The sequence below is a fragment of the Manis pentadactyla genome, chromosome X, assembly GCF_030020395.1.
Source record: "Manis pentadactyla isolate mManPen7 chromosome X, mManPen7.hap1, whole genome shotgun sequence".
In the NCBI taxonomy this organism is placed as follows: Eukaryota; Metazoa; Chordata; class Mammalia; order Pholidota; family Manidae; genus Manis; species Manis pentadactyla.
Genome location: NC_080038.1, coordinates 159446311 through 159734668, shown reverse-complemented (window position 1 = coordinate 159734668; position 288358 = coordinate 159446311).

The following is a 288358-nucleotide window of genomic DNA, read 5'->3' as shown; positions in this document are numbered from 1 at the left end:
TATGCATGCTGATCTTAATACCCACCTTCTTCATCCCAACCCTTATCCCTCCCTACCCACACATCCTCCTCAGTCCCTTTCCCTTTGATACCTGTTAGTCCATTCTTGGGTTCTGTGATTCTGCTGTTGTTTTGTTCCTTCAGTTTTTCCTTTGTTCTTATACTCCACAGATGAGTGAAACCATTTGGTATTTCTCTTTCTCCGCTTGGCTTATTTAACTGAGCATAATACCCTCCAGCTCCATCATGTTGCTGCAAATTGTAGGATTTGCCCTCTTATGGCTGAGTAGTATTCCATTGTGTATATGTACCACATCTTCTTTATCCATTCATCTACCGATGGACATTAAGTTGTTTTCAATTCTTGGCTTTTGTAAATAGTGCTGTGATACACATAGGGGTGCATCTGTCTTTCTCAGACTTGATTGCTGCGTTCTTAGGGTAAATTCCTAGGAATGGAAATCCTGGGTCAAATGGTAAGTCTGTTTTGAGCATTTTGATGAACCTCCATACTGCTTTCCACAATGGTTGTACTAGTTTACTTTCCCACCAGCAGTGTAGGAGGGTTCCCTTTCTCCACAGCCTCGCCAACATTTGTTGTTGTTTGTCTTTTGGATGGCAACCATCCTTACTGGTGTGTGGTGATGCCTCATTGTAGTTTTAATTTGCTTTGCTCTGATAATTAGTGATGTGGAGCATCTTTTCATGTTTCTGTTGGCCATCTGTATTTCTTTTATAGAGAACTGTCTGTTCAGTTCCTCTGCCCATTTTTTAATTGGATTATTTGATTTTTGCTTGTTGAGGCGTGTGAACTCTTTATATATTTTCGACATCAAGCCTTTATCTGATCTGTCATTCACAAATATATTCTCCCATACTGTAGGGTTCCTTTTTGTTCTATTGATGGTGTCTTTTTCTGTGCAGAAGATTTTCAGCTTAATATAGTCCCACTTGTTCATTTTTGCTGTTGTTTTCCTTGCCCGGGGAGATATGTTCAAGAAGAAGTCACTCAAGTTTATGTCGAAGAGGTTTTTGCCTATGTTTTTTTCCACGAGTTTAATGGTTTCATGGCTTACATTCAGATTTTTGATCCATTTTGAATTTACTTTTGTATATGGGGTTAGACAAAGGTCCAGTTTCATTCTCCTACATGTAGCTGTCCAGTTTTGCCAGCATTATCTGTTGAAGAGACTGTCATTTTGCCATTGTGTGTCCATGACTCCTTTATCAAATATTAATAGACCATATATGTTTGGGTTAATGTCTGGAATCTCTAGTCTGTTCCTCTGGTCGGTGGCTCTGTTCTTGTGCCAGTACCAAATTGTGTTGATTACTATTGCTTTATAGTAGAGCTTGACATTGGTGAGTGAGATCCCCTATACTTTATTCTTCTTTCTCAGGATTGCTTTGGCTATTTGGGGTCTTTGGTGGTTCCATATGAATTTTTGAATTATTTGTTCAAGTTCATTGAAGAATGTTGCTGTGAATTTCATAGGGATTGCATCAAATCTGTATATTGCTTTGGGCAGGATGTCCATTTTGACGATATTAATTCTTCCTATCCACGACCATGGGATGAGTTTCCATTTGTAAGTGTCCCTTTTAATTTCTCTTAAGAGTGACTTGTAGTGTTCAGAATATAGGTGATTCACATCTTTGGATAGATTTATTCCTAGGTAGTTTATTCTTTTTTATGCAATTGTGAATGGAATTGCTTTCCTGATATCCCTTTCTATTGGTTCATTGTTCGTGTATGGGAAAGCTACAGATTTCTGTGTGTTCATTTTTATCCTGCAACCTTGCTGTATTCCGATATCAGTTCTAGTAATTTTGGGGTGGAGTCTTTAGGGTTTTCTATGTACAATATCACGTCATCTGCAAATGGTGACAGTTTAACTTCTTCTTTACCAATCTGGATTCCTTGTATTTCTTTGTTTTGTCTGATTGCCATGGCTAGGACCTCCAGTACTATGTTAAACAGCAGTGGGGAGAGTGGGCATCCCTGTCTAGTTCCCGATCTCAGAGGAAAAGCTTTCAGCTTCTCGCTGTTCAGTATAATGTTGTCTGTGTATTTATGATATATGGCCTTTATTATGTTGAGGAACTTGCCCTCTATTCCCATTTTGCTGAGAGTTTTTATCTTGAATGGATGCTGAATTTTGTCGAATGTTTTTTCAGCTATGGAGATGATCATGTGGTTTTTGTCTTTCTTTTTGTTGATGCGGTGGATGATGTTGATGGATTTTTGAATGTTGTACCATCCTATCATCCCTGGGATGAATCCCACTTGGTCATGGAGTTTGATCCTTTTGAAATACTTTTGTATTCGGTTTGCTAATATTTTATTAAGTATTTTTGCATATACATTCATCAGGGTATTGGTTTGTAATTTTCTTTTTTGGTGTGGTCTTTGCCTGGTTTTGGTATTAGGGTGATTTTGGCTTCATAGAATGAGTTTGGGAGTATTCCCTACTCTTCTATTTTTTGGAAAACTTTAAGGAGAATGGGTATTATGTCTTCTCTGTGTGTCTGATAAAATTCTGAAATAAATCCATCCTGCCCGGGTATTTTGTTCTTTGGTAGTTTTTTGATTACCGTTTCAATTTCTTTGCTCGTAATTGGTTAGTTTAACTTTTGTGTTTCTTCCTTGGTCAGTCTTGGAAGGTTGTATATTTCTAGGAAGTTGTCCATTTCTTCTAGGTTTTTCAGCTTTTTGGCATATAGATTTACATAGTAGTATTTAATAATTCTTTGTATATCTGTGGAGTCTGTCATGATTTTTCCGTTCTCATTTGTGATTCTGTTGGATTGTGTTGATTCTCTTTTTCCCTTAACAACTTTGGCTAGTGGCTTATCTATTTTGTTTTTGTCAAATAACCACCTCTTGGTTTCATTGATGTTTGCTATTGTTTTACTCTTCTCAATTTTGCTTATTTCTTCGCTTATCTTTATTATGTCCCCCTTCTGCTGATTTAGGCCTCATTTGTTCTTCTTTTTCCAATTTTGATAATTGTGATGTTAGACTATTCATTTGAGATTGTTCTTGCTCCTTCTAGTGTGCCTGGATCGCTATATACGTTCCTCTTAAGAGTGCTTTTGCTGCGTCACACAGAAGTTGGGGCTTAGTGTTGTTGTTGTCATTTGTTTCCATATATTGCTGGATCTCCATTTTGATTTCGTCATTGATCCATTGATTATTTAGGAGCGTGTTGTTTAGCCTCCATGTGTTTGTGAGCCTCTTTACTTTCTTTGTACAGTTTATTTCTAGTTTTATGCCTTTGTTGTCTGTAAAGTTGGTTGGTAGGATTTCAATCTTTGGAATTTTCTGAGGCTCTTTTTGTGTCCTAGTATGTGGTCTATTCTGGAGAATGTTCCATGTGCACTTGAGAAGAATGTGTATCCTGTTGCTTTAGGATGTAGAGTTCTATAGATGTCTATTAGGTCCATCTGCTCTACTGTGTTGTTCAGTGCTTCACTGTCCTTACTTATTTTCTGCCCAGTGGATCTATCCTTTGGGTTGAGTGGTGTGTTGAAGTCTCCTAGAATGAATGCATTGCAGTCTATTTCCCCCTTTAGTTCTGTTAGTATTTGTTTCACATATGCTGGTGCTCCTGTGTTGGGTGCATATATATTTAGAATGGTTATATCCTCTTGTTGGACTGAGCCCTTTATCATTATGTAGTGTCCTTCTTTGTCTGTTACTTTCTTTGTTTTGAAGTCTATTTTGTCTGATATTAGTACTGCAATCCCTGCTTTCCTCTCGCTGTTGTTTGCTTGAAATATGTTTTCCCATCCCTTGACTTTTAGCCTGTGCATGTCTTTGGGTTTGAGGTGAGTTTCTTGTAAGCAGCATATACATGGGTCTTGTTTTTTTATCCATTCTGTTACTTTGTGTCTTTTGATTGGTGTATTAAGTTCATTTACATTTAGGGTGACTATTGAAAAATATGTACTTATTGCCATTGCAGGCTTTAGATTTGTGGTTACCAAAGGTTTAAGGTTAGCTTCTTTATTATCTTACTGCCTAAATAAGCTCACTTATTGAGCTATTATATACACTATCTGGAGATTATTTTCTTCTCTCCCTTCTTATTCCTCCTCCTCGATTCTTCATATGTTGGGTGTTTTGTGCTGTGCTCTTTCTAGGAGTGCTCCCATCTAGAGCAGTCCCTGTAAGATGTTCTGTAGAGGTGGTTTGTGGGAAGAAAATTCCCTCAGCTTTTGTTTGTCTGGGAATTGTTTAATCCCACCATCATATTTGAATGATAGTTGTGCTGGATACAGTATAGTTGGTGCAAGGCCTTCTGTTTCACTGTATTAAATATATCATGCCATTCTCTCATGGCCTGTATGGTTTCTGTCAAGAAGTCTGATGTTAGCCTGATGGGTTTTCTTTTATAGGTGACCTTTTTTCTCTAGCTGCCTTAAAACTCTTCCTTTGTCCTTGATCTTCGCCATTTCAATTATTATGTGTCTTGGTTTTGTCCTCCTTGGATCCTTTCTGTTGGGGGTTCTGTGTATTTCCGTGGTCTGTTCGATTTTTTCCTCCCCCAGTTTGGGGAAGTTTTCAGCAGTTATTTCTTCTAAGATACTTTCCATCTCTTTTCCTCTCTCTTCTTCTTCTGGAACCCCTATAGTACGGATATTGTTCCTTTTAGATTGGTCACACAATTTTCTTAACATTGTTTCATTCCTGGAGATCCTTTTATCTCTCTCTCTGTCAGCTTCTATGCGCTCCTGTTCTCTGGATTTAATTCCATCAATGCCCTCTTGCATCTTATCCATTCTGCTTATAAACCCTTCCAGAGTTTGTTTAATTTCTGCAATCTCCTTTCTGGCATGTGTGATCTCCCTCCGGACTTCATTCCATTTCTCTTGCGTATTTCTCTGCATCTCTGTCAGCGTGTTTATGATTCTCATTTTGAATTCTTTGTCAGGAAGACTGGTTAGGTCTGTCTCCTTCTCTGGTGTTGTCTCTGTGATCTTTGCCTGTAGCTCTGCCTTTTCATGGTGATAGGAATAGTTTTCAGAGCTGGAACAAATGACGGCTGGAAGAACTTCCCTTCTTGTTCGTTTGTGGCCTTCCTCTCCTGGGAGAAAAGCAACCTCTAGTGGCTTGTGCTGGACAGCTGCGTGCAGACAGGGTTTCTGCTTCCTGCCTGGCTGCTATGGAGTTTATCTCCACTGTGACTGTGGGCTTGGCCTGGTTCGGGCCCCTGCTCCAAAGTGGTGAAGTGGCATTGGAGAGGGAGCGGCATGGAGACTATTTATCTCTGTAAGGTGCCTCCCTATTCCCTGGAGCCCAGGGGTTAGACTGCCCTGCGATCCCCAGATTTCTTACCTCTGGATATAGTGTCCCGCCCTGCCCCTTTAAGACTTCCAAAAAGCACCCGCTGAAACAAAACAACGACCACAAAAAAAAAATTAAATTAAAAATAAAAGTGGCCACTCGTTTTTCTTTATTCTCCGGTGCCAGCCTCAGGCATCTGCTCACCGGTCTTGCAGCCCTCTTTCCCTAGCATTGGGGTCCCTATCTCTTTAAGACTTCCAAAAAGTGCTAGCCAAAACAAAACAGAAAAAAACAAAATCTGGCTCACTTTTCTTATGTCCTCTGGGGCCCGGCCTCCGGTGCCCGCTCACTATTGCTGCCTTGTTTTCCTAGTATCCAGGGCCCTGCACACTGGCCCGGATGGCTGGGGCTGTGTGTTCGGTAGTCCTGTGCTCCATCTCCCTCCCGCTCTGCCTATTCTCCTCCTGCCGGGAGTTGGGGGGATGGGCGCTTGGCTCCCACCGCGCTGTGGCTTGTATCTTACCCCATTCATGAGGTGCTGCGTTCTCTCTGCTGCGGATGTGGTCTTGATATTGTCCTGTGTCCTCTTGTCTTCATTCTAGGAGGGGTTGTCTTTGTTATATTTTCATAGATATTTGTGGTTTTGGGAGGAGATTTCCACTGTTCTACTCACGACGCCATCTTCCAACCCTCTCCAATGTGCCATGATTTAGATTAACCTCATGCTAGTAACATAATTTGTGTAAATCCGATTTCTACTCTATTAACTACAGGTTTTAAAGAATTGTGTAAAAAAAAAACTTTCTGACATTCAAAAGTTTTTGAGTGTACTGATGAATCTGAAATAAGAGGTTAAATTTTTTTTTGTCAAATTTAAGCAGAGTAGGGGAGTGATAATCTAAAATCTATGATTTATTAATAGTTAATACCTCTTTTCAGAGATAATAACATACAGTATGATGTGAAATAGTTTAAAATAGAAATTTAAAAATCACAACCTATTAAGATATACATTCTTATATTTTGTCCTGAGGCATTGCCCAATAAAAGAGGAAGATCTGTTTTCTTATATTCACTTCACTTATCAGGCATCTATTTCTAAATATATATATTAGAGTTCATACTATGAAAGTTAAAAATACAATACTTTAAAAACTCACTATTAAGTCTCTAGATAGCCTTGCTGAATTTCTTATTTTCAAAGATACTGTCTCTGAAGTGCTTGTAAATGCACACCTGCAAATTGCACATTCTGGACAATCAACCTTCTGTAACTATAACAACAATGATCAGATAATATGTCTTTTGAGAAGGCACAGACACACAAAGTGTATTCAAGATAAATTTGCCCCATTTCAGAAGACAATACATTTTTATTTCATTTAGGAAAAGGGATGATAAATTCACTTTGCTTGTAGTGCCAACTGCCTATGAAAAGAAAATTTCTCAATTATATAGATATCAGCATAACTGACACTTTTCCTAATGGCACATTTACTGAAACACTAAAATTTTAAGAATAAAGCAAGCTAAACAGCTGTTGAAAAGGAAAAGAAAAAAAGCTTACTTCACCTGTACTTGCTTGTGTTCCAGTGAGAACCAGTGTGAGAGACATTCATAAGCTCCTGATAAAATCTACAACTGGCAGAGCCCACAAGAGCCTTTCTTCAGAGCTCACTATGGAACTCCCGGTTCTACAATGGGATGGTCATGTGCACAAAAACCATCTCAGACAGAGACAGGGATGTGCTCCATCCAACCAGTGCCCCAGGAGCAGTGAGGAGGGCCCACAGCAGACACACTGGAAGGCTGTCCCACAACCCATGCTCTCTCGTGACACTTCACTGACAGAACAGTACAAGGAGCAAGAAGAGCATGAGGCCCGAATGAACAGTCTCAGCGACAGGTTCTCAGTGAGCCACAGCAAATCTTGTTTCCCACAGAATTTTTTAAAGACATTCTTTCTAAGACTATGAGTTGCTGCAGCTGTGGATAATGACCAAAGGCTCCTTCTAATAATGTCTTTTAAGCCTGAGGGTAGCCCCTGGGCAGTTTCCTCATTTAGTGGATAAGGATCATTAATGCTATATTCCATTTTAGGGAATCTGAGTATAGAAGGAAAACATAGTTGGCAGTTCTAATCCTGGTAGGATATGTGCAATGCAGTTGTCTGAAACAGCTTCATTCAGCAATTTTTATGCGAAATACAAAAAAAAAGAATATGCTGCTGAGGATTTTAAATTCCCAATTAAAACCCTACTGGTAGAAGAAGGAAGAGCAAGCAGGTGTGTCTACAAGCACCAACCGAAATTGCCTGGAAAAAGCTTTCTTCTGCTCAACAGGAAAGGAAAACAGTAATAAAATTTTAAGAAATATCAGAGGAGTAAGTGGAAAGAACAAAATTAATTAAGAAAGATAATCTCTTGGCTATTGACATTTACGTCCTTCTTAAAACACAGTAATTTAGTAAAATAGGATTATTTGCCCTCCTCTCACTGCTCACACAACTGAACAGCTCTGTAGAGAACAGTATTTACATGTCTAAAACAATACAAATATAACATGTATTGTATTTTTACTTTAAAATAGTTATTAGTTACAGAAGAGAGTGAGAATTAAAAACTAACAATTTTCCATGTATAAATCAAATGGGTGAGATGAGAGAAGTTCTAAGAATGCAAATTTGTTATATTTATTTAAGAAAGAAGTAAATACTGTCCTAATTTAAAATCAAGGATTATAGACACTAGTATGAGGGACAGGGTGATCATAAAACTGCAAGCAGAAACTCATAAAAAGATACATCTTGGGGACTTGGGAGAGGTCACATGAAAATAGGGGCAGAGGAAAACTTACTCATAACCTTTGACACTCCTGTAAACAGGCTTTACTGTCTGAACATTGGCATTAACATTGCCCTAGAATCTTAAGCGTTCTGTTTCCTTTTCATTAACTTGCTGCATAAAGCTAAGAATGAGAGAAAACTTTCAATGGAAAGAAAATCACCAGTTTGGATTACATAAGATAAATGGCTGGAAGCACAACAGGGGTGGCCTTTCAATACTCACAGCACAAGGCATTGTTTTTAAGAAAGACATGCCCCAGGGCCTCATCACTGTAGAACACTGTGGCAGACAACAAAGTAAAGTGAAAATGGAAGACTAAACATTCGGACAGAAGGTAAGAGAAGTGAAGACCTCCTTGATTAGGTAAGTGATGTTTTAGACAGAATAATACTGATTTTTAAATTCAGATCAAATTTCCTAAGAAAATATTAACTGCAGGATATGCGAGCTTCTAATTGAGGCAATTTCACAAACAGGTTTCATCATAAAAACCAGAAGGTTCAGTAAGATTGCTTTGGAGACACTTGGCTCTGACTGCTATTAGAACAAGTGTGCAAATGCTGGATGAGGTGAGACCCAAAAGAACTGGTTACACACACTCAGCTGAAAACACCTGTAGCTATTGCCCCTTCACATAACAATTTTTGTTGAGTACATTCTGTGTTCCTAGCATCACAACAGGTGACAGACCCTAGAGTAAAGACACCACAGAGCCAGCTGAGGACAAGCACAAGGCACTCAGAGCCTAGCTGAAGGCAAATACACGAAAAAAAACACACCAAGATAATAAATGTCCTAAGAGTAATAAGGTTTTCTGGGCACGGGGGAGAGGGAAATAATGAGAGTCCTGGTCAATTAGAGAAAGATCAACAACAAGGCCTGCTCAAATTGGATTTTGGGACAGAAACAGTACCGACTTATTCAGGAGGTGAAAAGACAGGATTTGGCAACCAACTGGGTAATGAGGTGAGGCAAATGGGGTGGGGCTACTTGCAGGGCTTCACTCTGTAGATGTAGCCATTAACCCTATATTAATAATGTCTACATTTTAAAGACAGAGCAAAATCTCCTGTGAACAACAATGAAATTTGGAACTTTAGCTTCCCTTTTTGTCTCTGAAGAGTTCTATTAGCACATAACTGCTGCACCCAGTTGGGCTTCAACATAGGTCAAAATTTCTGTCCATCACTACATTCTTTTCAATTCTGCCTAAATATATGCTTAATTTTCATGAAGGATAGTTTGGGAACAGCCAAGCCTGTGTTTCTCAAGTGTGATCACTGAGGAGCCCCAGGAGGTAGCAGGAAATGTGAATGGACTGTCTACAGCAGGGGTCAGCAATGGAGGAGCCTGTGAGCAAGTGTGCTGTTGTCATTTCTAAAGGTTAGAAACCAAAACAAAACAACCAAACAGAATATGCAGGAGAGAACTATGTGGCACACAATGTCTAAAGTATTCACCAAATATCCCAACTCATGTTATAGGGGATTTGAGGATATAATTTGAAGTATTCCTTGCTAATGTAAAATTTCTTAAATCTTAAATTTCTTAAATTGAATATGGCATTTTAATCTTAAAAATTCAGGGAAATCAGTCAAGGCATCCTGCCTCACAATATATCAGTGTTTGTCTTGCTACTAAAACTTGTTATGTTTCACAATGTATTGAAAATCCTCAAGTCAAATGGATGCTCTGGGCAGAGAGCTATCTTTATTCTGTGACTTTGGGAAGTCCTAGGCCCTGAGAAAAACAATTATGGTTTTGCCGGCAACACAGAAAATAATCATTTTAACTTCTCCTAGTTTCCATTTCACCAAGTGACTATTTCTTGACCTTGAACTCATCCGGGGCCACCAACATAACCCATCATAGCCTGACAACAGTATGCCCCAAAGTATTTTTTTTTGACAGATTACTAAAACAAACAGTGAAATAGCCTAATATGAAAATGTACTTTCTAAAATAACATTCAATTTAACAAACTCTTTGGAATAGCTTGCCAGTTGCAAACTAATATGGCTAAACAAACAAAATAGCCTATAGCAGATAAATGATTACATTAACAAAAAAAATCCTTTAAAGGAATGACATGTATCTAAAATTAAGTTACCTGTATTTGGAAACTATTTTTATTAGACAACAAAGGAGGGCACAAAATGGTAAATACAGAATGATCCAAAAAAAAAGATGTTTGGGGGGACTCAATAATATGGGTGATTGTAGTAAACACACTGTTTTTCAGGTGAAACCTTCATAAGAGAGTATATCAGTAATATTTTAATATTTAAAAAAACACAAAGACCAAATGTTTGCTGACTTCCTTGAAAGATAAAACTGATTACACCCACTCTTCTTTATCATTCTCATTTTTCTAATATTCACTGCTTTCATATTCATTTTAGGGCTGGGAAAAAGAAATAATGACAAAAAGACCACTGAGTAACCAGTTCAGTTTGAAAACTTTAAATAACCCTTTCTAACAACTTCCTGTGAGACCGTTATCTAAACAGCATTTCATATATTTATGTGTGGGTATGTGTGTGTGCCACACATACATATGAATAACTCTATTGAATAATATATGTGTGAATCAGGGATTTGAAAATCTGCTAATTAAGAGAGTTGGTCCCTCATGCTTCAAAAGACAAACCCAAATACACTAAATATATCCCTCACAATGATAATCCCAAAAGTCTTACACAAACACTTCACTTGGGAATAACACAGCTTCATAAAACGTAGGAGATTTTGTGGTGCAATTCTGAGCCTCCACCAGTGTTAACAAGATGCTAATACATCTTGTCTCCATTCATGGAAAAGAAAAGGAGAAGAGATGCCACAATGAACCACTGCTGGGTAATGAGCCTTTCTGCTCCTCCTCAAGACCAGCTGCAACCATCTCCAGTCTACTTCAGGCTCCAATTAACAAAGTAAAATGGGGAAATGTTGTCACACTTGGCCCCAAATCATTACTTACACAAGGAAACTTTTATATAAACTTATTGGGCTACCAATATAACCAATGCTTGGGTACACACTTAATACTCCACAAGTATCATCTAAAATTACAAAAATTCAAAAGTTTTAAAAGATAAATAATCTTTTAAGTTGCTTCATGGAAAATGGCCAAAAGATTATTCTTCTATAAAAACAGTTTTCTTTCTCTCAACTGAGCCTTCCTTTCTTTATAATCAAACAAGACTTACGTGAAAAAATTCTGGAACTGTGTTTTACAATGTGAATAAACTTAACATTACTAAAATGTACAATTAAAAGCAGTTAAGATAGTAAATTCTGTAATATTTTTTTACCACAAGAAAAATTTTTAATGAAAAACAAAATTAAAAAAACATTTAATGAAACCCACATCATTTCTTCCCTGAAAAGGTATGACAAGGAAAGAAAGGGGAGCAAATATTCTCCTTTTGTGTAGTAGATGTGTGTGTTTTCATTTCTGGTGCATTCCACACATACGAGTTCCACAGAGATAAAACAAAGTTTAAAAACCTTGAACATGAGGACTTGGGCTTTCTAAAGTCCGAATCAGACACTAAAGCTCCTCAGAAAAGACTAGGTGTTGGGACACCATTTCAAGAGAGAAATCTAGCTCAAGGTGGGTCACCAGAGGGAAATCGCAAGATCAACCAGTCTGTGCAAATCCGGTTCTTAACTACAAACAACAGAAATGAACACTGGCAACTTAAAAGGGAAAGGAAACCGTGGCGGTCCAGTAGGAGGTCACAGAATTCACACTAAAGGCAGAGGACCAGTTTACTTAGAAGGAATTTCCATGACTGTACCCAAGAACACACCTTGCCTTACCCCAGGATCAGCCCATCACCCCTGTGCACTTACTACCACCTCCAACTGGTCCTGTGTTTCTGTGCTGTTCCCTCAGTGTTCAGATTCTGGGGTGGGAAGAACCGAGTGGGCATAAAAGGGAGCTTCTTTTCAGTGGAGAATTCCTCACAATAGACAGCATATTCAAATGCTGAGGACAGAGAGAAGGCAATTTTCCACAGTGGATACCAAGGAGCTTAGTAGCCATTTAGGACTGCAGGTCTAGCTCATTCCGTTTAAAATAAGTAAGTTTCCAGCGAGTTCCAGGAAACAGAATCTTCATGCTGACTGGATCCTGCCACTTGCGATGCGGTAGGTTTCCACACATTATCACCAGATAAGACTAGTCATAGACCATCATGGTTTAAGCAAGCTGCACAAAAGCAGGTGGAATGAATGAGGCCATGGTTAGTTGCCCTCTAAGCCTTTTGCTTTTATCTGTCAAACCTGCTTGACCTTGATCAGAGCAGACACTGTCTTCCAAACTCATGCCAGAACAGAGTAAGGACAGAGTGTACACCCCAGCATTATGGGGCTAACAATACCCAAGCAGAAAATATGCCATTTATCTGGCACAGTTTGGTCATTATGAAAGCCTCTAACCAGCTTCCAGTCTATCTGAACAAACTCCCACAGATACTGTAGGGCAAAGATGCACAGAGATTTAGAAAGTCACAAAGAGGTGAAAGTAAGGACAGAGGACTTTCATAACATTACATTCTCTTTTCATTCAATACATTTCTCTACTCAAAATCCTTTGAAATTCCTCTGTTCAAAGGGCTTCTACTTTTATGATGATAGAGCAGAGATGTCTCTACCAACTTTATTTTCTTGAAAAGTCAACAGAACAAGCCTTTAGAAAAAACTGAAATCCATTTTTTAAAGCAAATGTAGGAGACATCTAGATACACAACAACATATGCAAAATGTATGTTGAAATGGTGATGAATGTGAGACACAGAGGATGGCCAAACCTCAGTGTCTGAGGAGGCAGCATCAACATAAACAGGCTGCAGGACCACCTGTGAAGGTGGCTTGTGGGCAAAGGCAGAAACAGGAGACCATTTGAAAGCCTGTGAAAGGAGCAGTAAGACTCCAAGTCTACTCCACTTTCCCCTTTTTTGTAGAGCAACAATGTCGTAACACCGGCAGTGAAGAAAATAGGGGTGAAAACCAGGTTAGAAAGTACACATGTGCATGTCAGAGCACGAGATCCTCCAGGCCTACAGGAACTCTATCCACACAGGTCAAGAACTCCAGTATCTGGACTGATATTCCCAAAACAAGAGATCAAGGGGCCATCCTATGGGAAAATTAACCCATCTACTGAAAAGACTTACAGATAAACTATTAGTATCTGCAATGAGAATGCCACCTGGGGACCCAGTCACCCTACAAAGTCTGGCAGAAAACAAGCCCACAGACATATAGGCACACGTGCCACAAATGGGCACACTCCATTTCTTGATAGATCTCCAGTGCCTCACCTCTTAAATAAGCGAAAGAGAAGGATCACCAGACATCTGAGTAAGCCCACAGTAATTAGGAGAAAAGACCAAAATAACGTGAAAAAAAGTATAATAGTGGAAACAGACAATACTGGTAAAAGAAGAAAACTTCAAAGAAATCATATTTAATATCTCCATTGAGCTAAGATGCTGCATTCATCACATAAGACCCTATTATTAAAAAGAAAAAAATCAGGAAGAATGGAAAAGAAACAAAAAAATAAAGGGAAGGATTCAGAGGTTAAAGAAATCTCACGGAAAGGAGAACAAAAATTTAGAGAAGGTGACAATACAAAAAAAAAGGTAAGAACACTAGAAAATCAATGTTAAAAAGTTTTATACCAAAATTAATATGCAGTCAAAAAAAGGGAAAAAGGAGAAAATCTTCAAAGGAAATACTATAAGAACATATTAAATAACTCAAAAACATAATTCTTAGGTTATAAGGACCCACTGAGCACTCAACTCAATGAAGGAAAAATAGTTTACATTGTGGTTAATTCACCAACAATTTCTCGGAAAAACATGAGTAAGATACCTAAAAAACTAGCACAGAAGAAAATGACAAAAACATGCAAAATATCAAGGAAAACGACCTCAGACTTGTCCACTGCAGCACTGGAGAGCAGATGATAATAAATCTGGGTGGCCAGAAAGATTTCCCACCTAGGGTTCTGAACCCAGCAGAACTACCAGGCAGCCTGAGACCACTTTCATGCCTGCAAAGTCTGAGGAAGTTGTCGAAAAGGGCTGGATTTTGTTTGAAGCCTCCTAGCTGTATTTGATAGCCTCACTCCATCACATTACCCTAACCCTAACACTAACCCATTCCCATACCCTAACCCGTTCATGTACTCTATCCATAGTTCTAACCAATTCTCTTCCTATTGTCTTATTTCAAACAAAACCCCTATGACAAACCCTACTCTTCACTGTGTTCCAATCCTCCATTTATTAAATATTAGGCAGTATTATTTTAATCCTAAATATCTAAATTCTTAAATCCCCACGCTCTGAACCCTTAAATTCCAAATGTAAGGTTCTAAATTAACTAAGGGAAGTTACAAGAAAGAAGAACATTACACAAACATGTTTTCCTTGTATACATTAGCAATGAATAATCAAAAAAGGAATTTTTAAATTCTCTACTAAATAATGTCAACATTAATAATATACATGGGAGCAGACTTAATTTAAGTGCAAGTATTATGCATTTAAAATTATAAAACATTGATAATAGGAAAAATAAAGAAAAGCAAAATAAATGTAAGGTCCTGCTGTGGTGATGGCAGACTTAATATCTCTAAGATGGCAATGGCACAAATGCACCCTACAGACTCAATGTGGTTCGTATGAAAATTCCCAAAGCTTTTTAGGAAGAATTGCTCCTGCTGATCCTGTCACATATTAAATTGCAAGGGACCACAATGAGCCCTTGAGCAGAATCTTGAAAAAGAAAATCAAAGCTGGAATCACAGACTTCCCAAAATCTAATCTTAGTACAAAGTGAGCAGTAAATGAAACACTGTGACACTGTCATAAAGATACACAGCTGACCCTTGGACAGTACTCATGTGAACTCCACAGGTCCACTTAAACTGATTTTTCCCCGCAAATATGTTGGGAAAATGTTAAGTCAACAATTTGAAACGTTACCTTTTCTCTAGCTTACTTTACTGTAAGAATATAGCACATAGTAGGTATAATGTACAAAATATTGTTAATCGAGTGTTTATATTATTGGTAAGGCTTCCAGTCAAAATAGGCAATCAGTTTTAGGATAACAAAGGTTTGGCAGAGTCACATGTTTTATGTAGATTGTGATTCTGTGGGGGAGTCAGCACCACTAGCCCCCATGTTGTTCAAGGGACGACTGTATATAAAGATCAACATACCCGAATGGAAATATCCAGTTGATTTCTGACAAGGGTGGACAACATTAACTTATGGAGAGAAAGTGTCTTTCCAGTAAATGGTGCTTGGCAACCTCCTGTCTACATGCAGAAGAATGAAAATGAATCCTAACTTATATCACTTACAAAAATTAACTCAAAATACATAACGGCTTACATGTAATAGGTAAAACATGGGGATAAGTCTTCATGACCTTGGATTTAGCTATGGTTTCTCAGATCTGAAACCAAAGTACAAGCAACAAGAGAAAGAATAAATTAATTTCCTCCAAATTAAAATCTTTTCTGCTTCAAAAGATTCCAACCAAGAAGTGAAAAAGTCACGGAATAGAGGAAAATATCTGCACACTGTACATCTGACAAGAGCCTGTTATCCAGAATACACCATGAAGTTGTACAGTGCAACAAGGCAACATCCCAACTTTTTAAATGGATGAGAGACTCCAAGACATACAAATGCTCCAACAAGCACATGGAAAGGTGTCCCATAGAATTCCCTGCACACACATGGGAATGGCTATATTCAGGAAAACTGAAAATCACACATTGCAAAGGATGCAGAAGAACTGGAGCCCCTAACCTTTGCTTGTGGAAATGTAAAACGTGCAGCCTGTGTACAACACCTTGGTGTTTCCTCATAAAGATAAAATACAATTACTTAATTGTGGTTCTACATCCACTCCTAGATAATACTTCAAAGAAATGACTATGATGTTCAAACAGAAACTGGCCCACGAGTTCTTGGCAGCATTGATCAGCACAGCAAAAAGTCAGAAACAACTCAAATGCCCATCAAGGGGTGAATGGATGGATAAAAACGGGTTGATCCATAAACTGTATTTTTCTGCCATATAGAGTAAGGAAAATGGTCCACAGCCTCCTGGAAAACTATGTGGAGAGTGGGGAAGGTGTCCCCAGAAACTTGAAGATACAGTTAATATATGAGCAGCAATTCCATTTCAGGGCATCTGCCTAAACAACAGGGCATCTGCCAAAAGCAGGGACTTAGATATTTGGACACATATGCTCACATCTGCATGACTCACAATGGTTAAAAGGTGGAGAAGACCCACGTGTCCACAGACAAATAGATGAACAAAGTGTCCTCTCCACACAGTGGAGTGAACAAGAGCATCCTGGCACCTGCTGCATGGATGAATCCTAAAGCCAATTTTCTCAGTGAAATGCGCCAGTCACAGAAGGATGAATACTATGTGATCCCACTTACATGAGATCTGGTGGAGCCCATCTGAGCTAATGTCCCTGGAAGAGTTCCAGAAAAAGGAAATGTGATCAGAATAGAAAGACATTTGCACACAGCTGGGGTAGATGGAAACAGCTGTGCTGGGTCTGTGCACTGGATTATCATGTGGAGACCGTAATACTTTCCTCATTTAGGGTCAGGTGGTGGCTCCCTTTAAACTTGTCCCTATTTAGGGTAGAGGCCAAGAGAATTTTGTGTGAAGTGGCAGGTGTGGTAAAGTGGGACCATGAGACATTTAGTGTAAAGAGTGTTTGTACTGACACTGTAAGTTTTCTTTGTGCTTGAAATTGCTGGAAAGTAAATTACTTTGCAGACCAACCACGTCGGTCCTGCACCAGAAAAGCAGAGCAGACATCACACCCTGTCACAGAGGCCAAGCCCTTCCCATTCAGTTCACCCGAAGTGGACCACTACTTAGCCTGCGGGAGTCACTACAAGGCACGTGGTAAAATTCCCTTGCAGACACTGGGCTTGGGTGTTGGGACGACCTGGAGTGGAACACTGGGATTTTTAAATTCCAGTTTCCACACTGCTCCACCAAAAACCTGTTACAGCTAAAAATAAAATCAATAATCTAGCAGGATACAAAATCAACATACAGAAGTTGTTTACTTCTGTTCACCAATAACCAACGGTCAGGAAGAGACATTAAGAAAACAATGCCCTTTACAACTGCATCGTAAAGAATGAAGTACCTAAGGAGAAGCCTAACCAATGAGGCGGGAGGCTTGAAGCTTGAGGCCTAAACACTGTGGACACTGCAGACCAGGATGGGGCGGGGGTGGGTTAGGTTATTACAAGTCCTGTCGACCAACAGGAACCTTCAGACTCCGTGGGACCCCCCCATCGAAATTCCACCACACTTCACAAAGAAGCAAACACCCAACAGGCTGGATAGAACCACACAGGACCCCATCCCCACAGCCGACATGAGAAAGCAGAGCCCGGGCATCGTGCCGTGACCTCCCACTACACTGTGGACCTGTAGCAATGGAGACCCCATGTTTCGCCCAAGCAGAAGCGGGAGTCTAAACAGAACACCAAGTGCCCTTCATCCCCCAACCTGCTCGGCATGAAGAACCGGCTCACTTGGCCCCGGTCGCAGGCAGTGGGTGTTGGCCACCCTCAAGGAGCCAGGCTGGTTCAGCACCATGCTGTGCCCAGGGGGGCCTCCCAGGTGGACCCCACCTCGGGGACCCTTCGCAAGAAACCACCCTGTGTGCTGGGCGCTCAGCAAAGGCTGAAGCACAGGTAAGCGAGCCGCTTAAGCAGCCATCTCCCCTCCGCCCCCATTCTCATTTCAGAGCCTTGTTAGGAAGGATGCCTGCAGCCTGGAAGGTGTCCCGCAGGTGTGGACAATCCACCCACTGCAAGGGGCCCGAGGCACGCAGCGTGGAGACACAGGCTGCCGGGGAAGCGCTGGACACCAAATACCCGCCCCAGCCCTGTCTCAGCACGGGCCCGAACTCTCCCTGAGTGCCGTCCGCCACACCCTGAACTCAGCTGCACCCGTCGTGGCCCAGACTCCACAAATACTCAGTTAACCATCGCAGGCCTTCCTCTCCCGGCCCCTGAAGAGGAGCGCTCAGTAGGATATGCACGGAAAGCTTCTCCTTACCTTTCCGTACTGCAGCTCCTCAGGAAACCGAGGTGCCCCTGTGGACGCGGCCCGCGGTGTCACGGAGCTGCAGGGGATCCGGAGCAATACCGGCACCGGTCAGAGCCGGGAGAAAAGGCCTGCGTCCTGACCGCGCATGAGCCCTCCTGATCCACAAAGAGGGCCGAGGCGCCGCTTGCGGGTCACGGTGAGCATTGCAGGATGCGTGCTTACAACTCAGTGAAGGTGGTGCCCCCTTGTGGCTAAACTGATGAACCACAAATCTTTGGAAATTCATGCCACAATGGGCACAAATTTCTTGTGTCTTCTCCACTTTAAGTGTGAAATGAATGAAATGAAGTAGGCAAAGGCTTTACAAGTTACACCAAAATTAACTCGAAATTCCCCATAGGCATGTTCCTTAGAAAACTAAAAATAGAAATACCATTTGACCCGGTAATTCCACTCTTAGGAATTTACCCAAAGAATATAGTTTCTCAGATTCCAAAAGACATATGCACCACTATATTTGTTGCAGCACTTTTTCCAAGAGCCAAGATATGGAAGCAACCTAAGTGTCCATCAGGAGATCAATGAATAAAGAAGGTGTGGTACATAAACACAATGGAATACTTCTTAGTCATAAGAAAAAACATATCCTACCATAGGCAACAACATAGTTGGAGCTGGAAGATATTATGCTCAGTGAAATAAGCAAGGTGGAGAAAGACAAATGCCAAATGATTTCCCTCATTTCTGGAAAATAAAGGCAAAGTAAAAATGAAGGACCAAAAGAGCAGTGGACTCACAGACTCCAAGAAAGGACTAGCAGTTACCAAAGGGGAGGGGTGTGGGAGGGCAGGTGAGAATGGAGGGAGAAGGGGATTGAGGGGTATTATGATTGGCACACATGGTGTGGGGGACCACAGAGAAGACAGTGTAGAACAGAGAAGACAAGTAGTGGCTCTGCGGCATCTTACTACACTGATGGACAGTGACTGCAATGAGGCATGGAGGGGACTTGATAATATGGGTGGATGTAGTGACCGCAGTGATATTTCATGTGAAACTTTCATAAGAGTGTATGTCAATAATACTTTAATTTTAAAAAATTTTTAGTGGTACACACATAAAAAAATTTTCATAGTCAAATTTTAGATGCAAAATTATAAAATTTGTAGGTAAAGCAAGAAAATCTACTAACCTTGCTGAACCCAACACCAAAGGCCTTTCCACAAAAGAAAAATAATCACATGTGCTTTATAGAGTTATAATTTATACTCTAAAAGACCTTGCTCAGAGAACCCAAACACAAGACACAAACTAAAAGATAATATTTGCAAAATACATTTTTGATAAAGGATTTGTACTCAAGATATACAAAGATACATAAAACAAAAAATGAGCCATTAAAAATATTTTACAATTAAAAAAGGTCTCACCATGACATTCAAGAATTGCATCACCAGTATTTATACAACTGCTTTGAAAAACTATGTCCCAACAAAAGCCACCATGCAGTTTTACATAATAGCTCTATTCATAAAGGCTAAAAACTTAAAGAAATCAGGATGTGTTTCAGCAGATGAATGCTTTGGCAAATTGGGGTACATCCATTACATTTCACTACAATTTGTACAGTGAAATGTACAGTGATTTGCCCAGTGAAGCTGGTGCCTTGATCAATGGTGCTCACAGGTGTACCCAAATGAGAAATGGTTTCTAACAGCTTCTTTGTAATTATGAAGGCTTCGGCCTTGGGCTAGGAGAAGGCTTCATTCTTCCCTGTGGGGTTGGAACACATCACCCTCCCAGTACACGACATGGATGTGTTTGCCAACCTGGAAGCTCTCCAAAATCCATATTTTGAGACACTTGTATGATGTATTATTAACTCCATTTTTTTCTCCTCCCCTTTCTCTGGAGAATGGAGGGTTGAGGCTGAAAATTCCAACTTTCTAATCATGGCATGGGCTTTCTGCCTGTCAGACACCTGAGCAGAACCCACCCAGAACCACCTACTTAGTATAAAAGAATCTCTTACCCAGGAGATTCCCAAGGATTTAGGAGCCCAGGATCAGGAATGAGGCAAAGACCAGAATATGTTTTCTGTTGTATTTCTGTGTTCACAGTGGCACATCCCAGGAAGAGAGTCAGGAAGTTCTGCTTCTGCTATCCTTGGATAAGGAGGATTTACAACAAAAACTGTTTACTTCTTTAAAATGTTATAATGTTTTACCCCAACGTGTATGGATTAGATTAAAACTAAAAGTCTATATGGGTGTAGTGACAAGTATTAGCTTCCACAGCTATTTGAGGGTCTGACCGAGGCAGTTTCTATGACTGTCCATTCGCAGGTCTGGGTAGGGAGTGTAGGCCACTCCCTTGTAGTGGTAGAAAGAGCCCTGGGCTCAGAGAAAAAGCCTATCTTACAAAAGAACAGGGACTTTTGTCTAAAGTTGCCATAGAAACACAAGTTAAATTTGAATTTCACAGAACAAATAATTTTCTGGACATACTTATATTAACATAATTCTTGCTATCATCTGAACTATATCTCGTGTTTTTACCCCAAGACTGGCAGCCCTATCTTAGGCCAGTCATCTAAATGCTTGGAGCTTCAATTTACTCATCTGAGAGATAGAATAATGCCCACTGTAGAGTGCTGTGCTTAGTATCAACTGGGAACACTGCAAGGGCTGGGGGAGCTGTTCTTGACCCTCTTAGGGTTGCTGGGTCTGAAAATGAAACTGACAAAGATTAACCAGAGAAAAGCACACCCATTTATTAATAGGTTTTATGTGATATGGGAGACTTCACAAGGAAGTGAAGACCCAGAGAAGCAGTTGGCCCTGAGCAATTTGTGCTGGGTTTGATAAGGAGTGGACATTTGTGGAGAAATATGACAGGTTCAGGAGTATGAGATAGTGTCGTAAATAGGGGAACTTATCAAGGCCTGCTCATTAAGATACCTCTTTCTGTCCCTTTGTCTTTAAAGAAAAGGATTTTCCTTTCCTCTTGGTATAGGGAGGGTACCTCTCACATAAGACTTAAGACAATTAAAAACACTTGATTTTTCTAGCTTACCTTACAGTTATAATACAGCACAAAACATGTGTAATGTACAAAGTATGTGTTAACTGTTTATATTATTGGTAAGTCTTCCAGTAAAAATAAGCAATGAGATTAGGATAATACGTAAGTTTGGGGGGAGAGAGGTGTTTTATGTGTATTCTGACTCTGTGGGATGTCAGCTATACAACCCCCCATTTTGTTCAAGGGTCAACTGTATGCACGGATCAACAGAAGTGAGTGGAAAGCCCAGAAGTGACCCAAACCATATACAGTCACTTGCTTTCTGACAAGGGTGGACAAAATTAAATTAGGGAAAGAATTGTCTTCCTTGCTAACGGTGCTGGGCAAATAGCTGTCCATATGCAGATGAATGAAACTGAACCCTTAACACATATCACATACAAAAATTAACTCAGAAAAGACAAAGGGCTTACATAATATTTAAAAAACAACAGAGTCTAGAAGAAAACATGAGGATAAACGTTCATGACCTTGGATTTAGCCATGATTTCTCAGATCTGACACCAAAGGACAAGCAACAGAAGAGAGCATAAAATTAAATACATTTCTGCGTTAAAAGTCACCAACCAGAAAGTGAAAAAACAGTCACATAATGAAAGGAAACATCTCCACGTTGTACATCCAAAAAGAGCCTGTAACCCAGGAAACACCACAAACTAGTACAAGGCAACAAGAGAAGACAAATGTTTAAAGTGGATTAAGATTCCAAGTAAGACATACAAATGTTCAACAAGCACATGAAGAGGTCTCACACAGCATCAGTTGCTATGGAAATGCAAATTAGACAACAGAGACCCCCACCCAATGCAAGCACATTGCATTGGCCATACTCAGGGAAATTCAAAATCACATGTTACCAAGGATGCATAGGAATTAGAGCCCCTAACCTTGGCTTGTGGAAATATAAAACATGCATCTTGTATACAACAGCTTGGCATTTCCTCATAATATATAATACAGTTACCTAATTGTGGATAAAGAACCGATCCTAGATAAATACCACAGAGAAATGAAAATGCTGTTCAAACAGAAACTGGCCCAAGAGTTCTTAGCATCACTGCTCACCACAGTAAAAAGGTAGACACAACTCAAATGCCCATCAAGGGATGAACAGATGAACAAAACAGGGTTGATCCATAAACTACATTATTCTGCCAAATATAGAAATAAAGAAGAATGGTCCAAAGCTGATTTGAAAACACTGTGTGTGAAGAGTGTCCCCCAAAACTCGAGCATAGTTAACATATAATTAGCAATTCCATTTCAAGGCATTTGCGCAAATGACAGGAAAGCAGGGACGTAGATATTTCACACCTCTGTTTAAAGCTGCATGAGTAACAACAGCCAAAATGGGGAGACGACCCGGGTGACCACAGACAGATGAAAGCAATGTGGTGTCTACACAGTGGAGTAAACAAGGAGTCCTAGAACCTGCTGCACAGATGGACCCACAAAGCCATTATGCTCATGGAAATGCACCCCTCCAAGAAGGACAAATATTATGTGATCCTGCTTATTCAAGGTCCCAGAGAAACCAACTGAGGTAAAGTCTCGGGAACAGTTCCAGAAAAAGGAAACTGCATCAGGATAGTAAGACATGTGCACTAAGCTGGAGCGGATGGTGACAGCTGTGGTGGTTCTGTGCATTGGATTATCATGTGGAGACCCTAATACTTCCCTCATTTGCAGTCAGATGTTGTTTCCCTGGAAGCGTGTCCCTGTTTGGGGTAGACACCACAGAAATTTCGTGTGAAGTGGAAACTGTGGCAAAGTGAGATGCTAGGAAATTCAGTATAAAGTGAATCTGTACTGACACTACAAGTTTTCTGTAGGTTTTAAATTGCTGGAAAGTAAATTAGTTTGCAAAATAACCATAAGAAAAGCACAGCAGACATAACATCCTGTCAAGAGAGGCCAAGCCCTTCCACCCAGTTCAAACAAATGGCACCTTGCAGGGGTCCAGGGCTCATTAGAAAGCCTGTGGGAGGTTACCCTGCAGCCACTTGGCCTTGGATGTTGGGAAGACCTGGGGTAAAACAGTGAAATTTTAGAATTCCATTTTCCCACCCTACTTCACCAAAGTCCTGTTAGAACTAAAAATGAATTCAGTAAACTTGTAAGATACCAAACCAACTTATAAAAGTAGTTTGCTTGTATTCACTAATAAAGAACCATCAGAGATTAAGAAAATAATGCCCTTTACAAGTGCATCATAAAGAAGAAAGTGTTGTGTAAGAATAAAACAACTCCTACCATTTGCAACAACTTGGATGGAGCTAGAGGGTATTATGCTCAGTGAAGTAAGCCAGACGGAAAAAGTCAAGTACCAAATGATTTCACTCATACGTGGAGTGTAAGAATAAAGAAAAAAAACGGAAGAAACAAACCAGCAGCAGATTCACAGAACACAAGAAAGGACTAACAGTTACCAAAGAGAAAGGCCCTGGGGAGGGAGGGTGGGAAGGGAGGGTAAGCGGGGAAAGGCATTATGATTAGCCCACATAATGTGCCAGGAGTGGTATGGGGAGGGCTGTCCAACACAGAGAAGACTAGTGATTCTACAGCATCTTACTACACTGATGGTCAGTGACTGTAATGGGGTGTATGCTGAGGACTTGATGATGGGGGGAAACTAGTAACCATAATGTTGCTCATGTCATTGTAGATTAATGATACCAAGGAAATAAATAAATAAGACTAAAGTGCTGTGGAAAAACTGTAGTATTTCCAAAGTATCTCACCTAGCCTTCGTGCATCTCCACATCAGTAGGTGCTTCCAAGAAGTGGAGAGAAATAGTCCATCTCTCTATCAACAGGTAATTACGAGGGCGAGCGAGGGCATATTTGGACTGGAGAAGTTCGGTGGGGCCCCTTCTTCTGAAGCCTGGTTGTGACAGACACGGTCAAGCTGAAGTGGATGACTACTAGTAAGTAACAAACGGGTTTCTCCCACTTTATTTCTCCCTTTGACTGATTTTGGCTCAAAGGTATTTAGTTCAGGAATTTTCTCCAGAAGTTACAGGTACCTAAGAACAAACTTAACCGAGGAGGTGGGAGTCCTGAAAATTGTGGACCCTGCAGATGTGGACGGGAAGAGTTAGGTTGTTACAAGTCCCTCCACACACAGCAATGTGCACAACCCCTGCGACCCTCACCAAAATTCCATCGCACTTCTCACAGAAACTAAGCAAACACCCTGCAGGCTTGGTTGAACTGGACGGGACCCCATCCCCACAGCCGTCCTGGGAAAGCAGAGCAGGAGCATGTCACACTTTCATCCCATTACAATGCAGTGCTGCAGCAACCGAGACCCCGTGTGGCGCCCAAGCAGAAGCGGGTGTGGTAACAGAACACGGGGCGCCCTCTGCTTCACCAATCCAGCTCTTCCCTTGGAGGCAGCACACGAGGCCCGGGCACAGGCCACGGATGGGGGGCAGCCCTCGGGAAGCTGGGCTGTGTCAGTGCCGTGCTTAGCCTGGGGAGAGTCTCCCAGGCGGACCCCACACTGGGGACTATTCTCATGAAAACAACCTGTGTGCTCAGCACACCGCAAGACCTGAAACCCAGGTAAGTAGGCCATTCAGCAACCAAGTCCCCTCTGCCCCATTACCATCTCAGAGCCTTGTCAGGAAGGACGTCTGGAGCCTGGAGGGCCTCCCGCCAGTGCGGCCAATCCACCCACCGCACGGGCTCCCGGGGACGCGCTGGGCGAGGCTCACTCGCCCCGGCACGGACTCAGCTGTGTCCCGGACTCACCCGCCCCCTCAACTCCACCCGTCGCGTCAGCCGCTCCCCCAAATTCAACTGAGACCACTTTCCCTGCCGCAGGCCTTCCTGCACAGGCCCGTGAAGAGGAGCGCTCTGCAGGCGACGCACGGGGAGCCTCTCCTCACCTTTCCGTCCCATGGCTCCTAAGAAAACCGAGCTTTCACGGCGGCCGCGGACGGCAGTGTCCTGGACGGTGCCGCACGGGAGCCTGAGGAATCCCGGCTGCCACCAGAACCAGAAGGATGTCCTGGGCCTGATCGCGCATGCGCCACGCAGGTCCACAGTCAGGGCAATGGCGTCGACTGAGGGCCACGGTGGGCGGACTACACCAACTTATTTCTAAGTTTTATGTGATATGGGACGAGGGCTCACAGCTCGAGGAAGGTGGCGCCCCCTCGTGGCTCGATTGATGAATAACAAAATTTTGGAAAATCAAACCCCAATTTGCAGGAATTTCCCATGTCTTGTATAATTTGTTGGAGAACATACAGAATGCAATGAAGGTACGCACAAGCTTTACAGCTTACACAAAAATTCACTCAACATTCTCCATAGACAATTTTTAGGTGCAAAATTATAAAAATTCTATGTAAAAGCAAGAAAATCTATACACTCTTGCTGATGACTTTTAACCCCCAACACCAAAATCCTATACAAAAAAGAAAAAGGATACATCATGTGGGATTTATAGAATTAAGATTTCTACTCTATAAAATCTTGTTCAAAGAACCCAAATACAAATTACGCACTGGGAGAAAATGTTGGCAAATACATATTTTATAAAGTATTTGTACTCAAGATACACAAAAATCCATAAAACAAAAAAGAACCATTAAAAACTATCTTACCATTGAAAAGATAAGTCTCACTATAGGATCCAAGAATTGCGTCGCTGTTATTTAGACAACTGCTTTGAAAAACTGTGTCTCAACAAAATTCACCATGCAATTTTACACAGTACCTCTATTCATAATGGCTAAAAACCTAAGGAAATCAGGATGTGCTTCAGTAGATGAATGCATTAGCGAACTGGGGTACATCCATTACCTTTCATTAAGACTTGTACGATTTGCCCAGTGAAGCTGGTGCCATGATCAACGGAGGTTACAGAAGGTCTACCCCATGTGAGAAATGGTTTCTAACACTTTTTTGTTACTCTGAGGGATCTCCCTTGGGCCAGCAGAATGCTTCATTCATCCCTGTGGGGTTGGGACTCATCACCCTCCCAGTACACCACATGGATGTGTTTACCAACCTTGAATCTCTCCAAACTCCAATTGTTGAGACACAGGTATGACGTATTATTAACTCTGTTTTTATCCGCTCCCCTTTCTCTGGAGAATGGAGGGGTAAGGCTGAAAATTCCAAGCTTCTAGTCATGGATTGGGCTTTCTGCCTTTCAGGCACCCAAGCAGAGCCCACCCAGAACCACCTACTTACATTAAAAGATGCTGCTATTACCCAGGAAATTCCCAGGGCTTTAGGAACCCAGTGTCAGGAATGAGGCCCAGACCAATATACACTTTCTATTGTATTTCTGTGTTCATGTTGGCACATCCAGGGAGAGGGTCAGAAAGCTGTATTTCCACTATCCTAGGAGAAGAAGGACTTACAAAAAAAGCTAAGTTGACTTATTTAAAAAAGTTGTAATGTTTGACCCCAAGGTGTATGCATTAGATTCCAGCTACAAAGCTGATGTGGCTCTAGTGCCAAATGTTAGCTTCCACGGCTATGTGATGGTCTGACTGAGGCAGTTTCTATACCTGTCCATTTACAGCTCTGGGTTGGGAGTGTAGACCCCACCCATGGAGTAGTGGAAAGAGCCCTGGGCTCTGAGGAGAAGCCCGTGTTACACCAGAACTGGTACTTCAGCCTAAAGTTGCCATACAAACACAAGTTAAATTTGAATTTCAGAGAAGTAATTATTTTTTGGACATACCTATATTAAAATATTTTTTGCTATCATCTGAACTATATCCTGTGTTTTCACCCCATTTAACAGCCCTAACTTAGGCCAGTCATGTAAATGCTTGGAGCTTCAGTTTCCTTATATAAATGATAGTATGATGTCCACTGTAGAGTGCTGTGCTTAGCATCAACTGGGACCACTGCAGGAGCTGGGGAATTATTCTTGACCATCTTAGGGTTGCTGGGTCTGAAAACTAAACTGACAGACAGACTAACCAGAGAAAAGTACACCCACTTATTTATAAGTTTTGTGTGATATGGCAGACTTCACAAGGAAGTGATGACCCACAGAAACAGTTGGCCATGAGCATTTTTGTGCTTGGTTTGTAATGAGTGGACAGTTAGGGGAAAATAGTACAGGTTAAGGAGTATGAGGTACTGTAATAAATACGGGGAACTTATCAAGGCCTGCTTCTTAGGATTCTTCTTTGTGTCCCTATGTCTTCAAAGAAAAGGATTCTTCTTTCCTCTGGGTATAGGGAGGGTACATCTCATAAGGGATATATGTTCTGTTTCAGGGGGTAAGGACAGGGAGAAGGTCAGAGTGAACTTCCTGCCTCTTTGATTTTACCAAACACCTTCAGTTTAAAATATTCAACATGCCAAGTTACCATAGTTTGGGGTAGCATATCCTGTACCCCATCATTACAGTGGTTGACATGACCTAGAATCTGTAGTCTTAGCCTCTCCTAGAATCATTCTACAATAGTTATATGTCTGCCTGGAGTAAGACAAATTTGTGTTTTAATTCTTCTACTAAATATTGTTCTTGAATATCCATAAAGTGAGATAATAATAGTATTTACCTCAAATTGTATTTATGAGGCTTAAAAGAGTCAATGAATGTAAAATGTTTAGTCCTGGGCATGGTACATAATAAATGCTTAACAAATAATACCTAGTTAACCCTGCAGTTGTGCACATATGATATAATATCACTCAAATGAATTGAGGAGACTTGGAAATGAATCATTCAACTGAGGATAATTTCCTGAGTCATATTTCAGCACTAAGTGCTGATGGGCAATACTGTTCCTTCCCACTGGTTATCATAAAGAGACATTATTGGACAAGATTAGATGGGGAAGACTTTTACAAGTCTTCCTGAGTATGTAAGAGACAAAGATAACACCTTTGTGATCATTTCTGAAGGGTATAAAACAATTTCCTGAATCTTAGCTCATTTTGTAAACTCAAAATGAAATGACAGCTGATGCCTGCATTTTCCCAGAGGCAAAAATATGCCTCATCTGCAAATGGTGGTTTCACTGCAGCCTTAGGTGTACTACCAGCGGAGGCTAAGACTCTTCCTATTCATCAAATGACGCTGCACCAGGCTGTGTCACAGCATTGTTGAATGGCAAGATGACCTTTCAGGAATTCTCAAGATCACTGATGGCCAAGAAGAATGAATTAACCAAACAGAGCCCATCAGGGGATTTCAGGAAAGGCTATTAATAAAGGAAAGCATTAAGATGTAACCACACAGATTGGTGGAAACACAGCTAGATATTAGTGGCAGCAGTTTCAGTTTAAAACATTTCTTTTACCTTGTTTAAAAAATGGATATTTGTTCAGCTGCATCTCCTGTACCGTCAGTGCTGACCTGTCAGGGACCTGAGATCTAATGGAAAAGTGAGCTGATATGCAAATGACAGCATCAAAACCAGGAGCGATCATAAAAATGCAAAACCTAGCTTTTCTCCCCAACCCTGAGCCTATCACGATTTGGGTTGAAGATTTTTTAATGCTCCTTCTCTCTTTCTCTCTGCTGTTTTCTTTACCAACTTTTTCCATCCTAAAACTTTCAGAACTCAATCTCCATGTTGCTGCCTCCTAACTCATTTCTAACATTTGGTAGATTTACTTGCAGAAATAATTGTACCTTTCCACAAACTAATGTGCTGGATGTGGAGTGGATAAATATCTGTTTATAGCACTTGAAGGGCAATAGGCAGAGTCACATCAATCAAGTGACTCAGTATGAACTGCCATTTAAGATACCCCGTGGGAGTGATTTTTTGTTCAGTTGAAGTGATTGTCATTTCTTTAAATTTCACATTTCTTCAGATGCAACCAAGGCATGTTAGCTAATGTAAAATGCAGAAGTAAAACATTTATTTATAAAGCAACAGCTTTGAAACAATATAGCATTTACAAGTCAAATACAGTTTCTTATTATGTGATAAGCATTTGCTAACGTGAGGCTTTATTGTATAAACCCACCTGCATATGCAATGGTAAACAATTTCCTGACAACTTTGGTTGAGTCATGAAATAGTCTTAAAGCTGAAACATAAGTTACAATTTCTGGTAAAACCTGGGGTCTTCTGTGAAGCCTCAGGAGTTTGATTTCCCATGAATATCTTTAGATTACCTTGTGGTTCCCAAGCCTCTGTTCTGGTTCCTTTTTTCTCACTTTCTCTTTCTTTCTCCAAGAAAAATTTAGAAAGTCATCATTACTGAACATGTGTTGACTGTTTCCCACCATACTCTCCATGTGTCTTTGCATCCCAGAAGGGGGCAGCTAGGCAGTGGGAATGGCAGTCTGGGAGTCTGATCAGCTGATCAGGCTGATATAACCAGTCTATCAACCTCATCTCCCCTTCACCTCACTTCCACACTCTGCCTTCCCACCTTCTTCCACTCTCACCAGGACTTTAGACAAAGGCAATAGAACATGAGCTTTGGGGTCAGGCACACCTGTCTTTGAATCCTCCCACCTCACAAGCTGTGTGACCTGATAAGCTGCCTGCTCCACCCTGTCACTGTTCCTTCATATGACATGTGGCCAGGGTCACCATTTGACCTGCAATTTCTGGGCAAGTCTAGGTGTATGCTGTGTATCCTGACATACTCATCAATATTGCCTCTGTTCAATGTCTCAAGTATCCTGAACAGACCATAAAAATGAGGCATTTTAGGTGTCTACTATAGTGCCCAGTAAATAGTTCCTTGAGATGATAAATTCTACTGTTATTAATAATTATTTGAAGTGATCTTCCCACCAGACCTCAGTGGATTTCTTGATGTGATGAGCTGGATGTGAGCTTAGAACTGAAAAATCCACTTTGTTTTTACACTTTGTTTTAGAAACAAATAACACCCACCTAGTTCTGTTTTACAATCTCAACTGAATGTAGGGCTCACCGGAATAAAGCCACCAAAGCAAGAAGCAGTAATGACCAGTTTAAGGTGGAAAGGAGAATGGAAATTAGGCACAATTTCATTGTGAGCAGGGAAAAATTGACACTTAAAGCAAAAAAATAAAAATAAACTATTTCAGAGCAGGGTAGAATAAAGGTCAGGCATAGATGGATTTTCCAAAATTAGTTCTCCTCCGTGAGCTCCGTGAGTAGAGCCTGAGATGAACAGCCTGCCAGCACAGGGCCTTGGGAAGACAGGTGAAGTGTCTCAGCAGAGAGGAGGGGGCCCCAGTGATGCTCAAGGTAAAACATCAAACATCATCTATAGTGGAAATAGCAGACGAATTCACAGGAAAATCTTTGTTAGGGAGAAAAACAATAACTGGCCTTGTCTTACTTTTTCTGAGTCATCAACCCACTGCCAGACAGATTAACTGCTCAAAGTTATATGCCAGACCCTGGACTACACCCTGGTCATGTGGGATGTGACACACATTCCCTGCCCCAAGTAGCTCAGACTACAGACAAGGAGAGACACATGGCAGTGACAGCACTCTGTGCTGTGGAAAGGCATGCTGTGTAAGTTGGGAAGGGTAACCTCAGTAACAAAGGGCCCCAAGCCCTGTTGCTAGCCACAATAGAATGCATTTCCTGCCGTCATTGCAGAATAGTGCAGGAGTTTGCAAGGTAGTTTTCATGTGCTCTAACTATTCCCATGGCCTTAGAGTTTTCTTTTTAATACTTCACATCCAGTCAACAGGTAGAAGAAAGAGGAAACTAGAGGGTGTCACAGGAATATTTTTTGGGCTAGGTTTGGAAGTGGTGCCCACAAGCCATTCGTCAGAGCTGGTCACATTGGCCCCACATAATGCAGTACCTGGGCAGCCATTTTCTGGTAACAATTCTACAGGATGAATGGGGAGAATTAATCTTTTCTGATCAGCCAGCTGTTCATGGGACTTATACATGGAGGTGGTATGTGAGGGCAGTTCAGAGGAGAGAGATAACCCAACTGTGCATGTGTGTGTGTGTGTGTGTGTGTATTTATTGGGTGAGGGGCAGATATTAGCAATATCTCCATGGAATAATTGATATTTTAACCAAGTTTTACAGGATAAATAGTATTTAACTCATGAAGGGCATTGGGAGAAGGAAGACAGTTTAAATATAAGGAACAGCATGTGCAAAGGTACTGGAGAGTTCATCCCATCATCTATACAACAAATACTATAAACGTGTCTTTTAAGTGCCAGAAATCATTCAAAATTCTGGGAATGCTGCTGTATACAGAACAGACAAGGCCTCCACTTGCCTCAACCCATATTCTAGTGGAAGGAGACAAACCACACAGAAGCAACTAAGTACACAACTCCAAACATCAAATAGCATGTTGTGTGGGAGAAGCGCATGCCTGTAAGTAGGGCTAGAGCAAAGGGTGAATGTTGAAAGTGTGGAAAAAGGAAGTGATAAATGATGAGACTGGAGAAGATGGAAAAGGTCAGCCAGGAAGTGGCCTTCATGCATTAATGGGCACCAGCAAGAGGAGACGGGCAGAGCTGTGAATTGTGGAAGCTCCCTGGCTTATGGCAGAGAGACGCCAGGTGTGGGTGCAGAGAGCCTGGTTAAAAGGCGTCTGAATAGACTTGGGATGAAATAGGAGCCATGGTTGGAGGGGTGGAAATGTGAGTGGGTGCAGTGCACACAGGGGAATTGCCCCTCCTTCCAGGTTTCAGGCAGAAAATGGGAAGAATGTGTTTGCATAACCCAGTCCAGTCCTTTTGGTTTGTGTACGTTTTTACTTTTAAAAATTTGTATATATACCCTCACAGAAAAATCTAAAACTTAAAATGTTACCGAGTTATCAGACAGTGCTGGGTACAGAGGAATAAATGTACATGTCTGTGTGTACACAGTCACATATATATTTCTATGTGCATAGATATATTTTGTAGACTGTGCTTCACCTGTGTGTACACAAGCTCCCCAGCTGTCTCTCCCAATTTCCCCACCACAGACAGTCTCTTCCCTCCACCTGTACTCTGATACCTTCATCAGTTGGAATCACTGTGTGGAAGCCCACACCTTGCTGGGGCTCCAAGGTAGCACCCCTCGAAATTCCCTCCAAGTCCTGATCAGGCTCCGACAACTGATCCCAGGCCAGGCCACCACCTACTGAGGATGCCCCCTTCATCCTGCCTGGGCTCTGGGCCCTGCTTCAGTCATCACAGCATCCCTACACAACCTACACAGCCACCTACCTCACTCAGACCTCCTTAGGAGCTCTACAACAACACATTTCCAGAAGAGAAGGGAGGAAAGAACAAGGGCAAGACAAAAAGTTCAAACGCACACATTTTTTTTTAAATCAGAAGATGGAGTTGACAGAGATGGAAGCAAGACTCATGTGTTTTTATTTAATGTTGATTTTTTGACCAAGTAAATCCTTAAATATTTAAACATGAGTTCCTAAAATTGAAAGTAAGTACACTTACATCCCTAATTGGTAACAGATCAAGAAAATAACTGTTGCAATGCTTTAAGGCAAATGTTTTAGCCTGCTTAGGGGGATGTGTTCTCAGGATAAAAGAAATGTAAAGTTTAACGCAGGAGTTAAAAGCAATAATACTGACATTTTTATTTTAAAACTAATATATGTATTAAAAGATACAGAAATAAATGTTAATATTAGCAAACGTTTTCTGTGTAAGAGAAAAGCAATGTTAGTATAAAAATTTAAGTTAAAGTAGAACTTCAGTATTGTTACATTTGTATAGAAAATTTCAATATGAACAAAGAATTTAAAATATATACCTGTGTATTTTCCCTATTTTTGACCATTGAAGAGCCTAGAAGCTTTGATGACCCAGTGGCAATGAGCACTCTCAGCAGCCAGAGTTTTGTCTTTACCTAGTTTCCCCATGAAAGGAATCAGGGCTCTTTAGAGAAGTGGCTGATTCTGGGTCTGGGAGAGGGAGTGCACTTGGTGAGCTGGGGACACCTTCCTGTGCCTGGAAAATAGGCAGTTTGAAGGTGCTCTTACTGGCCAAAGATGGGAAATCGCAACTTCAAAATGAATGAAATCCACTGACTATATGCAAAATTGTAAGTCTATAAAATGATACTCAGAAAAGAGAAAAACAAAGATAAAACAGGCAAAAAACATTTGAGGTCTACTCCTTACTATTAAAGGGAAAATCCAAATACATAACTATATACTTTGCCTATACAGAAGAAGCCGTTGATGAGATGAATCTCTCCCTTGCTCTTTCTCTCTGACAAAGATGGCCAACTAATAAACATAAAAGGAATGATAAAAATAGAGAAATCAACATTTTGCAACCCCTGGTGAAGTCACTGATGGAGGCAAGAATCATCAATGGATGATTAAGCCATTAATTAGGTGATACACTGATGGAGAAATGGATCCCCTAGTACTGCTCAAGTCTGACTCCACAGATTATCTGATGGTTTAAAAAAAGAAATAGAACTTTATGAGGGAGAGATGAGGCTGTCTTTGCTACTGTTAAAGAGTCAGTTAGATGTACCTCATGAGGTAAAGTAATATCATACAGCATCAATGATGATGTCTTGCCTGAAATGTTTAACCTGAATGTAATTCAGCCTCTATATCCACACTCCAGTTACAGAGAATTCATGGGTAAGTGAAATAAGGTAAATGCCACCAAAAATTCAGAAGCTGGACAAATTCAGAAACTAGGCCATTCTGAGGGACATCTGGCCTTGTCTCTTCAACAAGTTAATGTCATGCTAGAGAAAGGGGCAGGGGAGCAAAATTCTAGATTATAAGTGACTTAAGAAATGTGATGAACAAATACTGTGGGGAGTGGATCCTGCTAGGACAAAAATGGGGGTAACATACAATTTTTGGAGCGATTGGAAAATTTTGAATATGGATCAGATATTAGATGATGATACTAGAAAACTACCATTACTTATGTTAGCTATATAATGGTATTGATTTTAAGAAGGAAAATGTTCTGATTTTCATGATGTCCATTTAACTTATTTAAAATATTTTGGCTAAAAAAATTGATGATGTAAACATGTCAAAACTGTTAATATCTATTAATCTAGGTAATGGATATGTAGGCAGTCATTATACTCTATTTTCCTGTGTGTTTGGAAATATTTATGATAAAATGTTAAAAGCAATTCTGATTCCTAGGCTCCTACCCAGACCCACCAAATGAACCTAAATCCTTGCTGACATCTGTATTTTACCGCATATCCCATCTCAATGAAGGAATGAGTGAATTAATGACTTTTTCATCTGTTGTAATCTTTCTAAAAAAATTTTTATAATGCCCCTACTAGAAGCCAGGAACTTTTCTAGGTGCTGAAGATTCAACTCTGAATGAAACATACACAATGGATCATAAACCTGTGGAGCGAGGTACGCTGCCTTCTATACAGTAAGCCTCTTTAAAGCCAACCTATTTTTTAAAACTGTTAAATATAACACAAACCCAGAACACTGCCTAAAACAGATGGACAGATTAATGAATTGTTAGGCAGTAATACCGCCACCTCCGACAGGACCCAGAGTCCTGCCCGTCAGCCAGGAGTATCCCAGGACCCCGCTCACATCCACACCCTCCCCAAGAGAAGGACTCAGAATGCCACTGTGAGGAGCAGAAGCAGAGTTTAGAGCCCTGCCCCCAACATTCCTCTGAGTATTACCTTGCCCCACAAAAGGAAGATCCTACATTTTCCCTTTTGTTCAAAAGGACCTATTTGCAAAATTTCACAGAACATCACAACTCAGACATGTGTATTACACATGTGACTCTCACTTTATAATATCAAGTAAATGCAGCAGCTCCAGGAAAGCTTTTTCCTGATTCACAGCGAATTTCAAGATCATAAAGTCATAAAAGGTGCAAACGCAAAATTCTATGATGGTGGGATGAAGAAATTTAAGTGTTATTTAGAGTAACCTCAGTGTCGGCCTCAAATGAGTAATGGTAATGTCGATGAGGCTGTTTGCTGTCATGTGGAGTGATGTTAAGAGGTGACCTGAGGTGTTGCTTGTTACTTAGGCTAGTTGAATCAACAGAGAAATAAGCTTTTCTCCATTTTTAATTTTTTTAAATAAAAAAGAACTTTAATCTTCTCCACATATTTTATGACTTGTTCCCTTCTCATCTCTAGGTCTCTCAGACCCAGAGATGAAATATAGTGAAAATGGACAATGTGTCCCCTGCCTGACTGTTCTCAGAATGCACAAACCTTGGAAACAATCCAAGGATTGAAAACTAAAGAGACTGCATTTCATGCGGCATTCTCAAAGCTCTAACACTAGGTAATTGTAAATTCACAGTGAAACACCACGTAGGCAGACTGCCGTGGGCATTAAGTAAATAATAGGCACACAGTGCAGCTTGGGGCATATCCCAGGACAGGGACAGTTCAGGGGCAGCTGATGAGAGTGGGCAGGTCTCCCCTTTCAGCAACTCCATTTCCTGCCTATGTGGCCTGGGGCCCATGTGGAGCAGTAGCCTCAGCCCCTTGGGAGCAAATGGGGAAGATGCTGATGCCTCCCAGGAATGCGTGAGGACTGATGGCAACTCCCATACACCTGGCGTCCCCAGGGCCACTCTGCCTCCATCCACTACCTCACACCTCCTCGAGGTTTCTACCCCCTTGCTACTCAGGAGCAACTAGAAAATGTAGGAAACACACGTCTTTTTAAAGGGGGTGCTTTTGCCATTTCTACCCTCACCCCAGACAGGAGGCACCATGATTGCATCCTGAGACATCTTTTAATAGTTGTAATCACTTCCAACCTCTGTAATCTCTCTAAACCTCAATTTCCTCAAGTACAAAATGAGGATCGAGACGCCCTTACAATGGGACGGAGTGAAGAGTAAATGAGATAGGACATTTTTGTTTCTCTTAGTGGTGAGTCTGCGATGTTTCCCCATGTCTGCTGCACAGACAGGACCCACGTCATCCCTCCTGGCATGAACACAGCCGAGACCGTGTGCCTTGGGATGCAGCAGTGGGGCTGAAGGGTGACAGACGTGGCCTCGGGCACATGAAGCAAACTCCTGCCGCAGCCCGGGATCCCCACAGTGAGACCTGTAAAATGTCAGAGACGATCAGGGGCGATCGCTCTATGCTTCTCTCCACCTCTCCCTGCCTTTCCCGGGTGGTGAAGTCTCCCGCTACGGCCTCAGCATCTTCCTTGGGGTTTGGAGCTTGACACTCTATAAGTTTTAATGAGGAATAATAGCCAAATTTGGCTCTTTTTGTTTTCTCTTGTTCAAATACTTGTATTTGTTTGCTCTCTGGATGAAAAATACAAGTGTATCATGTCAGTATTGGGCTGGACATTAAATAAAAGTTAGACAGCATGGAGTGTCGTCAGTGGAGCAATGGGATTTACCCTTGGCTCTGGGGTTCAGGGTATAGTCTTCCTGGCCACTGAGTCACTGGGGGTTGGCATCCTCACCAGGAGCTAGAGGCACAGGCCATTTCTTTCTGGAATCTTCCTAAAGGGCCTGTGGTATCACAAGTGTGTTCTTTACTTTCATGTTTTTAATTTTTTTCATTTAAAAGAATTCCATGTATTCATAATGTTTTTTAAAAAATTGGAAAGCCATATAAGATGAATATGTCATTTACGGAGTAGCTATTTATTGTGGATCTGACTTTTGGCAGAATTTTAATTCAATATTTGATAAATTTCTAGGACTATAAAACAATGGTTTCTTCTATAGGAAGCTATTAAAATGTCAAGGCATTAAAATTTCTATCACTCTTTTTCTCTCCTCTTTTATAGCTATAGATGTAATTTAATGGAGTGAATTATTCCATCTAAAGGCAGACCTAGAAGTAGTAATTCTATGCAGGCTGCCCAGTAAAGGTGGAAATATTGATTGATTGTTTCTTTTGGTAATTGTTGATAGGAATATCTCATAATCATTAATATTTTTAAAGCCTGGTTTACATGATATAGAGTCATGTTACTAGCCCTATATCAATCGTCTGCTCAGAAGAGAATTTTGAAATGTAAGAGCAACTGGGTACATATAAATGTGATATCAAGAAGTATATACCAGGAAGAGGGATCGGAAGATGGCGTCGTGAGTAGAGCAGCGGAAATATCCTCCCCAAACCACATATATCTATGAAAATATAACAAAGACAACTCTTCCTAGAATAAAGACCAGAGGACACAGGACAATATCCAGACAACATCCACAACTGAGAGAACCCAGCGCCATGCAAAGGCCATAAGATACAAGCACCAGTCCGGCGGGAGCCGAGCGCCCATACCCCCAACTCCCAGTGGGAGAAGTATAGGCAGAGCGGAAGGGAGAAGGAGCCCAGGACTGCCGAACACCCAGCCCCAGCCATCCTGGGTAGAGTGTAGACACAGTGCGTTTGCAGGGGACCCTGGATACTAGGAAAACAGGGCAGCAAGAACAGTGAGCGGGCACCAGAGGCCTGGCACTGGAGGACACCAGAAAAGCGAGTGACAATTTTTTTTTCTGTTTTGTTTTGGCGAGCGCTTTTTGGAAGTCTTAAAGGGATACGGACCCCAATACTATTGAAACAGGGTAGAAAGTCTGTTGAGAAGATGCCTGAGGCTGGCGCCGGAGAATAAAGTAAAACGAGAGGACAACATTTTTTTTGTTTTCTTAATTGAAAAATTTTTCTTGTTGTTCTCGTTGTTTTGTTTTGGCGGGTATTTTTTGGAAGTCTTAAAGGGGCAGGGTGGGACACTTAAACCATTTGTAGGGAATCTGGGGATCTCTGGGCAAAATAACCCCTGGGCTGCAGGGAGCAGGGAGGCACCTTACAGAGATAAATAGCCTCCCAGCCGCTCCCACTCCAACGCGACTCAACCACAATTGAGCAGCTGCCCAAGCCAGGCCACGCCCAGAGCAACAGCGGAGATAAACTCCATAGCAGTCGGGGAGGAAGCAGAAACCGTGTCTGCACGAAGCTGCCCAGCACAAGCCACTAGAGGTCGCTGTTATTCCAGGAGAGGAGGGCCACAAACCAACAAGAAATGATGTCCTTCCAGCCGTCACTCATTCCAGCTCTGCAAACTATTCCTATCACCATGAAAAGGCAAAGCAACAGGCAGTCAAAGATCACAGAGACAGCACCAGAGAAGGAGACAGACCTATCCAGTCTTCCTGAAAAAGAATTCAAAATAAAATCATAAACATGCTGACAGAGATGCAGAGAAATACGCAAGAGATATGGGATGAAGTCCGGAGGGAGTTCAAAGATTCCAGAAAGGAGATCACATTAATGAAACAAACTCTGGAAGGGTTTATAAGAAGAATGGATAGGATGCAAGAGACCATTGATTGAACTGAAACCAGAGAATAGGATCGCATAGAAGCTGACATACAGGGAGATAAAAGGATCTCCAGGAATGAAACAATATTAAGAGAACTGTGTGACTAATACAAAAGGAACAATATCCGTATTATAGGGGTTTCTGAAGAAGAAGAGAGTGGGAAAGAGATGGAAAGTATCTTAGAAGAAATAATTGCTGAAAACTTCCCCAAACTGGGGGAGGAAATAATCGAACAGACCACGGAAATACACAGAAACCCCAACAGAAAGGATCCAAGGAGGAAAACATAATGACACATAATAATTAAAATGGCAAAGATCAAGGACAAGGAAGTAAATTTAAAGGCAGCTAGAGAGAAAAAGGTCACCTATAAAACAAAACCCATCAGGCTTACATCAGACTTCTTGACAGAAACCATACAGGCCAGAAGAGAATGGCATGATATATTTAATACAATGAAACTGAAGGGCCTTGAACCAAGGATACTGTATCCAGTACGACTATCATTCAAATATGACAGGATTAAACAATCCCCAGACAAACAAAAGCTGAGGGAATTTGCTTCCCACAAACCACCTCTACAGGACATCTTACAGGGACTGCTCTAGATGGGAGCACTCCTAGAAAGAGCACAGCACAAAACACCCAACGTATGAAGAATCGAGGAGGAGGAATAAGAAGGGAGAGAAGAAAAGAATCTCCAGACAATGTATATAACAGCTCAATAAGCGAGCTAAGTTAGGCAGTAAGATACTAAAGAGGCTAACCTTGAACCTTTGGTAACGACGAATTTGAAGCCTGCAATGGCAATAAGTACATATCTTTCAATAGTCACCCTAAATGTTAATGGGCTGAATGCACCAACCAAAAGACACAGACTAATAGAATGGATTAACAAACAAGACCCATCTATATGCTGCTTACAAGAAACTCACCTCAAACCCAAAGACATATACAGACTAAAAGTCAAGGGATGGAAAAACTTATTTCAAGCAAACAACAGCGAGAAGAAAGCAGGGGTTGCAGTACTAATATCAGACAAAATAGACTTCAAAACAAAGAAAGTAAGAAGAGATAAAGAAGGACACTTCATAATGATAAAGCTCTCAGACCAACAAGAAGATATAACCACTCGAAATATATATGCACTCAAAACAGGAGCACCAGCATATATGAAACAAATACTAACAGAACTAAAGGGGGAAATATTCTGCAATGCATTCATTTTAGGAGACTTCAACACACCACTCACCGCAAAGGATAGATCCACCGGGAAGAAAATAAGTAAGGACACGGAAGCACTGAACAACACAGTAGAGCAGATGGACCTAATAGACATCTATCAAACGCTACATCCCAAAGCAACAGGATATACATTCTTATCAAGTGCACATGGAACATTGTCCAGAATAGACCACATAATAGGCCACAAAAAGAGCCTCAGAAAATTCCAAAAGATTGAAATCCTACCAACCAACTTTTCAGATCATAAATACATAAAATTAGAAATAAACCATACAAAGAAAGCAGAGGCTGACAAATATATGGAGACTTAACAACACCCTCCTAAATAATCAAAGGATCAATGACCAAATCAAAATGGAGATCCAGCAATATATGGAAACACATGACAACAACAACCCTAAGCCCCAACTTCTGTGCGACACAGCAAAAGAAGTCCTAAGAGGAAAATATATAGTAATACAAATCCAAGCATATTTAAAAAAGGAAGAACAATCCCAAATGAATGGTCTAATGTCACAATTATCGAAATAGGAAAAAGAAGTACAAATGAGTCCTAAGGTCACCAGAAGGAGGGACATAATAAAGATCAGAGAAGAAATAAATAAAACTGAGAAGAATAAAACAATAGCAAAAATCAATTACACCAAAAGCAGGTTCTTCGAGAATATAAACAAAATAGATAAGCCTCTAGTTAAACTTATTAAGAAGAAAAGAGAGTCAACACAAATCAACAGTATCAGAAAGGGGAAAGGAAAAATCACGAGAGACCATACAGAAATACAAAGAATTATTAGAGAATACTATGAAAACCTATATGCTAACAAGCTGGGAAACCTAGGAGAAATGAAAAATTTCCTACAAAAATACAAGCTTCCAAGACTGAACCAGAAAGAAACAGAAAATCTAAACAGAACAAATTACCGGCAACGAAATTGAAGGGGTAATTAAAAAACTACCAAAGAACAAAACCCCGGGCCAGGTGGATATACCTCGGAATTTTATTAGACATGCAGGGAAGACATAATACCCTTTCTCCTTAGAGTTTTCCAAAAAAATAGACGAGGAGGGGTTACTCCCAAACTCATTCTATGAAACGAATATCACCCTAATACCAAAACCAGGCAAATACCCCACCAAAAAAGAAAAATACAGACCAATATCCCTGATGATCGTAGATGCAAAAATACAAAACAAAATATTAGCAAACCAAATTCAAAAATACATCAAAAGGATCATACAACATGACCAAGTGGGATTCATCCCAGGGATGCAAGGATGGTACAACATTCGAAAGTCCATCAACATCATCCACCACATCAACAAAAAGAAAGACAAAAACCACATGATCATCTCCATAGATGCTAAAAAAGCATTTGACAAAGTTCAACATCCATTCATGTTAAAAACTCTCACCAAAATGGGAATAGAGGGCAAGTACCTCAACATAATATAGGCCATCTATGATAAACCCACAGCCAACATTATATTGAACAGCGAGAAGCTGAAAGCATTTCCTCTGAGGTCGGGAACTAGACAGGGATGCCCACACCCTCCACTGTTATTTATCATAGTACTGTAGGCCCTAGCCAGGGCAATCAGACAAAACAAAGAAATACAAGGAATCCGATCGGTAAAGAAGAAGTTAATCTGTCACTATTTGCAGAAGACATGATACTGTACATAAAAAACCTTAAAGACTCCACCCCAAAACTACTAGAACTGATATCGGATAACACCAAAGTTGCAGGATACAAAATCAACACACAGAAATCTGTGGCTTTCCTATACACTAACAATGAACCAACAGAAAGAGAAATCAGGAAAACAACTACATTCACAAATGCATCAAAAAAAATAAAATACTTAGGAATAAACCTAACCAAAGAAGTGAAAGACTTATACTCTGAAAACTACAAGTCACTCTTAAGAGAAATTAAAGGGGACACTAACAGATAGAAACTCATCCCATGCTCGTGTCTAGGAAGATTTAACATCATCAAAATAGCCATGCTGCCCAAAGCAATATACAGATTTGATGCAATCTCTATGAAACTACCAGCAACATTCTTCAATAAACTGGAACAAATAATTCAAAAATTCATATAGAAACACCAAAGACCCCGAATAGCCAAAGCAATCTTGAGAAAGGAGAATATGTAGGGGGGATCTCACTCCCCAACTTCAAGCTCTATTATAAAGCCATAGTAATCAAGACAATTTGGTACTGGCACAAGAGCAGAGCCACAGACCAATGGAACAGACTAGAGAATCCAGATATTAACCCAGACATATATGGTCAATTTATATTTGATAAAGGAGCCATGGACATACAATGGCGAAATGACAGTCTCTTCAACAGATGGTGCTGGCAAAACAGGACAGCTACATGTAGGAGAAAGAAACTGGACCATTGTCTAACCCCATATACAAAAGTAAATTCAAAATGGATCAAAGACCAGAATGTAAGTCATGAAACCATTAAACTCTTGGAAGAAAACATAGGCAAAAACCTCTTAGACATAAACATGAGTGACCTCTTCCTTAACATATCTCCCCAGGCAAGGTAAACAACAGCAAAAATGAATAAGTTGGACTATATTAAGCTGAATAGCTTCTGTATGGCAAAAGACATCATCAGTAGAACAAAAAGGAACCCTATAGTATGGGAGAATATATTTGAAAATGACACATCCGATAAAGGCATGATGTCCAGAATATATAAAGAGCTCACTCGCCTCAACAAACATAAAACAAATAACCCAATTAAAAAATGGGCAGAGGAACTGAACAGACAGTTCTCCGAAAAAGAAACACAGATGTCCAACAGACGCCTTAAAAAATGCTCCACATTAAATATTATCAAAGAAATGCAAATCAAAACTACAATGAGGTATCACCTCACATTAGTAAGGATGGCTGCCATCCAAAAGACAAACAACAACAAATGTTGGCAAGGCTGTGGAGAAAGGGGAACCCTCCTACACTGCTGGTGGGAATGTAATTTAGTTCAACCATTGTGGAAAGCATTATGGAGGTACATCAAAATGCTTAAAAAAGATTTACCATTTGACCCAGGAATTGCCCTCCTAGGAATTTACCCTAAGAATGCAGCAATCAAGTATGAGAAAGATCAGTGCACCCCGATGTTTATCGCAGCACTATTTACAATAGCCAAGAATTGGAAGCAACCTAAATGTCCATCGATAGATGAATGGATAAAGAATATGTGGTACATATACACAATGGAATACTCCTCAGCCATAAGAAAAGGTCAAATCCTACCATTTGCAGCAACATGGATGGAGCTGGAGGGTATTATGCTCAGTGAAACAAGCCAAGCGGAGAAAGAGAAATACCAAATGATTTCACGTATCTGTGGAATATAAGAATAAAGGAAAACTGAAGGAACAAAACAGCAGCAGAATCACAGAACTCAAGAATGGACTAACAGGTACCAAAGGGGAAGGGACTGGGGAAGATGGGTGGGTACATCTTGAGAAGGGGGAGAGAAGTAAGGGGGTATTAAAATTAGCATGCATGGGTGGGTAGGAGAAAAGGGAGGGATGTACAACACAGAGAATGCAAGTAGTGATTCTACAACATTTTGCTATGCTGATGGACCGTGACTGTAAAGGGGTTTATGGGGCTACATGGTATAGGAGAGAGCCTAGTAAACATAATATTCATCATCTAAGTATAGATTTGTGATACCAAAAAAAAAAAAGGCAGTTCCTGTGTGTTAACATCCAACTAGTCCTACACAAGACTATAAAGGGCATATAAAAGTGTAGGCAAAGGGACTGTTTGTGTTTATACAAAGGATCAAAGCCTAATTGATCTACCCCGAAAATGAACTAAAATATGATATGAAAAAAACTTCCAACATCAGCACTCTCTGGAAGACTCATACCAGAAGATGACCATCAAAACCCCCCAAAAAGATCCACGCAGTGCTACAGCTGTAGATGCACTCATCCCACCAGTTCTTTGATTTGCCATGGGAATGAAGAAGGAGATATCTAAGCTGGCCTGTGCATACAGTAAAACAACAAATTTGACTGGATCTATACTGTTGGAACTCAACCAAGAATTAGAAGTGCAAATTGTAGCGCTCCAAAATCTTACAACTACAGACTATTTACTGTTAAAAGAACATAAGGGATGTGAACATTCCCCAGGAATGGGTCATTTAAATTCTTTGATTTCTCTCTGACTGTTCAAGTTCAGTTGGACAAAATCGACCATATCATACATAAGTTTTCACAAATGCCTAAGGTGCCGAACTGGATTTCTTGGTTTCACTGGAGATGGCTGGTAATTACAGGTATGCTTTGGTTATGTAACTATACTCCTATTATGTAAATGTGTGTGCGCAATTGAAGTAGTAGCTTAAAACCTATACATGCTGAAGTTACTCTACAAGAAGATATGTCAAAGAAGTAATCAATCTTCCCATGTTTTCTTCTGTCTGCTACTTCTATTGCTTTTCTTCTTAATTTCTAATTACAACCCTTAAATAAAATTCGTGCCTCATATCAAAGTTACCGAGTATCATAATTCCTCCAAGTGTTAAAGATACCTCAAGACAAATGCTGGGAATAGAAGCTACAGGGCATAAATATGCAAATAAATTAAAAGCTAACCATTTCAAACAGTAAGGCTTCTCTCTCACTTACCAAATTTACATTTCCCTGTATGGCTCTAGAAGATGACTGGTTAGCCAGAGATGGGTAAGATTCCTCAAGGGAGGAACAACCTAAGACAGGCACAATTGCATTGTGTCATCAGATGAGAAATTGGGGATCAACAGAGGTGAGGCTTAGAACCACACCCCCCCTGTTCTGAGAGAAATCTTCTGCATACGTGGATGTTTTATTGCCCTTGTCTAGCTTGGATTAACACATAGTCTACAGGCACACACCTGATCATCTACATTTGCTCTCTTACAACACTAAACTATGTTTTCTACCTTTATCTTATATCTACCTACCACTTCAGCTTTTTATTAAAAATAATAATAGTAAAGGGAGAAATGTGGTACTCACATATAAATCAAGTATAAAAATCAAATGAGTATTCATATTTGAACTGACAGTTTATAGTTCATAATGCATGAACAAAACCGAAAGTTTCTGTGATGACTGCACTTTTACTGATCACCATGAAACTTATTCACTATGTAAGAATTTGTTCTCCATGGAGGAACTTGTTTGTTATGCCTCAGAAGAATGGAGACTGACGAAAACTAGTCTTAGGGTGGATTAATGATTGTCCATTGATCATTGACTTCCCTATACAGAAATTTATTGTTGTTAAAAACCATTTGATCTATAAATATGAGAGATGCCCTAACAAACAGACAAACAAAAAATGTACAAACTTCCAATTGTAAAATAAATAAGTAACCATGATGTAATGTATAGCATAAGGAATATAGTCAAAATATTGTAACAACTTGGTATGGTGATAGCTGGTACCTAGAATTATCATGGATATAAATGTTAAATCAATATATTGTTCGCCTGAAACTAATGTAATGTAATACTGTGTGTCAAATACCCTTCAATTAAAAAATAAATATATTAAAAAAAAGAAATAGATTTATTAGATAGATGGTAGATATTCATAGATTAAATGAAAAGATTGACAGAGATGACAGAATGATTAGATATATATAGATGACAGATGATAGACTAAATAGAATAGATGATGTAGGGAGGTTATATTAGAAAGATAGATGATAGATAGGTACAGAGTTATGAACTGAATTTTTGGGACCACACCTCACCATCTTCTGCTCCTCTAACCATCTGCCCCCACAACACACACACACACACTCACACACACACACACACACACATACATACACTCACACAAGTTCATATTTGAACTGAGACAGGGTTGAAGACCTAACCCCCACTGTCATGGTATTGGGAGGTGGGGCCTTTGGAGGTAATTGGGTTTGGAAGATATCATGGGGGTGTGGGTGGAGCTGCTATTATGCAGTCAGTGCTATTAAGAGGAATTGAAAACAGAGCTTTCTCCCTTGACCCTGTGAGGACACAGCATGGATGTGGCGATATGCAAACCAGAAGAAGGGACCACACCAGGAACTGAACCTGCCTTGGTCTTGGACTTCTGCTTTCAGAATAGGGAGAAATCAGTGTCTATGGATGAAAATCCCACTCAATGACACTCTGGTTATCAGTTTGAGCAGGCTAACATAGACATGTAGGAATACAGAGATGCACTTAGACGATGGATGGAGAGAACCTACGCATAGATATACGTGCTAAGCTGTCTGCATAGGTATTTGTATCCAACCACCTCTGCACTTTGAAGTTTGCACCGTATGGGGGAAACACTAGGAGCACAACCTATGCACGTTTCTTTTTTAATGTGTGGGCTGCAGTTTCCGCTAACTGGGGTCTCCGTTAACTCTCAGCCGTGTGTGCGTGTCTTTACGTGTGCATATGTGTGTGTGTACACCACTGCCTCTATCGGTCTACAATCACAGGAGATGCAAAAGTAACAAAGGAACGCAGGCAAGGCAAACATCTTGCAAACTATGACCAGAAAGAGTACGATTATCCACTAGCCTCTGGGGCTATCTTTGCCAAGTGTTTCTATGCAGTTTTAGAAAGATATTGCTGGAAATGTTGCTGGGACCATTCTGAACCATCAAGTTAGTTAAGGTAATAAGCCAGGACAGGAGAGCAGCAAAGAGCACAAACGGTGTGTCTCCTACATATCAGGCCAAGGTGTACAGGCTTTAATTCTACTACACCACTTCATCTCACCATGGCTGACGTTTGATGACCTTATTCAACACCTTCATCTGTGAGTAAAAAGTTACTTCAGAATCAAATCCCTTAACAGAAAATAAATAAGTGCAGAGACATAAACATTCCTAGAATTCCTGCCACCATCACACAACTCTTTATGCTCAGCACCCTTTTCATATGAAAGGAAATATAGCTCTAAATGCTACTAATCCATTTTAGATAGACCTCACTCACATCTAAATGCCTAAATGCACTGAAACTCAACCTCCACCTTGACAGCAGAGGGGAGCAGTTTTCCCACATGCTAGCTGGCCTGCCACCTTAGCAAGCCCATCGGCCGCCGGCACACAAGAGCACCGCATGTCGCCGAAAGGCAGTTCCCTTAACCAGTGACTACATGCATGGTCACTGGAGATGGGCCACCAAGGAGGGCCGCTGAGGTGACATCGGTGCACAGGCATAACGACCTACTACAGGGCATGCCCCTGAATCGGACCCTGCAGGCCCGCCAGAGTGTTTGCTGCATGGGTCCTCGGATAGGCCCCACAGCTCACACAGCTGCCACAGCAGGAATGGCCCAGGGGCAGAGCAGCCTGAGGGGCCTGGCCTGCACATGTTCAAGAGCCCAGCAGCCAACCACTCTATCCAAACCCAGCAGACTCTTGCCACCTACGGAGGAGAAGTTCCCACACAAGGCCACTCCTCTCGAGACCCAAACACACAGCTAATTCATATAAACAAACACAAGGAATTGAGACTGAGAACGACAAAGAGGAATCAAAGTGCACCTAGTGACAGAACGTTGAAAAAAGTGAGAAAACAGATACATAGACAAATGATTGATACATAGATTGGACTGATATACATACATATGGATGATAGATTAATTAGATAGATACACAGATGATACAAGATAGATGATAGAACATAGATAGATGATAGACAGATACATAGGTATATAGATTACATAGATAGATAAAGAGATACGTAGGTAGGTAGATAGGAAAGCATCATACTAAACATGCTATCTTTCCCTCAAGACTATCTACATGCTCCCTTACAGGAGCCTCACTTGAAATCCAAGGACACAAACTACAATCCAAAGGGGCGGGGACAGGTAGCCTACACAAGTGAAACTGAGAAACAAACAAACAAACAAATGGATTCTGTTTGAGTCCCCAGAGACAGTCAATAGAAAATAGCCTTATCTAGCCAACGTGAATTCTTTTTGTTTGGTATCAGCAGTGTCCAGCCATAGATTTAGTGGTACAGCAATGTCCTTCTCATTTTTTCTCACCTCAATAACTGAATTGCTGAATAATATGTGTCTGGGTTTTGAAATCACTGGGTTTTATGATGTTCTTGAATGTAAAGAAGTAATAACCACCTAAAGAAGGAAGTTTGGACACTCAAACAAACACGTAACTCCACAACACTCTCATTGCTCCCAAATGCTCCTGTTTAGAAAAATGTGTTCCTTTTTATTTGTCCCTCCTCCTATTAGCGGTGATCACGCCAATGTCCCTCAAACATGGTGGTGAATAAAACACCAAGTAGAGTGTTCTGTCTTCAACAGGCCCAGAGGAAGGATACTTGTTGTCTTCAGGGAGCACTTATTCAATGAATGTGGCTAAATACAGTCAGCAAGTGAGAAGGAGGTAAAAGAGGACAGAGGTCAGAGATATGGGAGCAAGTCCCTGCACCACCATTTACTGGTTTTGTAAGCACACGCGGCTGTATCGACCTGAATGTTTCTCAGTGAACCCAGTGCTCTACCTATGGACTAGTTATCTTGCAAGGTTTTTGGAAGCATAATGTAGGGAAATGACCTAGGCGATGTTGTTAACTGTTCTGTACATAAGGATAGATGGGCAGACAAAAAGATGATTGATTCATAGATAGTTAGATAGATGACAGATGAAAGATGATAGACATGACAGATAGATGATAGGAAGATAGGTAGATAGATAGATAGATAGATAGATAGATAGATAGATAGATAGATAGATAGATAGATAGACGGACAGACAGACAGACAGACAGACAGACAGATAGATAGATACATACATACATACATACAGATGCATATCGATTAACACAAAGCTGTTGCTCATAACCAGGAGATCAATGGTGAAAGCAGATAGAGAAACTACGAACAAAAAGTTAGAATGAAGTCCAGTTTAAAAATTGCAGTAAGCAGCCACAAGAAGAAAACAAATCCTACCATTTGCAATGATGTGGATGGAGCAAGATGGTACTATGCTCAGTGAAATAGGCCAGGCGGAGAAAGACAAGTAGAAAATGATTTCACTCATGTGTGGAGTATAACAACAAAGAAACACTGTAGGTAAAATACAGCAGCAGACTCACAGAACCCAAAAGTGGACTAACAGTTACCAAAGGAAAAGTGACTGGGCAGGGTGGGTGGGAAGGGAGGGAAAAGGGAGGGGAGAAAGGAAGGGTTCATTAGGATTAGCATTTATAATGTGTGGGGTGGTGGGAGCACGGGGAATGCTGTACAACACAGAGAAGACAAGTAGTGTTTCTACAGCATGTTACTACATGCTGATGGACAGCTACTGTAACGGGGTGTGTGGGTGGACATGGTGAAGGGGTCTAATCATACAACTACGCTGATGGACAGCTTCTCTAACGGGGTTTTTTGGGGGACTTGTACTTGGTGATCATAATGTTCTAGCGTGATTGTAGATTAATGTTAACAAAAAATATTTTTTAAGGGCAATAAGTACACAGCTCTCAATTGTCAGAATAAAAGGACAGGCTCTGTGTGCTCTAATCAAAAGACACATGGTTAAAAGACGGGATGGAAACTCAAGACCACCTATGTGCTCCTTTACAGGAGAATCACTTGAGTTCCAAGGACGAAGACAAACTAAAAATTGAGTTGGTTTGGATAGGTAACCTACACAAGAGAAACTGAAAAAAAAAGTAAAGATGTGCTGATGGGTTTAAAGATGGTGGCTCACGTGAGAGGGGAGGCGGAATCCTCCTCCCAAAACCAAAATTACATACTTACATACTATATGGAAATAGAACAACTATACCAAATCCTGGAAGAGCAGCAGGGAACAACGCTGCTGTGGCAGGCTTTCAACTCTAGGAGAAGTGTGATGTACAGTCCTGGAGATGTGCTCTGGGAGCACGAACCTACCGTACACGTGCTATGCTCTGGAGAATCGGTGGAGTTGGAAATCAAAGACAGGTAGAAGACTTCGAGGGACTTGAGATTCCAGCCACTTGTGGGACAACACAGGGATCCACATCCAGCCAATGTGGGACAAAAGAAAGGCGGACAGTCTGAGAGACTTCCTAACAGCGAGAGAACTGCTAAAGGGGCAAAGCTCTCACAGGGCTTGCCACTCAGGAGAAAGGACAGGTGCGCCAAAGTGCCTGGGTACATTCTGGACGGCAGTCAGGGGAGCTTTCAGGAGCTCCGGGCACTCCATCCCCCTGGCTGACCTCGCAGCTCCAAGGCAACTTACCGTGATGTGACTGGTAGACGGACTGCCTTCCCACTGGCACCGATCTGAAAAATGGCTGCCCCAACCTACGGCAGCTTCTCCCTGCATGCTCCGCAAACTGGCCCTGGCACTGGAGACGGGCACTGTGGCTGGGAAGCACGAAAGACCTCTTTCCCCCCAGCGGGGATGGGCACCGGCACTGCTCCCCGGGACCCCTGCCATCCGCCCAAGGTCTGAGCATCTCCAGAGAGTAACGCTTCTGGGAGCTATAGGGCGCCACCTACAAATATGAAACTTCAAAGGAACCTGATAAATGGACTCAAATCAATCTTCCTGAAGTAAGTGATCTCAAAATAAACATCAGGAGCATCCTCAGGGAGCTACAGAAAATAAAACCGCAGTGCAGAGAAAACATGGCAGTATGAGTAGGACAGTGGGAATCTCCTCCCATAATCACATATATTTTTGAAAATACAACAAATTCAAATAATCCTAAAAGAGAGACCAGAAGACACAGGACAACAGCCAGACTACAACTACACCAACGAGAACCCAGCGCCTGGTGAAAGGGGTAAGATAGAATCCCCAGCCAGGCATGACCTGAGTGACCCTTCCCCAGCTCCCGGCAGGAGAAGAATAGGCAGAGCGGGAGGGAGACGGAGCCCAAGACTGCTGAACAACTAGCCCCAGCCACCTGCACCAGAGCACAGACACAGTGCATGCACGGGGGGCCCTGGATACTAAGGAAACAGGGCAGCAAGTCCTCTGAGCAGGTGCCGAAGATGATGCCCCTGTGACAAAGAAAAGCGCGGGCTTTTTGAAAGTCTGAAAGGGACAGGGACTTAACAGCTAGAAGGAAACCACACAGGTCACAGACCAGCAGCTGGAAAGTACTGGGAAAACCGGGCACACTAACACCCTGGGCAACAGCTCTGAGACCCCTCATGGAGGTAAACCACCAAGCAGCTACCCCGTCCACTACCAATCCAGGCACTGTGAAAGCAGAGAAGCAGCCTAAGGTAAAACGCCCACAGAAAGGGAAGTTCCTCCACTCCGGCCAGGCAAGACACAAAGACCCAGTCTACACGCAATTACCCAACACAAGCCACGAGGGGTCGCAGTTGTCCCAGTAAAGAAAGGCCAGTAGCATTTGAAAAGTTTGGCCCACCCAGCTGACAGCCAGTAGCACCTGTCCACATGAAAAGGCCAAAAAATATGAACCAGACAAGAGTAACCCAGACAGCTTCGGCATCTGCTACATCTTCCCCTGAGAAGGAACCTGGGGAGACAGATTTAGCTAGTCTTCCTAAAAAATAATTAAAACAAAAGTCATAAACATGCTAATGGACTTGCAGAGAAATATGCAAAAACTAAGGAAGGAGAATACAGAAATAAAAAAATCTCTGGAAGGACTTCAAAACAGAATGGACGAGATTCAAGAGACCATTGATGGACTAGAAAACAGAGAACAGGAACGCAGAGAAGCTGGTGCAGAGAGAGATAAAAGGATCTCCAGGAATGAAAGAATTTTAAGAGAGCAGAGTGACCAATCAAAAAGGAATAATATAGGCATTATAGGAATACCAGAAGGAGAGGACAGATAAAGGGATAGAAAGTGTCTTTGAAGAAATAATTGCCGAAAACGTCCCTAAACTAGGGGAAGAAATGGCTTCTCAGACCACAGAGGTACACAGAACTTCCATGACAAGGGATCCAAGGCAGGCAACACCAAGACACATAATAATTAAAATGGCAAAGATCAAAGACAAGGACAAAGAATTAAAGGCATCCAGAGAGGAAAAAAAGGTTACCTACAAAGGAAAACACATCAGGCTATCATCAGACTTCTCAACAGAAACCCTACAGGATAGAAGAGAATGGCATGATATACTTAATGAAATGAAACAGAAGGGCCTCGAACCAAGACTACTGTATCCAGCACGAATATCATTTAAATATGAAGGAGGGATTAAACAATTCCCAGACAAGCAAAAGTTGAGGGAATTTGCCTCCCACAAACCACCTCATCAGGGCATCCTACAGGGTCTGCTCTACATGGGAGCACTCTTAAAAAGAGCACAGAAAAAAACACCCAACATATGAAAAAGGGCGGAGGATGAATAAGAAGGGAGAGAAATAAAGAATCATCAGACCGCTTTTATAATAGCTCCACAAGTCAGTTAAGTCAGACAGTAAGATAGTAAAGAAGCTAACCCTAAACCTTTGGTAACCACAAACTTAAAGCCTGCAATGCAATAAATTCATACCTTTCAATAATCACCCTAAATGTAAATGGACTGAATGCACCAATCAAGAGACACAGAGTAATAGAATGGATAAAAAAGCAAGATCCATCCATATGCTGCTTACAAGAGACTCACCTCAAACACAAAGACCTGCACAGACTTAAAGTCAAGGGATGGAAAAAGATATTTCATGCAAACAACAGAGAGAAGAAAGGTGTTGCAATTCTGGTATCAGACAAAACAGACTTCTAAATAAAGAAAGTAACAAAAGACAAAGAAGGACATTACATAATGATAAAGGACTCAGCCCATCAAGAGGACATAACCATTATAAATATATATGGACCCAATACAGGAGCACCAACATACCTGAAACAAATATAAACAGAACTAAAGGAGGAAATAGAATGCAATGCATTCATTCTAGGAGAGTTCAACGCACCACTCACTACAAAGGACAGATCCACCAGACAGAAAATAAGTAAGGACACAGAGGCACTGAACAACACATTAGAACAGATGGACCTAATAGACTTCTACAGAAGACTACATATGAAAACAACAGGATGCACATTCTTCTCAAGTGCACATGGAACATTCTCCAGAATAGACCACTTACTACGTCACAAAAAGAGCCACAGTATATTCCAAAAGATTGAAATCTTACCAACCAACTTTTCAGACCACAAAGGCATAGAATGAGAAATAAAGCAAAAAGGCTCAAAAACACATGGATGCTAAACAACACGCTCCTAAATAATCAATGGATGAGTGACCAAATGAAAATGGAGATCCGGCAATATAAGGAAACAAATGAGAACAACAACAATAAGCCACAACTTCTGTGGGACACAGCAAAAGCAGTCTTAAGAGGAAAGTATATAGCAATCCAGGCATATTTAGAAAAGGAAGAACAACCCCAAATGAATGGTCTAATGTCTCAATTATTGAAATAGGAAAAGAAAAACAAATGAGGCGTAACGTCAGCAGAGGGAGGGACATAATAAAGATCAGAGAAGAAATAAATAAAACTGAGAAGAATAAAACAGTATCAAAAATCAATGAAACCAAGAGATGATTCTTTGAGAAAATAAACAAAATAGATAAGCCTCTAGCCAGACTTATTAAGATGAAAAGAGAGTCAACCAAATCAACAGTATCAGAAAAGAGAAAGGAAAAATCATGTGGGAACCCACTGAAATGCAAAGAATTATTAGAGAGTACTATGAAAACCTATATGCTAACAAGCTGGGAAACCAAGGAGAAATGGATAACCTCCAAGAAAAATACAAACTTCCAAGACTGACCCAGAAAGAAACAGAAAATCTAAACAGACCAATTACCAGCAATGAAATTGAAGCAGTAATCAAATTCTACCAAAGAACAAAATCCCCGGGCCAGATGGATTTACCTCTGAATTTTACTAGACATACAGGGAAGACATAATACCCATTCTCCTTAAAATTTTCCAAAAAATAGAAGAGGAGCGGATACTCCCAAACTCATTCTATGAAGCTAACATCACCCTTATAGCAAACCAAGGTAAAGAAACCAGCAAAAAAGAAAACTACAGACCAATATTCCTGATGAAAGTAGATGCAAAAATTATCAAAAAAATATTAACAAACGGAATTCAAAAATACATCAAAAGGATCATACACCATGACCAAGTGGAATTCATCCCAGTGATGCAAGGATGGTACAACATTCGAAAGTCCATCAACATCATCCAACACATCAATAAAAAGAAAGACAGAAACCACATGATCATCTCCGTAGATGCTGAAAGAGCATTTGACAAAGTTCAACATCCATTCATGATAAAAACTCTCAGCAAAATGGGAATAGACGGCAAGTACCTCAACACAATAAAGGCCATCTATGATAAACCCACAGCCAACATTATATTGAACAGTGAGAAGATGAAAGCATTTCCTCTGAGATCGGGAACTAGACAGGGATGCCCACTCTCCCCACTGTTTTTTAACATAGTACTGGAGGTCCTAGACATGGCAATCAGACAAAACAAAAAAATACAAGGAATCCAGATTGGTAAAGAAGAAGTTAAACTGTTACTATTTGCCAATGACATGACACTGTACATAAAAAACCCTAAAGACTTCAACCAAAAACTACTAGAAATGATATCAGAATACAGCAAATTTGCATGATACAAAATCAACACACAGAAATCTGTGGCTTTCCTATACACTAACAATGAACCAACAGAAAGAGAAATCATTAAAACAACTCCTTTCACAATTGCATCAAAAAAAAATAAAATACCTCGGACTAAACCTAACCAAAGAAGTGGAAGACATATACTCTGAAGAATACAAGTCAGTCTTAAGAGAAATTAAAGGGGACACTAACAAATGGAAACTCACCCCATGCTCGAGGCTAGGAAGAATTAATATCTTCAAAATGGCCATCCTTCCCAAAGCAATATACAGATTTGATGCAATCCCTATGAAACTACCAGCAACATTCTTCAATGAACTGGAACAAATAATTCAAAAATTCATATGGAACCACCAAAGACCCCGAATAGTCAAAGGAATCCTGAGAAAGAAGAATAAAGTAGGGGGGTTCTCACTCCCCAACTTCAAGCTCTATTATAAAGCCATAGTAATCAAGATAATTTGGTACTGTCACAAGAACAGAGCCACAGACCAGTGGAACAGACTAAAGACTCCAGACATTAACCCAAATATATATGGTCAATTAATATTTGATAAAGAAGCCATGGACATACAATAGTGAAATGACAGTCTCTTCAACAGATGGTGCTGGCAAAACAGGACAGCTACATGTAGGAGAATGAAACTGGACCATAGTCTAACCCCATATAAAAAAGTAAACTCAAAATGGATCAAAGACCTGAATGTAAGTCATGAAACCATTAAACTCTTGGAAGAAAACAGAGGCAAAAACCTCTTAGACATAAACATGAGTGACCTCTTCTTCAACATATATCCCCGCGTAAGGAAAGAACAGCAAAAATGAACAAGTGGGACTATATTAAGCTGAAAACTTCTGAACGGCAAAAGACATCATCAGTAGAACATAAAGGAACCCTACAGTATCAGAGAATATAGTTGAAAATGACACATGCAGTAAATGCTTGATGTAAAGAATATATAAAGAGCTCACACACCTCAACAAACAAACAAAAAATAATCGAATTAAAAAATGGGAAGAGGAAACGAACAGACGGTTCTCAAAAAGAAATACAGATGGCCAACAGACACATGGAAAGATGCTCCACATCACTAATTATCAGAGAAATGCAAATTAAAACTACAGTGAGGTATCACCTAACACCAGTAAGGATGGCTGCCATACAAAATACAAACAACAAAAAACGTTGGCAATGCTGTGGAGAAAGGGGAACCCTCCTACACTGCTGGAGGGAATGTAAATTAGTTCAACCATTGTGGAAAGCAGTATGGAGGTACATCAAAATGCTCAAAACAGGCATACCATTTGACACAGGGATTGCACTCCAAGGAATTTAAACTAAGAATGCAGCAATAAAGTATGAGAAAGAACAATGCACCCCTATGTTTATCGCAGCACTGTTTACAATAGCCAATAATTGGAAGCAACCTAAATGTCCATCGATAGATGAATGGATAAAGAAGATGTGGTACATATATACAATGGAATACTACTCAGCCATAAGAAAATGGCAAATCCTACCATTAAGAGCAACATGGATGGAGCTGCACGGTATTACGCTCAGTGAAATAAGCCAAGCAGAGAAAGAGAAATACCAACTGATTTCACTCATCTGTGGAGTATAATAACAAAGGAAAAACTGAAGGAACAAAACAGCAGCATAATCACAGAACTCAAGAATGGTCTAACAAGTACCAAAGGGAAAGGGACTGGGGAGGATGGGTTTGTAGGGAGGATAAGGGGGGGAGAAAAAGGGGGTATTAAGATTAGCATCCATAGGGAGGTGGGAGAAAGGGGAGGACTGTACAACACAGAGAAGGCAAGTTGTGATTCTATAACATTTTGCTATGCTGATGGACAGTGACTATAAAGGGGAATATAGGGGGGACCTGGTATAGGGGTAAGCGATAGTAAACAAAGTGTTCGTCATATAAGTGTAGATTAGTGACACCAAAAAAAAAAAGAAAAAAAGGCAGTTCCTGTGTGGTAACATCCAATGAGTTCTACAAAAGTGTATAAATGGAATATAAAAGTGTAGTCAAGAGGTCTGTTTGTGTTTATAAAGAGGATCAAGGCCTAATTGGTCTAACCTGAAAACGAACTAAGATACGATATGAAAAAGAACTTCCAACATCAGCACTCTCTGGAAGACTCATACCAGAAGATGATCATCAAAAAACCCAAATAAAGATCAACGCGATGCTACAGCTGTAGATGCCCTCATCCCACCAGTTCCTGGATTTGCCATGGGAATGAAGAAGGAGATATCTAAGCTGGCCTGTGCATACAGTAAAACAACAAATTTGACTGGATCTACACTGTTGGAACTCAACCAAGAATTAGAAGTGCAAATTGTAGTACTCCAAAATCTTACGACGACAGACTATTTACTGTTAAAAGAACATAAGGGATGTGAACATTCCCCAGGAATGGGTTGTTTTAATTTGTCTGATTTCTCTCAGACTGTTCAAGTTCAGTTGGACAATATCCGCCATATCACAGATAAGTTTTCACAAATGCCTAAGGTGACTAACTGGTTTTCTTAGTTTCACTGGAGGTGGCTTGTAATTACAGGTATGCTTTGGTTATGTAACTATCCTCCTATTATGTTAATGTGTGTGCACAATTGAAGTAGTAGCTTAAAACCTATACATGCTGAAGTTACTCTACAAGAAGATAAGTCAAGGAAATAATCAATCTTCCCAGGTTTTCTTCCGCCTGCTACTTCTATAGCTTTTCTTCTTCCTTCCTAATTACAACCCTTAAATAGAATTCATGCCTCATATCAAAGTTACCTAGTATCATAATTCGTCCAAGTCTTAAAGATACCTCAAGACAAATGCTGGGCTTAGAAGCTACAGGGCATAAATATGCAAAGAAATAAGAAGCTAACCATTTCAAACAATAAGGCTTCTCTCTCACTTACCAACTTTACATTTCCCTGTATGGCTCCAGAAGGTGACTGGTTAGCCAGAGACGGGTAAGATTCCTCAAGGGAGGAACAACCTTAGACAGGCACAGTCGCAGGAGGTCATCAGGTGACAAATTGGAGATCAACAGAGGTGAGGCTTAGATCCTCACCCCCCTGTTCTGAGAGAAATCTTCTCCATACGTGGATGTTTTATTGCGCTTGTCTAGCTTTGATTAACACATAGTCTTCAGGCACACACCTGTTCATCTATATTTGCTCTCTTACAACACTAAACTATGTTTTCTACCTTAATCTTGTATGTACCTACCACTTCAGCATTTTATTACAAATAATAATAATAAAGAGAGAAATGTGGTATTCACATATAAATCAAGTGTAAATATCAAATGAGTATTCATATATGAACTGACTGTTTATAGATCATAATGCATGAGCACAACCGAAAGTTTCTGTGAAGACTGCCCTTGTACTGTTCACCATGTAACTTATTCACTATGTAAGAATTTGTTCTCCATGTAAGAACTTGTTTGTTATGCCTCAGAAGATTGGAGACTGAAGAAAATTAGGCTTGGGGTGGATTAATGATTGTGCATTGAGCATTGATTACCCTACACAGAATTTTACCGTTGTTAACAACCATTTGATCTATAAATAAGAGAGATGCCCTCACAAACAAACCAAAGAAAATGTACACACTTGCAATTTTAAAATAAATAAGTAACCGGGATGTAATATATAGCATAGGGAATAGAGTCAAAATTTTGTAATAACTTGGTATGGTGATAGCTGGTACCTAGAATTATCATGGATATATATGTTAAATCACTATGTTGTATACCTGAAACTAATGTAATGTAATACTGTGTGTCAACTACCCTTCAATAAAAAGTAAATATCTACAAAAAAAAGAAATAGATGTATTATATAGATGATAGATATTCATAGATTAGACGAATAGATTGACAGAGATGACAGATAAATAAGATATATATAGATGACAGATGATAGACTAGATAGAATAAATGATATAGGGAGGTTAGATTAGACAGACAGATGATAGATAGATACAGTTATGAACTGAATTTTTGAGCCCTCACCTCACCATCTTCCACTCCTCTAAACCCCTGCCGCCACCACACACACACACACACACACACACACACACACACACACACACACACACACACAGACACATACACACACACAAGTTCATATTTGAATTGAGACAGGTTTGAAGCCCTAACCCCCACTGTCATAGTATTGGGAGGTGGGGCCTTTGGAGGTAAATGGGTTTGGAAGATATCATGAAGGTGTGGGTGGAGCTGCCATTATGCAATCAGTGCTATTAAGAGGAACAGAGGGCAGAGCATTCCCCTCGACCCTGTGAGAACACAGCAGGGATGCGGACATACGCAAGTAGGAAGAAGGGACATCACCAGGAACTGAACTGCCTTGGTCTAGGACTTCTGCTTCCAGAATAGCGAGAAATCAGTATCTATGGATGAAACACCCACTCAATGACACTCTGGTTATCAGCTTGAGTAGACAAACATAGATATGTAGGTAAACAGAGATGCACTTAGACGATGGATGGAGAGAGAATATGCATAGATTTATGTGCTTAGCTGTCTGCACAGGTATCTGTGTCCAACCACCTCCGCACTTTGAAGTCTGCTCCGTATGGGGGGAACACCAGGAGCACAACTTTTGCACCTTTCTTTTTTAAAGTGTCGGCTGCAGTTTCCGCTAACTGGGGTCTCCGTTAACTCTCAGCCGTGTGTGTGTGTCTGTGCGTGTGCGTGTGTGTGTGTACACCACTGCACCTATTGGACTACAATCACAGGAGATGCAAAAGAAACAAAGGAATGCAGGATAGGGCAAACATCTTGCAAACACTGACCAGAAAGAATAAAATTTTCCACTAGCCTCTGGGGATATCTTTGCCAAGTGTTTCTATGCAATTTTAGAAAGATATTTCTGGAAATATTGCTGGGACCACTCTGAATCATCAAGTTAGTTATGGTAACAAGCCAGGATAGGAGAGCAGCAAAGAGCGCCTTTGGTGTGTCCCCTATGTATCAGGAAAACGTGTACAGGCTTTAATTCTACTACACCACTTCATCACACCATGGATGACGTGGGATGAACTTATGCAACACCTTCATCTGTGAGTAAACAGCTACTTCAGAATCACCTCCCTTAACAGAAAATAAATACGTGTGGGGACATAAACATTCCTAGAATTCCTGCCACCATCACCCAACTCTTTATGCTCAGTGCCCTTTAAGTATGAACGGAAACATAGCTCTCAACGCTACTATTCCATTACAAATAGACCTCACTCACATCTAAATGCCTAAATGCATGGAAACTCAACCTCCACCTTGACAGCAGTGGGGAGCAGTTTCCCCACAAGCTAGCTGGCCTGCCACCTCAGCAAGCCCATGGGCCACTTTCCCACAAGAGCCACGCATGTCACCAAAAGGCAGTTCCCTTAACCAATGACTACACGCATGCTCTTTGGAGATGGGCCAACAAGGAGGGCCGCCGAGGTGACATCAGTGCACAGGCAAAAAGACATACTACTGGGCATGCACCTACCTCGGATCCCGAAGGCCAGCCACGGTGCTCCCTGCGTGGGGCCTTGCATATGCCCGCAGCTCACGCCGCCAACACAACAGGAATGGCCCAGGGGCAGAGAATCCGGAGGGCCCTGGCCCGCACAAGTTCAAGAGCCCAGCCGGCCAACCACACCATCCACACACAGCAGACTAGTGCCACCTACACAGAAGTTCCCACCCAAGGCCACTCCTCTCAAGACCCAAACACACAGCTAACTCACATAAACAAACACATGGAATTGAGACTGAGAAGGACACAGAGGAACCAAAGTGCACCTAGTGACAGAACGTTGACAAAAGTGAGAAAACAGATACATAGAGAGATGATTGATACATAGATTGAACAGATATACATACATATGGATGATAGATAAATTAGATAGATACACAGATGATAGTAGATAGATGATAGATCATAGATAGATAAACGACAGTCAGATAGACAGGTAGATAGATTACACAGATAGATAAAGAGATAGGTAGGTAGGAAGATAGGAAAGCATCATGCTAAACAAAGCTATCTTTCACTCAAGACAATCTATGTGCTCCCTTACAGGAGACTCACTTGAGATCCAAGGACACAGACAAACTACAAGCTGAAGAGGCAGGGACAGGTATCCTACACAAGTGAAACAGAGAAACAAACAAACAAATGGATTCTGTTTGAGTCCCCTGAGACAGTCAGTAAAAAATAGCTCTACCTAGCCACGGTGAATTCTTTTCGTTTGGTTTCAGCAGTGCCCAGCCATAGATTTAGTGGTACAGCAACGTCCTTCTCATTTTTTCTCACCTCAACAACTGAAATGCTATAATAATATGCGTCTGTGCTTTTGAAATCAGTGCATTTTATGATGTTCACGAATGTAAAGAAGTAATAACCACCTAAAGAGGGAAGTTTGGACACCCAAATAAACACGTCATTACACAACACACTCTTTGTTCCCAACTACTCCTGTGGAGAAATAGGTGTTCCTTTTTATTTGTTCCTCCTCCTATCAGCATTGATCACGCCGATGTCCCTCAAACATGGTGGTGAGCAAAGCACCAAGTATACTTTTCGGTCTACAACAGGCCCAGAGGAAGGATACTTGTGGTCTTCAGGGAGGCCTTAGGCAATGAAGGAGGCTAAATACATTCAGCAAGTGAGAAGGAGGTAAAAGAGGACAGAGGACAGAGATACGGGTTCATGTCCCTGCACCACCATTTAGTTTTTTTATAAGCACACGCCGCTGACTCGACCTGTAAGTGTCTCAGAGATATCAGTGCTCTAACTACACCTAGTAACCTTGCAAGATTTTTGGAACTATAATGTTGGGAAGAGACGTAGGCCATGTTGTCAACTGTTCTGTACATAAGGATAGATAGGTAGACAAAAAGATGATTGATTCATAGATAGATAGAGAGATGATAGATGATAGATGATAGATAGATAGATAGATAGATAGATAGATAGATAGATAGATAGATAGATAGATAGATGATAGGAAAATAGATAGTTATATAGATAGAAAGATAGAAGGATATACAGATAGATATATAGATACATAGATGGACAGATAGACAGACAGACAGACAGATAAAAATACATATCAATTAACAAAAAACTATTGCTCATAACCAGGAGATCAATGGTGAAAGCACATAGCGAAACTACAAACAAAAGGAAGAATGAAATCCAGTTTAAAAAGTGCAGTAAGCAGCCATAAGAAGAAAACAAATCCTTCCATTTGCTATGACGTGGATGGAGCTAGACGGTAGTATGCTCAGTGAAATAGGCCAGGCAGAGAAACACAAGTACCAAATAATTTCACTCTTGTGTGGAGTATAACAACAAAGAAAAACTGAAGGAAAAAATCATCAGTAGACTCACTGAACGGGAGAGTGGACTAACAGTTACTAAAGGGAGAGGGACTTTGTAGGGTGGGTGGGAAGGGAGGGATAAGGGTGGAGAGAAAGTTAGGGGACATAAGGTTTAGCATGCATAATGTGTGGGTTCTGTGGGTCATGGGCATGGCTGTACAACACAGAGAAGACAAGTAGAGATTTTACAGCATCTTACTACACGCTGATGGAGAGCAACTGTAATGGGTTGTGTGTGGGGGGACATGGAGAAGGAGTCTACAGCATCCAACTACACTGATGGACAGCGACTGTAAGAGGTTTTAGGGGGGTACTTGGTGAAGAGGGGAGCCTAGTAAACATAATGTTCTTCACGTTATTGTAGATTAATGATAACAAAAAAAAGTTTTTAAGTGCAGTAACGGCACAGCTCTGAATCATCAGAATAAAAGGACAGGCTTTGAATGCTCCAATCAAAAGACACAAGGTTAGAAGAAGGGATGAAAACTCAAGACCACCTATGTGCTCCCTTACAGCAGACTCACTTGAGATCCAAGGACACAGACAAACTTCATGCCGAATGGGTGGGTATAGGTACCCTACACAAGTGAAAGTGAAAAAGAAACAATCAAACAAATGGATTCTGTTTGAGTCCCCAGAGACAGTCAGTAGGAAATAGCCCTATCTGGCCACCATGAACTATATTTATTTGGTTTCAGCAGTGCGCAGCCATGATTTAGTGGTGCAGCAACGTCCTTCTCATTTCTTCTCACTTCAACAACTGAATTACTGTAATAGTGTGCGTCTGGGTCTTTGAAATCAGTGGTTTTTATGATGTTCACGAATGTAAAAAAGTAATAACCAGTTAAAGAGGGAAGTTTGGACACTCAAATAAACACGTCACTCCACAACACACTCTATGCTCCCCACTGCACCTGTCTAGAAATTGGTGTTCCTTTTTATTTGTCCCTCCCTCCTATCAGTGGTGATCATGCCGATGTCCCTCAAACATCTTTGTGAGCAAAGTACCAAGCTTACTTTCTGTAGACAACAGGCCCAGAGGAACAATACTTGTGGTCTTCAGGGAGCACTTAGTCAATGAATGTGGCTAAATACAGTCAGCATGTGAGAAGAAGATAAAAGAGGATAGAGACACAAGTTTAAGTCCCTGCACCACTATTTCCTAGTTTTGTAGGTACAAGTGGTTGACTTGACCTGCAAGATTCTCCGTGAACCCAGTGCTCTCCAAACGGCCTAGTTACCATGTAAGATTTGGGAAGCATAATGTAGGGAAGTGACATAGGCTGTGTTGTTAACTGCCCTGTACACAAGGTCAGACGGGCATATAAATAGATGATTGATTGATTGATAGACAGATAGATAGATAGAAAGATGATAGATAGATAGATAAATAGATAGATAGATATATAAACAGACAGATAGATAGATATAGGTACATATCAACTGACACAAAGCTGTTGCTCATAACCAACAGAGCAATGGTGAAAGCACATAGCGAAACTACAGACAAAAGAGAAGACAGATATCTAGTTTAAAAAGTGCAGTAAGCTGCCTTAAGAATAAAACAAATCCTACCATTTGCAACAAAGTGGATGGAGCTAGACGGTATTATGCTCAGTGAAATAGGCAAGGCAGAGAAAGACAAGTAGTAAATGATGTCACTCATGTGTGGAGTATAACAACAAAGAAAAGCTCAAGGAAAAAAACAGCAGCAGACACACAGAACCCGAGAGAGGACTAACTGTTACCAAAGGGAAAGGGACTGGGCAGGGTGCGTGGGAAGGGAGGGATAAGGGCGGGGAGAAAGGGAATGGGCATTAGGATAAGCATATATAATGTGTGGCGTGGGGGGAGCATGGGGAGGGCTGTACAACACTGAGAAGACAAGTAGTGACTGTATAGCATCTTACTACACGTTGACAGACTGCAACCCTAATGGTGTGTGTGGGGGGACAAGGTGAAGGGGTCTACAGCATCCAACTATGCTGATGGACAGCGACTGTAACGGGGTTTTCGGGGGAATTTGGTGTACTTGGTGATCATAATGTTCTTCACGTGATTGTAGATTAATGATAACAAAAAAATTTTCTTAAGTGCAATAAGTACACAGCTCTCAATTGTCAGTATAAAGGGACACGATCTGACTGCTCCAATCAAAAGACACATGGTTAAAAGAATGGATGAAAGCTCAAGACCACCTACGTGCTCCCTTACAGGAGACTCACTTGGGATCCAAGGAAGAAGACAAACTACAAATTGAGGTGGTGGGGACAGGTACCCTAGACAAGTGAAACTGACAAAAAAAAAAGATATGCTGAAGGGTTTGAAGATGGCGGCTCACGTGAGAGGGGAGGCGGAATCCTCCTCCCAAAACCAAAACCATATACATACGTACTATATGGAAATAGAACAACTGCAACAAATCCTGGAAGAGCAGCAGGGAAGAACGCTGCTTTGGCAGGCTGTCACCTCAAGGAGAAGTGTGACGTACAGTCCTGGAGAAGTGCTCTGGGAGCATGAACCTACCGTAAATGTACTGTGCTCTGGAGGATCGGTGGGGATGGAAAGAAAAGACAGGCCGAAGACTTCGAGAGACTTGAGATTCCAGCCACATGTGGGAAAACACAGGGATCCACAACTGGCGGCTGTGGGACAAAAAAATGGCAGACAGTCTGAGAGACTTCCTAACAGCGAGAGAACTGCTAAAGGGGCATGGCTTCCACAGGGCTTGCCGCTCAGGAGAAAGGACAGGTGCGCCAAACTGAACAGGTGCACTCTGCCCGGCAGGTGGGAGTTTTTCAGGAATTCCGGGCGCTCCATCCCCCCGGCTGGCCTCGCAACTTCGAGGCCCCTTACCGTGATGTGACTGGTACACGGACAATATCACAACCAGCACAAGCCTGCAAAACGGCCACCCCCACCTATGGTAGCTTCTCCCTGTGTGCTCCGCAAACTGGCCCTGGCAGTGGAGACAGGCACTGTGACCGGGAAGCAGGAAAGACCTCTTTACTCCCGGCAGGGTTGCGCACTGGCACCGCTCCCCTGGGACCCCTGCCATCCCCCCAAGGGCTGAGCATCCCCAGAGAGTAACGCTTCAGGGAGCTAAATGGCGCCTCCTACAAAAATGAACCTTCAAAGGAACCTCGTAACTGGACTCGAATCAATCGTCCTGAGAATGAGGTCTCAAAATAAACATCAGGAGCATGCTCAGGGAGCTACAGGAAATAAAACCTTCACTGTCTCTGGAGTGCTATTCTCTCTCTCTGTCTCTCTGTCTCTGTCTCTCTTTCTCTCTCTATCCCTCCCGGGAGCGCTGCTGAAGCCATGTTCTGAGAGGGGTGCTGCGACAACTGAGCAGGAACAGCACAGCTCTCGGGTCCACCCAGCCTATATCAGGACAGTCCCACATGGGCTCTGACTGAACTGCATATGGGGGACGCTGCTCGTCTAACACCGCAGGAAAGACAACAGTGCCGCATGCAAGCCTACCCATCAATGGCTAGAGGTTACGTGGCTCCACCGATACCAGGTGACGTCAAAACCCCTGTCTTCATCTCCTTGGCAATCTTTTTTACCTAAGACCCTTGAAAGAAGTACATGGTAAGATACAACCTACCAGTCTAAACACCACCTCACCTCTCAGTTTTACGCTAGATGTTCCTGCATCACAACTTCTCCTCATCGTTCCAGGTTTCTCGGCTCTTTGGTGATCTGGAAAAAAGTAATAATTAGACAGATTTGGAGTGAAGTGGTATGGGGTTTAGTAAGATTCTGTTTAACCACAATCAGTAGAACCAAAAGACACCCTTTAGTATGGGAGAATATATTCACTGATGCAATATTTGATAAGGCGTTTCCATTGAAAACATATATCAAGAGCTCACGAACCTCAACACACAAAAAGCAAATGAATTCAATTACAAAATGGGCATAGGATCTGAACAGACACTTCTCCACAGAAGCAATTTCAGGTTTCCGACAGGCACATGAAAAGACGCTCCACATAGCTAACCATCAGAGAAATGCACATTAAAACCACAATGGGGTATCACCTCACACCAGTTAGGATGGCCACCACCCAAAGGACAGACAACAACAGATGTCGCAAGGGTGTGGAGAAAGGGGAACCCTCCTACAGTGCTGGTGGGAATGTCAGTCAGCTCAACCATTGTGGAAAGCAGTATGGAGGTACCCCACATAAACATAGAACAGAAATACCATTTGACGCAGGAATTCTTCTCCTAGGAATTTACCCTAAGAGTGCAAGAGCCCAGTTTGAAAGGGACAGATGCACCCCTATGTTGATCACAGCACTCTTTACAATACCCAAGAAATGGAAGCAACCTTAGTGTCCATCATTAGGTGAATGGATAAAGAAGATTTCGTACATACACACTATATAATATCATTCAGCCATATGATGAAAACAAATCCTCCCACCATTTCCAACAACACGGACAGAGCTAGAGGGTGTTATGCTCAGTGAAATAAGCCAGCTGGTGAAAGACAAGTATCCAAGGATTTCACTCCTATGTGAGGTATGAGAACAAAGCAAATTAGAAATTAAAAACAGCAGCAGACTCACCGAACCCAAGAATGGTCTAACATTTACCAAAGGGAAAGGGACTGGGAGGACGGGTGTGAACGGAGGGATAAGGGGATAAAGGGGGCATTATGATCCACACACATAATGTAGGGCATGGGGGGCCACGGGGATTGCAGTATAACACACAGAAGCAGGTAGTGAATCTATAGCATCTTACTATATTGATGGACAGCGACTGTAATGGGGTGTGGATAGCAGACTTGATAATGGGTTGGAGGGGGGAGGAGGGGGAGTCTAGCAACCATAATGTTGCCATGTAATTGTACATTACTGACACCAAAAAGTAAATAAATAAAAGTGATTCTGTTTGAGTGCCCAGAGAGACAGTAGAAAATAGCCATTCCCGCCACCTTGGATTCTTTCTGTTCGGTTTTGGCAGGGCCCAGTCATAGATTCTTTGGTATCGCGAAACCTTCTCATTTTTTCTCGCCTCAACAACTGAGTTGATGTAATAATATGCATCTGGGCTTTTGAAATCAGTTGATTTTATGATGTTTACGAATGTAAAGAAGCAAAAACCAGATACTGAGGGAAGTTTGGATGCTCAAACGAACACGTCACTCCACAACACACTATTTGCTACCAACTGCTCCCGTCTAGAACTCGGTGTTCCTTTTTACCTGTCCCTCCTCCTATCAGTGGTGACACCGATGTCCCTCAAACATGGTGGTGAGCAAAGCACCAAATTTACTCTTCTGTCTACAACAGGACTGTGGTACAGGTCCTCTCAGAGGAAAAGCAGTAGCAGCGGGAGAAAACCCAAAGACATAGACATAGAAGACCGTACAGTACAATGAAAACTGACACAAGGGACTTCTGAGACCTGTACTTATTTCCTTCAAAGACACGAAAGAAGCCGCCCCCATACAACAAAACTGCACCACTACAGAGAAAGCACAGGCAGAGAACAAGAAGAGATCTGGAATCTTACCCCCACTGGGCCAGGGAGAGGAGTCATCACAGCAACAGCAGCATCAGCTGGGGCTTGCCCCACACTCTCTGTGCTCATCGCCATTAAAGATAAGTTCGTGGGCTCGGCTCGCTGTGGCTCTCCCTAAGCACCCGGAGGCATACACAGCGGGGACTGAGGGGTCGTCAGTGGCATCTCACCCGCATTTATGTTCGCACGGTTTGGAACATAATGAACGGTTGGCGGACGAGCGAGCGGCACAAGGTATCACTGAACGGGAAGCTGAGCTCTGAAGCCGAGTCCAGTCATTCACTGTCACCACTGTTCAACAGATCCCGTGACATGAAGATTGATGTGCACGAGCTGACACACTCACATTTCATAAGAGAGGTCCTCACCAAGTACAGAGAAGGGAGAGGAGGGCACGCCTAAGTGAGAATGCACGGTAGCCTAGAAGAGGAGGTGACTAGAGAGGTGGGTCTTCAACGATCCTTGTTCTTCTGCTGGGGTGAAATGTCTTAAAAACCAGAAGCAAGAGGTGGGAACCCCCAGAGGAAATAATTCAGAGACAAAAAGGCACAAGACAGGATCTTTTCAAGGAGCAGTTAGCTTGGCTCATAGGGATGGAGATGTAGAGAAAGTGAAGGTCAGACCGTGAGTTGGGGCTGGAGAATTTCACATTTTATTCTGTAACAATGTCAGTGCTTCCACAGTGAAGCAGTGAACAAGCAGGGCATAGGTGCACCAGGAAAGACCTGAGAAACCAGAAGCAGGGTTACTGACACGGGACACGAGCTCCACAGGTTATAACATAAAGGATGAAGATTCAGGATCGGGAATGGACAGGCTGACTGCTGAGAGGAGGCGACGTTGCCCCGCAAGCATCCAGCTTGGCTGATGGGCAAGAATGGCGACACCATTGAGAGCAAGAGTCTAAAGGAGAAGCATTTTAAAAATAAAAAGTTTTTCCCAGTTTACTGTGTTGTATTATTCACGTACAAGACACAGGCCCCCAAAGCTAGATCAGAGAGAAAATCTGGGCGGCCGGTCCCAGTCAGAATGCGGGATGTGGCTATGCTAAGACCCGGTCGCCTGGCTGGCCATGGCCGAGAAGGCATGCCTGGCTCCAGGAGTCCCAGAGAAGCTGGGAAGGCCCGGGAAAGGGCGGGCCATTCCCCGGACAGCATCTGGGTGCCTCCGTGCCTGGCTGTGTGCAGGCCCTGGCCTCCGGGATCATGGGGGGTGCAGGGGTGGCAAGGCAGTTGATGCACACCGCGCCCCGGATACTTAGCCCATGCATAGCCGGCACCCAGACGGGCTAAGCTGTGACAGACGAGGGCACTGCAGCCTTCGACGGACCCATGGTGGCCTCGTTGGTCTGAACATCTGCATGACCCTCAGTGGGCAGTCCCGTGGGCTAGGGATACTACGGTGGTTGGCCTTGGGGTCCCACCGTGGCCTTGGACTAGGGTCTCCTCTGGGTGGGGCTGGTGTGCTTAAGCCAATGGGGACGTGGTGATGCGGCCCCTGGGTGATGTCACAGTGTCCCAGGCCACTTTGTGATGCGTCCCCTGGCTGATATACATACAAGGCTCACCATAGCTGTTCAGCTCAGTGTGTGCTAGGCCTGAGAAAGAGTTAGTGGCAACGGAGACCCTCTCCGTAGCTTCACACAATTTCCTCTGATCGTTTGGCGCACGCCATAACCAATTTTTCCGTGTGCACAGTTTCATCCTTACTAAGTTTCGTACCGCACAATGCCCGCCGACTCCCCAGCACCACATTCGTCACCCGGTGGTCCTTCCCGTCCCCGGGTCGCTGCCCCCTACCCCTCCTGCCAGGGAGCACCCTGCACCTGCCCGCTACCCTGGTCACAGGCTGTTCCACCGGGATCCTGTGCCTTTAGCAGCTGGCATTTCCCAATTTTCACAGCAGAGTTCCCACTTCCACGGGGAGCATTCCTGGGCCTCTGGACCATCCTAGTCTCTCAGCAGATGCTGGAGAGAGACCACCTAGACGAGCACCTCCTCTTCAGGGCACACGGGCACCACTACCAGCCCGCCTCGTGGTGTCCTGCCTCTGCAAAACCGCCATAAAGAGTCAGCCAACAGACAAGGCCTTGGGCAGCACAAGCACCGGCCCAATGGCTGGCTCTGACGCTCAGGGCGAAATGATGGACACGACGCCACCATCGCTGGCTATCATCTTTGTGCCCGCCCCGGCCACGCACGAGGTCATGGGCAGCACCACCGCTGGCCTACTGTGCACCCCAGACAAGCAACGCAAGGGCAGTCATCATCTGGTCTCATCTGGACCCATACGATGCTGTGGGAGGCACATACGACGGCCTCGCCCCTGTCCATAAGTGAGCCTCGGACCCAATGGGCACTCCAACGCCCTCGGGAAAGGCTCATACAAAGGCCCCCAGCCCCAGACTAGGCCCCCGCACCAACATTTAATAGTTTTGTAGTCACATGCTGTTGACTTGACGTTCAAATGTCTCAATGAACCTAGTGTTGTCTGTCTCTAGGGCCGAGTTACCTTTCAGGCTTTTGGAAACATAAGTAGGGAAGTGACATATAAGCCATCTTGTGAACTGTTCTGTACGTAAGGATAGTTGGGTAGACAAAAATGATGGTAGATAGCACAGATAGACAGATAGATAAATGATAGATTAGATAGGATAGATGATAGGTATAGGTAGATTGAATAAATAGATGACGGACGGACGGACGGACGGACGGACGGACGGACGGATGGATGGATGGATGGATGGATAGCCATGGTAGATAGCCGTGTTGTTAACTGTAAGGCTGGGGTCACTGATGGGAGGAGCAAGCACGTCGGACACTGACAATGTGCCAATGTCTCCAGCTGCTGCCCCCTCCCACATGGGACACTGATAATGTGCTGAAGTTCCTGGCTGTTGCCCCGTCCCAAACTGAAAAATATGCCTTGGGCTAGCCAAACCACGCATTGCTGTAAATCTAAGCTATGCCTCCCCCTACCTCTTTAAAATCTCGCTCCCTGTCTACTTACGTGTGAATTCCCCAGCCTCCATTTCTATAGACTAGGGAAATCTCACCCGGGTGTTTGCATTCATATAAACTACCGGGAACTTAGTTGCCTCTCTTCACCTGCTTATTTCAGCTAGAATTATCTTACACTGTTCTGTACATAAGGATAGATGGGTAGACAAAAAGGTGACGACAGGTACATGACAGATAGATGACAGGTGACAGATGATAGATTAGAAATAGATACATTAGATAGATGATAGATATTCATAGATTAGATGAATATATTGAGTGATGACAGACAGATAAGATATATATAGATGACAGATGATAGACTAGATAGAATAGATGATATAGGTAGGTAAGATTAGACAGATAGATGATAGATATCGATAGATTAGATAGACAAGAGATAGACGATAGATACAGAGTTATGGACTGAATTTTTGGTCCCTCAATTCACCATCTTCCGCTCCTCCTAAAGCCCTGCCCCACCACACAAACACACACACACACAAACCCACAAAGTTCATATTTGAATTGAGTCAGGGTTGAAACCCTAACCCACACTCTCATGGTATGTGGAGGTGGGGCCATTAGTGGTAATTAAGTTCGGAAGATATCATGAGGTTGTGGGTGGAGCTGCCATTACGCAATCAGTCCTATTAAGAGGGTCATAGGACAGAGCATTCTCCCTCGACCCTGTGAGGACACAGCAGGGATGTGGCTGTATGCAAGCCAGAGGAAGGGACCTCATCAGGAATTGAAACTGCCTTGGTCTTGGAATTCTGCTTCCAGAATGGCGAGAAATCAGTGTCTATGGATGAAGCCCCCTCTAAATGACACTCTGGTAATCAGCTTGAGTAGACGAAACAGATATGTAGGTAAAGAGAGATATACTTAGAGGATGGATGGAGAGAGAATATGCATTGATATCTGTGCTTAGGTGTCTGCATAGGTATCTGTGCCCAACAACCTCTGCACTTTGAAGTCTATTCTCTATGGGGGGAACACCAGGAGCACAACTTATGCACGTTTCTTTTTTAAAGTGTGGGCTGCAGTTTCCAATAACTGGGGTCTCCGATAACTCTCAGTCATGTGTGTGTGTGTGTGTGTGTGTGTCTGTGCGTGTGCATGTGTGTGTGTACACCACTGCCCCTATCGGTCTAAAAATCACAGGAGATGCAAATGTAACAAAGGAACGCAGGATAGGGCAAACGTCTTGCAAACTATGACCAGAAAGAGTAAAATTATCCACTACCCTCTGGGGATATCTTTGCCAAGTGTTTCTAGGGAATTTTAGAAAGATCTCGATGGAAATGTTGCTGGGACCACTCTGAACCATCAAGTTAGCTAAGGTAATAAGCCAGGACAGGAGAGCAGCAAAGAGCTAACACGGTGACTCCTATGTATCAGGCCAAGGTGTACAGGCTTTAAATCCACTATAGCACTTCATCTCACCATGGCTGACATGGGATGACCTTATGCACCACCTTCATCCGTGAGTAAAAAGTTACTTCAGAATCACCTCCCTTAACAGAAAATAAATAAGTGCGGGGACATAAACATTCCTAGAATTCCTGCCACCATCACCCAACACTTTATGCTCAGCGCCCTTTTCATACGAATGGAAACATAGCTCTCAACGCTAGTATTCTATTTCAGATAGACCTCTCTCACATCTAAATGCCTAAATGCACTGAAACTCCTACCCCACCTTGACAGCATAGGGGAGCAGTTTCCCCACAAGCTACCTGGCCTGTCACATCAGCAAGCCCATGTGCCACTGGAGCACAAGTGTCCCGCGTGTCACCAAAGGTCAGTTCCCTTAACCAGTGATTACACACATGCTCTCTTGAGATGGACCAACAAGCAGGGCGGAATAGGTAACATCGGTGCACAGGCAAAAAGACCTACAACTGGGCATGCACCTGCATCGGACTCCGCAGGACAGCCAGAGTGCTCCCTGCGTGGGGCTTCAGATATGCCTCACAGATCATGCAGCCGCCAGAGCAGGAAAGGCCCAGGGACAGAAGGCCGGATGGCCTTGGCCTGCAGAGGTTCAAGAGCCCAGCACGTCAACCAAACCTTCCACACCCAGCAGACTCGTGCCACCTAGACAGGAGAAGTTCTCACCCAAGGCCACTCCTCTCAATACACAAACACACAGCTAACTCACATAAAAAAAACACAAGGAATTGAGACTGAGAAGGACACAGAGGGATCAAAGTGCACCTAGTGACAGATCGATGACAAAAGTGAGAAAACAGATGCATAGACAGATGGCAGATACATAGACAGGATGGACATGCACACATATAGATGATAGAGTAATTAGACTGACACACAGATGACAGTAGATAGATGTAGAACATAGACAGATGACAGATAGGTAGATAGGTAGATACATTAAAAAGATAGACAAAGAGATAGGTAGGTAGGTAGATAGTAAAGCATCAGACTAAACAAAGTTATCTTACAGTCAAGATCATTTAAGGGCTCCCTTAAAGGAGAGACACTTGAGATCCAAGGAAACAGACAAATTACAAGCCGAAGGGGCGGGTACAGGTACCCTATACAAGTAAAACTGAGAAACAAACAAATAAATGGATTCGGTTTGAGTCCCCAGAGAGAGTCAGTAGAAAATAGCTCAATTTGCCACCGTGAATTCTTTTTGTTTTTTTTTCAGCAGTGCTCAGGCATAGATTTAGTGGTGAAGCAACTTCTTTCTCATTTCCTCTCACCTCAACAAATGAATTGATGTATTAATATGCATCTGGGCTTCTAAAATAATTTCTTTTTATGATGTTCACGAATGTAAAGAAGTAATAACCACCTAAAGAGGGAAGTTTGGACCCTCACATAAACACTTCACTCCAAAACACACACTTTGTTCCCAACTGCTCCTGTCCAGAAATAGGTGTTCCTTTATATTTGTCCCTCCACCTATCAGCAGTGATCACGCCGATGTCCCTCAAACATGGTGGTGAGAAAAGCAACAAGTTTACTTTACCGTCGACAACAGGCCCAGAGGAATGATACTTGTGGTCTTCAGGGAGCACTTAGTCAATGAATGTGGCTAAATACAGAGAGCAAGTTATAAGGAGATGAAAGAGGACAGAGGATAGAGACACGGGTTCAAGTCCCGGCACAACCATTTCCTGGTTTTGTAGGTACACGCGGCCGACTCGAACTGCAAGTGTCTCGGTGAACCCAGTGCTCCCTCTGCAGCCTAGATACTTTGCAGGATTTTGGGGAGCATAGTGTATGAAAGTGATATAGGGTATATGGTTAACTGTTCTGCACACATGGACAGATGGACAGAAAAAAAGGATGATTGATTGAGTGATTGATAAAAAGATAGACAGAAAGATAGATAGATATAGGTACATATCGATTAGCACAAAGCTACTGCTCAAAACAAGGAGAGCAATGGTGAAAGCACATTGCAAAACTACAAACAAAAAAGAAGAATGAAATCCAGTTTAAAAAGTGCAGTAAGCAGCCATAAGAAGAAAACGAATCCTATCATTTGCAAATAACGTAGATGGAGCTCGAGGGGATTATGCTCAGTCAAATAGTCCAGGCGGAGAAATACATGTACCAAATGATTTCACTCATGTGTGGAGTATGATAACAAAGAAAAACTGAAGGAAAAGACAGCAGCAGACTCACAGAACCCGAGAGTGGAATAACAGCTACCAAAGAGAAAGGGACAGGGGAGGGAATGTGGGAAGGGAGTAAAAAGGGCGGGGAAAAAGAATGGGGGCATTAGGATTAGCAGGTATATATGAAGGGTGGAAGGTCATGGGTAGGGCTGTACAACACAGATAAGACATGTAGTGATTCTACAGCATCTTAGTAAATGCTGACGGACTGCGACTGTAACTGGGATTTGGGGGGGACATGGTGAAGGGGGTAGACTGGACAACATAATTTTCTGCATGTGATTGTATATTAATGAGAACAAAAAGAATTTCAAAGTGCAGTAAGAGCACAGCTCTCAAATATCAGAATAAAAGTACAGGCTTTGATTGCTCCAATCAAAAGACACAGGGTTAGAAGAACTGATGAAAACTCAAGACCATCTACGTGCTCCCTTACTGGAGACTCACTTGAGATCCAAGGACACAGACAAACTTCAAGCTGAAGGGGCGGGGACCAGTACCCTATACAAGTGAAACTGAGAAACAAACAAACAAATTGATTCTGTTTGAGTCCCCAGAGGGAGTCAGTAGAAAATAGCCCTATCTAGCCACCGTGAATTCTTCTTGTTTGGTTTCAGCAGTGCTCAGGCATAGATTTAGTGGTGCACCAAGTTCCTTCTTATTTCCTCTCACATCAACAAATGAATTGCTGTAACAATATGCGTCTGGGCTTTTAAAATCATTGCTTTTTATGATGTTCACGAATGTAAAGAAGTAATAACCACCTAAGGAGGGAAGTTTGGACCCTCAAATAAACACTTCACTCCACAACACACTCTTTGTTCCCAACTGCTCCTGTCCAGAAATAGGTGTTCCTTTGTATTTGTCCCTGCACCTATCAGCAGTGATCACGCCGATGTCCCTCAAACATGGTGGTGTGCAAAGAACCAAGTACACTTTTCTGTCGACAACCGGACCAGACGAAGGATACTTGTGGTCTTCAGGGATCACTTACTCACTGAATGTGGCTAAATAAAGTCACCAAGTGAGCAGGAAGTATAAGAGGACAGAGGACAGAGATACAGGTTCAAGTCCTTTCACCTTCATTTACTGGTTTTGTAAGCACACGCGGCTGACACTACCTGAAAGTGTATCGGTGAACTCAGTGCTCTACTTATGGCTTAGTTAACTTGAAAGATTTCTGGAAGCATTATGTAGGGAAGAGACATAGGGTATGATGTTAACTGTTCTGTACATAAAGATAGATGGGATGCAAAAAAAAAGATTAATTCATAGATAGGTAGGTAGAGAGATGACAGATGAAAGATAGATAGATAGGTACATAGATTGAAAGATGATAGACATCATAGATGATAGGAAGACAGATAGATAGATAGATCCATAGATACATAGATACATAGATAGATAGACAGACCATTAGATAGATAGATACAGGTACATATCGATTGACAGAAAGCTATTGTTCATAAACAGGAGTTGAATGATGAATAACATAGCTAAACTACAACAAAAAGGAAGAATGAAATCCAGTTTAAAATTGCAGTAAGCAGCCATAAGAAGAAAACAAATACTACTGTTTGCAATGACGTGCATGGAGCTAGACAGTAGTATGTTCTGAGAAATAGGCTAGGCGGAGATAGACAAGAACCAAGTGATTTCACTCATGTGTGTAGTATAAAAACAAAGAAAAACTGAAGGAAAAAAAAGCAGCAGACTCACAGAACCCGAGAGTTCAGTAAAAGTTACCAAAGGATAAAGGACTAGGCAAGGTGAGTCTGAATGGAGGGATAAGTGTGGGGAGAAAGAATAGTGGTAATTTGGATTAGCATGTATCATGCGTGGGGTCGGGTGTGCATGGGGAGTACTGTACAACACATAGAAGACTAGTACAGATCATATAGCATCTTACAACTCACTGATGGACAGCGACTGTAATGGGGTCTGTGGGGGGGACATTTTGAAGGGGTCAACAGCATACAACTACGCTGATCGACAGTGACTGAAGAGGTTTTTCGGGGGGACTTGGTGAAGGGGGGAGCATAGTAAACATAATGTTCTTCACGTGATTGTAGATTAATGATAAAAAATTCTTTAAGTGCAATAAGTGCACAGTTCTGAATCATCAGAATAAAAGGTCAGGCACTGAGTGCTGCAAACAAAAGACACGGGTTAAAAAAAGGGATGAAAACTCAAGACAACTACGTGCTTACTTACAGGAGACTCACTTGAGATCCAAGGACACAGACAATCTACAAGAAGAAGGTGTGTGGACAAGTACCATACACGAGTGCAACTGAAAAACAATCAAACAAATGGATTCTGTTTGAGTCCCCAGAGACAGTCAGCAGAAAATAGCCCTTTCTGGCCACCGTGAGTTCTTTTTGTTTGGTATCAGCAGTTCCCAGCCATAGATTTAGTGGTGCAGCAACATACTTCTCATTTTCTCTCACCTCAACAACTGAGTTGCTGTAATAATAAGCATCTGGGCCTTTGAAATCAGTGGGTTTTATGATGTTCAGGAATGTGAAGATATAATAACCAGCTAAAGAGGTAAGCTTGGACACTCAAATAAACACGTCACTCCACAATACACTCTTAGCTCCCAACTGCTCCTGTCTAGAAATTGGTTTTCCTTTTAATTTGACCCTCCGTCCTATTGGCAGTGATCACGCTGATGTCCTTCAAACATGGTGGTGAGTAAAGCAACAAGTTTACTTTTCTTTCAGCAAGAGGCCCAGAGGAATGATACTTGTGTTCTTCAGTGAGCACATAGTCAATGAATTTGGCTAAATACAGACAGCAAGTTAGAAGGAGATGAAAGAGGACAGAGGATGGATACGCGGTTTCAAGTCCCTGCACCACAATTTCCTGGTTTTGTGGGTTCACAAGGCTGACTTGACCTTCAAGTGCCTTGGCGAACCCAGTGCTGTCAATACGGCCAGTTACCTTGCAAGATTATTCGAAGCATAATGTAGGGATGTGACTTAGGCTATGTATTTAACTGTTCTGTACACAAGGACAGATGGGGAGATAAAAAGATGATTGATCGATAGATAGATAGATAGATAGATAGGTATATAGATAGACAGACAGATAGATATAAGTACATATCGATTAACACAAAGCTATTGCTCATAACCAGGAAAGCAATGGTGAAAGCACATAGCGAAACTACAAACAAAAGAGAAGAATGAAATCAAGTTTAAAAGTGCACTAAGCAGATATAAAAGATAACAAATCCTATCATTTGCAATAACGTGGATGGACTAGAGGGTATTGTGCTCAGTGAAATAGGACAGGTGGAGAAAGACAAGTACCAAATGATTTCATTCATTTGTGGGGTATAACAACAAAGAAAAACTGAAGGAAAATAACAGCAGCAGACTAACAGAACCTGACAGTGGACTAACAGTTACCAAAGGGAAAGGGACTGGGCAGGAAGGGTGGGAAGGTAGGGAAAAGGGTGGGCAGAAAGAAAGGGGGCATTAGGATTAGCATTTATAATGTCTGGGGTGTGGGAGCATAGGTAGGGCTGTACAACACAAAAGAGAAGTACTATTTCTGCAACATCTTACTACACGCCTATGGACAGCGACTGTAATGGGGTGTGTGGGGGGGGAAATGGTGAATGGGTGTACAGCATCCAACTACGATGATGGACTGTTACTGTAACAGGGCTTTTGGGGGGGACTTTGTGTACTTGGTGATCATAATGATCTTCGCGTGTTTGTAGATTGATGATAACAAAAAAATTTTTGTAAGTGCAATAATGACACACCTCTCAATTGTCAGAATAAAAGGACAGGCTCTGAGTTCTCCAATCCAAAGACACAGGGATAGAGGAAGGGATGAAAACTCAAGACCACCTACGTGCTCCCATTCTCGAGATTCACTTGGGATCCAAGGACACAGACAAACTACAAGCAGAATGGGCAGGTACAGGGACCCTACCCAAGTGAAACTGAGAAACAAACAAACAAACAAATGGATTCTGTTTGAGTCCCCAGAGAGAGCCAGTAGAAAATAGCCCTATCTAGGCACCGTGAATTCTTTTTGTTTGGTTTCAGCTGTGCCCAACCATACATTTAGTGGTTCCGCAACATCCTTCTCATGTTTTCTCACCTCAACAACTGAATTGCTGTAATAATATGCGTCTTGGCTTTTGAAATCAGTGGGTTTTATGGTGTTCTTGAATGTAAAGAAGCAATAACCACCTAAAGAGGGAAGTTTGGACACTCAAACATGTAACTCCACAACACTGTCATTGCTGCCAAATGCTCCTGTCTAGAAATAGGTGTTCCTTTTTATTTGTCCCTCCTCCTATCAGCGGAGCTCACGTCGATGTCCCTCAAACTCGGTGGATAGCAAAGCACCAAGTATATTTTTCTGTCTTCAACAGGCCAAGAGGAAGGATACTTGTGGTCTTCAGGGTGCACTTATTCCATGAATGTGGCTGAATACTGTCTTGAAGAGAGAAGCAGGTAAAAGAGGATAGAGGACAGAGATATGGGTGCCTGTCCCTGCACCAACATTAACAGGTTTTGTAAGCACACGCGGCTGACTAGACCTGCAAGAGTCTCAATGAACCCAGTGCTCTCCCTACGGCCTAGTTACCTTGCAGGATTTTTGGAAGCATAATGTAGGGAAGTGACATAGGCGATGTTGTTAACTGTTCTGTACATAAGGATAGATGAGAAGAAAAAAAGATGATTGATTCATAAATAGATAGATAGATGACAGATGATAGATAGATAGATGATAGACATGATAGATAGATGACAGGAAGATAGATAGATAGATAGATAGATAGATAGATAGATAGATAGATAGATAGATAGATAGATAGATAGATAGATAGATAGATAGATAGAGAGATAGATAGATAGAAAGAAGGAAAGATAGAAGGATAGATAGAGAGATTGATAGATAGATAGACAGACAGACAGATAGATAGATTCAGATACATATCGATTAACATAAAGCTATTGCTCATAAACAGGAGTTCAATGGTGAAAGCACATAGCGAAACTACAAACAGACAGTTAGAATTAAGTCCAGTTTAAAAACTGCCGTAAGCAGTCATAAGAGGAAAATAAATCCTACCATTTGCAATGATGTGGATGGAGCAAGATGGTATTATGCTAAGTGAAATAGGCCAGGTGGAGAAAGACAAGTACCAAATGATTTCACTCGTGTGTGGAGTATAACAACAAAGAAACTCTGAAGGAAAAAAACAGCAGCATACTCACAGAACCCAAAAGCGGACTAACAGTTACCAAAGGGAAAGGGACAGGGCAGGGTGGTTCGGAAGGGAAGGATGAGGGTGTGGAGAAAGAAATGGGAGATTAGGATTAGCATGTATAAAGCTTGGGGTCGGGTGGGCTTGGATAGGGCTGTACAACACAGAGAAGACAAGTAAAGTTTCTACAGCATCTTACTACACGCTAATGGACTGCGACTGTAATGGTGTGTGGGGGGTGGTTCATGGTGAAGGGGTCTAGAGCATCCAACTCCGCTGATTGACAGCATCTGTAAGAGGTTTCTAAGGGTGCCTTGGTGAAGGGGGGTGCCAAGTAAACATAATGTTCTTCACGTGATTGTAGATTAATGATAATAAAAAATTTTTTTAAGTGCAATAAGGGCACAGCTCTGAATCATCAGAATAAAATGAAACAGGCTTTGAGTGCTCCAAACAAAAGACACAGGTTTAAAAGTAGGGATGAATATTCAAAACCACCTACGTGATCCCTCACAGGAGACTCCCTTGAGATGCAAGGACACAGACATACTACAAGTCGAAGTGGTGGGAACAGGTACTCAACACAAGTGAAACTGAAAAACAAACAATCGAACAAATGGATTCTGTTTGTGTCTCCAGAGATAGTCAGTAGAAAATAGCCCTATCAAGCCACCGTGAATTCTTTTTGTTTGGTTTCAGCACTGCCCAGCCATAGATTTAGTGGTACAGTAACGTCCTTCTTATTTTCTCTCACCTCAACAACTGAATTGGTGAAAAAATAAGCATCTGGGCCTTTGAAATCAGTGGGTTTTATGATGTTCATTAATGTAAAGAAACAATATCCAGATAAAGAGGGAAGTTTGGACACTCAAATAAACACGTTACCCCACAACACACTCTTTGCACCCAACTGCTCCTGTCTAGAAATTGGTGTTCCTTTTCATTTGTTGTTCCATCCTATCAGTGGTGATCACGCCGATGTCCCTCAAACACGGTTAGGAGCAAAGCACCAAGTTTACTTTTCTGTCAAAAACAGGCCCAGAGGAAGGATACTTGTGGTCTTCAGGGAGCCCTTAGTCAATGAATGTGACTACATACAGTCAGCAAGTGAGAAGTAGATAAAAGAGGAGAGAGGAGAGAGACACTGGTTCAAGACCCTGCAGCAAAATTTCCTGGTTTAGTAGGAATATGCGGCTGACTCTACCTGCAAATGTCTCGGTGAACCAAGTGCTTTACCTGCAGCCTAGTTAGCTTGAAAGATTTTTGGAAGCACAATGTAAGGAAGTGACACAGGCTATCTTGTTAACTGTTTTGTACAAAAGGACAGATGGGCAAACAAAAATATGATTGACTGATTGATAGACAGATAGATAGATGGATAGACAGACAGATAGATAGATAAAAGTACATATTGATTAAAACAAAGCTATTGCTCATAACAAGGAGAGCAATGGTGAAATCATATAGCGAAACTACAGACAAAAAAGATAGAAATACAGTTTAAAAAGTGCAGTAATCAGCCATAAGAAGAAAACAAATCCTACCATTTGCAACAACGTGGATGGAGCTAGTGGGTATTATGCTCAGTGAAATAGGCCAGGTGGAGAAAGAAAAGAACCAAATGATTTCACTCATGTGTGGAGTATAACAAACAAGAAAATCTGAAGAAAAAAATAGCAGCAGACTCACAGAACCCGCGAGTTTGCAAACAGTTACTAAAGGAAAAGGGACTGGGCAGGTTGGGTGGGAAGGAGGGATAAGGGTGGGGAGAAAGAAAGGGGGCATTAGTATTAGTGTGTATAATGTGTGTGGTGGGAGTAGCATGGGGAGGACTGTACAACACAGACAGGACAGTAGGGATTCTACAAAATATTACTACACGCTGATGGGCAGCGACTGTAATAGGTTTTAGATGCGGAATGTTGAATGGGAAGCCTAGTAACCGTAAATTTCTTCACGTGATTGTAGATTAATGATAACAAAAAAAATTTTTAAGTGCAATAAGGGAACAGCGCTGAATCATCAGAATAAAGGGACATTCTTTGAGTGCTCCAATCAAAACACACAGGGTTAGAATAAGGGATGAAAACACAAGACCACGTACGTGCTCCCTTACTGGATACTCACTTGAGATCCAAGGACACAAACCACAAGCTGAAGGGGCGGGAACGGGTACCCTACACAAGTGAAACTGAGAAACAAACAAACAAACAAACAAATGGATTCTGTTTGAGTCCCCACAGACAGCCAGTAGAAAATAGCCCTATCTAGCCACCGTGAATTCTTTTTGTTTGGTTTCAGCAGTGCCCAGCCATTGATTTAGTGGTTTAGCAAAGTCCTTCTCATTTTTTCTCACCTCAACAACTGAATTGCTGTAATAATATGAGTCTGGGCTTTTGAAATCAGTGTGGTTTATGATGTTCACAAATGTAAAGAAGTAATAACCCCCTAAAGTGTGAAGTTTGGACACTCAAACAAACACGTAACTCCACAACATTCTCTTTGCTCCCAAATGCTCCTGTCTAGACATAGGTGTTCTTTTTATTTGACCCTCCTCCTATCAGCGGTGATCACGCCGATGTCCCTCAAACATGGTGGTAAGCAAAGCACCAAGTATACTTTACTGTCTACAAGAGGCCCAGAGGAATGAAACTTGTGATCTTAGGTAGCACTTAGTCAATGAATGTGGCTAAATACAGTCAGCAATCGAGAAGGAGGGAAAAGAGGACAGATGACAGAGAGATGGGTTCAATCCCTGCACCACCATTTACTGGTTTTGTAAGGACACGATGCTGACACGACCTGCAATTGTCTCAGTGAACCCAGTGTTCTCAATACAGCCTACTCATCTTGCACTGTTTTTGGAAGCATAATGTTGGAAAGTGACATACGCTATGTTGTTAACTGTTCTGTACATAAGAATAGATGGGCACACAAAAAGATGGTAGATTCATAGATACATAGATGACAGATGATTGATAGATAGATGATAGTCATGAAAGATAGGCAGATAGATAGATAGATAGATAGATAGATAGATAGATAGATAGATAGATAGACAGATAGATACATAGGTAGATAGGTTGTAGACAGACAGACAGACAGACAGATAGATAGATAGATAGATAGATAGATAGATAGATAGATAGATAGATAGATAGATAGATACAGATACATATCGATTAACACAAAGCTATTGCTCATAACCAGGAGATAAATGGTGAAAACACATAGTGATACTACAAACAAAAAGGAAGAATGAAATCCAGTTTAAAGTGTGCAGTAAGCAGCCATAAGAAGAAAACAAATCCTACCATTTACAATGATGTGGATGGAGTTAGACGGTAGTATGCTCAGTGAAATAGGCCAGGAGGAGAAAGACAAGTACCCAATGATTTTACTCATGTGTAGAGTACAACAACATAGAAAAACTGATGGAAAAAACAGCAGCAGAATCACAGAACCCGAGAGTGGACTAACAGATACCAAAGGGAAAAGTACTGGGCAGGGTGGGTGATAAGGGAGGGATAAGGGCAGGAAGAAAGAAAGGGGATATTATTATTAGAATGAATAATGCATGCGGTCGGTTGGGCATGGGGAGTGCTGTACAACACAGAGAAGAAAAGTAGAGATTCTACAACATCTTACTACACGCTGATGGACAGCGACTGTAACAGGGTGTGTGTGTGGGTTCATGGTGAATTAGTCTAGAGAATCCAACTATGCTGATGGAGACATTCTGTAAGAGGTTTTGGGGCGGACTTGGTGAAGGGGGATCGTAGTAAACATAATGTTCTTCATGTGATTGCAGAATAATGATAACAAAAAATGAATTTTAAAGTGCAATAAGGGCACAGCTCTGAATCATCAGTGTTAAAGGACAGGCTTTGAGTGCTCCAAACAAAAGACAGGGTTAAAAGAAGGGATGAAAACTCAAGAACAACTACGTGCTCTCTTACAGGAGACCCACTTGAGATCCAAGTACACAGACAAACTACAAGCCGTAGGGGTTCTGAGAGGTACCCAACACAATTGAATCCAAAAAACAATCAATCAAATGGATTCTGTGTGTGTCCCCAGAGACAGTCAGTAGAAAATAGCCCTATCTGGCCACTGTGAATGCTTTTTGTTTGGTATCAGCAGTGTCCAGACATAGATTTAGTGGTGCAGCAACATCCTTCTCATTTTCTCTCAACTCAACAACTGAATTGCTGTAATAATATGGGTCTGGGCCTTTGAAATCAGTGGGTTTATGATGTCCACGAATGTAAAGAAGTAATAACCAGATAAAGAGGGAAGTTTGGACACTCAAATAAACACTTCACTCCACAACACACTCTTTAATCCCAACTGCTCCTGTCTAGGAAGTGGTGTTCCTTTTTATTTGTCACTCCCTCTTCTCAGGGTTTATCACGCAGATGTTCCTCAAATATGGTGGTGAGCAAGCAGCAAGTTTACTTTTCTGTCGACATCAGGCCCAGAGGAAGGATTCTTGTGGTCTTCAGGGAGCCCTTAGTCAATGATGTGGCTAAATACAGTCAGCAAGTGAGAAGGAGATAAAAGAGGAGAGAGGACAGAGACACGAGTACAAGTCCCTGCACCACCATTTCCCGGTTTTGTAGGTACACTTCTGACTCAACCTGCAAGTGTCTCGGGGAACCCAGGACTCTCCTTACGACCTAGTTACCTTGCAAGATTTTTGGAAGCATAACGTAGCGAAGGGACATAGTCTATGTTGTTAACTGTTCTGCATACAAGGACAGATGTTCAGACAAAAAGATGACTGATTGATTGATAGATAGTTAGAAATACAGTCAGATACACAAGCATAGGTACATATCGTGAAACACAAAGGTATTGCTCATAACCAGAAAAGCAATGGTGAAAGCACATAGCGAAACTACAAACTAAAAGGAAGAATGAAGTCCAGTTTAAAAACTGCCGTTTGCAACCATAAGAAGAAAACAAATGCTACCATTTGCAATGACGTGGATGGAGTGAGACAGTAGTATGCTCAGTGAAATATTCCAGGCGGAGAAAGACAAGTACCAAATGATTTCACTCATGTGTGGAGTATAACAACAAAGAAACACTGAAAAAAAAAAAACAGCAGTAGACTCACAGAACCCGAATGTTGGGTAACAGTTACCAAAGGGAAAAAGAATGAGAAGGGAGGTTGGGAAGGGAGGGATAAGGGTGGGGAGAAAGAAAAGGGAAATTAGGATAAGCATGTATAATGCGTGAGGGCGGGGTCGCATGGCGAGTGCTGTACAACACAGAGAAGACAAGTAGATATTCTACAGCATCTTACTACACGCTGAAGGACAGCGACTGTAATGGGGTGTGTGTGGGGGTACATCGTGAACGGGTCTACAGCATCCATCTCTGCTAACTGACAGCAACTGTAAGAGGTTTTTGGGAGGGACTTGGTGAAGGGGGGAGTCTAGGAAACATAATGTTCTACACGTGATTGTAGATTAATGATAACAAAAACAATTTTTTAAGTGCAATAAGGGCACATCTCTGAATCATCAGAATAAAAGGACAGGCTTTGAGTGCTCCAACCAAATGACACAGGGTTAAAAGAAGGGATGAAAACTCAAGACCAACTTCGTGCTCCCTTACTTACAGGAGACTCTCTTGAGATCCAAGGACACAGACAATCTAAAAGCCGAAGGGGTGTGTACAGGTACCCAACACAGTGAAACTGAAAAACAAACAATCCTAGAATGGATTCTGTTTGAGTCCACAGAGACAGTCAGTAGAAAATAGCCCTATCTGGCCAACGTGAATTCTTTTTGTTTGGTTTCAGCATTGCCCAGCCATAGATTTAGTGGTACAGCAACGTCTTTCTCATTTTCTCTCAACTCAACAATTGAATTGCTGTAAAAGTATACGTCTGCACCTTTGAGATCAGTGGGTTTTATGAAGTTCACGAATTTAAAGAAGGAATAACTATATAAAGAGGGAAGTTTGGACACTGAAATAAACACGTCACTCCACAACACACTCTTTGCTCCCAACTGCTCCTGTCTAGCAACTGGTGTTCCTTTTCATTTGTCGTTCCATCCTATCAGCGGTGATCACGCCGATGTCCCTCAAACATGGTGGTGAGCAAAGCACCAAGTTTTCTTTCTGTGGACAACAGGCCCAGAGGAACAATACCTGTGGTCTTCACGGAGCACTTAGTCAATGAATGTGGCTAAATAGAGTCAGCCAGTGAGAAGAAGATAATAGAGGATACAGACACAGGTTCAAGTCCCTGCACAACCACTTACTGGATTTGTAGGTACACGTGGCTGACTCGACCTGGAAGTATCTCAGTGAACCGAGTGCTCTTTCTACAGCCTAGTTACCTTGAAAGATTTTTGGAAGCATAATGTAGGGAAGTGACAAAGGCGATGTTGTTAACTGTTCTGTACATAAGGATAGATGGGCAGACAAAAAGATGATTGATTCATAGATAGCTAGAGAGACGACAGATGAAAGATAGATAGATAGGTACATAGATTGATGATAGACATCATCGATAGATGATAGGAAGATAGATAGATAGATAGATAGATAGATAGATAGATAGATAGATAGACAGACAGACAGATAGACAGACAGACAGATGTATAGATAGATATAGGTACATATTGATTAACGTAAATTTATTGCTAATAACGAGGAGAGCAATGGTGAAAGCACATAGCGAAACTACAGACAAAAGAGAAGACAGAAATCTAGTCTAAAAAGTTCAGTAAGCAGCCGTAAGAAGAAAAAAATCCTACCATTTGAACAACGTGGATGGATCTAGAGAATATTATGTTCAGTGAAAAATGCCATGCGGAGAAAGACAAGTACCAAATGATTTCACTCATGTGTTGAGTATAACAACAAAGAAAAACTGAAGGAAAAAAACAGCAGCAGACTCACAGAACCCAAGAGTGGACTAACAGCTACCAAAGGGAAAGGAACTAGGCAGGGTGGGTGGGAATGGTTTGATAAATGTGGGGAAAAAGAAAGGGGAATTAGGATCAGCATGTATAATGTGTGGGTGGGGGGAGCATGGGGAGGGCTGTACAACACAGAGAAGACCAGTAGTGATTCTACAGCATCTTACTACACGCTGATGGAAAGCGACTGTAACGGGGTGTTGGGGGGACATGGTGAAGGGGTCTACAGCATCCAACTATGCTGATGGACAGCTACTGTAATGGGGTTTTTGTTGGGGACGTGGTGTACTTGGTTAACATAATGTTCTTTGCGTGATTGTGGATTAATGATAACAAAAAAATTTTTTAAAGTGCAATAAGGACATAGCTCTCAATTCTAAGAATAAAAGGACAGGCTCTTAAGGACTACAATGAAAAGACACAGGGTTAAAAGAAGGGATGAAAACTCAAGACCACCTACGTGCTCCCTTACAGGAGACTAACATGAGATCCAAGGACGAAGATGAACTACAAGTTGAGGGGCCTGGAAACATAGCTCTCAACGCTACTATTCCAATTCAGATAGACCTCACTCACATCTAAATACGTAAATGCACTGAAATTCCACCTCCACCTTGACAGCAGAGGGGAGCAGTTTCCCCACAAGCTAGCAGGGCTGCCACCTCAGCAAGTCCATGGGCCACTGGCCCAGAAGGACCCTGCGTGTCACCAAAAGGCAGTTCCCTTAACCAGTGACTACACACATACTCTCTGAAGATGGGCCACCAAGCAGGGCCACCGAGGTAACATCGGTGCACAGGCAAAAAGACATACTACTGGGCATGTACCTACCACGGACCCCTCAGGCCCGCCAGGGTGCTCCCTGCATGGGGCCTCGGATATCCCCTGCAGCTCATGCAGCCGCCACAGCAGGAACGGCCCTGGGGCAGAGCAGCTGGAGGGCACTGGGCTGCACAGTATCAAGAGCGCAGCCCACCAACCACACTATCCACACCCAGCAGACTCGTGCCACCTACGCAGGAGAAGTTCCCACCCAAGGCCACTCCTCTCAAGACCCAAACACAAAGCTAACTCACAAAAACAAACACAAGGAATTGACACTGAGAAGGACACAGAGGAATCAAAGTGCACCTAGGGACAGAACGTGACAAAAGTGAGAAAACAGATATATAGAGAGACAAATGATTGATACATAGATTCGACTGATTTACATACATATAGATGATAGATTAATTAGATAGATACACAGATGATAGTAGAGAGATGACAGACAGATAGAAAGATTACATAGGTAAAGAGATAGATAAGTAGGTAGATAGGAAAGCATCATACTAAACTAAGCTATCTTTCACTCAAGATCATGTATGTGCTACCTTACAGGAGACTCACTTGAGATCCCAGGACACGGACAAATTAAAAGCTGAAGGGGCGGTGACAGGTACCCAAAAAAAGTGAAACTGAGAAACAAACAAACAAACAAATGGATTCTGTTTGAGTCCCCAGAGACAGTCAGTAGAAAATAGCCCTAGCTGGCCACCATGAATTTTTTTTTGTTTGGTTTCAGCAGTGCCCAGAAATAGATACCGTTGTACAGCGAAGTCCTTCTCAATTTTTCTCACCTCAATAACAGAAATGCTGTAATAAAATGCGTCTGGGCTTTTGAAATCAGTGCGTTTTATGATGTTCGTGAATGTAAAAAAGAAATAACCACTTAAGAGTGAAGGTTGGATACTCAAATAAACACGTCACTCCACAACACACTCTTTGTTCAAAACTGCTCCTGTCTAGAAATAGGTGTTCATTTTTATTTGTCCCTTCTCCTATCAGAGGTGATCACGCCAATGTCCTTCATACTTGGTGATGAGCAAAAGCACCAAGTATACTTTTCTGACTACTTCAGGCCCAGAGGAAGGATACTTTTAGTCTTTAGGGAAGACTTAGTCAATTATTGTGGCAAATTAGAGTCAGCAGGCGAGAAGGAGGTAAAAGAGGACAGAGGACAGAGATATGGGTTCAAGTCCCTGGACAACCATTTACTGGTTTTGTAAGCACACACGGCAGACTCGACCTGCAATTGTCTCAGTGTACCCAGTGCTCACCATACGTCCTAGTTACTTGGCAAGATTTTTGGAAGCATAATGTAGGGAAGTGACATAGGCGATGTTGTTAACTGTTCTGTACATAAGGATAGATGGGAAGACAAAAAGATGATTGATTCATAGATACATAGATAGATGAGAGATTATAGATAGATGATAGACACGATAGATAGATGATAGGAAGATAGAGAGATACATAGATAGAAAGACAGAAGGATAGATAGATAGATTGATAGATAGACAGACAGTTACACAGATTCAGGTAGATATCGTTTAACACAAAGCTATTGCTCATAACCAACAGATCAATGGTGAAAGCACATAGGGAAACTACAAACAAAAAGGAAGAATGAAGTCCAGTTTAAAAAGTGCAGTAAGCAGCCATAAGAAGAAAACAAATCCTACCATTTGCAAGGATGTGGATGTAGCTAGACGGTAGCATGCTCAGTGATATATACCAGGTGGAGAAAGACAAGTAGCCAATGATTTCACTCATGTGTGGAGTATAACAACAAAGAAAAACTGGAGGAAATAAACAGCAGCAGACTCACAGAACCCGAGAGTTCAATAACAGTTACCAAAGGGAAAGGGAATGGGCAGGGTGTGTGGGAAGGGAGGGATAAGGGCAGGGAGAAGAAAGGGGACATTAGGATTAACATGTATAATGCGTGGGATCGGGGGGGCAAAGGGAGGGATGTACAACACAGAGAAGACAAGTAGAGATTCTACAGCATTTACTACACGCTGATGGACAGCGACTGTAATGGGGTGTTTGTGGGGCAACATGGTGAAGCAGTCTACAGCATACAACAATGCTTATGGACAACGACTGTAAGAGGTTTTGGTGTGGACTTGGTGAAGGTGGGAGCCTAGTAAATATGACGTACTTCACGTGATTGCAGATTAATGAAAAAAAAAAATGTTTTTAAGTGCAATATGGGCACAGCAATAAAACAGGCTTTGCGAGCTCCAAACAAAAGACACAGGGTTAAAAGAAGGGATGAAAACTCAAGATCACCTAAGTGCTCCCCTATAGGAGACTCACTTGAGATCCAAAGACACAGACAAACTAAAATCCGAAATGGTGGGGACAGCAACCCTACACAAGTGTAACTGAAAAGCAAACAAACCAACAAATGGATTTTGTTTGAGTCCCCAGAGACAGTCAGTAGAAAATAGCCCTATCTAGACACCGTGAATTCTTTTTGTTTGGTTTCAGCAGTGCCCAGCCATAGATTTAGTGGTACAGCAACGTCCTTCTCATTTTTTCTCACCTCAACAACTGAATTGCTGTAATAATATGTGTCTGGGCTTTTGAAATCAGTGGATTTTATGATGTTCTTGAAAGTAAAGTAGTAATAACCACCTAAAGAGGATAGTTTGGACACTCAAACAAACACGTAACTCCACAACACTCTCTTTGCTATAAAATGCTGCTGCCTAGAAATAGGTGATCTTTTTATTTGTCCCTCCTCCTATCAGCGGTGATCATGCCATTGTCCCTCAAAGTTGGTGGTGAGCAAAGCACCAAGTATACTTTTCTGTCTAAACAGGCCCAGAAGAAGGATAGTTCTGGTCTTCTGGAAGCACTTAGTCAACGAAAGTGGCTGAATACAGTCAGCAAGCGAGAAGGAGGTAAAAGAGGACAGAGGACAGAGAGATGGGTGCAAGTCCCTGCACCACCATAAATTACTGGATTTGTAAGCACAAGCGGCTGACTCGACCTGGAAGCGTCTCAGTGAACCCAGTGCTCTCCCTAAGGACTAGTTACTTTGCAATATTTTTGGAAGCATAATGTAGGGAACTGACATAGATGATGTTGTTAACTGTCCTGTACATAAGGATAGATAGCCAGACAAAAAGATGATTGATTCATAGATAGATAGATAGATGACAGATGACAGATAGACAGACGATAGACATGATAGGTAGATAGGAAGATAGATTGATAGACAGATGATAGATAGAAAGATAGATAGAAAGATAGATAGATAAATTGAAAGAGAGAAGGATAGACAGATAGATAGATAGAAAGATACATACAGATACATATTAAATAACACAAAGCTACTGCTCATAAAAAGGAGATCAATGGTGAAAGCACATAGTGAAACTACAAACTAAAAGGAAGAATGAAGTCCAGTTTAAAAACTGCCGTTTGCAGCCATAAGAAGAAAACAAACGCTACCATTTGCAATGACGTGGATGGAGCGAGACGGTAGTATGCTCAGTGAAATATTCCAGGCGGAGAAAGACAAGTACCAAATGATTTCACTCATGTGTGGAGTATAACAACAAAGAAACACTGAAAAAAAAAAACAGCTGTAGACTCACAGAACCCGAATGTTGGGTAACAGTTACCAAAGGGAAAAAGAATGAGAAGGGAGGTTGGGAAGGGAGGGATAAGGGTGGGGAGAAAGAAAAGGGAGATTAGGATAAGCATGTATAATGCGTGAGGGCGGGGTCGCATGGCGAGTGCTGTACAACACAGAGAAGACAAGTAGATATTCTACAGCATCTTACTACACGCTGAAGGACAGCGACTGTAATGGGGTGTGTGTGGGGGTACATCGTGAACGGGTCTACAGCATCCATCTCTGCTAACTGACAGCAACTGTAAGAGGTTTTTGGGAGGGACTTGGTGAAGGGGGGAGTCTAGGAAACATAATGTTCTTCACGTGATTGTAGATTAATGATAACAAAAACAATTTTTTAAGTGCAATAAGGGCACATCTCTGAATCATCAGAATAAAAGGACAGGCTTTGAGTGCTCCAACCAAATGACACAGGGTTAAAAGAAGGGATGAAAACTCAAGACCACCTTCGTGCTCCCTTACTTACAGGAGACTCTCTTGAGATCCAAGGACACAGACAATCTAAAAGCCGAAGGGGTGTGTACAGGTACCCAACACAGTGAAACTGAAAAACAAACAATCCTAGAATGGATTCTGTTTGAGTCCACAGAGACAGTCAGTAGAAAATAGCCCTATCTGGCCAACGTGAATTCTTTTTGTTTGGTTTCAGCATTGCCCAGCCATAGATTTAGTGGTACAGCAACGTCTTTCTCATTTTCTCTCAACTCAACAATTGAATTGCTGTAAAAGTATACGTCTGGACCTTTGAGATCAGTGGGTTTTATGAAGTTCACGAATTTAAAGAAGGAATAACTATATAAAGAGGGAAGTTTGGACACTGAAATAAACACGTCACTCCACAACACACTCTTTGCTCCCAACTGCTCCTGTCTAGCAACTGGTGTTCCTTTTCATTTGTCGTTCCATCCTATCAGCGGTGATCACGCCGATGTCCCTCAAACATGGTGGTGAGCAAAGCACCAAGTTTTCTTTCTGTGGACAACAGGCCCAGAGGAACAATACCTGTGGTCTTCACGGAGCACTTAGTCAATGAATGTGGCTAAATAGAGTCAGCCAGTGAGAAGAAGATAATAGAGGATACAGACACAGGTTCAAGTCCCTGCACAACCACTTACTGGATTTGTAGGTACACGGGGCTGACTCGAACTGGAAGTATCTCAGTGAACCGAGTGCTCTTTCTACAGCCTAGTTACCTTGAAAGATTTTTGGAAGCATAATGTAGGGAAGTGACAAAGGCGATGTTGTTAACTGTTCTGTACATAAGGATAGATGGGCAGACAAAAAGATGATTGATTCATAGATAGCTAGAGAGACGACAGATGAAAGATAGATAGATAGGTACATAGATTGATGATAGACATCATCGATAGATGATAGGAAGATAGATAGATAGATAGATAGATAGATAGATAGATAGATAGATAGATAGACAGATAGATAGACAGACAGACAGATGTATAGATAGATATAGGTACATATTGATTAACGTAAATTTATTGCTAATAACGAGGAGAGCAATGGTGAAAGCACATAGCGAAACTACAGACAAAAGAGAAGACAGAAATCTAGTCTAAAAAGTTCAGTAAGCAGCCGTAAGAAGAAAAAAATCCTACCATTTGAACAACGTGGATGGATCTAGAGAATATTATGTTCAGTGAAAAATGCCATGCGGAGAAAGACAAGTACCAAATGATTTCACTCATGTGTTGAGTATAACAACAAAGAAAAACTGAAGGAAAAAAACAGCAGCAGACTCACAGAACCCAAGAGTGGACTAACAGCTACCAAAGGGAAAGGAACTAGGCAGGGTGGGTGGGAATGGTTTGATAAATGTGGGGAAAAAGAAAGGGGAATTAGGATCAGCATGTATAATGTGTGGGTGGGGGGAGCATGGGGAGGGCTGTACAACACAGAGAAGACCAGTAGTGATTCTACAGCATCTTACTACACGCTGATGGAAAGCGACTGTAACGGGGTGTTGGGGGGACATGGTGAAGGGGTCTACAGCATCCAACTATGCTGATGGACAGCTACTGTAATGGGGTTTTTGTTGGGGACGTGGTGTACTTGGTTAACATAATGTTCTTTGCGTGATTGTGGATTAATGATAACAAAAAAATTTTTTAAAGTGCAATAAGGACATAGCTCTCAATTCTAAGAATAAAAGGACAGGCTCTTAAGGACTACAATGAAAAGACACAGGGTTAAAAGAAGGGATGAAAACTCAAGACCACCTACGTGCTCCCTTACAGGAGACTAACATGAGATCCAAGGACGAAGATGAACTACAAGTTGAGGGGCCTGGAAACATAGCTCTCAACGCTACTATTCCAATTCAGATAGACCTCACTCACATCTAAATACGTAAATGCACTGAAATTCCACCTCCACCTTGACAGCAGAGGGGAGCAGTTTCCCCACAAGCTAGCAGGGCTGCCACCTCAGCAAGTCCATGGGCCACTGGCCCAGAAGGACCCTGCGTGTCACCAAAAGGCAGTTCCCTTAACCAGTGACTACACACATACTCTCTGAAGATGGGCCACCAAGCAGGGCCACCGAGGTAACATCGGTGCACAGGCAAAAAGACATACTACTGGGCATGTACCTACCACGGACCCCTCAGGCCCGCCAGGGTGCTCCCTGCATGGGGCCTCGGATATCCCCTGCAGCTCATGCAGCCGCCACAGCAGGAACGGCCCTGGGGCAGAGCAGCTGGAGGGCACTGGGCTGCACAGTATCAAGAGCGCAGCCCACCAACCACACTATCCACACCCAGCAGACTCGTGCCACCTACGCAGGAGAAGTTCCCACCCAAGGCCACTCCTCTCAAGACCCAAACACAAAGCTAACTCACAAAAACAAACACAAGGAATTGACACTGAGAAGGACACAGAGGAATCAAAGTGCACCTAGGGACAGAACGTGACAAAAGTGAGAAAACAGATATATAGAGAGACAAATGATTGATACATAGATTCGACTGATTTACATACATATAGATGATAGATTAATTAGATAGATACACAGATGATAGTAGAGAGATGACAGACAGATAGAAAGATTACATAGGTAAAGAGATAGATAAGTAGGTAGATAGGAAAGCATCATACTAAACTAAGCTATCTTTCACTCAAGATCATGTATGTGCTACCTTACAGGAGACTCACTTGAGATCCCAGGACACGGACAAATTAAAAGCTGAAGGGGCGGTGACAGGTACCCAAAAAAAGTGAAACTGAGAAACAAACAAACAAACAAATGGATTCTGTTTGAGTCCCCAGAGACAGTCAGTAGAAAATAGCCCTAGCTGGCCACCATGAATTTTTTTTTGTTTGGTTTCAGCAGTGCCCAGAAATAGATACCGTTGTACAGCGAAGTCCTTCTCAATTTTTCTCACCTCAATAACAGAAATGCTGTAATAAAATGCGTCTGGGCTTTTGAAATCAGTGCGTTTTATGATGTTCGTGAATGTAAAAAAGAAATAACCACTTAAGAGTGAAGGTTGGATACTCAAATAAACACGTCACTCCACAACACACTCTTTGTTCAAAACTGCTCCTGTCTAGAAATAGGTGTTCATTTTTATTTGTCCCTTCTCCTATCAGAGGTGATCACGCCAATGTCCTTCATACTTGGTGATGAGCAAAAGCACCAAGTATACTTTTCTGACTACTTCAGGCCCAGAGGAAGGATACTTTTAGTCTTTAGGGAAGACTTAGTCAATTATTGTGGCAAATTAGAGTCAGCAGGCGAGAAGGAGGTAAAAGAGGACAGAGGACAGAGATATGGGTTCAAGTCCCTGGACAACCATTTACTGGTTTTGTAAGCACACACGGCAGACTCGACCTGCAATTGTCTCAGTGTACCCAGTGCTCACCATACGTCCTAGTTACTTGGCAAGATTTTTGGAAGCATAATGTAGGGAAGTGACATAGGCGATGTTGTTAACTGTTCTGTACATAAGGATAGATGGGAAGACAAAAAGATGATTGATTCATAGATACATAGATAGATGAGAGATTATAGATAGATGATAGACACGATAGATAGATGATAGGAAGATAGAGAGATACATAGATAGAAAGACAGAAGGATAGATAGATAGATTGATAGATAGACAGACAGTTACACAGATTCAGGTAGATATCGTTTAACACAAAGCTATTGCTCATAACCAACAGATCAATGGTGAAAGCACATAGGGAAACTACAAACAAAAAGGAAGAATGAAGTCCAGTTTAAAAAGTGCAGTAAGCAGCCATAAGAAGAAAACAAATCCTACCATTTGCAAGGATGTGGATGTAGCTAGACGGTAGCATGCTCAGTGATATATACCAGGTGGAGAAAGACAAGTAGCCAATGATTTCACTCATGTGTGGAGTATAACAACAAAGAAAAACTGGAGGAAATAAACAGCAGCAGACTCACAGAACCCGAGAGTTCAATAACAGTTACCAAAGGGAAAGGGAATGGGCAGGGTGTGTGGGAAGGGAGGGATAAGGGCAGGGAGAAGAAAGGGGACATTAGGATTAACATGTATAATGCGTGGGATCGGGGGGGCAAAGGGAGGGATGTACAACACAGAGAAGACAAGTAGAGATTCTACAGCATTTACTACACGCTGATGGACAGCGACTGTAATGGGGTGTTTGTGGGGCAACATGGTGAAGCAGTCTACAGCATACAACAATGCTTATGGACAACGACTGTAAGAGGTTTTGGTGTGGACTTGGTGAAGGTGGGAGCCTAGTAAATATGACGTACTTCACGTGATTGCAGATTAATGAAAAAAAAAAATGTTTTTAAGTGCAATATGGGCACAGCAATAAAACAGGCTTTGCGAGCTCCAAACAAAAGACACAGGGTTAAAAGAAGGGATGAAAACTCAAGATCACCTAAGTGCTCCCCTATAGGAGACTCACTTGAGATCCAAAGACACAGACAAACTAAAATCCGAAATGGTGGGGACAGCAACCCTACACAAGTGTAACTGAAAAGCAAACAAACCAACAAATGGATTTTGTTTGAGTCCCCAGAGACAGTCAGTAGAAAATAGCCCTATCTAGACACCGTGAATTCTTTTTGTTTGGTTTCAGCAGTGCCCAGCCATAGATTTAGTGGTACAGCAACGTCCTTCTCATTTTTTCTCACCTCAACAACTGAATTGCTGTAATAATATGTGTCTGGGCTTTTGAAATCAGTGGATTTTATGATGTTCTTGAAAGTAAAGTAGTAATAACCACCTAAAGAGGATAGTTTGGACACTCAAACAAACACGTAACTCCACAACACTCTCTTTGCTATAAAATGCTGCTGCCTAGAAATAGGTGATCTTTTTATTTGTCCCTCCTCCTATCAGCGGTGATCATGCCATTGTCCCTCAAAGTTGGTGGTGAGCAAAGCACCAAGTATACTTTTCTGTCTAAACAGGCCCAGAAGAAGGATAGTTCTGGTCTTCTGGAAGCACTTAGTCAACGAAAGTGGCTGAATACAGTCAGCAAGCGAGAAGGAGGTAAAAGAGGACAGAGGACAGAGAGATGGGTGCAAGTCCCTGCACCACCATAAATTACTGGATTTGTAAGCACAAGCGGCTGACTCGACCTGGAAGCGTCTCAGTGAACCCAGTGCTCTCCCTAAGGACTAGTTACTTTGCAATATTTTTGGAAGCATAATGTAGGGAACTGACATAGATGATGTTGTTAACTGTCCTGTACATAAGGATAGATAGCCAGACAAAAAGATGATTGATTCATAGATAGATAGATAGATGACAGATGACAGATAGACAGACGATAGACATGATAGGTAGATAGGAAGATAGATTGATAGACAGATGATAGATAGAAAGATAGATAGAAAGATAGATAGATAAATTGAAAGAGAGAAGGATAGACAGATAGATAGATAGAAAGATACATACAGATACATATTAAATAACACAAAGCTACTGCTCATAAAAAGGAGATCAATGGTGAAAGCACATAGTGAAACTACAAACTAAAAGGAAGAATGAAGTCCAGTTTAAAAACTGCCGTTTGCAGCCATAAGAAGAAAACAAACGCTACCATTTGCAATGACGTGGATGGAGCGAGACGGTAGTATGCTCAGTGAAATATTCCAGGCGGAGAAAGACAAGTACCAAATGATTTCACTCATGTGTGGAGTATAACAACAAAGAAACACTGAAAAAAAAAAACAGCTGTAGACTCACAGAACCCGAATGTTGGGTAACAGTTACCAAAGGGAAAAAGAATGAGAAGGGAGGTTGGGAAGGGAGGGATAAGGGTGGGGAGAAAGAAAAGGGAGATTAGGATAAGCATGTATAATGCGTGAGGGCGGGGTCGCATGGCGAGTGCTGTACAACACAGAGAAGACAAGTAGATATTCTACAGCATCTTACTACACGCTGAAGGACAGCGACTGTAATGGGGTGTGTGTGGGGGTACATCGTGAACGGGTCTACAGCATCCATCTCTGCTAACTGACAGCAACTGTAAGAGGTTTTTGGGAGGGACTTGGTGAAGGGGGGAGTCTAGGAAACATAATGTTCTTCACGTGATTGTAGATTAATGATAACAAAAACAATTTTTTAAGTGCAATAAGGGCACATCTCTGAATCATCAGAATAAAAGGACAGGCTTTGAGTGCTCCAACCAAATGACACAGGGTTAAAAGAAGGGATGAAAACTCAAGACCACCTTCGTGCTCCCTTACTTACAGGAGACTCTCTTGAGATCCAAGGACACAGACAATCTAAAAGCCGAAGGGGTGTGTACAGGTACCCAACACAGTGAAACTGAAAAACAAACAATCCTAGAATGGATTCTGTTTGAGTCCACAGAGACAGTCAGTAGAAAATAGCCCTATCTGGCCAACGTGAATTCTTTTTGTTTGGTTTCAGCATTGCCCAGCCATAGATTTAGTGGTACAGCAACGTCTTTCTCATTTTCTCTCAACTCAACAATTGAATTGCTGTAAAAGTATACGTCTGGACCTTTGAGATCAGTGGGTTTTATGAAGTTCACGAATTTAAAGAAGGAATAACTATATAAAGAGGGAAGTTTGGACACTGAAATAAACACGTCACTCCACAACACACTCTTTGCTCCCAACTGCTCCTGTCTAGCAACTGGTGTTCCTTTTCATTTGTCGTTCCATCCTATCAGCGGTGATCACGCCGATGTCCCTCAAACATGGTGGTGAGCAAAGCACCAAGTTTTCTTTCTGTGGACAACAGGCCCAGAGGAACAATACCTGTGGTCTTCACGGAGCACTTAGTCAATGAATGTGGCTAAATAGAGTCAGCCAGTGAGAAGAAGATAATAGAGGATACAGACACAGGTTCAAGTCCCTGCACAACCACTTACTGGATTTGTAGGTACACGGGGCTGACTCGAACTGGAAGTATCTCAGTGAACCGAGTGCTCTTTCTACAGCCTAGTTACCTTGAAAGATTTTTGGAAGCATAATGTAGGGAAGTGACAAAGGCGATGTTGTTAACTGTTCTGTACATAAGGATAGATGGGCAGACAAAAAGATGATTGATTCATAGATAGCTAGAGAGACGACAGATGAAAGATAGATAGATAGGTACATAGATTGATGATAGACATCATCGATAGATGATAGGAAGATAGATAGATAGATAGATAGATAGATAGATAGATAGATAGATAGATAGACAGATAGATAGACAGACAGACAGATGTATAGATAGATATAGGTACATATTGATTAACGTAAATTTATTGCTAATAACGAGGAGAGCAATGGTGAAAGCACATAGCGAAACTACAGACAAAAGAGAAGACAGAAATCTAGTTTAAAAAGTTCAGTAAGCAGCCGTAAGAAGAAAAAAATCCTACCATTTGAACAACGTGGATGGATCTAGAGGATATTATGTTCAGTGAAAAAGGCCATGCGGAGAAAGACAAGTACCAAATGATTTCACTCATGTGTTGAGTATAACAACAAAGAAAAACTGAAGGAAAAAAACAGCAGCAGACTCACAGAACCCGAGTGGACTAACAGCTACCAAAGGGAAAGGAACTAGGCAGGGTGGGTGGGAATGGTTTGATAAATGTGGGGAAAAAGAAAAGGGGAATTAGGATCAGCATGTATAATGTGTGGGTGGGGGGAGCATGGGGAGGGCTGTACAACACAGAGAAGACCAGTAGTGATTCTACAGCATCTTACTACACGCTGATGGAAAGCGACTGTAACGGGGTGTTGGGGGGACATGGTGAAGGGGTCTACAGCATCCAACTATGCTGATGGACAGCTGCTGTAATGGGGTTTTTGTTGGGGACGTGGTGTACTTGGTTAACATAATGTTCTTTGCGTGATTGTGGATTAATGATAACAAAAAAATTTTTTAAAGTGCAATAAGGACATAGCTCTCAATTCTAAGAATAAAAGGACAGGCTCTTAAGGACTACAATGAAAAGACACAGGGTTAAAAGAAGGGATGAAAACTCAAGACCACCTACGTGCTCCCTTACAGGAGACTAACATGAGATCCAAGGACGAAGATGAACTACAAGTTGAGGGGCCTGGAAACATAGCTCTCAACGCTACTATTCCAATTCAGATAGACCTCACTCACATCTAAATACGTAAATGCACTGAAATTCCACCTCCACCTTGACAGCAGAGGGGAGCAGTTTCCCCACAAGCTAGCAGGGCTGCCACCTCAGCAAGTCCATGGGCCACTGGCCCAGAAGGACCCTGCGTGTCACCAAAAGGCAGTTCCCTTAACCAGTGACTACACACATACTCTCTGAAGATGGGCCACCAAGCAGGGCCACCGAGGTAACATCGGTGCACAGGCAAAAAGACATACTACTGGGCATGTACCTACCACGGACCCCTCAGGCCCGCCAGGGTGCTCCCTGCATGGGGCCTCGGATATCCCCTGCAGCTCATGCAGCCGCCACAGCAGGAACGGCCCTGGGGCAGAGCAGCTGGAGGGCACTGGGCTGCACAGTATCAAGAGCGCAGCCCACCAACCACACTATCCACACCCAGCAGACTCGTGCCACCTACGCAGGAGAAGTTCCCACCCAAGGCCACTCCTCTCAAGACCCAAACACAAAGCTAACTCACAAAAACAAACACAAGGAATTGACACTGAGAAGGACACAGAGGAATCAAAGTGCACCTAGGGACAGAACGTGACAAAAGTGAGAAAACAGATATATAGAGAGACAAATGATTGATACATAGATTCGACTGATTTACATACATATAGATGATAGATTAATTAGATAGATACACAGATGATAGTAGAGAGATGACAGACAGATAGATAGAAAGATTACATAGGTAAAGAGATAGATAAGTAGGTAGATAGGAAAGCATCATACTAAACTAAGCTATCTTTCACTCAAGATCATGTATGTGCTACCTTACAGGAGACTCACTTGAGATCCCAGGACACGGACAAATTAAAAGCTGAAGGGGCGGTGACAGGTACCCAAAAAAAGTGAAACTGAGAAACAAACAAACAAACAAATGGATTCTGTTTGAGTCCCCAGAGACAGTCAGTAGAAAATAGCCCTAGCTGGCCACCATGAATTTTTTTTTGTTTGGTTTCAGCAGTGCCCAGAAATAGATACCGTTGTACAGCGAAGTCCTTCTCAATTTTTCTCACCTCAATAACAGAATTGCTGTAATAAAATGCATCTGGGATTTTGAAATCAGTGCGTTTTATGATGTTCATGAATGTAAAAAAGAAATAACCACTTAAGAGTGAAGGTTGGATACTCAAATAAACACGTCACTCCACAACACACTCTTTGTTCAAAACTGCTCCTGTCTAGAAATAGGTGTTCATTTTTATTTGTCCCTTCTCCTATCAGAGGTGATCACGCCAATGTCCTTCATACTTGGTGATGAGCAAAAGCACCAAGTATACTTTTCTGACTACTTCAGGCCCAGAGGAAGGATACTTTTAGTCTTTAGGGAACACTTAGTCAATTATTGTGGCAAATTAGAGTCAGCAGGCGAGAAGGAGGTAAAAGAGGACAGAGGACAGAGATATGGGTTCAAGTCCCTGGACAACCATTTACTGGTTTTGTAAGCACACATGGCAGACTCGACCTGCAATTGTCTCAGTGTACCCAGTGCTCACCATACGTCCTAGTTACTTGGCAAGATTTTTGGAAGCATAATGTAGGGAAGTGACATAGGCGATGTTGTTAACTGTTCTGTACATAAGGATAGATGGGAAGACAAAAAGATGATTGATTCATAGATACATAGATAGATGAGAGATTATAGATAGATGATAGACACGATAGATAGATGATAGGAAGATAGAGAGATACATAGATAGAAAGACAGAAGGATAGATAGATAGATTGATAGATAGACAGACAGTTACACAGATTCAGGTAGATATCGTTTAACACAAAGCTATTGCTCATAACCAACAGATCAATGGTGAAAGCACATAGGGAAACTACAAACAAAAAGGAAGAATGAAGTCCAGTTTAAAAAGTGCAGTAAGCAGCCATAAGAAGAAAACAAATCCTACCATTTGCAAGGATGTGGATGTAGCTAGACGGTAGCATGCTCAGTGATATATACCAGGTGGAGAAAGACAAGTAGCCAATGATTTCACTCATGTGTGGAGTATAACAACAAAGAAAAACTGGAGGAAATAAACAGCAGCAGACTCACAGAACACGAGAGTTCAATAACAGTTACCAAAGGGAAAGGGAATGGGCAGGGTGTGTGGGAAGGGAGGGATAAGGGCAGGGAGAAGAAAGGGGACATTAGGATTAACATGTATAATGCGTGGGGTCGGGGGGGCAAAGGGAGGGATGTACAACACAGAGAAGACAAGTAGAGATTCTACAGCATTTACTACACGCTGATGGACAGCGACTGTAATGGGGTGTTTGTGGGGCAACATGGTGAAGCAGTCTACAGCATACAACAATGCTTATGGACAACGACTGTAAGAGGTTTTGGTGTGGACTTGGTGAAGGTGGGAGCCTAGTAAATATGACGTACTTCACGTGATTGCAGATTAATGAAAAAAAAAAATGTTTTTAAGTGCAATATGGGCACAGCAATAAAACAGGCTTTGCGAGCTCCAAACAAAAGACACAGGGTTAAAAGAAGGGATGAAAACTCAAGATCACCTAAGTGCTCCCCTATAGGAGACTCACTTGAGATCCAAAGACACAGACAAACTAAAATCCGAAATGGTGGGGACAGCAACCCTACACAAGTGTAACTGAAAAGCAAACAAACCAACAAATGGATTTTGTTTGAGTCCCCAGAGACAGTCAGTAGAAAATAGCCCTATCTAGACACCGTGAATTCTTTTTGTTTGGTTTCAGCAGTGCCCAGCCATAGATTTAGTGGTACAGCAACGTCCTTCTCATTTTTTCTCACCTCAACAACTGAATTGCTGTAATAATATGTGTCTGGGCATTTGAAATCAGTGGATTTTATGATGTTCTTGAAAGTAAAGTAGTAATAACCACCTAAAGAGGATAGTTTGGACACTCAAACAAACACGTAACTCCACAACACTCTCTTTGCTGTAAAATGCTGCTGCCTAGAAATAGGTGTTCTTTTTATTTGTCCCTCCTCCTATCAGCGGTGATCATGCCATTGTCCCTCAAAGTTGGTGGTGAGCAAAGCACCAAGTATACTTTTCTGTCTAAACAGGCCCAGAGGAAGGAGAGTTGTGGTCTTCTGGAAGCACTTAGTCAACGAAAGTGGCTGAATACAGTCAGCAAGCGAGAAGGAGGTAAAAGAGGACAGAGGACAGAGAGATGGGTGCAAGTCCCTGCACCACCATAAATTACTGGATTTGTCAGCACAAGCGGCTGACTCGACCTGGAAGCGTCTCAGTGAACCCAGTGCTCTCCCTAAGGACTAGTTACTTTGCAATATTTTTGGAAGCATAATGTAGGGAACTGTCATAGATGATGTTGTTAACTGTCCTGTACATAAGGATAGATGGCCAGACAAAAAGATGATTGATTCATAGATAGATAGATAGATGACAGATAGACAGACGATAGACATGATAGGTAGATAGGAAGATAGATTGATAGACAGATGATAGATAGAAAGATAGATAGAAAGATAGATAGATAAATTGAAAGATAGAAGGATAGACAGACAGATAGATAGAAAGATACATACAGATACATATTAAATAACACAAAGCTACTGCTCATAAAAAGGAGATCAATGGTGAAAGCACATAGTGAAACTACAAACTAAAAGGAAGAATGAAGTAAAGTTTAAAAACTGCCGTTTGCAGCCATAAGAAGAAAACAAACGCTACCATTTGCAATGACGTGGATGGAGCGAGACGGTAGTATGCTCAGTGAAATATTCCAGGCGGAGAAAGACAAGTACCAAATGATTTCACTCATGTGTGGAGTATAACAACAAAGAAACACTGAAAAAAACAAAACAGCAGCAGACTCACAGAACCCGAATGTGGAGTAACAGTTACCAAAGGGAAAAGGACTGAGAAGGTTGGTTGGGAAGGGAGGGATAAAGGTGGGGAGAAAGAAAAGGGAGATTAGGATAAGCATGTATAATGCGTGAGGGCGGGGTCGCATGGCGAGTGCTGTACAACACAGAGAAGACAAGTAGATATTCTACAGCATCTTACTACACGCTGAAAGACAGCGACTGTAATGGGGTGTGTGTGGGGGTACATCGTGAACGGGTCTACAGCATCCATCTCTGCTAACTGACAGCAACTGTAAGAGGTTTTTGGGAGGGACTTGGTGAAGGGGGGAGTCTAGGAAACATAATGTTCTTCACGTGATTGTAGATTAATGATAACAAAAACAATTTTTTAAGTGCAATAAGGGCACATCTCTGAATCATCAGAATAAAAGGACAGGCTTTGAGTGCTCCAACCAAATGACAAAGGGTTAAAAGAAGGGATGAAAACTCAAGACCACCTTCGTGCTCCCTTACTTACAGGAGACTCTCTTGAGATCCAAGGACACAGACAATCTAAAAGCCGAAGGGGTGTGTACAGGTACCCAACACAGTGAAACTGAAAAACAAACAATCCTAGAATGGATTCTGTTTGAGTCCACAGAGACAGTCAGTAGAAAATAGCCCTATCTGGCCAACGTGAATTCTTTTTGTTTGGTTTCAGCATTGCCCAGCCATAGATTTAGTGGTACAGCAACGTCTTTCTCATTTTCTCTCAACTCAACAATTGAATTGCTGTAAAAGTATACGTCTGGACCTTTGAGATCAGTGGGTTTTATGAAGTTCACGAATTTAAAGAAGGAATAACTATATAAAGAGGGAAGTTTGGACACTGAAATAAACACGTCACTCCACAACACACTCTTTGCTCCCAACTGCTCCTGTCTAGCAACTGGTGTTCCTTTTCATTTGTCGTTCCATCCTATCAGCGGTGATCACGCCGATGTCCCTCAAACATGGTGGTGAGCAAAGCACCAAGTTTTCTTTCTGTGGACAACAGGCCCAGAGGAACAATACCTGTGGTCTTCACGGAGCACTTAGTTAATGAATGTGGCTAAATAGAGTCAGCCAGTGAGAAGAAGATAATAGAGGATACAGACACAGGTTTAAGTCCCTGCACAACCACTTACTGGATTTGTAGGTACACGTGGCTGACTCGACCTGGAAGTATCTCAGTGAACCGAGTGCTCTTTCTACAGCCTAGTTACCTTGAAAGATTTTTGGAAGCATAATGTAGGGAAGTGACAAAGGCGATGTTGTTAACTGTTCTGTACATAAGGATAGATGGGCAGACAAAAAGATGATTGATTCATAGATAGATAGCTAGAGAGACGACAGATGAAAGATAGATAGATAGGTACATAGATTGATGATAGACATCATCGATAGATGATAGGAAGATAGATAGATAGATAGATAGATAGATAGATAGATAGATAGATAGATAGATAGACAGACAGATAGATAGACAGACAGACAGATGTATAGATAGATATAGGTACATATTGATTAACGTAAATTTATTGCTAATAACGAGGAGAGCAATGGTGAAAGCACATAGCGAAACTACAGACAAAAGAGAAGACAGAAATCTAGTTTAAAAAGTTCAGTAAGCAGCCGTAAGAAGAAAAAAATCCTACCATTTGAACAACGTGGATGGATCTAGAGGATATTATGTTCAGTGAAAAAGGCCATGCGGAGAAAGACAAGTACCAAATGATTTCACTCATGTGTTGAGTATAACAACAAAGAAAAACTGAAGGAAAAAAACAGCAGCAGACTCACAGAACCCAAGAGTGGACTAACAGTTACCAAAGGGAAAGGAACTAGGCAGGGTGGGTGGGAATGGTTTGATAAATGTGGGGAAAAAGAAAGGGGGAATTAGGATCAGCATGTATAATGTGTGGGTGGGGGGAGCATGGGGAGGGCTGTACAACACAGAGAAGACCAGTAGTGATTCTACAGCATCTTACTACACGCTGATGGAAAGCGACTGTAACGGGGTGTTGGGGGGACATGGTGAAGGGGTCTACAGCATCCAACTATGCTGATGGACAGCTACTGTAATGGGGTTTTTGTTGGGGACGTGGTGTACTTGGTTAACATAATGTTCTTTGCGTGATTGTGGATTAATGATAACAAAAAAATTTTTTAAAGTGCAATAAGGACGTAGCTCTCAATTCTAAGAATAAAAGGACAGGCTCTTAAGGACTACAATGAAAAGACACAGGGTTAAAAGAAGGGATGAAAACTCAAGACCACCTACGTGCTCCCTTACAGGAGACTAACATGAGATCCAAGGACGAAGATGAACTACAAGTTGAGGGGCCTGGAAACATAGCTCTCAACGCTACTATTCCAATTCAGATAGACCTCACTCACATCTAAATACGTAAATGCACTGAAATTCCACCTCCACCTTGACAGCAGAGGGGAGCAGTTTCCCCACAAGCTAGCAGGGCTGCCACCTCAGAAAGTCCATGGGCCACTGGCCCAGAAGGACCCTGCGTGTCACCAAAAGGCAGTTCCCTTAACCAGTGACTACACACATACTCTCTGAAGATGGGCCACCAAGCAGGGCCACCGAGGTAACATCAGTGCACAGGCAAAAAGACATACTACTGGGCATGTACCTACCACGGACCCCTCAGGCCCGCCAGGGTGCTCCCTGCATGGGGCCTCGGATATCCCCTGCAGCTCATGCAGCCGCCACAGCAGGAACGGCCCTGGGGCAGAGCAGCTTGAGGGCACTGGGCTGCACAGTATCAAGAGCGCAGCCCACCAACCACACTATCCACACCCAGCAGACTCGTGCCACCTACGCAGGAGAAGTTCCCACCCAAGGCCACTCCTCTCAAGAACCAAACACAAAGCTAACTCACAAAAACAAACACAAGGAATTGACACTGAGAAGGACACAGAGGAATCAAAGTGCACCTAGGGACAGAACGTGACAAAAGTGAGAAAACAGATATAGAGAGAGACAAATGATTGATACATAGATTCGACTGATATACATACATATAGATGATAGATCAATTAGATAGATACACAGATGATAGTAGATAGATGACAGACCATACATAGATAGATGACAGATAGATAGATAGAAAGATTACATAGATAGGTAAAGAGATAGATAGGTAGGTAGATAGGAAAGCATCTTACTAAACTAAGCTATCATTCACTCAAGATCATGTATGTGCTCCCTTACAGGAGACTCACTTGAGATCCCAGGACACGGACAAATTAAAAGCTGAAGGGGCGGTGACAGGTACCAAAAAAAGTGAAACTGAGAAACAAACAAACAAACAAATGGATTCTGTTTGAGTCCCCAGAGACAGTCAGTAGAAAATAGCCCTAGCTGGCCACCATGAATTTTTTTTTGTTTGGTTTCAGCAGTGCCCAGAAATAGATTCCTTTGTACAGCAAAGTCCTTCTCAATTTTTCTCACCTCAATAACAGAATTGCTGTAATAAAATGCGTCTGGGCTTTTGAAATCAGTGCGTTTTATGATGTTCATGAATGTAAAAAAGAAATAACCACTTAAGAGTGAAGGTTGGACACTCAAATAAACACGTCACTCCACAACACACTCTTTGTTCAAAACTGCTCCTGTCTAGAAATAGGTGTTCATTTTTATTTGTCCCTCCTCCTATCAGAGTTGATCACGCCGATGTCCTTCATACTTGGTGATGAGCAAAGCACCAAGTATACTTTTCTGACTATAACAGGCCCAGAGGATGGATACTTGTGGTCTTCAGGGAAGACTTAGTCAATTATTGTGGCAAGTTAGAGTCAGCAGGCGAGAAGGAGGTAAAAGAGGACAGAGGACAGAGATATGGGTTCAAGTCCCTGGACAACCATTTACTGGTTTTGTAAGCACACGCGGCAGACTCGACCTGCAATTGTCTCAGTGTACCCAGTGCTCTCCATACGTCCTAGTTACTTGGCAAGATTTTTGGAAGCATAATGTAGGGAAGTGACATAGGCGATGTTGTTAACTGTTCTGTACATAAGGATAGATGGGAAGACACAAAGATGATTGATTCATAGATACATAGATAGATGAGAGATTATAGATAGATGATAGACACGATACATAGATGATAGGAAGATAGATAGAGAGATACATAGATAGAAAGATAGAAGGATAGATAGATAGATAGATTGATAGATAGACAGACAGTTACACAGATTCAGATACATATCGATTAACACAAAGCTATTGCTCATAACCAACAGAACAATGGTGAAAGCACATAGGGAAACTACAAACAAAAAGGAAGAATGAAGCCCAGTTTAAAAGTGCAGTAAGCAGCCATAAGAAGAAAACAAATCCTACCATTTGCAAGGATGTGAATGTAGCTAGACGGTAGCATGCTCAGTGATATATACCAGGTTTAGAAAGACAAGTAGCCAATGATTTCACTCATGTGTGGAGTATGAAAACAAAGAAAAACAGGAGGAAATAAACAGCAGCAGACTCACAGAACCCGAGAGTTCAATAACAGTTACCAAAGGGAAAGGGAATGGGCAGGGTGTGTGGGAAGGGAGGGATAAGGGCAGGGAGAAGAAAGGGGACATTAGGATTAACATGTATAATGCGTGGGCTCTGGGGGGCAAAGGGAGGGATGTACAACACAGAGAAGACAAGTAGAGAACCGACAGCATTTACTACAGGCTGATGGACAGCGACTCTAATGGGGTGTTTGTGGGGGGACATGGTGAAGCAGTCTACAGCATACAACAATGCTTATGGACAACGACTGTAAGAGGTTTTGGTGGGGACTTGGTGAAGGTGGGAGCCTAGTAAATATGATGTTCTTCACGTGATTGCAGATTAATGATAAAAAAAATGTTTTTAAGTGCAATATGGGCACAGCAATAAAACAGGCTTTGCGAGCTCCAAACAAAAGACACAGGGTTAAAAGAAGGGATGAAAACTCAAGATCACCTAAGTGCTCCCCTATAGGAGACTCACTTGAGATCCAAAGACACAGACAAACTACAATCCTAAGGGGTGGGGACAGCAACCCTACACAAGTGTAACTGAAAAGCAAACAAACCAACAAATGGATTTTGTTTGAGTCCCCAGAGACAGTCAGTAGAAAATAGCCCTATCTAGACACTGTGAATTCTTTTTGTTTGGATTCAGCAGTGCCCAGCCATAGATTTAGTGGTACAGCAACGTCCTTCTCATTTTTTCTCACCTCAACAACTGAATTGCTGTAATAATATGTGTCTGGGCTTTTGAAATCAGTGGATTTTATGATGTTCTTGAAAGTAAAGTAGTAATAACCACCTAAAGAGGATAGTTTGGACACTCAAACAAACACGTAACTCCACAACACTCTCTTTGCTCCAAAATGCTGCTGCCTAGAAATAGGTGTTCTTTTTATTTGTCCCTCCTCCTATCAGCGGTGATCATGCCATTGTCCCTCAAAATTGGTGGTGAGCAAAGCACCAAGTATACTTTTCTGTCTAAACAGGCCCAGAGGAATGATAGTTCTGGTCTTCTTGAAGCACTTAGTCAACGAATGTGGCTGAATACAGTCAGCAACCGAGAAGGAGGTAAAAGAGGACAGAGGACAGAGAGATGGGTGCAAGTCCCTGCACCACCATAAATTACTGGATTTGTAAGCACAAGCGGCTGACTCGACCTGGAAGCGTCTCAGTGAACCCAGTGCTCTCCCTAAGGACTAGTTACTTTGCAATATTTTTGGAAGCATAATGTAGTTATCTGACATAGACAATGTTGTTAACTGTCCTGTACATAAGGATAGATGGCCAGACAAAAAGATGATTGATTCATAGATAGATAGATAGATGACAGATGACAGATAGACCGACGATAGACATGATAGATAGATAGGAACATAGATTGATAGACAGATAGATGATAGATAGATAGATAGATAGAAAGATAGATAGATATATAGAAAGATAGAAGGACAGAAAGATAGATAGATAGAAAGATACATACAGATACATATTAAATAACACAAAGCTACTGCTCATAAAAAGGAGATCAATGGTGAAAGCACATAGCGAAACTACAGCCTAAAAGGAAGAATGAAGTCCAGTTTAAAAACTGCCGTTTGCAGCCATAAGAAGAAAACAAATGCTACCATTTGCAATGACGTGGATGGAGCGAGACGGTAGTATGCTCAGTGAAATATTCCAGGCGTAGAAAGACAAGTACCAAATGATTTCACTCATGGGTGGAGTATAACAACAAAGAAACACTGAAAAAACAAAACAGCAACAGACTCACAGAACCCGAATGTGGAGTAACAGTTACCAAAGGGAAAAGGACTGAGAAGGGTGGTTGGGAAGGGAGGGATAAAGGTGGGGAGAAAGAAAAGGGACATTAGGATAAGCATGTATAATGCGTGAGGGCAGGGTCGCATGGCGAGTGCTGTACAACACAGAGAAGACAAGTAGATATTCTGCAGCATCTTACTACACGCTGAAGGACAGCGACTGTAATGGGGTGTGTTGGGGGGTACATCGTGAACGGGTCTACAGCATCCATCTCTGCTAACTGACAGCAACTGTAAGAGGTTTTTGGGAGGAACTTGGTGAAGGGGGGAGTCTAGTAAACATAATGTTCTTCACGTGATTGTAGATTAATGATAACAAAAACAATTTTTTAAGTGCAATAAGGGCACAGCTCTGAATCATCAGAATAAAAGGACAGGCTTTGAGTGCTCCAAACAAATGACACAGGGTTAAAAGAAGGGATGAAAACTCAAGACCACCTTCGTGCTCCCTTACTTACAGGAGACTCTCTTGAGATCCAGGACACAGACAATCTAAAAGCCGAAGGGGTGTGTACAGGTACCCAACACAGTGAAACTGAAAAACAAACAATCCTAGAATGGATTCTGTTTAAGTCCACAGAGACAGTCAGTAGAAAAAAGCCCTATCTGGCCAACGTGAATTCTTTTTGTTTGGTTTCAGCATTGCCCAGCCATAGATTTAGTGGTACAGCAACGTCTTTCTCATTTTCTCTCAACTCAACAATTGAATTGCTGTAAAAGTATACGTCTGGACCTTTGAGATCAGTGGGTTTTATGAAGTTCATGAATGTAAAGAAGTAATAACTATATAAAGAGGGAAGTTTGGACACTGAAATAAACACGTCACTCCACAACACACTCTTTGCTAGCAACCGCTCCTGTCTAGCAACTGGTGTTCCTTTACATTTGTCGTTCCATCCTATCAGCGGTGATCACGCCGATGTCCCTCAAACATGGTGGTGAGCAAAGCACCAAGTTTTCTTTCTGTGGACAACAGGCCCAGAGGAACAATACTTGTGGTCTTCACGGAGCACTTAGTCAATGAATGTGGCTAAATAGAGTCAGCCATTGAGAAGAAGATAATAGAGGATACAGACACAGGTTCAAGTCCCTGCACAACCATTTACTGGTTTTGTAGGTACACGTGGCTGACTCAACCTGCAAGTATCTCGGTGAACCGAGTGCTCTTCCTACAGCCTCTTTACCTTGAAAGATTTTTGGAAGCATAATGTAGGGAAGTGACAAAGGCGATGTTGTTAACTGTTCTGTACATAAGGATAGATGGGCAGACAAAAAGATGATTGATTCATAGATAGACAGGTAGACAGACGACAGATGAAAGATAGATAGTTAGGTACATAGATTGATGATAGACATCATAGATAGATGATAGGAAGATCGATAGATAGATAGATAGATAGATAGATAGATAGATAGATAGATAGATAGATAGATTGATAGACAGACAGATGGATAGATAGATATAGGTACATATTGATTAACGTAAATTTATTGCTAATAACGAGGAGAGCAATGGTGAAAGCACATAGCGAAACTACAGACAAAAGAGAAGACAGAAATCTAGTTTAAAAAGTACAGTAAGCAGCCGTAAGAAGAAAAAAATCCTACCATTTGAACAACGTGGATGGAGCTAGAGGATATTATGCTCAGTGGAAAAGGCCATGCGGAGAAAGACAAGTACCAAATGATTTCACTCATGTGTTGAGTATAAGAACAAAGAAAAACTGAAGGAAAAAAACAGCAGCAGACTCACAGAACCCAAGAGTGGATTAACAGCTAACAAAGGGAAAGGGACTAGGCAGGGTGGGTAGGAAGGGTTTGATAAATGTAGGGTTAAAGAAAGGGGGCATTAGGATCAGCATGTATAATATGTGGGTGGGGGGAGCATGGGGAGGGCTGTACAACACAGAGAAGACCAGTATGATTCTACAGCATCTTACTACACGCTGATGGAAAGCGACTGTAATGGGGTGTGGGGGGGACATGGTGAAGGGGTCTACAGCATACAACTATGCTGATGTACAGCTACTGTAATGGGGTTTTTGGGGGGGACGTGGTGTACTTGCTGAACATAATGTTCTTTGCGTGATTGTGGATTAATGAAAACAAAAAAAAATTTTAAAGTGCAACAAGGACATAGCTCTCAATTCTCAGAATAAAAGGACAGGCTCTTCAGGACTCCAATGAAAAGACACAGGGTTAAAAGAAGGGATGAAAACTCAAGACCACCTACGTGCTCCCTTAGAGGAGACTAACATGAGATCCAAGGACGAAGATGAACTACAAGTTGAGGGGCCTGGAAACATAGCTCTCAACGCTACTATTCCAATTCAGATAGACCTCACTCACATCTAAATGCGTAAATGCACTGAAATTCCACCTCGACCTTGACAGCAGAGGGGAGCAGTTTCCCCACAAGCTAGCTGGGCTGCCACCTCAGCAAGTCCATGGGCAACTGGACCAGAAGAACCCCGCGTGTCACTAAAAGGCAGTTCCCTTAACAAGTGACTACACACATACTCTCTGAAGATGGGCCACCAAGCAGGGCCACCGAGGTAACATCGTTGCACAGGCAAAAAGGCATACTACTGGGCATGTACCTACCACGGACCCCGCAGGCCCGCCAGGGTGCTCCCTGCATGGGACCTCGGATATCCCCTGCAACTCATGCAGCCGCCACAGCAGGAACGGCCCTGGGGCAGAGCAGCTGGAGGGCACTGGGCTGCACAGTATCAAGAACGCTGCCCACCAACCACACTATCCACACCCAGCAGACTCGTGCCACCTACGCAGGAGAAGTTCCCACCCAAGGCCACTCTTCTCAAGACCCAAACACAAAGCTAACTCACAAAAACAAACACAAGGAATTGACACTGAGAAGGACACAGAGGAATCAAAGTGCACCTAGGGACAGAACGTTGACAAAAGTGAGAAAACAGATATAGAGAGAGACAAATGATTGATACATAGATTTGACTGATATACATACATATAGATGATAGAACAATTAGATAGATACACAGATGATAGTAGATAGATGACAGACCATACATAGATAGATGACAGATAGATAGATAGAAAGATTACATAGATAGGTAAAGAGATAGATAGGTAGGTATATAGGAAAGCATCTTACTAAACTAAGCTATCTTTCACTCAACATCATGTATGTGCTCCCTTACAGGAGACTCACTTGAGATCCCAGGACATGGACAAATTAAAAGCTGAAGGGGCGGTGACAGGTACCCAAAAAAAGTGAAACTGAGAAACAAACAAACAAACAAATGGATTCTGTTTGAGTCCCCAGAGACAGTCAGTAGAAAATAGCCCTAGCTGGCCACAATGAATTTTTTTTTGTTTGGTTTCAGCAGTGCCCAGAAATAGATTCCTTTGTACAGCAAAGTCCTTCTCAATTTTTCTCACCTCAATAACAAAATTGCTGTAATAAAATGCGTCTGGGATTTTGAAATCAGTGCGTTTTATGATGTTCATGAATGTAAAAAAGAAATAACCACTTAAGAGTGAAGGTTGGACACTCAAATAAACACGTCACTCCACAACACACTCTTTGTTCAAAACTGCTCCTGTCTAGAAATAGGTGTTCATTTTTATTTGTCCATCCTCCTATCAGAGGTGAACACGCCAATGTCCTTCATACTTGGTGATGAGCAAAGCACCAAGTATGCATTTCTGACTTCAACAGGCCCAGAGGAAGGATACTTGTGGCCTTCAGGGAAGACTTAGTCAATTATTGTGGCAAGTTAGAGCCAGCAGGCGAGAAGGAGGTAAAAGAGGACAGAGGACAGAGATATGGGTTCAAGTCCCTGGACAACCATTTACTGGTTTTGTAAGCACACGCGGCAGACTCGACCTGCAATTGTCTCAGTGTACCCAGTGCTCTCCATACGTCCTAGTTACTTGGCAAGATTTTTGGAAGCATAATGTAGGGAAGTGACATAGGCGATGTTGTTAACTCTCCTGTACATAAGGATATAGGGCAGACAAAAAGATGATTGATTCATAGATAGATAGATAGATGACAGATGATAGATACACAGGTGATAGATATGATAGGTAGATAGGAAGATAGATTGATAGACAGATAGATGATAGATAGATAGATAGATAGATAGATAGAAAGAAAGATAGATAGATAGATAGATAGAAAGATAGAAGGATAGACAGATAGATAAATAGACAGTTAGATAGATTGAAAGTTACATACAGATACATATTAAATAACACAAAGCTATTGCTCATAACCAGGAGATCAATGGTGAAAGCACATAGCGAAACTACAAACTAAAAGGATGAATGAAGTCCAGTTTAAAAACTGTCGTTTGCATCCATAAGAAGAAAACAAATGCTACCGTTTGCAATGACGTGGATGGAGCGAGACGGTAGTATGCTCAGTGAAATATTCCAGGCGGGGAAAGACAAGTACCAAATGATTTCACTCATGTGTGGAGTATAACAACAAAGAAACACTGAAAAAAAAAACAGCAGCAGACTTACAGAACCTGAATGTGGAGTAACAGTTACCAAAGGGAAAGGGACTAGGCAGTGTGGGTGGGAAGGGTTTGATAAATGTGGGGAGAAAGACAGGGGGCATTAGGATTAGCATGTATAATGTGTGAATGGGGGGAGCATAGGGAGGGCTGTACAACACAGAGAAGACCAGTAGTGATTCTACAGCATCTTACTACATGCTGATGGAAAGCGACTGTAACGGGGTGTGGGGGAGACATGGTGAAGGGGTCTACAGCATCCAACTATGCTGATGGACAGCTACTGTAAAGGGGTTTTTGGGGGGGACGTGGTGTACTTGGTGATCATAATGTTCTTTTAGTGATTGTGGATTAATCATAACAAAAAAAATTTTTTAAGTGCAATAAGGACATAGCTCTCAATTCTCAGAATAAAAGTACAGGCTCTTCAGAACTCCAATGAAAGGACACAGGGTTAAAAGAAGGGATGAAAACTCAAGACCACCAACGTGCTCCCTTACTGGAGACTCACTGGAGATCCAAGGACACAGACAATCTACAAGATGAAGGGGCGGGGACAGATTACCTATGCAAGTGAAAATAAGAAACAAACAAACAAATGAATTCTGTTTGAGTCCCCAGAGAGAATCAGTAGAAAATAGCCCTATCTAGCCACTGTGAATTCTTTTTGTTTGATTTCAGCAGGGCTCAGGCATTGATTTAGTGGTGCAGCAAGTTCTTTCTCATTTCCTCTCACCTCAACAAATGAATTGCTGTAACAATATGCGTCTGGGCTTTCCAAATCATTGCTTTTTATGATGTTCACGAATGTAAAGTAGTAATAACCACCTAAGGAGGGAAGTTTGGACCCTCAAATAAACACTTCACTCCACAACACACTCTTTGTTCCCAACTGCTCCTGTCCAGAAATAGGTGTTCCTTTATATTTGTCCCTACACCTATCAGCAGTGATCACGCCGATGTCCCTCAAACATGGTGGTGTGCAAAGAACCAAGTACACATTTCTTTCGACAACCGGACCAGACGAAGGATACCTGTGGTCTTCAGGGATCACTTACTCACTGAATGTGGCTAAATAAAGTCACCAAGCGAGCAGGAAGTATAAGAGGACAGAGGACAGAGATACAGGTTCAAGTGCTTTCACCTAAATTTACTGGTTTTGTAAGCACACGCTGCTGACTATACATGAAAGTTTATCGGTGAACACAGTGCTCTCCTTATGGCTTAGTTACCTTGCAAGATTTCTGGAAGCATAATGTAGGGAAGAGACATAGGCTATGTTGTTAACTGTTCTGTACAGAAGGCTAGATGGGCAGACAAAAAGATGATTGATTCATAGATAGATAGGTACACAGATGACAGATGAAATATAGATAGATAGGTACATAGATTGATAGATGATAGACATCATAGATAGATGATAGGAAGATAGATAGATACATACATACATAGATACACAGATAGACAGACAGACCATTAGATAGATAGATACAGATACATATCGATTGACACAAAGCTATTTTTCATAACCAGGAGTTGAATGGTGAATAACATAGCTAAACTACAAACAAAAAGGAAGAATGAAATCCAGTTTAAAAAGTGCAGTAAGCAGCCTTAAGAAGAAAACAAATACTACCATTTGCAATGACCTGGATGGAGCTAGACGGTAGTATGTTCAGAGAAATAGGCCAGGCGGAGAAAGACAAGTACCAAGTGTTTTCACTCATGTGTGGAGTATAACAACAAAGAAAAACGGAAGGAAAAAAACAACAGCAGACTCACAGAACCCGACAGTTGACAAAAGTTACCAAAGGGAAAAGGACTGGGCAGCATGGGTCTGAAGGGAGGGATAAGTGTGAGGATAAAGTATGGGGGCATTAGTTTTAGCGTGTACAATGTTTGGTGTCTTGGGGGCATGGGGAGTGCTGTACAACACAGAGAAGGCTAGTAGAGATCATATAGCATCTTACTACTCACTGATGGACAGCGAATGTAACGGGGTCTGTTGGGACGGACATGGTGAAGGGGTCTACAGCATCCAACTACGCAGATCGACAGCGACTGAAGAGGTTTTTCAGGGTACTTGGTGAAGGGGGGAGCATAGTAAACATAATGTTCTTCAAGTGATTTTAGCTTAATGGTAAAAATAATTCTTTAAGTGCAATAAGTGCACAGCTCTGAATTATCAGAATAAAAGGTCAGGCACTGAGTGCAGCAAACAAAAAACACAGGGTTAAAAGAAGGGATGAAAACTCAAGATACCTACGTGCTTACTTACAGGAGACTCACTTGAGATCCAAGGACACAGACAAACTACAAGCCGAAGGTGTGTGGATAAGTACGCTTCACGAGTGAAACTGAAAAACAAACAATCAAACAAATGGATTCTGTTTGAGTCCCCGGGGGCAGTCAAAAGAAAATAGCCCTATCTGGCCACCGTGAATTCTTTTTGTTTGGTTTCAGCCGTTCCCAGCCATTGATTTAGTGGTGCAGCAACATACTTCTCATTTTCTCTCACCTCAACAACTGAGTTGCTGTAATAATAAGCATCTGGGCCTTTGAAATCAGTGGGTTTTATGATGTTCACGAATATGAAGATCTAATCACTACCTAAAGAGTGAAGTTTGGACACTCAAATAAATATGTCACTCCACAATACACTGTTAGCTCCCAACTGCTCCTGTCTAGAAATTGGTGTTCCTTTTTATTTGACCCTCCATCCTATCAGTGGTGTTCACATAGATGTCCTTCAAACATGGTGGTGAGCAAAGCAACAATTTTACGTTTCTGTCATCCACAGGCCCAGAGGAAGGATACTTGTGGTCTTCAGGGAGCACTTAGTGAATGAATGTGGCTATATACAGACAGGAAGTGAGAAGGAGATGAAAGAGGACAGAGGATAGAGACACGGGTTCAAGTCCCTGCACAACCATTTCCTGGTTTTGTAGGTACACTCGGCCGACACGACCTGCAAGTGTCTCGGTGAACACAGTGGTCTCTCTACAGCCTAGATACTTTGCAGGATTTTTTGGAAGCATAGAGTACGAAAATGATATAAGATATATGGTTAACTGTTCTGTAAACAAGGAAAGATGGGCAGACAAAAAGATGACTGATTGATTGACTGATTGATAAATAAATAGACAGACAGATAGATATAGGTACATATCGATTAACACAAAGCTACTGCTCATAACCAGGAGAGCAATGGTTGAAGCACATAGCAAACTACAAACGGATAAGAAGAATAAAATCCAGTTTAAAAAGTGCAGTAAGCTGCCATAAGAAGAAAACAAATCCTATCATTGGCAATAACTTCGAAGGAGCTATAGGGTATTATGCTCAGTCAAATAGTCCAGTCGGAGAAATACATGTACCAAATGATTTAACTCATGTGTGGAGTAAGATAACAAAGAAAAACTGAATGAAGAAACAGCAGCATATACACAGTACCCGAGAGTGGACTAACAGTTACCAAAGAGAAAGGGACTGGGTAGTGTTTGTGGGAAGGGATTGATAAGGGCGGGGAAAAAGAATGGGGGCATTAGGATTAGCATGAATAATGTGTAGGGTGAAGGGTCATTGGGAGGGCTATACAACACAGAGAAGACAAGTAGTGATTCTAGAGCATCTTACGACACGCGGACGGACAGCGACTGAAACTGGCATTTGGCGAGGACTTGGTGAAGGGGTTAGACTAGTTAACATATTGTTCTGCATGTGATTGTATATTAATGAGAACAAAAAAAATTTCAAAGTGCAGTAAGAGCCTAGCTATCAAATGTCAGAATAAAAGTACAGGCTTTCACTGCTCCAATCAAAAGACACAGGGTTAGAAGTACTGATGAAAACTCAAGATCACCTAAGTGCTCCCTTACTGGAGACTCACATGTGATCCAAGGACACAGACAAACTACAAGCTGAAGGGGCGGGGACAGGTACCCAATACAAGTGAATTTTTGAAACAAAGAAACAAATGGATTCTGTTTGAGACCCCAGAGACAGTCACTAGAAAATAGTCCTACCTAGCCACCGTGAATTCCTTTTGTTTGGTATCAGCAGTGCCCAGGTATAGATTTAGTGGTACTGCAATGTCCTTCTCATTTTTCTCACATCAAGAAATGAATTGCTGCAATAATATGCGTCTGGGCTTTTGAAATCACTGGGTTTTATGATATCCACGATTGTAAAGAAGTAATAACCACATAAAGAGGGAAGTTTGGACACTCAACCAAACACGTCTCTCCACAACACACGCTTTGCTCCCAAATGCTCCTGTCTAGAAATAGGTGTTCCTTTTTATTTGTCCCTCCTCCTATCAGTGGTGAACATGCCAATGTCCCTCAAACATGGTGGTGAGTAAAGCACCAAGTTTACTTTTCTGTCTACAACAGGCCCAGAGGAAGTATAATTGGGGTCTTCAGTGAGGACTTAGTCAATGAATGTGGCTAAATACAGTTAGCAAGCGAGAAGGAGGTTTAAGAGGACAGAGGAGAGAGATACGGTTACAAGTCCCTGCACCACCATTTACTGGTTTTGTAAGCACACGCGGCTGATTCGATCTGCAATTGTCTCAGTGAGCCCAGTGCTCTCCCTACGGCCTAGTGACCTTGCAATGTTTTTGGAAGCAAAATGTAGGGAAGTGACATAGGTGATGTAGTTAACTGTTCTGTACATAAGGATAGATGAACAGACAGAAAGAAGATTGTTTCATAGATAGACAGATAGATAGATGACAGATGATATATAGATGATACACATGATAGATAGAAGACAGGAAGCTAGATAGATGGATAGATAAATAGAGAGGATAGAGAGATAGGAAGAAGGATATATAGAAAGATAGATAGATATACAGACAGAGCGATAGATAGATACAGATACATATTGATTGACACAAAGCTGTTGCTCATAACCAGGAGATGAATGGTGAAATCACATAGCTAATCTACAAACAAAAAAGAAGAATGACATCCAGTTTACAAAGTGCAGTAAGCAGCCATAAGAAGAAAACAAATCCTACCATTTGCAATGACATGGATGGAGCTAGACAGTAGTATGTTCAGAAAAATAGGTCAGGTGGAGAAAGACAATATCAAATGATATCACTCATGTGTGGAGTATAACAACAAAGAGAAACTGAAGGAAAAAAACAGCAGGATACTCACAGAACCCGAGAGTTGACTAAAAGTTGCCAAAGCAAAAAGGACTGGGCAGAGTGGTTCTGAATGGAGGGATAAGTGCGGGGAGAAAGAATGGGGACATTAGGATTACCATGTATATTGCGTGGGGTCCCGCGGGACATGGGGAGTGCTGTATAACACAAAGAAGACCAGTAGAGGTTATATAGCATCTTACTACTCCATGATTGACAGCGACTGTAAAGGTGTATTTGAAGGGGTACATGCTGAAGGGGTTTAAAACATCCAACTATTCTGATGGACAGCGACTTTAAGAGGTTTTTGCTGGTGGACTTAGTTAAGTGGGAGCATAGTAAACATAATGTTCTTCACGTGATTGTAGATTAATGATAACAAAAAAAAATTTTTTAAGTGCAATAAGGGCACAGCACTGAATCATCAGAATAAAAGGTCAGGCTCTGAGTGCTGCAAACAAAAGACACAGGGTTAAAAGAACGGATGAAAACTCTAGAAACCTACGTGCTCCCTTACAGGAGACTCACTTGAGATCCAAGGACAAAGACAAACTACAAACTGAAGGTGTGGGGACAAGTACCCTACACGAGTGAAACTGAAAAACAAACAATCAAACAAATGGATTCTGTTTGAGCCCCCAGAGACAGTCAGTAGAAAATAGCACTATCTGGCCACCGTGAATTCTTTTTGTTTGTTTTCAGAATGTCCCTGCCATAGATTTAGTGGTGGAGCAACGTCCTTCTCATTTTCTCTCACCTCAACAACTGGGTTGCTGAAATAATAAGAATCTGGGCTTTTGAAATCTGTGGGTTTTATGATCTTCACGAATGTGAAGTAATAACCACCTAAAGAGGGAAGTTTGGACACTCAAATAAATATGTCACTCCACAATACACTCTTAGCTCCCAACTGCTCCTGTCTAGAAATTGGTGTTCCTTTTTATTTGACCCTCCATCCTATCAGTGGTGTTCACATAGATGTCTTTCAAACATGGTGGTGAGCAAAGCAACAATTTTACGTTTCTGTCGTCCACAGGCCCAGAGGAAGGATACTTGTGGTCTTCAGGGAGCACTTAGTGAATGAATGTGGCTACATACAGACAGGAAGTGAGAAGGAGATGAAAGAGGACAGAGGATAGAGACACGGGTTCAAGTCCCTGCACAACCATTTAATGGTTTTGTAGGTACACTCGGCCGACACGACCTGCAAGTGTCTCGGTGAACCCAGTGCTCTCCCTACAGCCTAGTTACCTAGCAGGATTTTTGGAAGCATAATGTAGGAAAGTGACATAGGATATGTGGTTACCTGTTCTGTACACAAGGGCAGATGGGCAGACAGAAAGATGATTGATTGATTGATTGATTGATTGATTGATAGACAGACACATAGATAGATATCGGTTCATATCGATTAGCACAAAGCTATTGCTCATAATCATGAGAGCAATGGTTGAAGCACATAGCAAACTACAAACGAAAAAGAAGAATAAAATCCAGTTTAAAAAGTGCAGTAAGCAGCCATAAGAAGAAAACAAATCCTATCATTGGCAATAACTTGGATGGAGCTAGAGGGTATTATGCTCAGTCAAATAGGCCAGTCGGAGAAATACATGTACCAAATGATTTAACTCATGTGTGGAGTACGATAACAAAGAAAAACTGAAGGAAGAAACAGCAGCATATACACAGTACACGAGAGTGGACTAACAGTTACCAAAGAGAAAGGGACTGGGTAGTGTTTGTGGGAAGGGATTTATAAGGGCGGGGAAAAAGAATGGGGGCATTAGGATTAGCATGAATAATGTGTAGGGTGTAGGGTCATTGGGAGGGCTATACAACACAGAGAAGACAAGTAGTGATTCTAGAGCATCTTACGACACGCTGACGGACAGTGACTGAAACTGGGATTTGGCGAGGACTTGGTGAAGGGGTTAGACTATTTAACATATTGTTCTGCATGTGATTGTATATTAATGAGAACAAAAAAAATTTCAAATTGCAGTAAGAGCCTAGCTATCAATTATCAGAATAAAAGTACAGGCTTTCACTGCTCCAATCAAAAGACACAGTTTTAGAAGAACTTATGAAAACTCAAGATCACCTAAGTGCTCCCTTACTGGAGACTCACTTGTGATCCAAGGACACAGACAAACTACAAGCTGAAGGGGCGGGGACAGGTACCCTATACAAGTGAATCTTTGAAACAAAGAAACAAATGGATTCTGTTTGAGACCCCAGAGACAGTCACTAGAAAATAGTCCTACCTAGCCACCGTGAATTCCTTTTGTTTGGTATCAGCAGTGCCCAGGTATAGATTTAGTGGTACTGCAATGTCCTTCTCATTTTTCTCACATCAACAAATGAATTGCTGTAATAATATGCGTCTGGGCTTTTGAAATCACTGGGTTTTATGATATCCACGATTGTAAAGAAGGAATAACCACATAAAGAGGGAAGTTTGGACACTCAACCAAACACGTCTCTCCACAACACACACTTTGCTCCCAAATGCTCCTGTCTAGAAATAGGTGTTCCTTTTCATTTGTCCCTCCTCCTATCAGTGGTGAACATGCCAATGTCCCTCAAACATGGTGGTGAGTAAAGCACCAAGTATACTTTTCTGTCTACAACAGGCCCAGAGGAAGTATAATTGGGGTCTTCAGTGAGGACTTAGTCAATGAATGTGGCTAAATACAGTTAGCAAGCGAGAAGGAGGTTTAAGAGGACAGAGGACAGAGATACGGGTTCAAGTCCCTGCACCACCATTTACTGGTTTTGTAAGCACACGCGGCTGATTCGATCTGCAATTGTCTCAGTGAGCCCAGTGCTCTCCCTACGGCCTAGTGACCTTGCAATGTTTTTGAAAGCATAATGTGGGGAAGTGACATAGTTGATGTAGTTAACTGTTCTGTACATAAGGATAGATGGACAGACAGAAAGAAGATTGTTTCATAGATAGACAGATAGATAGATGACAGATGATCGATAGATTATACACATGATAGAAGACAGGAAGCTAGATAGATGGATAGATAAATAGAGAGGATAGAGAGATAGAAAGAAGGATATATAGAAAGATAGATAGATATACAGACAGACAGAGCGATAGATAGATACAGATACATATCGATTGACACAAAGCTGTTGCTCATAACCAGGAAATTAATGGTGAAATCACATAGCTAAACTGCAAACAAAAAGGAAGAATGAAATCCAGTTTACAAAGTGCAGTAAGCAGCCATAAGAAGAAAACAAATCCTACCATTTGCAATGACGTGGATGGAGCTAGACAGTAGTATGTTCAGAAAAATAGGTCAGGCGGAGAAAGACAATATCAAATGATATCACTCATGTGTGGAGTATAACAACAAAGAGAAAGTGAAGGAAAAAAACAGCAGGATACTCACAGAACCCGAGAGTTGACTAAAAGTTGCCAAAGGGAAAAGGACTGCACAGGGTGGTTCTGAAGGGAGGGATAAGTGTGGGGAGAAAGATTGGGGGCATTAGGATTACCATGTATATTGCGTGGGGTCGCGCGGGACATGGGGAGAGCTGTACAACACAGAGAAGACTAGTAGAGGTTATATAGCATCTTACTACTCCATGATTGACAGCGACTGTATCGGTGTCTTTGAAGGGGTACATGCTGAAGGGGTTTAAAGCATCCAACTATGCTGATGGACAGCGACTTTAAGAGGTTTTTGCTGGTGTACTTGGATTAGGGGGAGCATACTAAACATAATGTTCTTCACGTGATTGTAGATTAATGATAACAAAAAAAATTTTTTAAGTGCAATAAGGGCACAGCACTGAATCATCAGAATAAAAGGTCAGGCTCTGAGTGCTGCAAACAAAAGACACAGGGTTAAAAGAACAGATGAAAACCCAAGAAACCTACGTGCTTCCTTACAGGAGACTCACTTGAGATCCAAGGACAAAGACAAACTACAAGCTGAAGGTGTGGGGACAAGTACCCTACACGAGTGAAACTGAAAAACAAACAATCATACAAATGGATACTGTTAGAGCCCCCAGAGACAGTCAGTAGAAAATAGCACTATCTGGCCACCGTGAATTCTTTTTGTTTGTTTTCAGCAAGGCCCAGCCGTAGATATAGTGGTGGAGCAACGTCCTTCTCATTATCTCTCACCTCAACAACTGGGTTGCTGAAATAATAAGAATCTGGGCCTTTGAAATCTGTGGGTTTTATGATCTTCACGAATGTGAAGTAATAACCACCTAAAGAGGGAAGTTTGGACACTCAAATAAATATGTCACTCCACAATACACTCTTAGCTCCCAACTGCTCCTGTCTAGAAATTGGTGTTCCTTTTTATTTGACCCTCCATCCTATCAGTGGTGTTCACATAGATGTCCTTCAACCATGGTGGTGAGCAAAGCAACAATTTTACGTTTCTGTCGTGCACAGGCTCAGAGGAAGGAAACTTGTGGTCTTCAGGGAGCACTTAGTGAATTAATGTGGCTATATACAGACAGGAAGTGAGAAAGAGATGAAAGAGGACAGAGGATAGAGACACGGGTTCAAGTCCCTGCACAACCATTTCCTGGTTTTGTAGGTACACTGGGCCGACACGACCTGCAAGTGTCTCGGTGAACACAGTGCTCTCCCTACAGCCTAGTTACCTAGCAGGATTTTTGGAAGCATAATGTAGGAAAGTGACATAGGATATGTGGTTACCAGTTCTGTACACAAGGACAGATGGGCAGACAGAAAGATGATTGATTGATTGATTGATTGACTGATAGACAGACAGATAGATAGATATAGGTTCATATCGATTAACACAATGCTATTGCTCATAACCATGAGAGCAATGGTTGAAGCACATAGCAAACTACAAACGAAAAAGAAGAATAAAATCCAGTTTAAAAAGTGCAGTAAGCAGCCATAAGAAGAAAACAAATCCTATCATTGGCAATAACTTGGATGGAGCTAGAGGGTATTATGCTCAGTCAAATAGGCCAGTCGGAGAAATACATGTACCAAATGATTTAACTCATGTGTGGAGTACGATAACAAAGAAAAACTGAAGGAAGAAACAGCAGCATATACACAGTACCCGAGAGTGGACTAAGAGATACCAAAGAGAAAGGGACTGGGTAGTGTTTGTGGGAAGGGATTGATAAGGGCGGGGAAAAAGAATGGGGGCATTAGGATTAGCATGAATAATGTGTAGTGTGTAGGGTCTTTGGGAGGGCTATACAACACAGAGAAGACAAGTAGTGATTCTAGAGCATCTTACGACACGCTGACGGACAGCGACTGAAACTGGCATTTGGCGAGGACTTGGTGAAGGGGTTAGACTAGTTAACATATTGTTCTGCATGTGATTGTATATTAATGAGAACAAAAAAAATTTCAAAGTGCAGTAAGAGCCTAGCTATCAAATATCAGAATAAAAGTACAGGCTTTCACTGCTCCAATCAAAAGACACAGGGTTAGAAGTACTGATGAAAACTCAAGATCACCTAAGTGCTCCCTTACTGGAGACTCACTTGTGATCCAAGGACACAGACAAACTACAAGCTGAAGGGGCGCGGACAGGTACCCTATACAAGTGAATCTTTGAAACAAAGAAACAAATGGATTCTGTTTGAGACCCCAGAGACAGTCACTAGAAAATAGTCCTACCTAGCCACCGTGAATTCCTTTTGTTTGGTATCAGCAGTGCCCAGGTATAGATTTAGTGGTACTGCAATGTCCTTCTCATTTTTCTCACATCAACAAATGAATTGCTGTAATAATATGCGTCTGGGCTTTTGAAATCACTGGGTTTTATGATATCCACGATTGTAAAGAAGGAATAACCACATAAAGAGGGAAGTTTGGACACTCAACCAAACACGTCTCTCCACAACACACACTTTGCTCCCAAATGCTCCTGTCTAGAAATAGGTGTTCCTTTTCATTTGTCCCTCCTCCTATCAGTGGTGAACATGCCAATGTCCCTCAAACATGGTGGTGAGTAAAGCACCAAGTATACTTTTCTGTCTACAACAGGCCCAGAGGAAGTATAATTGGGGTCTTCAGTGAGGACTTAGTCAATGAATGTGGCTAAATACAGTTAGCAAGCGAGAAGGAGGTTTAAGAGGACAGAGGACAGAGATACGGGTTCAAGTCCCTGCACCACCATTTACTGGTTTTGTAAGCACACGCGGCTGATTCGATCTGCAATTGTCTCAGTGAGCCCAGTGCTCTCCCTACGGCCTAGTGACCTTGCAATGTTTTTGAAAGCATAATGTGGGGAAGTGACATAGTTGATGTAGTTAACTGTTCTGTACATAAGGATAGATGGACAGACAGAAAGAAGATTGTTTCATAGATAGACAGATAGATAGATGACAGATGATCGATAGATTATACACATGATAGAAGACAGGAAGCTAGATAGATGGATAGATAAATAGAGAGGATAGAGAGATAGAAAGAAGGATATATAGAAAGATAGATAGATATACAGACAGACAGAGCGATAGATAGATACAGATACATATCGATTGACACAAAGCTGTTGCTCATAACCAGGAAATTAATGGTGAAATCACATAGCTAAACTGCAAACAAAAAGGAAGAATGAAATCCAGTTTACAAAGTGCAGTAAGCAGCCATAAGAAGAAAACAAATCCTACCATTTGCAATGACGTGGATGGAGCTAGACAGTAGTATGTTCAGAAAAATAGGTCAGGCGGAGAAAGACAATATCAAATGATATCACTCATGTGTGGAGTATAACAACAAAGAGAAAGTGAAGGAAAAAAACAGCAGGATACTCACAGAACCCGAGAGTTGACTAAAAGTTGCCAAAGGGAAAAGGACTGCACAGGGTGGTTCTGAAGGGAGGGATAAGTGTGGGGAGAAAGATTGGGGGCATTAGGATTACCATGTATATTGCGTGGGGTCGCGCGGGACATGGGGAGAGCTGTACAACACAGAGAAGACTAGTAGAGGTTATATAGCATCTTACTACTCCATGATTGACAGCGACTGTATCGGTGTCTTTGAAGGGGTACATGCTGAAGGGGTTTAAAGCATCCAACTATGCTGATGGACAGCGACTTTAAGAGGTTTTTGCTGGTGTACTTGGATTAGGGGGAGCATACTAAACATAATGTTCTTCACGTGATTGTAGATTAATGATAACAAAAAAAATTTTTTAAGTGCAATAAGGGCACAGCACTGAATCATCAGAATAAAAGGTCAGGCTCTGAGTGCTGCAAACAAAAGACACAGGGTTAAAAGAACAGATGAAAACCCAAGAAACCTACGTGCTTCCTTACAGGAGACTCACTTGAGATCCAAGGACAAAGACAAACTACAAGCTGAAGGTGTGGGGACAAGTACCCTACACGAGTGAAACTGAAAAACAAACAATCATACAAATGGATACTGTTAGAGCCCCCAGAGACAGTCAGTAGAAAATAGCACTATCTGGCCACCGTGAATTCTTTTTGTTTGTTTTCAGCAAGGCCCAGCCGTAGATATAGTGGTGGAGCAACGTCCTTCTCATTATCTCTCACCTCAACAACTGGGTTGCTGAAATAATAAGAATCTGGGCCTTTGAAATCTGTGGGTTTTATGATCTTCACGAATGTGAAGTAATAACCACCTAAAGAGGGAAGTTTGGACACTCAAATAAATATGTCACTCCACAATACACTCTTAGCTCCCAACTGCTCCTGTCTAGAAATTGGTGTTCCTTTTTATTTGACCCTCCATCCTATCAGTGGTGTTCACATAGATGTCCTTCAACCATGGTGGTGAGCAAAGCAACAATTTTACGTTTCTGTCGTGCACAGGCTCAGAGGAAGGAAACTTGTGGTCTTCAGGGAGCACTTAGTGAATTAATGTGGCTATATACAGACAGGAAGTGAGAAAGAGATGAAAGAGGACAGAGGATAGAGACACGGGTTCAAGTCCCTGCACAACCATTTCCTGGTTTTGTAGGTACACTGGGCCGACACGACCTGCAAGTGTCTCGGTGAACACAGTGCTCTCCCTACAGCCTAGTTACCTAGCAGGATTTTTGGAAGCATAATGTAGGAAAGTGACATAGGATATGTGGTTACCAGTTCTGTACACAAGGACAGATGGGCAGACAGAAAGATGATTGATTGATTGATTGATTGACTGATAGACAGACAGATAGATAGATATAGGTTCATATCGATTAACACAATGCTATTGCTCATAACCATGAGAGCAATGGTTGAAGCACATAGCAAACTACAAACGAAAAAGAAGAATAAAATCCAGTTTAAAAAGTGCAGTAAGCAGCCATAAGAAGAAAACAAATCCTATCATTGGCAATAACTTGGATGGAGCTAGAGGGTATTATGCTCAGTCAAATAGGCCAGTCGGAGAAATACATGTACCAAATGATTTAACTCATGTGTGGAGTACGATAACAAAGAAAAACTGAAGGAAGAAACAGCAGCATATACACAGTACCCGAGAGTGGACTAAGAGATACCAAAGAGAAAGGGACTGGGTAGTGTTTGTGGGAAGGGATTGATAAGGGCGGGGAAAAAGAATGGGGGCATTAGGATTAGCATGAATAATGTGTAGTGTGTAGGGTCTTTGGGAGGGCTATACAACACAGAGAAGACAAGTAGTGATTCTAGAGCATCTTACGACACGCTGACGGACAGCGACTGAAACTGGCATTTGGCGAGGACTTGGTGAAGGGGTTAGACTAGTTAACATATTGTTCTGCATGTGATTGTATATTAATGAGAACAAAAAAAATTTCAAAGTGCAGTAAGAGCCTAGCTATCAAATATCAGAATAAAAGTACAGGCTTTCACTGCTCCAATCAAAAGACACAGGGTTAGAAGTACTGATGAAAACTCAAGATCACCTAAGTGCTCCCTTACTGGAGACTCACTTGTGATCCAAGGACACAGACAAACTACAAGCTGAAGGGGCGGGGACAGGTACCCTATACAAGTGAATCTTTGAAACAAAGAAACAAATGGATTCTGTTTGAGACCCCAGAGACAGTCACTAGAAAATAGTCCTACCTAGCCACCGTGAATTCCTTTTGTTTGGTATCAGCAGTGCCCAGGTATAGATTTAGTGGTACTGCAATGTCCTTCTCATTTTTCTCACATCAACAAATGAATTGCTGTAATAATATGCGTCTGGGCTTTTGAAATCACTGGGTTTTATGATATCCACGATTGTAAAGAAGTAATAACCACATAAAGAGGGAAGTTTGGACACTCAACCAAACACGTCTCTCCACAACACACACTTTGCTCCCAAATGCTCCTGTCTAGAAATAGGTGTTCCTTTTTATTTGTCCCTCCTCCTATCAGTGGTGAACATGCCAATGTCCCTCAAACATGGTGGTGAGTAAAGCACCAAGTATACTTTTCTGTCTACAACAGGCCCAGAGGAAGTATAATTGGGGTCTTCAGTGAGGACTTAGTCAATGAATGTGGCTAAATACAGTTAGCAAGCGAGAAGGAGGTTTAAGAGGACAGAGGACAGAGATACGGGTTCAAGTCACTGCACCACCATTTACTGGTTTTGTAAGCACACGCGGCTGATTCGATCTGCAATTGTCTCAGGGAGCCCAGTGCTCTCCCTACGGCCTAGTGACCTTGCAATGTTTTTGAAAGCATAATGTAGGGAAGTGACATAGTTGATGTAGTTAACTGTTCTGTACATAAGGATAGATGGACAGACAGAAGATTGTTTCATAGATAGACAGATAGATAGATGACAGATGATCGATAGATTATACACATGATAGAAGACAGGAAGCTAGATAGATGGATAGATAAATAGAGAGGATAGAGAGATAGAAAGAAGGATATATAGAAAGATAGATAGATATACAGACAGACAGAGCGATAGATAGATACCGATACATATCGATTGACACAAAGTTGTTGCTCATAACCAGGAGATTAATGGTGAAATCACATAGCTAAACTACAAACAAAAAGGTAGAATGAAATCCAGTCTACTAAGTGCAGTAAGCAGCCATAAGAAGAAAACAAATCCTACCATTTGCAATGACGTGGATGGAGCTAGACAGTAGTATGTTTAGAAAAATAGGTCAGGCGGAGAAAGACAATATCAAGTGATATCACTCATGTGTGGAGTATAACAACAAAGAGAAACTGAAGGAAAAAAACAGCAGGATACTCACAGAACCCGAGAGTTGACTAAAAGTTGCCAAAGGGAAAAGGACTGCACAGGGTGGTTCTGAAGGGAGGGATAAGTGTGGGGAGAAAGATTGGGGGCATTAGGATTACCATGTATATTGCGTGGGGTCGCGCGGGACATGGGGAGAGCAGTACAACACAGAGAAGACTAGTAGAGGTTATATAGCATCTTACTACTCCATGATTGACAGCGACTGTATCGGTGTCTTTGAAGGGGTACATGCTGAAGGGGTTTAAAGCATCCAACTATGCTGATGGACAGCGACTTTAAGAGGTTTTTGCTGGTGTACTTGGATTAGGGGGAGCATACTAAACATAATGTTCTTCACGTGATTGTAGATTAATGATAACAAAAAAAATTTTTTAAGTGCAATAAGGGCACAGCACTGAATCATCAGAATAAAAGGTCAGGCTCTGAGTGCTGCAAACAAAAGACACAGGGTTAAAAGAACAGATGAAAACCCAAGAAACCTACGTGCTTCCTTACAGGAGACTCACTTGAGATCCAAGGACAAAGACAAACTACAAGCTGAAGGTGTGGGGACAAGTACCCTACACGAGTGAAACTGAAAAACAAACAATCATACAAATGGATACTGTTAGAGCCCCCAGAGACAGTCAGTAGAAAATAGCACTATCTGGCCACCGTGAATTCTTTTTGTTTGTTTTCAGCAAGGCCCAGCCGTAGATATAGTGGTGGAGCAACGTCCTTCTCATTATCTCTCACCTCAACAACTGGGTTGCTGAAATAATAAGAATCTGGGCCTTTGAAATCTGTGGGTTTTATGATCTTCACGAATGTGAAGTAATAACCAAATAAAGAGGGAAGTTTGGACACTCAAATAAATATGTCACTCCACAATACACTCTTAGCTCCCAACTGCTCCTGTCTAGAAATTGGTGTTCCTTTTTATTTGACCCTCCATCCTATCAGTGGTGTTCACATAGATGTCCTTCAACCATGGTGGTGAGCAAAGCAACAATTTTACGTTTCTGTCGTGCACAGGCTCAGAGGAAGGAAACTTGTGGTCTTCAGGGAGCACTTAGTGAATTAATGTGGCTATATACAGACAGGAAGTGAGAAAGAGATGAAAGAGGACAGAGGATAGAGACACGGGTTCAAGTCCCTGCACAACCATTTCCTGGTTTTGTAGGTACACTGGGCCGACACGACCTGCAAGTGTCTCGGTGAACACAGTGCTCTCCCTACAGCCTAGTTACCTAGCAGGATTTTTGGAAGCATAATGTAGGAAAGTGACATAGGATATGTGGTTACCAGTTCTGTACACAAGGACAGATGGGCAGACAGAAAGATGATTGATTGATTGATTGATTGACTGATAGACAGACAGATAGATAGATATAGGTTCATATCGATTAACACAATGCTATTGCTCATAACCATGAGAGCAATGGTTGAAGCACATAGCAAACTACAAACGAAAAAGAAGAATAAAATCCAGTTTAAAAAGTGCAGTAAGCAGCCATAAGAAGAAAACAAATCCTATCATTGGCAATAACTTGGATGGAGCTAGAGGGTATTATGCTCAGTCAAATAGGCCAGTCGGAGAAATACATGTACCAAATGATTTAACTCATGTGTGGAGTACGATAACAAAGAAAAACTGAAGGAAGAAACAGCAGCATATACACAGTACCCGAGAGTGGACTAAGAGATACCAAAGAGAAAGGGACTGGGTAGTGTTTGTGGGAAGGGATTGATAAGGGCGGGGAAAAAGAATGGGGGCATTAGGATTAGCATGAATAATGTGTAGTGTGTAGGGTCTTTGGGAGGGCTATACAACACAGAGAAGACAAGTAGTGATTCTAGAGCATCTTACGACACGCTGACGGACAGCGACTGAAACTGGCATTTGGCGAGGACTTGGTGAAGGGGTTAGACTAGTTAACATATTGTTCTGCATGTGATTGTATATTAATGAGAACAAAAAAAATTTCAAAGTGCAGTAAGAGCCTAGCTATCAAATATCAGAATAAAAGTACAGGCTTTCACTGCTCCAATCAAAAGACACAGGGTTAGAAGTACTGATGAAAACTCAAGATCACCTAAGTGCTCCCTTACTGGAGACTCACTTGTGATCCAAGGACACAGACAAACTACAAGCTGAAGGTGCGGGGACAGGTACCCTATACAAGTGAATCTTTGAAACAAAGAAACAAATGGATTCTGTTTGAGACCCCAGAGACAGTCACTAGAAAATAGTCCTACCTAGCCACCGTGAATTCCTTTTGTTTGGTATCAGCAGTGCCCAGGTATAGATTTAGTGGTACTGCAATGTCCTTCTCATTTTTCTCACATCAACAAATGAATTGCTGTAATAATATGCGTCTGGGCTTTTGAAATCACTGGGTTTTATGATATCCACGATTGTAAAGAAGTAATAACCACATAAAGAGGGAAGTTTGGACACTCAACCAAACACGTCTCTCCACAACACACACTTTGCTCCCAAATGCTCCTGTCTAGAAATAGGTGTTCCTTTTTATTTGTCCCTCCTCCTATCAGTGGTGAACATGCCAATGTCCCTCAAACATGGTGGTGAGTAAAGCACCAAGTATACTTTTCTGTCTACAACAGGCCCAGAGGAAGTATAATTGGGGTCTTCAGTGAGGACTTAGTCAATGAATGTGGCTAAATACAGTTAGCAAGCGAGAAGGAGGTTTAAGAGGACAGAGGACAGAGATACGGGTTCAAGTCACTGCACCACCATTTACTGGTTTTGTAAGCACACGCGGCTGATTCGATCTGCAATTGTCTCAGGGAGCCCAGTGCTCTCCCTACGGCCTAGTGACCTTGCAATGTTTTTGAAAGCATAATGTAGGGAAGTGACATAGTTGATGTAGTTAACTGTTCTGTACATAAGGATAGATGGACAGACAGAAGATTGTTTCATAGATAGACAGATAGATAGATGACAGATGATCGATAGATTATACACATGATAGAAGACAGGAAGCTAGATAGATGGATAGATAAATAGAGAGGATAGAGAGATAGAAAGAAGGATATATAGAAAGATAGATAGATATACAGACAGACAGAGCGATAGATAGATACCGATACATATCGATTGACACAAAGTTGTTGCTCATAACCAGGAGATTAATGGTGAAATCACATAGCTAAACTACAAACAAAAAGGTAGAATGAAATCCAGTCTACTAAGTGCAGTAAGCAGCCATAAGAAGAAAACAAATCCTACCATTTGCAATGACGTGGATGGAGCTAGACAGTAGTATGTTTAGAAAAATAGGTCAGGCGGAGAAAGACAATATCAAGTGATATCACTCATGTGTGGAGTATAACAACAAAGAGAAACTGAAGGAAAAAAACAGCAGGATACTCACAGAACCCGAGAGTTGACTAAAAGTTGCCAAAGGGAAAAGGACTGCACAGGGTGGTTCTGAAGGGAGGGATAAGTGTGGGGAGAAAGATTGGGGGCATTAGGATTACCATGTATATTGCGTGGGGTCGCGCGGGACATGGGGAGAGCAGTACAACACAGAGAAGACTAGTAGAGGTTATATAGCATCTTACTACTCCATGATTGACAGCGACTGTATCGGTGTCTTTGAAGGGGTACATGCTGAAGGGGTTTAAAGCATCCAACTATGCTGATGGACAGCGACTTTAAGAGGTTTTTGCTGGTGTACTTGGATTAGGGGGAGCATACTAAACATAATGTTCTTCACGTGATTGTAGATTAATGATAACAAAAAAAATTTTTTAAGTGCAATAAGGGCACAGCACTGAATCATCAGAATAAAAGGTCAGGCTCTGAGTGCTGCAAACAAAAGACACAGGGTTAAAAGAACAGATGAAAACCCAAGAAACCTACGTGCTTCCTTACAGGAGACTCACTTGAGATCCAAGGACAAAGACAAACTACAAGCTGAAGGTGTGGGGACAAGTACCCTACACGAGTGAAACTGAAAAACAAACAATCATACAAATGGATACTGTTAGAGCCCCCAGAGACAGTCAGTAGAAAATAGCACTATCTGGCCACCGTGAATTCTTTTTGTTTGTTTTCAGCAAGGCCCAGCCGTAGATATAGTGGTGGAGCAACGTCCTTCTCATTATCTCTCACCTCAACAACTGGGTTGCTGAAATAATAAGAATCTGGGCCTTTGAAATCTGTGGGTTTTATGATCTTCACGAATGTGAAGTAATAACCAAATAAAGAGGGAAGTTTGGACACTCAAATAAATATGTCACTCCACAATACACTCTTAGCTCCCAACTGCTCCTGTCTAGAAATTGGTGTTCCTTTTTATTTGACCCTCCATCCTATCAGTGGTGTTCACATAGATGTCCTTCAACCATGGTGGTGAGCAAAGCAACAATTTTACGTTTCTGTCGTGCACAGGCTCAGAGGAAGGAAACTTGTGGTCTTCAGGGAGCACTTAGTGAATTAATGTGGCTATATACAGACAGGAAGTGAGAAAGAGATGAAAGAGGACAGAGGATAGAGACACGGGTTCAAGTCCCTGCACAACCATTTCCTGGTTTTGTAGGTACACTGGGCCGACACGACCTGCAAGTGTCTCGGTGAACACAGTGCTCTCCCTACAGCCTAGTTACCTAGCAGGATTTTTGGAAGCATAATGTAGGAAAGTGACATAGGATATGTGGTTACCAGTTCTGTACACAAGGACAGATGGGCAGACAGAAAGATGATTGATTGATTGATTGATTGACTGATAGACAGACAGATAGATAGATATAGGTTCATATCGATTAACACAATGCTATTGCTCATAACCATGAGAGCAATGGTTGAAGCACATAGCAAACTACAAACGAAAAAGAAGAATAAAATCCAGTTTAAAAAGTGCAGTAAGCAGCCATAAGAAGAAAACAAATCCTATCATTGGCAATAACTTGGATGGAGCTAGAGGGTATTATGCTCAGTCAAATAGGCCAGTCGGAGAAATACATGTACCAAATGATTTAACTCATGTGTGGAGTACGATAACAAAGAAAAACTGAAGGAAGAAACAGCAGCATATACACAGTACCCGAGAGTGGACTAAGAGATACCAAAGAGAAAGGGACTGGGTAGTGTTTGTGGGAAGGGATTGATAAGGGCGGGGAAAAAGAATGGGGGCATTAGGATTAGCATGAATAATGTGTAGTGTGTAGGGTCTTTGGGAGGGCTATACAACACAGAGAAGACAAGTAGTGATTCTAGAGCATCTTACGACACGCTGACGGACAGCGACTGAAACTGGCATTTGGCGAGGACTTGGTGAAGGGGTTAGACTAGTTAACATATTGTTCTGCATGTGATTGTATATTAATGAGAACAAAAAAAATTTCAAAGTGCAGTAAGAGCCTAGCTATCAAATATCAGAATAAAAGTACAGGCTTTCACTGCTCCAATCAAAAGACACAGGGTTAGAAGTACTGATGAAAACTCAAGATCACCTAAGTGCTCCCTTACTGGAGACTCACTTGTGATCCAAGGACACAGACAAACTACAAGCTGAAGGTGCGGGGACAGGTACCCTATACAAGTGAATCTTTGAAACAAAGAAACAAATGGATTCTGTTTGAGACCCCAGAGACAGTCACTAGAAAATAGTCCTACCTAGCCACCGTGAATTCCTTTTGTTTGGTATCAGCAGTGCCCAGGTATAGATTTAGTGGTACTGCAATGTCCTTCTCATTTTTCTCACATCAACAAATGAATTGCTGTAATAATATGCGTCTGGGCTTTTGAAATCACTGGGTTTTATGATATCCACGATTGTAAAGAAGTAATAACCACATAAAGAGGGAAGTTTGGACACTCAACCAAACACGTCTCTCCACAACACACACTTTGCTCCCAAATGCTCCTGTCTAGAAATAGGTGTTCCTTTTTATTTGTCCCTCCTCCTATCAGTGGTGAACATGCCAATGTCCCTCAAACATGGTGGTGAGTAAAGCACCAAGTATACTTTTCTGTCTACAACAGGCCCAGAGGAAGTATAATTGGGGTCTTCAGTGAGGACTTAGTCAATGAATGTGGCTAAATACAGTTAGCAAGCGAGAAGGAGGTTTAAGAGGACAGAGGACAGAGATACGGGTTCAAGTCACTGCACCACCATTTACTGGTTTTGTAAGCACACGCGGCTGATTCGATCTGCAATTGTCTCAGGGAGCCCAGTGCTCTCCCTACGGCCTAGTGACCTTGCAATGTTTTTGAAAGCATAATGTAGGGAAGTGACATAGTTGATGTAGTTAACTGTTCTGTACATAAGGATAGATGGACAGACAGAAGATTGTTTCATAGATAGACAGATAGATAGATGACAGATGATCGATAGATTATACACATGATAGAAGACAGGAAGCTAGATAGATGGATAGATAAATAGAGAGGATAGAGAGATAGAAAGAAGGATATATAGAAAGATAGATAGATATACAGACAGACAGAGCGATAGATAGATACCGATACATATCGATTGACACAAAGTTGTTGCTCATAACCAGGAGATTAATGGTGAAATCACATAGCTAAACTACAAACAAAAAGGTAGAATGAAATCCAGTCTACTAAGTGCAGTAAGCAGCCATAAGAAGAAAACAAATCCTACCATTTGCAATGACGTGGATGGAGCTAGACAGTAGTATGTTTAGAAAAATAGGTCAGGCGGAGAAAGACAATATCAAGTGATATCACTCATGTGTGGAGTATAACAACAAAGAGAAACTGAAGGAAAAAAACAGCAGGATACTCACAGAACCCGAGAGTTGACTAAAAGTTGCCAAAGGGAAAAGGACTGCACAGGGTGGTTCTGAAGGGAGGGATAAGTGTGGGGAGAAAGATTGGGGGCATTAGGATTACCATGTATATTGCGTGGGGTCGCGCGGGACATGGGGAGAGCAGTACAACACAGAGAAGACTAGTAGAGGTTATATAGCATCTTATTACTCCATGATTGACAGCGACTGTATCGGTGTCTCTGAAGGGGTACATGCTGAAGGGGTTTAAAGCATCCAACTATGCTGATGGACAGCGACTTTAAGAGGTTTTTGCTGGTGGACTTGGATAAGGGGGAGCATACTAAACATAATGTTCTTCACGTGATTGTAGATTAATGATAACAAAAAAAAATTCATAAGTGCAATAAGTGCACAGCACTGAATCATCAGAATAAAAGGTCAGGCTCTGAGTGCTGCAAACAAAAGACACAGGGTTAAAAGAACGGATGAAAACTCAAGAAACCTACGTGCTTCCTTACAGGAGACTCACTTGAGATCCAAGGACAAAGACAAACTACAAGCTGAAGGTGTGGGGACAAGTACTCTACACGAGTGAAACTGAAAAACAAACAATCAAACAAATGGATACTGTTTGAGCCCCCAGAGACAGTCAGTAGAAAATAGCACTATCTGGCCACCGTGAATTCTTTTTGTTTGTTTTCAGCAAGGCCCAGCCATAGATTTAGTGGTGGAGCAACGTCCTTCTCATTATCTCTCACCTCAACAACTGGGTTGCTGAAATAATAAGAATCTGGGCCTTTGAAATCTGTGGGTTTTATGATCTTCACGAATGTGAAGTAATAACCACCTAAAGAGGGAAGTTTGGACACTCAAATAAACATGTCACTCCACAATACACTCTTAGCTCCCAACTGCTCCTGTCTAGAAATTGGTGTTCCTTTTTATTTGACCCTCCATCCTATCAGTGGTGTTCACATAGATGTCCTTCAAACATGGTGGTGAGCAAAGCCACAATTTTACGTTTCTGTCGTCCACAGGCCCAGAGGAAGGATACTTGTGGTCTTCAGGGAGCACTTAGTGAATGAATGTGGTTATATACAGACAGGAAGTGAGAAGGAGATGAAAGAGGACAGAGGATAGAGACACGGGTTCAAGTCCCTGCACAATCATTTCCTGGTTTTGTAGGTACACTGGGCCGACACGACCTGCAAGTGTCTCGGTGAACACAGTGCTCTCCCTACAGCCTAGTTACCTAGCAGGATTTTTGGAAGCATAATTTAGAAAAGTGACATAGGATATGTGGTTACCAGTTCTGTACACAAGGACAGATGGGCAGACAGAAAGATGATTGATTGATTGATTGATTGACTGTTAGACAGACAGATAGATAGATATAGGTTCATATCGATTAACACAAAGCAATTGCTCATAACCATGAGAGCAATGGTTGAAGCACATAGCAAACTACAAACGAAAAAGAAGAATAAAATCCAGTTTAAAAAGTGCAGTAAGCAGCCATAAGAAGAAAACAAATCCTATCATTGGCAATAACTTGGATGGAGCTAGAGGGTATTATGCTCAGTCAAATAGGCCAGTCGGAGAAATACATGTACCAAATGATTTAACTCATGTGTGGAGTACGATAACAAAGAAAAACTGAAGGAAGAAACAGCAGCATATACACATTACCCGAGAGTGGACTAAGAGTTACCAAAGAGAAAGGGACTGGGTAGTGTTTGTGGGAAGGGATTGATAAGGGCGGGGAAAAAGAATGGGGGCATTAGGATTAGCATGAATAATGTGTAGGGTGAAGGGTCATTGGGAGGGCTATACAACACAGAGAAGACAAGTAGTGATTCTAGAGCATCTTACGACACGCTGACGGACAGCGACTGAAACTGGCATTTGGCGAGGACTTGGTGAAGGGGTTAGACTAGTTAACATATTGTTCTGCATGTGATTGTATATTAATGAGAACAAAAAAAATTTCAAAGTGCAGTAAGAGCCTAGCTATCAAATATCAGAATAAAAGTACAGGCTTTCACTGCTCCAATCAAAAGACACAGGGTTAGAAGTACTGATGAAAACTCAAGATCACCTAAGTGCTCCCTTACTGGAGACTCACTTGTGATCCAAGGACACAGACAAACTACAAGCTGAAGGGGCGGGGACAGGTACCCTATACAAGTGAATCTTTGAAACAAAGAAACAAATGGATTCTGTTTGAGACCCCAGAGACACTCACTAGAAAATAGTCCTACCTAGCCACCGTGAATTCCTTTTGTTTGGTATCAGCAGTGCCCAGGTATAGATTTAGTGGTACTGCAATGTCCTTCTCATTTTTCTCACATCAACAAATGAATTGCTGTAATAATATGCGTCTGGGCTTTTGAAATCACTGGGTTTTATGATATCCACGATTGTAAAGAAGTAATAACCACATAAAGAGGGAAGTTTGGACACTCAACCAAACACGTCTCTCCACAACACACACTTTGCTCCCAAATGCTCCTGTCTAGAAATAGGTGTTCCTTTTTATTTGTCCCTCCTCCTATCAGTGGTGAACATGCCAATGTCCCTCAAACATGGTGGTGAGTAAAGCACCAAGTATACTTTTCTGTCTACAACAGGCCCAGAGGAAGTATAATTGGGGTCTTCAGTGAGGACTTAGTCAATGAATGTGGCTAAATACAGTTAGCAAGCGAGAAGGAGGTTTAAGAGGACAGAGGACAGAGATACGGGTTCAAGTCCCTGCACCACCATTTACTGGTTTTGTAAGCACACGCGGCTGATTCGATCTGCAATTGTCTCAGTGAGCCCAGTGCTCTCCCTACGGCCTAGTGACCTTGCAATGTTTTTGAAAGCATAATGTAGGGAAGTGACATAGTTGATGTAGTTAACTGTTCTGTACATAAGGATAGATGGACAGACAGAAGATTGTTTCATAGATAGACAGATAGATAGATGACAGATGATCGATAGATTATACACATGATAGAAGACAGGAAGCTAGATAGATGGATAGATAAATAGAGAGGATAGAGAGATAGAAAGAAGGATATATAGAAAGATAGATAGATATACAGACAGACAGAGCGATAGATAGATACAGATACATATCGATTGACACAAAGCTGTTGCTCATAAACAGGAGATGAATGGTGAAATCACATAGCTAAACTACAAACAAAAAGGAAGAATGAAATCCAGTCTACTAAGTGCAGTAAGCAGCCATAAGAAGAAAACAAATCCTACCATTTGCAATGACGTGGATGGAGCTAGACAGTAGTATGTTCAGAAAAATAGGTCAGGCGGAGAAAGACAATATCAAATGATATCACTCATGTGTGGAGTATAACAACAAAGAGAAACTGAAGGAAAAAAACAGCAGGATACTCACAGAACCCGAGAGTTGACTAAAAGTTGCCAAAGGGAAAAGGACTGCACAGGGTGGTTCTGAAGGGAGGGATAAGTGTGGGGAGAAAGATTGGGGGCATTAGGATTACCATGTATATTGCGTGGGGTCGCGCGGGACATGGGGAGTGCTGTACAACACAGAGAAGACTAGTAGAGGTTATATAGCATCTTACTACTCCATGATTGACACCGACTGTACCGGTGTCTTTGAAGGGGTACATGCTGAAGGGGTTTAAAGCATCCAACTATGCTGATGGACAGCGACTTTAAGAGGTTTTTGCTGGTGGACTTGGATAAGGGGGAGCATAGTAAACATAATGTTCTTCACGTGATTGTAGATTAATGATAACAAAAAAAATTTTTTAAGTGCAATAAGGGCACAGCACTGAATCATCAGAATAAAAGGTCAGGCTCTGAGTGCTGCAAACAAAAGACACAGGGTTAAAAGAACGGATGAAAACTCAAGAAACCTACGTGCTTCCTTACAGGAGACTCACTTGAGATCCAAGGACAAAGACAAACTACAAGCTGAAGGTGTGGGGACAAGTACCCTACACGAGTGAAACTGAAAAACAAACAATCAAACAAATGGATTCTGTTTGAGCCCCCAGAGACAGTCAGTAGAAAATAGCACTATCTGGCCACCGTGAACTCTTTTTGTTTGTTTTCAGCAAGGCCCAGCCATAGATTTAGTGGTGGAGCAACGTCCTTCTCATTTTCTCTCACCTCAACAACTGGGTTGCTGAAATAATAAGAATCTGGGCCTTTGAAATCTGTGGGTTTTATGATCTTCACGAATGTGAAGTAATAACCACCTAAAGAGGGAAGTTTGGACACTCAAATAAACATGTCACTCCACAATACACTCTTAGCTCCCAACTGCTCCTGTCTAGAAATTGGTGTTCCTTTTTATTTGACCCTCCATCCTATCAGTGGTGTTCACATAGATGTCCTTCAAACATGGTGGTGAGCAAAGCAACAATTTTACGTTTCTGTCGTCCACAGGCCCAGAGGAAGGATACTTGTGGTCTTCAGGGAGCACTTAGTGAATGAATGTGGCTACATACAGACAGGAAGTGAGAAGGAGATGAAAGAGGACAGAGGATAGAGACACGGGTTCAAGTCCCTGCACAACCATTTCCTGGTTTTGTAGGTACACTCGGCCGACACGACCTGCAAGTGTCTCGGTGAACCCAGTGCTCTCCCTACAGCCTAATTACCTTGCAGGATTTTTGGAAGCATAATGTAGGAAAGTGACATAGGATATGTGGTTACCTGTTCTGTACACAAGGACAGATGGGCAGACAGAAAGATGATTGATTGATTGATTGATTGATAGACAGACAGATAGATAGATATAGGTTCATATCGATTAACACAAAGCTATTGCTCATAACCATGAGAGCAATGGTTGAAGCACATAGCAAACTACAAACGAAAAAGAAGAATAAAATCCAGTTTAAAAAGTGCAGTAAGCTGCCATAAGAAGAAAACAAATCCTATCATTGGCAATAACTTGGATGGAGCTAGAGGGTATTATGCTCAGTCAAATAGGCCAGTCGGAGAAATACATGTACCAAATGATTTAACTCATGTGTGGAGTACGATAACAAAGAAAAACTGAAGGAAGAAACAGCAGCATATACACAGTACCCGAGAGTGGACTAACAGTTACCAAAGAGAAAGGGACTGGGTAGTGTTTGTGGGAAGGGATTGATAAGGGCGGGGAAAAAGAATGGGGGCATTATGATTAGCATGAATAATGTGTAGGGTGAAGGGTCATTGGGAGGGCTATACAACACAGAGAAGACAAGTAGTGATTCTAGAGCATCTTACGACACGCTGACGGACAGCGACTGAAACTGGCATTTGGCGAGGACTTGGTGAAGGGGTTAGACTAGTTAACATATTGTTCTGCATGTGATTGTATATTAATGAGAACAAAAAAAAATTTCAAAGTGCAGTAAGAGCCTAGCTATCAAATATCGGAATAAAAGTACAGGCTTTCACTGCTCCAATCAAAAGACACAGGGTTAGAAGAACTGATGAAAACTCAAGATCACCTAAGTGCTCCCTTACTGGAGACTCACTTGTGATCCAAGGACTCAGACAAACTAAAAGCTGAAGGGGCGGGGACAGGTACCCTATACAAGTGAATCTTTGAAACAAAGAAACAAATGGATTCTGTTTGAGACCCCAGAGACAGTCACTAGAAAATAGTCCTACCTAGCCACCGTGAATTCCTTTTGTTTGGTATCAGCAGTGCCCAGGTATAGATTTAGTGGTACTGCAATGTCCTTCTCATTTTTCTCACATCAACAAATGAATTGCTGTAATAATATGCGTCTGGGCTTTTGAAATCACTGGGTTTTATGATATCCACGATTGTAAAGAAGTAATAACCACATAAAGAGGGAAGTTTGGACACTCAACCAAACACGTCTCTCCACAACACACACTTTGCTCCCAAATGCTCCTGTCTAGAAATAGGTGTTCCTTTTCATTTGTCCCTCCTCCTATCAGTGGTGAACATGCCAATGTCCCTCAAACATGGTGGTGAGTAAAGCACCAAGTATACTTTTCTGTCTACAACAGGCCCAGAGGAAGTATAATTGGGGTCTTCAGTGAGGACTTAGTCAATGAATGTGGCTAAATACAGTTAGCAAGCGAGAAGGAGGTTTAAGAGGACAGAGGACAGAGATACGGGTTCAAGTCCCTGCACCACCATTTACTGGTTTTGTAAGCACACGCGGCTGATTCGATCTGCAATTGTCTCAGTGAGCCCAGTGCTCTCCCTACGGCCTAGTGACCTTGCAATGTTTTTGAAAGCATAATGTAGGGAAGTGACATAGTTGATGTAGTTAACTGTTCTGTACATAAAGATAGATGGACAGACAGAAGATTGTTTCATAGATAGACAGATAGATAGATGACAGATGATCGATAGATTATACACGTGATAGAAGACAGGAAGCTAGATAGATGGATAGATAAATAGAGAGGATAGAGAGATAGAAAGAAGGATATATAGAAAGATAGATAGATATACAGACAGACAGAGCGACAGATAGATACAGATACATATCGATTGACACAAAGCTGTTGCTCATAACCAGGAGATGAATGGTGAAATCACATAGCTAAACTACAAACAAAAAGGAAGAATGAAATCCAGTTTACAAAGTGCGGTAAGCAGCCATAAGAAGAAAACAAATCCTACCATTTGCAATGACGTGGATGGAGCTAGACAGTCGTATGTTCAGAAAAATAGGTCAGGCGGAGAAAGACAATATCAAATGATATCACTCATGTGTGGAGTATAACAACAAAGAGAAACTGAAGGAAAAAAACAGCAGGAAACTCACAGAACCCGAGAGTTGACTAAAAGTTGCCTAAGGGAAAAGGACTGCACAGGGTGGTTCTGAAGGGAGGGATAAGTGTGGGGAGAAAGATTGGGGGCATTAGGATTACCATGTATATTGCGTGGGGTCGCGCGGGACATGGGGAGTGCTGTACAACACAGAGAAGACTAGTAGAGGTTATATAGCATCTTACTACTCCATGATTGACACCGACTGTACCGGTGTCTTTGAAGGGGTACATGCTGAAGGGGTTTAAAGCATCCAACTATGCTGATGGACAGCGACTTTAAGAGGTTTTTGCTGGTGGACTTGGATAAGGGGGAGCATAGTAAACATAATGTTCTTCACGTGATTGTAGATTAATGATAACAAAAAAAATTTTTTAAGTGCAATAAGGGCACAGCACTGAATCATCAGAATAAAAGGTCAGGCTCTGAGTGCTGCAAACAAAAGACACAGGGTTAAAAGAACGGATGAAAACTCAAGAAACCTACGTGCTTCCTTACAGGAGACTCACTTGAGATCCAAGGACAAAGACAAACTACAAGCTGAAGGTGTGGGGACAAGTACCCTACACGAGTGAAACTGAAAAACAAACAATCAAACAAATGGATTCTGTTTGAGCCCCCAGAGACAGTCAGTAGAAAATAGCACTATCTGGCCACCGTGAACTCTTTTTGTTTGTTTTCAGCAAGGCCCAGCCATAGATTTAGTGGTGGAGCAACGTCCTTCTCATTTTCTCTCACCTCAACAACTGGGTTGCTGAAATAATAAGAATCTGGGCCTTTGAAATCTGTGGGTTTTATGATCTTCACGAATGTGAAGTAATAACCACCTAAAGAGGGAAGTTTGGACACTCAAATAAACATGTCACTCCACAATACACTCTTAGCTCCCAACTGCTCCTGTCTAGAAATTGGTGTTCCTTTTTATTTGACCCTCCATCCTATCAGTGGTGTTCACATAGATGTCCTTCAAACATGGTGGTGAGCAAAGCAACAATTTTACGTTTCTGTCGTCCACAGGCCCAGAGGAAGGATACTTGTGGTCTTCAGGGAGCACTTAGTGAATGAATGTGGCTACATACAGACAGGAAGTGAGAAGGAGATGAAAGAGGACAGAGGATAGAGACACGGGTTCAAGTCCCTGCACAACCATTTCCTGGTTTTGTAGGTACACTCGGCCGACACGACCTGCAAGTGTCTCGGTGAACCCAGTGCTCTCCCTACAGCCTAATTACCTTGCAGGATTTTTGGAAGCATAATGTAGGAAAGTGACATAGGATATGTGGTTACCTGTTCTGTACACAAGGACAGATGGGCAGACAGAAAGATGATTGATTGATTGATTGATTGATAGACAGACAGATAGATAGATATAGGTTCATATCAATTAACACAAAGCTATTGCTCATAACCATGAGAGCAATGGTTGAAGCACATAGCAAACTACAAACGAATAAGAAGAATAAAATCCAGTTTAAAAAGTGCAGTAAGCTGCCATAAGAAGAAAACAAATCCTATCATTGGCAATAACTTGGATGGAGCTAGAGGGTATTATGCTCAGTCAAATAGGCCAGTCGGAGAAATACATGTACCAAATGATTTAACTCATGTGTGGAGTACGATAACAAAGAAAAACTGAAGGAAGAAACAGCAGCATATACACAGTACCCGAGAGTGGACTAACAGTTACCAAAGAGAAAGGGACTGGGTAGTGTTTGTGGGAAGGGATTGATAAGGGCGGGGAAAAAGAATGGGGGCATTAGGATTAGCATGAATAATGTGTAGGGTGAAGGGTCATTGGGAGGGCTATACAACACAGAGAAGACAGGTAGTGATTCTAGAGCATCTTACGTCACGCTGACGGACAGCGACTGAAACTGGGATTTGGCGAGGACTTGGTGAAGGGGTTAGACTAGTTAACATATTGTTCTGCATGTGATTGTATATTAATGAGAACAAAAAAAAATTTCAAAGTGCAGTAAGAGCCTAGCTATCAAATATCGGAATAAAAGTACAGGCTTTCACTGCTCCAATCAAAAGACACAGGGTTAGAAGAACTGATGAAAACTCAAGATCACCTAAGTGCTCCCTTACTGGAGACTCACTTGTGATCCAAGGACTCAGACAAACTAAAAGCTGAAGGGGCGGGGACAGGTACCCTATACAAGTGAATCTTTGAAACAAAGAAACAAATGGATTCTGTTTGAGACCCCAGAGACAGTCACTAGAAAATAGTCCTACCTAGCCACCGTGAATTCCTTTTGTTTGATATCAGCAGTGCCCAGGTATAGATTTAGTGGTACTGCAATGTCCTTCTCATTTTTCTCACATCAACAAATGAATTGCTGTAATAATATGCGTCTGGGCTTTTGAAATCACTGGGTTTTATGATATCCACGATTGTAAAGAAGTAATAACCACATAAAGAGGGAAGTTTGGACACTCAACCAAACACGTCTCTCCACAACACACACTTTGCTCCCAAATGCTCCTGTCTAGAAATAGGTGTTCCTTTTTATTTGTCCCTCCTCCTATCAGTGGTGAACATGCCAATGTCCCTCAAACATGGTGGTGAGTAAAGCACCAAGTATACTTTTCTGTCTACAACAGGCCCAGAGGAAGTATAATTGGGGTCTTCAGTGAGGACTTAGTCAATGAATGTGGCTAAATACAGTTAGCAAGCGAGAAGGAGGTTTAAGAGGACAGAGGACAGAGATACGGGTTCAAGTCCCTGCACCACCATTTACTGGTTTTGTAAGCACACGCGGCTGATTCGATCTGCAATTGTCTCAGTGAGCCCAGTGCTCTCCCTACGGCCTAGTGACCTTGCAATGTTTTTGAAAGCATAATGTAGGGAAGTGACATAGTTGATGTAGTTAACTGTACTGTACATAAGGATAGATGGACAGACAGAAGATTGTTTCATAGATAGACAGATAGATAGATGACAGATGATCGATAGATTATACACATGATAGAAGACAGGAAGCTAGATAGATGGATAGATAAATAGAGAGGATAGAGAGATAGAAAGAAGGATATATAGAAAGATAGATAGATATACAGACAGACAGAGCGATAGATAGATACAGATACATATCGATTGACACAAAGCTGTTGCTCATAACCAGGAGATGAATGGTGAAATCACATAGCTAAACTACAAACAAAAAGGAAGAATGAAATCCAGTTTACAAAGTGCAGTAAGCAGCCATAAGAAGAAAACAAATCCTACCATTTGCAATGACGTGGATGGAGCTAGACAGTCGTATGTTCAGAAAAATAGGTCAGGCGGAGAAAGACAATATCAAATGATATCACTCATGTGTGGAGTATAACAACAAAGAGAAACTGAAGGAAAAAAACAGCAGGATACTCACAGAACCCGAGAGTTGACTAAAAGTTGCCAAAGGGAAAAGGACTGCACAGGGTGGTTCTGAAGGGAGGGATAAGTGTGGGGAGAAAGACTGGGGGCATTAGGATTACCATGTATATTGCGTGGGGTCACGCGGGACATGGAGAGTGCTGTACAACACAGAGAAGACTAGTAGAGGTTATATAGCATCTTACTACTCCATGATTGACACCGACTGTACCGGTGTCTTTGAAGGGGTACATGCTGAAGGGGTTTAAAGCATCCAACTATGCTGATGGACAGCGACTTTAAGAGGTTTTTGCTGGTGGACTTGGATAAGGGGGAGCATAGTAAACATAATGTTCTTCACGTGATTGTAGATTAATGATAACAAAAAAAATTTTTTAAGTGCAATAAGGGCACAGCACTGAATCATCAGAATAAAAGGTCAGGCTCTGAGTGCTGCAAACAAAAGACACAGGGTTAAAAGAACGGATGAAAACTCAAGAAACCTACGTGCTTCCTTACAGGAGACTCACTTGAGATCCAAGGACAAAGACAAACTACAAGCTGAAGGTGTGGGGACAAGTACCCTTCACGAGTGAAACTGAAAAACAAACAATCAAACAAATGGATTCTGTTTGAGCCCCCAGAGACAGTCAGTAGAAAATAGCACTATCTGGCCAACGTGAACTCTTTTTGTTTGTTTTCAGCAAGGCCCAGCCATAGATTTAGTGGTGGAGCAACGTCCTTCTCATTTTCTCTCACCTCAACAACTGAGTTGCTGAAATAATAAGAATCTGGGCCTTTGAAATCTGTGGGTTTTATGATCTTCACGAATGTGAAGTAATAACCACCTAAAGAGGGAAGTTTGGACACTCAAATAAACATGTCACTCCACAATACACTCTTAGCTCCCAACTGCTCCTGTCTAGAAATTGGTGTTCCTTTTTATTTGACCCTCCATCCTATCAGTGGTGTTCACATAGATGTCCTTCAAACATGGTGGTGAGCAAAGCAACAATTTTACGTTTCTGTCGTCCACAGGCCCAGAGGAAGGATACTTGTGGTCTTCAGGGAGCACTTAGTGAATGAATGTGGCTACATACAGACAGGAAGTGAGAAGGAGATGAAAGAGGACAGAGGATAGAGACACGGGTTCAAGTCCCTGCACAACCATTTCCTGGTTTTGTAGGTACACTCGGCCGACACGACCTGCAAGTGTCTCGGTGAACCCAGTGCTCTCCCTACAGCCTAATTACCTTGCAGGATTTTTGGAAGCATAATGTAGGAAAGTGACATAGGATATGTGGTTACCTGTTCTGTACACAAGGACAGATGGGCAGACAGAAAGATGATTGATTGTTTGATTGATTGATAGACAGACAGATAGATAGATATAGGTTCATATCGATTAACACAAAGCTATTGCTCATAACCATGAGAGCAATGGTTGAAGCACATAGCAAACTACAAACGAAAAAGAAGAATAAAATCCAGTTTAAAAAGTGCAGTAAGCTGCCATAAGAAGAAAACAAATCCTATCATTGGCAATAACTTGGATGGAGCTAGAGGGTATTATGCTCAGTCAAATAGGCCAGTCGGAGAAATACATGTACCAAATGATTTAACTCATGTGTGGAGTACGATAACAAAGAAAAACTGAAGGAAGAAACAGCAGCATATACACAGTACCCGAGAGTGGACTAAGAGTTACCAAAGAGAAAGGGACTGGGTAGTGTTTGTGGGAAGGGATTGATAAGGGCGGGGAAAAAGAATGGGGGCATTAGGATTAGCATGAATAATGTGTAGGGTGAAGGGTCATTGGGAGGGCTATACAACACAGAGAAGACAAGTAGTGATTCTAGAGCATCTTACGACACGCTGACGGACAGCGACTGAAACTGGGATTTGGCGAGGACTTGGTGAAGGGGTTAGACTAGTTAACATATTGTTCTGCATGTGATTGTATATTAATGAGAACAAAAAAAATTTCAAAGTGCAGTAAGAGCCTAGCTATCAAATATCGGAATAAAAGTACAGGCTTTCACTGCTCCAATCAAAAGACACAGGGTTAGAAGTACTGATGAAAACTCAAGATCACCTAAGTGCTCCCTTACTGGAGACTCACTTGTGATCCAAGGACTCAGACAAACTACAAGGTGAAGGGGCGGGGACAGGTACCCTATACAAGTGAATCTTTGAAACAAAGGTACAAATGGATTCTGTTTGAGACCCCAGAGACAGTCACTAGAAAATAGTCCTACCTAGCCACCGTGAATTCCTTTTGTTTGGTATCAGCAGTGCCCAGGTATAGATTTAGTGGTACTGCAATGTCCTTCTCATTTTTCTCACATCAACAAATGAATTGCTGTAATAATATGCGTCTGGGCTTTTGAAATCACTGGGTTTTATGATATCCACGATTGTAAAGAAGTAATAACCACATAAAGAGGGAAGTTTGGACACTCAACCAAACACGTCTCTCCACAACACACACTTTGCTCCCAAATGCTCCTGTCTAGAAATAGGTGTTCCTTTTTATTTGTCCCTCCTCCTATCAGTGGTGAACATGCCAATGTCCCTCAAACATGGTGGTGAGTAAAGCACCAAGTATACTTTTCTGTCTACAACAGGCCCAGAGGAAGTATAATTGGGGTCTTCAGTGAGGACTTAGTCAATGAATGTGGCTAAATACAGTTAGCAAGCGAGAAGGAGGTTTAAGAGGACAGAGGACAGAGATACGGGTTCAAGTCCCTGCACCACCATTTACTGGTTTTGTAAGCACACGCGGCTGATTCGATCTGCAATTGTCTCAGTGAGCCCAGTGCTCTCCCTACGGCCTAGTGACCTTACAATGTTTTCGAAAGCATAATGTAGGGAAGTGACATAGTTGATGTAGTTAACTGTTCTGTACATAAGGATAGATGGACAGACAGAAAAAAGATTGTTTCATAGATAGACAGATAGATAGATGACAGATGATCGATAGATTATACACATGATAGAAGACAGGAAGCTAGATAGATGGATAGATAAATAGAGAGGATAGAGAGATAGAAAGAAGGATATATAGAAAGATAGATAGATATACAGACAGACAGAGCGATAGATAGATACAGATACATATCGATTGACACAAAGTTGTTGCTCATAACCAGGAGATTAATGGTGAAATCACATAGCTAAACTACAAACAAAAAGGAAGTATGAAATCCAGTCTACTAAGTGCAGTAAGCAGCCATAAGAAGAAAACAAATCCTACCTTTTGCAATGACGTGGATGGAGCTAGACAGTAGTATGTTCAGAAAAATAGGTCAGGCGGAGAAAGACAATATCAAATGATATCACTCATGTGTGGAGTATAACAACAAAGAGAAACTGAAGGAAAAAAACAGCAGGATACTCACAGAACCCGAGAGTTGACTAAAAGTTGCCAAAGGGAAAAGGACTGCACAGGGAGGTTCTGAAGGGAGGGATAAGTGTGGGGAGAAAGATTGGGGGCATTAGGATTACCATGTATATTGCGTGGGGTCACGCGGGACATGGGGAGAGCTGTACAACACAGAGAAGACTAGTAGAAGTTATATAGCATCTTACTACTCCATGATTGACAGCGACTGTATCGGTGTCTTTGAAGGCGTACATGCTGAAGGGGTTTAAAGCATCCAACTATGCTGATGGACAGCGACTTTAAGAGGTTTTTGCTGGTGGACTTGGATAAGGGGGAGCATACTAAACATAATGTTCTTCACGTGATTGTAGATTAATAATAACAAAAAAAAAATTTTAAGTGCAATAAGGGCACAGCACTGAATCATCAGAATAAAAGGTCAGGCTCTGAGTGCTGCAAACAAAAGACACAGGGTTAAAAGAACGGATGAAAACTCAAGAAACCTACGTGCTTCCTTACAGGAGACTCACTTGAGATCCAAGGACAAAAACAAACTACAAGCTGAAGGTGTGGGGACAAGTACCCTACACGAGTGAAACTGAAAAACAAACAATCAAACAAATGGATTCTGTTTGAGCCCCCAGAGACAGTCAGTAGAAAATAGCACTATCTGGCCACCGTGAACTCTTTTTGTTTGTTTTCAGCAAGGCCCAGCCATAGATTTAGTGGTGGAGCAACGTCCTTCTCATTTTCTCTCACCTCAACAACTGGGTTGCTGAAATAATAAGAATCTGGGCCTTTGAAATCTGTGGGTTTTATGATCTTCACGAATGTGAAGTAATAACCACCTAAAGAGGGAAGTTTGGACACTCAAATAAACATGTCACTCCACAATACACTCTTAGCTCCCAACTGCTCCTGTCTAGAAATTGGTGTTCCTTTTTATTTGACCCTCCATCCTATCAGTGGTGTTCACATAGATGTCCTTCAAACATGGTGGTGAGCAAAGCCACAATTTTACGTTTCTGTCGTCCACAGGCCCAGAGGAAGGATACTTGTGGTCTTCAGGGAGCACATAGTGAATGAATGTGGCTATATACAGACAGGAAGTGAGAAGGAGATGAAAGAGGACAGAGGATAGAGACACGGGTTCATGTCCCTGCACAACCATTTCCTGGTTTTGTAGGTACACTCGGCCGACACGACCTGCAAGTGTCTCGGTGAACACAGTGCTCTCCCTACAGCCTAGTTACCTAGCAGGATTTTTGGAAGCATAATTTAGGAAAGTGACATAGGATATGTGGTTACCAGTTCTGTATACAAGGACAGATGGGCAGACAGAAAGTTGATTGATTGATTGATTGATTGACTGATAGACAGACAGATAGATAGATATAGGTTCATATCGATTAACACAAAGCTATTGCTCATAACCATGAGATCAATGGTTGAAGCACATAGCAAACTACAAACGAAAAAGAAGAATAAAATCCAGTTTAAAAAGTGCAGTAAGCAGCCATAAGAAGAAAACAAATCCTATCATTGGCAATAACTTGGATGGAGCTAGAGGGTATTATGCTCAGTCAAATAGGCCAGTCGGAGAAATACATGTACCAAATGATTTAACTCATGTGTGGAGTACGATAACAAAGAAAAACTGAAGGAAGAAACAGCAGCATATACACAGTACCCGAGAGTGGACTAAGAGTTAAAAAAAAGAAAGGGACTGGGTAGTGTTTGTGGGAAGGGATTGATAAGGGCGGGGAAAAAGAATGGGGGCATTAGGATTAGCATGAATAATGTGTAGGGTGAAGGGTCATTGGGAGGGCTATACAACACAGAGAAGACAAGTAGTGATTCTAGAGCATCTTACGACACGCTGACGGACAGCGACTGAAACTGGGATTTGGCGAGGACTTGGTGAAGGGGTTAGACTAGTTAACATATTGTTCTGCATGTGATTGTATATTAATGAGAACAAAAAAAATTTCAAAGTGCAGTAAGAGCCTAGCTATCAAATATCGGAATAAAAGTACAGGCTTTCACTGCTCCAATCAAAAGACACAGGGTTAGAAGAACTGATGAAAACTCAAGATCACCTAAGTGCTCCCTTACTGGAGACTCACTTGTGATCCAAGGACTCAGACAAACTAAAAGCTGAAGGGGCGGGGACAGGTACCCTATACAAGTGAATCTTTGAAACAAAGAAACAAATGGATTCTGTTTGAGACCCCAGAGACAGTCACTAGAAAATAGTCCTACCTAGCCACCGTGAATTCCTTTTGTTTGGTATCAGCAGTGCCCAGGTATAGATTTAGTGGTACTGCAATGTCCTTCTCATTTTTCTCACATCAACAAATGAATTGCTGTAATAATATGCGTCTGGGCTTTTGAAATCACTGGGTTTTATGATATCCACGATTGTAAAGAAGTAATAACCACATAAAGAGGGAAGTTTGGACACTCAACCAAACACGTCTCTCCACAACACACACTTTGCTCCCAAATGCTTCTGTCTAGAAATAGGTGTTCCTTTTTATTTGTCCCTCCTCCTATCAGTGGTGAACATGCCAATGTCCCTCAAACATGGTGGTGAGTAAAGCACCAAGTATACTTTTCTGTCTACAACAGGCCCAGAGGAAGTATAATTGGGGTCTTCAGTGAGGACTTAGTCAATGAATGTGGCTAAATACAGTTAGCAAGCGAGAAGGAGGTTTAAGAGGACAGAGGACAGAGATACGGGTTCAAGTCCCTGCACCACCATTTACTGGTTTTGTAAGCACACGCGGCTGATTAGATCTGCAATTGTCTCAGTGAGCCCAGTGCTCTCCCTACGGCCTAGTGACCTTGCAATGTTTTTGAAAGCATAATGTAGGGAAGTGACATAGTTGATGTAGTTAACTGTTCTGTACATAAGGATAGATGGACAGAATGAAAGAAGATTGTTTCATAGATAGACAGATAGATAGATGACAGATGATCGATAGATTATACACATGATAGAAGACAGGAAGCTAGATAGATGGATAGATAAATAGAGAGGATAGAGAGATAGAAAGAAGGATATATAGAAAGATAGATAGATATACAGACAGACAGAGCGATAGATAGATACAGATACATATCGATTGACACAAAGCTGTTGCTCATAACCAGGAGATGAATGGTGAAATCACATAGCTAAACTACAAACAAAAAGGAAGAATGAAATCCAGTTTACTAAGTGCAGTAAGCAGCCATAAGAAGAAAACAAATCCTACCATTCGCAATGACGTGGATGGAGCTAGACAGTAGTATGTTCAGAAAAATAGGTCAGGCGGAGAAAGACAATATCAAATGATATCACTCATGTGTGGAGTATAACAACAAAGAGAAACTGAAGGAAAAAAACAGCAGGATACTCACAGAACCCGAGAGTTGACTAAAAGTTGCCAAAGGGAAAAGGACTGCACAGGGTGGTTCTGAAGGGAGGGATAAGTGTGGGAGAAAGATTGGGGGCATTAGGATTACCATGTATATTGCGTGGGGTCGCGCGGGACATGGAGAGTGCTGTACAACACAGAGAAGACTAGTAGAGGTTATATAGCATCTTACTACTCCATGATTGACACCGACTGTACCAGTGTCTTTGAAGGGGTACATGCTGAAGGGGTTTAAAGCATCCAACTATGCTGATGGACAGCGACTTTAAGAGGTTTTTGCTGGTGGACTTGGATAAGGGGGAGCATAGTAAACATAATGTTCTTCACGTGATTGTAGATTAATGATAACAAAAAATATTTTTTAAGTGCAATAAGGGCACAGCACTGAATCATCAGAATAAAAAGTCAGGCTCTGAGTGCTGCAAACAAAAGACACAGGGTTAAAAGAATGGATGAAAACTCAAGAAACCTACGTGCTTCCTTACAGGAGACTCACTTGAGATCCAAGGACAAAGACAAACTACAAGCTGAAGGTGTGGGGACAAGTACCCTACACGAGTGAAACTGAAAAACAAACAATCAAACAAATGGATTCTGTTTGAGTCCCCAGAGACAGTCAGTAGAAAATAGCACTATCTGGCCACCGTGAACTCTTTTTGTTTGTTTTCAGCAAGGCCCAGCCATAGATTTAGTGGTGGAGCAACGTCCTTCTCATTTTCTCTCACCTCAACAACTGTGTTGCTGAAATAATAAGAATCTCGGCCTTTTAAATCTGTGGGTTTTATGATCTTCACGAATGTGAAGTAATAACCACCTAAAGAGGGAAGTTTGGACACTCAAATAAACATGTCACTCCACAATACACTCTTAGCTCCCAACTGCTCCTGTCTAGAAATTGGTGTTCCTTTTTATTTGACCCTCCATCCTATCAGTGGTGTTCACATAGATGTCCTTCAAACATGGTGGTGAGCAAAGCAACAATTTTACGTTTCTGTCGTCCACAGGCCCAGAGGAAGGATACTTGTGGTCTTCAGGGAGCACTTAGTGAATGAATGTGGCTATATACAGACAGGAAGTGAGAAGGAGATGAAAGAGGACAGAGGATAGAGACACGGGTTCAAGTCCCTGCACAACCATTTCCTGGTTTTGTAGGTACACTCGGCCGACACGACCTGCAAGTGTCTCGGTGAACACAGTGCTCTCCCTACAGCCTAGTTACCTTGCAGGATTTTTGGAAGCATAATGTAGGAAAGTGACATAGGATATGTGGTTACCTGTTCTGTACACAAGGACAGATGGGCAGACAGAAAGATGATTGATTGATTGATTGATTGATTGATAGACAGACAGATAGATAGATATAGGTTCATATCGATTAACACAAAGCTATTTCTCATTACCATGAGAGCAATGGTTGAAGCACATAGCAAACTACAAACGAAAAAGAAGAATAAAATCCAGTTTAAAAAGTGCAGTAAGCTGCCATAAGAAGAAAACAAATCCTATCATTGGCAATAACTTGGATGGAGCTAGAGGGTATTATGCTCAGTCAAATAGGCCAGTCGGAGAAATACATGTACCAAATGATTTAACTCATGTGTGGAGTACGATAACAAAGAAAAACTGAAGGAAGAAACAGCAGCATATACACAGTACCCGAGAGTGGACTAAGAGTTACCAAAGAGAAAGGGACTGGGTAGTGTTTGTGGGAAGGGATTGATAAGGGCGGGGATAAAGAATGGGGGCATTAGGATTAGCATGAATAATGTGTAGGGTGAAGGGTCATTGGGAGGGCTATACAACACAGAGAAGACAAGTAGTGATTCTAGAGCATCTTACGACACGCTGACGGACAGCGACTGAAACTGGGATTTGGCGAGGACTTGGTGAAGGGGTTAGACTAGTTAACATATTGTTCTGCATGTGATTGTATATTAATGAGAACAAAAAAAATTTCAAAGTGCAGTAAGAGCCTAGCTATCAAATATCGGAATAAAAGTACAGGCTTTCACTGCTCCAATCAAAAGACACAGGGTTAGAAGAACTGATGATAACTCAAGATCACCTAAGTGCTCCCTTACTGGAGACTCACTTGTGATCCAAGGACTCAGACAAACTACAAGCTGAAGGGGCGTGGACAGGCACCCTATACAAGTGAATCTTTGAAACAAAGAAACAAATGGATTCTGTTTGAGACCCCAGAGACAGTCACTAGAAAATAGTCCTACCTAGCCACCGTGAATTCCTTTTGTTTGGTATCAGCAGTGCCCAGGTATAGATTTAGTGGTACTGCAATGTCCTTCTCATTTTTCTCACATCAACAAATGAATTGCTGTAATAATATGCGTCTGGGCTTTTGAAATCACTGGGTTTTATGATATCCACGATTGTAAACAAGTAATAACCACATAAAGAGGAAAGTTTGGACACTCAACCAAACACGTCTCTCCACAACACACACTTTGCTCCCAAATGCTCCTGTCTAGAAATAGGTGTTCCTTTTTATTTGTCCCTCCTCCTATCAGTGGTGAACATGCCAATGTCCCTCAAACATGGTGGTGAGTAAAGCACCAAGTATACTTTTCTGTCTACAACAGGCCCAGAGGAAGTATAATTGGGGTCTTCAGTGAGGACTTAGTCAATGAATGTGGCTAAATACAGTTAGCAAGCGAGAAGGAGGTTTAAGAGGACAGAGGACAGAGATACGGGTTCAAGTCCCTGCACCACCATTTACTGGTTTTGTAAGCACACGCGGCTGATTCGATCTGCAATTGTCTCAGTGAGCCCAGTGCTCTCCCTACGGCCTAGTGACCTTGCAATGTTTTTGAAAGCATAATGTAGGGAAGTGACATAGTTGATGTAGTTAACTGTTCTGTACATAAGGATAGATGGACAGACAGAAAGAAGATTGTTTCATAGATAGACAGATAGATAGATGACAGATGATCGATAGATTATACACATGATAGAAGACAGGAAGCTAGATAGATGGATAGATAAATAGAGAGGATAGAGAGATAGAAAGAAGGATATATAGAAAGATAGATAGATATACAGACAGACAGAGCGATAGATAGATACAGATACATATCGATTGACACAAAGCTGTTGCTCATAACCAGGAGATGAATGGTGAAATCACATAGCTAAACTACAAACAAAAAGGAAGAATGAAATCCAGTTTACAAAGTGCGGTAAGCAGCCATAAGAAGAAAACAAATCCTACCATTTGCAATGACGTGGATGGAGCTAGACAGTCGTATGTTCAGAAAAATAGGTCAGGCGGAGAAAGACAATATCAAATGATATCACTCATGTGTGGAGTATAACAACAAAGAGAAACTGAAGGAAAAAAACAGCAGGAAACTCACAGAACCCGAGAGTTGACTAAAAGTTGCCTAAGGGAAAAGGACTGCACAGGGTGGTTCTGAAGGGAGGGATAAGTGTGGGGAGAAAGATTGGGGGCATTAGGATTACCATGTATATTGCGTGGGGTCGCGCGGGACATGGGGAGTGCTGTACAACACAGAGAAGACTAGTAGAGGTTATATAGCATCTTACTACTCCATGATTGACACCGACTGTACCGGTGTCTTTGAAGGGGTACATGCTGAAGGGGTTTAAAGCATCCAACTATGCTGATGGACAGCGACTTTAAGAGGTTTTTGCTGGTGGACTTGGATAAGGGTGAGCATAGTAAACATAATGTTCTTCACGTGATTGTAGATTAATGATAACAAAAAAAATTTTTTAAGTGCAATAAGGGCACAGCACTGAATCATCAGAATAAAAGGTCAGGCTCTGAGTGCTGCAAACAAAAGACACAGGGTTAAAAGAACGGATGAAAACTCAAGAAACCTACGTGCTTCCTTACAGGAGACTCACTTGAGATCCAAGGACAAAGACAAACTACAAGCTGAAGGTGTGGGGACAAGTACCCTACACGAGTGAAACTGAAAAACAAACAATCAAACAAATGGATTCTGTTTGAGCCCCCAGAGACAGTCAGTAGAAAATAGCACTATCTGGCCACCGTGAACTCTTTTTGTTTGTTTTCAGCAAGGCCCAGCCATAGATTTAGTGGTGGAGCAACGTCCTTCTCATTTTCTCTCACCTCAACAACTGGGTTGCTGAAATAATAAGAATCTGGGACTTTGAAATCTGTGGGTTTTATGATCTTCACGAATGTGAAGTAATAACCACCTAAAGAGGGAAGTTTGGACACTCAAATAAACATGTCACTCCACAATACACTCTTAGCTCCCAACTGCTCCTGTCTAGAAATTGGTGTTCCTTTTTATTTGACCCTCCATCCTATCAGTGGTGTTCACATAGATGTCCTTCAAACATGGTGGTGAGCAAAGCAACAATTTTACGTTTCTGTCGTCCACAGGCCCAGAGGAAGGATACTTGTGGTCTTCAGGGAGCACTTAGTGAATGAATGTGGCTACATACAGACAGGAAGTGAGAAGGAGATGAAAGAGGACAGAGGATAGAGACACGGGTTCAAGTCCCTGCACAACCATTTCCTGGTTTTGTAGGTACACTCGGCCGACACGACCTGCAAGTGTCTCGGTGAACCCAGTGCTCTCCCTACAGCCTAATTACCTTGCAGGATTTTTGGAAGCATAATGTAGGAAAGTGACATAGGATATGTGGTTTCCTGTTCTGTACACAAGGACAGATGGGCAGACAGAAAGATGATTGATTGATTGATTGATTGATAGACAGACAGATAGATAGATATAGGTTCATATCAATTAACACAAAGCTATTGCTCATAACCATGAGAGCAATGGTTGAAGCACATAGCAAACTACAAACGAATAAGAAGAATAAAATCCAGTTTAAAAAGTGCAGTAAGCTGCCATAAGAAGAAAACAAATCCTATCATTGGCAATAACTTGGATGGAGCTAGAGGGTATTATGCTCAGTCAAATAGGCCAGTCGGAGAAATACATGTACCAAATGATTTAACTCATGTGTGGAGTACGATAACAAAGAAAAACTGAAGGAAGAAACAGCAGCATATACACAGTACCCGAGAGTGGACTAACAGTTACCAAAGAGAAAGGGACTGGGTAGTGTTTGTGGGAAGGGATTGATAAGGGCGGGGAAAAAGAATGGGGGCATTAGGATTAGCATGAATAATGTGTAGGGTGAAGGGTCATTGGGAGGGCTATACAACACAGAGAAGACAGGTAGTGATTCTAGAGCATCTTACGTCACGCTGACGGACAGCGACTGAAACTGGGATTTGGCGAGGACTTGGTGAAGGGGTTAGACTAGTTAACATATTGTTCTGCATGTGATTGTATATTAATGAGAACAAAAAAAAGTTTCAAAGTGCAGTAAGAGCCTAGCTATCAAATATCGGAATAAAAGTACAGGCTTTCACTGCTCCAATCAAAAGACACAGGGTTAGAAGAACTGATGAAAACTCAAGATCACCTAAGTGCTCCCTTACTGGAGACTCACTTGTGATCCAAGGACTCAGACAAACTAAAAGCTGAAGGGGCGGGAACAGGTACCCTATACAAGTGAATCTTTGAAACAAAGAAACAAATGGATTCTGTTTGAGACCCCAGAGACAGTCACTAGAAAATAGTCCTACCTAGCCACCGTGAATTCCTTTTGTTTGATATCAGCAGTGCCCAGGTATAGATTTAGTGGTACTGCAATGTCCTTCTCATTTTTCTCACATCAACAAATGAATTGCTCTAATAATATGCGTCTGGGCTTTTGAAATCACTGGGTTTTATGATATCCACGATTGTAAAGAAGTAATAACCACATAAAGAGGGAAGTTTGGACACTCAACCAAACACGTCTCTCCACAACACACACTTTGCTCCCAAATGCTCCTGTCTAGAAATAGGTGTTCCTTTTTATTTGTCCCTCCTCCTATCAGTGGTGAACATGCCAATGTCCCTCAAACATGGTGGTGAGTAAAGCACCAAGTATACTTTTCTGTCTACAACAGGCCCAGAGGAAGTATAATTGGGGTCTTCAGTGAGGACTTAGTCAATGAATGTGGCTAAATACAGTTAGCAAGCGAGAAGGAGGTTTAAGAGGACAGAGGACAGAGATACGGGTTCAAGTCCCTGCACCACCATTTACTGGTTTTGTAAGCACACGCGGCTGATTCGATCTGCAATTGTCTCAGTGAGCCCAGTGCTCTCCCTACGGCCTAGTGACCTTGCAATGTTTTTGAAAGCATAATGTAGGGAAGTGACATAGTTGATGTAGTTAACTGTACTGTACATAAGGATAGATGGACAGACAGAAGATTGTTTCATAGATAGACAGATAGATAGATGACAGATGATCGATAGATTATACACATGATAGAAGACAGGAAGCTAGATAGATGGATAGATAAATAGAGAGGATAGAGAGATAGAAAGAAGGATATATAGAAAGATAGATAGATATACAGACAGACAGAGCGATAGATAGATACAGATACATATCGATTGACACAAAGCTGTTGCTCATAAACAGGAGATGAATGGTGAAATCACATAGCTAAACTACAAACAAAAAGGAAGAATGAAATCCAGTTTACAAAGTGCAGTAAGCAGCCATAAGAAGAAAACAAATCCTACCATTTGCAATGACGTGGATGGAGCTAGACAGTCGTATGTTCAGAAAAATAGGTCAGGCGGAGAAAGACAATATCAAATGATATCACTCATGTGTGGAGTATAACAACAAAGAGAAACTGAAGGAAAAAAACAGCAGGATACTCACAGAACCCGAGAGTTGACTAAAAGTTGCCAAAGGGAAAAGGACTGCACAGGGTGGTTCTGAAGGGAGGGATAAGTGTGGGGAGAAAGACTGGGGGCATTAGGATTACCATGTATATTGCGTGGGGTCACGCGGGACATGGAGAGTGCTGTACAACACAGAGAAGACTAGTAGAGGTTATATAGCATCTTACTACTCCATGATTGACACCGACTGTACCGGTGTCTTTGAAGGGGTACATGCTGAAGGGGTTTAAAGCATCCAACTATGCTGATGGACAGCGACTTTAAGAGGTTTTTGCTGGTGGACTTGGATAAGGGGGAGCATAGTAAACATAATGTTCTTCACGTGATTGTAGATTAATGATAACAAAAAAAATTTTTTAAGTGCAATAAGGGCACAGCACTGAATCATCAGAATAAAAGGTCAGGCTCTGAGTGCTGCAAACAAAAGACACAGGGTTAAAAGAACGGATGAAAACTCAAGAAACCTACGTGCTTCCTTACAGGAGACTCACTTGAGATCCAAGGACAAAGACAAACTACAAGCTGAAGGTGTGGGGACAAGTACCCTACACGAGTGAAACTGAAAAACAAACAATCAAACAAATGGATTCTGTTTGAGCCCCCAGAGACAGTCAGTAGAAAATAGCACTATCTGGCCACCGTGAACTCTTTTTGTTTGTTTCCAGCAAGGCCCAGATATAGATTTATTGGTGGAGCAACGTCCTTCTCATTTTCTCTCACCTCAACAACTGGGTTGCTGAAATAATAAGAATCTGGGCCTTTGAAATCTGTGGGTTTTATGATCTTCACGAATGTGAAGTAATAACCACCTAAAGAGGGAAGTTTGGACACTCAAATAAACATGTCACTCCACAATACACTCTTAGCTCCCAACTGCTCCTGTCTAGAAATTGGTGTTCCTTTTTATTTGACCCTCCATCCTATCAGTGGTGTTCACATAGATGTCCTTCAAACATGGTGGTGAGCAAAGCAACAATTTTACGTTTCTGTCGTCCACAGGCCCAGAGGAAGGATACTTGTGGTCTTCAGGGAGCACTTAGTGAATGAATGTGGCTACATACAGACAGGAAGTGAGAAGGAGATGAAAGAGGACAGAGGATAGAGACACGGGTTCAAGTCCCTGCACAACCATTTCCTGGTTTTGTAGGTACACTCGGCCGACACGACCTGCAAGTGTCTCGGTGAACCCAGTGCTCTCCCTACAGCCTAATTACCTTGCAGGATTTTTGGAAGCATAATGTAGGAAAGTGACATAGGATATGTGGTTACCTGTTCTGTACACAAGGACAGATGGGCAGACAGAAAGATGATTGATTGATTGATTGATTGATAGACAGACAGATAGATAGATATAGGTTCATATCGATTAACACAAAGCTATTGCTCATAACCATGAGAGCAATGGTTGAAGCACATAGCAAACTACAAACGAAAAAGAAGAATAAAATCCAGTTTAAAAAGTGCAGTAAGCTGCCATAAGAAGAAAACAAATCCTATCATTGGCAATAACTTGGATGGAGCTAGAGGGTATTATGCTCAGTCAAATAGGCCAGTCGGAGAAATACATGTACCAAATGATTTAACTCATGTGTGGAGTACGATAACAAAGAAAAACTGAAGGAAGAAACAGCAGCATATACACAGTACCCGAGAGTGGACTAACAGTTACCAAAGAGAAAGGGACTGGGTAGTGTTTGTGGGAAGGGATTGATAAGGGCGGGGAAAAAGAATGGGGGCATTATGATTAGCATGAATAATGTGTAGGGTGAAGGGTCATTGGGAGGGCTATACAACACAGAGAAGACAAGTAGTGATTCTAGAGCATCTTACGACACGCTGACGGACAGCGACTGAAACTGGCATTTGGCGAGGACTTGGTGAAGGGGTTAGACTAGTTAACATATTGTTCTGCATGTGATTGTATATTAATGAGAACAAAAAAAATTTCAAAGTGCAGTAAGAGCCTAGCTATCAAATATCGGAATAAAAGTACAGGCTTTCACTGCTCCAATCAAAAGACACAGGGTTAGAAGAACTGATGAAAACTCAAGATCACCTAAGTGCTCCCTTACTGGAGACTCACTTGTGATCCAAGGACTCAGACAAACTAAAAGCTGAAGGGGCGGGGACAGGTACCCTATACAAGTGAATCTTTGAAACAAAGAAACAAATGGATTCTGTTTGAGACCCCAGAGACAGTCACTAGAAAATAGTCCTACCTAGCCACCGTGAATTCCTTTTGTTTGGTATCAGCAGTGCCCAGGTATAGATTTAGTGGTACTGCAATGTCCTTCTCATTTTTCTCACATCAACAAATGAATTGCTGTAATAATATGCGTCTGGGCTTTTGAAATCACTGGGTTTTATGATATCCACGATTGTAAAGAAGTAATAACCACATAAAGAGGGAAGTTTGGACACTCAACCAAACACGTCTCTCCACAACACACACTTTGCTCCCAAATGCTCCTGTCTAGAAATAGGTGTTCCTTTTTATTTGTCCCTCCTCCTATCAGTGGTGAACATGCCAATGTCCCTCAAACATGGTGGTGAGTAAAGCACCAAGTATACTTTTCTGTCTACAACAGGCCCAGAGGAAGTATAATTGGGGTCTTCAGTGAGGACTTAGTCAATGAATGTGGCTAAATACAGTTAGCAAGCGAGAAGGAGGTTTAAGAGGACAGAGGACAGAGATACGGGTTCAAGTCCCTGCACCACCATTTACTGGTTTTGTAAGCACACGCGGCTGATTCGATCTGCAATTGTCTCAGTGAGCCCAGTGCTCTCCCTACGGCCTAGTGACCTTGCAATGTTTTTGAAAGCATAATGTAGGGAAGTGACATAGTTGATGTAGTTAACTGTTCTGTACATAAGGATAGATGGACAGACAGAAGATTGTTTCATAGATAGACAGATAGATAGATGACAGATGATCGATAGATTATACACGTGATAGAAGACAGGAAGCTAGATAGATGGATAGATAAATAGAGAGGATAGAGAGATAGAAAGAAGGATATATAGAAAGATAGATAGATATACAGACAGACAGAGCGACAGATAGATACAGATACATATCGATTGACACAAAGCTGTTGCTCATAACCAGGAGATGAATGGTGAAATCACATAGCTAAACTACAAACAAAAAGGAAGAATGAAATCCAGTTTACAAAGTGCGGTAAGCAGCCATAAGAAGAAAACAAATCCTACCATTTGCAATGACGTGGATGGAGCTAGACAGTCGTATGTTCAGAAAAATAGGTCAGGCGGAGAAAGACAATATCAAATGATATCACTCATGTGTGGAGTATAACAACAAAGAGAAACTGAAGGAAAAAAACAGCAGGAAACTCACAGAACCCGAGAGTTGACTAAAAGTTGCCAAAGGGAAAAGGACTGCACAGGGTGGTTCTGAAGGGAGGGATAAGTGTGGGGAGAAAGATTGGGGGCATTAGGATTACCATGTATATTGCGTGGGGTCGCGCGGGACATGGGGAGTGCTGTACAACACAGAGAAGACTAGTAGAGGTTATATAGCATCTTACTACTCCATGATTGACACCGACTGTACCGGTGTCTTTGAAGGGGTACATGCTGAAGGGGTTTAAAGCATCCAACTATGCTGATGGACAGCGACTTTAAGAGGTTTTTGCTGGTGGACTTGGATAAGGGGGAGCATAGTAAACATAATGTTCTTCACGTGATTGTAGATTAATGATAACAAAAAAAATTTTTTAAGTGCAATAAGGGCACAGCACTGAATCATCAGAATAAAAGGTCAGGCTCTGAGTGCTGCAAACAAAAGACACAGGGTTAAAAGAACGGATGAAAACTCAAGAAACCTACGTGCTTCCTTACAGGAGACTCACTTGAGATCCAAGGACAAAGACAAACTACAAGCTGAAGGTGTGGGGACAAGTACCCTACACGAGTGAAACTGAAAAACAAACAATCAAACAAATGGATTCTGTTTGAGCCCCCAGAGACAGTCAGTAGAAAATAGCACTATCTGGCCACCGTGAACTCTTTTTGTTTGTTTTCAGCAAGGCCCAGCCATAGATTTAGTGGTGGAGCAACGTCCTTCTCATTTTCTCTCACCTCAACAACTGGGTTGCTGAAATAATAAGAATCTGGGCCTTTGAAATCTGTGGGTTTTATGATCTTCACGAATGTGAAGTAATAACCACCTAAAGAGGGAAGTTTGGACACTCAAATAAACATGTCACTCCACAATACACTCTTAGCTCCCAACTGCTCCTGTCTAGAAATTGGTGTTCCTTTTTATTTGACCCTCCATCCTATCAGTGGTGTTCACATAGATGTCCTTCAAACATGGTGGTGAGCAAAGCCACAATTTTACGTTTCTGTCGTCCACAGGCCCAGAGGAAGGATACTTGTGGTCTTCAGGGAGCACATAGTGAATGAATGTGGCTATATACAGACAGGAAGTGAGAAGGAGATGAAAGAGGACAGAGGATAGAGACACGGGTTCAAGTCCCTGCACAACCATTTCCTGGTTTTGTAGGTACACTCGGCCGACACGACCTGCAAGTGTCTCGGTGAACACAGTGCTCTCCCTACAGCCTAGTTACCTAGCAGGATTTTTGGAAGCATAATTTAGGAAAGTGACATAGGATATGTGGTTACCAGTTCTGTATACAAGGACAGATGGGCAGACAGAAAGTTGATTGATTGATTGATTGATTGACTGATAGACAGACAGATAGATAGATATAGGTTCATATCGATTAACACAAAGCTATTGCTCATAACCATGAGATCAATGGTTGAAGCACATAGCAAACTACAAACGAAAAAGAAGAATAAAATCCAGTTTAAAAAGTGCAGTAAGCAGCCATAAGAAGAAAACAAATCCTATCATTGGCAATAACTTGGATGGAGCTAGAGGGTATTATGCTCAGTCAAATAGGCCAGTCGGAGAAATACATGTACCAAATGATTTAACTCATGTGTGGAGTACGATAACAAAGAAAAACTGAAGGAAGAAACAGCAGCATATACACAGTACCCGAGAGTGGACTAAGAGTTAAAAAAAAGAAAGGGACTGGGTAGTGTTTGTGGGAAGGGATTGATAAGGGCGGGGAAAAAGAATGGGGGCATTAGGATTAGCATGAAAAATGTGTAGGGTGAAGGGTCATTGGGAGGGCTATACAACACAGAGAAGACAAGTAGTGATTCTAGAGCATCTTACGACACGCTGACGGACAGCGACTGAAACTGGGATTTGGCGAGGACTTGGTGAAGGGGTTAGACTAGTTAACATATTGTTCTGCATGTGATTGTATATTAATGAGAACAAAAAAAATTTCAAAGTGCAGTAAGAGCCTAGCTATCAAATATCGGAATAAAAGTACAGGCTTTCACTGCTCCAATCAAAAGACACAGGGTTAGAAGAACTGATGAAAACTCAAGATCACCTAAGTGCTCCCTTACTGGAGACTCACTTGTGATCCAAGGACTCAGACAAACTAAAAGCTGAAGGGGCGGGGACAGGTACCCTATACAAGTGAATCTTTGAAACAAAGAAACAAATGGATTCTGTTTGAGACCCCAGAGACAGTCACTAGAAAATAGTCCTACCTAGCCACCGTGAATTCCTTTTGTTTGGTATTAGCAGTGCCCAGGTATAGATTTAGTGGTACTGCAATGTCCTTCTCATTTTTCTCACATCAACAAATGAATTGCTGTAATAATATGCGTCTGGGCTTTTGAAATCACTGGGTTTTATGATATCCACGATTGTAAAGAAGTAATAACCACATAAAGAGGGAAGTTTGGACACTCAACCAAACACGTCTCTCCACAACACACACTTTGCTCCCAAATGCTTCTGTCTAGAAATAGGTGTTCCTTTTTATTTGTCCCTCCTCCTATCAGTGGTGAACATGCCAATGTCCCTCAAACATGGTGGTGAGTAAAGCACCAAGTATACTTTTCTGTCTACAACAGGCCCAGAGGAAGTATAATTGGGGTCTTCAGTGAGGACTTAGTCAATGAATGTGGCTAAATACAGTTAGCAAGCGAGAAGGAGGTTTAAGAGGACAGAGGACAGAGATACGGGTTCAAGTCCCTGCACCACCATTTACTGGTTTTGTAAGCACACGCGGCTGATTCGATCTGCAATTGTCTCAGTGAGCCCAGTGCTCTCCCTACGGCCTAGTGACCTTGCAATGTTTTTGAAAGCATAATGTAGGGAAGTGACATAGTTGATGTAGTTAACTGTTCTGTACATAAGGATAGATGGACAGACAGAAAGAAGATTGTTTCATAGATAGACAGATAGATAGATGACAGATGATCGATAGATTATACACATGATAGAAGACAGGAAGCTAGATAGATGGATAGATAAATAGAGAGGATAGAGAGATAGAAAGAAGGATATATAGAAAGATAGATAGATATACAGACAGACAGAGCGATAGATAGATACAGATACATATCGATTGACACAAAGCTGTTGCTCATAACCAGGAGATGAATGGTGAAATCACATAGCTAAACTACAAACAAAAAGGAAGAATGAAATCCAGTTTACTAAGTGCAGTAAGCAGCCATAAGAAGAAAACAAATCCTACCATTCGCAATGACGTGGATGGAGCTAGACAGTAGTATGTTCAGAAAAATAGGTCAGGCGGAGAAAGACAATATCAAATGATATCACTCATGTGTGGAGTATAACAACAAAGAGAAACTGAAGGAAAAAAACAGCAGGATACTCACAGAACCCGAGAGTTGACTAAAAGTTGCCAAAGGGAAAAGGACTGCACAGGGTGGTTCTGAAGGGAGGGATAAGTGTGGGAGAAAGATTGGGGGCATTAGGATTACCATGTATATTGCGTGGGGTCGCGCGGGACATGGAGAGTGCTGTACAACACAGAGAAGACTAGTAGAGGTTATATAGCATCTTACTACTCCATGATTGACACCGACTGTACCGGTGTCTTTGAAGGGGTACATGCTGAAGGGGTTTAAAGCATCCAACTATGCTGATGGACAGCGACTTTAAGAGGTTTTTGCTGGTGGACTTGGATAAGGGGGAGCATAGTAAACATAATGTTCTTCACGTGATTGTAGATTAATGATAACAAAAAATATTTTTTAAGTGCAATAAGGGCACAGCACTGAATCATCAGAATAAAAAGTCAGGCTCTGAGTGCTGCAAACAAAAGACACAGGGTTAAAAGAATGGATGAAAACTCAAGAAACCTACGTGCTTCCTTACAGGAGACTCACTTGAGATCCAAGGACAAAGACAAACTACAAGCTGAAGGTGTGGGGACAAGTACCCTACACGAGTGAAACTGAAAAACAAACAATCAAACAAATGGATTCTGTTTGAGTCCCCAGAGACAGTCAGTAGAAAATAGCACTATCTGGCCACCGTGAACTCTTTTTGTTTGTTTTCAGCAAGGCCCAGCCATAGATTTAGTGGTGGAGCAACGTCCTTCTCATTTTCTCTCACCTCAACAACTGTGTTGCTGAAATAATAAGAATCTCGGCCTTTTAAATCTGTGGGTTTTATGATCTTCACGAATGTGAAGTAATAACCACCTAAAGAGGGAAGTTTGGACACTCAAATAAACATGTCACTCCACAATACACTCTTAGCTCCCAACTGCTCCTGTCTAGAAATTGGTGTTCCTTTTTATTTGACCCTCCATCCTATCAGTGGTGTTCACATAGATGTCCTTCAAACATGGTGGTGAGCAAAGCAACAATTTTACGTTTCTGTCGTCCACAGGCCCAGAGGAAGGATACTTGTGGTCTTCAGGGAGCACTTAGTGAATGAATGTGGCTATATACAGACAGGAAGTGAGAAGGAGATGAAAGAGGACAGAGGATAGAGACACGGGTTCAAGTCCCTGCACAACCATTTCCTGGTTTTGTAGGTACACTCGGCCGACACGACCTGCAAGTGTCTCGGTGAACACAGTGCTCTCCCTACAGCCTAGTTACCTTGCAGGATTTTTGGAAGCATAATGTAGGAAAGTGACATAGGATATGTGGTTACCTGTTCTGTACACAAGGACAGATGGGCAGACAGAAAGATGATTGATTGATTGATTGATTGATTGATAGACAGACAGATAGATAGATATAGGTTCATATCGATTAACACAAAGCTATTTCTCATTACCATGAGAGCAATGGTTGAAGCACATAGCAAACTACAAACGAAAAAGAAGAATAAAATCCAGTTTAAAAAGTGCAGTAAGCTGCCATAAGAAGAAAACAAATCCTATCATTGGCAATAACTTGGATGGAGCTAGAGGGTATTATGCTCAGTCAAATAGGCCAGTCGGAGAAATACATGTACCAAATGATTTAACTCATGTGTGGAGTACGATAACAAAGAAAAACTGAAGGAAGAAACAGCAGCATATACACAGTACCCGAGAGTGGACTAAGAGTTACCAAAGAGAAAGGGACTGGGTAGTGTTTGTGGGAAGGGATTGATAAGGGCGGGGATAAAGAATGGGGGCATTAGGATTAGCATGAATAATGTGTAGGGTGAAGGGTCATTGGGAGGGCTATACAACACAGAGAAGACAAGTAGTGATTCTAGAGCATCTTACGACACGCTGACGGACAGCGACTGAAACTGGGATTTGGCGAGGACTTGGTGAAGGGGTTAGACTAGTTAACATATTGTTCTGCATGTGATTGTATATTAATGAGAACAAAAAAAATTTCAAAGTGCAGTAAGAGCCTAGCTATCAAATATCGGAATAAAAGTACAGGCTTTCACTGCTCCAATCAAAAGACACAGGGTTAGAAGAACTGATGATAACTCAAGATCACCTAAGTGCTCCCTTACTGGAGACTCACTTGTGATCCAAGGACTCAGACAAACTACAAGCTGAAGGGGCGTGGACAGGCACCCTATACAAGTGAATCTTTGAAACAAAGAAACAAATGGATTCTGTTTGAGACCCCAGAGACAGTCACTAGAAAATAGTCCTACCTAGCCACCGTGAATTCCTTTTGTTTGGTATCAGCAGTGCCCAGGTATAGATTTAGTGGTACTGCAATGTCCTTCTCATTTTTCTCACATCAACAAATGAATTGCTGTAATAATATGCGTCTGGGCTTTTGAAATCACTGGGTTTTATGATATCCACGATTGTAAACAAGTAATAACCACATAAAGAGGGAAGTTTGGACACTCAACCAAACACGTCTCTCCACAACACACACTTTGCTCCCAAATGCTCCTGTCTAGAAATAGGTGTTCCTTTTTATTTGTCCCTCCTCCTATCAGTGGTGAACATGCCAATGTCCCTCAAACATGGTGGTGAGTAAAGCACCAAGTATACTTTTCTGTCTACAACAGGCCCAGAGGAAGTATAATTGGGGTCTTCAGTGAGGACTTAGTCAATGAATGTGGCTAAATACAGTTAGCAAGCGAGAAGGAGGTTTAAGAGGACAGAGGACAGAGATACGGGTTCAAGTCCCTGCACCACCATTTACTGGTTTTGTAAGCTCACGCGGCTGATTCGATCTGCAATTGTCTCAGTGAGCCCAGTGCTCTCCCTACGGCCTAGTGACCTTGCAATGTTTTTGAAAGCATAATGTAGGGAAGTGACATAGTTGATGTAGTTAACTGTTCTGTACATAAGGATAGATGGACAGACAGAAAGAAGATTGTTTCATAGATAGACAGATAGATAGATGACAGATGATCGATAGATTATACACATGATAGAAGACAGGAAGCTAGATAGATGGATAGATAAATAGAGAGGATAGAGAGATAGAAAGAAGGATATATAGAAAGATAGATAGATATACAGACAGACAGAGCGACAGATAGATACAGATACATATCGATTGACACAAAGCTGTTGCTCATAACCAGGAGATGAATGGTGAAATCACATAGCTAAACTACAAACAAAAAGGAAGAATGAAATCCAGTTTACAAAGTGCGGTAAGCAGCCATAAGAAGAAAACAAATCCTACCATTTGCAATGACGTGGATGGAGCTAGACAGTCGTATGTTCAGAAAAATAGGTCAGGCGGAGAAAGACAATATCAAATGATATCACTCATGTGTGGAGTATAACAACAAAGAGAAACTGAAGGAAAAAAACAGCAGGAAACTCACAGAACCCGAGAGTTGACTAAAAGTTGCCAAAGGGAAAAGGACTGCACAGGGTGGTTCTGAAGGGAGGGATAAGTGTGGGGAGAAAGATTGGGGGCATTAGGATTACCATGTATATTGCGTGGGGTCGCGCGGGACATGGGGAGTGCTGTACAACACAGAGAAGACTAGTAGAGGTTATATAGCATCTTACTACTCCATGATTGACACCGACTGTACCGGTGTCTTTGAAGGGGTACATGCTGAAGGGGTTTAAAGCATCCAACTATGCTGATGGACAGCGACTTTAAGAGGTTTTTGCTGGTGGACTTGGATAAGGGTGAGCATAGTAAACATAATGTTCTTCACGTGATTGTAGATTAATGATAACAAAAAAAATTTTTTAAGTGCAATAAGGGCACAGCACTGAATCATCAGAATAAAAGGTCAGGCTCTGAGTGCTGCAAACAAAAGACACAGGGTTAAAAGAACGGATGAAAACTCAAGAAACCTACGTGCTTCCTTACAGGAGACTCACTTGAGATCCAAGGACAAAGACAAACTACAAGCTGAAGGTGTGGGGACAAGTACCCTACACGAGTGAAACTGAAAAACAAACAATCAAACAAATGGATTCTGTTTGAGCCCCCAGAGACAGTCAGTAGAAAATAGCACTATCTGGCCACCGTGAACTCTTTTTGTTTGTTTTCAGCAAGGCCCAGCCATAGATTTAGTGGTGGAGCAACGTCCTTCTCATTTTCTCTCACCTCAACAACTGGGTTGCTGAAATAATAAGAATCTGGGCCTTTGAAATCTGTGGGTTTTATGATCTTCACGAATGTGAAGTAATAACCACCTAAAGAGGGAAGTTTGGACACTCAAATAAACATGTCACTCCACAATACACTCTTAGCTCCCAACTGCTCCTGTCTAGAAATTGGTGTTCCTTTTTATTTGACCCTCCATCCTATCAGTGGTGTTCACATAGATGTCCTTCAAACATGGTGGTGAGCAAAGCAACAATTTTACGTTTCTGTCGTCCACAGGCCCAGAGGAAGGATACTTGTGGTCTTCAGGGAGCACTTAGTGAATGAATGTGGCTACATACAGACAGGAAGTGAGAAGGAGATGAAAGAGGACAGAGGATAGAGACACGGGTTCAAGTCCCTGCACAACCATTTCCTGGTTTTGTAGGTACACTCGGCCGACACGACCTGCAAGTGTCTCGGTGAACCCAGTGCTCTCCCTACAGCCTAATTACCTTGCAGGATTTTTGGAAGCATAATGTAGGAAAGTGACATAGGATATGTGGTTACCTGTTCTGTACACAAGGACAGATGGGCAGACAGAAAGATGATTGATTGATTGATTGATTGATAGACAGACAGATAGATAGATATAGGTTCATATCAATTAACACAAAGCTATTGCTCATAACCATGAGAGCAATGGTTGAAGCACATAGCAAACTACAAACGAATAAGAAGAATAAAATCCAGTTTAAAAAGTGCAGTAAGCTGCCATAAGAAGAAAACAAATCCTATCATTGGCAATAACTTGGATGGAGCTAGAGGGTATTATGCTCAGTCAAATAGGCCAGTCGGAGAAATACATGTACCAAATGATTTAACTCATGTGTGGAGTACGATAACAAAGAAAAACTGAAGGAAGAAACAGCAGCATATACACAGTACCCGAGAGTGGACTAACAGTTACCAAAGAGAAAGGGACTGGGTAGTGTTTGTGGGAAGGGATTGATAAGGGCGGGGAAAAAGAATGGGGGCATTAGGATTAGCATGAATAATGTGTAGGGTGAAGGGTCATTGGGAGGGCTATACAACACAGAGAAGACAGGTAGTGATTCTAGAGCATCTTACGTCACGCTGACGGACAGCGACTGAAACTGGGATTTGGCGAGGACTTGGTGAAGGGGTTAGACTAGTTAACATATTGTTCTGCATGTGATTGTATATTAATGAGAACAAAAAAAAATTTCAAAGTGCAGTAAGAGCCTAGCTATCAAATATCGGAATAAAAGTACAGGCTTTCACTGCTCCAATCAAAAGACACAGGGTTAGAAGAACTGATGAAAACTCAAGATCACCTAAGTGCTCCCTTACTGGAGACTCACTTGTGATCCAAGGACTCAGACAAACTAAAAGCTGAAGGGGCGGGAACAGGTACCCTATACAAGTGAATCTTTGAAACAAAGAAACAAATGGATTCTGTTTGAGACCCCAGAGACAGTCACTAGAAAATAGTCCTACCTAGCCACCGTGAATTCCTTTTGTTTGATATCAGCAGTGCCCAGGTATAGATTTAGTGGTACTGCAATGTCCTTCTCATTTTTCTCACATCAACAAATGAATTGCTCTAATAATATGCGTCTGGGCTTTTGAAATCACTGGGTTTTATGATATCCACGATTGTAAAGAAGTAATAACCACATAAAGAGGGAAGTTTGGACACTCAACCAAACACGTCTCTCCACAACACACACTTTGCTCCCAAATGCTCCTGTCTAGAAATAGGTGTTCCTTTTTATTTGTCCCTCCTCCTATCAGTGGTGAACATGCCAATGTCCCTCAAACATGGTGGTGAGTAAAGCACCAAGTATACTTTTCTGTCTACAACAGGCCCAGAGGAAGTATAATTGGGGTCTTCAGTGAGGACTTAGTCAATGAATGTGGCTAAATACAGTTAGCAAGCGAGAAGGAGGTTTAAGAGGACAGAGGACAGAGATACGGGTTCAAGTCCCTGCACCACCATTTACTGGTTTTGTAAGCACACGCGGCTGATTCGATCTGCAATTGTCTCAGTGAGCCCAGTGCTCTCCCTACGGCCTAGTGACCTTGCAATGTTTTCGAAAGCATAATGTAGGGAAGTGACATAGTTGATGTAGTTAACTGTACTGTACATAAGGATAGATGGACAGACAGAAGATTGTTTCATAGATAGACAGATAGATAGATGACAGATGATCGATAGATTATACACATGATAGAAGACAGGAAGCTAGATAGATGGATAGATAAATAGAGAGGATAGAGAGATAGAAAGAAGGATATATAGAAAGATAGATAGATATACAGACAGACAGAGCGATAGATAGATACAGATACATATCGATTGACACAAAGCTGTTGCTCATAACCAGGAGATGAATGGTGAAATCACATAGCTAAACTACAAACAAAAAGGAAGAATGAAATCCAGTTTACAAAGTGCAGTAAGCAGCCATAAGAAGAAAACAAATCCTACCATTTGCAATGACGTGGATGGAGCTAGACAGTCGTATGTTCAGAAAAATAGGTCAGGCGGAGAAAGACAATATCAAATGATATCACTCATGTGTGGAGTATAACAACAAAGAGAAACTGAAGGAAAAAAACAGCAGGATACTCACAGAACCCGAGAGTTGACTAAAAGTTGCCAAAGGGAAAAGGACTGCACAGGGTGGTTCTGAAGGGAGGGATAAGTGTGGGGAGAAAGACTGGGGGCATTAGGATTACCATGTATATTGCGTGGGGTCACGCGGGACATGGAGAGTGCTGTACAACACAGAGAAGACTAGTAGAGGTTATATAGCATCTTACTACTCCATGATTGACACCGACTGTACCGGTGTCTTTGAAGGGGTACATGCTGAAGGGGTTTAAAGCATCCAACTATGCTGATGGACAGCGACTTTAAGAGGTTTTTGCTGGTGGACTTGGATAAGGGGGAGCATAGTAAACATAATGTTCTTCACGTGATTGTAGATTAATGATAACAAAAAAAATTTTTTAAGTGCAATAAGGGCACAGCACTGAATCATCAGAATAAAAGGTCAGGCTCTGAGTGCTGCAAACAAAAGACACAGGGTTAAAAGAACGGATGAAAACTCAAGAAACCTACGTGCTTCCTTACAGGAGACTCACTTGAGATCCAAGGACAAAGACAAACTACAAGCTGAAGGTGTGGGGACAAGTACCCTACACGAGTGAAACTGAAAAACAAACAATCAAACAAATGGATTCTGTTTGAGCCCCCAGAGACAGTCAGTAGAAAATAGCACTATCTGGCCACCGTGAACTCTTTTTGTTTGTTTTCAGCAAGGCCCAGCCATAGATTTAGTGGTGGAGCAACGTCCTTCTCATTTTCTCTCACCTCAACAACTGGGTTGCTGAAATAATAAGAATCTGGGCCTTTGAAATCTGTGGGTTTTATGATCTTCACGAATGTGAAGTAATAACCACCTAAAGAGGGAAGTTTGGACACTCAAATAAACATGTCACTCCACAATACACTCTTAGCTCCCAACTGCTCCTGTCTAGAAATTGGTGTTCCTTTTTATTTGACCCTCCATCCTATCAGTGGTGTTCACATAGATGTCCTTCAAACATGGTGGTGAGCAAAGCAACAATTTTACGTTTCTGTCGTCCACAGGCCCAGAGGAAGGATACTTGTGGTCTTCAGGGAGCACTTAGTGAATGAATGTGGCTACATACAGACAGGAAGTGAGAAGGAGATGAAAGAGGACAGAGGATAGAGACACGGGTTCAAGTCCCTGCACAACCATTTCCTGGTTTTGTAGGTACACTCGGCCGACACGACCTGCAAGTGTCTCGGTGAACCCAGTGCTCTCCCTACAGCCTAATTACCTTGCAGGATTTTTGGAAGCATAATGTAGGAAAGTGACATAGGATATGTGGTTACCTGTTCTGTACACAAGGACAGATGGGCAGACAGAAAGATGATTGATTGATTGATTGACTGATAGACAGACAGATAGATAGATATAGGTTCATATCGATTAACACAAAGCTATTGCTCATAACCATGAGAGCAATGGTTGAAGCACATAGCAAACTACAAAAGAAAAAGAAGAATAAAATCCAGTTTAAAAAGTGCAGTAAGCTGCCATAAGAAGAAAACAAATCCTATCATTGGCAATAACTTGGATGGAGCTAGAGGGTATTATGCTCAGTCAAATAGGCCAGTCGGAGAAATACATGTACCAAATGATTTAACTCATGTGTGGAGTACGATAACAAAGAAAAACTGAAGGAAGAAACAGCAGCATATACACAGTACCCGAGAGTGGACTAACAGTTACCAAAGAGAAAGGGACTGGGTAGTGTTTGTGGGAAGGGATTGATAAGGGCGGGGAAAAAGAATGGGGGCATTATGATTAGCATGAATAATGTGTAGGATGAAGGGTCATTGGGAGGGCTATACAACACAGAGAAGACAAGTAGTGATTCTAGAGCATCTTACGACACGCTGACGGACAGCGACTGAAACTGGCATTTGGCGAGGACTTGGTGAAGGGGTTAGACTAGTTAACATATTGTTCTGCATGTGATTGTATATTAATGAGAACAAAAAAAAATTTCAAAGTGCAGTAAGAGCCTAGCTATCAAATATCGGAATAAAAGTACAGGCTTTCACTGCTCCAATCAAAAGACACAGGGTTAGAAGAACTGATGAAAACTCAAGATCACCTAAGTGCTCCCTTACTGGAGACTCACTTGTGATCCAAGGACTCAGACAAACTAAAAGCTGAAGGGGCGGGGACAGGTACCCTATACAAGTGAATCTTTGAAACAAAGAAACAAATGGATTCTGTTTGAGACCCCAGAGACAGTCACTAGAAAATAGTCCTACCTAGCCACCGTGAATTCCTTTTGTTTGGTATCAGCAGTGCCCAGGTATAGATTTAGTGGTACTGCAATGTCCTTCTCATTTTTCTCACATCAACAAATGAATTGCTGTAATAATATGCGTCTGGGCTTTTGAAATCACTGGGTTTTATGATATCCACGATTGTAAAGAAGTAATAACCACATAAAGAGGGAAGTTTGGACACTCAACCAAACACGTCTCTCCACAACACACACTTTGCTCCCAAATGCTCCTGTCTAGAAATAGGTGTTCCTTTTTATTTGTCCCTCCTCCTATCAGTGGTGAACATGCCAATGTCCCTCAAACATGGTGGTGAGTAAAGCACCAAGTATACTTTTCTGTCTACAACAGGCCCAGAGGAAGTATAATTGGGGTCTTCAGTGAGGACTTAGTCAATGAATGTGGCTAAATACAGTTAGCAAGCGAGAAGGAGGTTTAAGAGGACAGAGGACAGAGATACGGGTTCAAGTCCCTGCACCACCATTTACTGGTTTTGTAAGCACACGCGGCTGATTCGATCTGCAATTGTCTCAGTGAGCCCAGTGCTCTCCCTACGGCCTAGTGACCTTGCAATGTTTTTGAAAGCATAATGTAGGGAAGTGACATAGTTGATGTAGTTAACTGTTCTGTACATAAGGATAGATGGACAGACAGAAGATTGTTTCATAGATAGACAGATAGATAGATGACAGATGATCGATAGATTATACACGTGATAGAAGACAGGAAGCTAGATAGATGGATAGATAAATAGAGAGGATAGAGAGATAGAAAGAAGGATATATAGAAAGATAGATAGATATACAGACAGACAGAGCGACAGATAGATACAGATACATATCGATTGACACAAAGCTGTTGCTCATAACCAGGAGATGAATGGTGAAATCACATAGCTAAACTACAAACAAAAAGGAAGAATGAAATCCAGTTTACAAAGTGCGGTAAGCAGCCATAAGAAGAAAACAAATCCTACCATTTGCAATGACGTGGATGGAGCTAGACAGTCGTATGTTCAGAAAAATAGGTCAGGCGGAGAAAGACAATATCAAATGATATCACTCATGTGTGGAGTATAACAACAAAGAGAAACTGAAGGAAAAAAACAGCAGGAAACTCACAGAACCCGAGAGTTGACTAAAAGTTGCCAAAGGGAAAAGGACTGCACAGGGTGGTTCTGAAGGGAGGGATAAGTGTGGGGAGAAAGATTGGGGGCATTAGGATTACCATGTATATTGCGTGGGGTCGCGCGGGACATGGGGAGTGCTGTACAACACAGAGAAGACTAGTAGAGGTTATATAGCATCTTACTACTCCATGATTGACACCGACTGTACCGGTGTCTTTGAAGGGGTACATGCTGAAGGGGTTTAAAGCATCCAACTATGCTGATGGACAGCGACTTTAAGAGGTTTTTGCTGGTGGACTTGGATAAGGGGGAGCATAGTAAACATAATGTTCTTCACGTGATTGTAGATTAATGATAACAAAAAAAATTTTTTAAGTGCAATAAGGGCACAGCACTGAATCATCAGAATAAAAGGTCAGGCTCTGAGTGCTGCAAACAAAAGACACAGGGTTAAAAGAACGGATGAAAACTCAAGAAACCTACGTGCTTCCTTACAGGAGACTCACTTGAGATCCAAGGACAAAGACAAACTACAAGCTGAAGGTGTGGGGACAAGTACCCTACACGAGTGAAACTGAAAAACAAACAATCAAACAAATGGATTCTGTTTGAGCCCCCAGAGACAGTCAGTAGAAAATAGCACTATCTGGCCACCGTGAACTCTTTTTGTTTGTTTTCAGCAAGGCCCAGCCATAGATTTAGTGGTGGAGCAACGTCCTTCTCATTTTCTCTCACCTCAACAACTGGGTTGCTGAAATAATAAGAATCTGGGCCTTTGAAATCTGTGGGTTTTATGATCTTCACGAATGTGAAGTAATAACCACCTAAAGAGGGAAGTTTGGACACTCAAATAAACATGTCACTCCACAATACACTCTTAGCTCCCAACTGCTCCTGTCTAGAAATTGGTGTTCCTTTTTATTTGACCCTCCATCCTATCAGTGGTGTTCACATAGATGTCCTTCAAACATGGTGGTGAGCAAAGCCACAATTTTACGTTTCTGTCGTCCACAGGCCCAGAGGAAGGATACTTGTGGTCTTCAGGGAGCACATAGTGAATGAATGTGGCTATATACAGACAGGAAGTGAGAAGGAGATGAAAGAGGACAGAGGATAGAGACACGGGTTCAAGTCCCTGCACAACCATTTCCTGGTTTTGTAGGTACACTCGGCCGACACGACCTGCAAGTGTCTCGGTGAACACAGTGCTCTCCCTACAGCCTAGTTACCTAGCAGGATTTTTGGAAGCATAATTTAGGAAAGTGACATAGGATATGTGGTTACCAGTTCTGTATACAAGGACAGATGGGCAGACAGAAAGTTGATTGATTGATTGATTGATTGACTGATAGACAGACAGATAGATAGATATAGGTTCATATCGATTAACACAAAGCTATTGCTCATAACCATGAGATCAATGGTTGAAGCACATAGCAAACTACAAACGAAAAAGAAGAATAAAATCCAGTTTAAAAAGTGCAGTAAGCAGCCATAAGAAGAAAACAAATCCTATCATTGGCAATAACTTGGATGGAGCTAGAGGGTATTATGCTCAGTCAAATAGGCCAGTCGGAGAAATACATGTACCAAATGATTTAACTCATGTGTGGAGTACGATAACAAAGAAAAACTGAAGGAAGAAACAGCAGCATATACACAGTACCCGAGAGTGGACTAAGAGTTAAAAAAAAGAAAGGGACTGGGTAGTGTTTGTGGGAAGGGATTGATAAGGGCGGGGAAAAAGAATGGGGGCATTAGGATTAGCATGAATAATGTGTAGGGTGAAGGGTCATTGGGAGGGCTATACAACACAGAGAAGACAAGTAGTGATTCTAGAGCATCTTACGACACGCTGACGGACAGCGACTGAAACTGGCATTTGGCGAGGACTTGGTGAAGGGGTTAGACTAGTTAACATATTGTTCTGCATGTGATTGTATATTAATGAGAACAAAAAAAATTTCAAAGTGCAGTAAGAGCCTAGCTATCAAATATCGGAATAAAAGTACAGGCTTTCACTGCTCCAATCAAAAGACACAGTTTTAGAAGAACTGATGAAAACTCAAGATCACCTAAGTGCTCCCTTACTGGAGACACACTTGTGATCCAAGGACTCAGACAAACTACAAGCTGAAGGGGCGGGTACAGGTACCCTATACAAGTGAATCTTTGAAACAAAGAAACAAATGGATTCTGTTTGAGATCCCAGAGACAGTCACTATAAAATAGTCCTACCTAGCCACCGTGAATTCCTTTTGTTTGGTATCAGCAGTGCCCAGGTATAGATTTAGTGGTACTGCAATGTCCTTCTCATTTTTCTCACATCAACAAATGAATTGCTGTAATAATATGCGTCTGGGCTTTTGAAATCACTGGGTTTTATTATATCCACGATTGTAAAGAAGTAATAACCACATAAAGAGGGAAGTTTGGACACTCAACCAAACACGTCTCTCCACAACACACACTTTGCTCCCAAATGCTCCTGTCTGAAATAGGTGTTCCTTTTTATTTGTCCCTCCTCCTATCAGTGGTGAACATACCAATGTCCCTCAAACATGGTGGTGAGTAAAGCACCAAGTATACTTTTCTGTCTACAACAGGCCCAGAGGAAGTATAATTGGGGTCTTCAGTGAGTACTTAGTCAATGAATGTGGCTAAATACAGTTAGCAAGCGAGAAGGAGGTTTACGAGGACAGAGGACAGAGATACGGGTTCAAGTACCTGCACCACCATTTACTGGTTTTGTAAGCACACGCGGCTGATTCGATTTGCAATTTTCTCAGTGAGCCCAGTGCTCTCCCTACGGCCTAGTGACCTTACAATGTTTTCGAAAGCATAATGTAGGGAAGTGACATAGTTGATGTAGTTAACTGTTCTGTACATAAGGATAGATGGACAGACAGAAAGAAGATTGTTTCATAGATAGACAGATAGATAGATGACAGATGATCGATAGATTATACACATGATAGAAGACAGGAAGCTAGATAGATGGATAGATAAATAGAGAGGATAGAGAGATAGAAAGAAGGATATATAGAAAGATAGATACATATACAGACATACAGAGCGATAGATAGATACAGATACATATCAATTGACACAAAGCTGTTGCTCATAACCAGGAGATTAATGGTGAAATCACATAGCTAAACTACAAACAAAAAGGAAGAATGAAATCCAGTCTACTAAGTGCAGTAAGCAGCCATAAGAAGAAAACAAATCCTACCATTTGCAATGACGTGGATGGAGCTAGACAGTAGTATGTTCAGAAAAATAGGTCAGGCGGAGAAAGACAATATCAAATGATATCACTCATGTGTGGAGTATAACAACAAAGAGAAACTGAAGGAAAAAAACAGCAGGATACTCACAGAACCCGAGAGTTGACTAAAAGTTGCCAAAGGGAAAAGGACTGCACAGGGTGGTTCTGAAGGGAGGGATAAGTGTGGGGAGAAAGATTGGGGGCATTAGGATTACCATGTATATTGCGTGGGGTCACGCGGGACATGGGGAGAGCTGTACAACACAGAGAAGTCTAGTAGAGGTTATATAGCATCTTACTACTCCATGATTGACAGCGACTGTATCGGTGTCTTTGAAGGGGTACATGCTGAAGGGGTTTAAAGCATCCAACTATGCTGATGGACAGCGACTTTAAGAGGTTTTTGCTGGTGGACTTGGATTAGGGGGAGCATACTAAACATAATGTTCTTCACGTGATTGTAGATTAATGATAACAAAAAAAAATTTTTAAGTGCAATAAGGGCACAGCACTGAATCATCAGAATAAAAGGTCAGGCTCTGAGTGCTGCAAACAAAAGACACAGGGTTAAAAGAACGGATGAAAACTCAAGAAACCTACGTGCTTCCTTACAGGAGACTCACTTGAGATCCAAGGACAAAGACAAACTACAAGCTGAAGGTGTGGGGACAAGTACCCTACACGAGTGAAACTGAAAAACAAACAAACAAATGGATTCTGTTTGAGCCCCCAGAGACAGTCAGTAGAAAATAGCACTATCTGGCCACCGTGAACTCTTTTTGTTTGTTTTCAGCAAGGCCCAGCCATAGATTTAGTGGTGGAGCAACGTCCTTCTCATTTTCTCTCACCTCAACAACTGGGTTGCTGAAATAATAAGAATCTGGGCCTTTGAAATCTGTGGGTTTTATGATCTTCACGAATGTGAAGTAATAACCACCTAAAAGGGAAGTTTGGACACTCAAATAAACATGTCACTCCACAATACACTCTTAGCTCCCAACTGCTCCTGTCTAGAAATTGGTGTTCCATTTTATTTGACCCTCCATCCTATCAGTGGTGTTCACACAGATGTCCTACAAACATGGTGGTGAGCAAAGCAACAATTTTACGTTTCTGTCGTCCACAGGCCCAGAGGAAGGATACTTGTGGTCTTCAGGGAGCACTTAGTGAATGAATGTGGCTATATACAGACAGGAAGTGAGAAGGAGATGAAAGAGGACAGAGGATAGAGACACGGGTTCAAGTCCCTGCACAACCATTTCCTGGTTTTGTAGGTACACTCGGCCGACACGACCTGCAAGTGTCTCGGTGAACCAACTGCTCTCCCTACAGCCTAGTTACCTTGCAGGATTTTTGGAAGCATAATGTAGGAAAGTGACATAGGATATGTGGTTACCTGCTCTGTACACAAGGACAGATGGGCAGACAGAAAGATGATTGATTGATTGATTGATTGATTGATTGACAGACAGATAGATAGATATAGGTTCATATCGATTAACACAAAGCTATTGCTCATAACCATGAGAGCAATGGTTGAAGCACATAGCAAACTACAAACGAAAAAGAAGAATAAAATCCAGTTTAAAAAGTGCAGTAAGCTGCCATAAGAAGAAAACAAATCCTATCATTGGCAATAACTTGGATGGAGCTAGAGGGTATTATGCTCAGTCAAATAGGCCAGTCGGAGAAATACATGTACCAAATGATTTAACTGATGTGTGGAGTACGATAACAAAGAAAAACTGGAGGAAGAAACAGCAGCATATACACAGTACCTGAGAGTGGACTAAGAGTTAAAAAAAAAGAAAGGGACTGGGTAGTGTTTGTGGGAAGGGATTGATAAGGGCGGGGAAAAAGAATGGGGGCATTAGGATTAGCATGAATAATGTGTAGGGTGAAGGGTCATTGGGAGGGCTATACAACACAGAGAAGACAAGTAGTGATTCTAGAGCATCTTACGACACGCTGACGGACAGCGACTGAAACTGGCATTTGGCGAGGACTTGGTGAAGGGGTTAGACTAGTTAACATATTGTTCTGCATGTGATTGTATATTAATGAGAACAAAAAAAATTTCAAAGTGCAGTAAGAGCCTAGCTATCAAATATCAGAATAAAAGTACAGGCTTTCACTGCTCCAATCAAAAGACACAGTTTTAGAAGTACTGATGAAAACTCAAGATCACCTAAGTGCTCCCTTACTGGAGACTCACTTGTGATCCAAGGACTCAGACAAACTACAAGCTGAAGGGGCGGGGACAGGTACCCTATACAAGTGAATCTTTGAAACAAAGAAACAAATGGATTCTGTTTGAGATCCCAGAGACAGTCACTAGAAAATAGTCCTACCTAGCCACCGTGAATTCCTTTTGTTTGGTATCAGCAGTGCCCAGGTATAGATTTAGTGGTACTGCAATGTCCTTCTCATTTTTCTCACATCAACAAATGAATTGCTGTAATAATATGCGTCTGGGCTTTTGAAATAACTGGGTTTTATGATATCCACGATTGTAAAGAAGTAATAACCACATAAAGAGGGAAGTTTGGACACTCAACCAAACACGTCTCTCCACAACACACACTTTGCTCCCAAATGCTCCTGTCTAGAAATAGGTGTTCCTTTTTATTTGTCCCTCCTCCTATCAGTGGTGAACATGCCAATGTCCCTCAAACATGGTGGTGAGTAAAGCACCAAGTATACTTTTCTGTCTACAACAGGCCCAGAGGAAGTATAATTGGGGTCTTCAGTGAGTACTTAGTCAATGAATGTGGCTAAATACAGTTAGCAAGCGAGAAGGAGGTTTACGAGGACAGAGGACAGAGATACGGGTTCAAGTACCTGCACCACCATTTACTGGTTTTGTAAGCACACGCGGCTGATTCGATCTGCAATTGTCTCAGTGAGCCCAGTGCTCTCCCTAAGGCCTAGTGACCTTACAATGTTTTCGAAAGCATAATGTAGGGAAGTGACATAGTTGATGTAGTTAACTGTTCTGTACATAAGGATAGATGGACAGACAGAAAGAAGATTGTTTCATAGATAGACAGATAGATAGATGACAGATGATCGATAGATTATACACATGATAGAAGACAGGAAGCTAGATAGATGGATAGATAAATAGAGAGGATAGAGAGATAGAAAGAAGGATATATAGAAAGATAGATAGATATACAGACAGACAGAGCGATAGATAGATACAGATACATATCGATTGACACAAAGTTGTTGCTCATAACCAGGAGATTAATGGTGAAATCACATAGCTAAACTACAAACAAAAAGGAAGAATGAAATCCAGTCTACTAAGTGCAGTAGGCAGCCATAAGAAGAAAACAAATCCTACCTTTTGCAATGACGTGGATGGAGCTAGACAGTAGTATGTTCAGAAAAATAGGTCAGGCGGAGAAAGACAATATCAAATGATATCACTTATGTGTGGAGTATAACAACAAAGAGAAACTGAAGGAAAAAAACAGCAGGATACTCACAGAACCCGAGAGTTGACTAAAAGTTGCCAAAGGGAAAAGGACTGCACAAGGTGGTTCTGAAGGGAGGGATAAGTGTGGGGAGAAAGATTGGGGGCATTAGGATTAGCATGTATATTGCGTGGGGTCACGCGGGACATGGGGAGAGCTGTACAACACAGAGAAGACTAGTAGAAGTTATATAGCATCTTACTACTCCATGATTGACAGCGACTGTATCGGTGTCTTTGAAGGGGTACATGCTGAAGGGGTTTAAAGCATCCAACTATGCTGATGGACAGCGACTTTAAGAGGTTTTTGCTGGTGGACTTGGATAAGGGGGAGCATACTAAACATAATGTTCTTCACGTGATTGTAGATTAATGATAACAAAAAAAAATTTTTAAGTGCAATAAGGGCACAGCACTGAATCATCAGAATAAAAGGTCAGGCTCTGAGTGCTGTAAACAAAAGACACAGGGTTAAAAGAACGGATGAAAACTCAAGAAACCTACGTGCTTCCTTACAGGAGACTCACTTGAGATCCAAGGACAAAGACAAACTACAAGCTGAAGGTGTGGGGACAAGTACCCTACACGAGTGAAACTGAAAAACAAACAATCAAACAAATGGATTCTGTTTGAGCCCCCAGAGACAGTCAGTAGAAAATAGCACTATCTGGCCACCGTGAACTCTTTTTGTTTGTTTTCAGCAAGGCCCAGCCATAGATTTAGTGGTGGAGCAACGTCCTTCTCATTTTCTCTCACCTCAACAACTGGGTTGCTGAAATAATAAGAATCTGGGCCTTTGAAATCTGTGGGTTTTATGATCTTCACGAATGTGAAGTAATAACCACCTAAAGAGGGAAGTTTGGACACTCAAATAAACATGTCACTCCACAATACACTCTTAGCTCCCAACTGCTCCTGTCTAGAAATTGGTGTTCCTTTTTATTTGACCCTCCATCCTATCAGTGGTGTTCACATAGATGTCCTTCAAACATGGTGGTGAGCAAAGCCACAATTTTACGTTTCTGTCGTCCACAGGCCCAGAGGAAGGATACTTGTGGTCTTCAGGGAGCACATAGTGAATGAATGTGGCTATATACAGACAGGAAGTGAGAAGGAGATGAAAGAGGACAGAGGATAGAGACACGGGTTCAAGTCCCTGCACAACCATTTCCTGGTTTTGTAGGTACACTCGGCCGACACGACCTGCAAGTGTCTCGGTGAACACAGTGCTCTCCCTACAGCCTAGTTACCTAGCAGGATTTTTGGAAGCATAATTTAGGAAAGTGACATAGGATATGTGGTTACCAGTTCTGTATACAAGGACAGATGGGCAGACAGAAAGTTGATTGATTGATTGATTGATTGACTGATAGACAGACAGATAGATAGATATAGGTTCATATCGATTAACACAAAGCTATTGCTCATAACCATGAGAGCAATGGTTGAAGCACATAGCAAACTACAAACGAAAAAGAAGAATAAAATCCAGTTTAAAAAGTGCAGTAAGCAGCCATAAGAAGAAAACAAATCCTATCATTGGCAATAACTTGGATGGAGATAGAGGGTATTATGCTCAGTCAAATAGGCCAGTCGGAGAAATACATGTACCAAATGATTTAACTCATGTGTGGAGTACGATAACAAAGAAAAACTGAAGGAAGAAACAGCAGCATATACACAGTACCCGAGAGTGGACTAAGAGTTAAAAAAAAGAAAGGGACTGGGTAGTGTTTGTGGGAAGGGATTGATAAGGGCGGGGAAAAAGAATGGGGGCATTAGGATTAGCATGAATAATGTGTAGGGTGAAGGGTCATTGGGAGGGCTATACAACACAGAGAAGACAAGTAGTGATTCTAGAGCATCTTACGACACGCTGACGGACAGCGACTGAAACTGGCATTTGGCGAGGACTTGGTGAAGGGGTTAGACTAGTTAACATATTGTTCTGCATGTGATTGTATATTAATGAGAACAAAAAAAATTTCAAAGTGCAGTAAGAGCCTAGCTATCAAATATCGGAATAAAAGTACAGGCTTTCACTGCTCCAATCAAAAGACACAGTTTTAGAAGAACTGATGAAAACTCAAGATCACCTAAGTGCTCCCTTACTGGAGACACACTTGTGATCCAAGGACTCAGACAAACTACAAGCTGAAGGGGCGGGTACAGGTACCCTATACAAGTGAATCTTTGAAACAAAGAAACAAATGGATTCTGTTTGAGATCCCAGAGACAGTCACTATAAAATAGTCCTACCTAGCCACCGTGAATTCCTTTTGTTTGGTATCAGCAGTGCCCAGGTATAGATTTAGTGGTACTGCAATGTCCTTCTCATTTTTCTCACATCAACAAATGAATTGCTGTAATAATATGCGTCTGGGCTTTTGAAATCACTGGGTTTTATTATATCCATGATTGTAAAGAAGTAATAACCACATAAAGAGGGAAGTTTGGACACTCAACCAAACACGTCTCTCCACAACACACACTTTGCTCCCAAATGCTCCTGTCTGAAATAGGTGTTCCTTTTTATTTGTCCCTCCTCCTATCAGTGGTGAACATACCAATGTCCCTCAAACATGGTGGTGAGTAAAGCACCAAGTATACTTTTCTGTCTACAACAGGCCCAGAGGAAGTATAATTGGGGTCTTCAGTGAGTACTTAGTCAATGAATGTGGCTAAATACAGTTAGCAAGCGAGAAGGAGGTTTACGAGGACAGAGGACAGAGATACGGGTTCAAGTACCTGCACCACCATTTACTGGTTTTGTAAGCACACGCGGCTGATTCGATTTGCAATTGTCTCAGTGAGCCCAGTGCTCTCCCTACGGCCTAGTGACCTTACAATGTTTTCGAAAGCATAATGTAGGGAAGTGACATAGTTGATGTAGTTAACTGTTCTGTACATAAGGATAGATGGACAGACAGAAAGAAGATTGTTTCATAGATAGACAGATAGATAGATGACAGATGATCGATAGATTATACACATGATAGAAGACAGGAAGCTAGATAGATGGATAGATAAATAGAGAGGATAGAGAGATAGAAAGAAGGATATATAGAAAGATAGATACATATACAGACATACAGAGTGATAGATAGATACAGATACATATCAATTGACACAAAGTTGTTGCTCATAACCAGGAGATTAATGGTGAAATCACATAGCTAAACTACAAACAAAAAGGAAGAATGAAATCCAGTCTACTAAGTGCAGTAAGCAGCCATAAGAAGAAAACAAATCCTACCATTTGCAATGACGTGGATGGAGCTAGACAGTAGTATGTTCAGAAAAATAGGTCAGGCGGAGAAAGACAATATCAAATGATATCACTCATGTGTGGAGTATAACAACAAAGAGAAACTGAAGGAAAAAAACAGCAGGATACTCACAGAACCCGAGAGTTGACTAAAAGTTGCCAAAGGGAAAAGGACTGCACAGGGTGGTTCTGAAGGGAGGGATAAGTGTGGGGAGAAAGATTGGGGGCATTAGGATTACCATGTATATTGCGTGGGGTCACGCGGGACATGGGGAGAGCTGTACAACACAGAGAAGTCTAGTAGAGGTTATATAGCATCTTACTACTCCATGATTGACAGCGACTGTATCGGTGTCTTTGAAGGGGTACATGCTGAAGGGGTTTAAAGCATCCAACTATGCTGATGGACAGCGACTTTAAGAGGTTTTTGCTGGTGGACTTGGATTAGGGGGAGCATACTAAACATAATGTTCTTCACGTGATTGTAGATTAATGATAACAAAAAAAAATTTTTAAGTGCAATAAGGGCACAGCACTGAATCATCAGAATAAAAGGTCAGGCTCTGAGTGCTGCAAACAAAAGACACAGGGTTAAAAGAACGGATGAAAACTCAAGAAACCTACGTGCTTCCTTACAGGAGACTCACTTGAGATCCAAGGACAAAGACAAACTACAAGCTGAAGGTGTGGGGACAAGTACCCTACACGAGTGAAACTGAAAAACAAACAAACAAATGGATTCTGTTTGAGCCCCCAGAGACAGTCAGTAGAAAATAGCACTATCTGGCCACCGTGAACTCTTTTTGTTTGTTTTCAGCAAGGCCCAGCCATAGATTTAGTGGTGGAGCAACGTCCTTCTCATTTTCTCTCACCTCAACAACTGGGTTGCTGAAATAATAAGAATCTGGGCCTTTGAAATCTGTGGGTTTTATGATCTTCACGAATGTGAAGTAATAACCACCTAAAAGGGAAGTTTGGACACTCAAATAAACATGTCACTCCACAATACACTCTTAGCTCCCAACTGCTCCTGTCTAGAAATTGGTGTTCCTTTTTATTTGACCCTCCATCCTATCAGTGGTGTTCACACAGATGTCCTACAAACATGGTGGTGAGCAAAGCAACAATTTTACGTTTCTGTCGTCCACAGGCCCAGAGGAAGGATACTTGTGGTCTTCAGGGAGCACTTAGTGAATGAATGTGGCTATATACAGACAGGAAGTGAGAAGGAGATGAAAGAGGACAGAGGATAGAGACACGGGTTCAAGTCCCTGCACAACCATTTCCTGGTTTTGTAGGTACACTCGGCCGACACGACCTGCAAGTGTCTCGGTGAACCCAGTGCTCTCCCTACAGCCTAGTTACCTTGCAGGATTTTTGGAAGCATAATGTAGGAAAGTGACATAGGATATGTGGTTACCTGCTCTGTACACAAGGACAGATGGGCAGACAGAAAGATGATTGATTGATTGATTGATTGATTGATAGACAGACAGATAGATAGATATAGGTTCATATCGATTAACACAAAGCTATTGCTCATAACCATGAGAGCAATGGTTGAAGCACATAGCAAACTACAAACGAAAAAGAAGAATAAAATCCAGTTTAAAAAGTGCAGTAAGCTGCCATAAGAAGAAAACAAATCCTATCATTGGCAATAACTTGGATGGAGCTAGAGGGTATTATGCTCAGTCAAATAGGCCAGTCGGAGAAATACATGTACCAAATGATTTAACTGATGTGTGGAGTACGATAACAAAGAAAAACTGGAGGAAGAAACAGCAGCATATACACAGTACCCGAGAGTGGACTAAGAGTTAAAAAAAAAGAAAGGGACTGGGTAGTGTTTGTGGGAAGGGATTGATAAGGGCGGGGAAAAAGAATGGGGGCATTAGGATTAGCATGAATAATGTGTAGGGTGAAGGGTCATTGGGAGGGCTATACAACACAGAGAAGACAAGTAGTGATTCTAGAGCATCTTACGACACGCTGACGGACAGCGACTGAAACTGGGATTTGGCGAGGACTTGGTGAAGGGGTTAGACTAGTTAACATATTGTTCTGCATGTGATTGTATATTAATGAGAACAAAAAAAATTTCAAAGTGCAGTAAGAGCCTAGCTATCAAATATCAGAATAAAAGTACAGGCTTTCACTGCTCCAATCAAAAGACACAGTTTTAGAAGAACTGATGAAAACTCAAGATCACCTAAGTGCTCCCTTACTGGAGACACACTTGTGATCCAAGGACTCAGACAAACTACAAGCTGAAGGGGCGGGGACAGGTACCCTATACAAGTGAATCTTTGAAACAAAGAAACAAATGGATTCTGTTTGAGATCCCAGAGACAGTCACTATAAAATAGTCCTACCTAGCCACCGTGAATTCCTTTTGTTTGGTATCAGCAGTGCCCAGGTATAGATTTAGTGGTACTGCAATGTCCTTCTCATTTTTCTCACATCAACAAATGAATTGCTGTAATAATATGCGTCTGGGCTTTTGAAATAACTGGGTTTTATGATATCCACGATTGTAAAGAAGTAATAACCACATAAAGAGGGAAGTTTGGACACTCAACCAAACACGTCTCTCCACAACACACACTTTGCTCCCAAATGCTCCTGTCTAGAAATAGGTGTTCCTTTTTATTTGTCCCTCCTCCTATCAGTGGTGAACATGCCAATGTCCCTCAAACATGGTGGTGAGTAAAGCACCAAGTATACTTTTCTGTCTACAACAGGCCCAGAGGAAGTATAATTGGGGTCTTCAGTGAGTACTTAGTCAATGAATGTGGCTAAATACAGTTAGCAAGCGAGAAGGAGGTTTACGAGGACAGAGGACAGAGATACGGGTTCAAGTACCTGTACCACCATTTACTGGTTTTGTAAGCACACGCGGCTGATTCGATCTGCAATTGTCTCAGTGAGCCCAGTGCTCTCCCTAAGGCCTAGTGACCTTACAATGTTTTCGAAAGCATAATGTAGGGAAGTGACATAGTTGATGTAGTTAACTGTTCTGTACATAAGGATAGATGGACAGACAGAAAGAAGATTGTTTCATAGATAGACAGATAGATAGATGACAGATGATCGATAGATTATACACATGATAGAAGACAGGAAGCTAGATAGATGGATAGATAAATAGAGAGGATAGAGAGATAGAAAGAAGGATATATAGAAAGATAGATAGATATACAGACAGACAGAGCGATAGATAGATACAGATACATATCGATTGACACAAAGTTGTTGCTCATAACCAGGAGATTAATGGTGAAATCACATAGCTAAACTACAAACAAAAAGGAAGAATGAAATCCAGTCTACTAAGTGCAGTAGGCAGCCATAAGAAGAAAACAAATCCTACCTTTTGCAATGACGTGGATGGAGCTAGACAGTAGTATGTTCAGAAAAATAGGTCAGGCGGAGAAAGACAATATCAAATGATATCACTTATGTGTGGAGTATAACAACAAAGAGAAACTGAAGGAAAAAAACAGCAGGATACTCACAGAACCCGAGAGTTGACTAAAAGTTGCCAAAGGGAAAAGGACTGCACAAGGTGGTTCTGAAGGGAGGGATAAGTGTGGGGAGAAAGATTGGGGGCATTAGGATTAGCATGTATATTGCGTGGGGTCACGCGGGACATGGGGAGAGCTGTACAACACAGAGAAGACTAGTAGAAGTTATATAGCATCTTACTACTCCATGATTGACAGCGACTGTATCGGTGTCTTTGAAGGGGTACATGCTGAAGGGGTTTAAAGCATCCAACTATGCTGATGGACAGCGACTTTAAGAGGTTTTTGCTGGTGGACTTGGATAAGGGGGAGCATACTAAACATAATGTTCTTCACGTGATTGTAGATTAATGATAACAAAAAAAAATTTTTAAGTGCAATAAGGGCACAGCACTGAATCATCAGAATAAAAGGTCAGGCTCTGAGTGCTGTAAACAAAAGACACAGGGTTAAAAGAACGGATGAAAACTCAAGAAACCTACGTGCTTCCTTACAGGAGACTCACTTGAGATCCAAGGACAAAGACAAACTACAAGCTGAAGGTGTGGGGACAAGTACCCTACACGAGTGAAACTGAAAAACAAACAATCAAACAAATGGATTCTGTTTGAGCCCCCAGAGACAGTCAGTAGAAAATAGCACTATCTGGCCACCGTGAACTCTTTTTGTTTGTTTTCAGCAAGGCCCAGCCATAGATTTAGTGGTGGAGCAACGTCCTTCTCATTTTCTCTCACCTCAACAACTGGGTTGCTGAAATAATAAGAATCTGGGCCTTTGAAATCTGTGGGTTTTATGATCTTCACGAATGTGAAGTAATAACCACCTAAAGAGGGAAGTTTGGACACTCAAATAAACATGTCACTCCACAATACACTCTTAGCTCCCAACTGCTCCTGTCTAGAAATTGGTGTTCCTTTTTATTTGACCCTCCATCCTATCAGTGGTGTTCACATAGATGTCCTTCAAACATGGTGGTGAGCAAAGCCACAATTTTACGTTTCTGTCGTCCACAGGCCCAGAGGAAGGATACTTGTGGTCTTCAGGGAGCACATAGTGAATGAATGTGGCTATATACAGACAGGAAGTGAGAAGGAGATGAAAGAGGACAGAGGATAGAGACACGGGTTCAAGTCCCTGCACAACCATTTCCTGGTTTTGTAGGTACACTCGGCCGACACGACCTGCAAGTGTCTCGGTGAACACAGTGCTCTCCCTACAGCCTAGTTACCTAGCAGGATTTTTGGAAGCATAATTTAGGAAAGTGACATAGGATATGTGGTTACCAGTTCTGTATACAAGGACAGATGGGCAGACAGAAAGTTGATTGATTGATTGATTGATTGACTGATAGACAGACAGATAGATAGATATAGGTTCATATCGATTAACACAAAGCTATTGCTCATAACCATGAGAGCAATGGTTGAAGCACATAGCAAACTACAAACGAAAAAGAAGAATAAAATCCAGTTTAAAAAGTGCAGTAAGCAGCCATAAGAAGAAAACAAATCCTATCATTGGCAATAACTTGGATGGAGATAGAGGGTATTATGCTCAGTCAAATAGGCCAGTCGGAGAAATACATGTACCAAATGATTTAACTCATGTGTGGAGTACGATAACAAAGAAAAACTGAAGGAAGAAACAGCAGCATATACACAGTACCCGAGAGTGGACTAAGAGTTAAAAAAAAGAAAGGGACTGGGTAGTGTTTGTGGGAAGGGATTGATAAGGGCGGGGAAAAAGAATGGGGGCATTAGGATTAGCATGAATAATGTGTAGGGTGAAGGGTCATTGGGAGGGCTATACAACACAGAGAAGACAAGTAGTGATTCTAGAGCATCTTACGACACGCTGACGGACAGCGACTGAAACTGGCATTTGGCGAGGACTTGGTGAAGGGGTTAGACTAGTTAACATATTGTTCTGCATGTGATTGTATATTAATGAGAACAAAAAAAATTTCAAAGTGCAGTAAGAGCCTAGCTATCAAATATCGGAATAAAAGTACAGGCTTTCACTGCTCCAATCAAAAGACACAGTTTTAGAAGAACTGATGAAAACTCAAGATCACCTAAGTGCTCCCTTACTGGAGACACACTTGTGATCCAAGGACTCAGACAAACTACAAGCTGAAGGGGCGGGTACAGGTACCCTATACAAGTGAATCTTTGAAACAAAGAAACAAATGGATTCTGTTTGAGATCCCAGAGACAGTCACTATAAAATAGTCCTACCTAGCCACCGTGAATTCCTTTTGTTTGGTATCAGCAGTGCCCAGGTATAGATTTAGTGGTACTGCAATGTCCTTCTCATTTTTCTCACATCAACAAATGAATTGCTGTAATAATATGCGTCTGGGCTTTTGAAATCACTGGGTTTTATTATATCCATGATTGTAAAGAAGTAATAACCACATAAAGAGGGAAGTTTGGACACTCAACCAAACACGTCTCTCCACAACACACACTTTGCTCCCAAATGCTCCTGTCTGAAATAGGTGTTCCTTTTTATTTGTCCCTCCTCCTATCAGTGGTGAACATACCAATGTCCCTCAAACATGGTGGTGAGTAAAGCACCAAGTATACTTTTCTGTCTACAACAGGCCCAGAGGAAGTATAATTGGGGTCTTCAGTGAGTACTTAGTCAATGAATGTGGCTAAATACAGTTAGCAAGCGAGAAGGAGGTTTACGAGGACAGAGGACAGAGATACGGGTTCAAGTACCTGCACCACCATTTACTGGTTTTGTAAGCACACGCGGCTGATTCGATTTGCAATTGTCTCAGTGAGCCCAGTGCTCTCCCTACGGCCTAGTGACCTTACAATGTTTTCGAAAGCATAATGTAGGGAAGTGACATAGTTGATGTAGTTAACTGTTCTGTACATAAGGATAGATGGACAGACAGAAAGAAGATTGTTTCATAGATAGACAGATAGATAGATGACAGATGATCGATAGATTATACACATGATAGAAGACAGGAAGCTAGATAGATGGATAGATAAATAGAGAGGATAGAGAGATAGAAAGAAGGATATATAGAAAGATAGATACATATACAGACATACAGAGTGATAGATAGATACAGATACATATCAATTGACACAAAGTTGTTGCTCATAACCAGGAGATTAATGGTGAAATCACATAGCTAAACTACAAACAAAAAGGAAGAATGAAATCCAGTCTACTAAGTGCAGTAAGCAGCCATAAGAAGAAAACAAATCCTACCATTTGCAATGACGTGGATGGAGCTAGACAGTAGTATGTTCAGAAAAATAGGTCAGGCGGAGAAAGACAATATCAAATGATATCACTCATGTGTGGAGTATAACAACAAAGAGAAACTGAAGGAAAAAAACAGCAGGATACTCACAGAACCCGAGAGTTGACTAAAAGTTGCCAAAGGGAAAAGGACTGCACAGGGTGGTTCTGAAGGGAGGGATAAGTGTGGGGAGAAAGATTGGGGGCATTAGGATTACCATGTATATTGCGTGGGGTCACGCGGGACATGGGGAGAGCTGTACAACACAGAGAAGTCTAGTAGAGGTTATATAGCATCTTACTACTCCATGATTGACAGCGACTGTATCGGTGTCTTTGAAGGGGTACATGCTGAAGGGGTTTAAAGCATCCAACTATGCTGATGGACAGCGACTTTAAGAGGTTTTTGCTGGTGGACTTGGATTAGGGGGAGCATACTAAACATAATGTTCTTCACGTGATTGTAGATTAATGATAACAAAAAAAAATTTTTAAGTGCAATAAGGGCACAGCACTGAATCATCAGAATAAAAGGTCAGGCTCTGAGTGCTGCAAACAAAAGACACAGGGTTAAAAGAACGGATGAAAACTCAAGAAACCTACGTGCTTCCTTACAGGAGACTCACTTGAGATCCAAGGACAAAGACAAACTACAAGCTGAAGGTGTGGGGACAAGTACCCTACACGAGTGAAACTGAAAAACAAACAAACAAATGGATTCTGTTTGAGCCCCCAGAGACAGTCAGTAGAAAATAGCACTATCTGGCCACCGTGAACTCTTTTTGTTTGTTTTCAGCAAGGCCCAGCCATAGATTTAGTGGTGGAGCAACGTCCTTCTCATTTTCTCTCACCTCAACAACTGGGTTGCTGAAATAATAAGAATCTGGGCCTTTGAAATCTGTGGGTTTTATGATCTTCACGAATGTGAAGTAATAACCACCTAAAAGGGAAGTTTGGACACTCAAATAAACATGTCACTCCACAATACACTCTTAGCTCCCAACTGCTCCTGTCTAGAAATTGGTGTTCCTTTTTATTTGACCCTCCATCCTATCAGTGGTGTTCACACAGATGTCCTACAAACATGGTGGTGAGCAAAGCAACAATTTTACGTTTCTGTCGTCCACAGGCCCAGAGGAAGGATACTTGTGGTCTTCAGGGAGCACTTAGTGAATGAATGTGGCTATATACAGACAGGAAGTGAGAAGGAGATGAAAGAGGACAGAGGATAGAGACACGGGTTCAAGTCCCTGCACAACCATTTCCTGGTTTTGTAGGTACACTCGGCCGACACGACCTGCAAGTGTCTCGGTGAACCCAGTGCTCTCCCTACAGCCTAGTTACCTTGCAGGATTTTTGGAAGCATAATGTAGGAAAGTGACATAGGATATGTGGTTACCTGCTCTGTACACAAGGACAGATGGGCAGACAGAAAGATGATTGATTGATTGATAGACAGACAGATAGATAGATATAGGTTCATATCGATTAACACAAAGCTATTGCTCATAACCATGAGAGCAATGGTTGAAGCACATAGCAAACTACAAACGAAAAAGAAGAATAAAATCCAGTTTAAAAAGTGCAGTAAGCTGCCATAAGAAGAAAACAAATCCTATCATTGGCAATAACTTGGATGGAGCTAGAGGGTATTATGCTCAGTCAAATAGGCCAGTCGGAGAAATACATGTACCAAATGATTTAACTGATGTGTGGAGTACGATAACAAAGAAAAACTGGAGGAAGAAACAGCAGCATATACACAGTACCCGAGAGTGGACTAAGAGTTAAAAAAAAAGAAAGGGACTGGGTAGTGTTTGTGGGAAGGGATTGATAAGGGCGGGGAAAAAGAATGGGGGCATTAGGATTAGCATGAATAATGTGTAGGGTGAAGGGTCATTGGGAGGGCTATACAACACAGAGAAGACAAGTAGTGATTCTAGAGCATCTTACGACACGCTGACGGACAGCGACTGAAACTGGGATTTGGCGAGGACTTGGTGAAGGGGTTAGACTAGTTAACATATTGTTCTGCATGTGATTGTATATTAATGAGAACAAAAAAAATTTCAAAGTGCAGTAAGAGCCTAGCTATCAAATATCAGAATAAAAGTACAGGCTTTCACTGCTCCAATCAAAAGACACAGTTTTAGAAGAACTGATGAAAACTCAAGATCACCTAAGTGCTCCCTTACTGGAGACACACTTGTGATCCAAGGACTCAGACAAACTACAAGCTGAAGGGGCGGGGACAGGTACCCTATACAAGTGAATCTTTGAAACAAAGAAACAAATGGATTCTGTTTGAGATCCCAGAGACAGTCACTAGAAAATAGTCCTACCTAGCCACCGTGAATTCCTTTTGTTTGGTATCAGCAGTGCCCAGGTATAGATTTAGTGGTACTGCAATGTCCTTCTCATTTTTCTCACATCAACAAATGAATTGCTGTAATAATATGCGTCTGGGCTTTTGAAATAACTGGGTTTTATGATATCCACGATTGTAAAGAAGTAATAACCACATAAAGAGGGAAGTTTGGACACTCAACCAAACACGTCTCTCCACAACACACACTTTGCTCCCAAATGCTCCTGTCTAGAAATAGGTGTTCCTTTTTATTTGTCCCTCCTCCTATCAGTGGTGAACATGCCAATGTCCCTCAAACATGGTGGTGAGTAAAGCACCAAGTATACTTTTCTGTCTACAACAGGCCCAGAGGAAGTATAATTGGGGTCTTCAGTGAGTACTTAGTCAATGAATGTGGCTAAATACAGTTAGCAAGCGAGAAGGAGGTTTACGAGGACAGAGGACAGAGATACGGGTTCAAGTACCTGTACCACCATTTACTGGTTTTGTAAGCACACGCGGCTGATTCGATCTGCAATTGTCTCAGTGAGCCCAGTGCTCTCCCTAAGGCCTAGTGACCTTACAATGTTTTCGAAAGCATAATGTAGGGAAGTGACATAGTTGATGTAGTTAAATGTTCTGTACATAAGGATAGATGGACAGACAGAAAGAAGATTGTTTCATAGATAGACAGATAGATAGATGACAGATGATCGATAGATTATACACATGATAGAAGACAGGAAGCTAGATAGATGGATAGATAAATAGAGAGGATAGAGAGATAGAAAGAAGGATATATAGAAAGATAGATAGATATACAGACAGACAGAGCGATAGATAGATACAGATACATATCGATTGACACAAAGTTGTTGCTCATAACCAGGAGATTAATGGTGAAATCACATAGCTAAACTACAAACAAAAAGGAAGAATGAAATCCAGTCTACTAAGTGCAGTAGGCAGCCATAAGAAGAAAACAAATCCTACCATTTGCAATGACGTGGATGGAGCTAGACAGTAGTATGTTCAGAAAAATAGGTCAGGCGGAGAAAGACAATATCAAATGATATCACTTATGTGTGGAGTATAACAACAAAGAGAAACTGAAGGAAAAAAACAGCAGGATACTCACAGAACCCGAGAGTTGACTAAAAGTTGCCAAAGGGAAAAGGACTGCACAAGGTGGTTCTGAAGGGAGGGATAAGTGTGGGGAGAAAGATTGGGGGCATTAGGATTAGCATGTATATTGCGTGGGGTCACGCGGGACATGGGGAGAGCTGTACAACACAGAGAAGACTAGTAGAAGTTATATAGCATCTTACTACTCCATGATTGACAGCGACTGTATCGGTGTCTTTGAAGGGGTACATGCTGAAGGGGTTTAAAGCATCCAACTATGCTGATGGACAGCGACTTTAAGAGGTTTTTGCTGGTGGACTTGGATAAGGGGGAGCATACTAAACATAATGTTCTTCACGTGATTGTAGATTAATGATAACAAAAAAAAATTTTTAAGTGCAATAAGGGCACAGCACTGAATCATCAGAATAAAAGGTCAGGCTCTGAGTGCTGTAAACAAAAGACACAGGGTTAAAAGAACGGATGAAAACTCAAGAAACCTACGTGCTTCCTTACAGGAGACTCACTTGAGATCCAAGGACAAAGACAAACTACAAGCTGAAGGTGTGGGGACAAGTACCCTACACGAGTGAAACTGAAAAACAAACAATCAAACAAATGGATTCTGTTTGAGCCCCCAGAGACAGTCAGTAGAAAATAGCACTATCTGGCCACCGTGAACTCTTTTTGTTTGTTTTCAGCAAGGCCCAGCCATAGATTTAGTGGTGGAGCAACGTCCTTCTCATTTTCTCTCACCTCAACAACTGGGTTGCTGAAATAATAAGAATCTGGGCCTTTGAAATCTGTGGGTTTTATGATCTTCACGAATGTGAAGTAATAACCACCTAAAGAGGGAAGTTTGGACACTCAAATAAACATGTCACTCCACAATACACTCTTAGCTCCCAACTGCTCCTGTCTAGAAATTGGTGTTCCTTTTTATTTGACCCTCCATCCTATCAGTGGTGTTCACATAGATGTCCTTCAAACATGGTGGTGAGCAAAGCCACAATTTTAAGTTTCTGTCGTCCACAGGCCCAGAGGAAGGATACTTGTGGTCTTCAGGGAGCACATAGTGAATGAATGTGGCTATATACAGACAGGAAGTGAGAAGGAGATGAAAGAGGACAGAGGATAGAGACACGGGTTCAAGTCCCTGCACAACCATTTCCTGGTTTTGTAGGTACACTCGGCCGACACGACCTGCAAGTGTCTCGGTGAACACAGTGCTCTCCCTACAGCCTAGTTACCTAGCAGGATTTTTGGAAGCATAATTTAGGAAAGTGACATAGGATATGTGGTTACCAGTTCTGTATACAAGGACAGATGGGCAGACAGAAAGTTGATTGATTGATTGATTGATTGACTGATAGACAGACAGATAGATAGATATAGGTTCATATCGATTAACACAAAGCTATTGCTCATAACCATGAGAGCAATGGTTGAAGCACATAGCAAACTACAAACGAAAAAGAAGAATAAAATCCAGTTTAAAAAGTGCAGTAAGCAGCCATAAGAAGAAAACAAATCCTATCATTGGCAATAACTTGGATGGAGATAGAGGGTATTATGCTCAGTCAAATAGGCCAGTCAGAGAAATACATGTACCAAATGATTTAACTCATGTGTGGAGTACGATAACAAAGAAAAACTGAAGGAAGAAACAGCAGCATATACACAGTACCCGAGAGTGGACTAAGAGTTAAAAAAAAGAAAGGGACTGGGTAGTGTTTGTGGGAAGGGATTGATAAGGGCGGGGAAAAAGAATGGGGGCATTAGGATTAGCATGAATAATGTGTAGGGTGAAGGGTCATTGGGAGGGCTATACAACACAGAGAAGACAAGTAGTGATTCTAGAGCATCTTACGACACGCTGACGGACAGCGACTGAAACTGGCATTTGGCGAGGACTTGGTGAAGGGGTTAGACTAGTTAACATATTGTTCTGCATGTGATTGTATATTAATGAGAACAAAAAAAATTTCAAAGTGCAGTAAGAGCCTAGCTATCAAATATCGGAATAAAAGTACAGGCTTTCACTGCTCCAATCAAAAGACACAGGGTTAGAAGAACTGATGAAAACTCAAGATCATATAAGTGCTCCCTTACTGGAGACTCACTTGTGATCCAAGGACTCAGACAAACTAAAAGCTGAAGGGGCGGGGACAAGTACCCTATACAAGTGAATCTTTGAAACAAAGAAACAAATGGATTCTGTTTGAGACCCCAGAGACAGTCACTAGAAAATAGTCCTACCTAGCCACCGTGAATTCCTTTTGTTTGGTATCAGCAGTGCCCAGGTATAGATTTAGTGGTACTGCAATGTCCTTCTCATTTTTCTCACATCAACAAATGAATTGCTGTAATAATATGCGTCTGGGCTTTTGAAATAACTGGGTTTTATGATATCCACGATTGTAAAGAAGTAATAACCACATAAAGAGGGAAGTTTGGACACTCAACCAAACACGTCTCTCCACAACACACACTTTGCTCCCAAATGCTCCTGTCTAGAAATAGGTGTTCCTTTTTATTTGTCCCTCCTCCTATCAGTGGTGAACATACCAATGTCCCTCAAACATGGTGGTGAGTAAAGCACCAAGTATACTTTTCTGTCTACAACAGGCCCAGAGGAAGTATAATTGGGGTCTTCAGTGAGGACTTAGTCAATGAATGTGGCTAAATACAGTTAGCAAGCGAGAAGGAGGTTTACGAGGACAGAGGACAGAGATACGGGTTCAAGTACCTGCACCACCATTTACTGGTTTTGTAAGCACACGCGGCTGATTCGATTTGCAATTGTCTCAGTGAGCCCAGTGCTCTCCCTACGGCCTAGTGACCTTACAATGTTTTCGAAAGCATAATGTAGGGAAGTGACATAGTTGATGTAGTTAACTGTTCTGTACATAAGGATAGATGGACAGACAGAAAGAAGATTGTTTCATAGATAGACAGATAGATAGATGACAGATGATCGATAGATTATACACATGATAGAAGACAGGAAGCTAGATAGATGGATAGATAAATAGAGAGGATAGAGAGATAGAAAGAAGGATATATAGAAAGATAGATACATATACAGACATACAGAGTGATAGATAGATACAGATACATATCAATTGACACAAAGTTGTTGCTCATAACCAGGAGATTAATGGTGAAATCACATAGCTAAACTACAAACAAAAAGGAAGAATGAAATCCAGTCTACTAAGTGCAGTAAGCAGCCATAAGAAGAAAACAAATCCTACCATTTGCAATGACGTGGATGGAGCTAGACAGTAGTATGTTCAGAAAAATAGGTCAGGCGGAGAAAGACAATATCAAATGATATCACTCATGTGTGGAGTATAACAACAAAGAGAAACTGAAGGAAAAAAACAGCAGGATACTCACAGAACCCGAGAGTTGACTAAAAGTTGCCAAAGGGAAAAGGACTGCACAGGGTGGTTCTGAAGGGAGGGATAAGTGTGGGGAGAAAGATTGGGGGCATTAGGATTACCATGTATATTGCGTGGGGTCACGCGGGACATGGGGAGAGCTGTACAACACAGAGAAGTCTAGTAGAGGTTATATAGCATCTTACTACTCCATGATTGACAGCGACTGTATCGGTGTCTTTGAAGGGGTACATGCTGAAGGGGTTTAAAGCATCCAACTATGCTGATGGACAGCGACTTTAAGAGGTTTTTGCTGGTGGACTTGGATTAGGGGGAGCATACTAAACATAATGTTCTTCACGTGATTGTAGATTAATGATAACAAAAAAAAATTTTTAAGTGCAATAAGGGCACAGCACTGAATCATCAGAATAAAAGGTCAGGCTCTGAGTGCTGCAAACAAAAGACACAGGGTTAAAAGAACGGATGAAAACTCAAGAAACCTACGTGCTTCCTTACAGGAGACTCACTTGAGATCCAAGGACAAAGACAAACTACAAGCTGAAGGTGTGGGGACAAGTACCCTACACGAGTGAAACTGAAAAACAAACAAACAAATGGATTCTGTTTGAGCCCCCAGAGACAGTCAGTAGAAAATAGCACTATCTGGCCACCGTGAACTCTTTTTGTTTGTTTTCAGCAAGGCCCAGCCATAGATTTAGTGGTGGAGCAACGTCCTTCTCATTTTCTCTCACCTCAACAACTGGGTTGCTGAAATAATAAGAATCTGGGCCTTTGAAATCTGTGGGTTTTATGATCTTCACGAATGTGAAGTAATAACCACCTAAAAGGGAAGTTTGGACACTCAAATAAACATGTCACTCCACAATACACTCTTAGCTCCCAACTGCTCCTGTCTAGAAATTGGTGTTCCTTTTTATTTGACCCTCCATCCTATCAGTGGTGTTCACACAGATGTCCTACAAACATGGTGGTGAGCAAAGCAACAATTTTACGTTTCTGTCGTCCACAGGCCCAGAGGAAGGATACTTGTGGTCTTCAGGGAGCACTTAGTGAATGAATGTGGCTATATACAGACAGGAAGTGAGAAGGAGATGAAAGAGGACAGAGGATAGAGACACGGGTTCAAGTCCCTGCACAACCATTTCCTGGTTTTGTAGGTACACTCGGCCGACACGACCTGCAAGTGTCTCGGTGAACCCAGTGCTCTCCCTACAGCCTAGTTACCTTGCAGGATTTTTGGAAGCATAATGTAGGAAAGTGACATAGGATATGTGGTTACCTGCTCTGTACACAAGGACAGATGGGCAGACAGAAAGATGATTGATTGATTGATTGATTGATTGATAGACAGACAGATAGATAGATATAGGTTCATATCGATTAACACAAAGCTATTGCTCATAACCATGAGAGCAATGGTTGAAGCACATAGCAAACTACAAACGAAAAAGAAGAATAAAATCCAGTTTAAAAAGTGCAGTAAGCTGCCATAAGAAGAAAACAAATCCTATCATTGGCAATAACTTGGATGGAGCTAGAGGGTATTATGCTCAGTCAAATAGGCCAGTCGGAGAAATACATGTACCAAATGATTTAACTGATGTGTGGAGTACGATAACAAAGAAAAACTGGAGGAAGAAACAGCAGCATATACACAGTACCCGAGAGTGGACTAAGAGTTAAAAAAAAAGAAAGGGACTGGGTAGTGTTTGTGGGAAGGGATTGATAAGGGCGGGGAAAAAGAATGGGGGCATTAGGATTAGCATGAATAATGTGTAGGGTGAAGGGTCATTGGGAGGGCTATACAACACAGAGAAGACAAGTAGTGATTCTAGAGCATCTTACGACACGCTGACGGACAGCGACTGAAACTGGGATTTGGCGAGGACTTGGTGAAGGGGTTAGACTAGTTAACATATTGTTCTGCATGTGATTGTATATTAATGAGAACAAAAAAAATTTCAAAGTGCAGTAAGAGCCTAGCTATCAAATATCAGAATAAAAGTACAGGCTTTCACTGCTCCAATCAAAAGACACAGTTTTAGAAGAACTGATGAAAACTCAAGATCACCTAAGTGCTCCCTTACTGGAGACACACTTGTGATCCAAGGACTCAGACAAACTACAAGCTGAAGGGGCGGGGACAGGTACCCTATACAAGTGAATCTTTGAAACAAAGAAACAAATGGATTCTGTTTGAGATCCCAGAGACAGTCACTAGAAAATAGTCCTACCTAGCCACCGTGAATTCCTTTTGTTTGGTATCAGCAGTGCCCAGGTATAGATTTAGTGGTACTGCAATGTCCTTCTCATTTTTCTCACATCAACAAATGAATTGCTGTAATAATATGCGTCTGGGCTTTTGAAATAACTGGGTTTTATGATATCCACGATTGTAAAGAAGTAATAACCACATAAAGAGGGAAGTTTGGACACTCAACCAAACACGTCTCTCCACAACACACACTTTGCTCCCAAATGCTCCTGTCTAGAAATAGGTGTTCCTTTTTATTTGTCCCTCCTCCTATCAGTGGTGAACATGCCAATGTCCCTCAAACATGGTGGTGAGTAAAGCACCAAGTATACTTTTCTGTCTACAACAGGCCCAGAGGAAGTATAATTGGGGTCTTCAGTGAGTACTTAGTCAATGAATGTGGCTAAATACAGTTAGCAAGCGAGAAGGAGGTTTACGAGGACAGAGGACAGAGATACGGGTTCAAGTACCTGTACCACCATTTACTGGTTTTGTAAGCACACGCGGCTGATTCGATCTGCAATTGTCTCAGTGAGCCCAGTGCTCTCCCTAAGGCCTAGTGACCTTACAATGTTTTCGAAAGCATAATGTAGGGAAGTGACATAGTTGATGTAGTTAACTGTTCTGTACATAAGGATAGATGGACAGACAGAAAGAAGATTGTTTCATAGATAGACAGATAGATAGATTACAGATGATCGATAGATTATACACATGATAGAAGACAGGAAGCTAGATAGATGGATAGATAAATAGAGAGGATAGAGAGATAGAAAGAAGGATATATAGAAAGATAGATAGATATACAGACAGACAGAGCGATAGATAGATACAGATACATATCGATTGACACAAAGTTGTTGCTCATAACCAGGAGATTAATGGTGAAATCACATAGCTAAACTACAAACAAAAAGGAAGAATGAAATCCAGTCTACTAAGTGCAGTAGGCAGCCATAAGAAGAAAACAAATCCTACCATTTGCAATGACGTGGATGGAGCTAGACAGTAGTATGTTCAGAAAAATAGGTCAGGCGGAGAAAGACAATATCAAATGATATCACTTATGTGTGGAGTATAACAACAAAGAGAAACTGAAGGAAAAAAACAGCAGGATACTCACAGAACCCGAGAGTTGACTAAAAGTTGCCAAAGGGAAAAGGACTGCACAAGGTGGTTCTGAAGGGAGGGATAAGTGTGGGGAGAAAGATTGGGGGCATTAGGATTACCATGTATATTGCGTGGGGTCACGCGGGACATGGGGAGAGCTGTACAACACAGAGAAGACTAGTAGAAGTTATATAGCATCTTACTACTCCATGATTGACAGCGACTGTATCGGTGTCTTTGAAGGGGTACATGCTGAAGGTGTTTAAAGCATCCAACTATGCTGATGGACAGCGACTTTAAGAGGTTTTTGCTGGTGGACTTGGATAAGGGGGAGCATACTAAACATAATGTTCTTCACGTGATTGTAGATTAATGATAACAAAAAAAAATTTTTAAGTGCAATAAGGGCACAGCACTGAATCATCAGAATAAAAGGTCAGGCTCTGAGTGCTGTAAACAAAAGACACAGGGTTAAAAGAACGGATGAAAACTCAAGAAACCTACGTGCTTCCTTACAGGAGACTCACTTGAGATCCAAGGACAAAGACAAACTACAAGCTGAAGGTGTGGGGACAAGTACCCTACACGAGTGAAACTGAAAAACAAACAATCAAACAAATGGATTCTGTTTGAGCCCCCAGAGACAGTCAGTAGAAAATAGCACTATCTGGCCACCGTGAACTCTTTTTGTTTGTTTTCAGCAAGGCCCAGCCATAGATTTAGTGGTGGAGCAACGTCCTTCTCATTTTCTCTCACCTCAACAACTGGGTTGCTGAAATAATAAGAATCTGGGCCTTTGAAATCTGTGGGTTTTATGATCTTCACGAATGTGAAGTAATAACCACCTAAAGAGGGAAGTTTGGACACTCAAATAAACATGTCACTCCACAATACACTCTTAGCTCCCAACTGCTCCTGTCTAGAAATTGGTGTTCCTTTTTATTTGACCCTCCATCCTATCAGTGGTGTTCACATAGATGTCCTTCAAACATGGTGGTGAGCAAAGCCACAATTTTAAGTTTCTGTCGTCCACAGGCCCAGAGGAAGGATACTTGTGGTCTTCAGGGAGCACATAGTGAATGAATGTGGCTATATACAGACAGGAAGTGAGAAGGAGATGAAAGAGGACAGAGGATAGAGACACGGGTTCAAGTCCCTGCACAACCATTTCCTGGTTTTGTAGGTACACTCGGCCGACACGACCTGCAAGTGTCTCGGTGAACACAGTGCTCTCCCTACAGCCTAGTTACCTAGCAGGATTTTTGGAAGCATAATTTAGGAAAGTGACATAGGATATGTGGTTACCAGTTCTGTATACAAGGACAGATGGGCAGACAGAAAGTTGATTGATTGATTGATTGATTGACTGATAGACAGACAGATAGATAGATATAGGTTCATATCGATTAACACAAAGCTATTGCTCATAACCATGAGAGCAATGGTTGAAGCACATAGCAAACTACAAACGAAAAAGAAGAATAAAATCCAGTTTAAAAAGTGCAGTAAGCAGCCATAAGAAGAAAACAAATCCTATCATTGGCAATAACTTGGATGGAGATAGAGGGTATTATGCTCAGTCAAATAGGCCAGTCGGAGAAATACATGTACCAAATGATTTAACTCATGTGTGGAGTACGATAACAAAGAAAAACTGAAGGAAGAAACAGCAGCATATACACAGTACCCGAGAGTGGACTAAGAGTTAAAAAAAAGAAAGGGACTGGGTAGTGTTTGTGGGAAGGGATTGATAAGGGCGGGGAAAAAGAATGGGGGCATTAGGATTAGCATGAATAATGTGTAGGGTGAAGGGTCATTGGGAGGGCTATACAACACAGAGAAGACAAGTAGTGATTCTAGAGCATCTTACGACACGCTGACGGACAGCGACTGAAACTGGCATTTGGCGAGGACTTGGTGAAGGGGTTAGACTAGTTAACATATTGTTCTGCATGTGATTGTATATTAATGAGAACAAAAAAAATTTCAAAGTGCAGTAAGAGCCTAGCTATCAAATATCGGAATAAAAGTACAGGCTTTCACTGCTCCAATCAAAAGACACAGGGTTAGAAGAACTGATGAAAACTCAAGATCATATAAGTGCTCCCTTACTGGAGACTCACTTGTGATCCAAGGACTCAGACAAACTAAAAGCTGAAGGGGCGGGGACAAGTACCCTATACAAGTGAATCTTTGAAACAAAGAAACAAATGGATTCTGTTTGAGACCCCAGAGACAGTCACTAGAAAATAGTCCTACCTAGCCACCGTGAATTCCTTTTGTTTGGTATCAGCAGTGCCCAGGTATAGATTTAGTGGTACTGCAATGTCCTTCTCATTTTTCTCACATCAACAAATGAATTGCTGTAATAATATGCGTCTGGGCTTTTGAAATAACTGGGTTTTATGATATCCACGATTGTAAAGAAGTAATAACCACATAAAGAGGGAAGTTTGGACACTCAACCAAACACGTCTCTCCACAACACACACTTTGCTCCCAAATGCTCCTGTCTAGAAATAGGTGTTCCTTTTTATTTGTCCCTCCTCCTATCAGTGGTGAACATGCCAATGTCCCTCAAACATGGTGGTGAGTAAAGCACCAAGTATACTTTTCTGTCTACAACAGGCCCAGAGGAAGTATAATTGGGGTCTTCAGTGAGGACTTAGTCAATGAATGTGGCTAAATACAGTTAGCAAGCGAGAAGGAGGTTTACGAGGACAGAGGACAGAGATACGGGTTCAAGTCCCTGCACCACCATTTACTGGTTTTGTAAGCACACGCGGCTGATTCGATCTGCAATTGTCTCAGTGAGCCAAGTGCTCTCCCTACGGCCTAGTGACCTTGCAATGTTTTTGAAAGCATAATGTAGGGAAGTGACATAGTTGATGTAGTTAACTGTTCTGTACATAAGGATAGATGGACAGACAGAAAGAAGATTGTTTCATAGATAGACAGATAGATAGATGACAGATGATCGATAGATTATACACATGATAGAAGACAGGAAGCTAGATAGATGGATAGATAAATAGAGAGGATAGAGAGATAGAAAGAAGGATATATAGAAAGATAGATAGATATACAGACAGACAGAGCGATAGATAGATACAGATACATATCGATTGACACAAAGCTGTTGCTCATAACCAGGAGATGAATGGTGAAATCACATAGCTAAACTACAAACAAAAAGGAAGAATGAAATCCAGTTTACTAAGTGCAGTAAGCAGCCATAAGAAGAAAACAAATCCTACCATTTGCAATGACGTGGATGGAGCTAGACAGTAGTATGTTCAGAAAAATAGGTCAGGCGGAGAAAGACAATATCAAATGATATCACTCATGTGTGGAGTATAACAACAAAGAGAAACTGAAGGAAAAAAACAGCAGGATACTCACAGAACCTGAGAGTTGACTAAAAGTTGCCAAAGGGAAAAGGACTGCACAGGGTGGTTCTGAAGGGAGGGATAAGTGTGGGGAGAAAGATTGGGGGCATTAGGATTACCATGTATATTGCGTGGGGTCGCGCGGGACATGGGGAGTGCTGTACAACACAGAGAAGACTAGTAGAGGTTATATAGCATCTTACTACTCCATGATTGACACCGACTGTACCGGTGTCTTTGAAGGGGTACATGCTGAAGGGGTTTAAAGCATCCAACTATGCTGATGGACAGCGACTTTAAGAGGTTTTTGCTGGTGGACTTGGATAAGGGGGAGCATAGTAAACATAATGTTCTTCACGTGATTGTAGATTAATGATAACAAAAAATATTTTTTAAGTGCAATAAGGGCACAGCACTGAATCATCAGAATAAAAGTTCAGGCTCTGAGTGCTGCAAACAAAAGACACAGGGTTAAAAGAACGGATGAAAACTCAAGAAACCTACGTGCTTCCTTACAGGAGACTCACTTGAGATCCAAGGACAAAGACAAACTACAAGGTGAAGGTTTGGGGACAAGTACCCTACACGAGTGAAACTGAAAAACAAACAATCAAACAAATGGATACTGTTAGATCCCCCAGAGACAGTCAGTAGAAAATAGCTCTATCTGGCCACCGTGAACTCTTTTTGTTTGTTTCCAGCAAGGCCCAGCCATAGATTTAGTGGTGGAGCAACGTCCTTCTCATTTTCTCTCACCTCAACAACTGGGTTGCTGAAATAATAAGAATCTGGGCCTTTGAAATCTGTGGGTTTTATGATCTTCACGAATGTGAAGTAATAACCACCTAAAGAGGGAAGTTTGGACACTCAAATAAACATGTCACTCCACAATACACTCTTAGCTCCCAACTGCTCCTGTCTAGAAATTGGTGTTCCTTTTTATTTGACCCTCCATCCTATCAGTGGTGTTCACATAGATGTCCTTCAAACATGGTGGTGAGCAAAGCCACACTTTTACGTTTCTGTCGTCCACAGGCCCAGAGGAAGGATACTTGTGGTCTTCAGGGAGCACTTAGTGAATGAATGTGGCTATATACAGACAGGAAGTGAGAAGGAGATGAAAGAGGACAGAGGATAGAGACACGGGTTCAAGTCCCTGCACAACCATTTCCTGGTTTTGTAGGTACACTCGGCCGACACGACCTGCAAGTGTCTCGGTGAACACAGTGCTCTCCCTACAGCCTAGTTACCTAGCAGGATTTTTGGAAGCATAATTTAGGAATGTGACATAGGATATGTGGTTACCAGTTCTGTACACAAGGACAGATGGGCAGACAGAAAGATGATTTATTGATTGATTGATTGACTGATAGACAGACAGATAGATAGATATAGGTTCATATCGATTAACACAAAGCTATTGCTCATAACCATGAGAGCAATGGTTGAAGCACATAGCAAACTACAAACGAAAAAGAAGAATAAAATCCAGTTTAAAAAGTGCAGTAAGCAGCCATAAGAAGAAAACAAATCCTATCATTGGCAATAACTTGGATGGAGCTAGAGGGTATTATGCTCAGTCAAATAGGCCAGTCGGAGAAATACATGTACCAAATGATTTAACTCATGTGTGGAGTACGATAACAAAGAAAAACTGAAGGAAGGAACAGCAGCATATACACAGTACCCGAGAGTGGACTAAGAGTTACCAAAGAGAAAGGGACTGGGTAGTGTTTGTGGGAAGGGATAGATAAGGGCGGGGAAAAAGAATGGGGGCATTAGGATTAGCATGAATAATGTGTAGGGTGAAGGGTCATTGGGAGGGCTATACAACACAGAGAAGGCAAGTAGTGATTCTAGAGCATCTTACGACACGCTGACGGACAGCGACTGAAACTGGCATTTGGCGAGGACTTGGTGAAGGGGTTAGACTAGTTAACATATTGTTCTGCATGTGATTGTATATTAATGAGAACAAAAAATGTTTCAAAGTGCAGTAAGAGCCTAGCTATCAAATATCGGAATAAAAGTACAGGCTTTCACTGCTCCAATCAAAAGACACAGTTTTAGAAGAACTGATGAAAACTCAAGATCACCTAAGTGCTCCCTTACTGGAGACTCACTTGTGATCCAAGGACTCAGACAAACTACAAGCTGAAGGGGCGGGGACAGGTACCCTATACAAGTGAATCTTTGAATCAAAGAAACAAATGGATTCTGTTTGAGATCCCAGAGACAGTCACTAGAAAATAGTCCTACCTAGCCACCGTGAATTCCTTTTGTTTGGTATCAGCAGTGCCCAGGTATAGATTTAGTGGTACTGCAATGTCCTTCTCATTTTTCTCACATCAACAAATGAATTGCTGTAATAATATGCGTCTGGGCTTTTGAAATCAATGCGTTTTATGATATCCACGATTGTAAAGAAGTAATAACCACATAAAGAGGGAAGTTTGGACACTCAACCAAACACGTCTCTCCACAACACACACTTTGCTCCCAAATGCTCCTGTCTAGAAATAGGTGTTCCTTTTTATTTGTCCCTCCTCCTATCAGTGGTGAACATACCAATGTCCCTCAAACATGGTGGTGAGTAAAGCACCAAGTATACTTTTCTGTCTACAACAGGCCCAGAGGATGTATAATTGGGGTCTTCAGTGAGGACTTAGTCAATGAATGTGGCTAAATACAGTTAGCAAGCGAGAAGGAGGTTTACGAGGACAGAGGACAGAGATACGGGTTCAAGTCCCTGCACCACCATTTACTGGTTTTGTAAGCACACGCGGCTGATTCGATCTGCAATTGTCTCAGTGAGCCCAGTGCTCTCCCTACGGCCTAGTGACCTTACAATGTTTTCGAAAGCATAATGTAGGGAAGTGACATAGTTGATGTAGTTAACTGTTCTGTACATAAGGATAGATGGACAGACAGAAAGAAGATTGTTTCATAGATAGACAGATAGATAGATGACAGATGATCGATAGATTATACACATGATAGAAGACAGGAAGCTAGATAGATGGATAGATAAATAGAGAGGATAGAGAGATAGAAAGAAGGATATATAGAAAGATAGATAGATATACAGACAGACAGAGCGATAGATAGATACAGATACATATCGATTGACACAAAGTTGTTGCTCATAACCAGGAGATTAATGGTGAAATCACATAGCTAAACTACAAACAAAAAGGAAGAATGAAATCCAGTCTACTAAGTGCAGTAGGCAGCCATAAGAAGAAAACAAATCCTACCATTTGCAATGACGTGGATGGAGCTAGACAGTAGTATGTTCAGAAAAATAGGTCAGGCGGAGAAAGACAATATCAAATGATATCACTCATGTGTGGAGTATAACAACAAAGAGAAACTGAAGGAAAAAAACAGCAGGATACTCACAGAACCCGAGAGTTGACTAAAAGTTGCCAAAGGGAAAAGGACTGCACAGGGTGGTTCTGAAGGGAGGGATAAGTGTGGGGAGAAAGATTGGGGGCATTAGGATTACCATGTATATTGCGTGGGGTCGCGCGGGACATGGGGAGAGCTGTACAACACAGAGAAGACTAGTAGAGGTTATATAGCATCTTACTACTCCATGATTAACAGCGACTGTATCGGTTTCTTTGAAGGGGTACATGCTGAAGGGGTTTAAAGCATCCAACTATGCTGATGGACAGCGACTTTAAGAGGTTTTTGCTGGTGGACTTGGATAAGGGGGAGCATAGTAAACATAATGTTCTTCACGTGATTGTAGATTAATGATAACAAAAAATATTTTTTAAGTGCAATAAGGGCACAGCACTGAATCATCAGAATAAAAGGTCAGGCTCTGAGTGCTGCAAACAAAAGACACAGGGTTAAAAGAACGGATGAAAACTCAAGAAACCTACGTGCTTCCTTACAGGAGACTCACTTGAGATCCAAGGACAAAGACAAACTACAAGCTGAAGTTTTGTTGACAAGTACCCTACACGAGTGAAACTGAAAAACAAACAATCAAACAAATGGATACTGTTAGAGCCCCCAGAGACAGTCAGTAGAAAATAGCTCTATCTGGCCACCGTGAACTCTTTTTGTTTGTTTCCAGCAAGGCCCAGCCATAGATTTAGTGGTGGAGCAACGTCCTTCTCATTTTCTCTCACCTCAACAACTGGGTTGCTGAAATAATAAGAATCTGGGCCTTTGAAATCTGTGGGTTTTATGATCTTCACGAATGTGAAGTAATAACCACCTAAAGAGGGAAGTTTGGACACTCAAATAAACATGTCACTCCACAATACACTCTTAGCTCCCAACTGCTCCTGTCTAGAAATTGGTGTTCCTTTTTATTTGACCCTCCATTATATCAGTGGTGTTCACATAGATGTCCTTCAAACATGGTGGTGAGCAAAGCCACACTTTTACGTTTCTGTCGTCCACAGGCCCAGAGGAAGGATACTTGTGGTCTTCAGGGAGCACTTAGTGAATGAATGTGGCTATATACAGACAGGAAGTGAGAAGGAGATGAAAGAGGACAGAGGATAGAGACACGGGTTCAAGTCCCTGCACAACCATTTCCTGGTTTTGTAGGTACACTCGGCCGACACGACCTGCAAGTGTCTCGGTGAACACAGTGCTCTCCCTACAGCCTAGTTACCTAGCAGGATTTTTGGAAGCATAATTTAGGAATGTGACATAGGATATGTGGTTACCAGTTCTGTACACAAGGACAGATGGGCAGACAGAAAGATGATTTATTGATTGATTGATTGACTGATAGACAGACAGATAGATAGATATAGGTTCATATCGATTAACACAAAGCTATTGCTCATAACCATGAGAGCAATGGTTGAAGCACATAGCAAACTACAAACGAAAAAGAAGAATAAAATCCAGTTTAAAAAGTGCAGTAAGCAGCCATAAGAAGAAAACAAATCCTATCATTGGCAATAACTTGGATGGAGCTAGAGGGTATTATGCTCAGTCAAATAGGCCAGTCGGAGAAATACATGTACCAAATGATTTAACTCATGTGTGGAGTACGATAACAAAGAAAAACTGAAGGAAGGAACAGCAGCATATACACAGTACCCGAGAGTGGACTAAGAGTTACCAAAGAGAAAGGGACTGGGTAGTGTTTGTGGGAAGGGATTGATAAGGGCGGGGAAAAAGAATGGGGGCATTAGGATTAGCATGAATAATGTGTAGGGTGAAGGGTCATTGGGAGGGCTATACAACACAGAGAAGGCAAGTAGTGATTCTAGAGCATCTTACGACACGCTGACGGACAGCGACTGAAACTGGCATTTGGCGAGGACTTGGTGAAGGGGTTAGACTAGTTAACATATTGTTCTGCATGTGATTGTATATTAATGAGAACAAAAAATGTTTCAAAGTGCAGTAAGAGCCTAGCTATCAAATATCGGAATAAAAGTACAGGCTTTCACTGCTCCAATCAAAAGACACAGTTTTAGAAGAACTGATGAAAACTCAAGATCACCTAAGTGCTCCCTTACTGGAGACTCACTTGTGATCCAAGGACTCAGACAAACTACAAGCTGAAGGGGCGGGGACAGGTACCCTATACAAGTGAATCTTTGAATCAAAGAAACAAATGGATTCTGTTTGAGATCCCAGAGACAGTCACTAGAAAATAGTCCTACCTAGCCACCGTGAATTCCTTTTGTTTGGTATCAGCAGTGCCCAGGTATAGATTTAGTGGTACTGCAATGTCCTTCTCATTTTTCTCACATCAACAAATGAATTGCTGTAATAATATGCGTCTGGGCTTTTGAAATCAATGCGTTTTATGATATCCACGATTGTAAAGAAGTAATAACCACATAAAGAGGGAAGTTTGGACACTCAACCAAACACGTCTCTCCACAACACACACTTTGCTCCCAAATGCTCCTGTCTAGAAATAGGTGTTCCTTTTTATTTGTCCCTCCTCCTATCAGTGGTGAACATACCAATGTCCCTCAAACATGGTGGTGAGTAAAGCACCAAGTATACTTTTCTGTCTACAACAGGCCCAGAGGAAGTATAATTGGGGTCTTCAGTGAGGACTTAGTCAATGAATGTGGCTAAATACAGTTAGCAAGCGAGAAGGAGGTTTACGAGGACAGAGGACAGAGATACGGGTTCAAGTCCCTGCACCACCATTTACTGGTTTTGTAAGCACACGCGGCTGATTCGATCTGCAATTGTCTCAGTGAGCCCAGTGCTCTCCCTACGGCCTAGTGACCTTACAATGTTTTCGAAAGCATAATGTAGGGAAGTGACATAGTTGATGTAGTTAACTGTTCTGTACATAAGGATAGATGGACAGACAGAAAGAAGATTGTTTCATAGATAGACAGATAGATAGATGACAGATGATCGATAGATTATACACATGATAGAAGACAGGAAGCTAGATAGATGGATAGATAAATAGAGAGGATAGAGAGATAGAAAGAAGGATATATAGAAAGATAGATAGATATACAGACAGACAGAGCGATAGATAGATACAGATACATATCGATTGACACAAAGTTGTTGCTCATAACCAGGAGATTAATGGTGAAATCACATAGCTAAACTACAAACAAAAAGGAAGAATGAAATCCAGTCTACTAAGTGCAGTAAGCAGCCATAAGAAGAAAACAAATCCTACCATTTGCAATGACGTGGATGGAGCTAGACAGTAGTATGTTCAGAAAAATAGGTCAGGCGGAGAAAGACAATATCAAATGATATCACTCATGTGTGGAGTATAACAACAAAGAGAAACTGAAGGAAAAAAACAGCAGGATACTCACAGAACCTGAGAGTTGACTAAAAGTTGCCAAAGGGAAAAGGACTGCACAGGGTGGTTCTGAAGGGAGGGATAAGTGTGGGGAGAAAGATTGGGGGCATTAGGATTACCATGTATATTGCGTGGGGTCGCGCGGGACATGGGGAGTGCTGTACAACACAGAGAAGACTAGTAGAGGTTATATAGCATCTTACTACTCCATGATTGACACCGACTGTACCGGTGTCTTTGAAGGGGTACATGCTGAAGGGGTTTAAAGCATCCAACTATGCTGATGGACAGCGACTTTAAGAGGTTTTTGCTGGTGGACTTGGATAAGGGGGAGCATAGTAAACATAATGTTCTTCACGTGATTGTAGATTAATGATAACAAAAAATATTTTTTAAGTGCAATAAGGGCACAGCACTGAATCATCAGAATAAAAGGTCAGGCTCTGAGTGCTGCAAACAAAAGACACAGGGTTAAAAGAAAGGATGAAAACTCAAGAAACCTACGTGCTTCCTTACAGGAGACTCACTTGAGATCCAAGGACAAAGACAAACTACAAGCTGAAGGTGTGGGGACAAGTACCCTACACGAGTGAAACTGAAAAAAAAACAATCAAACAAATGGATACTGTTAGAGCCCCCAGAGACAGTCAGTAGAAAATAGCTCTATCTGGCCACCGTGAACTCTTTTTGTTTGTTTCCAGCAAGGCCCAGCCATAGATTTAGTGGTGGAGCAACGTCCTTCTCATTTTCTCTCACCTCAACAACTGGGTTGTTGAAATAATAAGAATCTGGGCCTTTGAAATCTGTGGGTTTTATGATCTTCACGAATGTGAAGTAATAACCACCTAAAGAGGGAAGTTTGGACACTCAAATAAACATGTCACTCCACAATACACTCTTAGCTCCCAACTGCTCCTGTCTAGAAATTGGTGTTCCTTTTTATTTGACCCTCCATCCTATCAGTGGTGTTCACATAGATGTCCTTCAAACATGGTGGTGAGCAAAGCCACACTTTTACGTTTCTGTCGTCCACAGGCCCAGAGGAAGGATACTTGTGGTCTTCAGGGAGCACTTAGTGAATGAATGTGGCTATATACAGACAGGAAGTGAGAAGGAGATGAAAGAGGACAGAGGATAGAGACACGGGTTCAAGTCCCTGCACAACCATTTCCTGGTTTTGTAGGTACACTCGGCCGACACGACCTGCAAGTGTCTCGGTGAACACAGTGCTCTCCCTACAGCCTAGTTACCTAGCAGGATTTTTGGAAGCATAATTTAGGAATGTGACATAGGATATGTGGTTACCAGTTCTGTACACAAGGACAGATGGGCAGACAGAAAGATGATTTATTGATTGATTGATTGACTGATAGACAGACAGATAGATAGATATAGGTTCATATCGATTAACACAAAGCTATTGCTCATAACCATGAGAGCAATGGTTGAAGCACATAGCAAACTACAAACGAAAAAGAAGAATAAAATCCAGTTTAAAAAGTGCAGTAAGCAGCCATAAGAAGAAAACAAATCCTATCATTGGCAATAACTTGGATGGAGCTAGAGGGTATTATGCTCAGTCAAATAGGCCAGTCGGAGAAATACATGTACCAAATGATTTAACTCATGTGTGGAGTACGATAACAAAGAAAAACTGAAGGAAGGAACAGCAGCATATACACAGTACCCGAGAGTGGACTAAGAGTTACCAAAGAGAAAGGGACTGGGTAGTGTTTGTGGGAAGGGATTGATAAGGGCGGGGAAAAAGAATGGGGGCATTAGGATTAGCATGAATAATGTGTAGGGTGAAGGGTCATTGGGAGGGCTATACAACACAGAGAAGACAAGTAGTGATTCTAGAGCATCTTACGACACGCTGACGGACAGCGACTGAAACTGGCATTTGGCGAGGACTTGGTGAAGGGGTTAGACTAGTTAACATATTGTTCTGCATGTGATTGTATATTAATGAGAACAAAAAATGTTTCAAAGTGCAGTAAGAGCCTAGCTATCAAATATCGGAATAAAAGTACAGGCTTTCACTGCTCCAATCAAAAGACACAGGGTTAGAAGAACTGATGAAAACTCAAGATCACCTAAGTGCTCCCTTACTGGAGACTCACTTGTGATCCAAGGACTCAGACAAACTACAAGCTGAAGGGGCGGGGACAGGTACCCTATACAAGTGAATCTTTGAATCAAAGAAACAAATGGATTCTGTTTGAGATCCCAGAGACAGTCACTAGAAAATAGTCCTACCTAGCCACCGTGAATTCCTTTTGTTTGGTATCAGCAGTGCCCAGGTATAGATTTAGTGGTACTGCAATGTCCTTCTCATTTTTCTCACATCAACAAATGAATTGCTGTAATAATATGCGTCTGGGCTTTTGAAATCAATGCGTTTTATGATATCCACGATTGTAAAGAAGTAATAACCACATAAAGAGGGAAGTTTGGACACTCAACCAAACACGTCTCTCCACAACACACACTTTGCTCCCAAATGCTCCTGTCTAGAAATAGGTGTTCCTTTTTATTTGTCCCTCCTCCTATCAGTGGTGAACATACCAATGTCCCTCAAACATGGTGGTGAGTAAAGCACCAAGTATACTTTTCTGTCTACAACAGGCCCAGAGGAAGTATAATTGGGGTCTTCAGTGAGGACTTAGTCAATGAATGTGGCTAAATACAGTTAGCAAGCGAGAAGGAGGTTTACGAGGACAGAGGACAGAGATACGGGTTCAAGTACCTGCACCACCATTTACTGGTTTTGTAAGCACACGCGGCTGATTCGATCTGCAATTGTCTCAGTGAGCCCAGTGCTCTCCCTACGGCCTAGTGACCTTACAATGTTTTCGAAAGCATAATGTAGGGAAGTGACATAGTTGATGTAGTTAACTGTTCTGTACATAAGGATAGATGGACAGACAGAAAGAAGATTGTTTCATAGATAGACAGATAGATAGATGACAGATGATCGATAGATTATACACATGATAGAAGACAGGAAGCTAGATAGATGGATAGATAAATAGAGAGGATAGAGAGATAGAAAGAAGGATATATAGAAAGATAGATAGATATACAGACAGACAGAGCGATAGATAGATACAGATACATATCGATTGACACAAAGTTGTTGCTCATAACCAGGAGATTAATGGTGAAATCACATAGCTAAACTACAAACAAAAAGGAAGAATGAAATCCAGTCTACTAAGTGCAGTAAGCAGCCATAAGAAGAAAACAAATCATACCATTTGCAATGACGTGGATGGAGCTAGACAGTAGTATGTTCAGAAAAATAGGTCAGGCGGAGAAAGACAATATCAAATGATATCACTCATGTGTGGAGTATAACAACAAAGAGAAACTGAAGGAAAAAAACAGCAGGATACTCACAGAACCCGAGAGTTGACTAAAAGTTGCCAAAGGGAAAAGGACTGCACAGGGTGGTTCTGAAGGGAGGGATAAGTGTGGGGAGAAAGATTGGGGGCATTAGGATTACCATGTATATTGCGTGGGGTCGCGCGGGACATGGGGAGAGCTGTACAACACAGAGAAGACTAGTAGAGGTTATATAGCATCTTACTACTCCATGATTAACAGCGACTGTATCGGTTTCTTTGAAGGGGTACATGCTGAAGGGGTTTAAAGCATCCAACTATGCTGATGGACAGCGACTTTAAGAGGTTTTTGCTGGTGGACTTGGATAAGGGGGAGCATACTAAACATAATGTTCTTCACGTGATTGTAGATTAATGATAACAAAAAAAATTTTTTAAGTGCAATAAGGGCACAGCACTGAATCATCAGAATAAAAGGTCAGGCTCTGAGTGCTGCAAACAAAAGACACAGGTTTAAAAGAACGGATGAAAACTCAAGAAACCTACGTGCTTCCTTACAGGAGACTCACTTGAGATCCAAGGACAAAGACAAACTACAAGCTGAAGGTGTGGGGACAAGTACCCTACACGAGTGAAACTGAAAAACAAACAATCAAACAAATGGATTCTGTTTGAGCCCCCAGAGACAGTCAGTAGAAAATAGCACTATCTGGCCACCGTGAACTCTTTTTGTTTGTTTTCAGCAAGGCCCAGCCATAGATTTAGTGGTGGAACAACGTCCTTCTCATTTTCTCTCACCTCAACAACTGGGTAGCTGAAATAATAAGAATCTGGGCCTTTGAAATCTGTGGGTTTTATGATCTTCACGAATGTGAAGTAATAACCACCTAAAGAGGGAAGTTTGGACACTCAAATAAACATGTCACTCCACAATACACTCTTAGCTCCCAACTGCTCCTGTCTAGAAATTGGTGTTCCTTTTTATTTGACCCTCCATCCTATCAGTGGTGTTCACATAGATGTCCTTCAAACATGGTGGTGAGCAAAGCCACAATTTTACGTTTCTGTCGTCCACAGGCCCAGAGGAAGGATACTTGTGGTCTTCAGGGAGCACTTAGTGAATGAATGTGGCTATATACAGACAGGAAGTGAGAAGGAGATGAAAGAGGACAGAGGATAGAGACACGGGTTCAAGTCCCTGCACAACCATTTCCTGGTTTTGTAGGTACACTCGGCCGACACGACCTGCAAGTGTCTCGGTGAACCCAGTGCTCTCCCTACAGCCTAGTTACCTTGCAGGATTTTTGGAAGCATAATGTAGGAAAGTGACATAGGATATGTGGTTACCTGCACTGTACACAAGGACAGATGGGCAGACAGAAAGATGATTGATTGATTGATTGATAGACAGACAGATAGATAGATATAGGTTCATATCGATTAACACAAAGCTATTGCTCATAACCATGAGAGCAATGGTTGAAGCACATAGCAAACTACAAACGAAAAAGAAGAATAAAATCCAGTTTAATAAGTGCAGTAAGCTGCCATAAGAAGAAAACAAATCCTATCATTGGCAATAACTTGGATGGAGCTAGAGGGTATTATGCTCAGTCAAATAGTCCAGTCGGAGAAATACATGTACCAAATGATTTAACTCATGTGTGGAGTACGATAACAAAGAAAAACTGAAGGAAGAAACAGCAGCATATACACAGTACCCGAGAGTGGACTAAGAGTTAAAAAAAAGAAAGGGACTGGGTAGTGTTTGTGGGAAGGGATTGATAAGGGCGGGGAAAAAGAATGGGGGCATTAGGATTAGCATGAATAATGTGTAGGGTGAAGGGTCATTGGGAGGGCTATACAACACAGAGAAGACAAGTAGTGATTCTAGAGCATCTTACGACACGCTGACGGACAGCGACTGAAACTGGCATTTGGCGAGGACTTGGTGAAGGGGTTAGACTAGTTAACATATTGTTCTGCATGTGATTGTATATTAATGAGAACAAAAAAAATTTCAAAGTGCAGTAGGAGCCTAGCTATCAAATATCAGAATAAAAGTACAGGCTTTCACTGCTCCAATCAAAAGACACAGTTTTAGAAGAACTGATGAAAACTCAAGATCACCTAAGTGCTCCCTTACTGGAGACTCACTTGTGATCCAAGGACTCAGACAAACTACAAGCTGAAGGGGCGGGGACAGGTACCCTATACAAGTGAATCTTTGAAACAAAGAAACAAATGGATTCTGTTTGAGATCCCAGAGACAGTCACTAGAAAATAGTCCTACCTAGCCACCGTGAATTCCTTTTGTTTGGTATCAGCAGTGCCCAGGTATAGATTTAGTGGTACTGCAATGTCCTTCTCATTTTTCTCACATCAACAAATGAATTGCTGTAATAATATGCGTCTGGGCTTTTGAAATCAATGCGTTTTATGATATCCACGATTGTAAAGAAGTAATAACCACATAAAGAGGGAAGTTTGGACACTCAACCAAACACGTCTCTCCACAACACACACTTTGCTCCCAAATGCTCCTGTCTAGAAATAGGTGTTCCTTTTTATTTGTCCCTCCTCCTATCAGTGGTGAACATACCAATGTCCCTCAAACATGGTGGTGAGTAAAGCACCAAGTATACTTTTCTGTCTACAACAGGCCCAGAGGAAGTATAATTGGGGTCTTCAGTGAGGACTTAGTCAATGAATGTGGCTAAATACAGTTAGCAAGCGAGAAGGAGGTTTACGAGGACAGAGGACAGAGATACGGGTTCAAGTACCTGCACCACCATTTACTGGTTTTGTAAGCACACGCGGCTGATTCGATCTGCAATTGTCTCAGTGAGCCCAGTGCTCTCCCTACGGCCTAGTGACCTTACAATGTTTTCGAAAGCATAATGTAGGGAAGTGACATAGTTGATGTAGTTAACTGTTCTGTACATAAGGATAGATGGACAGACAGAAAGAAGATTGTTTCATAGATAGACAGATAGATAGATGACAGATGATCGATAGATTATACACATGATAGAAGACAGGAAGCTAGATAGATGGATAGATAAATAGAGAGGATAGAGAGATAGAAAGAAGGATATATAGAAAGATAGATAGATATACAGACAGACAGAGCGATAGATAGATACAGATACATATCGATTGACACAAAGTTGTTGCTCATAACCAGGAGATTAATGGTGAAATCACATAGCTAAACTACAAACAAAAAGGAAGAATGAAATCCAGTCTACTAAGTGCAGTAAGCAGCCATAAGAAGAAAACAAATCCTACCATTTGCAATGACGTGGATGGAGCTAGACAGTAGTATGTTCAGAAAAATAGGTCAGGCGGAGAAAGACAATATCAAATGATATCACTCATGTGTGGAGTATAACAACAAAGAGAAACTGAAGGAAAAAAACAGCAGGATACTCACAGAACCTGAGAGTTGACTAAAAGTTGCCAAAGGGAAAAGGACTGCACAGGGTGGTTCTGAAGGGAGGGATAAGTGTGGGGAGAAAGATTGGGGGCATTAGGATTACCATGTATATTGCGTGGGGTCGCGCGGGACATGGGGATTGCTGTACAACACAGAGAAGACTAGTAGAGGTTATATAGCATCTTACTACTCCATGATTGACACCGACTGTACCGGTGTCTTTGAAGGGGTACATGCTGAAGGGGTTTAAAGCATCCAACTATGCTGATGGACAGCGACTTTAAGAGGTTTTTGCTGGTGGACTTGGATAAGGGGGAGCATAGTAAACATAATGTTCTTCACGTGATTGTAGATTAATGATAACAAAAAATATTTTTTAAGTGCAATAAGGGCACAGCACTGAATCATCAGAATAAAAGGTCAGGCTCTGAGTGCTGCAAACAAAAGACACAGGGTTAAAAGAACGGATGAAAACTCAAGAAACCTACGTGCTTCCTTACAGGAGACTCACTTGAGATCCAAGGACAAAGACAAACTACAAGGTGAAGGTGTGCTGACAAGTACCCTACACGAGTGAAACTGAAAAACAAACAATCAAACAAATGGATTCTGTTTGAGCCCCCAGAGACAGTCAGTAGAAAATAGCACTCTCTGGCCACCGTGAACTCTTTTTGTTTGTTTTCAGCAAGGCCCAGCCATAGATTTAGTGGTGGAGCAATGTCCTTCTCATTTTCTCTCACCTCAACAACTGGGTTGCTGAAATAATAAGAATCTGGGCCTTTAAAATCTGCGGGTTTTATGATCTTCACGAATGTGAAGTAATAACCACCTAAAGAGGGAAGTTTGGACACTCAAATAAACATGTCACTCCACAATACACTCTTAGCTCCCAACTGTTCCTGTCTAGAAATTGGTGTTCCTTTTTATTTTACCCTCCATCCTATCAGTGGTGTTCACATAGATGTCCTTCAAACATGGTGGTGAGCAAAGCAACAATTTTACGTTTCTGTCGTCCACAGGCCCAGAGGAAGGATACTTGTGGTCTTCAGGGAGCACTTAATGAATGAATGTGGCTATATACAGACAGGAAGTGAGAAGGAGATGAAAGAGGACAGAGGATAGAGACACGGGTTCAAGTCCCTGCACAACCATTTCCTGGTTTTGTAGGTACACTCGGCCGACACGACCTGCAAGTGTCTCGGTGAACCCAGTGCTCTCCCTACAGCCTAGTTACCTTGCAGGATTTTTGGAAGCATAATGTAGGAAAGTGACATAGGATATGTGGTTACCTGTTCTGTACACAAGGACAGATGGGCAGACAGAAAGATGATTGATTGATTGATTGATTGATTGATAGACAGACAGATGGATAGATATAGGTTCATATCGATTAACACAAAGCTATTGCTCATAACCAAGAGAGCAGTGGTTGAAGCACATAGCAAACTACAAACGAAAAAGAAAAATAAAATCCAGTTTAAAAAGTGCAGTAAGCTGCCATAAGAAGAAAACAAATCCTATCATTGGCAATAACTTGGATGGAGATAGAGGGTATTATGCTCAGTCAAATAGGCCAGTCGGAGAAATACATATACCAAATGATTTAACTCATGTGTGGAGTACGATAACAAAGAAAAACTGAAGGAAGAAACAGCAGCATATACACAGTACCCGAGAGTGGACTAACAGTTACCAAAGAGAAAGGGACTGGGTAGTGTTTGTGGGAAGGGATTGATAAGGGCGGGGAAAAAGAATGGGGGCATTAGGATTAGCATGAATAATGTGTAGGGTGAAGGGTCATTGGGAGGGCTATACAACACAGAGAAGACAAGTAGTGATTCTAGAGCATCTTACGACACGCTGACGGACAGCGACTGAAACTGGGATTTGGCGAGGACTTGGTGAAGGGGTTAGACTAGTTAACATATTGTTCTGCATGTGATTGTATATTAATGAGAACAAAAAAAAATTTCAAAGTGCAGTAAGAGCCTAGCTATCAAATATCGGAATAAAAGTACAGGCTTTCACTGCTCCAATCAAAAGACACAGGGTTAGAAGAACTGATGAAAACTCAAGATCACCTAAGTGCTCCCTTACTGGAGACTCACTTGTGATCCAAGGACTCAGACAAACTAAAAGCTGAAGGGGCGGGGACAGGTACCCTATACAAGTGAATCTTTGAAACAAAGGAACAAATGGATTCTGTTTGAGACCCCAGAGACAGTCACTAGAAAATAGTCCTACCTAGCCACCGTGAATTCCTTTTGTTTGGTATCAGCAGTGCCCAGGTATAGATTTAGTGGTACTGCAATGTCCTTCTCATTTTTCTCACATCAACAAATGAATTGCTGTAATAATATGCGTCTGGGCTTTTGAAATCACTGGGTTTTATGATATCCACGATTGTAAACAAGTAATAACCACATAAAGAGGGAAGTTTGGACACTCAACCAAACACGTCTCTCCACAACACACACTTTGCTCCCAAATGCTCCTGTCTAGAAATAGGTGTTCCTTTTTATTTGTCCCTCCTCCTATCAGTGGTGAACATGCCAATGTCCCTCAAACATGGTGGTGAGTAAAGCACCAAGTATACTTTTCTGTCTACAACAGGCCCAGAGGAAGTATAATTGGGGTCTTCAGTGAGGACTTAGTCAATGAATGTGGCTAAATACAGTTAGCAAGCGAGAAGGAGGTTTAAGAGGACAGAGGACAGAGATACGGGTTCAAGTCCCTGCACCACCATTTACTGGTTTTGTAAGCACACGCGGCTGATTCGTTCTGCAATTGTCTCAGTGAGCCCAGTGCTCTCCCTACGGCCTAGTGACCTTGCAATGTTTTTGAAAGCATAATGTAGGGAAGTGACATAGTTGATGTAGTTAACTGTTTTGTACATAAGGATAGATGGACAGACAGAAAGAAGATTGTTTCATAGATAGACAGATAGATAGATGACAGATGATCGATAGATTATACACATGATAGAAGACAGGAAGCTAGATAGATGGATAGATAAATAGAGAGGATAGAGAGATAGAAAGAAGGATATATAGAAAGATAGATAGATATACAGACAGACAGAGCGATAGATAGATACAGATACATATCGATTGACACAAAGCTGTTGCTCATAACCAGGAGATGAATGGTGAAATCACATAGCTAAACTACAAACAAAAAGGAAGAATGAAATCCAGTTTACAAAGTGCAGTAAGCAGCCATAAGAAGAAAACAAATCATACCATTTGCAATGACGTGGATGGAGCTAGACAGTAGTATGTTCAGAAAAATAGGTCAGGCGGAGAAAGACAATATCAAATGATATCACTCATGTGTGGAGTATAACAACAAAGAGAAACTGAAGGAAAAAAACAGCAGGATACTCACAGAACCCGAGAGTTGACTAAAAGTTGCCAAATGAAAAGGACTGCACAGGCTGGTTCTGAAGGGAGGGATAAGTGTGGGGAGAAAGATTGGGGGCATTAGGATTACCATGTATATTGCGTGGGGTCGCGCGGGACATGGGGAGTGCTGTACAACACAGAGAAGACTAGTAGAAGTTATATAGCATCATACTACTCCATGATTGACACCGACTGTACCGGTGTCTTTGAAGGGGTACATGCTGAAGGGGTTTAAAGCATCCAACTATGCTGATGGACAGCGACTTTAAGAGGTTTTTGCTGGTGGACTTGGATAAGGGGGAGCATAGTAAACATAATGTTCTTCACGTGATTGTAGATTAATGATAACAAAAAATATTTTTTAAGTGCAATAATGGCACAGCACTGAATCATCAGAATAAAAGGTCAGGCTCTGAGTGCTGCAAACAAAAGACACAGGGTTAAAAGAACGGATGAAAACTCAAGAAACCTACGTGCTTCCTTACAGGAGACTCACTTGAGATCCAAGGACAAAGACAAACTACAAGCTGAAGGTGTGGGGACAAGTACCCTACACGAGTGAAACTGAAAAACAAACAATCAAACAAATGGATACTGTTAGAGCCCCCAGAGACAGTCAGTAGAAAATAGCTCTATCTGGTCACCGTGAACTCTTTTTGTTTGTTTTCAGCAAGGCCCAGCCATAGATATAGTGGTGGAGCAACGTCCTTCTCATTTTCTCTCACCTCAACAACTGGGTTGCTGAAATAATAAGAATCTGGGCCTTTGAAATCTGTGGGTTTTATGATCTTCACGAATGTGAAGTAATAACCACCTAAAGAGGGAAGTTTGGACACTCAAATAAATATGTCAGTCCACAATACACTCTTAGCTCCCAACTGCTCCTGTCTAGAAATTGGTGTTCCTTTTTATTTGACCCTCCATCCTATCAGTGGTGTTCACATAGATGTCCTTCAAACATGGTGGTGAGCAAAGCAACAATTTTACGTTTCTGTCGTCCACAGGTCCAGAGGAAGGATAATTGTGGTCTTCAGGGAGCACTTAGTGAATGAATGTGGCTATATACAGACAGGAAGTGAGAAGGAGATGAAAGAGGACAGAGGATAGAGACACGGGTTCAAGTCCCTGCACAACCATTTCCGGGTATTGTAGGTACACTCGGCCGACACGACCTGCAAGTGTCTCGGTGAACCCAGTGCTCTCCCTACAGCCTAGTTACCTTGCAGGATTTTTGGAAGCATAATGTAGGAAAGTGACATAGGATATGTGGTTACCTGTTCTGTACACAAGGACAGATGGGCAGACAGAAAGATCATTGATTGATTGATTGATTGATTGATAGACAGACAGATAGATAGATATAGTTCATATCGATTAACACAAAGCTATTGCTCATAACCATGAGAGCAATGGTTGAAGCACATAGCAAACTACAAACGAAAAAGAAAAATAAAATCCAGTTTAAAAAGTGCAGTAAGCAGCCATAAGAAGAAAACAAATCCTATCATTGGCAATAACTTGGATGGAGCTAGAGGGTATTATGCTCAGTCAAATAGGCCAGTCGGAGAAATACATGTACCAAATGATTTAACTCATGTGTGGAGTACGATAACAAAGAAAAACTGAAGGAAGAAACAGCAGCATATACACAGTACCCGAGAGTGGACTAAGAGTTACCAAAGAGAAAGGGACTGGGTAGTGTTTGTGGGAAGGGATTGATAAGGGCGGGGAAAAAGAATGGGGGCATTAGGATTAGCATGAATAATGTGTAGGGTGAAGGGTCATTGGGAGGGCTATACAACACAGAGAAGACAAGTAGTGATTCTAGAGCATCTTACGACACGCTGACGGACAGCGACTGAAACTGGCATTTGGCGAGGACTTGGTGAAGGGGTAAGACAAGTTAACATATTGTTCTGCATGTCATTGTATATTAATGAGAACAAAAAAAATTTCAAAGTGCAGTAAGAGCCTAGCTCTCAAATATCAGAATAAAAGTAGAGGCTTTCACTGCTCCAATCAAAAGACACAGGGTTAGAAGAACTGATGAAAACTCAAGATCACCTAAGTTCTCCCTTACTCGAGACTCACTTGTGATCCAAGGACATAGACAAACTACAAGCTGAAGGGGCGGGGACAGGTACCCTATACAAGTGAATCTTTGAAACAAAGAAACAAATGGATTCTGTTTGAGACCCCAGAGACAGTCACTAGAAAATAGTCCTACCTAGCCACCGTGAATTCCTTTTGTTTGGTATCAGCAGTGCCCAGGTATAGATTTAGTGGTACTGCAATGTCCTTCTCATTTTTCTCACATCAACAAATGAATTGCTGTAATAATATGCGTCTGGGCTTTTGAAATCACTGGGTTTTATGATATCCACGATTGTAAACAAGTAATAACCACATAAAGAGGAAAGTTTGGACACTCAACCAAACACGTCTCTCCACAACACACACTTTGCTCCCAAATGCTCCTGTCTAGAAATAGGTGTTCCTTTTTATTTGTCCCTCCTCCTATCAGTGGTGAACATGCCAATGTCCCTCAAACATGGTGGTGAGTAAAGCACCAAGTATACTTTTCTGTCTACAACAGGCCCAGAGGAATTATAATTGGGGTCTTCAGTGAGGACTTAGTCAATGAATGTCTCTAAATACAGTTAGCAAGCGAGAAGGAGGTTTAAGAGGACAAAGGACAGAGATACGGGTTCAAGTCCCTGCACCACCAATTACTGGTTTTGTAAGCACACGCGGCTGATTCGATCTGCAATTGTCTCAGTGAGCCCAGTGCTCTCCCTACGGCCTAGTGACCTTGCAATGATTTTGAAAGCATAATGTAGGGAAGTGACATAGTTGATGTAGTTAACGGTTCTGTACATAAGGATAGATGGACAGACAGAAAGAAGATTGTTTCATAGATAGATAGATAGATGACAGATGATCGACAGATTATACACATGATAGAAGACAGGAAGCTAGATAGATGGATAGATAAACAGAGAGGACAGAGAGATAGAAAGAAGGATATATAGAAAGATAGATAGATATACAGACAGACAGAGCGATAGATAGATACAGATACATATCGATTGACACAAAGCTGTTGCTCATAACCAGGAGATGAATGGTGAAATCACATAGCTAAACTACAAACAAAAAGGAAGAATGAAATCCAGTTTACTAAGTGCAGTAAGCAGCCATAAGAAGAAAACAAATCCTACCATTTGCAATGACGTGGATGGAGCTAGACAGTAGTATGTTCAGAAAAATAGGTCAGGCGGAGAAAGACAATATCAAATGATATCACTCATGTGTGGAGTATAACAACAAAGAGAAACTGAAGGAAAAAAACAGCAGGATACTCACAGAACCCGAGAGTTGACTAAAAGTTGCCAAAGGGAAAAGGACTGCACAGGGTGGTTCTGAAGGGAGGGATAAGTGTGGGGAGAAAGATTGGGGGCATTAGGATTACCATGTATATTGCGTGTGGTCGCGCGGGACATGGGGAGTGCTGTACAACACAGAGAAGACTAGTAGAGGTTATATAGCATCTTACTACTCCATGATTGACAGCGACTGTATCGGTGTCCTTGAAGGGATACATGCTGAAGGGTTTTAAAGCATCCAACTATGCTGTTGGACAGCGACTTTAAGAGGTTTTTGCTGGTGGACTTGGATAAGGGGGAGCATAGTAAACATAATGTTCTTCACGTGATTGTAGATTAATGATAACAAAAAATATTTTTTAAGTGCAATAAGGGCACAGCACTGAATCATCAGAATAAAAGGTCAGGCTCTGAGTGCTGCAAACAAAAGACACAGGGTTAAAAGAACGGATGAAAACTCAAGAAACCTACGTGCTTCCTTACAGGAGACTCACTTGAGATCCAAGGACAAAGACAAACTACAAGCAGAAGGTGTGGGGACAATTACCCTACACGAGTGAAACTGAAAAACAAACAATCAAACAAATGGATACTGTTAGAGCCCCCAGAGACAGTCAGTACAAAATAGCTCTATCTGGCCACCGTGAACTCTTTTTGTTTGTTTTCAGCAAGGCCCAGCCATAGATATAGTGGTGGAGCAACGTCCTTCTCATTTTCTCTCACCTCAACAACTGGATTGCTGAAATAATAAGAATCTGGGCCTTTGAAATCTGTGGGTTTTATGATCTTCACGAATGTGAAGTAATAACCACCTAAAGAGGGAAGTTTGGACACTCAAATAAATATGTCAGTCCACAATACACCCTTAGCTCCCAACTGCTCCTGTCTAGAAATTGGTGTTCCTTTTTATTTGACCCTCCATCCTATCAGTGGTGTTCACATAGATGTCCTTCAAACATGGTGGTGAGCAAAGCAACAATTTTACGTTTCTGTCGTCCACAGGTCCAGAGGAAGGATAATTGTGGTCTTCAGGGAGCACTTAGTGAATGAATGTGGCTATATACAGACAGGAAGTGAGAAGGAGATGAAAGAGGACAGAGGATAGAGACACGGGTTCAAGTCCCTGCACAACCATTTCCTGGTTTTGTAGGTACACTCGGCTGACACGACCTGCAAATGTCTCGGTGAACCCAGTGCTCTCCCTACAGCCTAGTTGCCTTGCAGGATTTTTGGAAGCATAATGTAGGAAAGTGACATAGGATATGTGGTTACCTGTTCTGTACACAAGGACAGATGGGCAGACAGAAAGATCATTGATTGATTGATTGATTGATTGATAGACAGACAGATAGATAGATATAGTTCATATCGATTAACACAAAGCTATTGCTCATAACCATGAGAGCAATGGTTGAAGCACATAGCAAACTACAAATGAAAAAGAAGAATAAAATCCAGTTTAAAAAGTGCAGTAAGCAGCCATAAGAAGAAAACAAATCCTATCATTGGCAATAACTTGGATGGAGCTAGAGGGTATTATGCTCAGTCAAATAGGCCAGTCGGAGAAATACATGTACCAAATGATTTAACTCATGTGTGGAGTACGATAACAAAGAAAAATTGAAGGAAGAAACAGCAGCATATACACAGTACCCGAGAGTGGACTAAGAGTTACCAAAGAGAAAGGGACTGGGTAGTGTTTGTGGGAAGGGATTGATAAGGGCGGGGAAAAAGAATGGGGGCATTAGGATTAGCATGAATAATGTGTAGGGTGAAGGGTCATTGGGAGGGCTATACAACACAGAGAAGACAAGTAGTGATTCTAGAGCATCTTACGACACGCTGACGGACAGCGACTGAAACTGGCATTTGGCGAGGACTTGGTGAAGGGGTTAGACAAGTTAACATATTGTTCTGCATGTCATTGTATATTAATGAGAACAAAAAAAATTTCAAAGTGCAGTAAGAGCCTAGCTCTCAAATATCAGAATAAAAGTAGAGGCTTTCACTGCTCCAATCAAAAGACACAGGGTTAGAAGAACTGATGAAAACTCAAGATCACCTAAGTTCTCCCTTACTCGAGACTCACTTGTGATCCAAGGACATAGACAAACTACAAGCTGAAGGGGCGGGGACAGGTACCCTATACAAGTGAATCTTTGAAACAAAGAAACAAATGGATTCTGTTTGAGACCCCAGAGACAGTCACTAGAAAATAGTCCTACCTAGCCACCGTGAATTCCTTTTGTTTGGTATCAGCAGTGCCCAGGTATAGATTTAGTGGTACTGCAATGTCCTTCTCATTTTTCTCACATCAACAAATGAATTGCTGTAATAATATGCGTCTGGGCTTTTGAAATCACTGGGTTTTATGATATCCACGATTGTAAACAAGTAATAACCACATAAAGAGGAAAGTTTGGACACTCAACCAAACACGTCTCTCCACAACACACACTTTGCTCCCAAATGCTCCTGTCTAGAAATAGGTGTTCCTTTTTATTTGTCCCTCCTCCTATCAGTGGTGAACATGCCAATGTCCCTCAAACATGGTGGTGAGTAAAGCACCAAGTATACTTTTCTGTCTACAACAGGCCCAGAGGAATTATAATTGGGGTCTTCAGTGAGGACTTAGTCAATGAATGTCTCTAAATACAGTTAGCAAGCGAGAAGGAGGTTTAAGAGGACAGAGGACAGAGATACGGGTTCAAGTCCCTGCACCACCATTAACTGGTTTTGTAAGCACACGCGGCTGATTCGATCTGCAATTGTCTCAGTGAGCCCAGTGCTCTCCCTACGGCCTAGTGACCTTGCAATGATTTTGAAAGCATAATGTAGGGAAGTGACATAGTTGATGTAGTTAACGGTTCTGTACATAAGGATAGATGGACAGACAGAAAGAAGATTGTTTCATAGATAGACAGATAGATAGATGACAGATGATCGATAGATTATACACATGATAGAAGACAGGAAGCTAGATAGATGGATAGATAAATAGAGAGGATAGAGAGATAGAAAGAAGGATATATAGAAAGATAGATAGATATACAGACAGACAGAGCGATAGATAGATACAGATACATATCGATTGACACAAAGTTGTTGCTCATAACCAGGAGATTAATGGTGAAATCACATAGCTAAACTACAAACAAAAAGGAAGTATGAAATCCAGTCTACTAAGTGCAGTAAGCAGCCATAAGAAGAAAACAAATCCTACCATTTGCAATGACGTGGATGGAGCTAGACAGTAGTATGTTCAGAAAAATAGGTCAGGCGGAGAAAGACAATATCAAATGATATCACTCATGTGTGGAGTATAACAACAAAGAGAAACTGAAGGAAAAAGACAGCAGGATACTCACAGAACCCGAGAGTTGACTAAAAGTTGCCAAAGGGAAAAGGACTGCACAGGGTGGTTCTGAAGGGAGGGATAAGTGTGGGGAGAAAGATTGGGGGCATTAGGATTACCATGTATATTGCGTGGGGTCGCGCGGGACATGGGGAGTGCTGTACAACACAGAGAAGACTTGTAGAGGTTATATAGCATCTTACTACTCCATGATTGACAGCGACTGTATCGGTGTCTTTGAAGGGGTACATGCTGAAGGGGTTTAAAGCATCCAACTATGCTGATGGACAGCGACATTAAGAGGTTTTTGCTGGTGGACTTGGATAAGGGGGAGCATACTAAACATAATGTTCTTCACGTGATTGTAGATTAATGATAACAAAAAAAATTTTTTAAGTGCAATAAGGGCACAGCACTGAATCATCAGAATAAAAGGTCAGGCTCTGAGTGCTGCAAACAAAAACACAGGGTTAAAAGTACGGATGAAAACTCAAGAAACCTACGTGCTTCCTTACAGGAGACTCACTTGAGATCCAAGGACAAAGACAAACTACAAGCTGAAGGTGTGGGGACAAGTACCCTACACGAGTGAAACTGAAAAACAAACAATCAACAAGTGGATTCTGTTTGAGCCCCCAGAGACAGTCAGTAGAAAATAGCACTATCTGGCCACCGTGAACTCTTTTTGTTTGTTTTCAGCAAGGCCCAGCCATAGATTTAGTGGTGGAGCAACGTCCTTCTCATTTTCTCTCACCTCAGCAACTGGGTTGCTGAAATAATAAGAATCTGGGCCTTTGAAATCTGTGGGTTTTATGATCTTCACGAATGTGAAGTAATAACCACCTAAAGAGGGAAGTTTGGACATTCAAATAAACATGTCACTCCACAATACACTCTTAGCTCCCAACTGCTCCTGTCTAGAAGTTGGTGTTCCTTTTTATTTGACCCTCCATCCTATCAGTGGTGTTCACATAGATGTCCTTCAAACATGGTGGTGAGCAAAGCAACAATTTTACGTTTCTGTCGTCCACAGGCCCAGAGGAAGGATACTTGTGGTCTTCAGGGAGCACTTAGTGAATGAATGTGGCTATATACAGACAGGAAGTGAGAAGGAGATGAAAGAGGACAGAGGATAGAGACACGGGTTCAAGTCCCTGCACAACCATTTCCTGGTTTTGTAGGTACACTCGGCCGACACGACCTGCAAGTGTCTCGGTGAACCCAGTGCTCTCCCTACAGCCTAGTTACCTTGCAGGATTTTTGGAAGCATAATGTAGGAAAGTGACATAGGATATGTGGTTACCTGTTCTGTACACGAGGACAGATGGGCAGACAGAAAGATGATTGATTGATTGATTGATTGATTGATTGATTGATAGACAGACAGATAGATAGATATAGGTTCATATCGATTAACACAAAGCTATTGATCATAACCATGAGAGGAATGGTTGAAGCACATAGCAAACTACAAACGAAAAAGAAGAATAAAATCCAGTTTAAAAAGTGCAGTAAGCAGCCATAAGAAGAAAACAAATCCTATCATTGGCAATAACTGGGATGGAGCTAGAGGGTATTATGCTCAGTCAAATAGGCCAGTCGGAGAAATACATGTACCAAATGATTTAACTCATATGTGGAGTACGATAACAAAGAAAAATTGAAGGAAGAAACAGCAGCATATACACAGTACCCGAGAGTGGACTAACAGTTACCAAAGAGAAAGGGACTGGGTAGTGTTTGTGGGAAGGGATTGATAAGGGCGGGGAAAAAGAATGGGGGCATTAGGATTAGCATGAATAATGTGTTGGGTGAAGGGTCATTTGGAGGGCTATACAACACAGAGAAGACAAGTAGTGATTCTAGAGCATCTTACGACACGTTGACGGACAGCGACTGAAACTGGGATTTGGCGAGGACTTGGTGAAGGGGTTAGACTAGTTAACATATTGTTCTGCATGTGATTGTATATTAATGAGAACAAAAAAAATTTCAAAGTGCAGTAAGAGCCTAGCTATCAAATATCAGAATAAAAGTACAGGCTTTCACTGCTCCAATCAAAAGACACAGTTTTAGAAGTACTGATGAAAACTCAAGATCACCTAAGTGCTCCCTTACTGGAGACTCACTTGTGATCCAAGGACTCAGACAAACTACAAGCTGAAGGGGCGGGGACAGGTACCCTATACAAGTGAATCTTTGAAACAAAGAAGCAAATGGATTCTGTTTGAGACCCCAGAGACAGTCACTAGAAAATAGTCCTACCTAGCCACCGTGAATTCCTTTTGTTTGGTATCAGCAGTGCCCACGTATAGATTTAGTGGTACTGCAATGTCCTTCTCATTTTTCTTACATCAACAAATGAATTGCTGTAATAATATGCGTCTGGGCTTTTGAAATCACTGGGTTTTATGATATCCACGATTGTAAACAAGTAATAACCACATAAAGAGGGAAGTTTGGACACTCAACCAAACACGTCTCTCCACAACACACACTTTGCTCCCAAATGCTCCTGTCTAGAAATAGGTGTTCCTTTTTATTTGTCCCTCCTCCTATCAGTGGTGAACATGCCAATGTCCCTCAAACATGGTGGTGAGTAAAGCACCAAGTATACTTTTCTGTCTACAACAGGCCCAGAGGAAGTATAATTGGGGTCTTCAGTGAGGACTTAGTCAATGAATGTGGCTAAATACAGTTAGCAAGCGAGAAGGAGGTTTAAGAGGACAGAGGACAGAGATACGGGTTCAAGTCCCTGCACCACCATTTACTGGTTTTGTAAGCACACGCGGCTGATTCGATCTGCAATTGTCTCAGTGAGCCCAGTGCTCTCCCTACGGCCTAGTGACCTTGCAATGTTTTTGAAAGCATAATGTAGGGAAGTGACATAGTTGATGTAGTTAACGGTTCTGTACATAAGGATAGATGGACAGACAGAAAGAAGATTGTTTCATAGATAGACAGATAGATAGATGACAGATGATCGATAGATTATACACATGATAGAAGATAGGAAGCTAGATAGATGGATAGATAAATAGAGAGGATAGAGAGATAGAAAGAAGGATATATAGAAAGATAGATAGATATACAGACAGACAGAGCGATAGATAGATACAGATACATATCGACTGACACAAAGCTGTTGCTCATAACCAGGAGATGAATGGTGAAATCACATAGCTAAACTACAAACAAAAAGGAAGAATGAAATCCAGTTTACTAAGTGCAGTAAGCAGCCATAAGAAGAAAACAAATCCTACCATTTGCAATGACGTGGATGGAGCTAGACAGTAGTATGTTCAGAAAAATAGGTCAGGCGGAGAAAGACAATATCAAATGATATCACTCATGTGTGGAGTATAACAACAAAGAGAAACTGAAGGAAAAAAACAACAGGATACTCACAGAACCCGAGAGTTGACTAAAAGTTGCCAAAGGGAAAAGGACTGCACAGGGTGGTTCTGAAGGGAGGGATAAGTGTGGGGAGAAAGATTGGGGGCATTAGGATTACCATGTATATTGCGTGTGGTCGCGCGGGACATGGGGAGTGCTGTACAACACAGAGAAGACTAGTAGAGGTTATATAGCATCTTACTACTCCATGATTGACAGCGACTGTATCGGTGTCTTTGAAGGGGTACATGCTGAAGGGGTTTAAAGCATCCAACTATGCTGATGGACAGCGACTTTAAGAGGTTTTTGCTGGTGGACTTGGATAAGGGGGAGCATAGTAAACATAATGTTCTTCACGTGATTGAAGATTAATGATAACAAAGAAAATTTTTTAAGTGCAATAAGGGCACAGCACTGAATCATCAGAATAAAAGGTCAGGCTCTGAGTGCTGCAAACAAAAGACACAGGGTTATAAGAACGGATGAAAACTCAAGAAACCTACGTGCTTCCTTACAGGAGACTCACTTGAGATCCAAGGACAAAGACAAACTACAAGCTGAAGGTGTGGGGACAAGTACCCTACACGAGTGAAACTGAAAAACAATCAAACAAATGGATTCTGTTTGAGCCCCCAGAGACAGTCAGTAGAAAATAGCACTATCTGGCCACCGTGAACTCTTTTTGTTTGTTTTCAGCAAGGCCCAGCCATAGATTTAGTGGTGGAGCAACGTCCTTCTCATTTTCTCTCACCTCAGCAACTGGGTTGCTGAAATAATAAGAATCTGGGCCTTTGAAATCTGTGGGTTTTATGATCTTCACGAATGTGAAGTAATAACCACCTAAAGAGGGAAGTTTGGACACTCAAATAAACATGTCACTCCACAATACACTCTTAGCTCCCAACTGCTCCTGTCTAGAAATTGGTGTTCCTTTCTATTTGACCCTCCATCCTATCAGTGGTGTTCACATAGATGTCCTTCAAACATGGTGGTGAGCAAAGCAACAATTTTACGTTTCTGTCGTCCACAGGCCCAGAGGAAGGATACTTGTGGTCTTCAGGGAGCACTTAGTGAATGAATGTGGCTATATGCAGACAGGAAGTGAGAAGGAGATGAAAGAGGACAGAGGATAGAGACACGGGTTCAAGTCCCTGCACAACCATTTCCTGGTTTTGTAGGTACACTCGGCCGACACGACCTGCAAGTGTCTCGGTGAACCCAGTGCTCTCCCTACAGCCTAGTTACCTTGCAGGATTTTTGGAAGAATTATGTATTAAAGAGACATAGGATATGTGGTTAACTGTTCTGTACACAAGGACAGATGGGCAAACAGAAAGATGATTGATTGATTGATTGATTGATTGATTGATAGACAGACAGATAGATAGATATAGGTTCATATCGATTAACACAAAGCTATTGATCATAACCATGAGAGGAATGGTTGAAGCACATAGCAAACTACAAACGAAAAAGAAGAATAAAATCCAGTTTAAAAAGTGCAGTAAGCAGCCATAAGAAGAAAACAAATCCTATCATTGGCAATAACTTGGATGGAGCTAGAGGGTATTATGCTCAGTCAAATAGGCCAGTCGGAGAAATACATGTACCAAATGATTTAACTCATGTGTGGAGTACGATAACAAAGAAAAACTGAAGGAAGAAACAGCAGCATATACACAGTACCCGAGAGTGGACTAAGAGTTACCAAAGAGAAAGGGACTGGGTAGTGTTTGTGGGAAGGGATTGATAAGGGCGGGGAAAAAGAATGGGGGCATTAGGATTAGCATGAATAATGTGTTGGGTGAAGGGTCATTGGGAGGGCTATACAACACAGAGAAGACAAGTAGTGATTCTAGAGCATCTTACGACACGTTGACGGACAGCGACAGAAACTGGGATTTGGCGAGGACTTGGTGAAGGGGTTAGACTAGTTAACATATTGTTCTGCATGTGATTGTATATTAATGAGAACAAAAAAAATTTCAAAGTGCAGTAAGAGCCTAGCTATCAAATATCAGAATAAAAGTACAGGCTTTCACTGCTCTAATCAAAAGACACAGGGTTAGAAGTACTGATGAAAACTCAAGATCACCTAAGTGCTCCCTTACTGGAGACTCACTTGTGATCCAAGGACTCAGACAAACTACAAGCTGAAGGGGCGGGGACAGGTACCCTATACAAGTGAATCTTTGAAACAAAGAAACAAATGGATTCTGTTTGAGACCCCAGAGACAGTCACTAGAAAATAGTCCTACCTAGCCACCGTGAATTCCCTTTGTTTGGTATCAGCAGTGCTCAGGTATAGATTTAGTGGTACTGCAATGTCCTTCTCATTTTTCTCACATCAACAAATGAATTGCTGTAATAATATGCGTCTGGGCTTTTGAAATCACTGGGTTTTATGATATCCACGATTGTAAACAAGTAATAACCACATAAAGAGGGAAGTTTGGACACTCAACCAAACACGTCTCTCCACAACACACACTTTGCTCCCAAATGCTCCTGTCTAGAAATAGGTGTTCCTTTTTATTTGTCCCTCCTCCTATCAGTGGTGAACATGCCAATGTCCCTCAAACATGGTGGTGAGTAAAGCACCAAGTATACTTTTCTGTCTACAACAGGCCCAGAGGAAGTATAATTGGGGTCTTCAGTGAGGACTTAGTCAATGAATGTGGCTAAATACAGTTAGCAAGCGAGAAGGAGGTTTAAGAGGACAGAGGACAGAGATACGGGTTCAAGTCCCTGCACCACCATTTACTGGTTTTGTAAGCACACGCGGCTGATTCGATCTGCAATGGTCTCAGTGAGCCCAGTGCTCTCCCTACGGCCTAGTGACCTTGCAATGTTTTTGAAAGCATAATGTAGGGAAGTGACATAGGTGATGTAGTTAACGGTTCTGTACATAAGGATAGATGGACAGACAGAAAGAAGATTGTTTCATAGACAGACAGATAGATAGATGACAGATGATCGATAGATTATACACATGATAGAAGACAGGAAGCTAGATAGATGGATAGATAAATAGAGAGGATAGAGAGATAGAAAGAAGGATATATAGAAAGATAGATAGATATACAGACAGACAGAGCGATAGATAGATACAGATACATATCGATTGACACAAAGCTGTTGCGCATAACCAGGAGATGAATGGTGAAATCACATAGCTAAACTACAAACAAAAAGGAAGAATGAAATCCAGTTTACTAAGTGCAGTAAGCAGCCATAAGAAGAAAACAAATCCTACCATTTGCAATGACGTGGATGGAGCTAGACAGTAGTATGTTCAGAAAAATAGGTCAGGCAGAGAAAGACAATATCAAATGATATCACTCATGTGTGGAGTATAACAACAAAGAGAAACTGAAGGAAAAAAACAGCAGGATACTCACAGAACCCGAGAGTTGACTAAAAGTTGCCAAATGAAAAGGACTGCACAGGCTGGTTCTGAAGGGAGGGATAAGTGTGGGGAGAAAGATTGGGGGCATTAGGATTACCATGTATATTGCATGGAGACGCGCGGGACATGGGGAGTGCTGTACAACACAGAGAAGACTAGTAGAGGTAATATAGCATCTTACTACTCCATGATTGACAGCGACTGTATCGGTGTCTTTGAAGGGGTACATGCTGTAGGGGTTTAAGGCATCCAACTATGCTGATGGACAGCGACTTTAAGAGGTTTTTGCTGGTGGACTTGGATAAGGGGGAGCATAGTAAACATAAAGTTCTTCACGTGATTGTAGATTAATGATAACAAAAAAAATTTTTTAAGTGCAATAAGGGCACAGCACTGAATCATCAGAATAAAAGTTCAGGCTCTGAGTGCTGCAAACAAAAGACACAGGGTTAAAAGAACGGATGAAATCTCAAGAAACCTTCGTGCTTCCTTACAGGAGACTCACTTGAGATCCAAGGACAAAGACAAACTACAAGCTGAAGGTGTGGGGACAAGTACCCTACACGAGTGAAACTGAAAAACAAACAATCAAACAATTGGATTCTGTTTGAGGCCCCAGAGACAGTCAGTAGAAAATAGCACTATCTGGCCACCGTGAAATCTTTTTGTTTGTTTTCAGCAAGGCCCAGCCATAGATTTAGTGGTGGAGCAACGTCCTTCTCATTTTCTCTCACCTCAACAACTGAGTTGCTGAAATAATAAGAATCTGGGCCTTTGAAATCTGTGGGTTTTATGATCTTCACGAATGTGAAGTAATAACCACCTAAAGAGGGAAGTTTGGACACTCAAATAAACATGTCACTCCACAATACACTCTTAGCTCCCAACTTCTCCTGTCTAGAAATTGGTGTTCCTTTTTATTTGACCCTCCATCCTATCAGTGGTGTTCACATAGATGTCCTTCAAACATGGTGGTGAGCAAAGCAACAATTTTACGTTTCTGTCGTCCACAGGCCCAGAGGAAGGATACTTGTGGTCTTCAGGGAGCCCTTAGTGAATGAATGTGGCTATATACAGACAGGAAGTGAGAAGGAGATGAAAGAGGACAGAGGATAGAGACACGGGTTCAAGTCCCTGCACAACCATTTCCTGGATTTGTAGGCACACTCGACCGACACGAACTGCAAGTGTCTCGGTGAACCCAGTGCTCTCCCTACAGCCTAATTACCTTGCAGGATTTTTGGAAGCATAATGTAGCAAAGTGACATAGGATATGTGGTTACATGTTCTGTACACAAGGACAGATGGGCAGACAGAAAGATGATTGATTGTTTGACTGATTGATTGATTGATAGACAGACAGATAGATAGATATAGGTTCATATCGATTAACACAAAGCTATTGCTCATAACCATGAGAGCAATGGTTGAAGCACATAGCAAACTACAAACGAAAAAGAAGAATAAAATCCAGTTTAAAAAGTGCAGTAAGCAGCCATAAGAAGAAAACAAATCCTATCATTGGCAATAACTTGGATGGAGCTAGAGGGTATTATGCTCAGTCAAATAGGCCAGTCGGAGAAATACATGTACCAAATGATTTAACTCATGTGTGGAGTACGATAACAAAGAAAAATTGAAGGAAGAAACAGCAGCATATACACAGTACCCGAGAGTGGACTAAGAGTTACCAAAGAGAAAGGGACTGGGTAGTTTTTGTGGGAAGGGATTGATAAGGGCGGGAAAAAAGAATGGGGGCAATAAGATTGGCATGAATAATCTGTAGGGTGATTGGTCATTAGGAGGGCTATACAAACACAGAGAAGACAAGTAGTGTTTCTAGAGCATCTTACGACATGCTGACGGACAGCGACTGAAACTGGGATTTGGCGATGACTTGGTGAAGGGATTAGACTAGTAAACATATTGTTCTGCATGTGATTGTATATTAATGATAATAAAATAAATTTCAAAGTGCTGTAAGAGCCTAGCTATCAAATATCAGAATAAAATTACAGGCTTTCACTGCTAAAATCAAAAGACACAGGGTTAGATGGACGGATGAAAACTTAAGATCACCTAAGTGCTCCCTTACTGGAGACTCACTTGTGAACCAAGGACACAGACAAACTACGAGCTGCAGGGGAGGTTACAGGTAACCTCTACATGTGAATCTTTGAAACAAAGAAACAAATGGATTCTGTTTGAGTCCCCAGAGACAGTCACTAGAAAATAGTCCTACCTAGCCACCGTGAATTTCTTGTTTGGTATCAGCAGTGCCCAGGTATAGATTTAGTGGTACTGCCATGTCCTTCTCATTTTTCTCACATCAACAAATGAATTGCTGTAATAATATGCGTCCGGGCTTTTGAAATCACTGGGTTTTATGATATCCACGATTGTAAGAAGTAATAACCACGTAAAGAGGGAAGTTTGGACACTCAACCAAACACGTCTCTCCACAACACACACTTAGCTCCCAAATGCTCCTGTCTAGAAATACGTGTTCCTTTCTATTTGTCCCTCCTCCGATCAGTGGTGAACATGGCAATGTCCCTCATACATGGTAGTGAGTAAAGCACCAAGTATACTTTTCTATCTACAACAGGCCCAGAGGAAGTATAATTGGGGTCTTCAGTGAGGACTTAGTCAATGAATGTGGCTAAATACAGTTAGCAAGAGACTAGGAGGTTTAAGAGGACAGAGTACAGGGATACGGGTTCAAGTCCCTGCACCACCATTTACTGGTTTTGTAAGCACACGCGGCTGATTCAATCTGCAATTGTCTCAGTGAGCCCAGTGCTCTCCCTACGGCCTAGTGACCTTGCAATGTTTTTGAAAGCATAATGTAGGGAAGTGACATAGGTGATGTAGTTAACTGTTCTGTACATAAGGATAGATGGACAGACAGAAAGAAGATTGTTTCATAGATAGATAGATAGATGACAGATGATAGATAGATGATACACATGATAGATAGAAGACAGGAAGCTAGATAGATGGATAGATAAATAGAGAGGATAGAGAGATAGAAAGAAGGATATATAGAAAGATAGATAGATATACAGACAGACAGAGCGATAGATAGATACAGGTACATATCGATTGACACAAAGCTGTTGCTCATAACAAGGAGATGAATGGTGAAATCACATAGCTAAACTACAAACAAAAAGGAAGAATGAAATCCAGTTTACAAATTGCAGTAAGCAGCCATAAGAAGAAAACAAATCCTACCATTTGCAATGACGTGTATGGAGCTAGACAGTAGTATGTTCAGAAAAATAGGTCAGGTGGAGAAAGACAATATCAAATGATATCACTCATGTGTGGAGTATAACAACAAAGAGAAACTGAAGGAAAAAAACAGCAGGATACTCACAGAACCTGAGAGTTGACTAAAAGTTGCCAAAGGGAAAAGGACTGCACAGGGTGGTTCTGAAGGGAGGGATAAGTGTGGGGAGAAAGATTGGGGGCATTAGGATTACCATGTATATTGCGTGTGGTCGCGCGGGACATGGGGAGTGCTGTACAACACAGAGAAGACTAGTAGAGGTTATATAGCATCTTACTACTCCATGATTGACAGCGACTGTATCGGTGTCTTTGAAGGGGTACATGCTGAAGGGGTTTAAAGCATCCAACTATGCTGATGGACAGCGACTTTAAGAGGTTTTTGCTGGTGGACTTGGATAAGGGGGAGCATAGTAAACATAATGTTCTTCACGTGATTGTAGATTAATGATAACAAAAAATTTTTTTAAGTGCAATAAGGGCACAGCACTGAATCATCAGAATAAAAGGTCAGGCTCTGAGTGCTGCAAACAAAAGACACAGGGTTAAAAGAACGGATGAAAACTCAAGAAACCTACGTGCTTCCTTACAGGACACTCACTTGAGATCCAAGGACAGAGACAAACTACAAGCTGAAGGTGTGGGGACAAGTACCCTACACGAGTGAAACTGAAAAACAAACAATCAAACAAATGGATTCTGTTTGAGCCCCAGAGATAGTCAGTAGAAAATAGCACTATCTGGCCACCGTGAATTCTTTTTGTTTGTTTTCAGCAATGCCCAGCCATAGATTTAGTGGTGGAGCAACGTCTTTCTCATTTTCTCTCACCTCAACAACTGGGTTGCTGAAATAATAAGAATCTGGGCCTTTGAATTCTGTGGGTTTTATGATCTTTACGAATGTGAAGTAATAACCACCTAAAGAGGGATGTTTGGACACTCAAATAAACATGTCACTCCACAATACACTCTTAGCTCCCAACTGCTCCTGTCTAGAAATTGGTGTTCCTTTTTATTTGACCCTCCATCCTTTCAGTGGTGTTCACATAGATGTCCTTCAAACATGGTGGTGAGCAAAGCAACAAGTTTACTTTTCTGTCGACCACAGGCAAAAAGGAAGGTACTTGTGGTCTTCAGGGAGCTCTTAGTGAATGAATGAGGCTAAATACAGACAGGAAGTGAGAAGGAGATGAAAGAGGACAGAGGATAGAGACACGGGTTCAAGTCCCTGCACAAACATTTCCTGGTTTTGTAGGTACACTCGGCCGACATGACCTGCAAGTGTCTCGGTGAACACAGTGCTCTCCCTACAGCCTAGTTACCTTGCAGGAATTTTGGAAGCATAATGTAGGAAAGTGACATAGGATATGTGGTTAACTGTTCTGCACACAAGTACAGATGGGCAGACAGAAAGATGATTGATTGATTGATTGATTGAAAGACAGACAGATAGATAGATATAGGTTCATATCGATTAACACAAAGCTATTGCTCATAATCATGAGAGCAATGGTTGAAGTACATAGCGAATTTACAAACAAAAAAGATGAATGAAATCCAGTTAAAAAGTGCAGTAAGCAGCCATAAGAAGAAAACAATCCTATCGTTTGCAATAACGTGGATGGAGCTATAGTGTATTATGCTCAGTAAAATAGGCCAGGCGGAGAAATACATGTACCAAATGATTTCACTCATGTGTGGAGTATGATAACAAAGAAAACTGAAGGAAAAAACATTAGCAGACTCACAGAACACGAGAGTGGACTATCAGTTACCAAAGAGAAAAGGACTGGGTAAGGTTTGTGGGAAGGGAGTAATAAGGGTGGGGAAAAAGAGTGGGGGCATTAGGATTAGCATGTATAATGTGTAGAGTGGTGGGTCATGGGTAGGGTTGAACAACACAGAGAAGACAAGTATTGTTTCTACAGCATCTTAGTACATGCTGACAGACAGCGACTGTAACTGGGATTTGATGGGGACTTGGTGAAGGGGGTAGACTAGTAAACATAATATTCTGCATGTGATTGAATACTAATGAGTACAAAGAAAATTTCCAAGTGCAGTAAGAGAACAGCTCTCAAATATCAGAATAAAACTACAGGCTTTCAGTGCTCCAATCAAAAGACACAGGTTTAGAAAAACTGATGAAAACTCAAGAAAACCTACTTGCTCCCTTACTGGAGACTCACTTGAGATCCAAAGGCACAGACAAAATACAAGCTGAATGGGCGGGGACAGGTATCCTATACAAGTGAATCTGATAAACAAAGAAACAAATGGATTCTGTTTGAGTCCCCAGAGACAGTCACTAGAAAATAGTCCTATCTAGCCTCCGTGAATTCTTTTTGTTTGGTTTCAGCAGTGCCCAGGTATAGAATTAGTGGTACTGAAAAGTCCTTATCATTTTTTCTCACCTCAACAAATGAATTGCTGTAATAATATGCGTCTGGGCTTTTGAAATCACTGGGTTTTATGATGTTCACGACTGTAAGGATATAATAACCACATAAAGAGGGAAGTTTGGACACTCAAACAAACACGTCTCTCCACAACACACACTTTGCTCCAAAATGATCCTGTCTAGAAATAGGTGTTCCTTTTTATTTGTCCCTCTTCCTTTCAGCGGTGATCACGCCGATGTCCCTCAAACATGGTGGTGAGTAAAAAACCAAGTATACTCTTCTGTCTACAACAGGCCCAGAGGAAGGATACTTGTGGTCTTCAGTGAGCACTTAGTCAATGAATGTGGCTAAATACAGTTAGAAAGCGTGAAGGAGGTATAAGTGGACAGAGGACAGAGATACGGGTTCAAGTCCCTGCAACACCATTTACTGGTTTTGTAAGCACATGAGGCTGAATCTACCTGCAGTTTCTTGTTGAACCCAGTGCTCTCCTTACGGCCTAGTTACCTTGCAAGTTTTTGGAAGCATAATGTAGGGAAGTGACATAGGCTATATTTTTAACTGTTCTGTACATAACGATAGATTTGCATACAAACAGATGATTGATTCATAGATTGATAGGTAGACAGATGACAGATGAAAGATAGATAGATAGGTACATAGATTGATAGATGAAAGACATCATAGATAGATGATAGGAAGATAGACAGATAGATAGATAGATAGATAGATAGATAGATAGATAGACAGATAGATAGATACATAGATACATAGATAGAGAGACAGACCGTTATATAGATAGTTGCACATACATATCAACTGACACAAAGCTATTGCTCATAACCAGGAGATGAATGGTGAATTCACATAGCTAAACTACAAACAAAAAGGAAGAATGAAATCCATTTTAAAAAGTTCAGCAAGCAGCCTTAAGAAGAAAACAAATACTACCATTTTCAATGACGAGGATGGAGCTAGACGGCAGTATGTTTAGAGAAATAAGCCAGGCGGAGAAAGACAAGTACAAAGTGATTTCACTCATGTGTAGAGTATAACAACAAAGAAAAACTGAAGGAAAAATACAACAGCACACTCACAGAAACCGAGAGTTGACTAAAAGTTACCAAAGGGAAAAGGACTGGGCAGGGTGGGTCTTAAGGGAGGGATAAGTGTGGGGAGAAAGAATTGAAGCATTAGGCTTAGCATGTATATTGCGTGGGGTCGGAGAGGCACGGGGAGTGCTGTAAAACACAGAGAAGACTGGCAGAGATTATATAGCATCTACTGCTCGCTGATGGACAGCGACTGTAAGAGGTTTTGGGGCAGACTTGCTGAAGGGGAGCATAGAAAACATGTTTTTCACGTGACTGTAGATTAATAATAAGAAAAAATTTTTTTTTTGCTATAAGGGCACAGCTCTGAATCCTCAGAATAAAGGTCATGCTCTGAGTGCTGGAAAAAAAAGACACAGTGTTAAAAGAAGGGATGAAAACTCAAGACACCTATGTGCTTACATACAGGAGACTCACTTGAGATCCAAGGACACAGACAAACTACAAGCCGAAGGTGTGTGGACTAGTACCCTACACGAGTGAAACTGAAAAACAAACAATTAACAAATTAACTCTGTTTGAGTCCCCATTGACAGTCAGCAGAAAATAGCCCTATCTGGCCACCGTGAATTCTTTTTGTTTGGTTTCAGCAGTTCCCAGCCATAGATTTAGTGGTGCAGCAACATACTTCTCATTTTCTCTCACCTCAACAACTGAGTTGCTGTAATAATTAGCACCTGGGCCTTTGAAATCAGTGGGTTTTATGATCTTCACGAATGTGAATATCTTATAGCCACCTAAAGAGTGAAGTTTGGACACTCAAATAAACATGTCACTCCACAATACACTCTTAGCTCCAAACTGCTCCTGTCTAGAAATTGGTGTTCCTTTTTATTTGACCCTCCGTCCTATCAGCAGAGATCATGCCGATGTCCTTCAAACATGATGGTGAGCAAAGCAACAAGTTTTCTTTTCTGTCGACAACAGTCCCAGAGGAAGGATACTTGTGGTCTTCAGGGATCACTTAGTCAATGAATGTGGCTAAATACAGACAGCAAGTGAGAATTAGATGAAAGAGGACAGAGGATAGAGACACGCGTTCATGTCCCTGCACAACCATTTCCTGGTTTTGTAGGTAAACGTGGCCGACTCGAACTGCAAGTGTCTCTGTGAACCCAGTGCTCTCCCTACAGCCTAGACACCTCGCAAGATTTTTGGAAGCATAATGTAGGAAAGTGACATAGACAATGTGTTTAACTGTTCTGTACACAAGGACAGATTGGCAGACAAAATGATGATTGATTGATTGATAGACAGATATATAGGTAGGTAGACAGACAGATAGATAGATATAGGTACATATCGATTAACACAAAGCTACTGCTCATAACCAAGAGAGCAATGGTGAAAGCACACAGCGAAACTACAAAGAAAAAAGAAGAATGAAATCCAGTTTAAGAAGTGCTGTAAGCAATCATAAGAAGAAAACAAATCCTATCATTTACTATAAAGTGGATGGAGCCAGATTGTATTATGCTCAGTCAAATAGGCCAGGCGGAGAAATGCATGTACCAAATGATTTCCCTCATGTGTGGAGTATTATAACAAAGAAAAACTGAAGGAAAAAACAGCATCAGACTCAAAGAACCCTAGAGTGGACTAACAGTTAGCAAAGGGAAAGGGACTTGGCAGGGGGGGTGGGAAGGGTTTAATTAGGGCGTCGAGAAATAAAGGGGACATTAGGATTAGCATGTATAATGTGTGAGGTGTGGGGAGCATGGGGACGGCTGTAGAACATAGAGAAGACAGGTAGTGATTCTAGAGCATCTCACTACTCACTGACGGACAGCAACTGTAACGGTGTGTGTGTGTGCTGAAATGGTGAAGGGGTCTACAGCATCCAACTACTCTGATGGACAGCCACTGTAACAGGGATTTTGGGGGGGACTTGGTTTACTTGCGAATCATAATGTTCTTCGAGTGATTGTAGATTAATGATAAGAAAAAAAGTTCTTAACTGCAATAAGGGCACAGCTCTAAATTGTCAGAAAAAATGGACAGGCTCTGAGTGCTCCAATCAAAAGACACAGGGATAAAAGAAGGGATGAAAACTCAAGACCACCTACGTGCTCCCTTACAGGAGACTCACTTCAGATCCAAGGACGAAGACAAACTGTAAGTTGAGGGGGTGGGGACAGGTTCCCAAGACAAGTGAAACAGAAAAAAAAAAGAAAAAAGATATGCTGATGTAATTAAACATGGCGGCTCACGTGAGAGGTGTGTGGAAACCTCCTCCAAAACTGAAAGCACATACATACGTACTGTATTTAAGTAGAACAACTACAACAAATCCTGGAAGAGCAGCAGGGAAGAACGCTGCTGTGGCAGGCTGGCACCTCAAGGAGAAGTGTGATGCATAGCCCTGGAGATGGGCTCTAGGAGCACAAACCTACCATGCACGTGCTGCCTTCTGGAGTATTGGTGGGGTTGGAAAGCAAAGACAGGCGGAAGACTTCGAGAGACTTGAGATTCCAGCCTCTTGTGGGACAACCCAGGTATCCACATCCGGCCGGTGTGGGAAAAAGAAAGGCAGACAGCCTGAGAGACTTCCTAACAGCGAGAGAACTGCTAAAGGGGAAAGGCCTTCACGGGGCATGCCGCTCAGGAGAAAGGACAGGTGTGCCAAACTGCCCAAGTGCACTCTGCCCGGCAGGCGTTGGTGCTTTCAGGAGCTCCGGCGATTCATTTCCCTGGCTTGCCTCGCAGCTCCGAGGTCCCTTACCGTACTGTAACTAGTACACGGCCTGCTTTCCTGCCGGCGCTGGCCTGCAAAACGGCCGACCGCACCTACGTCAGCTTCTCCCTGCATGCTCCACAAACTAGCCCTGGCAGTGGAGACAGGCACTGCGTCCGGGAAACAGTAAAGACCTCTTTTGTCCCAGCGGGGGTGGGCACCGACACCGCTGCCCTGGGACCTCTTCCATCTCCCCAAGAGCTGAGCATCTCCAGACATTAAAGCTTCTGGGAGCTAGAGGGCGCCACCTACAAATATGAACCTTCAAAGGAACCTGGAAACAGGACTCAAATCAATCTTCCTGAGAAAGAGATCTCAAAATAAACATCAGGAGCATGCTCAGGGTGCTACAGAAAATAAAATTGTCACGGTCTCTCGAGCGCAATTCTCTCTCTCTCTCTCACTCCTTGGAGCACTGCTGAGGCCCTGTTCTGAGATGGGTGCTGCAACAGCCCAGGAGGAATGGCACAGCTTTCTGGTAAACCATGGCCGGTGCCAGGACAGTCGCACACAGGCTCTGACTGAACTGCAAACGGGGGACGCCGCACGTCTAACTCTGCAGGAAAGACAACAGTGCCGCATGCTAGCCTTCACATCAATATCTAGAGGCTACGAGGCTGCACCGATATGAGGTGACATCAATACAACGGGCTTCATCTAATTGGCAATCTTTTTTCCCTATGACCCTTGAAAGCAGCACATGGAAAGATGCATCCTACCAGTCTCCACAAAACTTCACCTCTCAGTTTTATGCAAGATGTTCCTGCATCACAGCTTCTCCTCTTTGTTCCTGTTTTCTTGTCTGGTTGGTGATCTGGAAAAAAAATAGTCAGATTTGGAATGAAGTGGTAGGGGGTTTAGAAAGATTCTGTTTGACCAACATAAGTAGAACCAAAAGACATCCTTCAGTATGGGAGAATATATTCACTGATGACATACTTGATGAGGTGTTGCCATCCAAAACATGTATTAAGAGCTCACGAACCTTAACACACAAAAAGGAAATGAATCCAATTACAAAATGGGCAGTGGATCTTAACAGACACTTCTCCACAGAAGCAATTTCAGGTGGCCGTCAGGCACATGAAGAGACGCTCCACATCGATATCCATCAGAGAAAAGCACATTAAAACCACAATGGGGTATCACCTCACACCAGTTAGGATGGCCACCACCCGAAAGACAGACAATAACAGATGTCGGTAAGGGTGTGGAGAAAGGGGAACCCTCCTACACTACTGGTGGGAATGTCAGTCAGCTCAACCATTATGGAAAGCAGTATGGAAGTTCCCCAAGAAAGCAAAAAACAGAAATACCATTTGTCCCAGGAATTCCTCTCCTAGGAATTTACCCTAAGAGTGCAGGAGCCCAGTTTGGAAGGGACAGGAGAACCCCTATGTTGATCGCAGCACTATTTACAATACCCAAGAAATGGAAGCAACCTAAGTGTCCATCAGGAGATGAATGGATAAAGAAGAGGTGGTACATACATGCTATGGAATATCAGTAAGCCATAAGAAGAAAGCAAATCCAACCACCATTTGCAACAACAAGGAAGGAGCTAGAGAGTGTTATGCTCAGTGAAATAAGCCAAGTGGGGAAAGACAAGTATCCTAGGATTTCACTCCTCTGTGTGGTATGAGAACAAAGCAAAAACGGGAAGGAACAAAACAGGAGCAGACTCACAAAACCCAAGAAGAGACTTGCAGTTTCCAAAGGGAAAGGTACCAGGGAGGATGGGTGGGAAGTTAGGGATATTGGGGTAAAAGGGGCATTATGATCTGCACATATAATGTATGGGTGGGTGCCCACGGGAATTGCAGTAAAACACACACAAGCCACATAGTGATTCTATAGCATCTTACAACATTGATGGACAGCTACTATAATGGTTTGTGGACTTGATAATGGAGGGGAGGGGGGTAGATGATGAGTCTAGTAACCATAATGTTGCTCATGTAATTGAACATTACTGACACCAAAAAAAAAAAAGAGATTCTGTTTGAGTGCCCAGATAGACAGTAGGAAATAGCCCTTCCTGCCACAATGGATGCTTTCTCTTAGGTATTGGCAGTGCCCAGTCATAGATTCAGTGGTATAGCAAGGCCCTTCTCATTTTCTCTCACCTCAACAACTGTCTTGCTGTAATAATATGCATCTGGGCTTTTGAAATCAGTGGATTTTCTGATGTTTACGAATGTAAAGTAGCAATAACCAGATTCCGAGGTAAGTTTGGATGCTCAAACGAACACGTCACTCCATAACACACTCTTTGCTCCCAACTGCTCCCGTCTAGAACTCGGTGTTCCTTTTTACCTGTCCCTCCTCCTATCAGCGGTGACGCCAATGTCCCTCAAACATGGTGGTGAGCAAAGCACCAAGTTTACTCTTCTGTCTACAACATCTTGTGGTACAGGTCCTCTCAGAGGAAAAGCAGTAGCAGCGGGAGAAACCCCAAAGATGTAGAAATAGGAGACGGTACAGTACAATGAAAACTGACATAAGGGATTTCTGAGACCCATACTTAATTCCTTCAGAGACACGAAAGCATCCGCCCCCATACAACAAAACTACACCAGTATAGAGAAAGCACAGGCAGAGAACAATAAGAGATCTGGAATCTTACCCCACTGGACCAGAGAAAGGAGTCATCACAGCAGCAGCAGCAGTAGCAGCAGCTGGGGCCTGCCACACATGCTCAGCGTTCATCGCCGTTAAAGATAAGGTTGTGGGTGTGGCTCGCCTTGCCTCTCCCTAAGCACCTGGAGGAGAGGCAGATGATAGATAGATAGATGATAGACATGATAGATATATGATAGTCATGATAGATAGATAGGAATATAGATGATAGATAGATAGATAGATAGATAGATAGATAGATAGATAGATAGATAGATTAGAAGATACATAGATGATAGATAGATAGGTAGGTAGATAGATTAGATAGATAGATAGATAGATAGATAGATAGATAGATAGATAGATAGATAGATAGATAGATAGATAGATGATAGATTAGATAGATAGATAGATAGATAGATAGATAGATAGATAGATAGATGATAGATAGATAGATAGATAGATAGATAGATAGATAGATAGATAGATACATAGATAGATAGATAGATACATAGATAGATAGATACAGATACATATCAATCAACAGAAAGCTATTGCTCATAACCGGGAGATAAATGGTGAAAGCACATAGCGATACTACAAACAAAAAGGAAGAGTGAAATCCCGTTTAAAAAGTACAATAAGCAGCCATAAGAAGAAAACAAATCCTTCCATTTACAATGATGTGGGTGGAGCTAGACGGTAGTATGCTCAGTGAAAAAGAAGAGGAGGAGAAAGATAAGTACCCAATGATTTCCCTCATGTGTGGAGTATTAAAAAAAAAACTGATGGAAAAAAAAGCAGCAGAATACCAGAACCTGAGAGTAGACTAACAGATACCAAAGAGAAAAGGACAGGGGCGGGTGGGTGATAAGGGAGGGATAAGGGTGGGAACAAAGAAAGGAGACATTATAATTAGCTTGAATAATGCATGGGATTGGCTGGTCATGGGGAGGGCTGTAAAACACAGAGAAGAAAGTTAGAGATTCTACAGCATATTACTACACGCTGATGGACAGCGACTGTAACGGGGTCTGTGTGTGGGGACATGGTGAAGTAGTCTACAGCATCCAACTATGCTGATGGACACCTACTCTTAGAGGTTTTTGGAGCGAACTTTGTGAAAGGGGGATCCTACTAAACATAATGTTCTGCATGTGAATGTAGATTAATGATAACAAAAAAAGAATTTTAAAGTGCAATAAGGGCACAGCTCTGAATCATCAGTGTAAAAGGACAGGCTTTGAGTGCTCCAAACAAAAGACACTGATTTAAAAGAAGGGATGAAAACTCAAGAAAAACTACGTGCTCCCTTACAGGAGACTCACTTGAGACCAAGGACACAGACAAACTGCAAGCCGAAGGGGTGGGGAGAGGTACCTAACACAAGTGAATCTGTAAAACAAACAATCAGTCAAATGGATTCTGTCTGTGCCCCCGAGACAGTCAGTAGTAAATAGACCTATATGGCCACTGTGAATGCTTTTTGTTTGGTATCTGCAGTGCCCAGCCATAGATTTAGTGGTGCAGCAACATCCTTCTCATTTTCTCTCAACTCAACAACTGAATTGCTGTAATAATATGGGTCTGGGCCTTTGAAATCAGTGGGTTTTATGATGTCCACGAATGTAAAGAAGTAATAACCAGGTAAAGAGGGAAGTTTGGACACTGAAATAAACACTTCACTCCACAACACACTCTTCTCTCCCAACTGCTCCTGTCTAGAAATCAGTGTTACTTTTTATTTGTCCCTCCCTCCTATCAGGGTTTATCACGCCAATATCCCTCAAACATGGCTGTGAGCAAGCACCAAGTTTACTTTTCTGTTGACAAATGTCAAAGAGGAACGATACCTGTGGTCTTCAGGGAGCACTTAGTCAATGAATGTGGCTAAATACAGTCAGCAAGTGAGAAGGAGATAAAAGAGGAGAGAGGACAGAGACACGGGTACAAGTCCCTGCACCACCATTTCCTGGTTTTGTAGGTACACTTCTGACTCGACCTGCAAGTGTCTCGGTGAACCCAGTGCTCTCCTTACAGCCTAGTTACCTTACAAGGTTTTTGTAAGCATAACGTAGGGAAGGGACATAGTCTATTTTGTTAACTGTTCTGCATACAAGTACAGATGTTCAGATAAAAAGATGACTGATTGATTGAATGATAGATAGATAGACAGGCAGATAGAAAAATATAGGTAAGTATCGATTAACACAAAGCTATTGCTCATAACCAGGAGAGCAAAGGTGAAAGCACATAGCTAAACTACAGACAAAAGAGAAGACAGAAATCCAGTTTGAAAAGTGCAGTAAGCAGCCATAAGAAAAAAACGAATCCTACCATTTGGAACAACGTGGATGGAGCTAGAGACTACTATGCTCAGTGAAATAGGCCAGGCAAAGAAAGATAAGTACCAAATGATTTCACCCTTGTGTGGAGTATAAAAACAAAGAAAAACTGAAGGAAATGAACTGCAGCAGACTCACAGAAGCCGAGAGTGGACTAACAGTTACCAAAGGGAAAGGGAATGGGCATGGTGGGTGGGAAGGGAGGGATAAGGGCGGGCAGAAAGAAAGGGAGCATTAGGATTAGCATTTATACTGTGTGGGGTGGTGGGAGCATGGGGAAGGCTGTGCAACACATAGAAGAGAAGTGTTTCTACAGCAACTTACTACACGCATGTGGACAGCGACTGTAACGGTGTGTGTGGTGGGAAACATGGTGACGGGGTCTACAGCATCCAACTACGCTGATGGGCAGCGTCCGTAATGGGGCATTTTGGGGGGACATGTTGTACTTGGTGATCATAATGATCTTCACGTGATTATAGATTAAAGATAACAAAAAATTTTTTGTAAGTGCAATAAGGACACTGCTCTAAATTGTCAGAATAAAAGGACAGACTCTGAGTGCTCCATTCAAAAGACACAGAGTTAGAGGAAGGGATGAAAACTCAAGAACATATATGTGCTCCCTTACTGAAGACTCACTTGAGATCCAAGGACACAGACAAACTCCAAGCTGAAGGGGTGGGGACAGGTACCCAACACAAGTGAAACTGAGAAACAAACAAACAAATGGATTCTGTTTGAGTACCCAGAGACAGTCAGTACAAAATAGCCCTATCTAGCCACCGTGAATTCTTTTTGTTTGGTTTCAGCAGTGCCCAGCCATAGATTTAGTGGTACAGCAACGTCCGTCTCATTTTTTATCACCTCAACAACTGAATTGCTGCAATAATATGCATCTGGTCATTGGAAATCACTGGGTTTTATAATGTTCTTGAATGTAGAGAAGTAATAACCTCCTAAAGAGGGAAATTTGGACACTCAAACAAACACGTAACTCCACAACACTCTCATTGCTCCCAAATGCTCCTGTCTATAAATAGGTGTTCCTTTTTATTTGTCCCTCCTCCTATCATCGGTTCTCCCACCGATGTCCCTCAAAGTTGGTGGTGAGCAGAGCACAATGTATATTTTCTGTCTTCAACAAACCCAGAGGAGGGATACTTGTGGTCTTCAGGGAGCACTTAGCAATTGAATGTGGCTAAATACAGTCAGGAAGCGAGAAGGAGTTAAAATAGGACAGAGGACAGAGATATGGGTGCAAGTCCCTGCAACACCACATACTGGTTTTGTAAGCACACGTGGCTGACTTGACCTGCAAGTGTCTCAATGAACTCAGTGCTCTCCCTACGGCCTAGTTACCTTGCAAGATTCTTGGAAGCATAATATAGGGAACTGACATAGGCGATGTTGTTAACTGTTCTGTACATAAGGATAGATAGGCAGAAAAAAAGATGATTGATTCATAGTTACATAGATAGACAGATAGATAGATGGTAGATGATAGATAGATAGATACATAGATAGAAGAGAGACATGAGAGATAGATGATAAGAAGATAGATAAATAGATAGAAAGATAGATACATAGAAAGAAAGATAGAAGGATAGATAGATAGAAAGATAGATGATAGATAGATAGTAAGAAAGATAGAAGGATGGATAGATAGTCAGACAGACAGACAGATAGATAGATAGATAGAAACAGATACATTTCGATTAACACAAAGCTATTGCTCATAACCAGGAGATCAATGGTGAAAGCACATAGCGAAACTACAAACAGAAAGTTAGAATGAAGTCCAGTTTAAAAACTGCAGTTAGCAGCCATAAGAAGAAAACAAATGGTACCATTAGCAATGACGTGGATGGAGCAAGACGGTAGTATGTTCAGGGAAAGAGGCCAGGTGGAGAAAGACAAGTACCAAATGATTTAACTCGTGTGGAGTATAACAACAAAGAAACACTGAAGGAAAAAAAATAGAGGCAGACTCACAGAATCCGAAAGTGGACTAACAGTTACGAAAGGGAAAGGGACTTGGCAGGGTGGTTGGGAAAGGAGGGATAAGGGCGGGGAGAAAGAAATGGGAGATTAGGTTTAGCATGTATAATGAGTTGGTTCAGGGGGGCATGGGGAGGGCTGTACAACACAGAGAAGACAAGTAGAAATTCTGCAGCATCTTACTACTCGCTGATGGACAGCGATTGTAATGGGGTGTGTGTGGGGGAAAACAGTGAATGGGTCTACAGCATCCAACTCCGCTGATTGACAGCAACTGTAAAAGGTTTTTGTGGGGGACTTGGTGAACGGTGGAGCCTAGTAAACATAATGTTACTCAAGTGATTGTAGGTTAATGATAACAAAAAATAATTATTAAGTACAATAAGGGCACAGCTCTGAATCATCAGAATAAAAGGACAGGCTTTGAGAGCTCCAAATCAAAAGACGCAGGGTTCAAAGAAGGACGAAAACTCAAGACCACTTATGTGCTCCCTTACAGGAGACTCACTTGAGATCCAAGGAAACAGACAAACTACAAGCCGAAGGGGTGAGGACAGGTACCCAACACAAGTGAAACTGAAATACAAACAATCAAACAAATGGACTCTGTTTGAGTCCACAGAGACAGTCAGTAGAAAATAGCCTTATCTTTCCACCGTGAATTCTTTTCTTTTATTTCATCCGTGCCCAGCCATAGATTTAGTGGTAGAGCAACGTCCTTTTCATTTTCTCTCACATCAACAACAGAATTTCTGTAAAAATATGCGTCTGGGCCTTTGTAATCAGTGGGTTTTATGATGTTCATGAATGTAAAGAAGTAATAACTATATAAAGAGGGAAGTTTGGACACTCAAATAAACACGTCACTCCACAAACACTCTTTGCTAACAACTGCTCCTGTCTAGTAATTGGTTTTCAATTTCATTTGTCGTTCCATCCTATCAGCGGTGATCACGCCGATGTCCCTCAAACATGGTGGTGAGCAAAGCACCAAGTTTACTTTTCTGTCAAAAACAGACCCAGAGGAAGGATACTTGTGAACATCAGTAAGATCTTAGTCAATGAATGTGACTAAATACAGTCAGCAAGTGAGAAGGAGATAAAAGAGGAGAGAGGACAGAGACACGGGTTCAAGACCCTGCAGCAAACTTTCCTGGTTTTGTAGGAATATGCGGCTGACTCTACCTGCAAGAGTCTCGGTGAACCAAGAGCTTTCCCTGCAGACTAGTTAGCTTGAAAGATTTTTGGAAGCACAACATAAGCAAGTGACACAGGTTATGTTGATAACTGTTCTGTACAAAAGGACCGATGGGCAGACAAAAAGATGATTGACTGATTGATAGATTGATAGATAGATAGACAGACAGATAGATAGATATAGGTACTTATTGATTAGCTATTGTTCATAACAAGGAGACAAAGGAGAAAGCACATAGCGAAACTACAGACAAAAGAGAAGACAGAAATCCAGTTTAAAAAGTGCAGTAAGCAGCCATAAGAAGAAAACAAATCATATCATTTGCAATAACGTGGATGGAACTAGAGGGTACTATGTTCAGAGAAATAGGCCAGGTGGAGAAAGACAAGAAACGGATGATTTCACTCATGTGTGGAGTACAACAACTAAGAAAATCTGAAGGAAAAAAATAGCAGCAGACTCACAGAACCCGCGAGTGGACCAACAGTTACCAAAGGGAAAGGGACTGGGTAGGTTGGGTGGGAAGGGAGGGATAAGGGCGGGGAGAAAGAAAGGTTGCATTGGGGGCATGAGTATTAGCGTGTATACTATGTGTGGTAGGAGGAGCATGGGGAGGTCTGTACAACACAGAGAGGACAGTAGGGATTATACACCATCTTACTACATGCTGATGGGCAGAGACCTAAGAGGTTTTACGGGGGGAATAGTGAATCGGAAGCCTAGAAAACATAATGTTCTTCACGTGATTGTAGCTTAATGATAACAAAAAAATTTTTTTTAATGCAATAAGGGAACAGCCCTGAATCATCAGAATAAAAGGACAGGCTTTGTGTGCTCCAACCAAAAGACACAGTGTTAGAAGAAGGGATGAAAACTCAAGACCACCTTTGTGCTCCCTTACAGCAGACTCACTTGCGATCCAAGGACACAGACAAACTTCATGCCGAATATGTGGAGATAGGTACCCTACAAGTGAAAATGAGAAACAAACAAATAAATTGATTCTGTTTGAGTCCCCAGAGACATTCAGTAGAAAATAACGCCATCTAGCCACTGTGAATTCTTTTTGTTTGGTTACAGCAGTGCCCAGCCATAGATTTAGTGGTACACCAACGTCCTTCTCATTTTTTCTCACCTCAACCACAGAATTGCTGTAATAATGAGTCTGGGCTTTTGAAATCAGTGGGTTTTATGATATTCACGAAATTAAAGAAGCAATAAACCCCTATTGAGGGAAGTTAGGACACTCAAAGAAACACGTAAATCCGCAACACTCTCCTTGCTCCCAAATGCTCCTGTCTAGACATAGGTGTTACTTTTTATTTGACCCTCCTCCTATCAATGGTGATCACGCCGATTTCCCTCAAACATGGTGGTAAGCAAAACACCAAGTATACTTTACTGTCTACAACAGGCCCAGACGAAGAATACTTGTGATCCTCAGGAAGCACTTAGTCATTGAATGTGGCTAAATACAGTCAGCAAGCGAGAAAGAGGGAAAAGAGGACAGAGGACTGAGATATGGGTTCAAGTACCTGCAACACCATTTACCGGTTTTGTAAGCACACGTTGCTTACTCGACCTGCAAGTGTCTCAGTGAACACAGTGCTCTCAATACAGCCTACTCAACTTGCAAGATTTTTGGAAGAATAATGTAGGAAAGGTGATATAGGCTATGTTGTTAACTGTTCTGTACATAAGGATAGATTGGCAGACAAAAAGATGATTGATTCATACATAGATAGATAGATAGATGACAGATGATAGATAGATAGATGATAGACATGATAGATAGATGATAGCCATGATAGATAGATAGGAATTAAAGGTAGATAGATAGACAGACAGACAGACAGACAGGTAGATAGACAGATAGACAGATAGACAGACAGATAGATAGATAGATAGATAGATAGATAGATAGATAGATAGATAGATAGATAGATAGATACAGATACATATCAATTAACAGAAAGCTATTGCTCATAACTGGGAGATAAATGATGAAAGCACACAGCGATACTACAAACAAAAAGGAAGAATGAAATCCCGTTTAAAAAGTAAAGAAAGCAGCCATAAGAAAAAAACAAATCCTACCATTTACAATGATGTGGGTACAGCTAGACGGTAGTATGCTCAGTGAAATAGGCCAGGAGGAGAAAGACAAGTACCAAATGATTTCCCTCATGTGTGGAGTATAAAAACAAAAAAACTGATGGAAAAAAACAGCAGCAGAATCCCAGAACCCGAGAGTGGACTAACAGATACCAAAGGGAAAAGGACTGGGCCGGGTGTGTGATAAGGGAGGGAAAAGGGTGGGAAGAAAGAAAGGGGACATTATTGTTAGCATGAATAATGCGTGGGGTCGACTGGGCATGGGGAGGGCTGTACAACACAGAGAAGAAAATTAGAGATTCTACAGCATCTTACTACACGCTGATGGACAGCGACTGTAACGGGGTGTGTGGGGGGGGACATGGTGAAGTATTCTACAGCATCCAACTACACTGAAGGACACCGACTGTAAGACGTTGTTGGGGCGAACTTGTTGAAAGGGGGATCCTACTAAACATAATGTTGTGCATGTGATTGTAGATTAACGATAACAAAAAAACCATTTTAAAGTGCAATAAGGGCACAGCTCTGAATCATCAGTGTAAAAGGACAGGTTTTGAGTGCTCCAAACAAAAGACACAGGTTTAAAAGAAGGGATGAAAACTCAAGAACAACTACGTGCTCCCTTACAGGAGACTCACTTGAGATTCAAGGACACAGACAAACTGCAAGCCGAAGGGGTGGGGAGAGGTACCCAACACAAGTGAATCTGTAAAACAAACAATAAGTCAAATGGATTCTGTCTGTGCCCCCGAGACAGTCAGTAGTAAATAGACCTATCTGGCCACCATGAATGCTTTTTGTTTGGTATCAGCAGTGCCCAGCCATAGATTTAGTGGTGCAGCAACATCCTTCTTATTTTCTCTCAACTCAACACCTGAATTGCTGTAATAATATGCATCTGGTGTTTGGAAATCAGTGGGTTTTATAATGTTCTTAATGTAAAGAAGTAATAACCACCTAAAGAGGGAAGTTTGGACACTCAAACAAACACATATCTCCACAACCCTCCCATTGCTCCCAAATGCTCCTGTCTAGAAATAGTTGTTGCTTTATATTTGTCCCTCCTCCTATCAGTGGTGCTACCGCCGATGTCCCTCAAACTTGTTGGTGAGCAAAGCACCATGTATACTTTTCTGTCTTCAGCAAATCCAGAGGAGGGATACCTGTGGTCTTCAGGGAGCACTTAGTAATTAAATGTGGCTAAATACAGTCAGGAAGTGAGAAGGAGTTAAAAGACTACAGAGGACAGAGATATGGGTGCAAGTCCGTGCAACAGCATTTACTGGTTTTGTAAACACACGTGGCTGCCTCGACCTTCAAGTGTCTCAATGAACTCAGTGCTATCCCTACGGCCTTGTTACCTTGCAAGATTTTTTGAAGCATAATGTAGGAGAGTGAGATAGGAGATGTTGTTAACTGTTCTGTACATAAGGATAGATAGGCAGAAAAAAAGATGATTTATTCATAGATAGATAGAGAGATAAATAGATAGATGGTAGATGATAGATAGATACATAGATAGAAGAGAGACATGAGAGATAGATGATAAGTAGATAGACAGTTTGATGGATAGATAGATAGATAGATAGATAGATAGATAGATAGAAAGATAGAAAGAAAGATAGAAGGATAGATAGATAGATAGATAGATAGATAGATAGATAGATAGATAGATAATAGATAGATAGACAGATGGTAAGAAAGATAGAAGGATGGATAGATAGACAGACAGACAACAGACAGATAGATAGATAGATACAGATACATATCGATTAACACAAAGATATTGCTCATAACCAGGAGATCAATGGTGAAAACGCATAGCGAAACTACAAACAGAAAGTTAGAATGAAGTCCAGTTTAAAAACTGCAGTTAGCAGCCATAAGAAGAAAACAAATGGTACCATTAGCAATGACGTGAATGGAGCAAGACGGTAGTATGCTCAGTGAAAGAGGCCAGGTGGAGAAAGACAAGTACCAAATGATTTAACTCGTGTTGAGTATAACAACAAAGAAACACTAAAGGAAAAAAACAGCAGCAGACTCACCGAACCCGAAAGTGGACTAACAGTTACGAAAGGGAAAGAGACTTGGCAGGGTGGTTGGGAATGGAGGGATAAGGGCGCGGAGAAAGAAATGGGTGATTAGGATTAGCATGCATAATGCGTGGGTTCAGGGGGGCATGGGGATAGCTGTACAACACACAGAAGATAAGTAGAAATTCTACAACATCTTACTACTCGCTGATGGACAGCGATTGTAATGGGGTGTGTGTGGGGGGACACAGTGAATGGGTCAACAGAATCCAACTCCGCTGATTGACAGCAATTGTAAGAGGTTTTTGTGGGGGACTTGGTGAATGTGGGAGCCTAGTAAACATAATGTTCTTCACGTGATTGTAGGTTAATTATAACAAATAAATTTTTTAAGTGCAATAAGGGCACAGCTCTGAATCATCAGAATAAAAGGACAGGCTTTGAGAGCTCCAAATCAAAAGACGCAGGGTTCAAAGAAGGACGAAAACTCAAGACTACTTATATGCTCCCTTACAGAAGACTCACTTGAGATCCAAGGAAACAGACAAACGACAAGCCGAAGTGGTGAGGACAGGTACCAAACACAAGTGAAACTAAAATACAAACAATCAAACAAATGGACCCTGTTTGAGTCCCCAGAGACAGTCAGTAGAAAATAGCCCTATCTTTCCACCGTGAATTCTTTACTTTTTTTTCATCCGTGACCAGTCATAGATTTAGTGGTACAGCGACGTCCTTCTCATTTACTCTCACCTCAACAACTGAATTGCTGTAAAAATATGCATCTGGGCCTTTGAAATCAATGAAATCAAAGAACATTATGATGTACATGAATGTAAAGAAGTAATAACTATATAAAAAGGGAAGTTTGGACGCTCAAATAAACACGTCACTCCACAACACACTCTTTGCTCCAAACTGCTCCTGTCTAGAAATTGGTGTTCCTTTTCATTTGTCGCTCCATCCTAACATCGGAGATCACGCCGATGTCTCTCAAACATTATGGTGAGCAAAGCAACAAGTTTACTTTTCTGTCAAAAACAGGCCCAAAGGAAGGATACTTTTGGTCTTCATGGAGACCTTAGTCAATGAATGTGACTAAATACAGTCAGCCAGTGGGAAGGAGATAAGAGAGGAGAGAGGACAGAGACACGGGTTCAAGACCCTGCAACAAAATTTCCTGGTTTTGTAGGAATATGCGGCTGACTCTACCTGCAAGTGTCTCGGTGAACCCAGTTCTTTCCCTGCAGCCTAGATAGCTTGAAAGTTTTTTGGAAGCACAATGTAAGGAAGTGACACAGGCTATGTTGTTAACTTTTCTGTACACAAGGACAGATGGGCAGACAAAAAGATGATTGATTGATAGACAGATAGATAGATAGATAGACAGACAGATAGATAGATATAGGTACATATGGATTAAAACACAGCTATTGCTTATAACAACGACACAATGGTGAATGTACATAGCGAAACTGCAGACCAAAGAGAAGACAGAAATCCAGTTTAAAAAGTGCAGTAAGAAGCCGTAAGAAAAAAACAAATCCTATCATTTGCAAAAACGTGGATGGATTGAGAGGGTAGTATGCACAGTGAAATAGGCCAGGCAGAGAAAGACAAGAACCGGATGATTTCACTCGTGTGTGGAGTATAACAACCAAGAAAATCTGAAGGAAAAAAATAGCAGCAGACTCACAGAACCCGCAAGTGGATAAACAGTTACCAAAGGGAATGGGACTGTTCAGGTTGGGTGGGAATGGAGGGATAAGTGCAGGGAGAAAGAAAGGGCGCATTAGTATTAGCGTGTATAATATGTGTAGTGGGAGGAGCATGGGGAGGGCTGTACAACACAGAGAGGACAGTAGGGATTATACACCATCTTGCTACACACTGATGTTCAGTGACCTAAGAGGTTTTAGGGGGGGAATGGTGAATCGGAAGCCTAGTAAACGTAATGTTCTTAATGTGATTGTAGATTAATGATAACAAAAAAAATTTTTTTAAGTGCAATAAGGGAACAGCCCTGAGTCATCAAAATAAAAGGACAGGCTTTGAGTGCTCCAACCAAAAGACACATGGCTAGAAGAAGGGATGAAAACTGAAGACCACCTATGTGCTCCCTTACAGCAGACTCACTTGCCATCCAAGGATACAGACAAACTTCATGCCGAATGGGTGGAGATAGGTACCTACACAAGTGAAACTGAGAAACAAACAAACAAACAAATGGATTCTATTTGAGTCCCCAGAGACAGTCAGTAGAAAATAGCCCTATCTTGCCACCGTGTATTCTTTCTGTTTGATTTCAGCCATTCCCTGCCAAAAATTACTGGTACACCAATGTACTTCTCATTTTTCCTCAACTCAACAACTGAATTGCTGTAGTAATATGAGTCTGGGTTTTTGAAATCAGTGGGTTTTATGATGTTGACGAATTTAAAGAAGTAATAACCCCCAAAAGAGGGAAGTTTGGACCCTCAAACAAACACGTAACTCTGCAACACTCTCTTTGCTCCCAAATGCTCCTGTCTAGACATAGGTGTTTCTTTTTATTTGACACTCCTCCAATCAACGGTGATCACGCCGATGTCCCCCAAACATGGTGGTAAGCAAAGCACCAAGTATATTTTACTGTCTACAACAGGCCCAGGGAAAGGATACTTGTGGTCTTCAGGAAGCACTTAGTCAATGAATGTGGCTAAATACAGTCAGCAAGCGAGAAGGAGGGAAAAGCGGACAGAGGACAGAGATATGGGTTCAAGTCCCTGCACCACCATTTACTGGTTTTGTAAGCACACGTTGCTGACTCTACGTGCAAGTGTCTCGGTGAACCCAGTGCTCTCAATACGGCCTACTCACCTTGCAAGATTTTTGGAAGCATAACGTAGTGAAGGGACATAGTCTATGTTGTTAACTGTTCAGTATACAAGGACAGATTTTCAGATAAAAAGATGACTGATTGATTGAATGATAGATAGATAGACAGGCAGATAGATAAATATAGGTAAATATCGATTAACACAAAGCTATTGCTCATAACCAGGAGAGCAATGGTGAAAGCACTTAGCGAAACTACAGACAAAAGAGAAGACAGAAATCCAGTTTAAATAGTGCAGTAAGCAGCCGTAAGAAGAAAACAAATCCTATCATTTGAAATAACGTGGATGGAGCTAGAGGGTATTATGCTCAGTCAAATAGGCCAGGCGGAGAAATACATGTACCAAATGATTTCACTCATGTGTGGAGTATAACAACAAAGAAAAACTGAAGGAAAAAAACAGCTGCGGACTCATTGAACCCGGGAGTGGACTAACAGTTACCAAGGGAATGTGACTGGGCAGGGTAGGTATGAAGGGAGGGATAAGGGCTGGGGAACGAAAGGGGGCATTAGGATTAGCATGTATAATGCGGGGGTTCGGGGGCACATGGCGAGGGCTGTACAAAACAGAGAAGACAAGTAGAGATTCTACAGCATCTTACTGCATGCTGATGGACAGCGACTGTAACGGGGTGTGTGCGGGGGGACATGGTGAAGGGGTCTACAGCATCCAACAATGCTGATGGATAGCCACTATAACGGGTTTTTGGGGAGGACTTGGTGTACTTGGTGATCATAATGTTCTTCGCGTGATTGTAGATTAATGATGACAAAAAAGATTTTTTAAGTGCTATAAGGACACAGCTCTCAATTATCAGAATAAAAGGACAGGCTCTGAGTGCTCAAATCAAAAGACACATGGTTAAAAGAAGGGATGAAAACTCAAGAACACCTACCTGCTCCCTTACTGGAGACTCTCTTGATATGCAAGGACGAAGACAAACTACAAATTGAGGGGTGCAGAAAGGTACCCTAAACAAGTGAAACTGAAGAGAAAAAACAGAAAAAAGATGTGCTGATGAGATTAATGACGCAGGCTCACATGAGAGTGGAGCGGAAACCTTCTCCCAAGATCAAAACCACATAAATACGTACTATATGGAAATAGAACAACTATAACAAATCGTGGAAGAGCAACAGGGAGGAACGCTGCTGTGGCAGCCTTTCACCTCAAGGAGAAGTGTGACGTACAGCCGTGGAGATGTGCTCTCTGAGCATGAACCTACCGTACATGTGGTGCATACTGGAGGATCGGTGGGGTTGGAAAGCAAAGGGAGGCGGAAGACTTCGAGAGACTTGAGGTTCCAGCCACTTGTGGGACAACAGAGGGATCCACATCCGGCCGCTGTTTGACAAAAGAAAGGCGGACAGTCTGAGAGACTTCCTAACAGCGAGAGAACTGCTAAAGGGGCAAGGCTTCCACACGGCTTGCCACTCAGGAGAAAGGACAGGTGAGCCAAACTGCGCGGGTGCACTCTGCCCGGCAGGCGGGTTAGCTTTCAGGAGCTCCGGTCGCTCCATTACCCTTGCTGGCCTCGCAGCTCCGAGGCCCCATACAATGCTGTGACTGGTACATGGCCTGCCTCCCCGCCGTCACCAGCCGCCCCCACCTACGGCAGCTTCTCCCTGCATGCTCCGCACTCTGGCCCTGGCAGTGGAGATGGGTACTGTGGCCGGGAAACCGGAAAGACCTCTTTACTCCCGGCGGGGATGGGCACCGTCACCGCTCCCCTTGAACCCCTGCCATCCAACCAAGGCCTGTGCATCTCCAGAGAGTAAAGCATCTGGTAGCTAGAGTGCACCACCTACAAATATGGACCTTCATGGGAACCTGGTAACTGACCTCAAATCAATCTTCGTGAGAAAGGGTTCTCAAAATAAACATCAGGAGCTTGCTAATGGAGCTACAGAAAACAAAACAGTCAATTTCTCTCGAACGCAATTCTCTCTCTACTCTCTCTCTCCAGGAAGCCCTGCTGAGGCCCTGTTCCGAGAGGGGTGCTGCAACTGCCCAGCAGGAATGGCACAGCTGTAGGGTCCACCACGGCCAGTGCCAGGACAGTCCCACACGGGCTCTGACTGAACTGCAATCGGGGGACCCTGCACGTCTAACTCCGCAGGAAAGACAACAGTGCCGCACGCTAGCTTTCCCATCAATGGCTAGAGGCTACGTGTCTCCATTGATACCAGGTGACAACAACACCCCAGGCTTCATATCCTTGGCAATCTTTTTGACCTATGACACTTGAAAGCAGCACATGGAAAGATACAACCTACCAGTCTCCACATCACCTCACCTCTCAGTTTTACACTAGATGTTCCTGCATCACAGCTTCTCCTCTTCGTTACAGTTTTCTCGGCTGGTTGGTGTTCTTAAAAAAAATTTAGTCAGATTATGAATGAAGTGGTTGGCGGTTTAGTAAGATTCTGTTTGACCACCATCAGTAGAACCAAAGGCATCCTTCTGTATGGGAGAATATATTCACTGATGACATATTTGATAAGGCGTTGCCATCCAAAACATGTATCAAGAGCTCATGAACCTCAACACACAAAAAGCAAATAAATCCAATTACAAAATGGACAGAGGATCTGGACAGACACTTCTCCACAGAAGTAATTTCAGGTGGCCGACAGGCACATGAAAAGACGCTCCACATTGCTAACCATCAGAGAAATGCCCATTAAAACCACAATGGGGTATCACCTCACACCAGTTATGATGGCCACCACCCAAAAGACAGACAACAACAGATGTTGGCAAGGGTGTGTAGAAAGGGGAACCCTCCTACACTGCTGTTGGGAATGTCAGTCAGCTCAACCATTGTGGAAAGAAGTGTGGATGATCCCAAAAAAACAAAGAGCAGAAATACCATCTGACCCAGGAATTCCTCTCCTGGAATTTACCCTAAGAGTGCAGGAGCCCATTATGAAAGAGACAGATGCACCCCTATGTTAATGCAGCACTATTTACACTACACAAGAAATGGAAGAAACCTAAGTATCCTTCAGGAGATGAATGGATAAATGCCCCGGCCAGTGGGGAGTTCAACAAGGGCTCGAGGGGAAGTTAAACTGGATGAGAGACAAACCAGACACAAAGAAGGAGACCAAGTCAAAAGTCTTATCAAGGTCTCAAAGTTTATTGTTACAAGGTAGATTATATGGGAGATATGAGGGGGAAACAGCCCCAGCTGAATTGGCAAGGATTATCTCGGTTACTAGGATACCTAAATGAAGAATGTTCTCTGGAAAAGATCATGGGTGGGGGATTACTGAGAAAAGACAGAATGTTTTACTAAGGAGGAGATGTTATCACAGCAGCTGCTTAATCTCTATCCCAGCGTCTAATCTCAAGCTGCTCAATTGATCTTTCCTAAATGGGGCAGAAATTAGAGGCCTAGGCGAAAAGGGCGAGACCATTGTTTCTATGTCCTATGGCTCCCGATATCTCCTCCCTTCTTTTATAGAAAAGAGGGGTAGGCCTGCTATTTAGCGGTGGGCATTAACCAATTTGGGGATTAGTGACTTGGCTCCTTCGAGACTCCCCATTTATTGGGTCAACGTTGGCCCTTGGTATCTTTTGTGGAGGGGAGGAAGGGCGTATTTATTTTAGATACTAACCTCCATGCAAGCCAGTTTTTTCTCTCAGGGAATTCAGAGGCGGTTCATGGACCTTCCCTTGCAATCCTTAGCTTCGCAACCACATTGGTGACCATATCGCACTCACTTTATTGTGAGCCGATATGCATAGGTCTGTATCCTATGCAGCTTCTAGAGGAGGGGAGTCATCGGGCACATCATAGCCTTGGTCCACCAGGACAAAATGGTGACAGTGGAATTGTATCTGTCTGCCGAGGGCCATATTGATCTGTTCTTTAATGAAGGTGGTAATTCTCTGGAAGGCCCAAGGGCCATGGGAGAGCACAAGCATGAGACTAAGGAAGGAACCTAGTATAGGGAGAAGATAAGGAAGAAACCTGCTCATCCAAGACCATAGGGTATTTTCAAACAGTTTTTTCTTTCTTTGCACGAGATCTTCTTGGAGTCTTTTTATTTTGTCACGAACTACTCCAGACTTGCTTGCATAGAAGCAGCATTTCTTTTCTAAGGCTAAGCAGATTCCGCCTTGTTCCGCGGTGAGAATGTCTAGGCCACGCCTGTTCTGTAAGACTACTTCTGCAAGGGAATCTATTTGGTCTTGAAGAACTTGTAAGGTTCAGCGAAGAAGGTGAAAATGAGAGAGTTGATGGGCTTCATCTTTTTATAAGGTGCTGTTAAGAAGTGCGAATATGCCAACAAGGATCCAGTAAGTGGTAACAAGAATGGTCTGCTGTACAAGGGTCCACTGGTGAGGGGTGGAGACGGCGAGTCGTATGCCTAAGATAAATGCAAGGACTAAACCGATGGCTAGAATCTATGGAGAGAAGAAGAAAAAGGATGTCTCAGGGGATGTCACCACCCTGAAAAGTTGGATAAGAATTTTAAAAATCTTCTGGTAGAACTATTGGTTTAATCAAATGCTCTGGCAGCCAGCGAGCAGCTCCTTCTTTGGTGTTGAAAACACAGGCAGATCCCTAGCCCCATATGAGTATGGGCTCGGGGCCATTCCAATGGGATGTGAGGTTGTCTTTCCACATGACAGTGGCATAGATTTATCATATTGTGGGTGCCAAAGGCGACGAGCTGCAGGTTTGCCATGAGCATCCAAAGTTAGAAAATTAAGAATAAACAAGGCATGATGAAGAATGTTTCTTGGAGAGCCTTTCATGGGATATAAATCTCCCATTTTTAATTTGTGGAAGGTATGTTTATTAGTTAAATGGGCTCGTTCGACAATCCCTTGACCTTGGGGATTGTATGGTATGCCTGTAACATACTTAATTTGTAACTGGCGACAAAATTCTTGAAAATTTTTTCCAGTATATCCAGGACCATTAGCAGTCTTGATAATCTCGGGTTTTCCCATGACACTAAGACAATTGAGTACATGAGCAATAAGATTTTTTGAAGCTTCTCCAACGTGGAGGCTGGCAAAAATAAATCCACTAAATGTATCTACAGTAACATGAATATATTTAAGATTTCCGAATGAGGGGATGTGTGTTACATCCATTTGCCAGATCTCATTGGGAACTAGGCCCCTAGGGTTCACACCAAAGTGAGGAACAGGCAGGAGAGTGACACAATTTGCACATTATTTAATAATCTGACGGGCTTGTTCTCTAGTAATTTTAAAAAGAAGACGTAAGGTTTGAGCATTATGGTGGTGTAAAGAGTGAGCTTCTTTGGCTTGAGCCGCAGGATCAACCTCAACGAGAAGACAAAGTTGGGTATCTTTATCGGTCACAGCATTGCCTGTGGCTAGAGGTCCAGGAAGACCAGAAAGGGCAAGAATATGGCTTATATAAAAAGAATGTTGCCTGGAATGTATGCACTGGTGGATGGAAAAAAACAGAGGGGTGGCGTTTGTAGTGGGTTTTATATAGGGCACGGTCTCTAAAAGGGGAATGGATTGAGCAATATAAGCACTGTCAGTGTATAGGTTAAATGGAGTATTTGGGAGTTGTTGAAAAACTTGTAAAATAGCGAAGTGTTCAACCAATTGAGTGGAGTGGAATGGGGATTGTAGGGAAGTGGTTTGATTATCTATGGTGAAGGCTGTCACTCTGTTGGAGGAGCCATCGGTGAGAACTTGGGGTCATGAGGATAGGGTTGGGAGGAGGTCAATGTAGGGAAAACAAATGGTTGGGTCCTCAGAAAATGGAGAAGCTTGTTAGCAGGGTAATGATTTTCAAGGGCTCCCTGAAAAGAATTGCAGGATGTTGCCCATTCATCGTCATTCTCTATCAACCACTGGATTTAGGTAGGGGAATAGGGTAGGATAATTTTGTCGGCGTCTTTACCGAATATTTTCCTGCTCTGTTCGCATCCGATTTTTATCAGTTCAGCCACCCAGGAGGTATAGGGGATAAGGACTTTGGCTGGGAAGGCAGGTAAATGGAACCAAAAAAGATGACCCTCTTGCCAGAACACTCCGGTGGGTGTAAAATCAGTAGCACAAATGACTAGGAGAAGAGGCTTCTCATAAGAGATAAAGGTGACCCTTTGGTTTAGAATTGCAGCTTAAACTGCCTTTAGGGCTTCTAGGGCGGGGGCTGTTAATGAGCAACTCGAAGTAGGATCTGGGTCCCCTTTAAGAATATTAAACAAGGGTTTAAGCTCTCCAGTAGTTAGCATGAGATAAGGCCTGAGCCAATTAATATCTCCTAGAAGTTTTTGAAAATCATTTAAAGTTTTTAAGCTAACGGTTCTAAGTTGAACCTTTTGTGAAAGAATCTTATTATGAAAGAGTTCAAAGCCTAAAAGCAAGTAAGGGGGTTTTAATTGAATTTTGTCAGGGGCTATCTAAAGACAGCTCTGGTAAGGGCCCTGGAAAGCTCTTGGGAATAAGCAAGGAGTTCAGTGGGGTTAGGACCAGCCATGAGGATATTGTCCATGTAATGAATTAAATATGTACAAGGCCATCTTTGTCTAAATGGGTCTATAATTTGAGCTACAAATTTTTGGCACAGCGTAGGGCTATTTGCCATTCCTTGGGGCAGAACTTTCCATTGGAATCTTGGCATAGGGCCTTTAAAATTAATCACCAGCAAACTAAATGCAAAATGCTTGCAGTCTTTAGGATGTAGGGTGATTGTGAAAAAGCAATCTTTTAGGTCAATTATGATTTCACAGTATCCCACAGGAGTCGCCACAGGAGTGGGAGGCCTGGTCGAAGGGCCCCCATAGGTATCATAGCTTTATTAATTTTTCTAAGATCTTGAAGTAACCTCCATTATCCTGAAATTTCCTTTTTGTCAAAAATAGGAGTATTCCAGGGGAAGGTGGTAGGCTGGATATGGCCTGCAGCAAGTTGTTCCTGTACTAACATTGTGGCTGCTGCCAGTTTTTCAGTAGTTAAGGGCCATTGATTAACCCATACAGGCTATGTTGTTTTCCAGGATATTTTATCTGCATGGGGTACAGGCATGTCAACAGCCGTTATGGTAAATTTTCATAGCCAATTCCAGCATGATCAGTTTTTATGGTGACCGGGACCGGCTCTTTTGAGCCCTGAGAGTGTTTGCCCAACCCTTGCCCAGGGCGAAAGCCTTAATTGAGCATCTGGTGAGTGACTAGCTCATTACGGCTGCACATAATGAGCTTCACTTGAGAGAGAATAGCTCTGCCCCAGAGGTTTATAGGTAGGCCTGCAAGCACGCAGGGCTGGACAGTACCGTGATTGCCTTCTTCATCTTCCCATTGAATAACTTTTTAGCTTTGTAGGGGGTTGGAGGTATGTCCAATACCTCTAAGGTGAGTCATGGAAGCGGTGAGAGGTCAAGATGAAAGCCAATCCTTACTGGAAATAGTTGTGGCATCCGCGCCAGTATCTATAAGGCCTTCAAAGGTTTTTCCTTTTAATTTTAAGTTAAGAAGGGGTCTTTTTTGAGTGATCTATTGTGCCCAATAAACATCTGATGATCCAAACCCATGGGGGCCTCTCTTTTGCTTATAGCTAGGATTTTTATCATCGAGGGGTAGTAATATTAATTGAGCAATCCGTTGCCCAGGGGAAATGGTAACTGGTCCCTGAAAGGCTGTAGCCATAAATTTAATTTCTCCAGTATAATCGTTGTCAATGATTCCTGGAGAAATAGTGAGGCCCTGAATAGTGGAGGTGGCACGACCCATTATAAGAACAAAGGTGCCTTGCGGCAAAGGGCCAAAAATCCCCATTGAAAGAATTTGATTTCCCATTTATGGGGTCAATATTGACTGGGAGGTGGAACAGAGGTCCAGTCTTGCGCTTCCAGCAGTTGCTCCAGAGAGGAGAGTGATGCTGGATTTTGGACTGACTGGGGAACGAACCTGATGACACCAGGGTTCTGTCCTGGGTAGGCTTTGGGGCCCTGGGGTGGGCCCTTTATCAAGTTTCCCTGCTTTGGAGGCAGAGGATTACCCTGTATATCAGCCTTGGAGCGGCATTCGGAGGCCCAATGCTTACCCCATTTGCATCGCGGTCACAGGAATGATGGGAGTGATCGTTCGGTCCTAGGGGCTGTGCACTCTCTTGAAAAATGACCTGTTTGTTTACAATTAAAGCAGGTCTTGGGCCTGGCTCCCTGAGTAAACTCTTTAAGAGCTCTTCCTATGGCTATTCCGATATTGCAAGAGGTTGGGTCATCGGCACAAAGTTTTATAAAATCAGAGAACTTTTTGCCACTGTGATGGGGACGCATAGCTGCTTGACAAGCTGAATTAGCATTTTCAAAAGCAAGATGTTTAATGAATTCATTATCTGTTTCCTCCCTTCCCATGAGGCATTAGGCGGCCTCTGTAAGGCGTCCTATGAATTCACTGTAAGGTTCCTGCTTCCCCTCTCTAACACTGTCAAGAGAGGTGAAAACTGACCCTTTAGAAGGGAGGCTCTTCAAGGCCTTAAGGACTGCATGTTGGATTTGTGTGAGTAAGCCTGGAGAAAACTTAGCCTGTTTTTCATTTGTGTCATAGGGGCGATTTCCCAGAAGATTGTCTAACATCCAGGATTTGGAGGGACCGCCGGCAGCCATATTGCGGTATGCAGTATCCTGGCATCTTTCAGTGTAATCAGCTTTCCATAAGAGAAAGTCACCTCTTGTTAAGGTGGCTTTAGTTAACATGCCCCAATCATTAGCTGTAAGCCAGTCTTCGCTTAGAGACTCTAACAATGAAATAGTAAATGGGGCAACAGGGCCATATGAGGAAACAGCATTCTTTAAGTCTTTTATACTTTTAAATTTAAGGTGGCGGTTCCGCTGAGTCCTAATGTTTGAAGTTGCATTCTCGTCCTCTCCCTCAGTGTTTTCTGACTCAAGCTGGGCTATAGGCTCCTCTGCATCCGTATCTGCCCCTTCTGATTCTCGTGGTTCATCCTCATTTGACTCTCCCTCAGTCGGTTCTCCCTCGGTTGGTCTAGTTTGGGATCAGGTCACCGGGAAGACATGAAGGGTTTTATTTATGGTTTTAACTTTCTGAACGGGGGGAGCAGAGGGGGAACTTACTTTTATTTTCTGAACAGGGTGGTCGGGGGGGAGCTTATTTCAAAGTCAAGGTCACGTAATTTCCTAAGCAATTGGGATCTCTCCCTTTTGTTCTGAAGCAGTGCCTTAAGGGACTGCGCCTCCCGAGAGAGTTTAACAGTGGCTTGTTAAAGAGGGTGGTATGTCATAGGGCAGTGGTATGTTATAGGGCGTTGTATGTTATAGGGTGGTGGACCTGCACCTAAAGTTGCTTGAGGGGGCCAATCAAGATTATGGTGCTTACTGACAGCGTCCTTTAGTTTGGCCCCCTCTTCAGGGTAGATTGGATCATCATCAGGGCTGTTGGACCTGAGACCGGCAGGACTGGTTAAATAGATTTTTGGAGGGCCGCTAGACGGTGGATCACCCTTAACATCGGGCATGGGAAAGGAGACAGAGGGACAATTAGAGGCTGGGGAGGATGGATGCAGTTCCTCGGACACTTCCTTTTATGGAGAGAAGTCTGACTGGTTTTAAACATTCCCTTCAAATAATTTTCACTCTCGCCAACAATCTTTGAAACATCTGGGTGACAGTGGCGGACCTGCAACATATCGTTTATGAGATTCCAATAGAAAATACCTGTACTGGGACCTTCTCAGGGTCAAAGGAATGATAATCATTGAGGCAGTTGCCAACTCGGCGCCACTGTTTTTCATCTATAGTTTCTTCCTGGGGGAACCATGGGCAGACATCCTCTTGCAAGATAAAGTATTTAACTAAATCTTTTTTTCTTAACCCGTATTCCTCATATCTTGAGAGAAGCCTTAAGTCCCTTAACAAATTACTCATGCTTATTTAGTGTTTGCCCCATGACTGCGTCTCATTCCTTACCTTTATCGATCTGTGTCACAGGCGGGTACTCCTGTGATGATCTTCATGCGAATCTTGTATCACCGGTGGGGTGGTGATCCAAAGAAAGAAGGATGCCCGTCCATATTAGCGATGTCTAGATCAGGCTTCGTACCTCGAGCCCCACATTGGGAGCCACATGCCCCGGCCGGTGGGGATTTCGACAAGGGCTCGAGGGGAAGTTAACCTGGATGAGAGACAAATCAGACACAAAGAAGGAGACACAGTCGAAAGTCTGATCAAGGTCTCAATGTTTATTTTTACAAGCAATATTATATAGGAGCTAGGAAGGGGAAACAGCCCCAGCTGAAGTGCATTGATTTATCTAGGTTGCTAGGATACCTAACTGAGGAATGTTATCTGGAAAAGATCATGGGTGGGGGATTACTGAGAAATGACAGAAGGTTTAACTAAGGAGGAGATGTTATCACGGCAGCTGCATAATCTCTATCCCAGCGATCTAATCGCAAGCTGGGTCAATTGATGCTTCCTAAACGGTACAGGCTTGAGAAAATAGAGGCCTAGGTGAAAAGGGAGAGACCATTGTTTCTATGGCCTACGGCTCCCGACAATAAAGAAGCATTTGTACATACACACCATGGAATATTATTCAGCCATAAGAAGAAAAGTAATCCTACCACCATTTGCAAGAACACGGACGGAGCTAGAGGTTGTTATGTTCAGTGAAATAAGCCAGGTGGAGAAAGACAAGTACCCAAGGATTTCACTCCTCTGAGAGGTATGAGAACAAAGCAAAAACCGGAAGGAACAAAACATCAGCAGACTCACAGAACCCAAGAATGGACTAACAGTTACCAAAGGGAAAGGGACCTAAGAGGATGGGTGGGAAGAGAGGGTTAAGGGTGTAAAGGGGCATTACGATCCACAAACGTAATGTAGGGGGTTGTGGGCCACGGGGATTGAAGCATAGCACACAGAAGACAGGTAGTGATTCTATAGCATCTAACTATATTGATGGACAGCGACTGTAATGGTGTGCGGATAGTGGACTTGATAATGGTGGGGAGGGTTGAGGAGGGGGAGTCTAGTAACCACAATGTTGTTAAAATAATTATACATTACTGACACCAAAAAAAAAAGTGACTCTGTTTGAGTGCCCAGAGAGACAGTCAGTAGAAAATAGCCATTCCCGCAACCGTGGATGCTTTGTGTTCAGTTTGGCAGTGCCCAGTCATTGACTCAGTGGTACAGGGAGGAACTTTTCATGTTCTCTCACCTCAACAACTGAATTGCTGTAATAATGTGCGTCTGGGCTTTTGAAATCAGTGGACTTTATGATGTTTACAAATGTAAAGAAGCAATAAGCAGATAACGACGGAAGTTTGCATGCCAAATAGAACACGTTACTCGACAACACACTCTTTGCTCCAAACAGTTCCCTCTAGAACTCAGTGTTCCTTTTTAATTGCCCCTACTCCTATCAGTGGTGAACATGCCAATGTCCCTCAAACATGGTGGTGAGTAAGGCACCAAGTATACTTTTCTGTCTACAACAGGCCCAGAGGAAGTATACTTGTGGTCTTCAGTGAGCACTTAGTCAATGAATGTGGCTAAATACAGATAGCAAGCGAGAAGGAGGTTTAAGAGGACAGAGGACAGAGATACGGGTTCAAGTCCCTGCACCACCATTTACTGGTTTTGAAAGCAAACGTGGCTGACTCGATCTGCAATTGTCTCAGTGAGCCCAGTGCTCTCCCTACGGCCTAGTGTCCTTGCAATGTTTTTGGAAGCATAATGTAGGGAAGTGACATAGGTGATGTTGTTAACTGTTCTGTACATAAGGATAGATGGGCAGACAGAAAGATGATTGATTCATAGATAGACAGATAGATAGATGACAGATGATAGATAGATGATACACATGATAGATAGATGATAGGAAGCTAGACGGATAGATAAATAGAGAGATGGATAGAGAGATAGATAGAAGGATATATAGAAAGACAGATAGATATACAGACAGACAGAGAGATAGATACATACAGATATATATCGATTGACACAAAGCTGTTGCTCATAACCAGGAGATGAACGGTGAAAGCACATAGCTAAACTACAAACCAAAAGGAAGAATGAAATCCAGTTTACAAAGTGCAGTAAGCAGCCATAAGAAGAAAACAAATCCTACCATTTGTAATGACGTGGATGGAGCTAGACGGTAGTATGTTCAGAGAAATATGTCAGGCATAGAAAGACAAGTATCAAATGATTTCACAAAGGTGTGGAGTATAATAGCAAAGAAAACATGAAGGAAAAAAACAGCAGCAGTCTCACAGTACCCGAGAGTTGACTAAAAGTAGCCAAAGGGAAAAGGACTGGGCAGGGTGGTTCTGAAGGGAGGGATAAGTGCAGGGAGAAAGAATGGGGGCATTAGGATTAGCATGTATATTGCGTGGGTTCGGGGGTGGGCATGGGTAGTGCTGTAAAACAAAGAGAAGACTAGTAGATATTATATAGCATCTAACTACTCGCTGATTGACAATGACTGTAACGGGGTCTTTGGATGGTGTCATGGTGAAGGGGTCTATAGCATCCAACTACACTGATCGAAGGCGACTGAAGAGGTTTTTCGGGGGGACTTGGTGAAAGGGGGAGTATAGTAAACATAATGTTCCTCACGTGACTGTAGATTAATGATAACAAAAAATATTTTTCAGTGCAATAAGGGCACAGCTCTGAATCATCAGAATAAATGTTTAGGCTGTGAGTGCTGCAAACAAAAGACACAGGGTTAAAAGAAGGGATGAAAATTTAAGACACCTACGTGCTTTCGTACAGGAGTCTCACTTGAAATCCAAGGACACAAACTACAAGCCAAAGGTGTGGGGCAATTTCCCTACACAAGCGAAACTGGGAAGCAAACAAACAAATGAAATTTGTTTGAATACCCAGAGAAAGTCAGCAGAAAATAGCCCTATCTGGCCACAGTGAATTATTTTTGTTTGGTATCAGCAGATCCCAGCCATAGATTTGGTGGTGCAGCAACGTACTTCTCATTTTCTCTCACATCAACAACTGAGTTGCAGTAATAATAAGCATCTGGGCCTTTGAAATCAGTGGGTTTGATGATGTTCACGAATGTGAGGATCTAATAACCACATAAAGAGGGATGTTTGGACACTCAAATAAACACGTCAATCCACAATACACTCTTAGCTTCCAACTGCTCCTGTCTAGAAATCGGTGTTCCTTTTTATTTGACCCTCCGTCCTATCGGCGTTGATCACGCTGATGTCCTTCAAACATTTTGGTGAGCAAAGCAACAAGTTTACTTTTCTGTCGACAACAATCCCAGAGGAATGATACTAGTGGACTTCAGGGAGCACTTACTCACTGAATGTGGCTAAATACAGACGGCAAGTTAGAAGGAGATGAAAGAGGACAGAGGATAGAGAAACGGGTTCAAGTCCCGGCACAACCATTTCCTGATTTTGTAGGTACACGCGGCCGACTCGACCTGCAACTGTCTCGGTGAACACAGTGCTCTCTCTACAGCCAAGATACTTTGCAGGACTTTTGGAGGCATGGTGTAGGAAAGTGATATAGGAAATATGTTTAACATTTCTGTACACAAGGACAGATGGGCAGTCAAAAAGTTGACTGATTGATTGATAAATAGATAGACAGACAGATAGATAGCTATAGGTACATATCGATTAACACAAAGCTACTGCTCATAACCAGGAGAGCAATGGTGAAAGCACATAGCAAAAATACAAAAAAAAGAAGAATGAAATCCAGTTTAAAAAGTGCAGTAAGCAGCCATAAGAAGAAAACAAATCCTATCATTTGCAAAAACGTGTATGGAGCTATAGGGTATTATGCTCAGTCAAGTAGGCCAGGTTTAGAAATACATGTACCAAATGATTTCACTCATGTGTGGAGTATGATAACAAAGAAAAACTGAAGGAAAAAAGAGCAGCAGACTCACAGAACCCGAGAGTGGACTAACAGTTAACAAGGAAAATGGGAATGGGTAGGGTATGTGGGAAGGGAGTAATAAGGGCAGGGAAAAAGAATGGGGGCATTAGGATAAGCATGTATATTGTGCAGGGTGGGGTGTCATGGGTAGGGCTGTACATCACAGAGAAGACATGTAGTGATTCTACAGCATCTTAGTACATGCTGACAGACAGCGACTGTACATGGGATTTTGGGGGGGACTTGGTAAAGGGTGTAGACCGGAAATCATAAAGTAATGAATGTGATTGTACGTTAATGAGAACAAAATATTTCAAAGTGATGTAAGAGCACAGCTCTCAAATATCAGAATAAAAGTACAGGCATTGAGTGCTCCAATCAAAAGACACAGGGTTAGAAGAACTGATGAAAACTCAAGACCACCTACGAGTTCCCTTACTGGAGACTCACTTGAGATCCAAGGACCCAGACAATCTACAAGATGAAGGGGCAGGGACAGGTACCCTACACAAGTGAAACTGAGAAACAAACAAACAAATGGATTCTGTTTGAATCCCCAGAGAGAGTCAGTAGAAAATAGCCCTATCTAGCCACCGTGAATTCTTTTTGTTTGGTTTGAGCAGTGCTCAGGCATATATTTAGTGGTGCAGCAACTTCCTTCTCATTCCCTCTCACCTCAACAAATGAATTGCTGTAATAATATGCGTCTGGGATTTAAAATCATTGCTTTTTATGATGTTCACAAATGTAAAGAAGTAAGAACAACCTAAAGAGGGAAGTTTGGACCCTCAAATAAACACTTCACTCCACAACACACTCTTTGTTCCCAACTGCTCCTGTCCAGAAATAGGTGTTCCTTTATATTTGTCCCTCCACCTATCAGCAGTGATCACGCCGATGTCCCTGAAACAAGGTGTTGTGCAAAGAACAAAGTACACTTTTCTGTGGACAGCATGCCCACACGGAGGATACTTGTGGTCTTCAGGGATCACTTACTCACTGAATGTGGCTAAATAAAGTCACCAAGCGAGCAGGATGTATAAGAGGACAGAGGACAGAGATACGGTTTCAAGTCCTTTCACCTCCATTTACTGCTTTTGTAAGCAAACGCGGCAGACTCTACCTGAAAGTGTATCGGTGAACACAGTGCTCTCCTTATGGCTTAGTTACCTTGCAAGATTTCTGGAAGCATAATGTAGGGAAGAGACATAGGCTATGTTGTTAACTGTTCTGAACATAAGGATAGATGGGCACACAAAAAGATGATTGATTCATAGATAGATAGGAAGACAGACAACAGATGAAAGATAGATAGATAGGTACATAGATTTATAGATGATAGATATCATAGATAGATGATAGGAAGATAGATATTTAGATAGAAAGATACACAGATACATAGATACATTAATACGTTAGATAGATAGATATAGATACATATCGATTGACACAAAGCTATTGTTCATATCCAGGAGTTGAATTGTGAATAACATAGTTAAAGTACAAACAAAAAGGAAGAATGAAATCCAGTTTAAAAAGTGCAGTAAGCAGCCTTAAGAAGAAAACAAATACTACTATTTGCAATAACGTGGATGGAGCTAGACGGTAGTATGTTCATAGAAATAGGCCAGGCGGAGAAAGACAAGTACCAAATGATTTCACTCATGTGTGGAGTATAACAACAAAGAAAAACTGAAGGAAAAAAACAACAGCAGACTCACAGAACCGGGGAGTTGTCTAAAAGTTACCAAAGGGAAAAGGACTGGGCAGGGTGAGTCTGAAGGGATGGATAAGTGTGGGGAGAAAGTATGGGGCCATTAGTATTAGCAGGTATAATGCATGGGGTCGGGTGTGCATGGGGAGTACTGTACAACACAGAGAAGACTAGTAGAGTTCATATAGCTTCTTACTACTCACTGATGTACAGCGACTGTTACGGGGTCTGTGGGGGGGACATGGTGAAGGGGTCTGCAGCATCCAACTACGCTGATCGAAAGTGACTGAAGAGGTTTTTCTGGGGAACTTGGTGTAGGGGGGGCATAGTAAACATAATGTTCTTCACGTGATTGTAATTTAATGTTAAAAAAATTCTTTTAGCGCAATATGTGCACAGTTCTTAATCATCAGAATAAAAGGTCAGGCACTGAGTGCTGCAAACAAAAGATACAGGGTTAAAAGAAGGGATGAAAACTCAAGGAACCTACGTGCTTACTAACAGGAGACTCACTTGAGATATAAGGACACAGGCAAACTACAAGCCGAAGGTGAGTGGACAAGTACCATACACGAGTGAAACTGAAAAACAAACAATCAGACAAATTGATTCTGTTTGAGACCCCAGAGACAGTCAGCAGAAAATAGCCCTATCTGGCCACCGTGAATTCTTTTTGTTTGGTTTCAACAGTTCCCAGCCATAGATTTAGTGGTGCAGTAACATACTTCTCATTTTCTCTCACCTCAACAACTGAGTTGCTGTAATAATAAGCATCTGGGCCTTTGAAATCAGTGGGTTTTATGATGTTCATGAATGTTAAGATCTAATAACCACTTAAAGAGGGTTATTTGGACACTCAAATAAACACGTCTCTCCACAATATACTCTTAGGTCCCTACTGCTCCTGTCTAGTAATTGGTGTTCCTTTTTATTTGACCCTCCGTCCTATCGGCGTTTATCACGCTGCTGTCCTGCAAACATGGTGGTGAGCAAAGCAACAAGTTTACTTTTCTGTCGACAACAGGCCCAGAGGAATGATTCTCGTGGTCTTTAGGGAGCACTTAGTCAATGAATGTGGCTAAATACAAACAGCAAGTTAGAAGGAGATGAAAGATAACAGAGGATAGAGACACGGGTTCAAATCCCGGCACAACCATTTCCTGGTTTTGTTGGTACACGCGGCAGACTCGACCTGCAAGTGTCTCAGTGAACCCAGTTCTCTCTCTACAGCCTAGATAATTTGCAGGATTTATGGAGGCATAGTGTAGGAAAGTGATATAGGATATATGGTTAACTGTTCTGTACACAAGGACAGATGATCAGACAAAAAGATGACTGATTGATTAATTTATTGATAAATAGATAGACAGATAGATAGATAGATATAAGTACATATCGATTAACACAAATCTACTGCTCATAACCAGGAGAGCAATGGTGAATGCACATAGCGAAACTACAAAGAAAAAAGAAGATTGAAATCCTGTTTAAAAAGTACTGTAAGCAGCCATAAGAAGAAAACAAATCCTATCTTTTGCTATAATGTGGATGGAGCTAGATTGTATTATGCTCAGTCAAATAGGTCAGGCGGGGAAAGACATGTACCAAATGATTTCCCTCATGTGTGGAGTTTGATGACAAAGAAAAACTGAAGGAAAAACAGCAGCAGAGTCACAGATCCCGAGAGTGGACTGAGAGTTAGCAAAGGGAAAGTGTCTGGGCAGGGTAGGTGGGAAGGGTGTAATAAGGGCGGTGAGAAATAAAGGGGACATTAGGCTTAGCATGTATAATGTGTGGGGTGTGGGGAGCATGGGGAGGGCTGTAGAACATAGAGAAGACAGGTAGTGATTCTAGAGCATCTTACTACACTGCCGGACACCAACTGTAACGGGGTGTGTGTGTGCTGAAATGGTGAAGGTGTCTACAGCATCCAACTACTCTGATGGACAGCGACTGTGATGGGGATTTTGGGGGGGACTTGATGTACTTGCTGAACATAATGTTCTTTGGGTGATTGTAGATTAATGATCAGAAAAAATGTTTTTAAGTGCAATAAGGACACAGCTCTAAATTGTCAGAATAATTGGACAGGCTTTGAGTACTCCAATCAAAAGACACAGGGATAAAAGAAGGGATGATAACTCAAGACCACCTACGTGCTCCCTTACAGGAGACTCACTTGAGATCCAAGAACGAAGACAAACTATAAGTTGAGGGGGTGGGGACAGGTTCCCAAGACAAGTGAAACAGAAAAACGAAAAAAAAAAAAAGATATGCTGATGGGTTTAAAGATGCCGGCTCATGTGAGAGGGGTGCAGAAACCTCCTCCAAAACCGAAAGCACATACATACTTATTGTATGGAAATAGAACAACTACACCAAATTCTGGAAGAACAGCAGGGAAGAACGCTGCTGTGGCAGGCTGGCACCTCAAGGAGAAGTGTGACGTATAGCCCTGGAGATGTGCTCTAGGAGCACGAACCTACCGTGCACTTGCTGCCTTCTGGAGTATCGGTGGGGTTGGAAAGCAAAGACAGGTGGAAGACTTCGAGAGACTTGAGATTCCAGCCTCTTGTGGGACAACCCAGGTATCCACATCCGGCCGGTGTGGGAAAAAGAAAGGCAGACAGCCTGAGAGACTTCCTAACAGCGAGAGAACTGCTAAAGGGGCAAGGCCCTCACAGGGCATGCCGCTCAGGAGAAAGGACAGGTGTGCCAAACTGCCCAGGTGCACTCTGCTCGGCAGGCGGGGGAGCTTTCAGGAGCTCCGGCGCTCCATTCCCCTGGCTTGCCTCGCAGCTCCGAGGCCCCTTACCGTGCTGTGACTAGTACATGGCGTGCTTCCCCGCTGGCACTGGCATGCAAAACGGCCGACCGCACCTGCATCAGCTTCTCCCGGCATGCTCTGCAAACTAGCCCTGGCATTGGAGACAGGCTCTGCGGCCGGGAAGCAGGAAAGAGCTCTTTAGTCCCGGCGGGCGTGGGCACCGACACCGCTCCCCTGGGACCCCTGCCATCCCCACAAGGGCTGAGCATCTCCAGACATTAAAACTTCTGGGAGTTAGAGGGCGCCACCTACAAATATGATCCTTCAAAGGAACCTGGTAACTGGACTCAACTCAATTTTCCTGAGAAAGAGATCATGCTCAGTTAGCTACAGAAAATAAAATTGTCACTGTCTCTCGAGCGCAATTCTCTCTCTCTCTCTCACTACTGGGAGCGCTGCTGAGGCCCTGTTCTGAGAGGGGTGCTACGACAGCCCAGTAGGAATGGCACAGCTCTCTGGTCCACCATGGCTGGTGCCAGGACATTCCCACAAAGGCTCTGAATGAAGTGCAAATGGAGGACGCCGCACTTCTAACTCCGCAGGAAAGACAACAGTGCCGCACGCAAGCCTTCACATCAATGGCTAGAGGCTACGAGGCTGCACCGATACGAGTGACGTCAACACCCCAGGCTTCATCTCCTTGGCATTCTTTTTTCCCTATGACCCTTGAAAGCAGCACATGGAAAGATGCATCCTACCAGTCTCCACAATACTTCATGTCTTAGTTTTACGCTAGATTTTCCTGCATCACAGCTTCTCCTCTTTGTTCCTGTTTTCTTGGTTGGATGGTGATCTAGAAAAAAAAATTAGTCAGATTTGGAATGAAGTGGTAGGGGGTTTAGAAAGATTCTGTTTGACCAACATAAGTAGAACCAAAAGACATCCTTCAGTACGGGAGAATATATTCACTGATGACATACTTGATAAGGTGTTGTCATCCAAAACATGTATCAAGAGCTCACGAACCTCAACACACAAAAAGCAAATGAATACAATTACAAAATGGGCAGTGGATCTTAACAGACACTTCTCCACAGAAGCAATTTTAGGTGGCTGACAGGCACATGAAAAGACGCTCCACATCGATAACCATCAGAGAAAAGAACATTAAAACCACAATGTCGTATCACCTCACACCAGTTAGGATGGCCAGCACCCGAAAGACAGACAACAACAGATGTCGGGAACGGTGTGGAGAAAGGGGAACCCTCCTACACTGCTGGTGGGAATGTCAGTCAGCACAACCATTGTGGAAAGCAGTATGGAGGTTCCCCAAAAAACCAAAAAACAGAAATACCATTTGTCGCAGGAATTCATCTCCTAGGAATTTACCCTAAGAGTGCAGGAGCCCAGTTTGAAAGGGTCAGGTGAACCCCTATATTGATCGCAGCACTATTTACAATACCCAAGAAATGGAAGCAACCTAAGTGTCCATCAGGAGATGAATGGATAAAGAAGAGGTGGTACATACACGCTATGGAATATTAGTAAGCCATAAGAAGAAAGCAAATCCTACCACCATTTGCAACAACAAGGAAGGAGCTAGAGGGTGTTATGCTCAGTGAAATAAGTCAAGTGGGGAAAGACAAGTATCCAAGGATTTCACTCCTCTGTGAGGTATGAGAACAAAGCAAAAACGGAAAGGAACAAAACAGGAGCAGACTCACAAAACCCATGAATAGACTTGCAGTTTCCAAAGGGAAAGGTACCTGGGAGAATGGGTGCGAAGATAGGTATATGGGGGTAAAAGGGGCATTATGATCTGCACACATAATGTAGGGTGTGGATGCCCACGGGTGTTGCAGTATAACACACACAAGACACATAGTGATTCTACAGCAACTTACTACATTGATGGACAGCTACTATAATGGTTTGCGGACTTGATAATGGAGGGGAGGGGGGCAGTGGATGAGTCTAGTAACCATAATGTTGCTCATGTAATTGTACATGACTGACACCAAAAAAAAAGAGATTCTGTTTGACTGCCCAGATAGACAGTAGGAAATAGCCCTTCCCGCCACAATGGATGCTTTCTCTTAGGTATTGGCAGTGCACAGTCATAGATTCAGTGGTATAGCAAGGCCCTTCTCATTTTTTCTCACCTCAACAACTGACTTGCTGTAATAATATGCATCTGAGATTTTGAAATCAGTGGATATTATGATGTTTACGAATGTAAAGTAGCAATAACCAGATACCAAATTAAGTTTGGAAGCTCAAACGAACACGTCACTCCACAACACACTCTTTGCTCCCAACTGCTCCCGTCTAGAACTCCGTGTTCCTTTTCACCTGTCCCTCCTCCTATCAGCGGCGATGCCAATGTCCCTCAAACATTGTGGTGAGCAAAGCACCAAGTTTACTCTTCTGTCTACAACAGGCTTGTAGTATAGGTCCTCTCAGAGGAAAAGCAGTATCAGCGGGAGAAACCCCAAAGACGTAGAAATAAAAGATGGTACAGAACAATGAAAACTGACATAAGGGACTTCTGAGACCCATACTTAATTCCTTCAGAGACAAGAAAGCAGCCGCCCACATGCAACAAAACTAAACCAGTACGGAGAAAGCACAGGCAGAGAACAATAAGAGATCTGGAGTCTTACCCCACTGGGCCAGAGAAAGGACTCATCATAGCAGCATCAGCAGCAGCAGCACCTGGGGCCTGCCACACATGCTCTGCGCTCATCGCCGTTAAAGATAAGGTTGTGGGTTCGGCTCGCCTTGCCTCTCCCTAAGCACCTGGAGGCATACAGAGAGGGGACTAAGGGGTCGTCGGTGACTTCTTGCCCGCATTTATGTTCCGCACTGTTTGGAACATAACGAAAGTCGGTGGAGGAGCGAGCGGCAGCAGGTACCACTGAACGGGCAGCTGAGCTTTGAAGCAGAGTCCAGTCATTCTCTGTCACCACTGTTCAACAGATACTATGACCTGAAGAGTGATGTGCACGAGCTGACACACTCACATTTGATAAGGGAGGTTCTCACCAAGTACGGAGAAGGGAGAGGAAGGCATGTCTAAGTCAGAGTGCACGGGAAGCCTCCGTGAGGAGGTGACTAGAGAGGTGGGTCTTCAACGATCCATGTTCTTCTGCTGGGGTGAAAATTCTTAAAAACCAGAGGCAAGAGGTGGGAAACCCCATAGGAAATAGTTCATAGACGAAAAGGCACGAGACAGGATCTTTTCAAGGAGCAGGGAGCTTGTCTAATAGGGATGGAGATGTAGACAAAGTGAAGGCCACACCGTGAGTTGGGGCTGGAGAATTTCACATTTTATTCTGTAACAATGTCAGTGCTTCCACAGTGAAGCAGTGAGCAAGCAGGGCCTAGGTCCACCAGGAAAGGCCTGAGAAACTAGAAACAGAGTTACTGACACGGGACACGAGCTTCACAGGTTATAACATAAAGGATGAACAGTCAGGATTGGGAAAGGAAAGGCTGACTGCTGAGAGGAGGCGAGGTTGCCCCCAAGCTTCCAGCCTGGATGACGGGGAAGAACGGTGATGCCATCGAGAACAAGAGTCTAAAGGAGAAGCATTTTAAAAATAAAAAGTGTTTCCCAGTTTACTGTGTTGTGTTATTCATGTACGAGACACAGGCCCCCAAAACTAGATCAGAGAGAAAACCTGGGCGGCCGTGCCCAGTCACAATGCGGGATGTGGCTATGCTGAGTCCAGGTGGTCCCCGACCTATGCTTTCTGTGAGAAGCAAAGAACGAACATGCCCTCTGGCTAGAAAGGCATGTCATGGGGTATGCGCCCTCCTCAGAAGTCAGCCGCCTGGCTGGCCATGGCCGAGAAGGCATGCCTGGCTCCAGGTTTCCCAGAGAAGATGGGAGGGCCCGGGAAAGGTCGGGCTGTGCCCCGGGCCGCCTCTGGGTGGCTCCGCGCCATGCCGTGGGCAGGAACTGTCCTCCGGCAGCGTGGGGGTGGGTTAGCAAAGCACTTGCCATCCGCCGCACCCCGGGTGATAAGCCCATGCAGAACCGGCATCCGGGTGGGCTGAGCTCTGATAGACGTGGGCACCGCAGCCATTGATGGTCCGTATGGTGGCCTCGTTTGTCCGAACACCTGCACAGCCCTCAGGGAAGTCCCGGAGGCTAGGGATTCTACTGGGGTAGGCCTTTTGCCCCACCGTGGCCTTGGCCAGGGTCTCCTCTGGGCAGCGCTGGTGTGCTTAAGGCAGTGGGGGCTCGGTGATGCGGCCCCTAGGTGACATCACAGCGTCCCTGGTCAATTTGTGATGTGTCCGCTGCCTGACATACATACCAGGCTGGCCCTTGCTGGGCAGCTCAACCCGTGGTTGGTCTGAGAAGGAGTTAGTGGCAAAGGAGACCCTCTCCCTAGCTTCAGACCCATTTCTCAGATCGTTTGGCACACACCACAACACATTTATCCATGTGGATAGTTTCTTCCTTACTAAGGATCGTGCCCCACTCCACCCGCCACCTCCCCAGCCCCAAGTACATCGCCCGCCAGTCTTTCCTGTCCCCGGGACACAGCCCCCTATCCCTCCTGCCTGGGAGCACCCTGCACCTGCCTGCTCCCCTGGTCACAGGCTGTTCCACCGGGCTCCTCTGCCTTTAGCGGCTGGCTTTACACACTTTTCCCTGCAGAGTTCCCACTTACACGGGGATCCTCCTAGGCTCTGGAACATCCTAGGCTCCCAGCAGATGGCTGGAGAGAGACCACCCAGACGAGCTCCTCTTCTTCAGTGCACACGGGCACCACTACCAGCCACCTCGAAATGTCCTGCCTCTGCAAAACCGACATCCAGGGTCAGCCAACAGACAAGGCCTTGGTCAGCACAAGCGCTGATCCAATGACCTGTTCTGACGCTCGGGACGAGCCGATGGACACGACGCCACCAAAGCTCGCCATCATCTTCTGGTCTCCACCGGCCCCACATGATGCCGTGGGCAGCACCACCGCCAGCCTCCTGTGCGCCTCAGAAAACCACTGCACGGGCAGTCGTCGTCTTGTCTTCCCTGGCCCCATACGATGCCGTGGGAGGCACAGACGACGGCATCGGCCCTAACTGCAAGGCGGACGATGACCTGAAGGGCCCGCCACCACCTCAGGGTAAGGCACGTACAACTGCCCCCTGGCCAGAGAGAAGTCCGTGTCCTGCACAGGCGCCAGCCTGAATGCTTATGCTCAAGACGAGCCGATGGACACGCACCACCCTCAATGGCTGTTATCTTCCATTTGCCCCCGGCCCTCCACGAGGCTGTGGGAAGCTCCACCTTCGGTCCGAGGGCCGGCAATGACACTCAAGATGAGCCCATGGACACGACACCTTCCTCGATGGCCATCATCTTCCGGTGGACCCTGGCCCCACACGGGGCCATGCACAGCACAACTGCTGGCCTCCTGTGCACCTCAGACAACCACCGCGAAGGCGGTCGTCGTCTGATCTCCCCTGGCCCCTTACGATGCAGTGGGAGGCACAGGCGACGGCCTCGGCCCTACCCGTAAGTCAGCCTTGGAACCGATGGTCACTCCACCGCCCTAGGGAAAGGCACTACACCTGCCCTCCGGCGCCAGACAAGGCACAGGGCAGCCCAAGCGCTGGCCCAAAGGCTGACGCTGACGCTCAAGACGAGCCGATGTGACACGACACACCCCTCTATGGCCATCATCTTCCGGTCAACCCCAGCCCCACACGAGGCCGTGGGAAGCAGCACCGCCTGCCTCCTGCACACCTCAGCCACCCAATGTGTGGGAAGTCATCCTCGTGATTACCATGGACCCACACGATGCCGTGGGAGGCATAGGCGACGGCCTAGGATCTACCTGCAAGTCGGACGATGACTTGATGGGCACGCCCCCGCCCTCGGGAAACGCACCTACTAGCATCCCAGGGCCCAACACGAGGTCAAGGTCAGCACCATCGCCGTCCTCATGCACACCTCAGAAACCCACCATGCGGGCGATCATCATCCTATCTCCCCTGGCCACACAATGCCGTGGGAGGCACAGACGACGGCCTCGGACCTACACGCAAGTCAGACTAGGGCCTGATGTTCACGCCACTGCCATCGGGAAAGGCACCTATTCGTCTCCCCGGGCCCCAGTACATGCAGTGGGCATCACAAGCACCGGCCCAAAGGCTCACTCTCTCAGGATGAGCCAATGGACACGACAAAACAGGCGCTAGTTGTCATCTTCCGGTCCCCAGCAGGATGCACAACAAGCCGTGGGCATCACCACCACTGGCCTCCTGTGCATCAAAGATACCCACCGCACAGGCGGTCAACGTCTGGTCTCCCATGGACCCACAAGATGCCGTGGGAGGCACAGACGACGGCCTCGGCCCTACCCCCAAGTCAGACGATGACCAGATGGGCACACCACAACCTTGGGAATGGCACCTACAAATGACGCCCGGCCCCAGACAAGGACATGGGCAGTACAAGAGCCGGCCTTAAGGGCGACGCTGATGCTCAATACACACCAATGGAAATAACGCCACCCTTTCTATCTGTGAATTTGCAGTCTCCCCAGGCCCCACACGAGGAGATGGGCAGCACCACCACCGGCCTCCTGTGCACCTCAAACAACCACCGTATAGGCAGTGATTGTCTGTTCTCCCCTGGTCCCATATGATGCCGCAGGAGGCACAGCCAATGGCCTCGGCCCTACACCTAACTTGGCCTCTGACCTGGTGGAAACCCCACAGCCCTTGCCAACGGCACCTACAGGTCTCTCCCAGCTCCAGACAAGGCCTATGTCCACCTATCCATTTAACAAAATCTTTCCCACAATATGTGTGTATATTATATATTCACACTGCGTCCTGCTCTTGCTAGTATGCCTCTGCTCTGTTTACTCTTTGACTCGGCGACAGAGGAAGAACACACATACATGAGTGATAATGTTCTAAGCCACACTTAACTATGCAACGTGTTCCATGCCCCAGTGACTGGGATGTGGAAGTAGCCGCGTTTTATGACTGCATGCTCACCGTGAGGTCTGCGTGCTGAGTGATTAATGGATGACAACCCAGGGGGAGGCAAATCCAGAGGAAGGAGACCGGGTTAGCATTTGTGGCTGCCTTCCTCTCCTCTCCCACTGTTCTGAGCTCACTGGAGGCTAGGGAATCCCTGCTGTGACACAGGAAAACACTCATCATATTGGTTTTTAAACATGTTTATTTCTGCACGTGTGTGCCTTGTGTGACTTAAGACTCTGGCTGATCATCCACACATTCCCACTTCCTCACGAGAGAACGGATTTGGCATTAAGGTCCTCGATTCTGAAGGAAGGACAGAAGGAAGTGCTTCTGCCTGCTGTGTGACTAGTGATATTTAAGCTTACTTAGAATTTATCAAGTAGCTTAGTAATATCAGAAAAGGTCCTCTTTAATGACTGCCTGGCTTGACTCT